This window comes from Amblyomma maculatum, chromosome 5, assembly GCF_055883805.1.
Source record: "Amblyomma maculatum isolate TAMU_Amacu chromosome 5, ASM5588380v1, whole genome shotgun sequence".
NCBI lineage: Eukaryota > Metazoa > Arthropoda > Arachnida > Ixodida > Ixodidae > Amblyomma > Amblyomma maculatum.
The window spans coordinates 1,999,155-2,247,410 of NC_139348.1; the positions used below are offsets into that span (position 1 = coordinate 1,999,155).

The 248,256-nt window shown below is 48.3% G+C and overlaps 1 protein-coding gene across 8 annotated transcripts; it reads right to left on the reverse strand.

Moving 5' to 3' along the window:
* Positions 1 to 6,612: 6,612 nt before the first annotated feature.
* Cip4 (formin-binding protein 1-like Cip4) lies at positions 6,613 to 219,795 on the reverse strand. Of its 8 annotated transcripts, none has more exons than XM_084603466.1 (15): positions 219,572 to 219,795; positions 67,935 to 68,050; positions 57,428 to 57,478; positions 52,363 to 52,510; positions 51,570 to 51,632; positions 49,230 to 49,334; positions 45,367 to 45,495; positions 42,040 to 42,186; positions 38,346 to 38,564; positions 33,634 to 33,752; positions 27,437 to 27,569; positions 23,369 to 23,538; positions 20,817 to 20,974; positions 19,865 to 20,070; positions 6,613 to 10,240 (listed from the first exon to the last, which is right to left on the reverse strand). In XM_084603466.1, the coding sequence occupies exons 1-14, from the start codon at positions 219,593 to 219,595 to the stop codon at positions 19,913 to 19,915; spliced, it is 1,740 nt and encodes a 579-aa protein (XP_084459592.1). In that variant the 5' UTR covers positions 219,596 to 219,795; the 3' UTR covers positions 6,613 to 10,240; positions 19,865 to 19,912. The 8 variants fall into 8 exon arrangements, with proteins under 8 accessions (XP_084459592.1, XP_084459591.1, XP_084459589.1 ...); XM_084603465.1 differs by lacking the exon at positions 219,572 to 219,795 and adding an exon at positions 170,880 to 171,032; XM_084603463.1 differs by lacking the exon at positions 219,572 to 219,795 and adding an exon at positions 118,585 to 119,286 and having other exon boundaries at positions 33,634 to 33,731.
* Positions 219,796 to 248,256: the final 28,461 nt, after the last annotated feature.

Sequence of the window (248,256 nt, forward strand, 5' to 3'; positions counted from 1 at the left end):
CGTGAGATGGCATTGTGGTACTAAGGGTACGACTGCATAGCTCCAGAAGCCATCCTCCACATCGTGGTCTGTGCCACTGAAAAGGGCAGGATCCCGTTGACAAAGTGCACCAGGGCAGGTTGCGGGTGGCGGTAAAGAAATGTTTTGTTGGATGGCGTCAGATGGCATCGTGGTACTAAGGGTACGACTGCACAGCTCCAGGAGCCATCCTCCGCATCGTGGTCGTCTGTGCCACTGAAAAGGGCAGGATCCCGTTGAGAAGTGCACCGGGGCAGGTTGCGGGTGGCGGTAAAGAAGTGGTTTGTTGGATGGCGTGAGATGGCATTGTGGTACTTAAGGGTACGACTGCATAGCTCCAGGAGCCATCCTCCACATCGTGGTCTGTGCCACTGAAAAGGGCAGAATCCCATTGACGAAGTGCACCGGGGCAGGTTGCGGGTGGCGGTAAAGAAATGTTTTGTTGGATGGCGTGAGATGGCATCGTGGTACTAAGGGTACGACTGCATAGCTCCAGGAGCCATCCTCTACATTGTGGCCGTCTGTGCCACTGAAATTGGCAGGATCCCGTTAACGAAGTGCACCGGGGCAGGTTGCGGGTGGTGGTAAAGAAATGTTTTGTTGGATGGTGTCAGATGGCATCGTGGTACTAAGGGTACGACTGCATATTTCCAGGAGCCATCCTCCGCATCGTGGTCGTCTGTGCCACTGAAAAGGGCAGGTTGCGGGTGACTGTAAAGAAATGTTTTGTTGGATGGCGTCGAATGGCATCGTGTTACTAAGGGTACGACTGCATAGCTCCAGGAGCCATCCTCCACATCGTGGTAGTCTGTGTCACTGAAAAGGGCAGGATCCCGTTGACGAAGTGCACCGGGGCAGGTTGCGGGTGGTGGTAAAGAAATGTTTTGTTGGATGGCATGAGATGGCATCGTGGTACTGAGGGTACGACTGCATAGCTCCAGGAGCCATCCTCCACATCGTGGTCGTCTGTACCACTGAAAAGAGCAGGATCCCGTTGACGAAGTGCACCGGGGCAGGTTGCAGGTGGTGGTAAAGAAATGTTTTGTTGGATGGCATCAGATGGCATCGTGGTCCTAAGGGTACGACTGCATAGTTCCAGGAGCCATCCTCCGCATCGTGGTCGTCTGTGCCATTGAAAAGGGCAGGATCCCGTTGACGAAGCGCACCGGGGCAGGTTGCGGGTGACGGTAAAGAAATGTTTTGTTGGATGGCGTGATATGGCATCGTGGTACTAAGGGTACGACTGCATAGCTCCAGGAGCCATCCTCCACATCGTGGTCGTCTGTGTCACTGAAAAGGGCAGGATCCCATTGACGAAGTGCACCTGGGCAGGTTGCGGGTGGCGGTAAAGAAGTGGTTTGTTGGATGGCGTCAGATGGCATCGTAGTACTAAGGGTATGAATGCGCAGCTCCAGGATCAGTCCTCGCACACTCCATCAAGTGTTAAGTGGGGGTTCAAGCACTGGAAGCGGGCAGGACCGGAGCAGTGGTGCTTAGCTTGTAGACGCTAGTACGCCCAAAAGCACTTCGTTTTCTCCCTCAGCCATCTGTTCGCATAATCATAACTTCTTTACGGAGCTTTTTATTCTTTGCATAGATTCAGCTGGTCACATCAAGTACTGTGCTCAGCATCCAATTGACACAAGCAGGAAACTTTTTTTTTTTTTTCACTTTCCTCATTTGATAAAAAATGTGCAGAATACATTTGTTTCGAAAGGGTACCTCACACCATTTGGCCTTGTGTGCAGTGGAATAATTCAGGCTTGTTTAAATGTGAACCGTGGTAATGTGACTCGAGGCAATGCCAAAAATAACAGATGCACATGTAAACCCAACCAATTGAAATGATGAAGGTTGAACTGGCTTTCCATTTGTTTGGTGATGAAGTCATAAAGAGTCTTCTTTTTTTTTTATATCGACATGTGGAGACAACAATATTACTGTGCTTTTGTTTGTGTGGCACTCCCACATAATACTTTATTTTTTTTTAAATGAGTATTGGTGTACCATATACCATATGCTTACCATATACCACTGTTAGCCACAATGCTAAGCATGTTCTTGTTTTATACAGTTTTACACTTGTCCATTTCCCATGTTGGAAAGACCTGTCTGCTAAGGTTTAGCTCTCTGTTCAACATTCTCATCTGAGCCATGCTTTTACAAAATCTGGAAGTGTCGGATGCAACGTGTTCTGTATTTAAATAGGCTTCATGTGTCAAAGTCGGCAAAATGCTGAAGATATCCATGTTTCAGTTTTATAAGGGCAGTTGTTTTAAAGTTGATCACCTTCGAAGCTGTAGGAGTCTCTTTTAGCTACAAAATGGTTGGTTCTTTAAATTATTTAGAGTTTTCTCGCAAGCTACGTTCTTATTTGTGGACCAGTGTAAGGTGCTCTGGACTTTGTATTTAAATTGAATTTTTCATGTACAGCTGTTAGCAACGGTGCTCAAAATGTTCTTGTGTTTTGTTTTGGAAAAGCTTTTAAATAAAATTGCATGAACCTATTGTTTGGTTGTACAAACATGAATGACAGATTGTTTCTGCTTAGATAACTGTAATGGCACCATTCTCTTTCAACAGCAAGCACAAGGTTGAGAAAACTTGCAATGAACCATTTGTTACTTTTATGCAGCAGCCCTACATTATATATACCACATTTGTGTTATTGTAAGTCTACCTGTTTTCTGAATTTGGGGTGGAGGTTGACTTATATAGTCAAAGACAAGATGAGATATTGGTGATGCTGCTACATGGCTGCAGTTTTGTTTACTCTCTCTGGCTCTTCTCATACCATGCAGCCATAGACTCTGTGTAAACACAGCACAATGTGAGGAACTGTGGCAGTTTTAAACTGAAGTGAATGTCTTTCTTTTTTTATTGGTGCAGCAGTTGCTGGAATATGTCAGCCATTTTAATAGTGTTTTAGGGAAGCCAGTCACTAATATTAAAACCAGTCTTCGAACTATTCTTTTTTTGCCGCTTTTCGATGGAGGCGAAAAGGAAGGCAGCCATGTGCCATGCTATGTCAGTGGTCGAAATTTCCGGAGCCCTCCACTAGAGTCTTTCGTAGCATAAATCTGGTACTTTAAACCCCATAAACGAAACGAAACATATACTTTTTTAAGTTTCAATACGTCTTCTGTAGCGCCATGATAGCAGTGTTGGCAGATGTCAGAAAACCATTAGTGATGTTGAATAGTAAGTTGGCTAACTTAAATCAGGTAGTCACCTCATAACTATTACAGTTAGGTGCCTGGTTGCTGTTAAGACTTGTAGCCTGCTGTTAAGAATAAGAATAATCATATCAGTTTTTATAATTGCTTAGGGCACAGGCTTTTCAAAATGTGTGTCTTTTCATGCAAGATAGCCAAAATTTGTTGGGCCACAGCATTGACATGTTGTCAAAATTCGGAAAACATTTACGACGATTGCTAACAGCGGATAAAAGTCTTCAGTTGCTACCAGGCACCTAACTTTAGAAACAAAAAGGTTACATATCCTAATTTTGTTAACCAGCCTACTAATAACATTACCTACCTTTTTTTTCAGACTTCTGCCAGCACTGATATATAATGGTGCTGCAGAAGGTGCCTTCATACCCGAAAAAGACCATCTTTAAAAAACTTAGTGGCCAGTTTCCCTGAAACACCTGGTATACTTGTATACTGTGTTCACAAAATCTGTAGTACAATTTTTCTCGCTAAAATTGAGCATGTGAAATATGAAAGTATGCTATCTCTGTCGAAATATGTTCCACGAAAACAGTAGTATATCCTTCCAGAAGATTATATATCTGAAAATAGAGGTTATATTGAGCTACAGAAACAGCTTATGTTATGCCAATTGAAGATACCATTTCTATAGGTTTTTCCTTTCTTCCAGTCTCTTACTGTATCCTATGGCAGCTGCTATTCGAGTTTTCCGATTTTTGCTTCCAACCCCTTTCGGACTGCTTCGAAGGTGCCCAGCAGTATAGTCGTAGGTCTCTCTCACCCCTCTCCTTCTGCAGCTAGCCTAGCTGATGCTTACACCACAAGCCATCTTTGTGCCACGAGAATGCGACCTCGGAATTTTTTGGCTCCACCCACATCAACATATGCGCGAGGCAGCGCGCGGTGCACAAATCTGGGGTCAGACCACCAGCGCAGGTGTGATGGTGGTGCAGGTACCTATGTACAGTCCTCATTCGATGCTACAGATAAGTTGCTTTTCAGTTTACTTCAAATTGACTGCGCTAGGTAGATCTCAACCGCCTGAACGCTCTGCAGCATAAACCGTTATCATTAAAACAATCAATTGGCTGTAAACCGAGATATGCGGGCCATATTGGAAAAATGTCCGTCACAGATCAAAATTGCCCCCAAAAAATGGAAACGAGAACAAATTTTTAATAAAATATCCAAATACAGTCCAAAATGTCTCGTTGCCAGATTACACCCTCCCATTCTTCATGTTAAAGAAAAGTGCTGCGTATTAACGCCAGACGGGCGCCACTTCAGTATGGCTGAGAGGGGGCTACTGAAAAGGTAAAACTAGTCACTTATCCTCGAAATAAAATTGGCTGTGGTTTAGCTCTGGTTAAACTGGGTTGAATTGCGTTACCAATACCTTCATAGTTGCACTTATCGTTCAGCATGTAGTGTACCTCATGGTGTAGCTTGAGATGTTAAAGTGGGACTTTATAGTGGGCTGGCAGGAGCTGCCAACTTGGGCATTTCACATGGGACAGTTATGTCAGAATCGGCCTGCCAGAACCCTGGCATTCACGTTACCCCTATAGGCCACTAAGGCACGTTCATACGGCTTGGTTAGTCGTATTCGGCTCGGCTGCGGCTCAAGGTCAAACGTGGCCCTTCCCGCGACTATGTGATGGGCCGAAACCTGGGGGTTTAAGCATGGCTTGAAACTAGTGATGCAAGCGAAAGAATTAAGCGTGGTTATGCATGGTTTTATGGTCAAGCCTCACCTTGAGAGCAAGCAGCCGTGATAACACCTAGCTGTAACACCGCCTTTTCAATCTAAGATTTCTTTTCATACTTTTTCTTTGTTAGATTTTGGGGATAGTAAGACGCAGTATACTTTTGGGTGGATACCTACACTTAATCAGGTCAAGGTCACACCACCTTTTTGAAGGTCAAGAAGCCGGACAAGTTAAGTTGACCTTGGGTGATACATGGCATAGTGAAGCTTTCGCTTGAAGAATAGAGACTTGGAGGTACGGGTGGCAGATCATCTGGCGTTCTGCTATTGAAGGCAGCTGAAGCTCGCGCAGATCGAGGGGCCAAACGCTTGCTTTCATTTCCACAAGGAGAGTCTATGGTCTAGACAGTCTTAGTTGACTCTAGTTGGAAATCTTGTCTGGCGTTAGAAGCTGAGTGGAAAAGCTGGCACGTGCTTTCTAAAGTAGGCCAGAAATTTTGAGCCTGCGTGCCAAGTGTTTGAGAAAGCAATGGCCGAGCTCCTGCCTTAGATTTCAGTCATGGTTGGCCTAAGGATCTAGACAAAAAAAAAAGCCAGTAAAACCAGTTCGCACCTACCTTACATCCAGTTGAGTACAGTGTTCTAAAATTCTAGTTGAGCATCAAGTGAGACGACCTCACAGCAATCAGCATTTCCAGCCAAGAAACCAGACAGATGTTACCAACGTTTCAGTTGCAGTGTATTGTGGCATTCGACCAAACTGTAGAATGGCTGCCTTCACGTCCAGCTTGCAGCACTGCGTCGTTCGTGTCACAAGCTGTCCATGAGGCTGTTACTGCGACGGCGAGCACTTTTTTTTAATAAGGCTTCACCAGTGTCAATGAACAACACATAGCAGATAATATGGTACACATGGTACAGTCATTGTCAAAAACACAGTTGCCAGTTTCCAAGCTTGGGCTTGTTGCATATCTTCAGCTTTCGCAATCGCGCATGTACTAGACTAATCTTGTGCTCGCCCTTTTCGAGCTTAGGCGCTCCAAGAGTGCTTCCAGGTATGAGTTGCAGGGCTGCACCTATGTTTGCCCACCCGCATGCAGCAGCATCATTTGCACGTACGTTTGTTCATTCCTGTAAATACAGCTGGCCAGTTTCAACAAATTGCACCTTTCAACTTTTTATTTACTGAAGTACTATTCTGTGGTGCATACGCTCAATGTTGCAACACTGCCGAGCTGCAGTGTAAACAAACTTGAAACAGTGACCCTGATATAGGTCACGAAATCTCTCCTCCAAGTGCTCCGTTGCACTGCGGTTTGGCAGTCTTCTCAGGCGTCAGGGTGCAATATTTTTTTAAGTGATGCAATGTCAAGAAAAATTTGCAAGTGTAGTCAGTAAGTTAATGCCATGCAGGAGTTATATCTACCTTTAAATATTTACAATCAAAGGTGTTGACAGTGTAATGAATCGATGGTTACAACAAAATTTAAATGTGCTTCCAGATTTTTATTAATAACTTGCAGTAGTATGATTGTACTTGTCATATCTAGTTTAAATTACATACTTGCATAAATCAGCTTGGCATGCCTCAGCAGCAATAGAGAAGGAGCATCATTCTCTGTTTCTGCCTGCAGCATGTCAGATATCACATATTCACAACTAAAGGACACGTACGTCAACAATTTTTATTGTCATTCATAAATGTAGTCAAGACAACAGATAAGAGGCAGGAAGGGAACATACATGAAAAAAAAAAAAAAAAAAAAAAAAAGGTGGCAGGAAAATCACAGTAGCAAGGCAATTAACTCACTCTCATCAGCACATTCACTACAATTTGTAAGCACATCCTCTGCATTACACAAAAACCATTCACTTAGTCATGCAAACTCTCAAAGGCTGCATTTAAGCCCTGCGGACTTGTCACAAAACATTAATACTTGAAGATGTTTGGACAATCCTTGCAGCCATACACTTGCTATCACCCACTAACAACAACAAAAAGACAAATATCTTACCATGAACTAAAAAAAAAATGCAGCTACAAGGACAGAACAGGCACCCACTTTCTGAAGAGACTACATTTGTGAGGCTTAGCAATAGTCACTCAGCCATTACGGATGCACCTCTGTATTTACATAAATGTTACACAATATGCTGTTTGTTCAGGACACTGCACTGCTCATGACAGCCAGTCATTGGACATCATAAAAATAGCTCAAGAAAAAAAACAACAGCCACACTGTGTTCACACATGATCTCTCTCTCTTTCATGCTAATTAAAAATAGGAAGCCACAATACTAAAATAAAAACAGCACACAATATAATGAACCTCTACAGTTTCTCAGAAGCTCACAAACAGTCATTCTAGGTATCAGAAACAGTCGCATCGTCTAGCATGCAACACAAGTAACATGAATGCAGAACGAGAAAAGTGAAGCTTAAAGCAGAGTTAACAGAGCACATTTGCCGAGTTTCTACATGAGTGAATGAGTTTAGCCTGCACAACATTATGCCTGCTCTGTGCTTGCTGATGATTTCAAGCAAGTCAAGAGGCAGCAAAAGAGTAGAAAGCTGATGAATACAAAGCTGTAGTGAGAATGAGAGGACTGAACTTCATTACAAGGAGAAGGGTGTAAATATTTTTTTTAGAGTGGCCTTCTGACAAAAGAAGAAAAAAATTGAAACAGTTACCATTACAAACTAAGATAGCAGGCATCTTGGGTAAATTTTCCACAACAGAAACAAATACCAGCGCTGTTGGGACCATTTGCAAAGAGCGATATAGGCTAACTGTTACAAGCTCCTTTGAAGCTAGTCATGCTATTTTGGCAAAACAAAAAAGTAGAATACATAAAAACAAGAACAACAGATTACGGTATAATGATACTCCAGCACGCAAGAACAATTTCAATATACATGTTGACAGTATGCCAAAGCGTAAAAATAAACAAGGATGTTTGCGGTATTCATTCCCCCATTTGATGAGGCCATTAGGACACTTGAGGGCAGCGCATTATTTACACATACATGGTGCACAAAAATGTCACCCCAATATGCTGAACTAAACCACTTCCTGTTTGCCCACAAAACACAAGCTGCAAATCTGCCTTAAATGCGGAGACTGCTTGCCACTGTGTGCACGTGTGGCTATTGTCAATAGACGATTATTAGGCCACATTTTTTTTTTTTTATGCCCTCCAGCCTTCATATAGAACAAGTGCTTTGAGGACCACAACAAAAAAAAGCATAATGTTGAAGAAATAAAAAGCATCACCACATCAGCATGCACAACAGACTGCTCAGAAGGCAGAGGTTACAACACAGTGCCAAATGAGCCAAGAGAGTTACACTGACATAGTTCAACCTAAACAAAAGTCAAATTCATCAACACAAATAACAGAATACCATGTGAGTAAAGGCAAAGTGCACCACAGGCCCATGGCATCAACCCTGCTCACAATAACTTAACGCTTATTGCATGGCAGAATGATCAATTCAGTTAGACGCAGTTTGTTGCCAACAAATTCCATTTGGCGAGAGTGGGATTTCCATCAACACAACAGGCCACCGAGACCATCATGTTTATGACAATCATGCACAATTACATCGCATTTCCTGTGAACTGTATTACCACAATCTTTGTATGTGTATGGCACGCACATATTTCAGCACAGGGAGAGAAGAATACTCTCTGGCACAACTCATGCACATACAAAACAAGCACACTAATTGTGGATGGACTGCTAACCTTGCATGCAGTTGGGCACTGTTAAAGAAGTTTATGCTTCAAGAACATATGTGAAAAAAAGCCTCAACTGGCATGCATAAACTTGCTTCCAAGATTGCCAAGAAAAAAAAAAGAGTGCCACAAAATGATGCATCTTTCCAGCATATTCAGCACTTCAGTAGAGCTTTGAGTAACAAGTGGTAATCAAAAGCCTATTCCGAACGAAGCAACACACAATTGCTTATAAGCTTGATGTGGACCTTGTGCACAAAGCGAAGTTAATGCTGCTCCCAGCACAGCTTGCTTTGCGCTGCAATTACAGTTATCGAGCTTACTCCCAGTGCTCCAACTTTTCCGCCTTACAGCAGAGCAGTAGTAAAATATGCATAGCACGGCACAACCAATAGTTGAAAATGCTGCAACTGTGTCAATGACAGTCAAATTGAAACTCCAGAGGTGCATTTCACCATTACTGGTCACCACTGCAGGTCACAGACACACATCCAAATTTGATCTGGCCGAGTTTCAGCGCTGAAGGTGAAAAGTCGGGAGCACAGAAAATCGTCGCTGACCCATCACGACAGTTCGTGATAAGCACCTAAACAAAGCTGTCACTTCTACCTAGACACAAACAAAAAGTGCAGCCAAATTAAAACCGGCACGACTTTCTCAATATCATCATCTGTGTCAAACAAAATTGTCAAGCAGCACGCAGCATAAAGTACACCGCTAGGCTGCATGTTCCAAAGCAGTCACTGCCAGAAAGGATGTACTACATGCTAAAGTTCTGCCAACGCTGTTTTGATGACCTATGCCATCAGTTGTCTCACTAAAACATGTTGACTACTTAGGACACTAGCTGTGTCAACAAAAGAGAACCTCAAACAATATCCTCTGAAGTATAATAAATAAAATTAACGTAACCAAGATAGAAAAACCACTTTTGAGGCCACAATTTCCAAAGAGAATTTTTCCACAACTGTTTCTTTCACTATTGCTAGCAGCAGGGATTGGAAAGCACCATCACTACCTCGACATCCAAAAACAAGCAAATCACTGCCATAAACGTGCAGAAGGGGGGGGGGGGGGGGGGGTGTTCAAAAGAACATGCTCACGCAATAAAAACGAAACTTTTTTTTTTTTTCGATGTCTTCAACAGCCCGTACAATTCTTCGCACCTCTCCATTTATATTTGTCCATAGTCATGCATACATGTACACACACACGCACGCACAGGCACAAACTAGTAGATATACAAACTCTCAATACAATTCAGCACGACTGCCCTTCTCTCTACATGAGCATGTGACTAAAGAGAAGGATCAGCTAAAAGTGCATTTCAGCCATCACCACCTTCTCTCTCTGCCTGTGTAGTGGCGGAGGATAAATTAACTGCAGGCATCCCTACATGGCCACTTGGGTCAATACCAAAGGGAATACTGAGAGTGATGAAGCTGTGGCTTCCATCTTTTCATTCCACAGTTGCTGCGGTGCAGAGCAACTCTTCCTTGTCCCATCCATCTTGGGCGAAGAGGAATGCACAAAATAACTAAGGAGAAAAAAAAAAAGTCCTGAAAGAGAAGAAAAATATGCAACTTCAGTCAGCAGGAAAATAGACACGCTGCACCGCAGCAGAAACAGTTCAAAAGCGCACACGCAAATAAAACCCTAAAGCCTCTCAAAGGCATCACTTTTTAAGGATCTAAAAACCTGCACGCAAGAGAGAAGCAGCAGAGTCAACTGACTGCAGTTAGTTTTGTTAAGGAGAATCGGCTGTCACTGGACAGCTCAACAGAAGCATCTCGCTGCACAAAGTTTTTACAAACTTCCAATAGTAGAGATTAGTGAATGTCAACAGTGGGACCCATGTGGTACTACGAAAGAAGAGACCACATGCTGAACATTGCCAGAAGCAGAACTAGCTTTTTTTCCAGGTGCCAGCACCCCCTTTGCCAGCACCCCCTTTTCAAAATGCTTTACATTTAGTGAGCCATCACGTGTGAACTGTGAATGTACATCATATATGTGTGGCTTGTGCATACACTGGGCAATTCTTTCTTAATCATTACAGCTTTATTAGAAAGCACAGTGCTGATGGTCATGTGGATGCAGCATGCACAACCCATGGCAAACAAAGGCATATGGTGTGCCAGCTCGGGGGAGTTGGTAGTAGCTAGGCTGCAGGAGCGAGCTAAAATGCACAGCTACCTTGCTGGGCACCTCTTTGAAGTTGAAAAAAAGGCATAGTGTGAGAAAAAAAAAAAGGGATGAGAGAAAGACACAGGATGACGGCTCCTTTTTAAAATCATGAGCTACACAAACACACACAAACAGCAGCCACTGTGGGATACAGTAAGCTAGGGTGTGTGCAAACTATGTGTGGAGGCAACATCCCAAATTAATATTCATTTTTGCTTTCCAACATGGAACGAAAGGCGAGATTTCATCTTTACACCAAGCTTTTAATTAAAGGGACACTAAAGACATCCAAAGATGCTATGAAAATCTAATAAACTACATTTGGTGACACTGTCGCCGCATATCCGGCAGCAAAAAATCGAATAATTGCTGAGATATTGCGATAAGAAGTTGAGGTTGTTTTCTTGTTCCTGCCGGTCGAATTCAAACTGTGCCCTCCGACTACGTAGTCGGAGTTGAGTGACACACACTATGACGTAAGCGAAGACTCCGTGATAGCTAGCGAGCCGGCGCGGCCCGCGGCGTCGCATCCCTCAAGGGCCAACATGGCAACAGCGTACTCGCAATGACGGCCACAGCCGAAATAAATAAAACAATGATAGTAATTTACCGAACGACGGGCCCATAAAGGAAAAAAAAAAAACAGAGCGCTTGTAATGCACAATACTTTACATGTTTCTCAAGCTTTTGCGCTCCTTCTTACACTGTGTATAAACAAACCGAGCCCTCGGTCATCGCAATGCTTCCCGACGTTTACATAAAAATAAGATTTACAGTCGAACCCGGTTATATCGAACCCGGATATATCGAATTTTGGTTATATCGAACTCACGGAATATCCCCTTGAAAATCCCATGTAAAAGTATAGGAAAGCCGCGTCATATATCGAACTTAATTTCACCGGTCGTTCGATATATCAAACTCCGCACCACGCACTGGAAAGTGTGCTTTCCCCAAAGACGATCACATCACCCTTGGCCGTTTGCCGCGTGCCGTTTTCAAGCCACGTGCCGAAGGAATGAGAAGGGACAGTTCAGCGACGGCTGGTCTGGGCAGCGCCGCGCCCATTCCCCAAAGGCGCGCATCTGCAGTTATCGTTTTCCGCGCGCCAACACATGACGTTTGCCCATCCTTTTGCCAAGCTATCTCTCTCCTTCAGCACGCGCTACGCATACGCCAAGCCAGCTCAGCCCGTTTTCAGACAGGCGTCAACGCTTTCTCCAGCGTGTGTTGCGAACCCTCTGCACACTGCGCGGCGGCTGAGGTGGCTATGGTGCCTGCGGACGTTAAAAAGCAGCAGCTCTCTCACTTTTTTTTTTTTTTGCGAGTCATCCTTTCTTATCGTTGTGCTGTTCGGACGTTAAAAAGCGGCAGTTCTTTTTTTTTTTTCTTTTTGCGGGAGTCGTTGTTTATCCTTGCATGTATGAATCAACGAAAGCACGCGGTCAGCTGCTGCGATCATGACGCCCACCCCAAGCGCGGCGTAATAAATCGAACCAGGCTTCTGCAATCAAGCAATCACAGGCACTCTGCCAAGTTCGCTCCCCGCCACCACAGGAGCTATCAAAAGATAAACGCGCCCAGACGTTATCGCTACGCAGCATCTTGGCACGCTGCCAAGAAATGAGCTGTGGATGAGACGACCCAAACAGAGTGACGCACGCCATCGACATACAAGTGAAAACGCTTGCGATTTCTGGCGGCGACACAGAAACCTTGTTTTGAGCTGCCGCGGTGGCTCCAGCAGCGAGAGGGACACAGTTCCAACAAGTTTGAAAATTTTCGCTCTGTCGCTGCCGCTCGTCCCTGAGATACTCAATCGCTTGCAAGTGAGCGAGCTGGCCTTAACGCTTTTTTTTTTTTTTAAATTCTCCGTGCAAAAGTGCAGGGTGGGTTCATTGTGTGAGTGGGTTGCTGACGCGACATATACGGTATCGTTTTTTGGCATCGTAAGTGCCGTCACAAGCCGATTCTTGTATATCGAATTATCGATATATCGAACTATTTCGCGATCCCCTTTGAGTTCGATATATCCGGGTTCGACTGTAGTTACCAGCAAAATAGTGTCCTCGCTGCTGCGCTTGTCAGTTTTGAAGCTTAGTCGCACTTTTTTCCTTCAAGGTCTGTGCTACAGCTCCGTGTTCAGCAAAAATTACGTCCACGGTAGCAGAGCATGACCGAAGTGCCGGCGCCACTAAATTTGCCAGTGCTGTGAAATTCCACATGTTAAAATGGATCCAGTGCACAATATAGTGCGCATAGGCATCCAGAACATTAGTTGCAAGTCGTGAGACCAAACAGCATGCGCCGATGGTCAAGAAGTTGTAATTTTTACACCGGCAGCAGAAACATTTTATTGTAAATGGGGCCGTGACGTAAAGACCAAAAATATTTCTAAGGTTCCTGTAACGCAGCGTAGCCGAGCGGTTAGCGCCCAACTTAACGGAACAAGCAGTGGCGAGTTCGAATCTTACCGCTACTGGCAGTTTTTTTTTCTACAGATCAATTTTTTTTTACCTTTTGTAATGTATTTTTGGTGCTTCGTTATTTTTAGTTTTTACTTTTTACCCGAGGCCCTTTTTTTCGCTGGGTGACGAGCGCAATATATCGACGCTCTCCTTGGTATGAGCGGCAAGTATGCCCCTTTTGTTTACGACGCCTGCAAATAGCACGTTGAAGGTCTTGTTGACGCAGTATGTTGGTCAGATGTGCCATGATTTAGTGAACAATTGAATGATAATGCGTTTTTCCTTCGGTACTTAGCATATGTATGCTTTTCGTGGCGTACGTAGCTGCAGTCGAGCGGTCAGGTTGCAGTCGAAGCGGCGACGGCGGCGATATGTTGGCGCAGAAGTGTGAACGAAGGAGCGTGTCGGTGGCAGCGGATTTCGCTCGCTCGCGCCTCCGAATGCTCAAATGGGAACCAGCAAGGCGCATCTGCTGCTCCAAGCTTGTAATTCAGGCGCTGCAGGTCCAAACAAACTATCCGAGTGCGCACGAAATGCCTGAGCCGAAACATAACCAAAACTGAAGTGGGCGCCTGTGGCACCTCCAAGTATATTTTTGCATTTGCCTTGCAACGTTTACGTTGTCTTTTCGCCGTTGTTTACGTACGATAAAAGCGTGTTATTACATTCGAGAGAAAACCTACGACCGCATTCAAACGGGCAACGTAATTCGCATTTGTCAGCCTCCGTGATCCCTAGCGCGTCACGTGATTTGTAGTTGCGCGTTTCGGCTGTGGCGGCGATACCTGTATTTCTGTTCTTCCTCTTTACTACCTTATAACAGTAAGAGTGGATTTTTTGTAATCAGGAATTGGCATTCTATCGATGCAAGCCCACTTCAGTTTTCTCTTTAGTGTCCCTTTAAAATATTGTGCATTTTTGCACCTTCGTGTTGTTCATATTAGTGCACATTTTGTTTTGTTTTATTAGCAAACTTATTTACAGAAATTTGGGCACATACTTTTATAACGAATATCGAATATAACGGACAAATTTTCGCACCACGTACTACTTCGTTACAACGAGGTTCAACTGTATTGTACATTACAAAAGGCTGAAAAACATCCATCACTTCTCTCACTAATGACCCCTATGTGGCTATGTAACCAGCAGAAATTAGGTTTTGTTTAGTTTATGGAGTTTAACGTCCCAAAGTAACTCTGGCTATGAGGGACGCCGTAGAGGAGGGCTCCAGAAATTTCAACCATCTGGTGTTCTTTAAATTGCACTGCAAGTTGATATTTATTTCGAAAAACCACCTTCCAATGCCTGGGGCTTGACTTATAATCAGTGTCGACCTATGCGTGTAGTCAAAACTAGATTGTGTAGAAGTGAAGGTAATATTACGTACGATCACGCATAATTCAATGATAGTTGTTAGACATGGTATGAAAGCAAGCTGCTTAAGAAACTTCTTTATAAAGGTACGTCTTAAATTTTTGTTTTCATATATGACAAATTGCTTTGCAGGCGAAATGTGGGCATTCCACGTAATAACTAGCAATGCAGTGCCTCAGATCCAATCCAATCACAAACCACGTGCCCAGTCACATGCACCCAGGATTCGCATCTTCGCACATATTTTTCATGCCTCATTACCGTTCCTACATCTTGCTTCGTTCATGATATATCGTTGACCGTCAGTGGTGTGTGTGCAAGACAGACACCAACATGCTGCCGCAACCACGGCTTAGCTTTCAGGCGGCAAGTGATCACCTAGGCTGAATTGGAAAACAACGTCGCAGCAGGGCAGAAGTTTAACGTGCTGGAAAAGTGTGCGAGGGATTGGAGAAAGTAAAGAGCAAGATCTTTGCACATGCTGCTGCAGGCCGTTCCTTTCGTAGCCTGAAGACCAGATGATGTCCTTCCATTGAAGATGCGGTTCGAAACTGGTTTCACGACCACAGGAGCAAAGAGCCCAAGTGTTTGCTATAGTGACATTGAAGCGAAGGCATGTGTTTCAAAGATACTTAGTATGAAGTGCCAACTGACATGGTCTCTGGGGCGTTCACTCCGTACGACATCTCATCACTACTTCAGACAGTCAGCAGCAGCAGTGGGTCAGATGACTGCGGCTGCGTCCTCCTCATGAGCGATGAAAAATCGTAAGAGGCATTTCATGAACGAAAAAACATCTCTGAATGACTCGGTCTTCTGGAAAACTTACTGGCGAGCTATGGCAGCAGAGCAATTTAATGTCTACCTATAATTTAGGTCAACCTATAACTGGCAATGTATGCTACGTCTTTGTTTTTTGCCTGCGATTAATTTATGTATTATCTCCAACTAAGAGCTCTGCTGCCTTTCTGAAGTGTAGTGCTGTGATTATTCTGAGGTACAGTCGAACCCGGTTATATCGGACCCGAATATATCGAATTTTGGTTATATCGAACTCACGGAATATCCCCTTAAAAATCCCATGTAAAAGTATAGAAAAGCCGCGTCATATATCAAACTCAATTTCACCGGTCGTTCGATATATCGAACTCCGCACCACGCACTGGAAAGTGTGACTTCCCCAAAGACGATTGCATCACCCTTGGCCGTTTGCCGCGTGACGTTTTTAAGCCACGCGCGGAAGGAATGAGAGGGGACAGTTCGGCGACGGCTGGTCTGGGCAGCGCCGCGCCCATTCCCCAAAGGCGCGCGCGCATCTGCAGTTATCCTTTCTCACGCACCAGTACATGACCACCAGTACATGACGATTGCAAGACATGTGCGTGGGTGTGCCCGTTGTTTTGCCGAGCTATCTCTTTCCTTCAGCGCGCGCTTACCCATGCGTCAAGCCAGCTCAGCCCGTGTTCAGACAGACGTCGGACGCTTTCTCCAGCGTGTGTTGCGAACACTCTGTGTACGCGGCGGCGGCTGACGTGGCTATGGCGCCTGCGGACGTGGACGTTAAGAAGCGGCAGATCTTTCCCTCTCTCTGTGGTTTTCTTTTTTTTTTTTTTTTTCTTATCGCTGTGCTGTACGCGGGGCGTAGCTTAAGCTATGGCTGGCTGCGGACGTTAAAAGTGGCAGGTTTTTTTTTTTTTTTTTTTTTTTTTGGGGGGGGGGGGGGGGGGGGAGGGGGGGAGTCGTTTATCCTTGCACGTATGAATCAACGAAAGCACGCGGTCAGCTGCGATCATGACGCCCGCCCCAAGCGCAGCGTGATAAATGGAACCAGGCTAGTGCAATCAAGCCATAACGGGCACTCTGCCAAGTTCGCTCCCTGCCACCACAGGAGCTATCACAGGGCGCACAGGGCGCCGTGATGTTATCGCTGCACAGCATCTTGGCACGCTGACAAGAAATGAGTTGTAGATGAGACGACCAAAACGGAGTGGCGCGCGCCATCCACATGCAGTGAAAACGCTCGCGATTTCTGCCGCAGTGACATAGAAACCTTGTTCTGAGCTGCCGCGGTGGCTGGAGCGGAGCAGCGAGAGGGACATGGTTCTAACAAGTTGGAAATTTTTCGCTCTGTCGCTGCCGCTCGTGGCTGAGATCGCCCAATTGCTTGCATGTGAGCGAGCTAGCCTTAACGCATTTTTTTTTTCTTCAAAATTCTCGGGTGCGAAAGTGGAGGGTGGGTTCATTATGCAAGTGAGTCAGTTACACGACAAATACGGTATCGTTTTTTTGCATCGTAAGTGCCATCACAAGCTGATTTCTGTATATCGAATTATCGATATATCGAACTATTTTGCGATCCCCTTGAGTTCGATATATCTGGGTTCGACTGTAATCAGTGTAGACTGTACTTCAATGAGAGAATTTCTCAGAAGAAAAAGAAAAGCCAAGGTCACTCTAGGCTCTTCTTTCTCTTCAGAGAACTTTTCTTTGGCTTGAGACACTCTTTCGCTCAGTTACACCAGCAGCGGCATCAATGGTGACGTGGATCAACCGCCAAACAGGATTCATAAGACAACAGGGTGCTCTAAGACTAGATTAATGCTATTTCCAAAGAGGATTCACGCCCTCAGTTTTCAGCTTACTTCATGCATAGTTCAATAAATGCCCCATCTGCAATTATACCCCCTTTCTGAAAGGCGACTGTATTAACGATTTCATGTAACATACATTTGGACACACCCAGCAAGCTTGCGTCTCTTTTTATTAGAGGAACTTCTGTTAACCTGTAATAAGTCATAAGCTGCAGGTACGTCTCACGCACATACAAATTATAAAGTTGAACACGTAACAGCTTTAGAAGAGGAATGGCATCAATTTCAAGCTGTTCTGACCACTGGTTTTATAGCAAAAAGCATGCAACATTAGTACCAATAGCATCTTGAAAAGATGTTCAAGGCACTTTCCTTAGAAGTGAAATTTGCTTTAAGAAATATCATGAGGCAGCTGACTGATGGAAGAAGATAAAAGGTGGTTTGGTTCATGGTGTTTAATGTCCCAAAGCGATTCAGGCTATGAGAGACGCCGTGGGTGAGGACTCCGGAAATTTCGACCACCTGGGGTTCTTTGAAATGTACCGTATTTACTCGCATAATGATCGCACTCGCGTAATGATCGCACCCCTGAATTTTGAGGTCAAAATTCCATTTTTAAATTCCCCGCGTAATGATCGCACCCCGAACATGGAGCTGCCTGGTGGTTGATCTGCAGTCATCCCGCAGCGAATGCATTCCGACGAGTTCCCAACCTAGTCTAGTAACGTTGGAGTTCCCATGATTCCATGCTTTGCGGCGTTCGCCATTTTGCAATTCGGCAGCGTCGTAGCGTGCTTTGTGTTTTTGTGCGAGTTTACGCCATTTCACCATGGGGCGGTATGCCAGTTACACCGCCGCGTTCAAGCTCAAGGCTGTCGACTATGCACTGGAGCATGGCAACCGCGCTGCTGGTAGGCATTTCGGCGTGGACGAAATGAGGATACGCTATTGGAAGAAGCAGCGCGAGAAGCTGATGGCTACGAACAAGACACAGCGGGCTCTCCGTGGACCCAAAACGGGCAAGTTCCCTCGTGTTGAGGAGGCGGTCCTAGAATACGTGAGGGACCTGCGCAAGGATGGTTGTGCAGTTCCCTCGCTTCTAGTTTTGGACAGTTTTAGGGGTCACCTTGTGGACAGCGTGCGTGCCAAGCTGAAAGAGCTGCGCACGGACATTGCAGTCATTCCTGGCGGCCTGACTTCGCTGCTGCAGCCTCTCGACGTGTCTTTGAACAAACCGTTCAAGGACAACGTTCGACGACTTTATGCAGAGTGGATGGCGATGGGCCAGCATGATTTGACGCCGAGCGGAAAGATTAGAAGGCCATCCGTGGAGATGCTGTGCTCGTGGATCAGAGAAGCGTGGAGCAGTATCCCCGACGAGGTAGTGGCTAAGAGTTTTAAGAAGACAGGCATATCTAACGCTTTGGATGGAACGGAAGATGACTTCCTGAGGGTAGTGAAGATGCTCCCAGCGACGACACTGCCATTTCCGATGAGTCGTGCAGCAGTGAAAGCGAGGATGGCGAGGATTCAGACTTTGATTAGAGTACTGACGAAAAAAAAATAAATGGGCATTGTGCACTCCATGCGATGCTTAATGTGCGTGTTTATTGCGAAGGTAAGCCTTACTCAGCTTTTATTTTTGGTTGTAATCGAGATATATGTTCTAAGACGTCTGACCTGCAACTTGTTTGCGTTTTCGGTGCTCAAAAATTTTTTGTAGAAAATTTACCCCGCGTAATGATCGCACCCCGAAATTTGCGTCAGTATTTAAAAAAAAAAGTGCGATCATTATGCGAGTAAATACGGTACACAGGTGCTTTGCTTTTTGTCTCCATCGAAAAGTGGTCGCCACAGCTGGCATTCGATCTGAACAATTTTTCAAATTTCTTTTTTCCCCAAAATGATACCTACGGAACCCTATGCACGCACATGTAAAAATACATAAAACATCAAACGGCATTTAACAAAAGGTAAAAACATTCAGAATGGTTTGCTTGACAGCCGCGTAGTATGAACGATGCAAAAATATGCTACAGAGGTCCAACTTCCCACACTTGAAGCTAGACAGACAAATATATCCTGCCGTAGTATAAATGATTAAGATGAGCTTCTGAAAATCTGGTTCCTTCAAGTTTGTCATGAAGGGAGTCATCTGTCCTGGAATTCAGTTGCCTTTTGCAGCATTCTCATAATGCAGATTAGATGTGCCTGTCCATACCATTTTGTTGCAAGTAGTGCCATTAAAAGGCTCACCTAGTTCTCTCTAAAACAGCACTGAGCACAGAAAAATTTAGAGAAAGTGGCCATGAGTGATCCCCACATACCCTCTACCAATTGAGAAATTTTCTATAGAAAAACCATGCCGGGCCCCAACTTCTTGGATGATAAAAGTTGAGAAAGTACATAGCTCAAACAGCACTGCTTCCCCAGCGGAACTAAAAACCTATAAAAAAATCTTCCCCCAAGCAAGCTATAAGTATGTCCTTGCACATTGTGAAATCGTGGAGTGCATGCAGCGTAAGTCTTCGCAAAGGCTTATGAAAGTGAAGACACTCACCACACCAACATTAAGACAGCACTCGCTGAACAGTGGGAAGAGAGTGGGCTAGCAGTTGTTGAACATAGTGCATTCAAGGTATGAGGTGGGCACAAAGCCCTCCTCAAGGTTCTCTCGTCGCACTCGTGTCCACCCATCTCCTTGGTCCACCTCCACTACCAAGAACTCTTCCCCTTCCTCCATTGGGATTGAGCCCTCGCTTTGGGCTGCAAAGCAAGGCAGAATAATGGTAAGAGACCCGCCTTTCTAGTTATCACACAGTTTAGTATGCGGGCCCCTTTCTAGTAGATGTCTCACGCCTCTTCAAAAAAAAAATCTCACGACAGCAGCAAAATTCCATCTAGCTTAAAGTAAAAGCTCTGGCTTTCTTCTGCAGTAAAACGTTACTATGAAAGCTACAGTGATACAATGACCATTAACTAATTTCCTTGTGTACTGATCCAGTCCGCCTAGAAATAATGGGTCACCTATTCAGGGTACACCCCCTCAATTCTAAACTGCATAAATAAATACTACTGACGTTAAGCTATACTTGAGGGAAATTAAGCATGACTAATTAACAGAGCTGTGCAAACAGAAAAATGTCAGGCAAAGTGAATTCAAATATCAAAAACTGGGTGCAAGTCGACACAAATATTTTTCAAACACTGCCAAGTTACGTGCGAAGTTTGTTGCAAACCACGGCTAGAGAAAATCAAATTTAGTAGAGGTATGCCAATAGATTTTTGGACGCAAAGCAAATAACTGTGGATAATAAAAAATTGGTTGCAATCATGATATTTTCGAACAATTTTGAAAATTACCACAGATAAATAGAGAAAACAGATGGGAGAGACAAATTTCTTCTCTATTGCAAGCATAATCTGTTATAAGGCCTACCGCGCATTAAATATGAAAGCAAGGATCGTGCAGGATAACTTATTTACAATTATCTGGTAATGAATGCACTCACCATCAAATGCGTAGATGGCCACAGCCCTGCCTAGGGCTGGCAAAAGCTCAGCCTCAAACGAGTCCACTTCGTAGCCATTCTCTTCAAAATCCCCATCGTCATCGGGGATGCTTGTGTGACTTGTTCCAAGACCGCTCTCAGGCCGACAAGCTGCGCTGCTGTTTGCAACAGAAAAAACAACATAAGGATCCTAACAACTGCATCCAAAACTTCAATTCATGCCTCTGGAGGAAGCTGAGGAACACTTTCTAAACTAACAACAAGACATTAAAACACTCCGACTGCCCCAGATTACTAATACCATTCACAGCACGCACAGCTTCTAGCCATGGCTGCACAACAGCGTGGTAGTTAAAACACGCAAGCCTCAAACTGCAATGCATAATGAGTTGCCCAGGGTAATTAGATTCGGAGGCCCAGTGATGAGCAGCTCATCAGATGGTTTCAGGAAGTGAAACACCAGCTCCAGCGTCAACGTTTGTTAGGGGAAAATGCTGAAGCTGGAGCAGGTGTGAGCTATTAGTTGGGGCCCTCTTAACAATATAGTGTCTTAAAAGCGGCTTGACTTCCATTTTTACACAGTCATATCATACACCGAGTGTGCAGTTGCAAATGAACCATAACTCAAGTAACAACCCAACAACATCTCTCAGTGGTCACCACACAATAATTCACAGAAAACAATGTGGGACAGCCCCGCTAGTAGGATTCCTAAACAATATGAACAAAACATATGAACTACTTGGCCAGTGTTTGTAAAACACAGCAAGAGTAATTAGCGACAATGCCTGAAAGGCATTGCCAAGGCCCACAGTCACCAACACTAAACACCAGTGAATTGCGAGGGGCCAAGCCAGACAGACATGAAATGCACGAGTATCCTCCTTTGTGGCACCAACTGTCAACATATTCACTTATTGTGCGTGCTTCTCGAGAAATATTTTTCGTTTTTTTACTTTCACTGCGCACTCCGTGCCTAAAGGAGTGTCGATAGTTGATGGAATGGCCACTATTCCGATTCCGGAGACACGCTTTTATCACATCGGGCGCCTCCGGGCAGAGTCGATGGTTGATAAAAGAGCCGACATCGATCATTCATTCTTAAGTTTCATTCTTCAGTGCTGCCAGCCTGGAGTTCGAGCGTTTTATTTGATGGCCGGCCATAATGATTCATCACAAGCTCACTCATTCACTGCAGCATTCAAGAGGGTGGCCATCATTTATGCTGAAGAAAAACAAATATGCAGTGGGCTGCAAGTTTGAAGCTTCTGAACGGGTTATGCATGAGTGCTAGCGGCAGCAAGGCGAAATATTTTACTGTGATGCCAAGCGAAGAGGCTTCCGCTGACCACAGTTGGGATGCTTTCTAGAGCTGGAGGCCAATGCTTGCTGCGTATATCACCAAAATATGACTAGAAGTGGGCGAGCTGTCCTGCCAGGCAATAAATTTTCATTGTGGAAAGCGTCTACTGGTATGTTTTTTTTTTTTTTTTTCTGGACATACGATTTGAAGCACCAATGTCTGTATGCTTCCTACTTTCATTCACTTCTTTAAAAGGCTGCCAATCCCTCGATACTAGGCTAAAAAAAAGCAGTATGATATTCACAATCAAGTAGGTTCTGCTCTACATACGGTTCTTGTCGGATGAATATTTATGTACAGCTCAAGGTTTCCTTATCCATTTGGACACCAGTACATGCATCATTGTCAACAGCTTGCGCACCATGAAGTAGAGAGAGAGAATGTGTGAGTGTGTGTGTGGTGGGTGAAAGGGACCCAGGTTTGAGGGACATTGTAATGGAAGACTCGTGCAAATTTCGGCCACCCGTGGTTCTTTAACATGCATCAACATTGCCCAGTTCATGGGTGCCTTGCTTTTCCCTACTACTGAAAAGCAACCACAAGCAGTTTCGGAAACAAACTCTAATTAGCATTTCAAACATGTAACTGTAACTCACATTTGCGCATCACGGTACTTGTACTTGTGAGAATGGGCTGTGGCAGCGACATCAGTATTTCTGTTTTATTCGCTACCTTATAAGCGCCGAGATTTCAGTAAGAATGGTATTTTCATGACTAGCAGCTGGTGTTCTATTTATGCAAGCCAACTTCGTCTTCTCTTTAGTGTCCCTTTAACATGGTGTGAACCGGCGAAATTGGTGAGAGTTTGCACATGGGCAGAATACATCAGTTCCACCCTTTGTGCAGTGCGGCTGATTTTTTTTTTTCTCCACCTAGAGTTTCAGAAAACATGTTCTGACCCCCACAGACAAGAAGTCCCCACATTCGAATGTGGGGGGTCTCAGACCTCCTCCTCCTCCTCCTCCTCCCCCTCCTCCTCATCTTCCTCCTCCCTTTCTAGCTGCATTTCCCTGTGCCTACCTTGTCATTCCCTTTTATGTCAGTTTCTGCATGTGGCTTTCAAAGAAGCATACAACTTTCTTGCCAAGCAGAACGTCACACCAACTCACAGCCACATTATACCATTTTTTTTTCCCCCATCCAAGGTAATCACTGAAAAATTATCTAAATAGAGTTAGATAGTGCTCACTTGTTGTGCGCCGTGATAGGTGTCGAAGGGCCCTTGTTGTTGTTCTGATGGTTGTTGGAGACACTCGACTCGGAGGCACTGCGTGAAAGTGAACCTTCCGAAAAGCTGTTCCGGTAGCGCTTCTGCGTGTCCGGAGTCGCCATCTGGCTATCCACCTCCGTCAGGTAGTTCTGCACAGAGTAAACAATTTGCTTCAGCATAAGCGAAGTGACAACAACTCCTAGCAGTGGATATAAGCAATGGTACCTTAGCATGGTGCAACAACTAGGTGTTGAAACTCCACCCGACACTGCGACTAGACCTTGATCGCCACAACAGCCTGCTGCTCGCAGCGCCATCTGTTGGCGTTTAAAAGCAGTATGACAAGAGGGCAAGAACATTTTATTGGCTCCGAAGAGGAGTGGCGGTCAGTTCTGCAGCTCATCAAGTCATACAGCTGCAATGGCCCACTGGATTGTTTGGTGCCGCGACATACACTACCCGTTTCATTAAGTGCAGCAGTGCTACTGCACGATACTCCGTAATTAGCCCAGTTAAACCAGCTGTATTCCTTTTTATTATTATTATTATTATTATTATTATTACTATTATTATTATTATTATTATTATTATTATTATTATTATTATTATTATTATTATTATTATTATTATTATTATTAAGGAGGGGTAATGCTCATGTGAGGAAGCCATCTGTTGGCCTCACTGAGCTAATTAGAAAGTCATACACCTTCAAAAAAGGCTGAACACTGGTCATCTTTGGCATCCTGTTATCACTTTTGCATCTGGTTGTAAATTTGTTTTATAAGGTGTGGCTTTGGGTATACTAATATGCCCTTGCTGAAAAAAAAACCCAAGTGAATGTGCAGCATAGTCAGCTCCATGTAATAATGCTGCAGTTGTAAGAAAGTTGTAATATATGAAACTTTTTTTTTTTTAAATGAGCCAAATCCAGAAAACGAAACTAAGTCAATTTTTCTTTTAATGGACAGATCATCAATAGATCTTACTTTTGCAAAAAGTTTTATAGCAAAATGCGGCCAATAAAGACCGGAAATTGCGTGCAAATCCTGTGTCAAACCAAAAATGAGCCAGATCTCCGCTCATGCAGGGATCAAAATTAGCTAAATTTACCGCCTTCTCTCTCAGCTTCAGCATCAAAGGTCAGGCTGTTCCCAGAGTTATTTTAATTATTCCTTCCCCAGTGCTACTTTACCATTAACTTCCAAACACATGAAGAGATCAGTGGAAAATCTGAATCTGAACCCTGAAGGCAAAAGGATGGGATCATAAGCCAAGCCGCGGACGAAGCAATGTTGTGTCTCCTCTGCTACAGAAAATCAGGCAAGAAACGACAACACTAGCTGCTGCCTTGTTTTGGGCCCTGCGTCAGCGGCATCTAGAATTTTCAAGGCCTGTGCGCTTTTCTTCTCTGCTGTGACGTCAGCCTACTTTGACCCTCGACCCCTCCGCATTCCACCGGCACTGAACGACATTAGTACGTGGCGCTGCGTTTTACTGCTCTTGCATTTGTGAGTTACAATTGGAAAATGTCTTCTGATCTCAGAATCTGGAATTGTGCACGGCGTGCACTTGGTGTGAAAGAGACGTGTCGTTGCTGCGTTCCGAACTGCAAAAGGCAGCTGTGACAATGGACCAAAAGGTGCACGAGTTTTCCTTCCTGAATGATGCTCATAGGATAGTGGGAGCTAGCTATTCGCAGCAACAATGTTTTCACCCGCACTCTGCGAGATACCAAGGTATGTTGCTGCTGCACATCAAAGCAATCATCATCATCATCATCATCAGCCTGATTATACCCACTGCAGGGCGAAGGCCTCTCCCATATTTCTCCACTTAACCCGGTTCTGTGCTAGCTGCATCCACTTGACCCCTGCGAACTTCTTAATCTCATCCGCCCACCTAACTTTCTGCCGCCCCCTGCTACGCTTTCCTTCCCTTGGAATCCAGTTTGTTACCCTCAGCGACCATCGGTTATCCTCTCTTCGCACTACATGTCCTGCCCATGTCCATTTCTTCTTCTTAATTTCTACTAGAATGTCGGTAACTTGAGTTATTTCTCTGACCCACTCTGCACGCTTTCTATCTCTTAATGTTACCCCTACCATTTTTCGTTCCATAGCCCTCTGGGTTGTCCTCAACTTAAGTAGAACTCTCTTGGTTAGCCTCCACGTTTCAGCCCCATAGGTGAGTACAGGCAAGATGCAACTGTTGTATACTTTCCTCTTGAGCGATACCGGTAAGCTGCCAGCCATAATCTGCGAGTGCTTGCCAAATGCGCTCCATCCCAATCGTATTCTTCTTGTTATTTCCTTTTCGTGGTCCGGGTCTGCGGTTACTACCTGTCCTAAGTAGACATATTCGCCTACTACTTCCAGTATTTCGCTACCTAATGTAAACTGCTGTTCCTTCCCGAGGCTGTTGAACATTACCTTAGTCTTCTGCATATTGATAGCAAAGCAATCATTGAGTTATAATTTGTAACCATGTAGGGCAGATATTTAGACCAAGAACAGCATTAAAATTCATGGCGCTGCAGAATTGCCACTAACTTACAGCTATCAGCAATTTAGATTTTTTCTGCTATGTACAAAGCATTGTTTCTGAGAGATAGGATACATTCCATTTCTTGCAACTACTTCAGTGTTGTCATCTATGCCATGTGTATTCAAAAATGCCAATACCTACTATCGAACTCCGTATGACCCCGGATTTAAGGATTAATTTCCTTTCATCTTGATCCAACTTTTTGGCTAAATTCAGTAAGCTTAGTGTTTGGCGAATGAGCGCTTAGTATATTAGGCTGCTGAATTTATTGTATTACGCGTAAAGACTAAAATGTCAATGACATGGGTGCATATGCTACAATACAACTTTCCAAACTCCAAAAAATTTCAGGCCGACAGCTTAGAGGCCAGGTTTGGCCAGTTCCGCCAGTTCTCTGGATCAAATCATTTGCCCATACAACAATATTAACATTAGAGTCCGAAACAAAGATTAGACTTCAAAACTCCTTGATCCAGAGATGCAAGAACTCTGCCAGCCATCTGTGACAGCAGAAAGACTTGGGGAAGAATTTAATAAATAACGACTTCAAAAGTTGATTTTGAGCTCGCCCAGCTCGCACGAAAGGGTCGGGGCAGGGGATGGCGGCTGGGTCAAGATGGATGACATCACGGAGCATTCAAGTTTCTAGGTAGCTTTGCCTGTACACATCTACCATTTCATGACCACCCGTGAATATACCAGGGTACAGTGAAATAAAATAAACCTTGATTCAATACATTGTAACTGTAGTTTATTTTTCGATGGCAAAATGTGGACAATGGGAAAGAAGATTCTCACATTAGTGCTTGAAGCACAAGCCTGCTATTAGGGTTTAAGTGCTCGATTTAATAAAGCGTATCAGTGCTCCCGATTGCACACAACAAATATTCTAATTGTTCTCCTGTTTTATTTACAGTATGATCATTTTTAGCTATTATTTGCATAAAGAGAGCCTAAAAACGACTAAGCATTTTCTTTTTTTTTTTTCAATCAAATTGAAAAAGAGTCAAATCCAAAATTTATTTGCAGCTATTGTCAAAATTATTGCATAAAATTTCATTAAATTCTGCTGTCGAGTTTCTCTAACTACGTATGAAGCATATCAGTTTGGATGTCTCTACAGCATGTGCCGATAACAATTTTTCCCATTTAAGTCAGTTTCTGTTATCGTAGACTTGGCTCATTCCAAAACAAACAAACAAAAAACGCATATGGCCATCCACTTGCTTTCAAAGCACTTCACGCTGCTTTTTGCTGCCAGTACACTACTCTCATAGCGCGAAGAGACAGCTTTATTATTAGGCAGCAGAAGCTAAATAAATCTACACCAAGAATGGCTGATGAGTACTTGTGACCGTTGCTCATAATATGTGCTGCTGCACACATGTGCAGCTTCTTTTTATGTCGTCAAACAGTCCTCGCCATGAGAGATCCCAAACTTCCTCAAATGAAAGCAAGACATGCAAGAGTTTAGAAAGGTGTCATGCACCATGCACCACGCACCTGGTACTTCTCCAAATCTGTCTGGAACTTTTCAAGCTTGGCACCTATGTCGTTTATTTCTCCCTGAACAGTCTGGGGGTCACCAAGAGCTGCGTTCTCCTCATACGAGCCCTTCAACTTGTAAAGGCCCTCCCTGTGGCACGAAAAAGAACAGGATCAGGCACAACGTCATGGCACAAAGGGGAATAAGGAAGTATGCTCGAACAACACTTGACAGCAAATTAAAGAACATTGGATCACACATTACTGCATTTACACAATTCTAAGTTGACTGAAATGCGAGTATACCCTACCCCTCCCACTACATAGCAGGAAAAGGGACAAAGGTTGGTTGGTTGGTTTACGTTTAAAGTCCCAAACCGACTAGGGCAAATGAAAGATGCCGCAGTGGAGGGCTCCGGAAAATTTCGACCACCTGGGGTTCCTTATCGTGCACTGACATCGCACAGCATTAGGGCACCTTGCTTTTCGCCTTCATTGAAAAGCGGCCACCGCGGCTGGGATTCGATCCCACATCCTTGGACAGAGTAGTCGAGCGCCCTAACCACTGCACCACCCCGGCGGGGAGAAAAAAGTAGCAAAGGGGCATACCCAGAGGCACATTCTAAAATAAAAACTTATCAGCCGCTGAAGTCACACTTGTGCCATCGTCCTCACTACTTCTGTTGTCACCGCCACTGCGGCTCCACAGCTCGTTGTCACTCTTGAGAGAAATCCTACACTTCCCAAATGACCACACCCCAACGTTGCATGGAACAGCCACTCATGCCAAAAGTGCTCAAATGCACAGAGTTGCAAAGCTTGAGAAGGTCCTTATGGAAGGCGAGGCTTTTCTCCTTGTATGCGACAGGCAGTTTCTGGCACATACTGGTATGCCGATGCAGAGAGAAATCGGCCCTTACCGTAACCTTGGACGCCCAAGCGGCACTACTGGCTTGAAACCTGTCAAGGGTACCCCAATTTCTGGAGCAAGGGCTCAGGCTCGTTGCGTGATCACGGCGCACGTCACTGGTAGGAACCAATCGTGTATTTCAGTGACGTACACCACAAGCTTGGTTTCCAGCTCCGAAAAGTACCCCGATTTCAGCCCCATAGAAACCTATTCACTTAATGTCACAGCTGAAAATTCTGCGTGGTTACAGATGCCACTCCTGCACTATCTATTCTGAAACTTCAAACTTGTGCCCTGCTGCACAGTTGTTTCTTTGGCTCAAAAAATGGCCGCCTTCTTGAATGCTGCAGAGAATAAGCGCCAAATGCTTATCGAACCTGACGCACTCATGAATGGCAGCAGCAAGTCAAACTGCTGATCAAATGCGTCAAAGCGCTGGTCATGCTGATCGCTGGTAAAACAAAGATAAACGTGTAAGTGGTGTCTGCTGTTCCATCAACTTCTGAACAAATGTGAGGAATAGCGAAATGCTACAGGGAGTTTCATGTGATGAATCGCAGCACAGTGCCCTTGACATCTCATTCGTATCGCCTTTATTGGTGGTGCCATGCTTTGGTTCTGATCGTACACACGAGTCGGCCCCCCAACTTCGGATTTTTAAGATACAAAAAAGCAGGTCAATTTACAGTCGTATAAATATGGTACTGACTAGCCTATGTTGGATTGAGTTACATAAAAGATTCTTCATACGAGAAAATATTAAGAACTAACAGTCACAACTAACAGTGATTGGTACAATCACCAGAAGGGTGGATCAAAGGCAATTCGGAAAAAATGCAACCTAGAACACCTACATGTTTTACAGCATGTGCTTAGCACTCAGAAACCAGATTAAAAACTTCTATTCATGGTCTTCAACGAATTCAGTCTTCAATGAGAGCATGCTTTTTGACTGCCAGAAGTGCATGCAAGGAGGTGATGTGCATACCACCATCAAGAAGAAGGCCACTTCGACGAAGAGGCCGACACGGAACTGCACACGGATGCCAGTAACGTTGGCCTCGGTGCGGTCCTTGTTCAGTGGCAGGACGGTGCAGAACGTGTCATTGCTTACGCCAGTTGCACTTTGTCCCGTTCCGAAGTTAATTATTCAACTACCGAAAAGGAGTGCCTCGCTGTTGTGTGGGCAGTCATGAAATTTCGTCCGTATTTGTACGGTCGTCCGTTTCGTGTCGTGAGCGACCATCACTCTCTGTGTTGGCTGGCAAACCTGAAAGATCCATCGGGTCGGCTTGCTCGATGGAGCCTTCGGTTGCAGACGTTACAATCGTGCACAAGTCCGGCAAGAAACACAGTGATGCTGACTGTCTGTCCCGCGCCCCTACTTCCTGCCACGCGGACGGCTCCGACGACGATTCCGTTTTCCTCGGTGTTATCGCGACGTCCACCTTATCCCGAAAGCAGCGGGCTGACTCTGAACTTTTGCCCCTCATTGAATAACTCGAAGGAACCGTGTCATCTCCTCCTCAGCTCTTCAGGCGTGGACTGTCGTCATTTTGCCTGCGCGATGGTGTGCTCTACAAGAAGAACTACGGTCCAACAGAAACTGCTTATCTGCTTGTAGTACCCACAACGCTACATGACGAAGTTCTTCGTGCGTGCCACGATGACCTTTCTTCTGGCCATCTCGGGTTTTCTCGCACATTGGCACGGATACGTCAAAAGTACTACTGGCCCAGGCTAGCTGCCATTGTGCACCGCTACGTCCGTACCTGCCGTGAGTGCCAGCGGCGGAAAACACCACCCATTAAACCAGCTGGGCTCTTACAGCCTATCGATCCCCCGAAATTCCCATTTCAACAGGTCGGCATGGACTTACTGGGCCCATTTCCGAAGTCCTCCATGGGTAACAGGTATATAGCGGTTGCCACTGACTACCTTAGCCACTACTGTGAGACCAAGGCCATTCCCCGTGGTACCGCAGATGAAGTTGCGCATTTCTTCATTCACAACATTGCACTCCGTCATGGTGCGCCAACAGTCGTCTTAACTGACAGAGGAACCTCGTTTACGTCGGCACTCACGAGCGAGGTACTTCGACTCAGTGACACCACCCACCGCAAGACAACAGCCTATCATCCTCAAACTAATGGACTGACTGAGCGGCTTAACAAGACAATTGCCGATATGATTTCTATGTATGTAGACGACGATCATGGGAACTGGGACCGAATTCTGCCGTACATCACGTTCGCATACAACACTGCACTCCAAGAAACAACACGCTTCACTCCATTTCATTTGGTTCATGGACGCGAACCCTTGACTATGCTGGATGCCATGCTTCTTCCAGATTCTGCTCCCTCCACTGTCGTGGGGGCTGACGAATTTATTCGTGACGCAGAAGCTGCACGCCAGCTTGCCCGACAGCGAATTCGGCACCAACAAGTACACGGCGCCCAGCGCTACAACCTGCGACACCGAGAGGTGACTTACACGCCCGGCGACCAAGTCTGGGTATGGAGCCCAATACGGTTGCGAGGGCGCTCTGAAAAGCTTCTGCGGCGATACTTTGGACCTTACGAGGTGCTCCGCCGCCTCAGCGCGGTGAACTACGAGGTGCTACCACAAGGCACTGTACGCTCCTCTCGGCAGCCGAAATCTGAAATAGTTCACGTTGCCAGAATGAAGCCATATTACAATCGTTAAACCATTTCAGGGTCCAAACCAGAGCCAGAGACTTTCCCGTAAAACTTGCCCCGCTTTTCGACCATTCCCCTACGCTCGCGGCATCGGGTCGATGCCCCTTGGAAGGGGGGCAATGCCACACGCTGACCAACTTCTGGCGCCACCAAGTGGTCGAATGTCTTGGCACGTGGTTAAGCATCATCCTCGTCTCTCTCGAGTTTTCGCTTGATTAAAAAGGGCCAGCTCGGTTGTAGTGCTGCTTGCTACGTGTGTTGGTGACAATATTATCAAAATACTACTACTACTGTTGCACAAATAGAAGCTATGTGCACTTTGAAAAATACTACAACTATTACTAAAGAAAAGAGAAACGGGGAGAGAGCTCATCCCTTCAGCACCTGCCAGCTCCCTGTGATGTCACGGTGCCCTATACAAACAAGGGGGTTAACCATTTCATGAGCACCGGTTGAAGCCATTTACTGGAGGGCCTTCTCTGAGGGGCCTACGCCACTTCATTCTTGAGCTGCACGCGACACAGTGTTGTGCAAATAAGAGGGAGTCACCACAACAATAGTGGCGATAACCATGTGCATGCAACACTTACCATTACTGCTCCAGTTTCTAGCAAGGGGTAGCATAAGGACCATCCCAAACCGTCTTTTTATTCTTATCCCTTCATTCACTAGACATCTTAGCTTTCTTGAAATACAGCTGTACGAAAAAAAAGCTATGCTCTTGCTCAAGGTTTAACTTGGCTTCAAACAAAAGCCGTTCAAGGCCCACACTGCAGTGGGGATTGCAGCTTGAGTTCTCAGTATAGTATATTAGACAACTGCCATGACTAGCAACATTCTATCCTTCTTTTGATTGACTTTTTGTTTTTAATGAACCACTACCATCCCCATGCACGAAAAGGTCACAAACACATATGGTGACCATCATCTCTTAACCCTTTCACTGTCGGCTGTTTCTGACCGGGACACACACCCAGTGTCGGCTTGGTTTCAGAGAACGAGCATATCAGGGAATGAGCATAAAGATTTATTTTGCATTATGATGGGCATTCAAATAAATTAGTCAATGCAATTTGCACATTTCAGTGTTCTGCAGGTGTTTAAATAAACATCATCATCATCAGTCTGACTATAAATTATATATGATAAAATAAAAAAAACACGCTCAATACTTCTTCAGAGTGTGGTAGATCCTGAGTCCGAATCCGAGCTTGGCTGGTAATCAGAACCCGAAGAGCCATCGCTTCAGTCAGCTGTCGAAGGTCCCGCGCGGTCCGCCATCCGAAAGTAAGCGGGCGCGGAGGGCGCACATTCAGTGGCCAGCACAAGGGGGAGAAACGGCACGTAGTGAAGTCGAAAGAGAAAAAGATGGAAAGAGGCTAAAACACTCATGTGCTGCTGCTGCTGCTAACGGCAAGCTGTCCTCAAGCGAGGGCGCGTGGAGAGAGCGAATGCAGCAATCGAGTCATATGTCAGTCGGAGAGAGGCAATCGCGTGCGGCCCTGAACTTGCCACGCCGTAGCGGAAGCGCGACAAAGAATAAAAATAAAAACCTCCAAACCTGCCGCAGATGGCAGAACAAACTTTGAACCCATAACCGCACGCGCGCGCCGAAGGTATGCACGCTCGAGAGAGTAGTGTCAAGGAGCGACCACGCCCCCTCCCACGAGCAAAGAACGGGCGGGCGCGGTCGCACCATACTCTTCCATATGTGTCATATCGGCGTGGAGCGAGTCAACGTTGAGCGAGTATATCAGCTTGTAGAAAGATTCAACAGATGGCGGAGCAAGTCCAAGCGCGGTAGCTTTACGGTGAGGCGCGAAGATTTGAACGCAAGATAGAATACGTACGGGTACGTTATTGACACTGCGGGGAGGAAACGCGAATATGTACTGGTACGTTCGCGACAGTGAAAGGGTTAAATATTGAGGTTATTAATAAAGGAAAGAAAGCTACAGAGAACACTACAAAGGGTGACATAACCCCATAATTAAGCACTGCACAGGGCAGACAAGTGGCACAATCAGATGCGACCTGATGGTTACTGCTCCCTCTTTGTAATATTTCCAGTATCTAGAATTCAGGCTTTTTCTTTAAATTCTAGTTACTGCCCAATGGAGGATACTTAACAGATGATAATCACAAAAATTAGGAGGACACTTCAGCTTCGTCCTAAGAGTAGATGTGATAATGCCTTTAAAAGTGTCTTTCCATTCTTCAGCTTTAAAGATTTCCTTGCATTATTTTAATTTTTGAAAGCAATACAGTAGCATGTTAGTAACTCATACGCACAACAAAGCGTTCACTATGTGCTCCTTTGACATGCTAGGTATTAATGACACTTCATGGCCAATGCGTTACGGGCCCATCCGTCATGCAGAGGGTTCAAACCTAGGCCCAGCACCAATTACAACAAGTTTATTGAACCGAGACATTCCTCTGACATGTTTCTTAGTTAAAGTTCTTTATTCCGGTGTGCGGTAATGGATTTTCAGGTGAACCAGCCCTATACACTATTGCACAATAATCCACGATGAACCAATAAACCACCTTGGATACAACAAACTGACTGCCCAGACCGTGGTAAACAAAAGCAGCCTCACCTTGCTTGCGTCAGTGTGTTGATCTGTGCTTTTGTCTTCTCCAGCTCTTGTAGCAGTTTTTTTCTCCGCTGATTCGGAGGTAGATTGCTGTAGTCATCCTTGAATTCGTCAATGTTGTTCTGGTTTTATTCAAGCGAGGAAGAAGGTGAGAGAAAAAAAAAACATCTGTTCACTAAACTGCGCAATGTCAAGCATATTTTTCTATGTGCACATTCGAACGTGCAAATTGCATGCTCCAAATGTCTTAGTTACTAAAAAATGAAATAAGGAAAAAGAAAGATCACGTACAATGAGAAACATAATGAACACAAGGTGACCATTATTTAAAAATACACGCTCCCTCAAAGAAAGAAAACATGAGCGATTGGCTTTCAGACTTTTTTTTTTTCTTTAAGATGCTGCAACCTACATTCCCTGCCAACTCAAACACAAACTAAAGAAATGACTAAAAATTAATATATTCCTAAAATACCAGTACATATCGCATACAAATACAAAGTGCATCAAGGGAAAAGCTAGCAAAATACTGCACACCAAAAAGATGACAAAACAAGCACAAAAATAGTATGCCACTATAACAACAAATGCAGGCATACAGCATAACATTGGCCTGAAGCCATTCCCCTCAGCATGGAGTAAGCAGTTCTTTAAGACGTCTCAGCCAGTTTCAGCCATTTATCCAGGCACAGCATGCAGATGATTTGTACACCAAATTTTATAGAAATGGAACAGTGTGTGCAATAAAAAAAAGTTAAGGCATGCCTTATAGGGCACAGCTTAGCTAATAAAATTCTAAAAGAAAATATTCATGCTACAACATACAAGTAAAAAAGGGATGCGAGAACACACAAAAAGTCAGAATGGTTAAATTCAGGCTGCTTTTGCCACACCAGGAGTAAGTCTAAACTAATACAATAAACATTATATATATACATATCATTATATTGGCAATATTTTTCTCTTAAATATATGTGTAATATGAAAAATATCACCAGGATACACCATGACAGCTAGCCTGATAGTATTTGAACAAGACTGCAATGGAGCAAGCTAGCAAGCACAAACCAGCTAGGAGTAGTTTCCATATCACTCAGTTCACTGGCAATGTTTTCATTACGGACACACTTTTAAATTAATGTTCTTGCTGAATGTCTGCACGTTCCATGAAACCCATAACGAAATGGTCACCACAGTCAGCGGCTAACATGGCTCGCATTAAGTGCTACACTGCCAATGCTAAGGCCAGAATGGAATACAGGAACCGAGCAGACTGAATGAAGTATGCAAGAGAGAAATGGAACTATAAGCTGAGCTTAAAACATCAATAAAATAAAGCTCACCAATATATACATCTTTTTATACTACAAAAAGATGCTTTATACTGCACTCATAGTTTGAAAACAAAGGTAAATGTACAGTGCAAAAACTGTTTTTCATTGAGGATAGCCCCAGATGAAGACAAGCTTAACTTAATAAATTGTGCCTGGATCAGAACGACACATGAAAGAAAAGATATGACCATACGGCACCACATTTCAGCTTTATGCCTTTTACCCCATGCTGCTCGTACTAATTCATTCACTCCCAAAAGGCCAAGCTTGAGAACAGCTCTCGGGTATGTGCTCCTAATCCATATTGCTACACAGCTTCTGAGATGCTCGTAACAACAGTGCTCATTTCCTAAGACCCATGCAACTTTGTTGAGGTTAGTTTTGCAACACACTTTGCACATTAAGAAGCAGCCAAAGTAAAATTTCATTACCAATTTCATTTTTAACGGCATCAGAGTCAACTGAGCTCCAAACTGCACCATTACAATCACGTGTCTGCCTTAAAATTCGGGGTACCCTAACAGGCATGATGACTGCCAGTACAGTACTGTGCTAGCCAGAAGGTTCCCTCCAGTCATCGTGAAAAATAGAAGCGAGTGTATTCTTGAATCAAACAACCCAGTCTTTTATGCCTCCCCTCAACGGTCATCACCTGAAGAAAAGATGCATAATCGGGGTACTGCTGTGCTATTCGTTGAAGATATCTATCTTCAGTACGATGTGGATATTACTGTATGCATACAACCACAACACTGCCATTGACGTAGAGTATCTTGCAAGTCACACACTTGCCCTGTGATCTAAGCTATGGCTCTTGAAATAAAAAACGGTGATCCACACCAGATAAATAAAAAAGCTTTAAATCGGGGTTCTTTAACGGCTGCTTGCAGAGCGACTGTCAGATAAGAAAAGTGCTAGTTTCAGACCTTCTTCTTCATTGCGAAATCCCACGCAAGCATACAAAAAAGAAAAAGAAAAGTGTGAGAAACACAGTTAAAAGTGAGGTGCCATGCCTAATTTGAAAACTGCAGTGCACATACTAGCATATCCGAGTAAGAGGAAAGTGTAAGTAAAGAAGAGGGCAAGGCAAGTGGGCGTGGCAAGGTGCATGTGTTAGCCAGAAGCGGTACTTGCCAGGCAGTGACTGGTCCCCAGTTTGTTGAGATACTTACGTGATGGAAGCAGAAGAGAAAGGAGGAGGGAGAAGAACCACCACCAACCAGCATTTTTTTGCATTTTGTTTTTGTGTGTGTATACACATAAAGGTTCCGCAGAAGCAAAACAGGGGAGGGGTAGAAGGGTGGGAGTTGTTGGCAAGAGAGAAATTCCACCCAGAGAAGAGAAAGAACAGGGGTTGGGCGAGGGGAGGGACAAAATACGACATGTAAGCCTTCAATCACTGCAGCCAAACACAGTCTTCTTGTATTAGCACTGGCCTCTCCAACCAAATATTTACAATATGAAAAGCTGCAGAACAGAGGCCTGATGATAAATCTATTCAGTGTACAACTCCCCATCCTTCCATACCCTCCCCAATATAAAGCAACAATGAAAGAAGAAAAACTCTGAGAGGTACTTTTGCTCTTTTTTTTTTTTTCCAAGCACAGCATTAGACAGACTGAGAACAAACCATTTGTTACAAGTTCAAGTCTGTTTTAGATGCATCAAAAAATGGATTGCATCCCAAAGCACAAAAGCTACATCACTGCAAACAACAAATACTTTAAAAGACTATAGACACTAAATTTTGGTGGCATTTTTCTTGTTAATGAAGCGCAAGTCATTCCTGCATATCGATCCGCACACAGTTCTCGCTTACAAACACAAAATAATATACAACTGAATTTTCTTTTCTCTCCAGTTTCGGTTTCATTATCCGAGAGATGGCTGTGACGTCACAATCATGTCTTGACGCACGGCATGAAAAAACAGCACTATAATCACTCGCTCTTCACTTGTAGTGATTTCTGTTCTTGAGGTAGGCTGGCTTTATCATTGTAGTGAATTCAAATGACACAGCAAAGATTTAATTGCTGTATTTTCATCCCTCACGTGACCTAGACGACTGTGACGTCGCAGCCATCGCTCGGCTGCTGAAACCGAAACCGAAACAGGTGAGAAACGAAAATCAATTATAAATTATTCAACAGTCGTAGGCAAATGTGATGTGGTGATCCATGTACAGTAATGTCTTTGGCAATATTACAGATGATAACACACGAACCGAAAAATTAGGTGTCTATAGTCTTAATAATATTTACGTCGAAGAAGAAAAAAAAAAAGGATAACCACAGTGAGGAGCTTTCCTATGTTGAAGTAAGAGCTGCTCCAAAGCAAAGTTTGAAATGACTTGCCTCAAAAAAAAAAAAAAAAAAAAAAAAAAAAAAAAAAGAAAAAGAAAAGAAAAGAAAAAAAAAACAAGAAAACCTTGAATTTTTTACCTAACCTTCTATAGTCAACCTAATTTGCAGGTCAGGCCAATTACTGCAACCTCACATAAAAACTGAATCAAAACATGGTCACAAAGTAGCAATTTTGCAGCTGATAAGCCATTCGCAGACTGAAAAATGAAAATCGAGAGACATTTCTACTCATTAAAAACGAGAAGCAACACAGCTAGCTGTATATACTCCTCCGAACCTGTTCCTGCGTGAAACAACCCATGCTGGAGTTTTCAGTTATGACATACCAGACTGAAACCATTTTGTTCAAAGAAGCTTTCACATGGAAGACAAGTGCGTGCCTTTAAAAGAAGCGAAAAAAAAAAAGCCCATTGCTTTCTTTGTAACACACTTCACTGCACTATTTAAAGGGGAGCTGAAGTGGTTTTTGAACATTTGGATGAGATACAATGATTCGAATTTACCAAGTTTTGTAGGTAAAGCATGTGAACGATCTTTGTGCTAGCATTAAAAAAAATGAGTAATAACAGTGTAAAAGTTGCGTCTTCTCCTAACTGTGCCAGCGCAGTGCAGAAAAACTCGATATGCCACTGCTGCTCAAAGAGACAAATAAAATCAACAAAATACAGCAGATAGCTTCAGATACTTAACGGTGAGGGACCTCACATAGGCTGCATTACCAGGCATCATCCTTTTCACAGAGGTCAGAAGGAAAAGCTTTATCAGGTTCCGCGATTCTTATGGGTGTTGGTCACCATCTCTCACAACCACTAGGTGCAGTAACTGATCAGAAGGTTTAAGTTTGTTTTGGAAGGCAGGAAACAAAGAATGAAGCTAAAGGTGACCAAAACTTTGCTGCAGAAACCAGCCTTGGGGTGCAGAAGTATGCTGTTCTGCTTGATGAAAACATATAGTTCAAAGAAAGAAAGAAAAGGGGTATGACAACTGGGCCTACAGTTGGTGCAGCCACTCTGTTCACCTTGTTTGAGCTGAAGATGCCAAACAGGCCCGACCGCTTCTTCTTGCCAGTGGAGATGGTGCCTCGAACCGTGTCTCCCGCACCTCGGAACGATGAGTTCACTGTGCTGCCGGTCGTGCTGCTCGAGTCACAGTTGCGCGTCACACTCAGGTCTTCAAAAGGAAAGTCATCGGCTGGCACAAATCCAGACTTGTACCTCTCCACCACCGTTTCAGCATCCTGCACACAACAACATGGCGACCAGTGCATAAGGTTTTGTCTGCTGCCATTCACAGACAGGCATGCAATGCAACACAAACTCAAATCAAATCACAACCAGGGGAGGATTTAAAAGGGTGACGGATGGAGTAGTAATATGTGCGCAGAGAGAGAGAGAGAGAGAGAGAGTGTGTGTGTGTGTGTGTGTGTGTGTGTGTGTGTGTGTGTGTGTGTGTGTGTGTGTGTGTGTGTGTGTGTGTGTGTGTGTGTGTGTGTGTGTGTGAGAGAGAGAGAGAGAGAGAGAGAGACACTGACGATACAGGAGAGCGGACCTTTGCTCAGCTGCCACCACAGTCACACTAGTGTAGTGACGTAAGAAAGAAATGGAATGAGCAGAGCTTTGTGCACCCGCATTGTATGCTCAGCAAACAGTTTCAAAACTTCCCAGAAATAGGGAGTTTAAAGTAGAAAATAAATATTTCAGGACCAAACTCTCAGTCATGACAGACAATTTACGGCAAAGATGTACCTTATTATGCATCTAATTAACTAAGACTCATTAACCCTTTCACCGTCACGAACGTACTGGTACATTTTCGTGCTTCACCCCCACAGTGTCACTGACGTACCGGTACATTCTCTATGATGCATTCAAAACTCTGCGCCTGAGCACGAAGGTGGCACACTTGGACAGGCTGCGCCATCTGTCAAATCTTTTGACAAGTTTATATTTTTGCCCCGCATTGTGTTGGTACGTATATACTGAAGAGTATGGAGCGACCGCGCCCACCCCTGCCACCTTCTTTGCTGGGGGGCGCGGTCACTCCGCGTGCACTACTATCGTGCTAAGCGATCATGGTTATGGGTTCAAGGGTTGTTCTGCGATCTGCCGCAGGCCTCTCCAATAGGTCGACACATGACTCGATCGCTGCTTTGGCTCTCTCTTGCCGCGCCCTTGCTTGCAACTAACAGCAGCAAAGGAGGTTGTTTTAGCCTCTTTCCATCTCCCTATGTTATCTTGATTTCACAACATGCCATTTATCTCCGTTGTGCGGGCCACCGAAAGTGCGCCCTCCGTGCGTGCGGTTACTTTCAGATGGCTGACCGCACGGGACCTTCAACTGCGGACTGGAGCGATGGCTCTTTTAACTATAAATACGAGTCGAGCTTGGATTCGATCTCTCAAGAAGTATCGAGCAGTTCTTTTTTTTATATTATCCTCATTTATCCAATTTATAATCAGGTTGATAATGATGATGATGTTAATTACACACCTGCAGAACACTGAAAAGTGCATATTCCGTTGACTATGTTATTTGTATAGCAATCAATCAAAAATAAATCGCTATGCTCGTTCCCTGTTATGCTCGCCAGAAATGCCCGACAGCGAAAGGGTTAATTAGCCTTTTAATTTTTGCAGTTGGATGGCTAGTAATGCCCATGGCGAGTTCAAAGCCATGGACAAGGCTATGCAATATCAGTTCCTGAAATGATGAAACGATCATATTCTGAAGCCCTGCAAGCCCGAGGAAATCCAACGCTTTTTGCTGCACAAAAGCAAATTTGAGCACATTATACAATCGAAAAGCTCAGTGGACATCCACTGACGACGTGTGGCAATAAGTATGGCCCCCGATCTGACCAGTATGCCCTACTGCACTAGATTATATGCATCACTTTGCTTCACCAATCACTGCAAGGAAAAGAACAGTCGTTATCAAATATGCAGTCATTTTTTGGAGCAGCCGAGGAAAAGAAAATGCGTGACACGGCACAGAACAGCGAGCAGTTTCAATCAGGTGGCATAGTCGTTGCAACAATTCACCAGTGGACGTGCAGTTTCCAACACCGCATCGTGGGTGCCGGATACACTCTCTCGGTTTTGTGAGAAAAAAAAGGCACTGGATTTCGATGTACTGCAGGGCTTGCAAATATACAAGTTTTTCTTTTCAAAAGATAATATGGCATTTGTCTTATCTCCGGCTTCTAAGCCCCCCCCCCCCCTAGTGACATTAACCATCGTATTGGTGTTAATAAAGAAGTTAAATAGTACCTTTGAGTGAATTCGCTATTAATTGAGGATTTTACAGTAAATTTTGTCCACTGAGTTCGAATATATTTTTTACTTCCCATTTTAACCCACTATAGCATACTTGAACAAGCCAGGCTTGACACAAGCCGGCTGCTATTTCTGGCTAATGATGAGCCCAGTTCTATTTTGTGGCCCACTGTATGATTTGAAACGATGGGGGCCTTCCAATACAAACTTTAGCTGAGCTGAGAGATGCTGACATGGGCACTAAAAGACTGTTTTGGTTAAAATTTCATGAACAAAAGTGTTCGTTAAGAGGTTACAGTATTCTTGAAAAAGCTGGAACACCCAGTATGGAGTGGATAAAGTAAGACTATCCTCATGCTACTATTCAGCAAGGAAGGACAGAACACTGCAGCTGTTTGTAATGCTCACGCATGAGAAATGAAACAGATATCATGCATAAATCCTGAACAGTATGCTGCAGGGTGCATGTGAAAACAGCAAGTATAACCAACAAACTGACAACCGTTTATGACGAGCCATTGCAATTGCTGGATTTTGCAAGTTATAGAACAATCATGGATATCAACTTTTGTCCGCTACTGTTTGTTATATATAATTTAGAGTAACTGTTTTTTACAGAATTACGTAGCCCAGCAGGATTTCCAAACTACTGTCTCACAGTCAAAGAGAGGAAAAAACGATTTCATATTCTTGTCGTCTACAACAAACTTACACTCCCGAGGTTAAAGTGAAACCCCAAACATGTGCTCCTTTTCCGAACAGCCTTAGAATTTGCAATCACAAAGTCAACACTAAGTTTCTTCACACATTAAGTTTAATCAGCTGTCAGGGCAAGCTTGACACCACAAGATGTTGGGCTCAGAACTGTCCACATTATGTGCACGTGTGGGCCCAACAAGCCTCCACACTTTGAGCGGCAGAATGTAAGGCAAAGAATTTGCAAAAAGGACTCCACACTGCATGCAGTATACACACCTCAGCCAAGGTGGCTTCAACATTAAGAGACCATAGCGTGTGCCACACAAGGAAGGCAGTGGATGCAATAAAAAGGCAAAGAGACAACAACACTTCCCAAGCTATTTCGGGTAAATTTTCACTGGACGGTTGCTCTATGTACCGGAGGTTCCCCATTCACCTTGCAGCATACTTTTTTTTAGCATAGCATTCACCCTTCTCTTTTTAGCCCGGATCATTTTACCTCTCAACAGAAAATGTCTTATTTCCCCAATTTAACTGCAACAAATTCTAGCACAAGGCGACAGCCAACCACCAAACAATTAATTCCGAGCACATAAATGTGGACACTGAATTCACTCAAGCACATTCGACGAAATAAATGCAGACGTTGCTCACACGTGCCAATACCGATCAAACACTTTGTTTTGTCATCAGCAAGGTGCTAAGGCGTAAAACAAGGAATTACAAAATGGCCCTCACCTTCTTTGGATCTATGGAGTCTGCAGCTGCTACAATGCCATCAAGGCACTTGAGAATGATGGGGATGACTTCTCGATGAATCTCCGCCGCTTTCTTTATGTAGCCTTGTAGTGATGCCGTTCGGCGCTCGTCTAAGCTCTGCAGTTGCTGTAATGCGCAAACAGAAACAAGTCAGTAGGACCCAGCAGACAATGCAGGAATTTTTTTCTCTTCTGAAATACAGGGGATTCCATGAAGGAGTTTGCTCAGCCTGCCCTCCCAAGCTTTTCTGCTGCAAGCTCGCCACTTTCCACGAAAGCCAGTCAAAGCTCAGCAGCACTTGGTCCCCTTCTGGTCACAAACCAAGAAGGCTCCTCAATACAGAGCTAAAGCCACCACTAGAGACTAACTTTCTAAGGTGGCTCTGCAGCATAGTTAAAGAGACCTTTGCCACCAGGCTGAAAAGCCACTGAGAGAAGCCAGCATTTCAATTAACCTGTGGCAAAGCATGTGGCATGCAACGGTAAAGAAGGCAGCTACAGACAAACAAATAAAGGCTGCACAGGTTGCTGAGAAAGAGAGGGCACTGACAGAAGTAAGGAAAGCAAAGAACAGCAAACAGGTATAGGATTGTATAGCTGGAAACACTGTACTGTTGGCACAGTAGTGATGGCAGCTGTTGCTGCATAGGAGATTGTGCGACTTAAGAGTACCGTATTTACTCGAACATAACGCCAGGGGTGACTTTGCATATTGCCCAATGGGAAAAAATAAAACCACGAATGTAACGCAAGATAAGCATGTGAAAAAGTATCTTTAATAGAGATTGTGTGTGGCCCTTGCGGTCTCATCAAAAACACTCATTCATCGCCATCGTCGGAAGCCTGTTCGGTCAGGCTAACATTTAAAAATCGCCTCCCGCTGCATACGCCACCCATGTATGGTAGATTAGTTAACGTCTAGCAGTCGAGCTGTCGCAGAATTTCCAATTTCTTCCACTATCAGAATAGCTTTTTTGATCCTAGCGTCATACTGTGCAACGCGCATTGCCTCGTGCGAAATGCAATAACGATAGAACTGCGCTAATCCACTGCGAAAGAGGCGACCAGTGTGCGATAAAGGTGACAACGTGATTCTGAGCCTATGAGCAACGTTTTGATGTTGGATGGATTGGAATTTACCCTGCTACCCGCGTTGCCAACATAACATCGTAAAACTGCAGAAACCGAAACCAAGTGGTGGCGGATTCAATACGGCTGCACCCTGGCGCTGCTTTAGGCTGATGAATCAACGTATTCAACTATAACACGAAGGCTGATTTAGAGCCAAAAATCATACAAAAAAACTGTCGTTGCATTCAAGTAAATACTGTATTCCTTCCATATGTTAACATGCCATTTGCACTTTCTTGGTGAAGATTCTACCCAGGTTGGCCTGAACAGTTTAGATTTATTTATTTTATTTATTTGATCATACTGCAGACCCAGTGAAGGGTCCTGGCAGGAGAGGCAACAATTCCAAAAGAAAACAGAAAAGCATACAGTGCAAAATGGCACTGGCAGATGGCAGATGGCATAATAATCGTAATAATAGCTATTTGAAGTTCACCCAAGTCCGCAAGCTTCCTCTACGTGTTGTATTAGCGAAATTAAGTTTTCATCACATTGCAGTTCTTGTTGATGCTCAAAAATAATATCATCAGAAAAGAGAATGCAGCTTCTAACAAGGAATTTCATGAAAAATGCCCAGAATCTGCAGTGCTTTGTGCAATCACAGGAAACCAGCGGCCTTAGCCATCTTAATCAATGTACTTCATCACACTTCCCTCGTTCTATTCCATTTCTGAAGTTTTTCTCTCTTCCACCTCGTCGACTACCATCCGCAAAAAAAACTTGCCAGCCTCATCCCGATTTTAGTACTCGGTGTGCAGTCAGATGAAGTATATCAAGCGTTTACTTGTTTCCAGAACATATGAGGGGCTTTCAGCCGTGTTTCGGTGTTTCCTCCCTTTTTTTTTTTTACTGTCCGCTGTCCCCGAATGCTGCACAACTTGATAATCCCATGATACAACTGCCCCTATGTGTTAGCAAGCAACCACTCGCCATATCTGTCCAATTCCATTAGTGGTATTGCTTGTCAGAGAGCGTCCCACGCCTACATGTTTGTTTCTGTCAAGCCTTCCTCCACTTTACAACTGCAGTGGTGGGCGCCCCAGATGTCAGAAGAGCAGCTCTTGGCAGCATGCTTATTCGGCCCCTCAACATGGTACATAGAGCTCAACAGATTGCTGAAGTGCAGACCAGTGAGCTCTCCGGCACTTCTTAGAAAACCAGCCTGCGCACTTGTGGTTTGTGTTGTTGGTGGGGTTTAACGTCCCAAAGCGACTCAGGCTATGAGAGACGCCATAGCGGAGGGCTTTAGAAATTTCGACCACCTGGGATTCTTTAACGTGCATTGACATCGCACAACACACGGGCACCTTGCTTTTCGCCTCCATTGAGAAGCGGCCGCCTTGGCCGGAATTTGCCGTAGTCAAGCGCCCTAACCATTGCGCCACCCCAGCAGAGCTTTTTTGTGTATTTGAGTCTGGTCTGCATTTCTAGGTGAATGGTTGTACAAACTGCAGCACAGAACACAGAATATGCTGAATCCAGTATACATGGACTGGGACAAGAAATTAAACATCACTTGTTTTTGTTCACATATATCTGCGTGCAAAAATCAAAGAATAAAAAAATACATCTGCAACGAGCAGACGACAATGCATTGCCTACGCTCACCCTTTGCCTGTCAGTCAGAACGACAGACCAACGAAAAGCCTTTTAACAATATGAAGTACCGCACAAGGCTTGGGCAATGGCTCAGATACCAGCATACTGGATGAGGAGGCTGGCAAATGAGAGAGCATACGGGCTTTAATTTGAACATTTACTGCTTTTCAAGGCACACAGGACTCCAGTATACTTTAGAGACTATTTTCGATGCCTGATCTAAGCACTGGGCTTCTTTGTTCAAAATGAATGGACTTTAGCCAGTGGCCTTTTATTATACATATGGCTTTAGTATAGCCAAGAGCTTAAAGTTTTACTGCTAATAGCTTAACTGAATGTGCGCACAAAATCAGGCTAAAATAACCGAGAATCAACGCTGTCCGAATGACGTCCTCAGTTCGTCAATTTGTCATATTTGACAAATTACATGAACATGCTTTTATTTTTCATTTGTTCGCGATGAAGGTGAGCTATATTTCACCCGGTACAACTGAATCATGCACCAACATATGCAGCTTTTCATGGCCACAGTATCACAGGACACCCTGGAAAGAAAAAAAAAAAAAAAAAAACTTGCCTCAAACACTTTTGGCATAAGTTCAGTGTAGTGCTTTCGCTGAAGTAGGTTGGTTTTCTGCAGTTGATTTGCATAATCTGTCTTTGAGTCTTCACATGCTTTGTTTTTAGCCAGTGAATTCTGTTTCGCCTGCAAGTGAAAAAAATAGTTAATAAGTGCACATAATAAAAAAAAAAAAGAAAGGCTACATGAACGAAGTTTGTTCTTTTCCAAATGTGAGGAACACATCTCCAACTTGATCGACATCGTGCACGAAAGGTGAAGTTGTGGACAGAATGATAACAGACTCCACCCTGGCATTCCAAATCTTCCCTCACCTAGTGCAACTGAAACAGAAGTGTGCAATCGTACAAAAGAAATTTATATGAATATGTATCAAACACTTGTTATTTATTGCCTGGCACTACACCTAAAGAAAGTGACTGCCAAAAAGTGGTCCATATTATTCTGTCCAAAACAGTACATTCAATGGTCCAACTGATTCCAAATGCCTTGACTACCAATACTGCAAACTGTAACAACATGCAAAAGTAAGTAATGTGAAATGGCAACATCAGCAATAAAGGCTGCCCACAGACTGATAGATCGAATTCTGACTTTTGCACAAGTTGTTTCAAGTACTAAGTTGTTTCAGAAGTACAGCCTTCTGAATGTTGCCCGTTGTGCAAGAAAAAAATATACGCTAATGGTGTCAATGAAAACAACTACTTCAAGCCAAGAATTACCTCAAACAAAACCTGCACAAAACAATTAAACAGCACTGCCGAATCTACATTGGAGTAATGCGAAAGCATGGATGCTGCTGTTGGTTGCTTCTGGTTGCTTCTAGTAGCTTAATTCACTTCTTGTTTGCCCATTTTAGTCTTTGGTACTTTCAAATTGTGCGCCAATCCTTTCTATGCCCTTTTTGGGCTCTTCTTCCGGTTGCGTGACGTCACATCCTTGACGTCATATCCACTACGGCACCCGTTTCTCTCTTTCCGCGTTCCCTCCCACCTTCCTCCCTTCCCTTATGGCGCGGTTCAGGTTTCCACAGAACAAGTGTGGCAGATGCTGCACCTTTCCTTTCCTGTGAACCAATTATTCTAATTAATTACCTAATTAACTGATTGGCCTAATTATTTTTTTCTGCAGCAACATTACGTCAGCCTCTTTCGATTGGCACCACTCATCAATCTCTACCACTTCTCAATTACCTGCAACTGCTGCGGACACGATTTTGTGGACGCGGTTTGCAGACAGAAATCTGTGAACATACCGAAGTAATGGTTTCGCGTTAATAAGCATGTAGAAAGTACACTTTGCTGAAAAATATTTAAGGCTTAATAAATTCTTTCAACCAAGAGCAGCATTGATGCATGCTGAAGTGAACGGAAACAGATTAATTTTGGCCATTTGGTGTACTTTAATGTGCACCAAACTCTACACAGAGGCATCCCTTCATTTTGCTCCATTCAAATATACAGCAGCCGTGGCAGGGGTGGCCATCACTGAATACCATGGGTCCTGTATCACTGATGAAGGTTTGGTTTGGTTTATGGGGTTTAACGTCCCAAAGCAACTCGGGCTATGAGAGAGGCCGTAGTGGAGGGCTCCGGAAATTTCAACCACCTGGGTTTTTTTAACGTAATAAATGTAACCATTATTGGAAGTGCAGAAGTAGTACAGGACCTCATAACTGAAGAAGACATTAGCTGAAAACACCTACTTTAGATGAAAAACAGCAGTGCAAAAGGTGATCCTTTTCAGAGGATTGGCTTCTTTCCTAATAGTACTAAGCTGTACTAGTAAATGCAACTGTCAGCACAGTTAAGCATGTTACATGCACCAACAAGACGTGGCTCACTCCAAATAGTTGAAATACTATTTTCAAGTACAAACTTGAATAAAATTTATAAACATCATTTTAATAAAACATTAATGCTGTCAATAAGACTATCAATGCTAACTGTGGAGACAGGCAAACAGAACTGAAAAAGCTTCCAAAAATATGAACACAGGATGTTTTTTTCTAAGCTGTGCTCCACTGACTGGTGCTCACATCAGTATTAACGTTACATTTTTTCTCCAAATACAAAAATCAAACCCATTGCAATGACACTAATCAAGCTGTTCAGAGTCGCGCGTTCTTTCCAGCCTTCTACCTCAAAGGCGGCCTTTAGCTGGCCAAATGCAACCAAAGATCAAAGCCCAACCAAAACAAACTGAATTAGAGTATGTTAAAAAGTAGTAGTGGGTAGCTCAATATGCACGCAAGATTAGCACGCAAAACAGCTGTGCTTCGCTAATATGGACACCTTGGTTCCTGAGTAAAGCTGTCCGTAAAGTGAGTCACCTGTAGTAACACTTAACAAAATAACAAAAATTGTGAAAAAAGGAAAACTTTTTATGATTAAACCTTTACAGCATGAAGTCTACAATTGCGCAAATGACTCCGAAATTTCTCTTATGTGCCTAGAGCCGTTTACGCTGAAGTCAGTAATGCCAGCTATATTAGAGATCCCTGCAAAACAGAATGGCAGATATGTCTCACACTTCAGAAAAAAGGATTACTACTATTAAAAAACAAAAAATAAAAACGGATGTCACAAAGTTCTACACTGTACCTAAGAAGTGCTGCTTCGTGCTCCAATTTTTTTCTACCCTCACGTAGTGCAGCGACTTACTAAGGACACTTTAGCTGAGCTCTTGTTGCAGGAACAGCTTTGGATGATAAGGAGAATAAGAAAAGGAATACAGCTGCAATTCCCTGAGCATAGTAGGGTATGGCACGCATGAATTCTTAAAGGTTCCCCAGCAATTCATATCACTTTTGCAAAATGATGCCTTCCAAATACTATGGGCCCCAATTGTCATCTTTTTCTCTACAGTAAACACAATGCAGGCCTGAAAGGGTTGAGGTAGGTATGCTCCTATGCTTAAAAGGCAGCAGTGAAGTAGAAATTAGGCAGTCTCTCGGGAGCTCCAAGTGTGTTTCCGCATTATCTATTATCTTTAAAATATTGGGATGCAGTCTTAGGCACCTAGTGAGAAGTTATGGCATCTCATGGCATGATGACTTATCTCCCACTGTGATTTCCCATATCTCACACTGCTAGTATGCTGATGTATTCTGTCGACTATACATGACAGCAGGCACCTTAATACTTTTTTGTGACCGGGCCCTAGACTATTGTACTAGAAAGACGTGGGGGCATGGGCTTGGGCCCTTTCTGGCCTCTCCTCAAATACATGCAGAAGCTGCAGAGAGTTTCCTTCACAACTGTTGTTCATGCAACGTGACAAATTGTGATGCATGTTAACTAGTCACCTTGGTAGTGTAAAGTATTAAGCCACATACAAAAAGAGGAAACGGCCTATCATTCAGGAATTTATGCTTTCACAGTGCCTTTTCTAAATGTCCAGCACTCACAACACAAATAAAACACGTGGCTGTTGAGATAATTTTCTCTCATCCCTTCGATATAAATGCAACATAAAATACATGGGCTCTGTGCATTTTCATTTGTACACTGCCCAGACAGAGGTTTTCCATACAATCATTGAGACATAAATACACTGAAAAAGTTTCGTCCTCTCAAAAACAGCCCATTACCTAAGTTGCCCATGCTATTAACAAGGGTCGTATCAAAGAGGCATGACTGTACACTGGAACATTTAAAATGCAGGCTTCCATTTAAGCTACTGAACAAAGTGAAACCATCTATTTACGGTTAGTGAATACATCTCCGACACAAAGGCGTACCACTAATCTAAGAGCCACGAAAACACAGATGCGAAGCACTCTACGAAGATTCCAAACTATTACAGAAAACATTGTTTATCCAACATAACTAATGCTGCTTCTCATTAAGTAAGCCTACCTTCTCCAAGTCTGCTCTGGAGAGTTGAAGGTCAGCATCGGCCTTGGTGAATGCCTCTTGGGCCTTCTCAGCTTCCCTGAACATCTTCTCATAGTACTTTTTACTCTATACAAAAAGGGGAGAAAACAACATAAACATGCGAGAGCACAGCCCTGATCATGCAGAAATTCTATCTACACGTTTCTTTTGTGGACAGGTGCAATTTTCGCAACCAGGCAAAAATCTGGTGCAAAATGTTATTTGTGCGGCGATGACACCAATGGAAAGAAAGTTGCAGAAATCGGCTTAGACGAACAAAAGTTACACTTGCAATGTTCAATATACAAAAAGACGAAAACATCCCACTTCAGAGGCACTCCACTGCCCATTTCACTAACTCAATGATAACAGTAAGATAGAGCCTAAAAAGATAGCAGCAAAGCAATCATTACACCACCTCCTATGTAGCAGACGCCCATACGTCATCAAGAGCTTTATAAGGCATCCTGCAGCCACATGTCTTTTTTTAACACCACTAAGACAGTTACACCAGTGCCTCGTGCAGATCAGGTGTAAACAGAGTGGGTCCTTGAAAGCCTGCTCACAATCCTTGGTAAGGCTGGAAAATATACAGTCTCCTCATCCCTTCTTTTGTTTTGGATTTAATATAATCTTTCAACCTGTTTTCTCCACCGAGTGTGCACTAACAATCTCACTACAGTGCTTACGGAAATAGCAGGCAGCGTGATGACAGTAGGCAGAAAACACCTCACGAGGCAAAGACCAAAAAAAAAGCAGTGCTGCTCAGTTATGACAAAGATGTCAGATGTTTACAGGCTACCATATTTGCCACTGGGCTATATAGCAAAGGCCCGCAGCCATACTGAGCCATCCAGTGCCTAATACAGCAGCACTCTTAGTCCTTTATGGAAAGGTCTACAGCAGTAGTCATGCAGCTCTAGAGCTCTCAAGGACTAGCACCCTTTTGATGTTTTGAAGCCCTGAGGGTAGTGCCGTGACCCACACTGCAGATCCTAGGAGCAAAATCTGTGGTGCCAGAAATTTTGGGATAATTTTGTTTGCAGCCCTACATTTCTGTGCTAGCTTTGTGGTCAGGTGAACTGATAGGCACCTCGTTTCTTACTTCTTTCCAGGGTGTCAGAATAAATAATTTATCACGCTAAACACAGGTGTGAAGAAATTTTACACTCAACCATCGCTGGACAGGACCCTCCAACATTTGTCGCCTGATATCTATAGCTGTAAAATGGTTGCTGTGCATGGATAAAAACAATCACCACTTTTGAAGCAGATACAAGTACACGATTTAGGCACTCTCACGGGGACCGAGACATCAGGGCCCATATTCAGAGTTTGTGTCATTATCGCGACGGTAGCTATCTCCCCGACCTCGAAACGCTGGAAAATGATGTTGGCCCCTCTTCCGGTTCCACAGCGGCAACAACCGGTTCTGGCATTTCGACCAATCAGATGACTCGAGGTCACGCGAGATAGCAACACTTACGACACAAACTCTGAATACAGGACCAGGTCTCACAGTACGGACGTAATGAACAAAAGTGGTGCATTCGATTGGCTTCATTTACATGCATAACAGACTGATTGGGTGTGTATCCTGAAAACATTCTGGCTTTCTGGTTTTATCTTCCTGCAGGACTTCTTTCTGTGGCAGGTAAAGTCTGCACTCCACAAAGACTGGCTACAGAAAAAAAGTGAAGTGCTTCCTACAACAGCACTTCAGATCATGTGCGTCAAACATTTTTGTTTGCTTACCCATTACAAGAAACGTAAACAGGAATAATACTAGGGTCACTGCAATACTGCTCTTATATCAAATTCTTGTACTGTGCAGGTAGCTGAGTGCTTGAAATTTTAGCACTAAACCAAATGCAGCATAAACTGAAAGCATACTTGAGCAACAGCTACAGAACAACTGCACCCACTACACAAGGTGGTGAGATAGATACATAGAACAAGCATGCATGAAGTACAACCAGCTGAATAAAGTGTTCTTCAGAAACACACTCAGCCTGCAACACAAGGACTGTGCCTGCTTTGAAGACAAAGCCTAAATACTTTCTTAATCTCTATATTGGCATGTAGCACCAATCTTATAGCCACCAAATGCTACCTGTTATGCGCATGCTCTAGAATAGTTTACAAGCATCCAAAAACATCATTACGGGTTCCACCCTGTTTATGTTGATTTTTCTTTTTTAACTACAAAAGCTAACATCACACATAATAAAATATACTATCAAAACAAGTCGGCAGCAAATATTTAAAAGTTTCGCAAAGCAAGGAAGCCACCTCATAAAGAATGGTCTGTCAATGCTTTACCTTGTCCAGAGACGTGACGGAATTCTGCAGAGCTGTTTGCAGTTTCGAGCCTTCAGACAAAAGCTTCAAAAGAAGAGAGCATAAACATTAGTAACAATGCACAAATGCAAACTACATGTAAGAGTAACCCAAATTTTTTTTATGAGCTCCAATGCTGGAAATTAAAGGTTCTTTGACAGAAAGCAAAAACATAGGCTAGCATCATTTCTGCATTAAAAATACTCTCTTTATTGTCTATGTGATCCAACAAATGCATAAATGCACACAATAAGCTACCATACCCAATTCTAGTTGTACGCTCTCTCTTTGGAAGCATACACAGCACATTAAAAATATGGACAGCAACTAGGGTCACACCAATAGGCAGCACATACTTTATTTCTTTATTATTTACTTATTATTTCTCTCGCATCGTATGTTTCGGTTTCAACAGCTAAGTAACGGGTGTGATGTAAACAACAGGATGAGATCAGGTGAGGCACGCAAAAGCTGCAATGTGGTTAATTCACCAAAACTGCTAAGCATGTCCAAAAGCAATTATATTACAGTTTTTGCATCACATAGCCTCAACTTATCTACACCTAGGACTGGCTAGCCGTGTTTACATCACAGCCACTATTTGGTTGTTGAAAATGAGATGACATAAGGAAAAAAAAAAAAACTCAAATATAAAAATAGCCAAACTGTCCATTGTGATTATGTGTACTGTGTCCTGTGCGCCATTCCAAAAAAATATATATGCAATATTTCGAATATCAAACGACCAATTCATGCAAGTCAGCAGCCTTCCTACCCTTTTGCGTTCTTCTTTGAGCTCCTTGATAAGAGTGGCGACTTCCCTGTTTATATGCGTGGAGAGGTTCTCTGCTATTAGTTCGTGCTGACCAGCAATGTCATTGACTTCATTCAAGACCAAACAGAATGCCTTTGATGAGGTATAGCTGAAAGAAAAAGACACAAACAAAGCATTACCATCTGCACAACCCATGAATTATTAATAATAATAATAATAATAATAATAATAATAATAATAATAATAATAATAATAATAATAATAATAATAATAATAAAAGAACTTTGCACAAGAGCACGATGCCCGCCTGAGACTGTCTTAGCACTGCACAGCTTGTCACTACAGGCAAGCGTCTACTTTTTGCATAACGACTCCTAGAGCAGATTTTCAGTTTTGATGCAAACTGGATTGCACTCCGCCACTCTCTGCACAATGTGCTGCAAAACGTGCCAGCCATAAACATACAAAAATTGAAAATGGAAAGACTAAGCTGTGCTATAAGCAGAAGAAGCCAGAGCTGATTGTTTTTAGCAATTCAGCAGTGTTGTTATGAGAATGACATGCTTTCATAATGGAGTTTAGCACATATATATCAGTTCCTAGATAATTTGGATTCACCGTGCTGTTTAGTCTGGTAGGGAAAATGGGTCAGAGTTGCTATAACTACCAGGAAGTGAATGGCGACTGCTGCTTCCGAACAGCATAAAAAAAAAAAAACCTGCAGGTAGGCACACCATATAGACAATACAGCATATCTTTTTTTATATATTTCGAGCTATTCTGAATTATTTTCAATGTTGTTTATTTTGATATTCATGCTTTTCTTTTTTTCACTTTCTGGCTTTTTTCAGCAAGTTTGCAGAGATTTTATCTCTGCCATGTATAAAATTAAAAACCCGTGTGTATTTGAAAGAACATCTGAATTGCTGCCATTTAGTACATGGCATAGCGAGATTCTGCAAGTACTTTACTAAATAAAATGTTTTCCAAGACTCTTCAGAGCCACCTGCTTTATTCTATGATTCTTAAAGAGTTAAAAAAAAAAACACACACATACACAAGTGATATTTTCGAAAGTAAGAAAAAAGACATTGTACCACATTCTGTATATTCTGAAGCTTTTATCACAATTTCTTGTTTTTATATAGATGCTTTTTGAATATTTTATACACTTTCTTCCCCAGAAGTGAATCTTGTTTTTTATGTTATGTACAGTGTTTAAATATTATTCATATGTACCAAAGAGAATTAAAAAAACAGCTATATTTTGGTATACTGCACAATACATTTCAGAAACATTGGTATATGCATTCAATTGCATTTTTATATGTGCAGTATACTGCATAGTGCGTTTATAAGGAAAGCTTTTTCAGAATCCCTTAGGCTCGCCTGCTTTTTTATGGTTCCAAAAGAAACCAATGTGAACACTATAAGCTAATGTATAAGCACATATTTAGAAAACACGGAGAATCGTGGAACTAGCTAACCCTGCCACTTCATCACCACAGCCCCTTCCACAACATTAGTGCAATTACAAAGGTCCTTCTGCAGTGGTCGCACTGTTACACACCAACCACAGCCGACGTAAAAATTAAGAGACAACAAAAACAGTCTACAACAAACAATTGAAAAGTTGGCCTTCTGGGGCAGTTCATGTGTGTTTCATGACCATGAAAGGCAAAAATCTCCACACAGGGACCACATCAATCCACACTGTGTGGTGGTAGCTAGTACCAAAAAAAGAAAACTGAGAATGAAAAAACCTGCAATGCTCAAAGTCTCGTTTCCCTGTTTAGCCATTTCAGCATAAACAACTGTTTTAACTACGACCAGTGCGTGAATGAAATTATGATTCTACAACATACAGTTCCTTGAGGCTTCCTGTAAGAAAGAAAACCAGAGAAATGAACAAATCATATATATATATATATATTTTGCGAGATATCTACGATTCAAACTAAATATTGTAAATAGAAGTAATCACACATTTTAAGTGATAGAAGATTAAGGAGAAAATGAAAAATTTCATGTACAATGAATGTGAAGCAAGCTTTTTGTGCACAATTGACAAATTAAAAATTTCATCGTCAGCCGGAATCGACGAAATTAACACAAAGTTTCTCAAAAACACTAAAGACATTTCTTCCAAATTTTTATGCTTGTTGTTTTCTCAGTCACTCGCCACAGGTATCATCCCAGAAGACTGGAAGATGGGGAAGGTCATTCCTGCTTTCAAATCAGGTAACAGACTCTCCACTCAACTATCGCCCCATTTCCCTTACTTGCATCCCTTGTAAACTCATGGAGCACGTCATCTACTCTCAGATAATGCAGCATTTAGATTCTATAAATTTTTTCACTCCATCCCAACATGGATTTAGAAAAGGCCTATAATGCGACACGCAGCTTGCCATATTTCTTCACGATCTTCATTCCAACCTTGATGCTAACTTACAAACTGAAGCCATCTTTTTAGACTTTGCCAAAGCATTCGATAAGGTACCTCATCAACGACTACTCTTAAAACTTTCCACATTAAACTTAGATCGAGAAATTATTGTATGGATAAAAGAACTCCTTACAAATTGTTCACAGTCCGTTACTATTAACAACTACTCCTCTAAAAGTCTACCGGTAACATCGGGCGTCCCTCAGGGAACTGTCCTTGGCCCCCTCCTATTCCTAATTTATATTAATGATCTGCCACAAAAAATTTGTCATGTCATGTTCGTCTATTCGCCGACGATTGCGTTATTTATGTCCCAGTTTCTAATACCGCTGATCAAGAATCCCTCCAGGACAATCTTAACCACATTCAATCATGGTGCAATCACTGGTTGATGACACTTAATCCCAATAAGTGCAAGCTCATGTCTTTTCATCGTCGTCGCAACCCGCGTTTCTTTCCTTATAAGATTTCTGGCTCTCCTATTGAACTTGTCCCGTCCTATACTTACCTCGGCATTACTATCAGCAATGATTTATCATGGCGTGAGCACGTGTCAAAGCTAATATCATCTGCAAATAAAAAACTAGGCTTTCTTAAACGTCATCTTCACGACGCCCCTCAAAATGTAAAGCTACTTGCTTATAAAGCATTGATCAGACCAAAACTTGAGCATGCATCCGCAATTTGGAATCCACAGCAAGCATACCTCATTGATTCATTAGAAGCCGTGCAAAACAGAGCCGCCCGTTTCATTCATCGTTCATACTCATCCTATGTTAGTGTTTCATCTCTAAAGCTACAGTCTCAATTACGCAGTCTTTCCCTCCGTCGCCGCATTTCTAGCCTGTGCCTATTTCACAAATTTTATTACTCCCAGCTCAAACAGCAGCCATACATCTGCGCACCACCACCACGCACTTCTCAACGCATTGGTCATCCGCTGAAAGTTTCCCGCCAGCGTGCCCGTAAGACTACATTTTCCAAGTCATTTTTCCCCCAAACAGCTCGCGACTGGAACGACCTTCCCCATGAAATTGCAGCCATAACCTGCCCAACAACCTTCCCAGATAAAGTTACATCCCACCTGTCATCATGAAATAAATGTTTTGCTTTCTCATGTTAACCCCACCCCTTATGTGGGGTGGGGTTAACTTTAAGGAAAATAAAATGAAATGAACAATACAGGGCTAAGTAAGCAAAGACAGGAACTTGCCATACATATTGATTCCATGTCGCTTCCGAAAAGTCGCAACCTAAATCAAAGCTCAAGTTAGGTTTTAAATAAGCAATTTAAATGGATGACTCCAAAATCTGTTAGGCTAGATGTTAGATACAGTACTACCCTTTCACCAAGGCAGCCTTAAGCCTCATGCACTAAACTGAATATAACACTGCAATAAGTATTATTAGAACACAAAGTTTCATGATGGGTACATATGGTGCGCGAGGTTTTTTGGGCCCATGGCATCACAAAAAATTCCAAACATCTGCTTTAACAGATGTCCCCAGGTGGGGGATCTGAAAGTGTACCACGGCACGGCAAATGAGAAGTAAAAAGAACCACGCTTAAACACAAGCTTGTGTAAGCTCAACTTAGGACTCCAGATGCCTCACAGCAGTGGTAGTGAGGGTCAGACACAGCTGGAGTTGTAAACCAAGCCTCAACAAGCCTAACTCTCTGGAAACTTCTATCAGCACAATTTTGAAGCACATTGCAGATACCAGTGACTGCATTTCTCCTTAAATCATCAATTATAACTCGCCAGTAGCCTATGCCATGTTTGAACAAAAACCGAGCCCCAAGGAACATTTCTCACAGAACTCATGCACTATCCACATATGGGGAGTGACAAGCACCACCAATGAATGTGCAACACACGTACCTGCTTATGCCATAACTAATGATGGCAACATAAAACAGCTTAGCACAGGGTGACCATGATAACTGCACACCAATTTTGATCAATATTTGATTTTCTTTTGCCCTTTGCAAGTGCACAATCCTACTCAGGTGTATCCAAGTGATCAACAGTGAGTTACCGCAAATATGCCTAACAGTAAAGAGTGCATGCATTTTCGGCACAGCCTAGCAAGCAGAAACTGAGTACGCCACACAGTAAAGTTTCAAACAAGTTCAGTGAAAGGTAAAAAAGTATGAGTAAAGCCATTTCCAAATTGCACGTTGAAAGCACAATTACAGGAAACAGCGCAGAAGGAGACTGAGCATAAGAACAAGGTTGACAGGACAAAGCACTCCATCCTGTTGTTCTTGTCCTTGTGCTCTACCTCTGTTGTGTGCAGTTTCTCGCAAGTAAGAAAATTAGCCAGTTTAACTAGTCCAACAGCAAGTGTTACTGAAAGCATACCGTCACTACATGCTAGGTGCAGTTATTTTGCACAGAACTAAAACATAACAGAACATAATGCAAAAAAAAAAAATTAACTGATTACTGTTGAGTTCAGCAAAACAGGAAGCAAAATACTTGCCTTGACAGAACTGAAACACAACACACATCTAAATTTTAGGCTTGAACTAGTCTATGTAAAACCACACAAACTATTCATAGCAGGTATTCATGTAAGGCAGAACTGTGTAGAATAAAATACAAGGCTTACCCATTGTCTTCATCATCCTTTTTCTTGGGTTGGTAGCTCTTAGCAAGCTTCCTAAAAACACAAAAGAGAGGGCGCAGCTCTCAGTCACAGTTCCAACAGCAAACCTTCGAGCAGTAAATCATGAGGTAAAGCATTTTATTGTCGATAGGTAATAACCCCCTGGGAGCAACAAAAAGATGGCAGATTTGGCAGGCTGTGCCACTAGGGAAGCTTTGAGGCAATCAATGTCTCGGCTCAGGGTGGGGATGGGAAGGACCTTACCTGGACTGCCCATCACAGCCCCCGCATGGCGAGCCTTCGCGCCCGCTACGCCTCAGCCCACCACGTACAGACATACAAATAAAAACTAGATGGCCTCCAGTACCAAAGCCAAGTGGCAGCCTCAACCTCCCTCTATCCACCCACTTCCCCTTTAGAACTCAGGCCACCCTCTATAGAGTGCTCTGCAACCTCACAGCAATTTTTAAGAATTCTTCGCCTCGACCAGAGGCTCAATTGTGGCGAAACTGTACGCAAAGCTTGCATACTGATGTCGTCTCGCACCAATTTTGACAATGATACTAGTGTCCATTTAAAGAATCTGCCCTGAAGTTCGAGGAGAATTCTAGAACGATCAAGGAGAGAAAGAATTTCCACCTGGCATGGCATTCTAATTCATGCCCAAAAACACAAAGGCGTTACAAAGCGTCGCTCAATGACTTGAGGGACAGCATCGATTGTTCAAAATAGGAAAGCATCCCTGAAAGGGAACAGTGGAAGATAGAGAGGAATGAAAAAACCAAGCTTTCCAAAATTTTCTCGAGGAAATGATGGGCTCTCACTCAAGAGGTCCGTCCTCCAACCTCCTTTTCTATCTCCATAGATTCATGAATCTGCGAACTACTTCTTCCTTTCTTTACACCTCTACCGCTTCCATGGCATCTCGCATCGTTTCAAAAACCTCTTCACTCCACCTCAAAACGTCAGTGATCGGTCCCGCATTGTTACAAATGGCCCTAAAAAGAGTCCCAATTAACAGCTTCCACTCTCTCTGCAGGGTGTTTATGGTCCCCCTTCTACTTCCTCGACGATTCTAGCTCTGTATACATGGACTCGACAGTCGGGTTGAGTAAGCCTGTCGAGTAAAAAATCCAGTTGTCGTTTCATGTATATTCAGTCGGGCCGAGTAAAATAGGCGTGGAGCGGGTCTGTCGAGACAGGGAGTCGAGTTACGGAGAACTCGGGGATCAAAAAGCCTTCGTAGTGGCAAGGAGCATTAGCGAAGTTGAATGCTTTTTAGCTCTCAACAACGATAAAAATTGAAGCTCTCGATAGTAAAAGGCAACGGAATCAAATACGAGCAAGAAACTTGCACAATAACTTCGAATCTCGACGCTACACGCCACTGTGATACTTACTCGCTAGAAAGCAAGTTCACGTAGACACCAACCGGGTCAAGTAATGGTGACCTCGCTTACTCGACGCTGACTAGACCCGGTGCTGTCAAATCCATGTATACAGGGCTTCTGTGGTCGCTGCCTAGATCTTTTAATGTGTTACGTCATGTGGCTGGGGTCCCCCCCTTTTGACAAGGGTGAGGACGGGAGGTGTCTATGGCGATGCTGTTTCCCCTTGCCATGGGCTGCAAGGTCTGTTAGCAAGACTAGCCCTTGCATTTTTACAGTATCCCACAGAACTTTGATAGAATTCTCCTAGTGCCCTCATGTCGCATGTTGGGCATTAACAATGGGCAAAGGATTCTTCCCACAAATTTGTTTCGTCTTGACACAAAGTTCACCAAAGTCACATTTATGTTGCTTCGGTGAAGTGCATATGCTTAAGACATAAAGGCTACTGTCCCCTTTCTTCTTTGGAAACAATTTTCACTAGGACATGATCTATTTGCTCATTGTTAGTGTCATGCTGTATTGCTGTAACATTCCAGTGAGTCAAGGTGGCCACTTGCGTGTTAAATTCTCCATTTCCGTAAAATTTGTACCCAAATAATTTTGCGTTACATTCTTCGAGCACAATTAACTCCCATCGGCTCCAGTAAGTATTCCTCATGAGTCTATGGGGGACGAAAAGAAGGAATGTCTCAAACAGCGCAAATGAGACTGAAATTTAAGAATGCAGTTAGCGCAGATCAACAGAGACAGATAAATGCAAAATTGTGACAATGTATGCGACCAGATAGATAAGAACATGGCACCTACTCGCTGTTGCATTAGTTTGATGGAACTAAGGAAGAACTACTTGTATAAATAAAGGACAGGTACTGTCAGGAACAAATGTCTCTGGACCACACGTCTGGTGATTTCGGGCTACAAGCATGGTATAAACGAATTATCTTATTTCTCTAGCACACATGAAAGAACTAAAGTCCAACTTTCACACTGAAAAATATAATCGGAGACTACTGACTGCATGGTCCACAGACTTTTATCCCCGATAGTACACCAATTCAGCTGGTCCTGAATCGGCCTGCCATATGCTGGAGCAGAGAACCCAGAAATGGATGCCCTGTTGTCTACATCGGAGATTAGGGCGCGACTTAGGCTCGAAACTCGATAGAGCCAGATAGGATTACCAACAAAGTGTTATGAAACCTAGGCAGGTTGATAGGATACCTTGTATATTACATGCAAGGCTGTTGGGACTTAAAGCCCACATTGACTTTACTGCCCCGCTTAACACATTTAGACACGAATTAACAAATTTTATGATGAGGCAATGAATAAATACTGCGATGTTCATATTTATTTCTGATATCTGATGTGTGTATAATTCTTTTGATTTTGACCTCATGTACATATCCATTTTTTGACTGTGTTGTGAAATCCTCTGCGAGATGCTGCCTGTAGGCCCCCAGGGCCCAGTCAAGCTGTCTGTGACAGCTTTTTTCCTGGGGGCCCCCAACTTGTAGGTTGGAAATAAAGTGGATTTGGATTTGGGTACCATTCCGCTGGATTAGAAAATTTCAAACCTTCTCATAACTAAACTGGGCAAAAAAACTAGGTGTTAAGATCCTCACGTCAATCTTGCTCACCTCCTGGGTGGCCAAACTCATGAAACACATAGTTTAAACTCGACTCAATCAGTACTTTGAGCATAAAGTCCTCTACCCAGATACCATGTTCGGCCTTAGGTCAAGACTGTCGGCGTGTGAAATAGTGCTACAGTTCAAGAAGCAATTTTTGGACAAAAGACCAGAGACACGAGAGTGATCCTTGGGTTGGACGTGGGCAAGGCTTCTAACAATGTCAGGACATATGTTGAAAAATTTGAGTACTCCCAACGTAGGCAGGAAAGGATACGAATGCATTAAGAACTTCCTCATGAATAGGAGACGCACCCTAAGAATGGGTGACCCATATACACTGACAACTAATACTGTGGGCATGTTGACGCAGCGACAGTCTCATAGATGGATCTATGCAGAAAACTATAGGGATCATAGAGAAGTAGCTACAACCCAAGGGGCTAAAGTGGCCTGTAGAAAAAGTCGGATGTTCTCTTTTTTCGACCACATGAAAGCTATCAATAGGCAGTAAAGATATGTCAACAGGAAAGAGGTTTCTCTGGGTAGACAGCAATAGAATACTGAGGCTTTGGATACAAGCACAAAGCAGAAACGAAGACACCGTGGCAGGTCCGGAAGCGAGTGCAAACCAGACGTGCAGACTCATTTGCAGGATAACGAACAAAAAATCAGGAATGAAGAAAGTGAACTTTCCAAGGCTAGCCTAAGCTTTCACAGTAAGCACAGATGTGTATATCACCCCATGCCTGAGACTCGGATATGCGGAGCAGAAAAAGGTAGATCAGGAAAGATTAAAGCACCACTCTCACTACGCAGGCCTCACCACAACAGCCCTAATAACAAAGTGCAAAGCCAAATCATTGGTGAAGTTCTGTCCGCTGCTGCGACCTTTCAGATTTAAACAGCATCCAATCAGCTAGGTGGAGCCGTCAACAACATGGTTTGCTAGAGGTGGCTGATGGAAAAGACAAAAGGCTGATAATGACAAGCAGGTGAGCACTTTCTCATAACTGGTCCAAAACATTCCATTTAACTTTGGCAAAAATGTATTCGCACAATCCTGCTATGACATATGCTAAAATGTAGCTATTTAGATGGTCTCTCAAGCATGTACAAAATGTGTTGTTTAACCCTTGTACACAAAATACAGAAATATCGTTCCGCCAACATGCTGAAAAACACAAAGATAGAAAGGCATAAATATCAGTACTATTAAAAAAAAAACATTAAAACTAATTCAGGATACAAAATGTGCCACACTGCCCCTTTCCTTAGTTGTTAAAATTTTGGCGCAAGTAAATGTTTCTTTTTTTTTTTTTTTACGTTGCTCCACACCAGTGGGCACCACCCAGTTCCCATGGCAGTTGTTGCTGTTCTGACATTCCCATTAACCTAACTACACCAAAAAATGGAGCAAAGACAAAGTACCAAGGACCTAATAGTTCTTTCAAATCTGCCGATTTCCACATAATGCACTTGTAGCATGCCATTGTTGTCCGGCCGCAGAAGAAGACAGCCTAAGTACGCCTGCCAAGTGCTGAATAATGCTGAATGCACAAAATAAAGCTGCTAGGGCTCTCTCTAATTATTATTTTCTTGCACTGGCTTGCTGGTGACCTTAGCATTTCAGCAACAAAAAACTATCTTCAGCAACGTGGTATCTAGCCTTTCAGGCTTTCATAAAGTTTGATTCAGGATAGTTACCCATTTTATTTATGTAACGAATAGGGGTGTGCGAATAGTACTTTTTCCAAACCGAATCGAATACGAATAGTGCACTCTTGCTATCGAATCGAATACGAATAATGTAGCTAAAAAGCGAATCGAATACGAATAGTGCACTCTTGCTATCGAATCGAATACGAATAATGTAGCTAAAAAGCGAATCGAATACGAATCGAATAGTAGAGCGCTATAGAGCGCTCTACTATTCGTTATAGCGCTGTTATAGCGCTGCGGTAGAGCGCTATAACTCGTGGAGTAATAGATCTGACGGGAAAACGCTGATCTCCTCTAGGGGGCGCAACTATTAATCTCTACGCACATTGTCAGTTGCTGGTTGTTTTTATCTACAACAATTACGTTTGAACGAGTTTATTTAGTGAACTAGATTGCATGATACAATACATCAGAGATTACGAATGGCTGAGCGACGCTTTCGTCCGACTTGCGTCCGAGTAACCCGAGGCCATAGAGTTGCGCTTCCCCTGCTGTTGGCTCTTCGAACTAGTTATCGCTGAGCGCGTGATCTCCTCATCTTCCTCTTCTTTTCAGTGACTTTCGTTGCTTTCGTTCTTTCTCAATTAGCTCGCGTGCTCCCCTCTAGCTGGCGCTAGGCGATTACAACTGGCGCTAGGCGACCTGAGATATATAGTGGAGAGTTGTATGAGCATGAGCTGACAACATTCATGCAATTCTCATGTCATGCGCCACTCGCATAATAAACTTAACCTCAACTATTGATGATGAAAGTGAATGAAATTTTTAGGGAATAAACATGTAGCGTTACTTCCCGGCAGATTAGAGACGTGTGAATCATAACACGACTATGAGAAGTTGCCTCCGCGATTCGTGATATGTCCAATCTTTAAGAATGTTTCCATGCGAATGGACCGTGTTGCGGCCACGCTGAAGCATGTAGGCTCCCTAAACGGTGATCTCTGCTTCTCGCGTAGGTTTATTGCGGCAGCAAGCTGTGCCTGCTCGGAGCTGACGCTGCCTTCGCGAGAATGGTCGGAGGTAACCGAGACGTTAATTCGTGCCAGTTATTCGAAAACTATTCGAAAATTATTCAAAAATTTGCGAAGATATTCGAACAGTTTCGAATAATTCTCAATTTCCACTATTTGATTCGTTTAACGAATCGAATATTATGATATTCGATTCGATATTCGAAAATTTCGAATATTCGCACACCCCTAGTAACGAATACATTTCACGAACACATAGTTTTTTGTTGTAGTTTGCAGCTGCTTTTACACTTCAATTGCACATACAAACGCCTTCCATGCATACGGAAGGGCTGGCTGTATCTTCTCTTTACTACAGAAACAATGCAACGCACTCCACGAAGACTATCCCCATTTTCATTTTACACTGCTATATATGATGCTCCCAGTTGCATACTCGGCTCAAGAAACATTTTCACATTCCGGCAGTATGTCTCCATAACATTCAAACATTGTGCAATCATACACACCCATCAAGGATGCATTCAAATTTTGTGCATTCATCTGCTACCCGCATCCATCTCTTTTTCCTTAGGGTACAACAGTCGAAGTGTCCACCAAAAAGTGAGACTGTTACTGCGCCTTTCATTTCTTCAAAACAGTTTTTTTTTTTTTTTTTTCACCTGCTACATGCGTCCTGCCCTGAATTCTTTGTTCTTAGAAACCAGAAAGAAACTCTTCCTTCCCTCCTACCTTCCTCCCATCCTTCATGCAATGGCTCAGGTGTCCATGGTGAGGCAACGCATACTGCATATTTCTTTTCCTCAAAACCAGACCCAATTTACATTTTTATCCTCCATTAGGCCTTGAAATCATATCTCAATGCATCCGGTACTCGTGCTCTCCATTTCTCGGGTGCTGGTGCCCTCGACTCATGTACCAGCGTCCTCCTTTCGCATGCTGGAGTGGCTTCTTTGCCTCATGCCTCATGGTTGTACCAGGAAGCCACCCTAAACCTCTAGAGATGCAGCTGAAGCGGTAAAAATAAACTAGATGGCCAGGTAGCTATGGTTTCAGTTTTCAATAAAGTGCAAAATCCTACAGCGCTAAGGTTTAACACTGTAGGATTTACACTGTTGCGTAGTGCAGAGATACTTGAGGAAAGAGAAACAGGGCTGTGGTACTAAAACTAGCACTTTACTGGGCTGAATTGGGCCTGCTTGAACATGCCGAGATATGGTTTGGTGTATAGGGTTCAGCGTACCAAAGCAACTCAGGCCGATATATTTATTTACTACAGTTCCTACATATCATGATGGGCACTATAGTTATAGGGTGAGGGGGGCTTGGCAAAGTGAGGAAATGCTTCATTTCTCCAGGCTAGCAAGTGAAATAAACATCGGTATGAAACCTAGCACTATGAAGGGGCTTAAGAAAAACACCCAAGCAACAAGAAAGGCCAATGCAAGCAAAGTAAAAGACTAAGTTATACATGTTGATTACATCCTGCAGCTTCACCGACTGCAGGACAGAGCCAATTCCCCTGGTTAATAGTACGCTGCTTATACAGAGATGTGTGGGAAAATTTCTTTTACCTTCAGGTTGTGGTCATGGTATTCAGACATGTAACTTGGCGACTGTAAATATGTCTTTATCTAAGCATGTTTGCTAATAGAGTACATTGTGCACGAATGGAAAGTAAAATATTTCAAGCCGCGGAAGCAGATTGACCCAGTTAATCAGACGTTTAATATGTGTAATGCTGCTTGGAAACTATAACGGCTTACAAAGTGGGCAGCACGATTCTGAATAGTTGCAGAGATATTTACAAGAAACTGTACTTGGGGGTCCCACACAATGCCCACATATCCGAAAATAAGCTGAGCGCTGCTTTATATAGTATCTTCTTAAAATTTTAAATCTGGAGAAAAAAAAAAAAATTGGGACCCTTTGGCTCTGCGAATGTAGTATCGTGGGAAAGCACATTCAGGGTCCATGTTAAAGCTGGGGTACATCAAGCGTTTTAACGATGTCAGGCTTGCATCTTAGAAGGCAATGTGATAGCGGTATGTTCAGTATCCATCTTGAATGAATCGACATTGATGAAGACAATGACGTGCAGTACACAGCTCGCTCATGCAGTGACACGAGATTCAAAAATGCCCACTATGCTTGGTCAAGTGGCACAGTGAAGCGATTAGGGCTGACACAATGGGCACATTTGATTATCAGACCCGGGTAGTCCCGGACTACTTGCAGACAAGAGTCCAGCATTCCGATTTTTCAATGGCAGCCCAGAAGCTCCACACACCAGTAGAGCTGCTGGAAAAGTAGCACTGTGTCAGCAGCCATATTGAGTTAGACTCTAGGTGCATTTTGAGAACTTTTCGTGTTCCTGCAGACGATATGATGTGTTAAACCACCACGACATGAGCTCCATAGTTGGTCTCTACACAGCTGTAAGACATCTGAATCTTGCATCTTCGCTTTCTTGTTTTGAATTTCTATACACACAGAAGCGTTCAAAGCCGCGAGCATGGACTGTTTGTTCATGCTGCCCAGAAGTTCACCTGTTTTGCGATATTTTCAGCGCGCCAGTCTGAAAGTGTCGAAAGCGAACCACTTTGTGCTGGAGCAGCTAACGCTTGTTGTAAATGCTTTTGCAAATGCTTTCGTCTGCTTTCCAGTGCAGTGAGCTGGGCCATTGGAAGAACTTCGTGAGCAGCAACAGTAAGCAAACCCTGCCAAACTGAGTTGTGTCAAATGCTTCACATTCAGGCATGCCGTGCTCCATTAGCAAAAAGCGCCGGTTGATTTGCACCTGCTATCTTTAGTATTACATGCTTGCCAGGAGATAAACATGCATGTGCAGTCACTGCGAGAACTTCATTGTGGTAACTGATGGTTGGCACCATCTGCTAAGAGCAGGCAATGGTGGGAGCTTGCAAGGTCACGTAACCATAATGCTGGTTCCTGCCAGAGCGGAAGCCAAACCTGTCAGCAAGTAGTCTGGGACGCGAAAATTGCACGTGCCCATTGAGTGCATGCGGTGTTTGTGCAAAATACCAAGCATCCATCCAGCTCGAATAAGCGCCCACCCTTTTTCTTCAAGATTTTTAACTTTGTAAAACTAAGCAAGTGCCCATGCAGTTATAACCAGATAACATCCTGTGATGCTCTACATAAAAACTAAATTGGTTTAAAGGAATGGAAAGGCACAATATCTGTCACACCTCTCGGTGGACACCTAAACCGCATCACAGGAAAAGGGAGGAAGATGGCATTGAAAGAAGAGAGAAAGAGGAGCCGTAATTGATGGTAACAGAATAATTTTGACCACCTGGGAATCTTTAATGTGCACTGATATCGCATAGCACACAAATGCTATTGCATTTTACCTACATCGAAACCCAGCCACTGTGGTCAGGTTCGAAACCGGTAAACCGCTTCAGTAACCGAGCATTTTAACCCCTGAGCCAAGGTGGCGGATACGAGGCTCTACGACGATTTTTCTCTCTTGTAGCAGTGCTTTTACTGTCCTCAAGGGAAACACCCGACTTCTGCTCGCCTGCCTCCCTTCACCCGAACCATTATACTTCTGTTGAGTCTTCCCACATTGGAATCACCAGTGACAAGACTAGGATACCTCGATAGCCAACGGAGGCACGGAGGCAGCGAGGCATCCTAGCTCAGCAGCTGAAGCAGTGCCACGCTGCAGCACAGGTGCGAGAGTCCAAATAATGCTTACCACTAAACCTAGTAGCTGCGGGAAAGGCCAACACATAATTCTCGCCTTCTAGTTGTACAGAAGGTTAGAGACCTATATTCGTATTAAAAGTAGCACGTGGTAAATGAAACTAGACATGAAAAGAACAGACCGTTATCAGTTAAAGCAACAGTAACAGGCAAGCTTTTCTAGCTTCATTGCTCTGCAAACAGCACGGCCATTGCTGGGTTTCGTTTACTTACAGTGTTAACTGCTGTTGTACAAAGACTGTTCGCCGTTGATGTCACTAGGATATTACATTTTCTCTGAAGTTCGTATCGTCACCCTGCACTTCCATTTCACACCTGCCGTTACCAACACCAGAGAGCAATCTCTTCCATGTCCCTCGTTTATTCATTTACCCAAATCTTCCAATGTATAAGACGCACCTCACACGGGCGTCTTGCGTTGGCTTTGGTAGGCTTGTTATGTGGATTCTGGATTGCATTGTTGTCTATGACTAGGATTAGGGCTATGACTAAACCGCATCATAATGCATTGCCAGTAAGGCGTTATAAGCCAATTCATCATGACTGGATTACCCCGCCGGGGTGGTGCAGTGGTAAGACGCCCGACTACTGTGCCGGAGTACCCGGGTTCGAACCCGACTTCGGCGGCTGCGTTTCGATGGAGGCGAAACGGAGTGGCGTCCGTGTGCTGTGCGATGTCAGTGCACGTTAAAGAACCCCAGGTGGTCGAAATTTCCGGAGTCCTCCACTACGGCGTCTCTCATAGCCTTAGTCGCTTTGGGACGTTAAACCCCACAAACCAACCAACCAACCATCATGATTGGATTTTGTATTTTGTCTTTTTTGGCTTGTTTTGTAGATTGCGTTGAATTGGCTTTGGATCTGTCTTTAGGTCACTCGTTCCGCGGACAGTCACTTTCTGCACATGCCACTGATGAGACAAGAAAGGCTTGCACCTTAAAAAGGAAATGTGGCGCACTGCCGAGCTCAAACGACGTTGAGTTCGGCAGAGCGCACACAGAAAAACCCCCGGGAGGGGAAAAAAAAAAAAAAAAGGGGGGGGGGGGGTATAGTCACCCACCTGAGTCGCGTGGCGTAGTCTGTCTCGATCGTTGAGCGGTCCTTGATGAATTGACTAAAGTTCTCTAGAAACTGCAGGCCTTGATGGGTGTGCTGGGATATCTTGTCATATTGATCCTGCGACAGAAAAAAAAAAAACGTAAAACGGCACGTTAGTCAGTGAAAACATTACTACACGCTCGTTGTGCACCGCGCGCCCAACTGCAGCAGCAGCGTAGCCAAGTTAGCAGAAAGCCAGCAAGCGCCACCATCGATCACAAGCGGTTGTCCCAAACTCTTATAACAAGTATGTACAGTGGTGAGCAAAAGTGGTACACAACACTTAGCCAGTGACAGAGCTCGGGAAAACTGTAGCATATACAGTAACTCTAAGGAAAACAGCAATGCAATGCCATCTAGCAACCACTATCGGGGATAGAGACAATACTGGCTGTGCCCCATTTTATTGACATGCATGTGTCTCTATGCCCCTTTATCTGTCCCTGTCGCTTGATAGCGTTTCGATGAAGTTTTGCTGAGCTCCGACACCGGCTACGTGTTGTATGCCACTTTTGCTCACGACTGTGCATTTAAAATTGCAAAGCATCGCATCTGCAAGCAAGCGGCTGTTCTCTCAATTATAATGCCCACAAGAAAAGAAGGCAAAACGCTGCGTTTCCGCACGCGCCGAGAAAAAAAATATGGCTTCAGGGACTAAAGCTCATTGGGTTTCGTTTATCCGAACTCACTCAAATCAAAATGCTGGTCATTCAAATAGTCCTCTTAGTCCAGTCAACACCACGGAAACCAACGGAGCCCGAGTTCACTCGAATCCAACAAAACTGGGACAGACTAGATACCTTTTTCGGCATCTGGATCCGACTAAACAGCTCTTCAAAAGAATACCTGAATTGCAGCAGTAGCTACGCAGGGCTACTATGCCGCAAGTGACGGGCAAAGGTTATGTCTACTTCGAAATGGGATAACTTGGAATAACGACGGCGTGGGCAGTGCATTCGAGAAAAGCCGAACGGAGACGAAAAATAAAATAAAAATGCTCCAGTGCACCACTGTGTTCCGGCGTAGTCCAATGGTGAAAAAGACAAAGGGAGAGGGGGCGGTAGTTCTCTTGCACAGGCCGTCGGAGAAACGAGCGCTTGAGCTCAACGAACTCCTGACCAGCGCAGCCTACAGCTAAAATTTTCCCTGTTCGATTGAACAAAGGAGAGAGTACGTGGCACAGTGAGACTACACCCGCAATAAAATTCGCACGCATTAAATGAAAAGCACGACGACTGGAGAACGTTTCCCGCTGTCTATACCCACCAAGAGAAACTGAAAGAGCAGCTCCGCTGAGAACACGCTGTTTGTTTATTTATTTTGCAGCCGGATTCTACATAGCGCTGGTGAAAGCGAGAGAATGCTAATGCCGGGGCGTTGGCCCGAACCACACAGAAAAACGCGCGAACATAGCTGGCCGACTCCCGGAAAGCCACGCGAAAGCAACCGTCCGCCGAGAGCCCATTTAACAAGTTCGGCTAGACGCGAATTTGAACAGCAAGTCGCGCGTGTACATACAAAGCGGCGCAGGCAGTGAATGCGCTCGATCGTTCAAGAAGTATAACAAAACCCATGTGCACGCCATGCATACCAAACTAGCCCCTTTTAAGACTTCCCTGTTAAATATGCGCATCGACAGCGATCGGGAAATTAAACCCGCGCTGCGAAGCAGCGAGCTGCTAAATCGCACTCGCAACGGTCGGCCTACGCAGGATAATTTGCCGCTCGCGAAGCGTGGTTCGCAACTTCGCAGCTTCAGCTGGGAGTTTAGTGCCAGATGAAAGCGTGCGCGCCAGAAGAAATGTGGGAGGAAAACGGAGAGAGAGAAAAAAAAAGTAAAACGAAACTGCATGACGAGAGATCAGTCGCAGGGCAAGAGCTACACAAAACGTTGCACTTGTGGCGCGCGTGGTGGCAGAAAGAACCGCGGCCCAAAAATGGCGTTGGCCAACGTCAGTCTTCTCCGTCCGGTCCGCGCACTTCCGCCCGGCAAATAAAAGGAGAGTTTTCTCCCTACCCCACCGGCAACTGCATGTCCGGGTTTTATTGGTCGAATGTGGCGCCATTGTGACTGATTTCACCCGTTGCAGCCATTTTTCAAGCTATGAGAATGGGCTCGGAACTTAGCGCAAAACAGAGAGACAAAAAAAAAAATACACGGGGACAACCATCTCCGCGAGCCCACGACGAGCCGCGGCGGAGAAATTCCTTTCTCCCTGTCCAGACCCTATCTGGATCAGCGCGTGGGTGACGCGCGGACCAAGGCGAGGGAGAGACACCTCCGATCGCGAGGTTTGGCATGCCGTGTTCCAGGCGGAACACCCACGGGCCCGAGAGAGCGGGGACCACGCCCTGGTCGACGAGTCACGCGAAAACGAGCGCCAGAGCTGCCACAGCAAACGACAGCTACGGTAGGGCGCGCCATTTCTCGCCCAAAGTTTTAAGAAATCTGCAAAGCTCGCAGTGAATGCAGACCATGCGCGCAGTTCACCCGTGGACACCTGTTCATCCACACCTGCAGAATATGTATATGGGAAAGTATAAATGGATCACTTGTGTCCCAAGCGCCGCTCAAACTCTCTCCCTCCCCCACACCCCCGTGTATGCAAGACGCGGCGAGTGTTCAAAGGAGCGCGGTCCCAACACTGCCGAAACCTACGACGGTAGGTAAGCACCTGAAGGACGCCGAAAAAGATGAGCAACGGCGCAACCAGGTTGGCGAGAGTTGGGGCCGGTGAGGTAGCAACAGCCTTTTCTCCTGCGACACTGACTTGCAGCAGACCTCGCAGCCCGCAGCTGCAGAGTGGAACTCTTCAGAATACGTCAAGGGTTCGTATACTCCCCCGTAAAGAAAAAGAAACGAGGCCCCTCCTACGCCCCCGAAGCAGAGGAGATAAAAACGCCGAGGCCATTTTTGCTCGCTTGGTATGATGACAGATCCACTAGACAAGATTTCGCATTTGCCATACAGTTCCGTCCCCAGACTATTCACGATGCATCCACTGCTAGCGTCCTAAGCGAGGGGAAAGTGCTCCGTGCGCCGTTTTATCAACGTTACGCCGAACAGAGGCGACTGTGTCGCACGAGATTAGAAATATCCGAACACAATGAAACACTCCCACGTACAGCTGTCATCCGACGCAAAAATTATCGCAGGAGCGAGATAACCTCTTTGGAGGCAGAGGTCTCCTGACGGCACATTTTCGAGCACATATGAGCTATCAGTGCAGAAACTATCACATCCCTCCTCACACCAATCTGTCGCCAGCAAGTATACAGGTCACTCCTTGCACTCCGCGAGCTGCTGACACCCGAAAATCGCCCATCGTGTCTACTTCTCGCACCGTATCAAACCTCTCGTCTTCAATATTTCGAAGCCCAGTACATTCAGGGGCGCCGAGAGATGTTCACAGAACACGGCTTAGTCGGACTGCCTACTTCTGTAAAGGGCGGTGCATGAACAGCGAAACAGGCACAACTTCACAAGGCGTGTCCGTCGCGTGCCTTAACAATCGACCTGTAGCCAACTTGTGGAAACTCTCAAGCATTTTCGCACAGTCTAGAGTCTCGTAGCTCCGGCTGAGAAATACCAGCGCAGATAACGGGGCGTACAGAAAGCTTGCCCTGAATACGGGAGCCACTACATGCTATAACGTGCCGCACACGCAAGCGCAGGGTTACGGCGGATGACGAGTAGCGCACATACTGACCCGACAACGCAGTCACTCAGCCGACAGGACAGAAGAGGAAGGCTCGTTACGCACACGTTTAGCTGGCCTCTGCCAGAGGACGACCCCGCAATTTTCTTTCTTTTTTTTTTTTCTTAGGCACCGCAAACAATGAGCCAGCGACGTAGGCCTAACCCGAATGGCCCAGTGAAGCCTTTGGCGCCTGCATCACCGGGCAATCTCAAGAACACAGATCCTCAGCCCCTATTATATGCGAAGGACAGCCCTCGCTGCACAATGGACGCAATGCACGCTCTGAATTTTCCGCAATAGCAGAAGCAAAAATGTAAACGCGACCAGATGAGGAGGAAAAACGTCCGCAGCTGGTAGGCACGAACAATGGAGGGCGACGGTCAACGCCGACAAAGGAGGCAACAGCGGCGGCGTTTTGGCGAGCTTTGTTGTCTGCAGCAATCCAGAGAACCAGCTCGCCCTTATCCGGGCACCAATCTCTCCTTCCGGAAGGCAGGCTCCGCGCGAAGGTGTCAACGTCCGTTCCTGGGCCGCTACACGGCGCGCCACTTGCTCACGAATTCTCGAGGCCTAACATCCGCGGAAGACAACAGTTCCCGGGAACAGCGCCGCTTTTACCGCCCACCAGCGTTCGGCCGGGGACGACGGGCAGCACCGCTGAACTTGCGCCGTGCGAATGGAAATATGCGTCCTCCACATCTGTACTATACAGGAAATGCAAAACAAGAAACAAAAATGGGCGATGCCTGAAGGAGAGAAGCGGGAGGAGGAAAGTTCCACCGAAGCCCATTGTCCCCCTTTTAAGGCGCTAGCGCCAATTCATTTCATTACGGTCGGAGGACAGCTTATTGAAGAGTTGTAAAAAAAAAACTTCGTCTTCGACCTAGATTCGAACCACCATCGGCGAAAAGACAACAAAGACAAAGGCTGTTTAGACAACTCGGCCACCACCGCATCTTATCGCGCCGCATGCGTGAACAGGGAGTCATTCCTTGATAAACATCAGTTTCCTTCAGTCGCCAGGAGCGCCGAAGTGCTTGAAACTGAAACTGGCCAGAGTTTCCTACCCCTGGAGAAGCCACACTGCAAACACTTTGCGGTGTCGCGCAAACTTCCAGTCTGTTCGCCGTCCATTTTAACGCTGTTGCAGCCATCAAAAGACGCCGCAATACTGCAAGCGACTCATCTTCGCAAAGATCTCATGTTTGCGAATCACACAGGCGTCGCGAAATAGTGGTCCCGCTGCGATGAGCTCCCGCAAAGCCTCAGCTTCGCGAAATTTCATCCTCATTTTGCGACAGTGCCCGAATATACTGGGCTCACGAACAAGTCGTCTGCAGCATACACAGGTCATTTGACGCGCTTTAAGAAACATTATCAGACTCGTGTTTACTGCGACAAGTGTTGACCAAACAGCAGTTCACCGACGCTAGTCTCAACACCGTAATATTTGTGGTATGCCGTTGACGTGGGTACTCCGAAGCTTGTGATAATAAATGAAGGCACGCGCTCGTCTCATCGTGCATACGCGAGCCATAGAAGAGTGGTTACCGCCACAATTCAGTGTTATCGGTGCCGCTCCACGGGCCCGCTGCTCGCAGGTCAATCGGGCCCATATCTTATCAGCGGGACATATGCAAGCACTACAAAACGAACCCATAATCGCGGGGGCCCGGGCCACAGCAGGGTTATGTTCTCCAATGGAGTAGCAGTCACCCTCAGCTGAAGAAGCTGAGGAGCTGGCGCTGAAGAGTGCAGGCCAGATAACTCGCCTTCAGGGCCAGCAGCAACTGATAAAGCTAGAATAGGCCGGGAGGAGATATAGTGAGTGTTAAAGAGTGTCATGGTCCCTTATCAAAGTCCGCTCTAAACGTTTTTGGCTAGTCGCTAAAAAAAAAAAAAAAAAAGGTGCGCTAACGTACCATTAAAGCATCAAGACTATCCGACTTGCCAATAAATAGCGACAGGCCAGAACAAAACATGCCACTGAACCTGTGTTCGGTGAAACTAACTTGTTTAATCGGCTCATGTCTTATTTTGGAGAGGTAAACTCTCACTGAGCGACTAAGAAAGCTCATAAAACGTGCCTACGAGGAAGCCCGTCGAGCAGTTCTCAAATAATCGAGAATCACTGAAGTACGGATGTTTTCTACTCTCAAACCTTGCCATAAGCCGCGCAATGCTAAGTGCCAAGAACCTTCAGGACACTGCAGGCTTATACCTTTGAGCCGTACAGTATTTGAGCACTTGCGGAATCCATGGAGTAGACAAACTCGGGAGGTGTGAGAACAAGATTTCTCTTCCGCTTCACGTCTTTCTGGAACGTGCCATCAATGCCAAACTGCATGCCTTAAAAGCAAACTCTGCGTCCCAAGACTTTTGGTCAAAACTGTGCATCCACGAAGAGTAATAAAAAGTGCATATAATACCTTTGTTCTCGCATTAATGTGCTTTCCGCGACTGTATAAACAATGGGTTCCAAACATGCAGCCCCCAAAAATGTTCGTCAAACGACACCGCCCCCCCCCCCCCCCCCCCCCCCGTTATAAGCTTAAAGTTGCTGTTACGAAGGTCAACGCAGCAGGAATGTCAAAATGGTTATCGGTGGCATAAGAGCTACCCTGCCCTCTCCCTTTGCAGATAACTGGCCAGTGCGGCCAGTATCGTAAGCGAGACCTCTGGTATAGATGAGTATAATATCGCGCTAGTCATCACATCGTCGACAGCCTACGTCACCGCTAGCCCGCTGCCCACGTACAAGGTGCCAAAACATTTTTGGCATAGAATTCAGTAATTCGCGCAGCAACGCAGATGGAAAATAACAAAATGTCTTGCCAACTGCGTTTACCATCTCCCAGACAGCACAAACTGCACACTGGAATAACTCCCCGCTAAACCGGTATAAGCGCGCCTAATGCCAGTAAGATGGACGACGCGAAGCTGCGGCTTTCTTTAATGATCGACCCGACTCGTCCTGAAATGTCGTTTTAAGACGACACATCAGCACAACGCTTCACACTTTGCACAGCGGAGCAACCAAGTGCAGCAAGCATACGGAAACAACGACCCGACTTGAGAAGCAGAGCGCCTCGCATTCCAATCGTTCCGTGCTCCGGATGGTAAAGCAAAACTCTGCATGATCGGCCACCTTCCTTCCTCCTCGCAGCAGGGTAACACGCACACCGAATTACCGCCGGCAAAGGAATGCGGACGAACCTGCCATCGGCAATGGAGCTGCTACCAAGCGGCCTCAAAGCCGGGGGCGCTTTGCAGCAGCTCGAGCACACACGTCGGCATCATAGCAGGCGCCTAGCGCTGCAGATTACAGCCACGGACGCGTAGTGCAGCCGCGTTGCAGGGCCGCGTTCAGGCAACAACCTACGTTTCTCCAAAGCTCGACGAGATAGTGGACTCCCGTGCCCCCGCCGCCCATGAGCGCGGCGGCGCCGGCCGACGAGACGGTGCGGAACAGGTCGGCACGGGATGCGGACAAGCCGGTCGAGGTAGAAGTCTTCGCCAAGCCCACCATGGCGGAGAGGACGCCAGTAACACCGGCTGACGACCCACGCACGTCAGCCACGGGTCTTGACGACGGCAGCGTCCACAGGAAGCAGGGGAAGGTTCACACACGCGGCGCAGCACACAGGCGAAAGGGCAGCCACGCCCAGGCCGTGGAGCGGTCAGCTTCGGTGGCAGGGTCACAAAATAGCCACGGCTCTATCCATTTCGCGAATGAGGCCACACAGACTAGCAGCGCACGATCCTCCCGTGAGTCAGCCGACAATACAGCGAGAGCCTCTGTCCAGCGCGAGAGACTACGTTTTCTCAGAGGCTGTATCAGATGGGGAACGACGTGATGTGGTTCCGGCAATACTCGTCGCCGGCGAAGAATACAGCCGTCCGCGGGCAAGCCGAAAGAAGGACGATAAGAGTGACAACAGGGCTCTCCCAAGCGTCACGCTGGCAGAGGGACGTCCAGCTTATCGAGTGCGCACCTCCTCGGCAGCCGCGTCAATCGAGCAGCCCAAGAAGGCTCGTGGCAGGAGGCAGTACTGCATCGGGGCCGCGTTGCATCACGCGGTCAGAGTTCCGCGAGTCACTGAGGCCGGCGGGAGGTATCCACAGGGGGGTGCCGAGCGATAGACCCGCTGCTGAGGACGAAGGCCGGTCCGGCTCGACGGGACGCTGTGACGAGGCTGCGCTTGTGGCGAGGCTGTACGGCGAAAGAAGCGGCGGTCTCCTTGGCTCGCGGCCGGCCGGCCAGGCGGCGGCAGTGCGCCCACTTTCCCCGCCCTTGCCCAGGCGGCGGCGCGGATGAAAAGCCCGGCTGCTGCAGAGACGACTCCCCCTCCGTCGTCCCGGCGGGAATGCAAGCCATCACAAGAAAGAAGGCCGCTGGGCAACCCTCCCCGCAGCAAAGCACCGAGCCTCTCCACCGGACGGCGAGAGAAGTCCCCTCGCCCGGCTTCCCCGACAGAGAATTCACATTATAGTGAGATGCACCGATGCACGACTTACTGTCAACAAAGTTGGTGCTGTTTGGTAGACGCGTCGAACGCGTCTTACAGAATGGGTTACTTCATGTTCAAAGCGCGCCTTGTAAAGCAGCCTCTCCCGTCAAAGCGAAACTCGGGTGTCTTGCGCGCATTAACTGAACAGAGGCGCGAGTCACTGGCCCACCCCGCACTACGACCTTCTAGATTCGCACGACATGCGCGCAGAATTGCACAAGGGATGTTATAAATGCCTACCCTTCGGCAAGCAACATCTTCACATGTGCCCCTGGGAAACAGACGTGGGTGCCGTCGCAAAGCCAGACACCAGCGCAACTGCTTTGATTGAATTCTACAGCATGCATAAGTAGACTGCGCTCTCGCAGTCACGCAGCTACAGCACGCTGCCGGTGTGTCCGTGAACAGTCACGCTTTAGGCAACATCCTCGCTCGGGGCGTCTCGTTCGACCAGCCCCATCTCCGGGGCGTGTCCCGGCTTGCTTCCGCAAAACAAGCGACACCTGTCATGTTGAATTTGAACGCCTAGTGTTTGTGCTTGCAGATTATCGGCTGTCCGCGCTTGCTGCACGACCTGGACATCGGAGCGGTCACACAACACGACGAACCATGAGATGTCAACTCGCAAGGAGTTAACTGCGACCAATAGCTATGAAAGTTGTCCCTTCCGCTCGTCGTTATAGTCGGCAACAACATGTTCGAGCGAACAACGCCTGAGTGGTACGAATGAGCTAAGCGCACAAGGAGGCCCGCCGAGAGAATAAGGACGTCCTTACGTTCCCTACTCCGTGAGGAGCGATCACTCTCAAACCATGCCGTCGGACCATCGGCGATCAAAAGCAGCAGGCATAAAAGTGTGGAAGGGGACACGGCATCAGCCGCTTCAGCACCTCGGGACCATCGCGGCAGGCTTCCGGCTGTCCTCCGGCCTGCCCTAATAGCAGCGGCGCAGCGTGACCTCCTCCGGCCCATCAACAGCGGCCGGCCAGCGTTCGGCCCCCGTTGATTGCAGGGGGGCCGGAGTGCACCTCGAGCACTCGTCGTTCGGCCACGCGCGCTTCTCGTCCTCATTAATTCGGTCCCGGCTATGACTCGTTCCTCTTGCTTCTCGTTCCGGCGTCCGAGCGGCCGCTCACGCAACGTAGTAGCCGTCCCTTCCCCTCCGAGAGGTCGGTACCGGCCATTGATCGTTGGCACGGCCCGCAGTGGCCGGTCGCGCAGGCAAAGAGATGCCGCTTGCCCAAGGCCACATTGCAGAAGGCCTGCATCGACAGCAGCAATTTCGTGCAGCAAGACCGAAGCGACGGGGTGCGGGTAAATGGAACCAGGTTCGCCGGTGGCGCTCGAACCCCGACTCGATCGCTGTCGCAAAGACCCAAAAGTGTGCTGCGTGAAGGTCACCCCTACGCGATGAAGAATACTCGCACATTCCACTGAAACGCGGAACTCGGAAGTTGACGGCGATTTCGTCCCGCCGATCGGCCGCGCGCTGCACGCAGCCGCCTACAGTCGCGAAACTCAGCGGCCGCCCTGGGGAGGCCCACTGCGGCCGTCGGGGTAAGCGTGCCCGTCTACGAGCAGCTATACGCTATGCTGCTGGAGCAGCGAACGCAGCGCTGTCTTCTCCACGATGTGAACGCAGGCTGGAAGGAGAGCATGCAGTAACAGGTGCGCACAGGCACGCGAGGCACTGCTGAACAACGGACAGTGACCACATGGCACGGGAGTAACGATCACGCGGCCAAGTTAAATCTTAAGATTGCTCCGGATAAATTATGGACGCTTGGGGATGAGCGAACCAAAATGATTCCGGCATGAAATTTTGGTGGATTTCATGCGCGAATCGCGTAAGGTGCCCAATGCACGAGCTCAGCGTGACTACCACCCTTACCCAAGCCGAAAAGAAAGCAGTTCCAAAGCTTCTGCAATCAATGGGTAGGTGGTGAAACACACAACCGCGCTGGCTCCATCCTTGTTTTCCTACGGTCGCCGTTTGCGCCGGAAAAGCGTGCACCACCGCGACCTCGCATTCGCGCGGGCCCGCAATGTCCACGGCCCACGCCGTTTGTCGAGGGCGCGGCCGGCCACTGGCGTCCTTGAGAGAACCCCTGGATCAAGAGCCCCGCGACTGCTCCTTCTTCCCCGACAAGGCGACGGCCGAGAGCAGCCGCGCGCTCAGAGCGTGTCTCCGCTTTTCGATCGGCTCTTTCCAGGCCGCGTGGCTGCTGCATGCCACGGGGAAGATTCGGCGAACCGGTTCCTCAGCCGCCTCCTAATCGCTTCCAAGAGATGATGCTCGGAAGCGAGCACGACGCTACGGCACTCGGTCGCCACCGATATGCCCCTGCTGCACCGGCTGGGCATTAGGCCACCACTGGTCCCAAATGAAAAAAGCAGAGTGACGCCTTCTTTCGTTCCACGCTTTCGAAAGCGTTTTGAGCCGCAGAGTACAGGCCACCCACGCACAGAAAGTGCACATCTCAATAACGACTGGAAAAGCCCGCCCACTAGAGGCAATGCCGATGATAAACTGTCGTCGTTTAAATACACTAATTCCCAGCCGATGTATGCTTTCATCAGTCTTAAAAAAAGCGCCAACGAAAACGTCAGTCAACAAAAACAACAAAAAAAAAAGCAAACACTGGAGCACCCCCCCCCCCTCTCTTTCTCTCTCTCTCTTTTTTAAGAAAAAATATGCTTATGAAGTTTCGAAGCCAAGCCGGCAACCAAGGTTTCCCTAATGACGAACGGCTTACAAGACCCCAGAAACATGCCATCCAAGGCGCTGCACGCCAATGTTACCAGAACTAGCTAATTCTACCAACGTTGCCATCGAGTCTGCCACATTTGAAGAGCAAAGAAAGCGGACTTTCCAGCGAGTGGGTGAATATTGGCAATGAATAGCCGATTGGCTGCATTTCGCTCGAGGTGCACTCGGTATGCATGCGGCAACCTTCAATCTCGGAACTAACTTGTATCCGTGCCACGGCACCGCGATTGCGCTTCGGTAACGAGCAATGCTGCAGCGAATTGTCTCAATGTCTACGGCATTCCGCTGCTGGCCACGAGATAGCGAAATCGGGAAATCCGTGTTGTTTTAATTGAAGCTCTGCACTATGGGGACTCCCTCCTTCATCGCTTCTCTAACGGCGTTGTCCAGAACGCCTGCTTTCACATAACAGCCCCTCAGTCCCATACCCCGAGGCAGGGAAAGTGCCGAGCCGCGCACATCTACCTCAGTCACTGCCCGCCGGTCCCACAATAGTGCGGCAGGAAAAAGAGTGCCGCAACGGCTGCAGTAACGTTGGCAGCAGTGGCGCCACCGAAACGAAGCACCGCACGGTAGACGCAGTTCCGGACCGCTAGCCACCGTTTGTATGATGCCGACCCGACCAGTGACCCGGAGCAGGCAGGTGGAAAGGTTATATGTACACACAGGCGCAATGCCATACAGGGATCGAACCCCTGCTCCACACCTCCTCTCACTTTGCAGCTCCTCTCCTTTCTTTTTTTGTTATATGTCCGCCAGACCATCGATGCGTGAACGTGTTACCGCAACAGCCACCTCTTGCGCTGGCAACGCGCTTCGAGAACGCGGAAATGTAATGGCAAAGATACTAATAGAACAACACCATCAGCCCACGTGCAACGAAGGTCACGCTGAAAACTTTCAGTCTCTGGTGCAGCCACGAATTGCAGAAATTACAGGGACAGAAGGTCACGGCGCACAAAAGATGCAGTTCGGAATGACCTCCACGCTCACGTAAGCAAAAGTTGAAGGCGCCTTCGACTATGGGCATTATAATGAACGCTCCCTTGACGGTATAGGGCAATATCGCGACGGCAAAACGAATGGCCCGGCAACGAGCTAATATTGATTAGCTCTGATGGCCAAGGTTTTCTGTTGGCTAAACCGAGCAGGTTAACACGCACCATTCGCGCAGTCCAACATCCCGCAAACACGCAGGCCATCGGATGTCAAGAGAAAGCTCGTGAAGTCCACTTGACTTAACTATCCTGTTGCCGTTTACTTCGAGACCCTTGGTCACACAAACAGGAGCCGTGAAAAAAAAAATGAAGAAAAAAAAAAAAGAACGGTCCAAGGAAACTCAGGTGACCAAGAGCGGACGTACCACGTCGATGCCGGCGGCCAGCTCGTCGACGGCGCGAGCGAGGGCCCACCAGAGCCTGCGGCGTAAGGAGAGCCGGAACGACGAGGGCCCCTCTGCGGTGGACCGCCAGCCGCGGAAGCAGAGGGCCACAGTACCGCGCGGCTGCTTCCTCCTGGCCGTCAGCAAGACGTCGGCACGCCGATGGAGACCCATCTCGTCGTCCAGCCGGAGAAGGCTAAGTTGCACGGACGCGCCCGCACTTGGGGAGAACGCGGCGAGAGTCCACAGACGCACACGTGGGGGCACGCTCGTCACGTACGCTTTTCCTTTATGCAGAGAAGTCCCGATTGCGAGCGGAAACGCCTCGTCTACAGGCAGGCTAAGAGAAGCGTGCGAATTGAAGATGCGGCAGAGGATGTCATGCGCAGCTGAGTCTCGCGCCGGCACGCAGTACAGGCTAGTAAGAATCTCGACAGTTCGCACACGTCGGGACACTCGGCCTTGAACACCTCCCAGCTCAGCGGGCTGCCTACGAGTAACTCGGCGACAACGCACAGAAGCGCACTTCCGCGAGCAGTAGACAACGAGCTTCCCCCAATGCCTCGGGCACCGATGTGTGTCAGCGCTGCACCAGAATGGCCAAGTCCGAGGCCGTCGATGGGCGCGTCAAGATTGCCGTAGCGTGCTCGCCACTCGAATCGAAACGAACGAGCTGCGCGATTGTACGCTATGAAAGGTGCCTTTCGCAGTTCGTTCGCACGAGCAGCAGCTGCGAGCAACGACCCGTGTCTCGAGGAAAGGGCGCTTGTGCAGTTCACTGAGCAGGGCACCACCACGCACGCCCGCGGTCGGAAGCTGGTAAGCTGTCCGCTAAACCCAGAGCGGCTAAACGAAGGCAGTGTTGCAGAAGCAAACCGCTCAGTTCATGCGGCCCCCAGACTAGTGCGCGATGAACGAAGCGGCATGGTGCTCGAAATTTCCTCTTACGACACTGGATGAGTCAGAAGAACGCTTCAGGCGGAAGGCGTACAGCCCCAGAGTGCCGTTTCCGCATTTGCAGACGGTAAGCTCCTCGTAAGTGTCCACGCACGAAAGTAGCCGACGGCCACACCGACTTCCGGCGTCTTGCGGGCGGGCTGGTGGCGCCCAAACAGTTCACCCCACTCGACTAGCGAGCGGTGATGCTCGTACAGACATCGATAAATGTTCGTAAATCGCACCTGCAGGTGACGCCTGACCACAGTCACAAACCCACACACACACACGGCCACGAATAAATAGCGAGCTCGCTACCGCGCACAGATAACGAAGGCCACGTGCGCGGGCTTCCCAGATTAAGAATAGCTCAAGAGTCCCCCGCAAGAAGTTGATGACCTTTCACAAGTTACGAGTGCAAGACACTCCGCGGCGCACGGGGAAAAAGAAACTAAGCAGGTTGACGTCTCGTCGAGTGTATCGTCCGAAGAGGCGAAACCAAGAAACGGCGACACACAAGCCCACCACCACGCGGTGAAACCATCAGCCACGGCACAGAGGGAGGTAGATGGCCACAGTCGGCGGATAGAGCGACGCACCTATCGTGATCACGGCGACACTGCGGATGGAGATGCAGCACTCACGCCGCACACGAGCGAAATTTTCGGGCCCGCCAAATGACAGCCGCGCCGAGCCATAGCGCGCACGCGGCGCAACCACACAGCGGTCACCGCCCACGGAACCATCCCGTCGACGCTTTCCGCGATGGGATACGAGCATCTCGCGAGCTGCCCACCTGGATGCCTTATTTCTTTTCTTCCTCTTCCCCAAAAGAGCGCTGGCCCGGAGAAAGAAACCAAGACGGGGCACCTCGTTAAGCTCGGGCGCCTGCATCGGGAGCGCGCAACCCGATAGCTCGCTCAAGCGCAGCGCGACGCCAAATTCTGCGCGTCAACGCCCCCGCGCCGCAGAAATGGGAGAGTCACGTCGCCGGCACTGTTTGAACGGTCTCTTCGAGAGTGCGCGCAGACCACCCCCACGAAAGCATGCTGCCCTCGCCAGAGGAGAAAGAGATGGAGAGAGTCGCTCGGTAGCAATGAGTTCATTTAAATGCGGGTGCTGCTCCTACAATGCCGACCAAGCGCCCAAAGAAACAATCGTTCTCATTACTACGCGGAGGCCACTGAAAATTGCTCGGTATACCATTCGACAAGACTGCTATGTTTGTTGACGCTGTCGACATGGGATAGAAAGGCAGGATTAACTGACGCCCCAACACTCGCATTAGAAGCGCAAAAAACGTAACGGACACGCGCGGAATGAAAAAGACGCGTTTCAACGACACGCGAACGTTGTCTCTTTTTTTTTTTTTTCTTCCCGCATGAGCGACGGCCTCATCGCTCTCGTCGCAGTCGTCCAGCCGCTGAAGCCGCGGTAAATATAAATCTGTCCCAGTAACGCGAACTGGCGCGCCATACCTGGGCTCAAGGCTGCAGATCGGACAAAAATATAGCGCCCAATCAGAGACACGCGGTACACGGGCGTTGACGCGCACCGCGCATTTACGCAAGCAAAAATGCGGCCGGTGCAAGATTTTTTTTTTTTTTTTTTTTTTGCTAAGGCTAGGTTTTGACGCCACCAGACATGGCGAAACGGTTTTCCTTCGAGCAGTGCATGCCGACGTATTCATGCATGCATGCATGCATGAAGGGCGTGAGTGCATTTCATTACGCCACCGAAGTCATTCGCGCCGCCACACCGACGCGCACTCCAAGCAGCTGGCACTCGAGGATGAGGAGTGGAGGCAAAGAAAAATAACACCGAAGACGGCCAGTGCCAACGGCTCCGTGAAAGCGCGCGCAAGGCCTTACGGCATCGCGTCGTATAGACCCAACTCCGCAATACAGCGGCGCAAGCGGGACAAGACCTGTTGGCCTTTTATTGTGTACACTCTTTGTCTAGCCGTTACATCTATGACGTAAAACGAAGCGTCAGCGTCTTGCACACTGAAGGGTTTCGACGAACCAATGCAACCAGATAACGAAGATAAGGGGCTGCGGAATACCGACAGACCAATAGGGCGCTCTGTCGCAGCAACGCCATCGAGAGAAGGTTGTTGCGCTTCTTTGAATATTGAACCGCCTGTACTCGGAGGAGGAGGCGGCGAAGAGAATCCCGGACACTGATCGCCCCAGAAGGCTCCGGCGACAGTTGATTCCAAGTCACGAAGGCTGCTCACAGGGCACGCTGGTGCGGCTTGGTTAAAACGGGGATTCAAACCTATGCCTATAGTGGCCTCATATAATGTGGTCGCTTAGGGTTGTGTGCTAATGAGCATGCATGCCCACTATAATAGAGAGACAAATTAAGCGATTCGTGATCAGGCTAATGAGAGAAATGGGAGTTGGAAAACGTTCATGCTGTCGCGTCGTAACCCCCAAAGGCGGAGTTGAAGTGTCCGGCGACACATTTGGCGTGGACGGCGCGGCTACGGTTCCGTCGCTTCCTATCTAGATTCCTCTTAGCACGCGAGCCAAACGACGGAAGTATGGTATGGGATTCCTCTAAGCACACATACGACATGCACAAAGCACCACATACACCAAGTTAGTGGCTGAGTACGGTGGTATCGGTAATGGGCAAAGGCATTTCAAAGAGAATCGAGTAACAAGAACCAATGAAGAAAGCCAAAGATCGTCTTGTACGCCAGTGAAAACTATAGAGCGAATTTTACAGGTTTTGAAACGGCAGACACATGCACGGTAGGAAAAATTGCACATCGTTTGGACGAATGGTGATAGCTGAATCTGGGACCAGCCCATTGGTGCGTTGAATACATAGCAAACACACCAGGGACTTCCGGCGACCTTATACGGCAACTGCTATGGCATAGATGTCTCCGTGGCGGCATGTTTCTACACTTCTGTCTGGCAATTTTAGCAAGTCGTGTGGTTTCTCAACTGCAATGGCTGCAGATGAAACTGCTGCAACTAGCTGAAGTAACTGAAGTACAATCGGCTTTAGTTACGAGTTGCATATGAATAAATGCGGCACATCAAGCGTCGAAGTAAGAAAGTCGGGAATCCGAAACCAGGACTTGCCAGACACCCCGTGGAGTGCTTGACCTTCTACAGAAACAGATGAACAAGCATGCACATGCGGTAACGGCAGCCCAACTAAACCGGGCTTGTCGCCGCGAGCGTACAGAGACCAGAAAACTTGGGATAGAAAGCAGACTCAAAAGCAACACAAAACAGAAAAAGGTTCAGTAGGCGGCCCACTTGGCGACGCGGACGCCCTTGGCCCTGGTAGCCTCGATATCATCGGCGAGGGAAAGGGACCAGAGCACTGCGCGGCGAGTCAGCCTTCTCCGCGCCCCCGCGCTCCCGAAACTCGCCGCCGACGAAAGACACGACGACGCCAGGCGACGAAAAGGAGAGAGGACAAGTGCGCCCCACATGCGACGCGTGAAGGGCAACAACGACACGCAGCTGCGACTTCCAAGCGATTCAGCACACCGGTTCGTGGCATGCTTGTAACCTCTGCGATGAGTAATTAAACACTCCCTTGGACAAGAGGCCTTCGCGTCGTTTAATCTTCGCGGAGCACTGGGATGTGCATTCTGCTCAAGTGCTTGCACCAGTCGCAGACTGCGCGTTAAAACATCAAACCCAAAACTGTCGAAGGTCAGCTACTCTATCTCATAACATACACTTACATACCCTGGCGAGTGGCGACATCGCATCTCGTACAGAAACAATTTGAAAGGAAAAGGGGGGAGGGAGGGAAGGAGGCGCTTTCACGACAACGAAGAATGCGCATTCACGAGGGGCCAGCAACTCTCATTCTATGACTTAGCAGGATTCAGCAGTCATCCGCGGAAATCAAGCTCTAGGTCACCTGATAGTTAAACAACGCCATCGTTCTAATGATAAATAAAATTAAACAAGGGGGCAAGGGAGGGGAACGCCTTCCAACAAAGCGTGGCCCTATCATGAAAGCAAGCTACTGCTAATGGATCAAAAACCCTCTTGACGTTATGAGGGCTTCAGCCCCATATTCTAATTCCGACAACCAGAGGTTTCTTCGACGTGCGCTGACACCGTAGAGTAATTCGGCCCCTTAGAAATGAAACAGCCGGGGCTGCGCGGAATTAAAGCGTGCTGTCTCGGTTTAAGCTGCCATATTGCCACAGCAGCGGCATATATCATTCACGGATGGAATAGGCTTATGATGGGATATGCCTGTCAAAATTGAGAAAAAGGGCATGACAATTGAATGGTGATTGCAAAACAGCATTTGGAATGTTGGTGAAGAAAAAAAAAAAGTAAAGCAGGGGCCCTGCGTGTTTAGGCATGCTTCAAGAATACCAGTGCACTGCTGAGTTTTTTTTTTTCTTGCTTTCTTTTGGTTTCCCCTGCTTAAGACAGCAGGCTATGAGTATAATTCTTCCAAGTCGGTTGTCAGTTGGCAGTTTCCGAGAGCACAGGCACAACGAGGCACAGAGGAGGTCATCTTCCGCGGTGCCACTGAGGCTGGTACGTGCTGTGGCGCCCAGCGCCCATCTCGACCTGCTGCATTCCCGCAGGGACTTCATACGCAAAGGGAGTCCGCGGCAGCAGACTTCCGCGACCATTTCTTCCTGCCCGTACTTATCTCTCCACAGCTTGAAAACGGCCGCAGTGCGCTCGTAGCGCGCGCAAGAAAGGAAGAAGTGCAGAGGAGCCCAGTCCTCAACACCCGACGCGTGAACGAGAAAGCGAAACGTTGTTCACGAAGACGGAAACCAAGGACGCGGCTGATGACTGCAACCAGCAGGAAGTGCGAAACCCGCCGCCGATACACACAACGGTCGACGGACTCGCCGAGAGGTAAGCGTGCCGGGCGCAGATTAAATCACGTTTCGCGCCAGCCTGAGTGGGGGAGAAAACTATCAACAATAAACTCCTGCGCCGCTGCCCATTCACAAGCGCGGCCCATTCATCGTCCCAATGCCCGCGTCGACAATGAGCGAGCAGCCACGCACGCGGCGCGACTGCTATTTCCCAAGCCGCCGCTGCTTCTCAGCGCACGATGGGGGCGCGTTACGTCAGTCGGCACAGAGCCGATCCTCCTGCTCAACGGTGAGCCGCGAAACTAACGCTGACGGTTTACCTTTTTTATTATTATTATCAAAGCAACTCGACGCTCAACGACATTCAACCTTCACGACTCACTGACCACATAATTTACCGATTGACCATGAACAAATTCTAAATACCCCGATCGTCGAACGGGAGAAACTGTTGGCTAATATTGACCAGAAACCTTTTCGCAATCTTCGAACGCAAAGCGGGTTCTGAAAACGCTATCTTCGCTTTAAAAAAAGAAAGAAAGAAGAAAAAAAAAAAAAGAAAACAAAAATTAGGGTTTTGCTAAGATCCGCCCAGAAACGTAGCCATGGCTCGCAACCGCGGTCCCTTGCCTTCGCTGCAATTTACGGCCGGCAGGCAGCACCCGTCTGGTGCGAGGACTTGGAGCGGCAACCAAAATACCATGCAGACATCGACACTTTCTGCTGTTCCACCAGTGAAATCTGCAGCCATTGGGCTTTCGGTGAAGCATAATTGCACATCAACGTGATGCTGAAGTTGCTGAAGACGTTTAGAAATGTGTTCCTGCGCTTCGTGCAGTTGTGACAGTATTAGGGAAGGTGACAGCAAGCCTACAAAATAAAAGTTTTCTTTTTTCTTCAAAAGTTATTTCAAACATTCCGCCTTTCCCGGCGACCCAGATTTTTTGGTTGACAAAGTTGTTAAGGATTAGCGCACACCTGCTGGTTTGTAGTAGCTAGCCAAATCCGCGCTTATAGACCAACATCCATAGCTCTTTGATCATATCAGTTGGATGATAATGAAAACGTTTACTTAGAGCAAAAAACTATTAATACTAGGCGAAAGCTGATCGTGTTCGTCTGGGACGCCGTTGGTAAAAGCCACTGCCCGTGCTCTTTCGACGAGGGCTCGTTGTTCCTCGAAGTCCGAGCTAGGCAGGACCTCCACATTGGCTGATTTATGTGAATATTTATCTAGGTTTGTCAGCACAATCATACCAGTTGGGAAATTCCACTTCAAAAAATGACCGGTTTTAGTATGAACTTTACGGGTGCTTATGAATTCTAGCTTTATGGAACTAATTATGAGAGGTAGTAGTAATCATGAGAGACATGTAGTGCGAAGAGAGGATAACCGATGGTCGCTTAGGGTAACAAACTGGATTCCAAGGGGGCGGCAGAAATTTAGGTGGGCGGATGAGGTTAAGAAGTTCGCAGGGGTCAAGTGGATGTAGCTAGCACAGAACCGGGTTAAGTGGAGAAATATGGGAGAGGCCTTCGCCATGCAGTGGGTATAGTCGGGCTGATGATGATGATGATGAATGCTAGCGTCATGTAAGGGCGGCCAATGAAATCTATCGACCATTATAGTCCTGTTCTGAAAAGCGGTTCTGTCTTGTTCTGCCTCTTCATTACACCTAGTGGTATTACGCCTAAAAATTTTCGCTACTGAATTTTTTCAGATGATTTTGTTGCCACGTGGATGAGCCTTCGTCAACAATCTGAAAAGTTGCAACTTGGACACAGTTCCCTTTATGATCGAGAACGCCCATTATCCGTAAACACCCGAATTTGGACAGCCGTTTTTTTTTTATACACGGAGAATATGGGAAGTTTCCAAATTGGAAGCATTAAAGAGCTCCGACAAACAAGCAAGATGCAGTGGCGCTATTGTCACTCAGCCGTGTCTGGGGTTGAAAAGGCTTAGCGCTCATAGGAAAGGACACATGGAGAGGAAATATTTCAAGGCAGGTTTCTTATTTCATACTGAACTTGTCCTTTGGTGAGCAGCAACCATGAACATCATAGAAAAGACTCTGAAAGTATGAAACGTCATTTCCAGGGCAGAGTATCCTTAAACGCCACGAAAAGCATCGGGTTGGAGTAAGAAGCGCGACCATACAATTACGCACACGTAAGCAAAGCTAAGATATATTACGTAAGCAGAGCTTAGAGAAACATTTTTTCTCGTTTCGCACAATACCGACCAATGCGGCCGGTCGCCAAAAGTTGCCGAGTGCTTTGAAGGAGTACAAGACAAAGTATACCACACCACTTCGAAGCCAGTCCATTTTATTACGTGGGTTGAGGAGCCGTCCGGGGCCAACTGTCCGGGGCATATGCCCAAAAGGCGCTCTATACGATATAGGTCTTTCTCCAAGTCGCGCAAGCTTCTCGTGCAGTCGGATATGCTGTAGCGCACGTGCATTCCCCTCAAAATACTGCCTTTCAAACTATACGAAGCAGTTTGACGGCAGTCTTCAGGTAGCACGATAAACGAGCAGTCTGCAGCGGCAAAGGCGAGCGCCCCCTTTGTTTGTAAACACGGTGCTGGCCTACAGCATAGGAAAGGAATTCTAAAGTGAAAACTAATAACTGCGGCAGCGGGGAAAAGGCGCACCTTACATCGTTCATGGGGGCGGGGCAGCGGAGGCTACTCCATATCGGGAACCTCTAAAGAGCGGCGGGAGATCGTCCTCGTGAGCCACATCTGCAACGGGCCATTAGTCGCCGGCGTACATCGGGAGCCGTAAAGCCAGGCCAGCGCAACGAACGTGTCGGCAATCAATAATATGCGCCGAAGCACGACTGGCAATAAAAATCGGCGCAGCCGTGATGGCGGCCGCGTTGAGAGCCGCGCGGATAAAGCGGCTGGACAAGCCCGAGCGAAGACCCACCGCCGACGATTGCTTCCCTCCTCTGACCTCGCTGCGCGCTATTACGCGCTCGGCGCACGAGGCAATGGAGAGCCTCAAACTCCATAAATAACACGCGAGGCGGCAGCGAACAGCAAGCCACCGTCAACGTGCGCAGTTGTAGGATCTATATATACAATACGGCGCAGCAATTTTCAATATGTGGGCACCGATCGGGTCGTCGTCAGGTGCGTTGAACAGGTGCAGTAGCTTGCTCAAGCCGAAACAAAGCGCGTTGGACATACGTATAGTAGCGCAACACGAACGCCTCAAAAGCCGAGGGCGACGACTCCGCTACCGTGTATGCCTTCCTGAACACTAGGCTAAAGAGAAAACAGAGAGAGGGGGGAGGAAGGGAGGGGGGACAACGCTGCAACATATTTATAACGTCAAACGAGAAGCAGATTCTTGTGGCGCATAAATACGAACGCTTGGAAGTGAACCAGCAACCGAAACCTAATTCCTTTTTTACGCCGCCTCCTCCACTGTATCTCCCAATAGTGCGGCTATCGGTAAATATCCAGTTGCCTTTTCTTTTTTTCATTCATTAATTTCCCTTCCTGGAATAAACAAAACGAGTGCGAGGAGCCCTTAAGGAACAAAGCTCGCGCGAAGGAAACAAAAAGAAGATGCAACGGGCAGAGGAGCCGCGAAGACCAGGAAGCATGCGCGCACAGCTAGCACATGTCGAGAACGCAAAGAGAGAGACTTGGAATACTGCGAAAGAGAACAGTATATTTATAAGAGCGTGTTCCAACCAGGCCCTTCCCTTCCTCTGTTCTTGCCAGAGCAGTGAAGCGTAGCCCCGAAATAGAGCACAGAGCGGCGCGGGCAGCGGCGAATGAACGAGGGAGGGGGGGGAATCGCCACTCCACCCACGCGAGCCCCCTTGAGTCAGACACCGGCGCACGCGCGGGGGCGGAACAGCACTCTTCTTTGGAAGCAGCCGCGCGCCTTTCGAGACAGAGAAGCACGGGCCTGCCTGCCACATGCTGACCGGGCACAGCAGCGCGGCGCGGTTTCACCGTTTACGTACTCCTGAACTCGACAGCTGTGCGCGGCCAGATTACAAGGGAGTACAAAAGGGCGCGAGCGCCGCAATTCGCTGTTGCCAGTGTCACTATAACGAGTCACGTCCATGCATACAAAGCAGGCCCCGCCGCTGTCAAACGAAAACGGAACTGGGCTCCCCCCTCTCCATTATCACAACGTTGTTATGTTCCAGTGCGCTGCGCGTCTTGAATCAGTGCCCGGAACGAGAGCTTCATTGTTTGCCGCCGTAGCAAGCACCAAAATCGCCCAATACTGCCGGCGTGGTTAATGTGCTCATTATGGTTCATGCTTTAAAAGGCGCCCCAGTAAGTTAGAAAAGATCAACATGCAACAAAGCTGGCTTCACTTGGGGCACTCTTTCAAATTATATATATATATATATATATATATATATATATATTAGGCACACCATCTGGTGACGGCTACAAGCAGTTTTATTTTTTATTAGGTCATGCCACACCTGCTGTTCTAATCACACGAGGAAAAATTACTTCCTCCAATCACGACAAAGCTGCATGTGCAGCTTTGAAATAAAGTTTAATACCATCGCGTGCTAAAAGCGGTATAAAACTGCTCCTGTGGCGCCCTTGGCGTTATCGCCATGGACGCCCAGCATCGAAAACGACATGCATCTGGAAGGAAACAGACCCTCCCCCTTTGCATGCGATGCCGGAAAGTGGTAAGGCAGCCAAATATAACTGAAGTGCTAGTGACATATACCACGTTTTTCCCAAGACAGCACAATGCGACCGCTCGCCGTGTCACTTCCCACAGTAGAGGCCGACAGACTCGGTGCCACACTCGACTTTGCACGGCACTGAGGAACCGCCTTCCCTATGAACGATTACGTGATAATTTTACTTTTAAAAAACAGCGCTATGGACTGAAGTTATCACTGAAGCGTTTTTAATTTTGCCGAAACTTAAACAACGGTTAACAGCGCAGTGCGTTAACAATGGCCGGCTACTGTGCCGGAGTACTCGGGTTCGATCCCGACCGCCGGCGGCAGCGTTTCGATGGAGACCAAAGGGAATGGCGTCCGTGTGCTGTGCGATGTCGGCGGTCGAAATTACTCCGGAGCCCTTCACTACGGTGCCTCTCATAGCATCAGTCGCTTTGTGACATTATACCCAAGAAACGAAACCAAACAGCATCTACACTCCGTTCCACAAGCTTCTTGCAGCACTGGTAAAGGTAAGGGTGAAGCGGGTCACTCAGGATAGCGCGGAAAACTTCCTACGCGCCTGTCGACCCCTGTGTAGGGACTCATGTGCGCATCATCCTGGATGAACCATAAACCATCCTGAATAGCTCAGGTCGCCCTTACCTTTCGTAATGCTGCAAAGAGCTTGTGGAACGCAGTGTAGTCAGCGGATCGCACTGAAAACAGCCCACCGCATTTTCATCGACCGCCAACTCGAAAAAAAAAAAGTCCAAAGGTAGCAAAGGTGAAAGCAGCATAAACGGAAAGGAAAAAATACAAGTGTGAATAGAAAATCGCAATTTCTAAATGTAACTGTCCTGCGGCTGACAGCAATAACTACAACCGAGTCGCCCCTGAAAGAAGCCTTCTAATGATCGTTTACACGTAACACAAAGAAGACATGATTTGAAGGTTCGAAACACCGATGGGCTTCCGGAGCGCCGAATTGTAAAATGCGGAAACGCTAGCCCGAAAAAGCTGTTTTTTCTTTGCCTGTGAGACAAACCTCCGCCGAAACAAAAAGGCTTCAAAGAGGCTCAGAAAGCGGCACGGATGAAATGTTTACACGGCCGAAAGAACACGCCGCAGTTCACTCGAATGTTCAGCGAGACAAACAAAACTTTGCTGCTGTTTAAACGCAGCCGTCTTTCTGGCAACAGAGTTGTAGTCAAACTGCTTCAGACGCCCCAATTAGTACGAGGAACGCGGAAGAACAGATGGCACTATGCGCGAAAGCGGTTCAGCGCAGGTCCGGTATTTTGCGAGGCACGTCTAATACGCGTCCTGCGCTGTGTCCAGCGTACTTGTGCAGGTCGCCCCGAAGGTGTGTTTTCATCAGAATCGGAAGGCGGTACACGAGCGAGAAGGAATCTATGTGGCAGCTGGGGCAGAGGGCTTTTACTAAGGACCAAAGTTCTTTCAATGTGCTGTTTAGCGGAGATCGACCTGTTATGGAGGAAATGTGAAAGCCCGCGTCTTTTCGACTCCGCTTAAATAGTGACGAGGAGTACGTTAAATACACTTTTGGCAACTTTACACGACTGTCCGCAGCTGTTACCTGCATCATCGCGTACGTGACGGGCGCCATGATACAGGCGGTACTTTCAATTAATGCGCAAGCCATTCTTAGTAACATTTAGTTCTGCTGAGTCATGCCTTAGGTAAACGTCATTACATCCGAGCCCTTCTCCTTATTGGGCGCTTTCGTTATATCCGAGTACTTCGTTGTATACACACTCTGCCGTGGTGGTGCAGAGGTTAGAACGCTCGACTACAGTGCCTAAGAACGCGGAATCGAATCCCGGCTGCGGCGCCGCTTTTCGATGGAGGCGAAAAGCAAGGCTCCTGTGTGTTAACTTGTGCGATGTCAGTGCACGTTAAAGAACCCTAGGTGGCCGATATTTCCGGAGCCTTCCACTACGGCGTCTCTCATAGCCTTGAGTCGCTTTGGGACGTTAAACCCCATAAATCAGCCAGCACAAGCACAAGCATCACCTTGTCTCCCTAAAGGAGGAGAAGGCGGTTGTTTTATATCCATTTTGCCATCCGTCAGCTGGCTACGAGCACATGGTAGACAGTTTTCGCCTTCATGGCACCAATGCCTAAAGCATTCGCATCAAAACGGCAATATTTTTTATTTCTTTTTACTGATTCAAGAGGCTCCTTCAGACACGACGGCACATGCAGGCAGGACGGCGGACAGCTGTGGCGTCGAAAAATGGCTTGGGAGGGTAAATGCCATCGATCCCACATATAAGCTCAATGATGTTATAGCCCCTCGTGATGCCGTCACTCTCGGCCCGCAACAATGCGAAGATGGCTCAGCTATCGCTGTCACCCCTTTTGCGTGCACGTCACAGAAATCCTTGCATCTCATTCGGCCTGACCCACCACGCAACTGTCCCCGAGAGGATGCCCGGTGATAGCGACCGGACGCAGCAAAGGCAGCGAACGCCCACTGGGACGCGATAGCACCAGCCCCAGCCGTACCGGCTAAGTCCGGTTGCTCCCTCCGATGGCGACCGATGCAGTACGGCAACGTCAGCCGCATCCTCCAGCGCGGCGTCCCTTGTAAGGGCACGCACCATGCGGCGCCAGTATTCCTCGCGTCTGCGCCACGTGCTGCAGGGGCAATCGCGAAGCGTGCAACATAAGCCCTAAAGCATAGGATGCACGGAGTTTCTCGAGGGAAAAATCACATTCGAGAGCAACTCGATGCATCGTCCGCCACCGACGGCTGGATAAGGACAGGAAGCCACTAGGCAGCAAGCCCAAGTGAGAAGCCGCCCGCCGACACCTTGCTTTAAAGTTTTTTTTTCTTTCTTTTTTTTTGCATTCCAAGAAGCAAAACATAACAAAAATAATAAGAATGGTTATTCCCGTTTAGTGCCTCGCCAGTCACTGGGACTGCATTTTTCAGCCCCTCGGTAAAGACCGTTTGTTGTTAGACAATGCAGTTGGCATCTATTTGTAGTAACATGCATGAGCGTCACGCGGAAATAATAAAAAAGAATTTTGCGCTAGCTGGTGACAGATGCAACAGCAAGCGGACTGTTCCGCCGATAAATCCTGAATATTACGTTACGAACAAGTTTCGATTCCATCCCAAAGTTCAGCACATACCTGGCCTACAAAAAAGGGGGCCTGCAACGAGAGCGCCCTGCACATTTAAGAAAGGAGGACGCTCAAGGTGGTGGTTCACAGCGCGCTGCCGGGAGGAAAGTTGCGCTAGCGACTATGGACGCGCACAAAACACACCCAATTCGTACCGTACCATGTGCATGGCCAGGTCACCAGCGCCGGGTGGTATGCTCCGTCACGCAGAACGGGACCAGTGCAGAATGAGTGCACACCAATCCGGGTTGCGGGCCACCCTGCTACTACGGTGTTCACACGCGCCCCCTCCGCGGTACGCAGCCAATTTCCTAGCGATGACACCGACGAAAAGGCCCGGAGAGTCGTCGGGGCAGGGCACACTCCGCGCCGCCCAGGTATACGCAGTCGACGCAGAGAAAGACAACAACCAGGGTTACCGCGCTCGAAGAGTTCCGCGGTGAGCTATCGACACGGGGCGTGTTGCCGCTATTATCTAACGCCTCCATGCTACCCGCGACTCCCCCGCCGACACAGCATCATTAACGACCCTCCCTCGCTGTCTCCCCCCGTCAGCGACAAGCGGTTTTAATGCGGTCATAAAGAGCACGGCGGCTGATAAGGGCCAATAAAGGGCGATCCGGGATCCGAACCGCGCCAGGCGCGCGGGGCATCGAGAAGGAGAGGCTCAAGCGTCGGGGCTGGCGCGTTCGCGGGAAGTGCACCATACCCTCTCAACGCGCGGGACGAAGGCCGACAGGGTCTCTTTTCCGTGGCCGCCGCTCATTTCCGTTTTCCGCGGTCGGGTTTCCTTTCGCAGTTGTCAAGAGGAGGGGGGATATGGGGTCCCTCTCGTTTACGGCAACCCTTGCTAACTCGCCGAAGGACCGAGGACAGCAGGCGACGGCACAAAAGGCAGTGGCCGGAAAAGAAAGCGGGTGAAAGGCAGGTACCGACGACAACATGCCACTGTAACCTGCGCCTATGAGAAAAGCACAACCGTCCAAACGTCAACGCGTTTAAAAAAAGAAGAGCAAGTTATCTTTTAATAACAACGAAAAACCTGCAGTAACTAAAAAAAAAAAAAAAGGTAACAGTTATATTTTATTTTGCATTTACTTAAAGTTTTTATTCTTTAAGCAAAACCGAAAGCAACGATAGTGGAGCCACGAAAGTTTGGCGCCAAACAATTTCAACAGCCTTCGAGTTTTGCCGTGTAGCAGCGGCACAACTCCTTCGAATTCAATCGCAAGAAATTGAAAATCTCGAAAGCCATCGACTCAATCGCCTTTGAAAACAACCGTGTCACGCATGTCTTTCGACGCTACACAACATATTAAATAGTTTCAATATAGGGCGACCCTATCGTACGTTAGGGGGATAGAGTAATTGCGGAGCGACAGTGCGCACGCGCGGAGTGTTGGGATGAATAGGCGAGGGGTGCGGTCGCATGCGCACTCTCGTCCCGCTATTACCCTATTCCCCTAACCGATAGAGTCTCCCTATTCTAAAGCTCCCTATTAAGTCATTCGCAAATACTGCCAGTGACGACCAGTCAAAAAAAAGACATCGCCACAGTTAGGGTCATTAGAGCGCATAAAAGGTATCTGAATTTACTGCACGACATTTTAAAGCGTATGAGAATTTTTCTGTGTGATATTAAAAGCATCAAATATTTCCGGTCATGATGCAGTAGGTTAGCCACCACACGTCGAAGCAACTATAAAGCCACCCACTCATCCGATGTATGTAAACAAGCAATATGGCTGACACCGGAGCTGATAAACAGCGCGGAGGGCGGAAGTGACGTTCAAAAGATGAAGTGCTCTAGCACAGCTTTAAATACTTCTTAGATAAACGCACATAGAAAACCAAGATCGCAAAATGAACGACAGTAGCGGGCAAGGCAAGGCTGGGCCGCTGCTGAGACCTTCAGTAATGTTTTTCCACTGTGCACGCAGACAAGATTATTCGTGCAGCTTGCCGCAAACAAAAATCTAGCCAGTGTTTCTAAATACAATGCCACCTCTCGAAATTGTGCTATCTTACTCACTGAGCACCAAAGACTTCGAGCTACATTTACCAAGCACACACTCCAAAAGGGCACGAGGCCCGCGTTAGCAGTTCCTGCGCACACAGGCAAGCACCTTTCGCTTATCTCCAAAACAAACACGATAAAAAGCTCATTTAGCGCGTGTGGGAACCTCGTGAGACTCTCGCTGCTCCAAAGCTTATTTCACCAGGTCCTGGTCGGCGACGAAAAAAGAAAAAACGAAGATGAAGCGCGACGAAGAGTGGGGGACCGGTGCGCGCGAACAGGCGGATGATTTCGAACAAGCCGCCACCGCAGCAGCTTCCGGGGCATCACAGCCGGCGGCGCCACCCGGCTACGGGAGACTACAGCCATAACGACGCCGGTTGCGTCACCCGAGAGAAGCACAGAGACAGCTAGGCGGCAACAAACGAGCGAGCCGCGCGCGACGTCATCGGCCGGGCCACGGACGGGTGCGCGGCCAAGGTGGGCGTGTTCGTGTGCCGCCGACGGCCGACCATGCGTGGCTGGCCCCACGAAACACTTCATTAGAACAGGGGAGGGATCACACACCGAGCCAGAGTTAGTGTGGAAACGCACGAGCGAGGAGGCACCGCAATGGGGGACAGACGGCGGTCGACGCACGGGCCATCAAGCGCGAACTGCGCGCAGCAACGCGAAACCGCCACTGCTAATGACCAGCGGGACGACGACCACAGCGTTAGGTTCGATTCGACCCCTGTCGTCAAGCCGTCCCGCGACGAAGGACCCGACGGCGGCGCCAAAAGCGGTTTCCACTGCAGGGTGACGATTGCAAGCGGAGCGGCGGCCACATGTCAAGAGACGAGCAATGCGACGGCTAATGCCGGCCGCCCTAAGTTCCCTCGGTCCAACGTCCTTGGCGGGAATGCGATGAGCAAGCTCCACGACGGGCTTTCCTTTTGCTGCTCCGATAAAGACACCAAACACGAGCCGCCAGTTTTGATCAATCAAACATGTCATATAGATGCGACAGGTTTTCGATCAGGAGCCTCCGTACGATTAAAGGAGAGAAAAAAAAGTTGGGAGCACGCGGGGGGGCGATGGTGGCGACACGATCGTTTCTTTCTTCGTCAACCGCTGTCACAAAACCGTGGCCCTTCTGCTCCTACCGAGCGGTGTCATTGGCAGCGCTGGGGGCTCGTGTTTACAAAGGGCAAAGCGAGGCAGCGTGGCGAGAAGAAAGAAAACTGCTCCGTGGGAACGGAACGCGGTCGTCGGGACGCGCACTGGCCCGGTTCCACCTGTCAGGCGAAAAAAGAGTGAGCGAACCACCACCACCAACCTGTACACGCACACACACGAAACGAGTCCAGCGAGCAGAACGTAATTGCCCGCCGGCACCGCGCGGCACGTGTAATGGCGATGCAATCACGACACGATCGCCCGCCCGTGGTGCGAGCGGTCATACGCATGGACTGCTCCGGCGTTCCGCGATCATTCATACATATACAAAATGCCGCCGGAGATGCTAAGTGCCGCGCTAAATTATGGAATAAAAAGTACACCAAATAAAAGCAGCTGAGATCGAACTCTTGTCGCAATGTGAACGCCAATTTCAAACGCTTCCACGCAGTTTACGAACAGGCTCGTTTTAGGCCCTGAAGTAAGAAAATGCCAGTTTAATTTTCTGCTCAGTGTGCAGTTTTTTTGTTTTTTTTCTCGAAGAGATTTCTGAACCGCTTTCGGAAACAGAGAATCGTAGAGATTTAGATCGTTCAGATGAAGACCCCCGAAGAAGCAGCACAGAGCGTCAGTGCCAGCGCCTCAATTAGTTCCTTATTTGGGCCCATTTTGCTCAACTCATGGAGCAGTTTTGACAACGTTACAGCTGAGGGCCGATTTTGGGGCACTCTTCGAAGGAGGGAGGGGAGGGGGGTGGGGTACATACAGTCTTGGCCAAAAGTCCTAAAGCCAAGGGATTTTCTCTTCAGCCGTAAAATGGAGCCGTGCCTTTAGAGAGAGAGAGACAAAACTTTATTGTCGGGAGTAGTCTTAGTGAAGAGCCAAGTGGCCGTTGGCTGGTGGCTTGCGGCGACTTCTTCAGCGCGGTTTACGGCGCCCAATTGTATATCGGGGCTCGCGTTACGCAGCACTTCCTCCCAGGATTCTTATACCATTTCACGGGCATTTAGTCTAACGCTGACATGACGGCTTCTTAGGGATGAGACGAAAATCTTTTGGCTTTAGGACTTTTCACCAAGACTGTACATTTGAACCACGTGGTCTCGCTGCCACATCTCGCGGACAAATCTCGCCGATGCGAGATTTGTCACCACGAGCCTAGAAAAGCTTTCGCCTTAATTGGCTCACAGGACGGGAAAGACGCAGTATCTGTCACTTGTTTCTGTGGACACCTGAAGTCGTTTTGGGGTACCATCAAGTCAACATGCCGGTGACCGGATTTTCGCGTAATTGGGCTAGTAAAGCTGTCACTTTATTATAGGCGTTACAGCCCCTATTTCCGAGTAGGTTAACCGATCACCATCCAATCGCATCAGAGTTCCACATGTATCGTTGTTACTCGGGAGTGGAAGTAAGTGATTTTACCTCTCCAAATACGGTTCGAGCTAGGTACTGCTTTTTTCTTTTTTTTTCAGATCTGTTAATTGGTATTCACTAATATTATTACTATTACTTCACTTTTCTCTGTTCAGCTCATTTTCGACAAATCTTTTTTTTTTTCTAATGTATACATATATCCGCATTTTACCTTTTCATGCTACCGTAGTTCTTCTCCGTTGGCCGCTATATTATATTTCTGCATTTCAAGCATTTTCTTTTTCGGTATACTTAATGTACAGCTTTCTCCCACCAGATTCAGACGTAATTTTGTTCTCTGAATTCACAGTAATGGACGCCTTCCCAAATTGTCAAGGATTTCATGTGCGATGTTTTGTGTGTCTTTCTGCCTCCATTTTATTTTGTACACACGACATTATTTAGTACTTTTTTTTTTCCCCCATATAACTGCCGACTTTAGTAACCGCTTTTTGGACCTTTTCTTCTAGTGCTGTAGTGTGGTTAGCATGCTCGATTTGAAGTCATATTTTATTTGTGTTGGCTAATTCTTAATGCACAAGAACATATTTCCGTTTACCACCAATTCATTCTTTATATCATTTTTTTTTTATTGGGAGTTGTCGGGAGCTGTCGGGAGTTATTGGGAGTTTTTTATTGGGAGTATTAAATTGTCGTAAATTTTTGGCCTTTCCCGACTTTACTGGGATTGCATACATATATACACATTTTCTTCCTTTTCTCTCACATCAATGATACTCGCTGTATCTGCTCTTGTTCATACGGCCACTATATACATTTTGGGGTTTTTTTTTTTCCTTTGCTTTTTTTTTTTCTTTCCTCCTTTAATTCAGTTTCGTTTTCTTACTTTCCTTCTTTTTCTGGTTTTTTGTTGCATTGTTTTTCGTTGTTTATTGCTTCATGTGATTTAGTGATTTTGTTCTATCTTCTCTTGCAGTTTCTGGCTGCACAGGGAAGTTTTTCTCCGTGCCCCCTTCTCTCGTGGAGCTCTTCATCTTTTTGTGCCTTCTCTCCTTTTCTGTTTCTCTTTTCTCCACATTTATCTTAAATTGACTTAAGGCCAGCAAAGCTTTGCTGGTCTGGGCTCCCCCTCTCGTTCTTTTACATTTTTTTTTTTTTCTGTGAGAGGATCAATAAAAGGGGAAAGAGGGAGCTTCCATCCATTACGGTTTTCATATCTGGCGCGCATTCACCTTCGGCGGCGGCGGCTATGCAACACGTTACGCCACCTGCTGTTGTGACCACCAAACCAATCCGCGGCGCGTGGATAGGAATCATTGCACAATTTTTCAAGTTATAAGAGAGAGAGAAAAAAAAAAAAAAAGACGCACGCAACGCGCTGCGATTGTTTAATTTGGGTGGTTGGGCTCGTTTTGACAACTGCAGTACGTGAGAAATCCCACTTGCGGGATTTTGCACAACGCCAAATCCGCGTCTGTTCAGATCCGTTCCCGAAAACCGTGCGACAAACTTCCGAGCACATTCAGCTCACAGAGCCAGGAATACCCAACAGCAGCCACACAGAACGGCTCCCCACTATTGTCCTGAAACCGAGAGGCCCGGGAACCTTAAAGGGCAACTCCTGTGGTTTTTTTCATCATTTTGAGTTTTTGGTTGAATTACATTCCTCGGTACGTCCTGACTCGAACACAAAAAAACTGTTTTTCGAAATTCCAATTACAAGTATTTTTAAAAAGGAAAAACAGCAAATCGAAACCGTAACTATCTTCACAGCCAGAAATGAAGTCCCAGTTGACGAATTGGTGACGTCACACTCAGTATTAGAAAACCACTCGCACGTGCGTTGGATGGTGAAAATAAAGTATGGAAATCATGACACACTGCATAAAATGTCTGAGGTAGTTCAATATAAGCCTCACAATTTCATAATTACGCGGGAAGTGGACAGTAACGCCGGTATACTGTTTGTGACGTCAGAAACTCAGTGTTGTCTGCAGAACTATAGTCTCAACTTAGGTCATTAAAACGGCATATTTTAAAGTCGTGTTGCGCGTGAACAGATTATCGTACGGCGCCCAAATTTTGTAGAATGCGTCAGGACGAAAAGGAGAACCTACAGTAAAATTTTTAGTAGAATATTCGAATGTCAAAAAACCTCGGGAGTTGCCCTTCAAAGAAGTTCTTCGCCTATACTCTGCCGCCAAAAGGGGAAAAGATATCTGCGAGACGTTTAATGTGTTGATGTGGAGCGGTCACCACGCTAGAGCGGTGACGCTGCCTCGCGGACGCAGCTTCTCTATACGAGCCGGCCCTCTCAACTCAGGTGGCCGGTGTCAGTATTCAAAGATGTGCACGATTCCGGCGTGCACGAACTGCCAAAGCGATCGAGTGAATAGCATGCATGTCACTCTCGCTCTGGCGATTCTCACCTGCCACTGATGGTTCCAAGCCGCTACTTTGCACTGAATTTGTACCAACTCGCGTTTCTGGTAAAATGAAACTACAAAAGCACGCAACTCAAGAACGAAGCGACGAACGCTGTCCATTTAAGCTGTGGTAATTAATCCCTTCGCATTTGAAAGCGTGCACGGGGAAGCACGCAGTCGTGACAGTCAGCCTACGCCACTGGCATTGGCACCCCTCTTAAGAGACGAATTCTCTATTTGGATCCGACCACATCTCCATTTGGATGAACAAATGGACAATGCGCTGACACTCGGACAGCCCCTGGGACGGACTGTAGGCGGTTTATCGGAAGGAGCAATGATGAAAGGGCCACACACGCGAAGCACGCATTGGGCTGAGAAAAATGAAGAGCGCTGCGGGTTTCCAATTGATAAAAATTTATTTCTCAGAGAGAAAGGGTGGCAAAGTGCTCGTGCGGAGGATTCGGAGGAGCGCCCCCGTCACCGTGAAACCAAACCAGAGTGCCTCCTTCCAGAAAACGGCACCACCGGCACACCGGTCGTCCCAACTATACCACATCATGTGCGCCGTGCGTGAAACTCAGGGAGCCGTGTGTCACGTCGAACGCTCAGAGTGCCCCTCACGCGCGCCGAAAGAACGCGCACACCCATGAAGGAAAAGCGAGACAGAAACCTGGAAGCTTCCTTGACCGCAGCCGCGTTCATTGAACGCATAGCTGATGCGAATCAAACGGTAGGCACCATTACGCGGTCCGCATATACGCACGTGGGAACTCCTTGGAGGAGCGTCTCCAAGAACTTTTTTTGCTCTCACCTCGGGGGCCAGAATCGTAACCGACCGGTTTCGTAGCGGCGTTATCGCATGCAAGGCGGCTCAAGAGACCGTGCGGCACAAGAATGAGAACGCGACGCAAACGGACTACGCTACATGGCCCGCGGGACGAAAGCAGCGCGAAAGGGGGGAGCTGGCGTTCCGTCCAGACAGAGATACGCTGTAAGAGCATTTGATTTCTACAACGGGCACGCTCGCTAGCTAGACACTGAAAGGTCCATCATGCCTCACGGTGATAGGAGCTGCAGCGAAGTGAAAGTTCTGGGCGGAGTTCCTCCTCCGCACCGAAAAAAGGAATCACCAGATGTAGTTCAGCACCATGAGTTAATTTTGTTTACCAATGCCGTAAGGCGACAAGAAATATTAACACTGAGAAAAACAAGCTGTCATACTGAGGGGCATAGATCTCCCTCGCAGAGGCCCCGGCTGCGAAAGGACAAGTTGCCGACCCTCTACTCCTCGAAAACGTCAGGGCGAAGCAGCATTTTGACACAGAAGCCGTGCTGACTAAGCACGCGTCTTCACGAGGTGAATCGCGTATCGTTTGAACTGGACGGGCAAAAAAAAAAAAAAAAAAAAAAAAATTGTCCGCCACTTCCGACCCGTGAGGCAACCGCTTCCACAGGCTTACAAGGTACTTCGCTGTAGAGAAGCCATGCATGGTTTAACAAATGCATTGCTGTTTTGCTGAGATGCATTGATAATGTTCCTTACTGTTTCCCTACGAGTGACCTCTTTTTAAAATACGAAATCTTGCCAGTCTTCGCTTTACACGATTACAGACTTTTAATGAGCGTCAAAAGTGCTTCGCAGAGCAATGAAAATTACGTTGGCAATTTGGCAGACCTTGCAAAAAACACCGATATTCCACAAACCAGAAATAAAGAAATGTGGTTAGTTCCTAGAGCATATTACTCAGAACAATCTATCTCTTACACGCTGCCAGTGCTATTAAATAAAATAAAAAGAAGAAATGTTTGACTCTTTCCAGCTTTCAAATACTGTTAAGAATTTTTTTTCTGAACAAGTTTGTGTGATGACGCTGCATGTACTTTTGTGTTGGTACTTATGCTTCTTTCTTCAAGGTGTGTTATCTTCTTTTGTGCTTATAGCGCAGAATTTATTGCCGCCTGTCTGATGCAATGCCAATGTGAAAAAAGGGAGCAGGACGTCTGTCAAGCTTGCGAGCTTTTAGTCCTGTCTCCTTCTCTAATATAGTGAAAATAAAAGGCTGATTGATTGATTGATTGATTGATTGATTGATTGATTGATTGATTGATTGATTGATTGATTGATTGGAATGTATTGGAATCACCCCAAGACTCCAGTGGTGTGTCCGCAAAAGCTTTGCGAGCGCATCGGGCACACATTGGTGTCTTTTGCTGCGTGGGAAACTTGCGTGTAAGCGAGACAGCGGTTTCGATGTCACTCAGCGGCTTCGCAAACACTCATGTAGCCTGCTCTCTTTGAGAAGTTTTGCGAGTCTGCCTGTTAGCCAGTGCAAAGGAGTATTTTCCCTATGACAGCACTCCAACTACAGCGGTCTATAAGGGATAAAGCTATTCAACTCAATACAGCTGCAACAGCCAACCCGGCACACTTGCGGAGGCGAAGGCAGATCACGGATTCACAGGGGAGGTGTATTTCCGTGCTGCGCCACGCAGGACCAGTAAACACCCTCTTAAACTATTTATTCCTTGATCTTGTAGCAAACTATGCATATGCAGCACTATGTCGCGAGTTATGTCGCGCCTGCAGCTGGAGCGCAACGACGCTGGGATTCTATCGCATATCGTCGTGGTGTTTTCGCTCGTAGCCCGATTAATTTTCGCCTACATGGAGCTTAGCCTTTAGTTGGGTGTCGCATGTGCAGCGCCCTATAGCACACCGTGGCGGCGTATGTGGATCTTAAAGCTCCTCAACTGCCGAAAAAATGACAATTTCAGAAACCTCGCACTTTGCTCACTTCGCAAAAGATATAGGAAACGAACATTGAAGCGACGTCAAGGGTGGCATTTTGCGTTGGAGAACACAGCTTTAGCAGTGCAAGTGGCTATAAGCCGATTAGATATGCCCGCAGCCTTTCGCCACGCTACGTGCACCTTAAAATGGCCGCCACTATGACGAGGGTGCATACTTCTTATAGAATGGCAGCGAGTTTATACACTAATACCGACTGCACACAATCGCTGGAGTAACACATACACACGTATCGCGCCCACTCAGTCTTCGTATAGTTCGTTCAGCGCCAGAACTCGCCAGCGAGCCAAAGGCAACTCGGGTGAAATACCTAGCTTAGAAGAAACCACCAATGTTGTATTATACTCCTTTACCTTTTAACCTAAGCTGCCCTTTCTCCCTGTCGCTCAGCTCTGATTTCTCCTACCTGTCTACTTGATGTCCCTTTATTTCTTCCGCCCAGTTCAGGTGCTCATTTAGATAGCAGATACCAGGGCAGGCAAAAAAATATTTTCCTTCCTTTATTATTTTATTCTATAATAATAATAAAACCACTTACTACTCGACTCTGCACGACGTTAGGACGGAAGTTTATTTGCGGCAACCTCTCCAACTACAACACACCTGACGAGAACCATAGCACAAAATGGAAACTGCTTTTAAGACGCTTCTCCCTCCGCCTGTTCCTCGCTTTCCACTGGGTCACGAAGGAGATCGCGAACGTAAGCGTCCACCGCCAAGCAAGCGGATTCCTGAGATGCCACGCACCCAAGATAGCGCGCTCGTGCTCGGTGCAAGACTGGTCGTAATACAAATATCTCGTCCCTGCAAGCACCGTTATTGGCGGCAACTGTTGCGCAACAGCTGGAGAGGATAAGAACCGGCAGAAGCGCCTCGGGCGGAAAGAAGAAGAAGAAAAAAAAAGAGGCCCGGAAGCCGTAGTACGTGATAAACGCTGTCTGTGCACAGCGCACGCGACCTCATCGCGGGAGGAGTCGCGTAACCTAGCCATGCGCGTGACAGCCTTACCAAGGAGTTTAAATTTACGCGACAAGTATTCGTGCGGTTCTTTTCTCCCGCCCTCCATTCCAAAGAGGACGCGATGGCTGATCGCGTGTATAAAAAAAGACTATTTGAGAAAACTACCAATGCATAAATAGGCGAACGTCCAGCTACGGCCACTACAGTGTACAGCAGAGGATAGACCATGGTAACGAGACAAACGGCCACAGACTGGTTTCGTGGTACAACAATACTGTACGAAACCTGGTGGTTCCATGGAGGGAGTAGCGGTGAAACCGATCTTTAATTCGCTGCGCACACCCACGAGTTCTCTTCACGGAATCACGCACCATATAGACACCTCAGTAAAACACTTTGCGGGGTACGTTTGGGCATTGTTTCTAACAATTTAAGCACAACAACGACGGCACAGAGATACAGAGACGACAGGACATGCGCATGTTCTGTCGTCTCTGTATCTCTGTGCCGTCGTAGTTGAGACTGAATTATTAGAACCATATAGTATATGGCTTACGACCCTACCTTTAGCAACGTTTACTTGTTACCCGCGCTCTTTGCACGCTCCACATACTCGGCGCTGAAAGAGCTCACGAGGACACTTTGCACGCATCATGGCTGCGCAGTCCAGGTGGATGAGATCAACAGAAGCGTCGCCCAGCACGAGGTGACAGTGCTCGCATTACGCGTCTGATGCTAATAGAGCGAAATGTTGCTGCCGACTGCCCGTTAAGCAGCCCGGGCCGAGGAAGGGCAGCGAAGCGGCAATAATTCCGACTCCCAAGTCGTCTATAAGAAGCGTCTCCGTCAACAGGTCGAATACTTCCTAGCTCCTCGTGCAGTCTGGATGCTGTAGATGGTCACGTAATTATCAGTTTAGTTTAGGCAAGCAGAAGAGGGACGCAAACAAACAAAAAAAAAAAAACGCTGAAGGAGAACGAGGAACTAGTTGCGCGGCGAAGAAATAACTCAGCCACGAAACAAGAATCCCCACCCGGTTACCAGAGCAACGTTTTCTAGGCCGGTGGTCGCGCGGCGCGAATAGAGACATAGCTCTTCGCCAAGTGCTCCCGTTCCGCCAACCACGCACACATCCTTGCACTGCAAAGCTAGGCGTCGGCACCGGCGACCACAGAGAAAGACTAATGACAGCGCGAGAGAGGGGCATACGTAGTACGATCAGATAGCGCGGCTAACGGCTCTCGGTCACGGTCGAACGCTCTTCCCGCCAGGCCGCGAACGCTTAGCGCACCGGTCACGGGACGCCTCTCCCCGCCGGCGGCGACCCACCCCGCAGAAGAGACGCCCGGGCTCGCTTTTTTGTCTCGACGGGGAATTGCCCGAACCAACTATCTCCGCGAACACAATGACAGCTAGCTACCTGAACCGACTCTCGGGCCCTGTTCTAAGGCGGCCGCCGGCACAGGCGGAAGACACGGGTTCCTCGCTACGATTGTTGTCTGCCGACTGCGAAAATCGTCCCATTGTTGCTGCTGCCTCCGTCGCTGCTTGGCGCGCGAAACCCAACGCGCAGATCGCCACGCTCAAAACGGCCGGCAAGCTCCAAGAACAGCGTACACACTTAGCACACCCGAGTCCTCAAGTAACGAGGCTAGTTTATAACATATGGGCGCACTCGGAGACGTCGGCGAATAAGCGGATCGAAGCAGCAAAGAACGGCGGCGGTACGCATCTGTTACATTTACAACAGATCGTGTCACTGCAGCGTTAAAAGCTCGCACAACGGCATGATTACCGTGAATTTTGGACTGAACAGTGAAAAAGACGCTGAGAGAGAACGACAGAGAATAGCTGCTTCTGGAAAAACACATGCGGCGGTGTCAATAAAGAACCGCCATAAAGAAAAAGAAAAAGCTGTGCAGTGAACATCCTTCCACGCTTAAGCTCTTTTCGACTCCTCTCACGCTTGCAAGTTACGCTAGAAGGGCGAAAGAGATGATATCTTCGACCAGAATCCGCAATCCTGGTGGCACGGAAATGCACCAGCGGTGGAGCGCCGCCCTCGAAAGGAAGCGGACTAATAATAAACGTGTTTGTTAGAGAACAGCGTACGCACGAAGCCTCCAAGCCGATGACGTGTACGAGCGCGTCGAGGTATGTGCAGTGAGTAAGCTTCCGCCCCTGTTCTCTGTTCTCGGCAAGAACTAGCGGTCCTAATTCGAGTTACTTCTTTAACTCGTACGAAGTCTGACCTCGTAAACTTTCGTACCAGCAATCGAAACGTCGTGGGCAGAAAGAAGGTTTGGGAGCGGTTTATAGGCCACCCACAGCTCCATTTGCATCCAATCATCTCCGAAGACAAGCATGCTTTGCGTTTTTTCATCAAAATGGAGGCATCGAAGGTAGAAAATCAAATCAACCGAACTGAAGCTACCAGAACTAGGCACTAGAAAACGTTACTGTTCATATCGCTGCCATATATACGCCCTCGCCAGTCTTCGCGCAGTTTCAAGCTGACGTCACTGGACACTTCGGTTGAACAGAGCACGATAGGCGAGCGCGTGCATGACGGGACCGGAAGATTGCCGAAGGCACGCTTACCAATCAAGAGCTCACATTAACGACATCGCAGAAATCAGCTGCGGGTTGGAGCATACACCTCGACACCATCGTGGACTAGACTAAGCAACACTGCGAGTGCCATGATAACCGATAAAATGCAGGAAAACACTCAATCCGCGGTCAATTAAATTCCATTTTATTTCACGTGTCCATATTAAAACAGCGCGAAAAAGACGAAGACTGAACAAGCACAACAACACTAGCGCCGACTTTCAACTGACGATTTATTACGCACACACAAATTTATATTTTCCCTCGAAATGAAAGGCACATAAAAAACCATGCATAGCAACGCTGTGTCAGTTTAAATCTTTCAGTTCCGAAAACATTCTATCAAGAAAGGCAAATTCACACCTAACCAATGACAGTGATGGTTTGCTAACGCACGCAGAATCCCCCTTATCAATGTGATACGCTTCATTCAACTCTTACTGTCGTATCTTTGTTTGAAAATAACATGTTTGACGGAGCAAAGGGTTGCACGTGTGTTCTCGTTGTCTACAGTGCACAACTAAGTTCGAGCCAACTTGCTTTGTCCAGAGAATTAAAGTAAAAGAAATCAAGTGTCCAGAGAATTAAAGTAAAAGAAATCAAGTGTCCAGGGAATTAAAGTGTTCGAGCGGCGCGAATAGAGGATATGGCGACGCCATGCATCTTTTACCAACCTAGATGTCCTGACTGGAAGCTCAGTAGCGGCTTAAGGGAGCGTGGCGAATACAACCAGCAAACATGGCCCGGTTCAAGCCTCAGTCCTACATCCAGGAACTGTATCTTCCCCTGGTCCACGAACCAGGGGAAGATACAATTAGGCAATACCTGCTCATCTGTACAACAAAGGCGCGAGCCCCAATACGGAAGGAAGGCTGGGGTTCGGTGTTCCATTAACTACGCTGAAATGAGGCTGGACTGCGTCAAAAGAATCGTATATCGAATTCCCTTGTCTTGCGGTGCGTGGTATGTTGGTCAGACAGGGCTTTGCTCAAACGACCACCTGAGGGAACACTAATTCCCTGGACAAAGCAAGTGGCTCGAGCCTAGCTGTGCACTGCAGACAACGAGAGCCCACGCGTGACCCTTTGCTCCGTCAAACTTGTGCTATTTTCAAACAAAGATACGACAGTAAGAGAAGACGCGTACCACGATGGTAAGGGAGATTCTGCGTGTGTTAGGAAACCATCGTTGTCACTGGTTAATCTTCTTGATAGCGTGTTTCCTTAACTGCAAGACAAACTGAAGACACAGCGTTGTTGTTTTTCTGAGCCTTTCATTTCAAGGGAAAATGTATAAATTCAATCGCGCGTAATAAATTCTCAGGGCTCGTGTTGTGTTTGTTCAGTCTTTCTCACGCTTTTTAATATGGGCAACGAAAACCAACTTGCCCAGCTTTCTGTTCTTTTAATTTCACGTGTCTCTGGCCGGCTACTTGACCCTAAGCAAACCACGCAGGGAGATGAGTTAAGCATGCCCCCACTTACACACAAAATTCCTCAGTACCATTGAGAAAAGGCAGAGATACTTCCGAACACTGCGACCAGAAGGGGTATGTCTGTCTTGAGCCTGTCCTGGCGTTTTTCGTTTGCTCCCACGCAGTGTTCACGCCATTCCTTCCGCTTGGCCCATCTTCGCTTTCCCACCGGCGAAACGGCAAAGACAAAGGCCGGAAGGAGGCCGGCGGCGACAAAAGACGCGCCCCTCCGGGAAAGGGGGAGTCGGACACTCACGCGGACAATAACGCCTCAAGGGAAACAGAGACATAAGCCGCTCCATTATCGCGCCCATTCGTCGTCCGACGCGCATACAGCGCGGCGGCTCCGGGCCAGTGTATGCACAGAACGAATCGGCAAACGTCGCGAGCCCCGAAGCGACCGCGTACACGGCCAAGCGCAGCTCTTCCCGTCGAAACGACTGCAGGCTGCGGCGACGCGAAGACTTCGCGAAGCATGGCCAACGCATTCGGCGCGCTCTGAGAGAGCGGCGGCCTGTACACTCGAAGGGGGCGAAAGGCGCGCACAGAGGGACGAAAATGGTCCCGCCGCAGTCGGCACGGAGCCCAAGGATGGCGACAAGCTCAGTAACGGCGCGCAAGCTGGGTGCTCGTAGGAAACCGGATGTGCGTGCAAAGACGCCGACCACACTGCGCGTACCAAATACTCGGAACCAATTATGCATCACCCCGTTCCTCGCTAACCCACACTTGACGCTCGCGTTACTGGTATGCACTACAACGCGACGACACGACACTGCCTCTTTAGCCAGCAATTCAACTAATTTTAGAGCGCAGATCTTTGTCGCCCGTTCCTGCGTTTCGCGGTGTCGTCGCCGTCGGCATTGTCCCTCGTAGCCAGCTCCTCAGCAGAGGCAGCGCGCTCCTGCCGCCACCGTATGCCGCTGCGATCTCTTCGCCGCGGAACGTTCCTATGAACCCACGCTTACCCACGCGCTGCCTCCCGCGACCTCCCGATCCACGAAGCTTCATAACAGTCAAGAACTGTTAGTGGAGTGTTTCTTGAAGGAGTATGTGTGAAAAATAAAAACAGTTGTCTGTAATGACTTGCTCGAAATCTTTGCCTCATTCGAAAGCTGAAACAGCTGATGAGCTGCGCTCGAATTTCGCATTAGGAAGTAATGTAATTGTCTGCTTTTTTATATTTTATTTTGTTAAGTAGGGAGGAGGCAGTCACGCAAGGTATTCTTTGGCCGTATAACTAGCTTATCAGTAAATACGCGGACGCTGCAAGTGAAACAGTGGGGAGCAAGATGGAAGGAAGTAACCAGAAAGTCGTTTTTATTCACGTACATCGCCTAAAAGAATAAATTCACCTCGCACAGCTCCACATCAAGCAATAGCCTCTATAATATGGCCACCGACTCTGCGCCGGTCATGCGCTGCTACACTCGAGTCTATACCGAAAAGGCAGCAAACCCCGTGTGCTATGCCACAGAGGGGCAGAAAGCGATGATGCACACTCGAGACACGGCCTGTTCAGGTCAACTTTCAGACTGCTGTGTCACGACGGGGCCATCATTCGCACGCAGGTGACATTGCTCGTTGAGAACGCGGGAGCTGGAAGCGCACGCGACAAGCGCTAATATTGGCCACATAGGGAACGAAAAAGTAATAGTTACGTCAGGAAATGAGGTCAAAACAAGACTGACAACTTGGTACAGGACCCAGGTGAGTGGGCTCAAGCCAACGACGTCATACAACCAAGTTTCCTCGCAAACCACAAGGTTCGCTGGCGTATCAGCCAAGTTACAAATTCATCATGGAAAGACGTCATCTGTTTTGGAGCATAACCCCGAGCGAACGTCTACGTAAGAGCGCCTTTTAGGTTGGTTGGCCTGCAGTAGCGCTAATGTGGACACAGACCCCAAAACAAATGCGTTAGCACAGCGCAGGCTCGCCCTCCCACAGCTCGAAGAGTTGACAACACTGCAGCCAAGCAAAGGCCCTCGCCGATCCCTCGCGTGAGGACTTTTCCCGCTCGGAACGAAGCGACGGCGACCATTGTGCGACCTCTGAGAGGCATGCTCATCGAGAAAAAAGTGGCACACACTCGGCGGAGCGACGCGCGTGCGCACCGTGCCCCTTTTTAGCGCGCCCAAAGGGCGACCGAGACTGGTGTTGTACCGGCGGGACAGCCAGACAGACGGTGAAGGAAGCCGAGGAACCAAACACTTGCGCGGCGGCACGCACGCATATGGGCCGCACGCAATCGGAATGCCAGACGCGACCGGCAGACTTCCTCGACAAGCAGCCTCCGAGCAGTATGCTGACCGGCCGCCAATCCCATTTTTCTCGCCGTTGTACTCTGTCTTTGGCGTCTTCGTTGCGCCCGCCTCTCGATGCCTAACTTCGCCCCCTCTTGATTGTGCACGCGCTGGGGGCTGCCTGGTGGATACGAGCTCCTTGTCGTGCAGGCCACTTATTCGCGGCACCAAAATCGAAACGAGAACGCAATATAGCGCTCCAGCGAGATGCGACAGCAAGCAGGCGCACGCTAGAGTCAATAACCAGTTTTAGACACAATGGAAAGAAAAGAACACAGAACTCTGCCAGATGATGAACTCAACCTTCAACATAATACAAATAAGCCTACAGACTTCAAGCCTTCCCTCCGCGATAGTCGCAGGTGAACGACGTCAAGCACGGAGACTAAACGACGAGCGGCAGTGCTGAGACAGCAAAATCTGCCATGCAAATGGCCAAGGCAACCTGCTTAACACGCGGTCCCGTTTCAATTAATGCGCATCTTTAAGCGCTATGCTCGGACTGGCCGTGGTGGTCAGCTTGCGTGGCTTCGGTCAGGAGGCGAGCACAGCAGCGTCTTCGCATTCCGCCTCCGTCCAAAGGAAGCAGTCCTCCAACCTGCGATCTCGCGCTCATTCGAAGACAAATGCCAGCTTCCGAGGTGCGAAACCCCCTTTTCCCAAAGAATTTTCTCGGGAGCCTGGGCAGAAAAGGCGAGGCACGTTCCGACACCGAATTTACACTGAAATATTTCAGCCCGTAAGATTATCTCGCCCGGTCAACCCTCCACCGGCTACGACACTAGACAAAGGGGAGGAGGTAGACCTCCTCAAGAACAGACCAACACTTAACAAACCCACGAAGAGTACACGCAATAGATTCAGAGTCATTTCACTCACAATGAAAATTCTGCGGGGAGAAGGCGGACCTGTACCATATGGTGTGGGCCTGCCAATGAAATCAAACTATCACTACTTTTAACCAGCCAACACAGGACGGGTGGGAGGCAGCTCTGACCAGCTCGGACGCAAAGAGTCAAAAAGAACTTGACGAAAGAGCGCGGGCAGCAGCCTACGCCAACGGGGTTCCAGACAGAGGACTCCAGCTGCCGCTACAACCTCCTAAACATTTTCACCACCACCGACACCGAGTTAATATATTCTCGCGATAAAACGCTCAAATATACATTTGTAATGGATACTAGCAGGCGACTGCGGTTGAAAATGATGCTATAACGCGAGTTTCCATGCCAAATGCGTTAAAGCCGAACGAATATGTGAAACGGCATGACGAAGCCTATACAGGCAATATTATATACCTATATACACATTAGCCGGACTAGCCTGCGAGACCGATGTCAGTCACGGTAAGTCACAGTAATCATGCTGAGTCATAAGTCATAGCGAGGCATAGTCATACTGTTTGGGCTTACACAACAGAGCAGATCAATTAGCTCAGCAGAGGCTTCACGCAGACAGTGGCAAAATCCGAGGTAGTGGGCTGCGAGTCCACCCGCAATAAAATGAGGTCAGCGTACAGACTAGCGTCGTCCAAGCCACACAAGAAAGGAAGCCGCAATTGCAACTTTGTCACCTTAAAATTCTTCCCTTCCCAGTGGCCGCTCTCATTTAACTTTTTTTTTTCTTTTCGTTTTCTGCGCGTATTTTCTTTCGGAGCAAGTTGTTCGGTGCATGAACGCCGGAGAAGTCGGACGAAGTCAGTGCAAAACGTCAGAAAAATACAACCATCACCCGACATTGCGCTACATGTCCAACACCGTTTACACGGCAAGAGAAATAAAAGCTCGTGTTATAATTAAGAGCTAGCTATAGACTGCACATATATTGTTGAGGCCACATACACGCGCCAAAGATACCGTCGTAGAGTAAGTGCATTAGGGCCCCGCACCTTGCCTTATATCGCACGCAGTACGAGACGCGCGTTGGAGTAGAAATACGCCCCGGCAGTTAACGCAGACGATGACAGGAAAGTTGCCGCCCTCTGCGAAGCGACTGACAAGCGTTGATGTTACTGTCCGTAGAAGTGACACCTACCGAAGCCTGGGAAGTGCAAAGCTACAAGATGCACAAGAGAACAGCGCTGTGAGCCGCATGGCGTCACCAGCATACGCGCAGTAATACAGACGCGGCAACACTGGTCACAAACTACTCGAGCACATCTGGCCACGAGCGCTCACGTGTCCTAGAACTATATAGCGACTACCTGACCGACTACACAATGCTAAGTGAGCATAAAGGTCAAAGGTGCACCAAAGGAAGCTACGAACGCAGTTGCATTGCTTTCAACAAAGAATACAGACAATGAGCTTCCAGACGGCATTCGCAATGTGCTTCATGCTCACACCTCACGAAGTACGTACCGCGGTGGCGTCATCCGCGGCGTCTGCCAGAAGAGTTTGAAAAGCGCATTTTACGTGAAATTTCCATCAGCAAAACCCTGAACTGTGGGGGTTAACGTCCTGAAGCCACACATGATCTGTGAGGTACGTCGTAGTGGAATTAGGGCTCCGGATTAATACGCACCGCCTATAGTGTTATTCAACGTGCGCCGACGTCGCACAACGAGCGGGCGCTTTTGTATTTCGCGAACACCGTCCAATAAATGCTTCTCGTTTTCGCTCGATCTTGTAATGCGTAACGCTGGTTGTCAACGTGCTCTGCACGGTCTAAATCCCTCGCCACGCGAGTGTTTCCTACAATAGCGATTTAACGCAGCAAGATTGTTTTCTCTACGCGCTGTCGCGTCATACGGACAAATTGAGCAGTGAAAGAGCGTCGAAAGGCCTTTTAAAAGTGCCCGAATATAACCGACATTCTGTACAGCGTTCTCTCAACGCGTGTTCCAGCACGCGACCGCGCAAAAAGATCTGCCTCAAGCTGCGGCTGGCGAGAATCGGGTCATCGCGCGTGAAAACAAAAACCCGGTCTACGCGGTTACGGGATTAAACGCACCCAACAGACGGCCGCTCTCCCCAACGCAGTATAGTATAACCAAGCCCACGCGAAAACAGAGAATCGATTACCACTCGCACGAGCGATGCTGGCAACTGGGCGTCGACGCGCAGACTCTGAGGGAAAGCCATTGTGTCCGATACGCATCGCCAGAGGAGCGAATCATTACGAGGCCGGTGCGCATCCCTAGGCGCACGAAGCGGCATTGTGTCGAGAGAAAAAAAAAAAAAAAGCGCCGCGAGAACGTCCATGATAAAGCCGAAACCTTTTCTTTCTCTCTTCCTCGTCGATGGCGGCCTTGAGCTTAAAGCGTGATCTCCGTGCACAAGTCCGCGTTGGCTGGACACGACGAGGCTCCCGCACCACAACATCCCGCACCACACAGTGCTCAGGCTCGAAGCGTGTTCGGATGCCCAGTACTCGCGTCCGTCGAATGGATCGACTGGTTTCCTCAAGCTGCATTCGTAAGAGGACTTACGGACACCTTTTTACAGGGGTAGTATCGTATGCAAAAGTGCGCTTTCTGAACACGCCTAGCAAAAGAAAAACAGGGGGAGAGGGAGTATACCTAGCGGTGCCTCGATTGTTAGCGACGCCTGACAAAAGGAAAAAAAAAAAAAAAAGGGGGGGGGGGGGGGTCTATGATTAGCGAGGGCGAGAACGCCGAGGTACCCTAAGTCGACCAATTGCCCCAATTATACGAGACGCTTCTAATAAAAACAAATTACAAGCGATTAGCAAGCAAGTTAGCAAGGCTGCGGTGGACAGTGCGGCTATAAGAAGTAAGCCCCTTGGGTATGGAGCAAGAAAACCCCGGATTTGCAGAGTGCTTATCGCGAAGTCGTACCTCGCAGCAGCTCAGGAATTGGGGCCCGGGCCACTATTTGTTAGTGCCGTGAAAACATGTCCCTCCCTGCTATCAAGGCCCCCATCGAAAGCGGCTTCTATTTCTCTTTCTCACCACATTGGTACGTGCGACCTTGCGCCTCGCGATACGGCACGCACTGGCCGCACGGCATCGCGCTCACGCCCACAAAAGGATGCAGAAAAAGAAGCGCCGCTTCAGCCTTGAAATTAATAAGAAAATACCCGGGTTTCAGTCATGAGGTTCCAGGATTTCACTCTTAGTGGTAAATATAGCGAAGACAAATTATAATGCTCGATTCAAACAACAAAATTAGGCTAATTTACACCTAAAAACCGATTAAACTGACACCATTATCGAGTAGCAAATTCAAAACCGTTCCAACTGACGTAGCAATAAACCCGTTGAAAGTTCAGGTAATTATACCACGTCGATATAATTTGCAGCGAGCAGAAACGCACTTCTGGCCCCTCGATTTTGCTTTGAGAAATATCTCGGGCAATGAACTTACCCCGGCAAGCTGAAGAGCGCGTTGCGAGTTTCGCTGCACGACCCGCGTATACCTAAAGCTAGCTCACCGTGTGGCTTTATACCCCTGTCACACGAGCCGAATGACATTAGCATCTAATGTCATTATTCCCCTGCTACACGAGAAAATTTAATGTCATTAGGTTCGAATGACATCCTTCATCGAATGAGTTTGGGGAACTCATTCGCATTCGATCGTGAACCGAATGTGCACTCTTGACGCCAGATGCACAGCAGAAAGATGGCAACAACATATTCTGCACACAGTGAAATTTTTAAATAATGTTTCTAGAGTTTTGTTTTAAAACCTGTTAATTTAGGTGTAAAATTATTGACACTGCAGGCTCTCGCGGAACGGCATTACTCTCGGTCACAGCAGCTGTCCAGTCATGGCTGCGACTCACGATCGTTTTGTGCTCTGTGTTCCTTGGTGGCCGCATCTCCCCGTATGTTTATCTCGGAACTATTTAAAGTTGTGAGCGCCTCACAGTTTGGACGTCAATTATATGCTCTACGTATTTCCATGCGTCTTAGCTGTGTTCAGCCATATTGTTTGTTTATATTTATCAAATTTGGGACTGACTCGATACTTGGCTTGGATTTTGGACGGCTAAAGTGCTACAGCGCAGCCAAAAGTAATGTTTTGCGCTTGAATTATCGTACAGAAATGTTTTGATCAGCTTCAAAATGTTACACAATGATTTCAAACGCCTTTTATGCGCACTGATGTTCCTTGAGTGCAATATGTTTTTATACCTGATCGTAATTGCCACCATTTGCGAATGACATATTTTACCGTGTAGCACCGAAAGAAAGAGAATGACATTCGATTCGAATGACGTTAAATCTACTCGTGTGGCAGAGGTATTTAGGCATCGATAATTACTTTGTTTTCTATCGTAGCTTACGCACACGAACAGAACTTCAGTAAGCACCTGCACCTTTTACACGTCCGTAATAATTACAGGTTAAAAAGCGAGGGGATAATGCTAACAATTATCGGCGATAAATAATGTCAGTGCAACCGCGTTCAATGAGAATCCTAAGTGCCCCAGTTTAGCGACGAAGGGAGCGGTGAGAGACCTGCCTATCACCGCTATCTGATGGCAGTTGCCTGCTGTCGGGATGTACAGTCGCAATCAATATGAAGGTGATCGCGGGAGCTTCGGCCGATGGGCCTTTCAAGCTGCATAGCGGCCGATTTTTGAACTGCGAAGATAATGATCGCACGCTTTGTTGCCCTCCCACGCTCTTCCGGGCTACAAGCATCACCCCCCTGACTAACTCGCCGGCTTTTTCTTTTCTGTGTTTTCGTCCCTATCATAATCTTATTTGTCGTTGCCTCATATATTGGCTAACAATGACGTCTCTATGCGCAAGCTGATAAGGTGAACAGAACGCATTTCAACGTTCTTAAAATAAAAGAAAAACATCACCGAGAAGCGCTAGGGTGGAGCTTTCGGCAAACATATTCCAGATTTATCAGAGCCTGTCACCGCACCCTGCTTGATGACGCGTGGAAAAAAAAAAAAGAGAAAGAAAGAAAGAAAGAAAGAAAGAAAGAAAGAAAGAAAGAAAGAAAGAAAGAAAGAAAGAAAGAAAGAAAGAAAGAAAGAAAGAAAGAAAGAGAAAAAAAAAACTTGCTACTAGCTAGCGGGGAGTGTCAGCTGTCACAGGAACAGCGAAAAGAGAGAGAGGCTATCAAGATGTTCCCCTCGCCACAGAAGGTGATGACGTAACGTGGGCTGCTCCTTGTCTCGGTTGCGGCTCGAGCGATCACCTTCATATTGATTGCGACTGTACGAAGTGCGCCCTCCCTAATGTCTCTCGCACGCGCGACTGTTTTGATAGAAGGACCACAAAGGATCGACCGATCTTGGCTTCCATGGTGACAGTACAACTTAGCATCCACTCGACGGTGATTACTCCCCCGTGACCATGAATCAGAGTGTGCGCTTGTCCTGTGTAGGTGGTTCCTGCTTTCTTGTGTATCTGTGTGTATCGTAGCGCGAAAATTCTTGAAATGGTAAACCAACTAGCCCCCATTGCTGCTTTGCAGTGTGAAAGGTATAATGGCCAGTGTCGCGCGTCGACCTGTGCCGCCAGCTGAATTCCCCGCCTGTTTACGAAAGACAATGGATCGTTGAGCTCAGCTTGCGAACGCGAAATTTAACGCCACACTGCAGCAATAGTGACTGACAACGGCTCTCTCGCCAGCCTGCCACAACGGAGGTCGAAAATGCGTGACGAACGTGTCATCGTAATAGATAGGGCGCACATACGGGCCGAAGTTTATTGGCGGACCTTTCGTCTCGTAAGACAGCCCTACGATACGGTAGTACTGCCGCACACACATTTAGCAACTCGTCGCAGCCATAAGGTCACGATACTCGGTCATTCACTGGAAGTAATAATTCCTGTCATCCTCACAGTTCAAATATGTCGACACCATACTGAGTAATACGTTGGAGTCACTCTGATGAGCTCACTGCATTGCAATAATACGTCTTCAAAGTGCACAGAAAATGCATGCACGTGTTCTCGATGGGGGCCGAGGTACTACCTACGGAAAAAAAAAAAAAAAACGCATCCTTGGTAAACGCTAGCATGCGCCTTGGACAACCACCCCCGCTGCTCAGCCTTCCTGCCGGCGTCAGTAGCGCTACGCCGCGAGCGGGAAGCCAGGCAGACGCAACAAGGAAAACGCGGTCAGACGTAACGTAAGCAGAGCGGCGCCTTCCCTGCCGAAACGGGTGCAGCGAAGAGGGGCGTGGCACGGAGGCCGTGACGCTTTCAGTCAAGAAGTAGCAATGTTGCGAGCGGCCATCGCCCCGACCCTGGTGGATGCGCGCTCTTTGCGCGCGCATGAACCGGGCGGGCGAAGGCGCTGCGAAACGCGATGGCCAAACTCGGAACGTCCCTTAACGCACAGAGGCTCCTAAAAGGAGTCGGCCAAAAACAGAAGCACGAACTAATACGAAAAAGAAAAAAAAAAAAAAAACAGTCCACAGATCGCAGCTTGCGCGAGAAACGCTGGTGCTCAACTCAGCGGTCAGAAATAAACAAGCTGGGGGTCTCGAACCGGCGACAATTTCAGCGTCCGTTCACGACCCCTTCCGAAAGCCACATCTAAGCGCGCCAACGGGAGGAGGAAAAAGAGGGCATACTCGGCAGTGTAGGTGATGGTGACCGCTGGCCCATGGGCGCCGATAGATGCGGACGTCCTCATCGTGCTGCTGCTCGGCCCAGTAGCGAGGCGACGCCGACGGGACGCGCGGTCGCCGCCTCAACGTACCCACGTAGCTGAGTACGAGGCGGCACTTTGCCCGGGCGGGTTCGGCGGCGCCAGCGCTCCACGAAGAACACATGGGGCAGCGCTCACGGCACAGTCCACGCAGGGGACCCCGACGAGACCGGAGCGTGTAGAAGGACGCCGCCGGGCCGGCCGAAGGAGCCACTATGGAGCGGAGACGAGGCGCGCTGGGAAGAGAAGAGCGATCAGTTCACGCTGCCACTACGGGCAATCCGAAGCTGCACACTTCGGGAGACGCTTCTTTCACGGTGTCGGGCTTTCGTTCGCTCTCGTCACGTGCGCATTCCACATCCGAAGCAGTGCAGAGGAGCCGGCTGTCGCGCTCTCAGGTGACTACGCGGCGAAAGACGATGCTTCACCGGCGCCACGCCCGAAAGGCAGTGTCACGTACACACACTGCGCAAATGCAGGCTACAGGCACTGCTCCCGCACGCGTATAGCTGCGCTAGGCCTTTCAACGGGCTGCGGCCGCCGATTGACACGACCGTTGGCGGGAAGCAGGCACTGTGCTGTCTCAAGAGGCACGACACGCGCCCAGAGACAGCTCGGCTGGCGATGGGCGCCCAGGCAGCGGGGGGGCGGGGTCACGAGAGCAGCGCATGTGGCGCCGGGTGGGTCGAGGGTCCACGGCGCGTGAGGCCTGCCAGACGCTCCGGAATCACGCGCCACTCGAGATGTGGCAGGCCACGGACGGGCTCCAGGGGAGAGGGGCGCCGAGATTATAGACAGCAGCGATCCACACAAGTCCCCTCCGGCTGAAGTCCTGGAAGACAGCGAGCACACGGAGGGTCCGTGGGCTCGGGTGGACGCGCTTCAGGGAGACGACTTTGCCCAGGACGCACAACTCGAAGGGAAGTACACCGCAGCCGGGATCCTAAGAGCAGCGCACCGGGAGTCACGATGGCTGCACTCCTCCTCTCGAGCAACGCAGCGGGAGGAAAATGCAAAGGGCCGGCTCGCCCAAATATAGCACCGCTGCGCGCGCAGAAAGTAAAGCAGCCAGCTGCTACAGGCACAAGTCGTCGCTTATCCTCCTGGCCGGACTCGGCAGTACGTAGCCGAAGCGCGGGAAGACACCTGGCACGTCGTGCTCGACGCAGACTGGGCTTTCAAATCCGCTGAGTGGTGGGCACCAGTCGATGACGTTTCGCCGGCAGCCGCGAAACCACACGCGGTGCCCACTCGACCGCGCACAAACTGAACTGGCGAAGATGTTTCCTTTCGCGCTGAGTTCGTTTCCTGTTTCTACTAGCAGCGAAGAGTCTTTCACTCTGATCTGCTTCTCATCTCTGAGGGTCCGAAAGACGACAAAGGCTTCGTCCAACGCACTCGCGGGTCACAGATGAAATCTGCAGCGCCGATCGTCGAGGACACGGGAGAAGTGAAGACAAAGAAAGGACACTGCGCACCACCACACCAACGCTGCGCGGCGTCTACGCGATGCTCTGAGATGGTCGCGCGCTGGCAGCAAGCAGGCCACGCTCGCGTACGCTAAGGACGCTGTTGTTGTCGGGGTCGGGACGAGGAGGGAGAAGGCGGTGAGGAGGAAGCCACCGGAGAGAGGGCAAAGAAGAGAGAAAACCAGGAGAGAAGGAACGCCTCAGGGAGGGATGCTCGGGAGGAGACCGGCCGGACAACTCCGACCGTTCACGGATGGGCAGCCCGCGTGCGTGCGGGCCGCGGATGCTTCTCTTCCTCCGCGTGAAAAAACGCACGTGATGTTCGCGGGATGGGTTTTGGGAAGACGCGCGGACGGTGCGTCGAACGGGTCGCACGGTGCGGGGGAGAAGGTACGTCTCTCCGGGCGGCGCCTCTACAGAGGACGAGCGACCACCGGCCTCTGGATGGGCGACGCGTTCGCCAGCGCGAGTGATGGGTCTGCAACAGACATCCTGCGAGACCTAATTGGCGGCCGGTCGTCACGATGAAGACTTTCGGGTCGCCGCCTCGCTCACTGCTTCCAGGAGCATGGTTAGCAGCCACTATGTACGCAACCGAGCCGCCGTCCGTGTCGTCTCCCTCTTTCCTCCAGTGCGCCTTGGCGATCGCAAGATCGGCCACGGTGCTCGGAGCACGCTCCGCAGCTGCCGTGGTGCTCCCCCACCTCTACACGTCCCGGTGCAGCAAAAGCGGGTCGTGAGACGCCACGCTCCGTGCGTCTAAACTGCTTAGTCAGGGGGCGCAGGTCGCCTAACCCCGCAAAGGGGCGGAGGCCCCGCCAAACGCCGCGCGGTACGCGCCTCGTACAACGCCCATCATGCCTCGCGCAACCAGCCATAGGACGACGAGGGGGTCAGTGCTGCGAGTGTTCTCTTTCGACCCCACAAGGGAAGCTCGAGTGGGCGCGAGAAATGAACGGAGTGAAACTCTATAAACGCTAAGCGGCGTTATCGGACTTGGCCTACATTGAGGCCTCCCATGGCGCGTTTCATTTGCATGGGCGCTTGCGTCCGCGTTAGAAGCGGCGGGATGGTGGTTCGAACTAGAAAGCGAATCCCTCTAATGGGCGCTGATTGATGATGCAAAGTGGTCTGTAAAATGCAGCGACCGTTCATCTCCAGTCGAGCGCTAAGACCGAATGGGGACGGCGCACATACACTGTTGCGTGCACGCCAAACTTAACGCCTTCGGCCCAACGCGGCTCCCATTCAAGCGAATAGCCGCCGGATGGCACCTTGTTTCTGTCGAGGCCAACGAGAGACAGACGTACACTGTGCACCAACGACAGAATCAGATTTCGTTCCCAGGTTTCATAGCAAACCGCCGGACACGGGTGTAGCACAGGAACTGCAACGTGGAATTTCGATCACAGTTCACATAATGTCGCTGGCGCATACAAAATGTGGAGCCGCAGGACATGCGGTAGGTATTTGAAGTTACAAACTGCAGATAAGCGGCATTCAGTTGGGACGGTGCAGCTATTTCCAGTACTAACAAAAATAGCGCAGTTTGTAAGGGGGGAACAAAAAAAGCTCTCACCAGTACTGAATACACCCGACCAGGGAAAAGCTGGTCATCGTAAAAATAAATAAATAAATAAATAAATAAAAGACCCATAATATTATATTTACATACACCCAGCTAAATGTCACCAACATTTTTAAAAATACGGTGAGGCATAGCGCAGTCAAATCAATCAAGAGCAGTTCAGAATCGCCTACGCTAATCTGCAGTATTTATTTTTTCGTTCAGAAAGTTAATTTGTAAAATCTAATTAGTTGTTTTTAATTATTGGCTTGAGAGAAAGTGTCAGTGCAAAAGCTGCAGAACTCGAAAAACGGCTAGCCACGTTGTTTCCATCAAATTAGCGTTTGCGTAGGTTTTTTTTTTCTTTTTTTTTTTACCAGCCGGAAACGACGCCTGGCGCAATAAAAAAAATTAAAAAAAAAAACTTCCTCGTGACTGCGGCGTCACTAACCTCGAGATAACAAAATCCGCTTTTCTGGGTCGTGCTCTCTGCGAAAAAGCTGGTTGTACGCACTTGGCGAATGACAGTAACAGCTGGTCACGTGACAGCATGTTTTTTTTTTTTCTTTTTTTTTTTAAGGCCTATAAATAGGGCGGTGTAGGTAAGTCGTAGCCTGACAGAAACAAAGTAGCTAGTCTTTTTCGAGGAGCTCGACAACTTTTGTATTGGCTCCTTTTTTCTCGTGGCAAAAAAAAAAATAGCTATTAGTCTTTACTAACTAATTAACTTTGGTGAATGAAAATAATACTGCAGACCAGCATAGGTGGCTCTGTGAACACCTCTGAACTCTCTGAACTGGTTTCACTGGGCTGGGGCCCACCGCATTTTTTAAAACCTTGGTAAGATTTAGCTGGAACGCCATGCATGCATGCATGCATGCATGTATATATATATTATAACGAGCTTTATTGTAAGGCGAGCTCGTTTGCTAAGGCTAGGCCCAGGCTTGCAGGTAGGCGCTGGTTCGAACAGCTGGTGCTCGCCTCTCGTGCTGGCGCCAGGTCATCTTCTTTACAATCTCCCCCCAGGAAAAGAGGGAGCCATTCTGGCGACATAAGGGGACAACAATACGTCTGGGTCGCAGTAGGGTTTCAGCCGAGAAACATGGACTGTCTCACGCCCACGTCATCGAAGGTCTGGCGAAGCTCAACAATGTAATTGACGGGTGAAGTACGCTCAAGGACGCGGTAGGGTCCTTGGTATCTCGGCAGTAGCTTGGAGGAGAGGCCAGGTGATGTACTACATGGCACACGTAGCCAAACACGGGCTTGCGGAAGAAAGCTATCGGCGGCGTGAGCTGAGTCAAAACGATTGTTCTGTCGGCCCTGGTCGGAAGACGTGAGTGAACGGGCGAGCTTCCTGCCCTCCTCAGCGTATCTCGAGACTTCGGACACGATGGTGGCTTCAGAAGAATTGCGCCGGTAAGGAAGTATGGTGTCGAATGGTGAAGATGGCTCACGTCCATATAATAGGAAAAATGGCGAGAATCCCGTAGTGATCTGCGTAGCGGTGTTGTGTGCATACGTGACGAAGGGCAGCAATGTGTCGCAGTTGGAATGGTCGGCAGCTACGTGCATCGACATGTCGCCTAGTCTTTCAGTCAGGCGGGGCCTTAGTAGTGCGATGGGTGATGTTACATTGCTGCAGGAGGCATGAAACCACTTCAGATAAGAATACAAGGTCGCTCAGCAGTTCTTGTGGCGCTCCGTGACGAAGGATGAAGTGGTGAACAGCTGGTGCTCGCATGTCGCGCCAGGTCATCTTCTTTACAATATGTATATGTATATAGTATATACTATATACATATACATATTGTAAAGAAGAAGATTACCTGGCGCCTGTTCTTACAGTGTAAGAACAGGTGCGGACATAAGTAAACGGAGCACGCTTTTCTGTTCAAATTAAAATAACGCCTTCTACACTGGGGATAAGAAAACAATATTTGTCCTAGTGAAGAGGCACTGGCGCCAAGTAGCGCATCGCATATACCACGACTGCCAATTTCGATTCTGAAACGCGTGAAAAACAATAGAAGGAAAAAGCGTGCTCTAGTTACTTTTGTCCGCAGGGGTACGTGCGTATATGTATGTATGTGCGTATATGTATGTGTGTGTGTGTGTGTGTGTGTGTGTATGTATGTATGTATGTATGTATGTATGTATGTATGTATGTATGTATGTGTGTGTGTATGTGTGTGTGTGTGTGTGTATATGTATGTATGTATGTATGTATGTATGTATGTATGTATGTATGTATGTATGTATGTATGTATGTATGTATGTATGTATGTATGTATGTATGTATGTATGTATGTATGTATGTATGTATGTATGTATGTATGTATAAGGCGATCCTGGGATAGCCGGTGCGGCATAACGAATGAACATCATGGCCCCCACAGGCCAAAATCTAACGCGCAAACCAAGCATTTGGTCCGTTTCCATTCTTCCTCCGAATGCTCCTCCGTGTCGCCGCACTGCGCGGCATCACCAGCCTAGATGCTGGGCCGGCAGAAGGACCAGGAATGACACTGGCCGCCTACACGCACAGAGGCGCGCACACACGATGGTTACACGCCCCAAGACGCTTCTGGCCTCAAAAAGACACGGTTCGGCACCTGGGCGAACTGACACGGCACGTGGGGCAAGACGCGTGCGGAGCACCCTTGCACGCAAAGGACTACTTTTGAACACTGGGATTTGGGGTTCCGAAAGTCGTCCGCAGAGCAACCCGTTCTTTCCTCAGGGCCAACCGTGCAGTCTTCACAATCACGATAATTTCGAGAAGTGCGGGCGCCCGCGCGGCAAGTAGGCCGTGATATCCGCAACCTTGAATGGCACACACACCAAGGGATAGCCGGTTGCGCGCATGGGAAACTGAGGGTATGTGGATCGGCCCTAATTAAACATTAGCCACCAGAGGAGGGACAGCGCGAGGAAAACCGCGGCTCCCAAACTTTTAAGAGGCAGCGAGCAATCATTTATTCACGCAATACGCGCCGCGCTCGAATGTCCGTTTACGCGAGGGGAGAATAAATAGATAAGCGAGCACTTCGGGGACTGCAGCCGCTGCTATTATATAATAAGCGACGGCGATTCTGGGCCAACCCCCGAGATGGCCAGGTCGATAGTGGCGAGAGGAAGCACAGAGGCACGAAAGAAACGAAAGGACATTCCCCCCCTCGTAACATTTCGAAGCCGATAAGCGCACTCGCCGTAGCCACGCAGAGCCGAGGTGGAGCCCCTCGGCAAGTAGTTTTTAAAGGACAGCAGGTTTGGTGGCGGGGAATGCGAAGTCTCCTTGTGCTAGCATTTGAATTGCCTATGTAATCGCCAAATAAAGTGACGTAGGCATGCAGACTTCTCCGCACCGGGCTGAGGCCGCAACAATGACGTCATGAATAGCGGCTGTGTGTTTCAAAATAAAAAACGGTTGCTTGGAGAAAACCAACGCCACCGAGAGTATACATCATGAGAAGTTGTTTGGCAGCATCGGACAACGCGCGACAGCACCTGGGAGAAGCGAGAAGAAATCTATAAGGTCGGCAACAATGACGTCATTACGAGTTTGTCTGCACTACGCCGGCGAATTGAGAAGACAACATTTAATCTGTGATTACGTCGTCATTTTAAAAGCTAGCGCAAAACCAGCTCGCATGCTTTATCTACAAATTTCGTACATTACAGCTTCCCTTTAAACACCTTTGACGTTGGCCGCACCGCACAATTTCTGAGGGTGCTGGACCCCGCTACAGGCACGGTTATTCTTGCTGGCGCCAATCGAGTCCACGAGGCCTCCGTTGGCTCGCTTCCACGATGCGTCGGTCGAGTCGATGAGCAGTGCGCTCCTTGTACTGTTTCATTTCTTGTCCGTGCGGTAAGCCCATGTAATGTCCGACTGGGCCTGCAAACCCATCTCTGCATGGCTGCTTTAGGCACGATTTATCAAGCAGGTGCCACGATGATCCCGAAAAGTATTAAGGCCCAGTATTAAAGCCTTTATTGCCTCATCATTGTCTTCAGCAAAAGTGTCACGCTTTTGCGGCGGCTCTGATTGGTCTAGACGGAATGACGTCATGGAGGTCTCGACCAATCACAGAGCACCACCACAGTATGCGCGAATGCGTCCCTTATATGGTCGTATACCAATCAATGATCAAGTACTAATCAAGGACTAATCAATCAATTGATTACTGATTAATGGCTAATTAATCAATATTTTCTAATTATTGATAGTTGCGTTATTAATTAATTACTAATTATTGCCGCGCACCCGGTAAAATCAGCCACACAACAGTAAACGTAGAACAACTGCGAACATACAAGGAGCGTGATCTCATCGCTGCCAAGCAGAATTCACTGAATAAATGCGCTCGCAGAGTGTGAAAGAGTAGTCGCTCGCTTTACTCTTAGCAGCATTCATCGCTACATGCGCAACAGTCGCGTAGCAGAATGCAACACTCAGGCTTTCGCCCTTCATCACTTTAGTCGCCAAAGTGTCCTCGAATTTTTTTGAAAGTCTGCGCCAATGCGAAGAAACTTCGGTGGCAGAAAGTGTCAAAATAGTTCAAAGTTTATATTACAGTCGCGTACCACGACGCTGTTTAACTCTGCTTGATCAACCCAACAGTTAGTCATGAGTCCAACATCCATCGCACTAAGCATAGCTTTCATGCGACGTCATATTCGACCTGCTGCAGAGTAGACTGTTACCTGACCGGATGTCGAAATACGAGATTAGTAAATACATACGGTGCAGTATAAAACCAAAGGCGTCGCGATAAAGCATTTCATCCGCCAAGTGAACTATGATGAACTCATTTGACGCAAACGATGTTATATTATTATTGTGAGGCTTATCTTGAGGCAGGGATATCAGAGCTGGTGCACAACCGAATGCTCCGTGGCATGAAAACATACACAAATTACTGCGCGATTACCGAAGTTGCCTTGTATGGCTTATGGGGTTTAAAGGAGTTAGGTTAGTAGCCCACGGCTCCAACGGCCTGCCGGCAGCTCATGGCGATTTCCACTGGTCGCTCCGGAGCACGTTTTCTTGCTCCAGAATGACGATTTAGAATTCCACTGGTCGACCAAGATATAGGTTGCGCGTATTCCGCTGGTCGTCTGGAGCAACTCGGGGCGCTCTAGCTCGATCCGCCGACCGGAGTCGGATCTCGTCGGAAGTTCTAGTCGCTGATGTGGTCACTTCCGGAAACTGAGGGATTTTTGGCTGTTTTTGGCCGTTTCAGCGATATCGGCAGAGGAAACTGGGCATCACCGTTTTTTTTTTTTGTTTTTTTTCGCGAATATGTCGAACTGCGTCTATCGAAAATCTGAAACGAAAATATCGCGTTAAAATCATGCGAAAGGAAACTGCAGAGGGCCGCACTCCTGCCTATTTATCAAATGCAATAATTCTGGCGCTGGGATGCGACGTCAATTTCCGGAACCGACTCAGCATTACTTCCGCCGCGCGCTCCATACATTCCGCTGGTCTACCAAGGGTGATTCGCTTCTGTAGGTCGGTTCGGGCGCCCAGCTCCAATCGACCAGTGGAAATCGCCATCAGTCTCTCCCCCCACACCGTTCCGTGGTGCGGGTCCTGCGGGACACCCCGCGGTGACCGAATGACCATCCTATGAGCACTGTTTGCGTTGGTGTACATGTCCAGCGGCGCGCGCCACCTTCGGGTCTTCGAGGGTTGTGGTTGAGGGCCGCTCGAGGGCTCGTCGCGCGAGGAAGAACAGATGCCCCAGAAAGAGACAGGGAACGGGGCTGTTACTGCACGTGTGGCCCCAGTTGCGCGCTCGTATTCGGGGAAGTGATCTTCCCCATGTCGGTCCAAGGGGCTGTAGCCATGCGCAGGAACGCTTAGCAGCTTTGGGAAATGCGCGCGATGCTTGCAAGTAAAAACAACCTTATTAGCACCGGCGCGCCATTCGACCGTTCAATTTAAATTCTCTGACTCCGCAAAGCTGACTTCTAAATGGTTTGCCAAATGGGCCTGAGAAACCCCGGTAAACGAATTTAAAGGGATATTTTGGCGCGAAAATGGGGGGAAGAGCGCCGATCCGCGGCCGCGTCTGGTCGGCCTTCTTTTAAACTGTACTGTACCTGATCCTCTCGTCAATAAACCGCCTTGTTGAAGGAAAGAAGCCTGTTGTCCAAACGGCAACGTGTCGCTGGGCGAGCGGGTGAAGAAGCCGAGCGCTCTTGAACCGACGCCGATATTATCCCCACATCCTATGACAGACAGATATATCCTCTTAACTAAAATGCCCGGCGATGTTAATCCAGCATGCAGTTTTCATTCTTTGTACGCATAGTATGGGGCAACGTGATGCCTGAACGCCAAGGGAGACTGAATATTTAATATTAGGCGCTAGCTTATACAGCTCGTTCGGACGAAAAACCGTCAGCGTCGTATAGCAGTAGTCGGCACCGCGTGTCGGAAATAATCGGGGGCTGCGTAAAAATCAACTAATGGTAATTTGTGGTTCTAGTGATTGATTTGTGTGTGATAGGCGACGACGAGTTAATGAAATCATTGTGATTAATTTATGAATTAAAGAAATAAAAAATGAAACAAATAGAAAAAGTGGGTTCGAACGTGTGTAAATGAAAGAATGAAAAGCCAATTAAGCTCATTAAGAAAATTTAAAGTGTGTAATTGACCAATTCAAATCAATGAAAAAAATATAAATTGAAGAAAAGGGATTCAAATGTATCAAAATAGTGAGAATGAAAACAAAGCTTGATGACGCCAATTAAGAAAGTTAAGTGTGCAATGGAACGATTAATTGAAATAACTACACAAATTAAATCGAAAAGCGGGTTCAAAAGTGTGAATATGCTCAGAATGAAAAGCCAATTCTTGATGATGTTACTACGAAATTTTAGTGTAATTTATCAAATTAAATAATTGAACAAAAAATAGAAAAAAAAAACAGTTCAGAGGTGTCAAAATTCCCATAATGAAAACCCAATGCTTGATCATGCTAATGAAGAAAATTTAGAGAGTGTAGTTAATTCAAGTAATTGAAAAAAGCGCTGCTCAGAATGGAAAGCCAATGTTTGTTGATACTAAGTATTGGCGTATATCGTCAAAAAATGTGCTCGCTCATTGCTACGTCACCCTTTGTGCTAAGACCCGAAATTTATACATCGTCGTAAGATAACCGGCGTTTAGATGGAGCCGACAGGAGCGGGTTGAGTTGAGTTATCGGGTCGAAAACCGATTACCGAGTTCATGTAAACCCCGTCGAATCGGGTCGAGAAGACGACGGTCGAGTCCAGGTAACTCCAGTGCAGGGGGTGGGTTGACTGGACTCTACCCCACTGCAGGAAGCATGTAAACGCTGTCGGGTTGAGTCGGGGCACAGTGGGAGAGGAGAGCAGTACGGAAAACGCTAGAGATGCGCGGGGGAAAAAACGGAATCGGGCCTGTCTGCTAGTTCTTCGCCTCGACGCGAGGTGCCGCCGTAATTACCGCTCGTCCAGAGCCGGTTCTACTCTCGTCGGGTCGGGTTCATGTAAACCCGGTAGGGTCGAGTCTACTCAACTCCCAACTCGACCCTCCCCTGTCGGGTCCATGTAAACAGGGCCATATTTCGATGTAATTGGGATGCGGCGTCACATAGACGCCGCCAAACACTTCGAAACGCTTTGAGCGCGGTCCGGCGTTCCGAGAAAACGCCAAATAAAAAGGCGCAGCACGGACGCCGACACCGGACGACCGGTGAGGTCAGCTGCGCATATGCGTGAACGCCAAGATGGGAATCCGGAGATGCGAGCCCGCGCTGCTGAGCACATGCGCGAACGCCGAGAGCAGGAACTCGAGTTGCGGGCCCACGAAACTGCATGCGAATGTGCGTGCACGCCGAGAGTAGGATCGAAAGTTCGGAACCCGCGAAGATGTTTCCTACCACGTTCCGAAAAGCCATCGCCGTACCCCAGCTTTCGGAAACGTTCTGAACGTAGTAGAAAAAATGGAGACGCGGTTCAGATGTCCATCGGGAACTGTAAGATAGAGCGTCTTTCATCCCCCCCCCCCCAAAAAAAAAAAAAAAAAAAAAAACAATTTGCAAATCAAGTGCAATGTCCACCGAACAGTGAGACAGATAGCACGCTTTCCTTAAACGAATAAAAACAGAACAAAAATATAAAAATCAAATTAGCGGAATGAAAATGCCGTGTTAAAGGCGATATCGCGTCTACTCTCTGCGTGCTGTAAGCTTTTCATCGCGCGGGGCAAAAACTGAACACCCGCGCTGCACTGTCGGCAGCCAGAAGGCATTCAGAAACTCAATGAAAAGCAAGCCACAGCATGGTCCTGCTGACGCGTCTGTCGTCCGTCGCGGCTCAAGCATGTTCATCGGAAGACAGTCGACCGCCGCCGAGGAAATTAAGTCGGCGTGAGGGGTGTGTGCTCGAGTATCCACGCGAAGCTGCGTGGGATGAATGACCAGGTGACAAAATTAACTGCACACCGCCAATTTCAGTCAGTCGTTTTCCCTGGCTTAATTCGCCAGATTTTTTTTTTATGTTGTCCCCGATAATCCTCTGAATCATAATCCTCTGAATCTTCCAGGTGCACGAAATTTCCCCAACAGTCTCAGATTTTCCAGGGACATGGACACGCTTACAGCACTTTTCGTTTTTATGGTTAGGGTTAATCATGATGTATGGCGATTACATTGTGATCAGACATTGTTTGCCCTCGTCTGTAGTTCATGCGCGTAAGTTTCAAGCATGACGAACCAACCACTGCTAAAATTCGCATGCAATTCCTCATCTAAATATTCTAATGAGTATGATTGATTCAGATTTTTTTTTTTTTTAATATGTAAAGGAGAGCGAAAACAAAAACGTCCGGGCTCGCAGATGCGCCAATAAATGATCACGTGAAGGCGCTGACACTGTTCGTACGACACAACTGGAAAATTCCCGCGTGACACGTGCTCGAATTACATCCGAACATGTGCGATTCAATTTGAAAGGCCCAAGCTTAATTTTCAAGTCTCGAACGAGACCATGTGGGTGTTCTGGCACGCCACTTCCGGCCATGCAGTTTTCATTTGCGGAAGGTGTCAAGCAAGAGCACGGGTTAGCCTAACAGGCGGAAGAGGCGGTTAAGTTGCCAGATGAGTCGACTTTGCCAGCTGGAGACCAGACCCGTCTCTTTCCTCGGAGAGCCATGTTCGGCAGAACATCTGGGACACGCGGCTTTGTGGAGAAATAAAGAAGCATTTAACGGAAGCTACGCTATATACCGAACGTGCCCAGCCCCCACTGCATCCCAGCGCTCTGGCATGCCCAGAGAAGTATGTCAGGGCCTCGGATCCAAGCAGGCGAAAGCAGTGCTGCCCCAGAGAGCAATGCATGTCGTACTGAAGAAAACGAGCGCGTTCTTATACTCCTCACAGCCAGCTGGCCGACCAGACAAACACGTCCACTGAGTTGAAACGCAAGTCGCAGCGGCGGAGCCAGGCGGCCGCGAGGAGCGCGTGCCTCCAATTAGGAGGCCCGTAACGAATCTCGGAAGGAGCGCCAGAGGTGGCTGACCGCGCACAGAGGGGGGCCGAACGAGGGCAGCCACCGGAGGAGGAGGCGCTCGGAAACGATCCGAAGGGGGAAGAGGCCAAAGCAGAAACACGCGTCGGGAAGAACTCGCACGGTTTGTGTACATCCGCCGGCAGCCACCGCGGCGCCGAAGGCAAAGCCCCCCCTCTAACCAAGCGGGCACTGCAGGGCTGGCCGGCCTCTCGCAAAGAGCAGATGCGCAACAGAGGAACCGGCCGGAGGTTGTGTACAAACGGTCGATCACGCCTGTCTACGCAGCGAACGCGCGGCATCCGCTTCGAACTATTATTCGGCGAAACCGAAACACGCTACGGCTGAAAGAGCACATCCAGAGAGCGCCAACGCTATTCCGCGCAGCACAACGAGAGGGTCCCGTTATTGGTCCAACTGTTCAAAACTCGCAGCTCTCCCTCCATCTCGCGCAATTTGGGATGAGACTACCACACTCTCGAGTCTTTCCAAAAAAATCATCCACCGACTAAAATGTCGCTAGTCGAGTATGTGCGCCGTAACCGCAGCACTGCGGCCGCAACAAGGGTGACATACGACACCGAGCACACGCGACGAGCCAGAGATCCGGCGCGCGAAAGGCGATGCCCGAGAAGGCGCCGAGAATTCGAGTCGGGCGGCAGCGACAGGACACGGACGCCGCTCCACTGATCCATCCTTCCTCCGGACGTGTCTTTTTACCCAATATAGGATTGCAGCAGCATTGTCTCCGGGCGGCTGTCACCAGCCGGCCATGCCGAGAAAAGGAGCGCGGGGACAGAGCGGCCTTGAGCGGGCGACCACGGGACAGGAATGCACAGGGTCTTCGATCAGAGCCGCGACCAACAGCGGGAGCAGGCAGAAGCGTGAGGTCATCGATTTCTCTGGCGATAAGTCAACACTAGAGGCAAAAAGCTAATCACATAAACGGGGAACCACTTTTATATGAGGGTGATGTGGCCCTAAACAATTAGTTTAAAACATTAATTTCCACACTGTCGTCGTTCAAGTTATCCTCGCGAGGTCCATTCCCACTGCTCCTTCATAAAATTGTACCTTTTGTGTAATCTATGTGAGAAAAAGTACTGTGCACAGCAAGAAATAAATATGATCGGATCCTTCAACAAAATACTAGGCTCGAATCGGCCCATGTCTCGCATGCAAATGCGAAAGCCTGAGATGGATTAAGAAGTGGATTGAGACGAATTAAGAGATCGATTAGTCGTAGTCACATGTACATACTGCTCCTACTTCATAGGACCGCTGAGACCACACGACAGTCTCGATAACATCACGCCGATTTTCGCAACTACTTCTTTCGAGACCAGCCTTCCGCCTTAAAAATATAAAAATAATAAAAAAATGCCACAGCGGTTTAACGTGTTTGCTCTGGTAACTCATGCGAAAGCATGCTCCTCTCTGCGCATTTATATTGGCCATTTTCTCGATGCCCCGGGCCAAATTTTGAGGGGCGGCACGGCCCGAATTTCGGTGTAGCCAATTGAATGGCTGTGCACCATTACACACTGGTAAATCAATTCAGGCCCAATTTGGCCTAGGTCAATTTTGGGAGTGTCCCGGGCGAACTTTGGCAGTGACTGTCGAACTGAGCACGGTCCAACGTTGTCCACCTTTGTATTCGCGCCGGTTGTTGACCGGTCTCTAGGTGATGACGTCACAGTCCTGTTTGACCAATCTGAAGACTGACAAGATTCTTTCCCGGGTAGGTACAGCTAGGACGAAGTACTATCGCACCAATAATTGTACTCATCTCGGAACTACGCCAATGCTCTGTGCAGCGTGCGTCACGAGCTCGGCGCGCAGGTTCGCGGACACAACGTACAGCTACCGATTCGCAGCACAGACAACGCTGTTGTGAATGGGGCTCCTGCCGAGGTTCGCGCAGATTATCCAGCAGCTCAGGACACAAACGGGTCTAGCGGACGCCGGCGAGCGACCGCTGCCAAAAGCTTCGAAGCGACGGCGCCGGCGCAGGAGGAACCCTTTGTCTACTGCTGCGGCGGCCAACCCTCCCCGCCTCCCCTCCTTCCAGACGGATACGGGCTGCCTTTTGGGCCTTAATCCGCCCGAGTGAGCGGCTTATACTCAGTCTTTATACCAACACTCTGCTGTGCCCGGCAGCACTAAAACATTTTAATCCTTCCTTCACGGACAGTTGTCCGCACTGTGCGGAGAAGCCTTCGGACATCTACCATATGGTGTGGGCTTGCCCATCCAACCAAACTATTCCTCCTCACCCCAACCCCACTCTGCTGCTATGACTTGCAGGCCCAAAAGGCCTTGGTCGAGCACGCCCGGGCAGCGGCCGACGCCACTGGGGTCCCGTATTAGGGACCCCACCTAGTATCTGTAAGGGCTGGATCTTCAAAGATCCGGTTCATGCATACCTCCGCCCCTTTTAAATCATTAAAAGTTTGTCATCACCACCCTTGGCGTCCACGGCGGCGACAGCAGGGAACGTGTCCTTGTGCTGAACGGACCAGAGGCGCGTCACCGAGCAGCCTTGACCCCGCTCGCAGAATTCTTGAAGAAGGTGGGTGACCTTCTTGAAGTTACGCGGGGGAAATGACCGCCGCCCGCGGGCGACTTCGCGGGAAGTTTCGCCTTGGTGCAGGATCTCCCCCACCAGCACAAGATCGTCATCGACATCGGAAAAGTTTGCCCTCGCCACTGAAAGATGTGAGAGGAGGTTCGAGCACCACCCTCGGCAGTGGGCGACTCCTCCAGTGACCTCTTGTGCCAGAGTGATTGGACAGCGCCGACTGAACTTTTTTTCCCCAGCTAGGGAAGTGGGGATAAACGGCCTTATTTAAGCGGTGGAAATTGTCTCCACTTAGAGCTCTGTTTTCTTCATCCTACTTGTAAATATCCCATAATTAAAAAGCTGTATAAAACGCTCTTCTTTGCCTCTCCTCCCTGGCTGCTTCTGCTCCGTCGTCTCGACTCCTGATGGTTCCACTGCGATGAAGCCTATGCTTCCGAACCCCAATCACATCAACGCCCAAAGGAAGGGTGCACACGCTCTACGAGCTCGCACTTCCGTCCGTCGCTGCCTGTACTGTGAAGTTAGTTCCAAGTTCCAATACTAGCTAATTCCAAAACTCACACCGCTGTCGGGGATGACATTCTCCCGATGACGCCTATTGCGACGTGTCCACTTCGGTTGCGTTGATGATGTCCAGGTCAGCAATATGGCTAAGCTGGTGTAGGCTCGAGCCTTTAGCCACGGGAACCCGATTACATTGAGCCTGCAAAAAGTTGGGGGCTCATGCCAAACTAGGTATCCTCAACACGGACTAAGTGGGCATGTCGCAAAAGGTGACATGGGGGAGTACCGCAACCCCAGGAGCTGCAAGTGGTTTGAGGTTCGCAACTTCGGGTGTCTGATCTAACCAAATATTTTGAGGCATGACGCGACAGGGTTAATGACTTCCGTCTGACGTCTCCCCTTGCGGATACACTCACTTAATCCCCAGTCTTGCATTTGTGCCTCTATCATCTCGCATACATTCATTAGCATACATTGATTAGATACCACATTATGAGAAAGATCACCCGACATAGCAAAAAAATAAAATAAAAAAACGGGGAGTGGTTACACAAGTCACTGCTTCCACAACACTTCACACCACGGTGCTTCAGACTGCCAGCAGCAGTAGCGCGAAGGTCAAGTAGAAATTAAAATCCAGCGAGCGCACTCGGAAGGCAATGCTCGTCCTCCCACTACAACTACAGCGCATTCTACCGTGCACCCAGCCCTGCCGACGGCGCTTCAGCACAGTGCGACTGCCAACGAGGTCGCCAGATGGCGACTCATGACGGCGCGCCGCTCGCCAAGGGCCTTCACCGCGTGCGCTGCCGCCGTCAACAGCAGGTACACACAAGCCTCTGGCGCCCAACGTTGTTGGCGCCGTTATCAAGTCTGACGGTGGCAACAATAGACTGCGCGGCGTATGATGGTAGCGATGGAGACAAAGCATTATACGGTGGAACTAAGAGGGAAAATATGGGGAATTAACCTATGGCGGTAACACACTACAAGATGCTCCGCGCAACTTGTGTCGAGGGTTTGTACGACCACGAAAGGCTTATTCACTCGCACAATCTTGGGTGTACCGCAACGAACATACAGCTATAATGAAGCAGTGTTCTTAACGGTCGCGTGCAGCACATTGGAAATTTTACTTCATGTCTGAATGGTTGTGGTACCTGGTGGCCGGAAAAACAACCATCGCTGTACGCTTTTCGCATCTTTCGCGGTGCTTTTTTTTTTTTTCCTACCACGGGTTATTTTACTGACTATTTCAGACCCGTGTAGACTAGTATGCGCACCCAGTGGTCCATTCAGTCAAAGCACAGCAAGCAAAGGAAACGACGGGAAGCACGCACTACCGGCGAAATGCGCCGCTGCTGCGCGCGCCTGTTTGTCGATGCGATACGTTCGTCCCACCCCCGGTTTCAAAGGAGAATTCCTAGCATCCATTCATCCACAGGCATTCCTTTCGCTTATCTGATTTTTTTTTTCACGCACTCGCGTTCACTCGTTGCTTATTCACGGAAAAATGCTCAAGTGATAGTGTAGGCTCTGCCGTGGTGGTGCACTGGTTCGGGCGCTCGACTACTGTGCCCAAGGGTGCGGGATTGAATGCCGGCCTCGGCGGCCGCTTTTCGATGGGAGGCGAAAAGCTAGGCGCCCGTGTGCTGTGCGATGTCAGTGCACGTTAAAGAACCCCAGGTGGTCGAAGTTTCCGCCTTCAACTACGGCGTCTCTCATAGCCTGAGTCGATTTTGGACGTTACACTGCACGAAACAAAGAAACAATAGGAAAGTGTAAAACTCAAACTTTGCGCAAGTGACTTCGTTTCCTGAAATTAGTCAACATAAAATGCGATAGCGCTGGATATGACATAGAATCCCATCTCGCATGGCAGCACTGTGTTCTCGCTCCTGAAGCAGCAGCCCCGCGGTGCGCTCACGTGATCGCGGGGCTGGCATCGAGGTTGAGAACTACGACGAATGACGAGATTGCGGTGATAGTGCAGACTGTCTGCACAGTCGCGCAAACGGGGCGGACACAGGTACAGCATACGCGATCAGAGTCGGCTAAGCAGACGTAAGGTCGACATTTGGGTGTCGAGCTTTCGAAGTGGAGCACGGGGTCGCCTTTGCGCGACTCAGAAGCGGCGCGTTTGGCCGCCACCACCGCTGGCACTGTGCCTTTAGCTGGGGGCGTGGACGGTAGCTTCGAGCTGAGCGAAAGGACAGAAGAGCAAGAAGAAAAAAAGCGTAGAAACAGGGGAACGGGTTTATTGTGGGAACCGCAGGTGCCACGGACGCTAGTGTCACTGGAACAGGGGGAAGGAACGGCGCGGGGTTAAGGCCGCTGTCGTGACGCTGGGGCTATGGCGACCCGGCCTTCACTTGGTAGCGTGCAGAGACTCCGGGTTGAAGAAGGACTGAATCTTCGAAGTTGGTAAAATATGTACAAGCAGGTTTAATGGCACTTTGAGAAACTTATTTACAAGATTATTTACACGAAAAAGAAGGGTACATCAGCAAAATGGCAAGCGTTAAGAGTTCATAGCGAGAAGCGACTGGATGAGCCGTTTACCCAGGGCCCAGAGCGACATTTCGTGCTCTGCAGCGTCCTTAAAAACCCCCTATGTCCAGCCCCTCTCTGAAGATGCTGACCAACCAAATCCAGGGCACGCCCCTCAGGTATCGGCATCCAATCGAACACATCACTGCACTGATGGTCTGAAGCACTGACTGGTCCGGCATTCATTCGTTGGGCGTGATCACTTGTTGGCGGGAAAAGCTTGGGAACGGCGAGGAGAGGAGGTACATTTCTATTCTTCAGCAAAGAAACCACAGGCTGGTTCTGGGGGTTTTACTTCTCAGAAACCCGAGTGCACGTGGCGCCGCATAGGGCTCCCAACATGGTCCCTTTTCGACAATTGCAAATCTTTCCTGCATTCCCGGGAAATCACTTAATGGCCGTATGAGTCATGCTCTTCTCTTGTCCTGCACGTCAGCGGACATGTCACTCTGTCGTCTCCTTTGGATAGGAGGCATTCATCACTGGAGGATAGCACTTCTCGACTGGAAGGGTGAACAAAAGAAAGCACTTCCTGCTATTTCCCGCAGGGGGACGTTTCTTTGTGTTTTTCCAGACGTTCTCTTGACAGGGCCAATTTGGCATTTGCAGGTTGTCCACAAAGCAAAACATGCTTACAAAACAGGATTCCTGGAAACAGGCTCACTTAGAGCCAATGGACCATCACCACATATTCACAAAACTTTTCCATGCCCACAGGCGAACAATAGAGCGCGCAAATGCGGATGCTTGGTCGTAACAGCCTCCTCCCCCGCCAGAAGAGACTCGGAGGGCAGCAGTCCCAGCTGCTGCATGAAGAGACGACTTAATGGCCTGCACGTGAACGCTTGAAGCTCGCTGTTGCTTGTCGCGTTGTCTTGATTGTTGTAGGCCAAATTGCTCGAGCTGTCTGAAACTCAACCACATGTCGAAGCAAGCACTCGGCTCCCGTCTGAAGAGACCAGGTCAAAAGAAAACTGCCATTGTTGTTCGAGAAAAGCCCACTCTCAAGACGTTCAGGACCCACGTATGCCTCGAAAACCAAACGTGCTGCTTTACATAGTCATCTATATTCAAGCGCACGAAAAAAAAAAAAAACCTGATTATCAATTTGGATACATGGTGAGGAACATCTCGGACCGCTTAGAAAGAGCGGCTAAGCGCGTCCGCATTCCCATTTAACTTCCCCTTTTTGTATCTTATTTCAAAATTGTACTGCTGTAAAATCAAGCTCCACCTAAGAAGGCGACTGTTCTTCGATGTCGCAGTTTGCAGCCAAGCCAGGGGACAATGGTCCGTCTCTACGGTGAATTTGGCCCCTCCAAGATAGCACTGCAATTTTTGAATGGCCCATACAATGCAAGCGCATTCCTTCTCTGACGCGCAATAAGCCCTCTCTCTAGAACTCAGTTTTCTGCTCAAGTAGAGCACGGGGTGCTCATTACCGTCGTCATCTCTCTGGCAGAGAACAGCACCTAACCCTCGATCACTGGCATCACACTGGACCGTGAATTCTCGGCCATAGTCTGGAGCTCGCAATACCGGACGGCTAATCAGCACAGCCTTCAGGTTTACGAAGGAGGCTTCCTTTTGTTCGTCCCAGACTACATTTGTCGGTTCTGTCTTGCGGAGAGCGTCGGTCAGAGGGCTAGCCAAAGCTGAATAGTTAGGGATGTAGTGATTGTAGTACCCAGTCAGACCCAGGAATGCTCGAATTTCCGTCTTCGTGCTCGGCCGCGGGTAGTCTGCTACCGCAGAAATCTTAATCTCGCTGGGTTTCCTGAAACCTTGACCTACATTGTGACCCAAGTAGTCCACGGTCGCCCTTGCCAGGCAACATTTCTCGGCCTTTACGGTTAGTCCAGCTTGACGCAAAAGGCTCAGTACAGCTCTTAGATGTACCATATGGTCCGCCCATGAGTCGGAAAAAACCGCAATGTCGTCTAAATAAGGCACCGCGAATGTTTCACACCCCTTTAAAACCCTATCCATGAGTCGGGAAAAACAAAATGGAGCATTTTTGAGCCCGAAACTCATCATTGTTGGCTGGTAGCTGCCCGTCGGAGTGACGAAAGCCGCGTATCTGCTGGCGCGTTCAGTGAGCGGTACTTGCCAGTATCCTCGAGTAAGGTCCAGCGTAGTCACATATGCCGCTCTACTGACCTGTTCTACTCTCTCCTCAATATTCGGAATAGGATACACTTGATCCCTGGTGAGAGAATTTAGCTTTCGGTAGTCTACCACAGGCCTAGGGTCTTTACCTGGAGCTTCTACTAAGATCATAGGCGAAGCATAATCGCTTTCCGAGGGTTTTATTACTCCCAATTCCAGCATGCGAGTTACTTCCCTATCCAGAATTTCTCTTTGCCTTGGAGAAAATCGGTAGCACCTTGATCGCACTGGCACGTCTGAAGTCAGCTCAATATCGTGCTCAGTCAAATCAGTTCTGCCTGGCCTGTCCACGAAGCAGGCCTCAAACTCTGTTATTATCTCGCCCAGATCGGACAGCTGGGATTTCTTTAGTTCTCCTCTCTGCTCCGTCTTTTTGAGAAGCTCCTGAGCGTTGCTTCCTTTTCCGCTGAGGCAAATCAAGTTGTCCCCCATCTCCTCGGGAAGGTTTAACGTTAGATTTACCACGGCTTCCCTCTGCACATAAGGCTTCATAAGATTGCAATGATAAATGCGCACTTCTTTACGCCTACCGGGAATTTTCACTGCGTAGTTAGTGTTAGAAAGCTTTGCAACGACTTCAGCCGGTCCTTCCCACTGTACTTCGAGCTTATTCTGCCTTGAACTTCTCAGCAACATCACCTGGTCCCCGATACAAAACGTCCTTTGACGGGCTGACTTATCATAGTACACCTTGGAACGAGCCTGGGCTGACTTCATGCTGGCCTCAACGAGTTCCTTAGTGTTATGTAAGCGATTCAAGAGGTTCAGAATGAATTCTACTACTGTTGGGTCTTCTCCGCGCCCCTCCCAGGCTTCGCGCACCATTCGCAAAGGTGAGCGCAGTGACCTTCCGTACACCAACTCGGCTGGGCTAAATCCAGTGGATTCGTGCGGCACTGACCGCAAAGCGAAAAGCGCTGCAGGCAGGCAGGTATCCCATTCGCGCTTGTTTTCATAGCACAGTCCCCTCAGGACTCGTTTGAGAACAGAGTGCCATCTTTCTACGCTGTTGCTCTGCGGATGATGGATCGAGCTATGCACTACCTTAATGCCGCATCGCTCGAGAAATGAGGTGGTGAGGACACTCGTGAAAACGCTACCCTGATCACTTTGTACCTCGGAAGGGAATCCAACTCGTGCAAACACTGACAGCAGCGAATCCACTACACTCTCGGACGTCACCTCGCGCAGCGGAACAGCCTCTGGAAACTTTGTGGCTGGGCATAACATAGTGAGGATATAACGGTACCCTGACTCGGTCACAGGAAGTGGCCCAACTATATCTATTACTAACCGGTGAAACGGCTCGGTAATGATTGGTACTAACACCATCGGAGCTTTCCACTTATCTTGCGCCTTTCCAACCCGCTGGCACGTGTCGCATGACCGTACAAAATTTTCCGTGTCCTTAAAACATCCAGGCCAATAGTATTCTTGCAACAGCCTCTGCTTTGTTTTCTTTATTCCAAGGTGACATGACCACGAGCTGCCATGGGAAAGTCGCAGTAAGTCTCCGCGGTACTTTTGGGGAACGACTAATTGGTCCCGCTCTACTCCGCGCTTATCCTTGAATAAGCGATACAGCACTCCCTTTCTCATCTCGAAAGAAATATTGTTTGCTGTCTTAGTGGCGCGGTGGCGCTCCCTTATCTCCTGTATATTGGGATCATTGGCTTGCTCTATAGCTAAGTCCTCTCGGGTTCCACTTAAAAGTCTCGTGAGATTACTAGACACTGGCGGCAAGAGGTTACTCTCAAGAACGTCCTCATTCCGCGTCTCATCAAGCTCACTTTCAAGTTGACTTATCTGAGATGCCTCGCTCTCAAAGTTTTCTGACCTGCTATCTTCCGCATTTACCATTGTTTTAACTGCCGTTTCCTCCGCTGTGGATTTTTCTGGAATGAGCAGTGTAGCTAGTTCTCGCGCCTTTGAACGTGTTAAGGCTTGCACAACTCTGTCTCCGAAAAGGATGCCCCTCTTTCGCAGCAGCATGTCCGATTTGTTGGAGAACAAATACGGATAGCACTTAGGAAGCTTTCCTGAAACGGCAGCCTCGGTTGTTAATTCGCCGAAAGGGCCCTCGATGACCACGTTCGCGATCGGCAAGCACACACTCTGTTCCTCAACTACCTGTCGGATCCATGCACACTGTCCTGTATAGTCGGAAGGCGATACATACGCCGGATGGACAACATCCATCGTTGCGGCCGAATCGCGCAGTACCTTGCAAGGCTTCCCGTTGACTACTAGGTCATGCAGGTAGGGTTCTAAAAGCTGCATATTTTCATCGCAGTCCCTGACATACGAGAAAGCAATCTTTTCTTTCCGGCAGTTGACGGCAATGTGACCCTGCTCATTACACCTAAAGCATGTGAGCGGCTTCCTAGCCTCAAGCTTATTCTTTGTGTTCTGCACGTTGGTCACTTCCCCACTTTTCTCACTGCCGTCCTTTCTAGGGAATTTGCCTGAAGAAACCTTCATTTCTTCGTTTCCAACTCTAGCAAAGTGCCTTTCCTGACGGTTTTTCATACTGAACTTGGGATTGCGGGGCCTATCCACTGCTGGGTTGCTGAATTGTCGGCGCGAAGCATACTCCTCAATAAGTTCGGCAGCTTCAGTTGCCGACTTAATTTCGCCTCGGTCCTGTAACCAATTTCTTTCTTTTTCTGGGAGGCAGTTATAAAACTGCTCCAAAAGAATTTGCTCGACTACAGCGTCCCTATCACTGTAGGAATCTGTGCTCTTTAGCCACTCGCCCAAATTAACTCTTAAATTGTACAGGAATTCAGGGTAACTCTCGTCCCTGGACTTAGTAGCTTTCCGAAAACGTTGTCTGAACGCCTCGGCGCTAAGCCTATACTTTCTCAGAAGGCAAGCTTTGACCTTCTCGTAGTTGTCCGCGTCCTCCTTGCTTAGCCGCGCGACAACCTCCGCTGCCTCGCAGGGCAGAACCGTCAATAATCTCTGAGACCAAGTGTCTCGCTGGAAGGACAGTTTTTCGCAGGTTCGCTCAAAGTTAGCCAGATACAGACCGATATCCCCTGATATCACATATGGCTGCATGTACTTTGACATCTTGAAATCTGCCTCCTTGTTGAGAAGAGGTACCGCTAGCTGGGGACAATTGCCCGACCTCTTGCTCAACTCTAGTTCTAATTTCCGGAGCTCAATTTCTTGGTCCAGCTTTTTTGCTTCTCTTTCACGCTTCTTTTCCTCTTTTTCCCACTCACGTTCGCGCTCCCTTTCCTCTTTTTCCCTCTCAAGTTCACGCTCACGCCTCTTTTCCTCTTTTTCCCGCTCTTTCTGCTCTTTTTCCCGCTCCTTCTGCTGTCTGAGCTGTTCCTTTTTTTGACCGATGAGGTTCCATGCTTCACTGAGCTCCTCATCATCGGCTCCCAAATCTGTGATTGCCTTTATAATCAAAGGTTTTCGTGCCAAACCACTTGTATCAATTCCCAATTCCTCACACAATTGCAACAGTTCCGGTTTCTGCAGCTTTTGTAGGTCCATGATCGCTCCGAGTGTCGGCTACTTCCAAAACAACAGTGCAAACTACCAAACCTAAAGGCGTTTCCACACTCTCTTTACCAGTTCTAAAATCTAACCCTGTTCTAGAACCTGGTCCACATCAGAAGAAAAGCCAAGCACTCACCCACACATGCGATCGATGTTCCGAGCTGCCCTCTTGTTGGCCGATTGTTGCTCCTGCTTGTTGCTTGAGATGCCACCTCCGATCACAAGGTGTTGTGGCTTGTAGCTTCAGATCCACCTCCAATCACCAGATGTTGTGGCTTGTAGATTCAGATCCCAACGCTGGGCACCAGTTGTCGTGACGCTGGGGCTATGGCGACCCGGCCTTCACTTGGTAGCGTGCAGAGACTCCGGGTTGAAGAAGGACTGAATCTTCGAAGTTGGTAAAATATGTACAAGCAGGTTTAATGGCACTTTGAGAAACTTATTTACAAGATTATTTACACGAAAAAGAAGGGTACATCAGCAAAATGGCAAGCGTTAAGAGTTCATAGCGAGAAGCGACTGGATGAGCCGTTTACCCAGGGCCCAGAGCGACATTTCGTGCTCTGCAGCGTCCTTAAAAACCCCCTATGTCCAGCCCCTCTCTGAAGATGCTGACCAACCAAATCCAGGGCACGCCCCTCAGGTATCGGCATCCAATCGAACACATCACTGCACTGATGGTCTGAAGCACTGACTGGTCCGGCATTCATTCGTTGGGCGTGATCACTTGTTGGCGGGAAAAGCTTGGGAACGGCGAGGAGAGGAGGTACATTTCTATTCTTCAGCAAAGAAACCACAGGCTGGTTCTGGGGGTTTTACTTCTCAGAAACCCGAGTGCACGTGGCGCCGCATAGGGCTCCCAACATGGTCCCTTTTCGACAATTGCAAATCTTTCCTGCATTCCCGGGAAATCACTTAATGGCCGTATGAGTCATGCTCTTCTCTTGTCCTGCACGTCAGCGGACATGTCACTCTGTCGTCTCCTTTGGATAGGAGGCATTCATCACTGGAGGATAGCACTTCTCGACTGGAAGGGTGAACAAAAGAAAGCACTTCCTGCTATTTCCCGCAGGGGGACGTTTCTTTGTGTTTTTCCAGACGTTCTCTTGACAGGGCCAATTTGGCATTTGCAGGTTGTCCACAAAGCAAAACATGCTTACAAAACAGGATTCCTGGAAACAGGCTCACTTAGAGCCAATGGACCATCACCACATATTCACAAAACTTTTCCATGCCCACAGGCGAACAATAGAGCGCGCAAATGCGGATGCTTGGTCGTAACACCGCGCGCGCCACGAAAACACCGGCGCGCGCACTCTTTCAGTCAACGCAGTTGCCGCGCGACATTTATACACACGATGGCCCCATCTCCCTTATGCCAGGGCTATCCGTCACACTGTGACCAGTCGCATGAGGTCTATGCGGGCCACCGAGAGTCTTACCGTTATTTAAACGGCTCTTCCAGGGAAAAAAGAAAAAAAAAATTGTGCGGGCCTCAAGTCGAACACACGCTGTTTTAAACGCACGTTTGGAAAGACGAGCAAGACGTTTTCAAGGTGGCCGTTGTACAGAATGAGCAGGATTGCATACTCACGGTCAAAGTAGCCTGCAATAAACACTGGCAAGCGACAAAAGCTGGCATTTGCCGCACTGGGAACCAACTAGCTACGGCCCTTTTCACAAATGCGATCTGCGGTGACTGCGACGAGAAAGCTGGAGCCGTGGACAACAGAATGAAAACTAACGAACGGGAACAAGACAGCGCCACAGCTGCGTGTATGCGGCAGGGGGGGGTGATGTGCTGGCACTGCGTTTAGCAGTTGCGTCCAGCGCCTAATTAATGCGGTAATGAGCAACAATCAAGCAATATTCATGCAAATCCGGATCGGCGTTATGCCCTAGCAAATCGGAACGTTTGGTGCAGGCAAGATTTTGATTAAATCGCTTGTTTGACTACGCTTAACATAAACTGAACAGTGCAACGACGCAAATGACCTCGCAGCGCTTAAAAACCTGGGAAAAAAAAAAAAAAAAGAACGCGGGGGGCGAAACGTAGCGCCTGATTGACAACAACCCTGCCGGTGACCCCGCAGAGCCATATCGCAAGCGCCTACATCAGACAGTGCAATTTGTCAGTGGAGAGCAGCAGCGAAAAAATAAAACGCCTGCCGGTCTTAATTGGAGAACCGTCATCGGCGGCACCACATGACGCAGTCATCTGCTGCGCCGCTACACGACGTGCAGAGAAGACGGCGCGTGTGCATTGAAGATCGCATTTCGTGGCCCCGACTGGAGTACGCGTGCGGTGGAAAACATCCGTATCCGGTTGCGCGCGTGCGCGCTGCTGTGAGGGAAGGGTCTTTGCGCGCCGGCTCGAACTGCCCAGGCTCCCTCCACATTGCACTGTGGTATGGAGAACACGCGAGCCCCCACTGAACCAATAATAACAACAAAATACTTATTTTTCCCTCTTCACGAGCCGCCTCATACGCGCCTCTGTGAGATGCCAGCATTCAGCCAGCCTCATGTCTAAAGGCACCGTCAGCGTGTATACCGAGTCTCGTACCAGGTACGTACAACAAAGAGGGTGCAAACAATGACTCCTGGCACGAACAGTGAGAAACACACACACACGGCGCTTCAAAAAAGCAATCGTCGGCCACGCCCGATAAACGAAGCAAGTCCGAAACATCATTCCGCACCGGGGCACTGCAAGAGAAGCTCTTCGTCAGTGAGCTGCAGCGTAGCTCTTTCGCTCCGTCCTTCCACGCGCGCACAGCAAGATTGATGGTTGCGATCTCTGCTCCCTTGGATCAACGTTTATACACCCGCGTGGCAGGGTGCAGAGGCAAGCTCGAAACGGGGGGCGGGGTGGTTGGCGAACTCTGTGCCCGACTGCCACTCCGGCGACGCAGCACCAGGCGGCGTAGCGTGCTCGCACCCAGCGAATCGCCGCGAGAAAAGGACCTGTCAAAGACAAGGCTCCCGCGGCGAAAGGATGCCTTCCGCGACGCACGCCGCCGCGCCAATCGCTCACCACAACGCGGGACGCGCGCACTCAGCCATCTAGCCGCAAGGGTGTCGAAAAAAAAAAAAAATCATCCTGCTCCAAGGGGGTGACAACCATTTTAGGCCCACCCTCACCCAGCCAAGACGTAGGATCGGGTCCTAGCGCTTCCATTCAAGTGATGTTTACAGCCGCCAACAACACACGTAACGGCCGTTACCGTGAATTGAAGGGCAACAGGTGGCACCTGGTTTCTGTTGAGGCAGCGATTCACACTCCCGCGTTTCTGCTGCTCAATTAGTCGATTCTCATCGACACAGGAACTCGGGTTCAGCGGCGCGTCGCGGTCGCTGCGACGGTGTGCAGGTCACTATAAGCGTGCCATTATTAGCTCCGCGCGCACGCCACCACATCCCACCAAGTTTACTGAAACAGTGATTCATACTATTCCTTGCTGCGCGATAACTCCGGACCAGCAGTTGCACGACGCGCAACAAAGTCGGCTTAGAACGCGCGAGCTCAAGCGAACGGAAAAAAGACCGGGGAAAAACGCACATCTCGGCCACGCCCTCAGGGATACAACAGGAGAGCGAAAGGGTGGCGCGTGAATGGCTATATTTTGAGCCCGTCGGTCCCTGGTGCGTACGCCAGTTCCGAGAAGAGGAGACCAAGTTGCCGGAGACTTTCGATGTGCAGTTGCCGTAAATCTGGCGCGGCGGGTGCTGTTTGTTTTGAGATCGGCGTGTGCCGCCGACCCCAACGCCGGCGAGGGAGCGCGCATCCTGCGGTCGTGCACCCCGGCCAACCGCTGCCGCCTCGCGACGGCTCCCCGATCGCTCGCCATCCACCGCGGCTGCGCACAACGGCCACGTCACTCCGAGGAACAGCGGCGGGGGCATGCAAAGCAATGCACCCGCACAGCGAGCCGGAATTCCTTTTCGTACATGGACTCATCCAGTCTAACACTTTCAGACGCACCAGTGTAGAAACGCGCGTCATTGAAATGACGACAGACCGACAAGCCAACTCCATAACACCACTTTTCGTGAGCAAATAAGCTCTCTCACAGTGACCATTACATAGTTTCGGATAGCACACACATAACGCCGCAGAAATTACGCAGGGGCCGAAGACACCGGAGCAGATGCAAGTGGTAGACGTTCCTAACAACACGGCGTGCCACAGACGTATGTACAGGGATAGTCAAAAGTTCCCAGGCCACAGGTTCTGCTTCTGATCGGCCTTTTCGGGCACTTGAGATCTCATTAAAGCTATCAATTATCTCAGAGGTTAGAGTAATCCCTCTCCTACCCTACTGAGATATTTCGAAATTTGGGGTCGTCAGCTGGCTCACGATATTGCTCAGAAGCAGACCCTGTGGTCTGGGAACTTTTGACTACCCCTGTACGTTCGAACGGCATCCGTACGAGATGGACTCCCGCGGTGCTACACGGCAATTCCGAAGAGCATTCGGGAGATAATAGTGCTGTTTCCACTGAGCTTCGCCTTTTTCCATTCGGTTGTTTTCAATTTACACGACGAACCGATAACGGCGGTCACACTAGGCCGAAAATAACACCAACACGACCAATAGCCGCATATGATTAGCATGACACATTTTCCAGGTCCCAACGACCTTTCATACCTTTCATGTATATTCCGCAGATCGGCGGTTGAGTGAAAACTGCATGCTGATAGGCCGAGGCGTGAAGATATCCCTACTTCAACACTGGTCAGCGATAAACGCTTGTAGAATTAAAACTTTAATTGGTGAAAACATGCTTGCGACGAGTAGGGCTACGAGTCCGTGTATACGACTGCGACTATTGTGGAGAGCGGATTCAATCCCAAGCTTAATTGAATGCAAATGACCGTAGAGTGTAGGTTCGACCACAAACGACATCGGCGGCTACGCATACAATCAACTGGGAGCGCCAATGTGACCCAGCTAGACTGCTGAGCAATTTGCATTAGGTAGCAACAGTCGGTTGGCTGGTTCATAGCGTTTAACGTCCCAAAGCGACTCTGGCTATGAGAGACGCCGTAGTGGAGGGCTCCGGAAATTTCGACCACCTGGGGTTCTTTAACGTGCATTGACATCACACAGCACACGGGCGCCTTGCTTTTCGCTTCCGTCGAAAAGCGGCCACCGCGGCCGGGATTCGATCCCGCGTCCTTGGGCGCAGTAGCTGAGCGCCTTAACCACTGCACCCCCAAGGCGGGGCGCAAGCAAGCAACAGTCGTTACCTGTGTATAACAAATCAGGCCGTTTCAGTGGAGGCGACCTATCACCGATAACAGTTCTGGGGTCAGACTATGTACCGCTCTCATGCAGAACAAAGCCAATCGTCGCTCCTATTAATCGACACTGACCGGCGGGCAAGGTGACCAGTAGAAACGGGACACTGTGTTTCGAGACTGGTTTTGGATTGAGAGCAGCAAGTAATGTGGACCTTGGATTAAGTCACTTAATATCCGTTATTGGCCCCATCGGAGAAAACAGGGACAATCAGCGAGATGTGTCGGTCCTGCGCGATGTCAGCAAACCAGCGTCTCCCAGGTTGACGATCGCATCGGTTATTCCTACAGAATTGTCAAACTGTGTAAACAAGATAGGGCACTACTGGTACAACAAGAGAGATTATTAATTATGAGTAAAGCGCAGCTTCCGTTTCATGCCATATGCAAACCATAGTGCTCGAGCGCCAGCTGTTTGTACACAGCGATGTCAACAAGGGTACTGGAGCAGTCATCAGACCGTTTTTGGACAACTTTCGCACTCACACGGTACATCCAGGAAAAAGCGGAGCAGTAGATATCGAAACTAACAGTCACAGCGGCGGAGGGTATTTCGAAGGCGCTCGAAAATCTCGAATGGCTCCGCGATGCTCTGCCGAGACGTGTCATACCTGAACTGAATGCCGTCAGTGTAGCAACGCAAGTTCGACAGTCGAGTCGAATGCCAATCGGTTCGCAGGCAATCGAAACGCCCTTTGCTAACAGGGGTATAAGTATGTGCCATGCGTGCATCAACGGCGGCAGCCTATACAACGTGCGTAGCGTGCAACATGCTAAAACAGTTAAGGAAATATGCACTTAGGACCACCTAGGTTTACGACTTTTATTTGCAAAGCAGATGAGTTTGAGGCACGCAAGCCCCTGCGTCCCCGCGACGCCCAAGTCTCTCCTAGCACGGCGGCGGAGGTGAGCGCGCGCAATGTTTCTCCCTGTGGCGCGCGCCTCCAGGATTCTCTGACAGCGCTCTCTCTACTCCCTCTCCACTGATAACGCCATATGTGCTATGCCACGTGGTGTAGTGAGATGATTAAGGCGTACATACGTCATCGGTTGGAACCCCTGTCTAGACGCATTAGGAAGCGAAACTGTATACTACCCGGTACGCTGCACAAGGACCGGTTGCGTCACAATTTTGATAGGAAAAGGGAAATGCGGTGCCACATGGAGGTCCGTTAGAGACTCCGTACGAGCAAATGGCCAAGAAGAATCGTTGTGCATGCCGTTGTCCCACTCACCGCCTCGGTATTACGAGTTTTCTGTGTAAGGTGAGGTCAAAGGTCACGCGAGTTTTGTGTCGCTTGCTGTGGACACTTCCTGTTCACGTTACTCGTGAGCCAAATGAGGCTTCTGCTAAATGCCCGCCTTTTGCCACCGCAGCTCTATTTCTAAAATATTCGCTTATCGCGCCATTTTATCGCGCTCATCGCGCTATTCGCTTATCGTGCACATTTTATGCTATTTGTCGGGTCGTTCGCCTGTCAATACTACCTGCATTTTCAAAGAATGCCATAGCAACGGCGACGCCCACCAAGCACCCAGTTAGAACTGTTTTCGTAGAAGCTCCACCGTGGCGACGCCGCGAGCCAGGTCTCGTCTGCTGCCCACGGGGAAGCCCCGTTTGGCGCGGTCCCAGAGCTCACCACCGGTGGGGAGGCCCGAGTGACGTCATGCCCCACCTCTGGCCACCGGGATTAGGCGGGAGAGGAAGCCGCGGTGACGCTGACCAGCTGCCAACGGAGGATCCGCAAAGCTCAGTCAGCGGCCACGTGAGGGCGGAATCGATGATTCTCGCTGGAGAGGGGGCAGAGGCCGATCGAACGCATCACGCGCCTGTCCGTCTCGCATTCGGATTCCGAAGGCGGGAGCGAAGGAGAAGGGAGAACAGTGCGACCGCTGACTCATACCACTGACGCGAGTGTGACTAAACGACGGCGAAGGAGAAGAAAGGAGGCGTTTAAACCGCAGGCCAGTGCAAAGAACAGGCTGGAAGGCCGAAACTACCGAACGGGCACGTACAGGTGTAAACGCAGCACGACTTTCTGTTCAAACTACAGTCGCACCTTCTGTATTGTAGATAAGGAAACATTATTTACTCTAGTAAAAGCGCACTGGCGTCTACTAGACTAGCGGTTTGCATATACCACGCTGCTAGTTTCAAACATGCAACGCGTGAAAAATTTTAGACGCAAATAGCATGCTCCGTTTACATTTGTCCGCACCGGTACGCAAAAAAGAAAACCCCGTGGCGGCATCTCAGCGCAGTGTTCCAATGGGACTCTCTCTCTCTTCCTCATAGCACGAATAGCGACCACAACGCGTTTCGGGTGTTAGTCAACGGTAACACCACAAGCAATAGACTAACGTTCTAAAGGCAACCTGATTAGCTTCAAATGTATTTATTTTTTTTTAGTTTCCGAATGTTCAAGCTCAGTAAATCTCGGCTGACTGAGAATATGCATAGTAAGGCGCCATTTCCCGCAATACCGGCCCTCTAGTTATCTGGTCTCGTCGTATAATAAACGAGCACGACCGGCACGTTAACGCACCCCCAGTTATCGTCGGCTCGTGAGCGAACAATGGACGGCCGGACGTCACAAGCACGCCGCAAACTTGATCTTGGACTTTACGGCCGACCGGATGCAGCGCGGGAGTCGGCGGAGTGTCGTGTGCCCGGATGCGGCGGCGCGGGAGACGGCGGAGTGTCGTGTGCCCGGATGCGGCGAACACTTCCTCGGCACTTTCCACGCGCAGACGAACAGAGGGCGATCCACACAGCGCGCCCTTGCCGAAGTGTTCGCGCAAATCGGACATTCTCGAAAAACGACGGTTTTTCTTTTTCTTTTCTTTTTTTCGTGGCACTGCACTCTATGGGAACGGACACCCGTGTATCTCCGACCGTTACTCGAAAGAACCGAACATATGGTGCAAACAAGCTGCATTCTGTCCGAGAGATAACATTTGCTTCGGCTATATGCAGCGCTTACGACATGACCGAGAAATTTAAGCTCTTGGTAGCCAAAGTGACAATATTATTGAGATCGTGTATCCCGCTGTTTGTCGGAGAAGTCCCACCTAGTAACCCAGGCGTGCCCAGCAAGCTGTGCCGTCGATGCCGCCGCAGCGAGGCGACGTGGTGGCGCCGGCGGCCAGCACCTGTGGCCGCGGCAGCTACACCATTCGTCGGGGTTGCGTTCTCCGTCAACACAACCACAACGCCATCCGAGACGGATGTCCAAGGTCGGGCAATGCGTGCCGCCGCGGTGGCAGCGGTAGACCACATCCCCCCCCCCCCCCCCCTTTTTTTTTTATTCGTCTGGGGCCGGCGCCGTCACCTGACTCACCTGACCGACCGGACAGGCAGTCCTGGAGAGCTGAAGACTGCGGCGCACTCCGATCTGTGTTCGTGTGTGAAAGATAGACACAAAAGACCCCCCCCCCCTAGCCCCTCTGCAGACCCGAGCCACAGCTACCGAACCCTCGACACGAAACAATATAGGAAACTGCATCAAGCCACATTCGCAGTACGTTTAAACACGTGCACATCACATGCTTGCTCGTTTCTAAGACTAACTCGAATCGGCCTAACGATAGGAAATGACAGTGTTATCAAGCAAACGAGATGCCTCGAACCGAGCATCACAGGACTGGAGAGATTGACGTGTCGCATGAGACAGAAGGACACTGTAAAAGGCGCGGCAGTCGCATGCATCCTCGCAAGTTTTACAGATGTGCCAGCGATCTGATGGCTATAGCCTACCACGGCTAAGCTGACACTGGAGGTACAGCTAGAAGCTAAATGAAAGGGAACACGGAAGCGCGTGACCTCCGCGCTTTGCAAAGCGCTGCCACCAACACAAGACGAGAATGGGTGGCACCAAGGGCATGCTCGGAAAGAGCAGCCCACCAAGCTTACTTCGGATGCGTCTTTACCAGTGATTCTTATCACCTGTCGGTGACAGCGCATTTGAAAGCGTGGAGGATACGCGTTCCCGTGTTCCCTTTCATTCTGATTCTAGCTGTACGAGCACGCTGTTAACTGATGGCCATTTATAACCCGTTTCCCGAAACATCAGTTAATTGACCAGCATACTGGTTCGGGTGGTAAAACGTATATCAGCTAATTATTACGGGGCGTTAATACCGCTTGTTCGTTACAAAACGGGCAACGCCGGATACAGGTCAGGCTATAGTCGGATACAGGTCAAGAAAAAAGCGGCATCCAGTTAAGGACCCCCCCTAACCAAAAGGTGCCAAGCTATACCATGACGTCACGGCCGACCGCCTTGCACCTACAAGTAGCGCGTGGAACGTGGTTTCTTAGAGTGAGTCCGTGCTGGCAAATGGTTCCTAAATACTTCGCGAGTTCCAGCAAAAATACATACCTCTTCACTCAATTCGATCGATAGTCGTAACGACAAATTCTGATGGTGAATTTCAGCACTGTCGAGTTTTCACGACCCCGGTTCGTTGTTCTGCGCTTCACTGCATCAGCGGTGTCACCTCGTAGGCGGATCCTACAAGGTGACACCGCTGGCGACACCGAAGGTAGGGTGGCTACCGAAGGACGGACGCGACAACCGGAGGCGGCCGTAAGTCCGCGAGACTATAGGAACAATTCTAGCCACCCTAGCGAGACTGTGAGCGCGGAAGAACACTTTTTTTTTTATTTTCTTTTCCTGTGTGCCGCGACGTCACAGATTTGGAGCGATGCCACTGGCTGGAAGGGGGTTGAGGGCTGTTTGCCGCTTTTTTTCTAGACCTGTATCCGCCTATAGTCGACTGCTTGAAACAGAAAAACTGCTTGAAACAGAAAAACGGCGCGAATGGAACAAGGACAAGAACATAAACGAACAGGACTCTCCTTGTCTTTGTTTCATTGGCGCCGTTTTTCTGCTTCAAACATGTCGAACCAACCAGCCCCTATCAAAGTACTCCTAGTCGACTGCAACATATCCACGGGGATTCACACATCTCTAGATTATTATAGAGGACGGTTTGCACCACACTCCGATGCTTCGGAACGCCGTAATGATGTGAGGCCAATAGCATCAGTACGGCGGCAGCATCGGACACGTGCGCGTTCAGTTCTTGCGAGAAACGCGTCACTGTTCGCGCATGGCTCTGAGGACAACGAAAAAAGGCCGACGACCGATCACTAGATGCCCGTATACAGATGACGGGAGAGAAGCCTCTCGGGGGTCGCGAGACGTCAACGTGAAGCGCATGACGGAGCTTCTCGCAATATTCGGCATACAAAGCACCCCCCCCCCCCCCCCCCCCTTCCTTCCCCGCCCCAGACAACCCTGCATTCGTTGCACGGGAGGCTACGTCACCGACAGCATCAGTGCCAAACTGATCTTCCATTCTGCTTCCCCTTGCTCAAATAAATCTCAGATGGAGACTCCGCACAGTGTACAGGGCGTTCAGCCTTGGCGCTGGGTTCATGCAACGCAATTATGTAGCCGCAAGGTGCGCATCACTGCGTGCCAGTGCATGCAGTATCAATGACGGTGGGTGCTCAATCTTCCACCCGATATCGAGTCTTTCTGAATCGATATGTACAGTCGTGAGCAAAAGTGGTATACACCACTCAGCCGGAGGCGGAGCTAGAGAAAACTGCATCCCAACTTTGTCTAGTAACAGCTATCTAAGGTCGAGACAATAATGGCAGTGCCCCATTTTATCCACATGCATGTGTAGGTGTCGCTGTCCCTTACGCTGTCGCTAGATGGCATTTCGATGCAGTTTTCCCGAGCCCTGTCACTGCCTGAGTGTTGTATACCACTTTTGCTCACGAGTGTACACAGGGCCGCGGCAGCGCTACCTGCGTGGCGAAAAAAAAAAAGAAGAATAAACTCGAGAATTCGCGTGTCGCGCCGCCGCCTAGCGCTATACGTCGAATGTGAAGGGCACCCCACCCTTCGGGACAACGGGAGCAGCGGCCGGTCGTCCGACCACGCACGCCAGCGGCCTAGTCTGGCAGCTGTCAACGGCGACAGCGGTGGAAAAAGGGCCAGCCAGCTGCAGCTGCTGGCCACAAACCTCCCGCTCACGAACACACATACAGCCGACAAGCAGCCGGGCACCTGCCTCGGCTTTCAGGTCGATCGTCCAGTCACGCCGGCGGCAGATGCTCGGCTCTGCCAGGTCGAACTCGCACTGGAGGGAGCAGCACGCGTCTTCCACCTGCCGCCGGCAAGGGCGCAGCTTCCCCGTGGTCGTGATCGCGAGTACGCTCGCCGGGGGCACGCAAATCGGCCGCCCGCGTTACGGTCCCGGTGGCCGCACGACTTAACAACGGTGGCCTGACCAAGAAGTACGACTGCTATCGTCTCTTCGCTCCTCAGTCATAGCATATATGCTTCAAGGGGAAGAGGGCGAACGCGCCGCAACCGCTGTCCAAATTTCTCAAGGACCAAAGCCACCAAACGAAGGGCCGTGACCATGCCGGAAGTAGAAAAATAACAGTAAACCACGCCTGTGGTGCGAGGAAAGCGTTGGGTTAGCGTGCAGCGCAAGTGTCTGAAAGGCCCCGTCGCGGTGGTGCAGTGGTTAGGGCGCTCGACTTCTGCGCCCAAGGAAGCGGCACAGAATACTGGCCGCGGTAGCTGTTTTTCGATGCAGCCGAAAAGAAAGGCGCCCGTGTGCTGAGAGACGTCAGTGCACGCTAGAGAACACCAGGTGGCCAAATTTTCCAGAGCCCTCCACTACGGCCTCTCCCATAACCTGGATTAATGATTCGGGGTGTTAAACCCCATAAACCTAAAAACCAAGTGTCCGAAAGCCTGCACATCAATAGAGACATACATCTATTACCGCCAGCAGTGCCTGTACACATGGCGTCAATCTAGCGATCCCACTCTTTAATTAACCAAAGAGCTCGGCATGAGGCTTCACAAGCAGTCCGAGCCATACGGTGCTAATCTACCACGGAGCGCTTCCGAGTGGCGGGAACTGTGCAGCGGGCACGCACGGCCAGATAGGTACTTCGTAAAGCAACCAGGCACACGTGACATTGGTGGCGCCGACTCGAGACAACATTGGATCCACCCAAGGAAGACCTTGATCCTTACGCGCCATAAGGCGGTCTGGATTCTCGCCACGCACCTCTGAAAGTGACGCTTCAAAAACCGGCCGATCCAACAAACAGACGCGCCCGTGCACGGCCAATGAGTTATAACGCGCATAGGCTGAAAACTCGCTGCGCAGCTTACGCGGCCTAAAGGGGGACCTCTCTCCGGGACGCATGCAAATAAAATGCGCACGCGCATCATCGCTGTGGCGAAAATGCACGCGCTCCGAAACGCATCAAGGACACGCAGGGCGGCGGCGGAGGCAAAAGGAAAGTGCCGCTGTCTCTGTCGCACAGCGGTGCTCGATAAAGAAGTTCCTTGCATCCACCGCTCCGCCTATCGATCAAGCCAAGGTCATCCCACTTGTTCGACAAACTTCGCGTTATGCTGCGGAAGACTAAATGATTGGGCAAACTCGCGCTGTTAGACTGCGAAATAACTGCGCTTTCTGCGTGCGCGAGCGCGTGAAGAGAAGGGGGACCGACTGCGGCTCGGCCAAACAGATGGCAGCAAGCCGTGAGAAAAGCGAGCCGTCTAATCCACTTTCGTCCCATCCACACGCGAACACCTCAAGTCAAAGCATCGCCCTTTGCACCAGACGGCTCGTATTAAACTGCTGCGGTGTTAACGTCGAAGAAGCGAACCAGAAATAGGCTGAAGAAATTTACTAAGGAGGAATCCGATTTTCGAGCCACGACCTGTGCAGCTGCCGCTTTACGACACTGCTCCTGTTTCGTTCGGGGTGAGTACAGCACCACATATGATGCAACAGCTCCGAAAAGAAGCCGTCGAGGGGACAGGTAAAACGCCCGCAAAAAAAAAAAAAAAAGAAAAAAAAAAAAACCAGCTTAGTGCCTTCGAAAACCAAAATACACGGAGGGGGGGGGGGGGGGGGGGGGGCACCAAATAGGGCGGGCGCCCAGAGGAGGGAACGCCGAAAGGGGAGCAGAAGCCACGCGACAGCGCGGTCGCTCCCCAGCAGTCGCGTGAACAGAAGGGCCGGAAGAAGGCGCAGCGGGTCAATGCGGGCGCACACTGCGAAGGCGCACCGGCGGATAGAGTAGCCGCAGCACGTGCGAGCCATATCGAGGCCAACGCCGCCGATGCGGATCGCCGCATTACGCAACGGCCCCCGCAAGGGACAGGGACAAAGATAGCCTGCTTCAGGGGCGAAAAAAAAAAAAAAAAAAAAAAGCTTCCACACAACAAGAAGACATCGTTCCCTGTACACGTCTCGTACGCGTAAAATGTGCAATAAAGTACATTTCGAATATGGCACATTGCACTACCCATCCCCGGGTGGTTTTATACGAAACCAATACAAATACAAATAATTTTATTTAGCATCAACGCTGATTACACAGTACTCGTGATGCTGCAGGGTGCTAGCAAAAAGCCTGCGATGGCTTGACAAAGGCTAGCACCCCGCTTACAGTGCAATACAGCAGTGGACAAAACGCAACAAAACAAGAAAAAGCCATAAACATAACGACGGCTTTATATATTACAGAGTACATTTAGATGATAAGACTAATCGCACTAATCGATAGGACTAAGGACTCGGGGGGTACAGAACTGCATGCGTTAACAATATTTTGATTTGAGGACAGTTAAATATCAGGTTCTTTTCTTCCTCTTCTTTTCTTCAAATTTTCATTCCTCTCCCGATTAACCTGAACCGGAATTCACTATAATTTCAGAATACATAATTTATTTACACTATATACACCATTGCAGCATAACTTCACTTCAGTCAGGGTGCGGCCTCTCGTCACGGCACCCGAAACGAGTCTCCCTTGCCGCGTCGATCGGACCCTCGGAGCTTCTCCCCCTCTCCGGGTTCTCCTCTTCCCCCTCGTCCGGCGTCAGCGTAGCAGCAGTTTCAAGCTCTCCTTCGAATTCCTGGAAAACCAACTCGCTGGCACGGCTGGGGGTGGTTGAGGGAGGATCGGGTGTCCTCCCGGGAGCGGCGCTTTTCTTCGGCCGACATCGCCGGCCGGCCGTGCGGCGCCAGCCCGCAGACTTCCTCCCAAGTTCGGGTCTTTCACAGGGAGGCGTCATCCACAGCTGCTTCGCTTGCACACACGCAGGCACATACACACAAACGCCAACACACATACGTCGCAGTCATTGCATTCATTCGTTCTTTCTGCCCAAGATCAGGGCGCGCGCACTTGACAAGGACATATACTGTTGTATAGATTAGCTGGACTTGTTAACAGAGGAATTAAGAGCTTGTGGTAGCATGTACATCAACATTTGGCGGCCATAGTTGGTACGGGTACGGGCCATGCTGCACTGTTTTATATAATATATTTAACGAAGGTACGTGCAGAGAAAAAGAACTCCCCGTGACATCATCGACATCTGCACAGACTATTACCGACGTAATAACAGACTGCGCGTCATTTCCGTCGCCTTATGATCAAGCCTGGCCTAACAGTTTTTTGTCGCAACAGCCAACAGTCAAAACTCGTCCATAACGGCATCAATGACGGTGGTATAATATTGAGAAAAAGAAAAGGCGTTGGGAAGCGCATAAAACGAAACGCGCGAAACTAGTCAAATGACCCTGAATCCAATTTTTTTTCGTCAGGCACTAAAATTCCGAAGCACACATGGCGGCGCAGACATGAATGCCACCAATTTACTGAAAAGACGCCACGCTAACAGCAGAAACGAAATCTCTCTCCATAAACGACGAAATGAGCGCTACCCAGAGCAGAACATCGATTCCTTAATTTGAACACGGGTTCGATCCCGACCGCACAGGCCACATTTCGATGGAGTAGAAACGTTAAAAAACTTTAGGTTGTCAAAATCACCGGAGCCCTCCACTACAGCGTCCCTCATGGCTGATGTCGTTTCGGGAAGTTAAACAACACACATACTATCTATTCGTTATTTCGTCAAGCTTAGTCAAGTGAAAAAATGACGAATAGACCACTATCGGCGTGACAGCATTGATGATAGCATTAAATTAATGCAGACAATCCGAAATAAAAAAAAAATGAGCCAGAGTTGTAACGCTCTTAACTCTAACATGCAGCGCTATATCAATTCAGAGCCACAGCGAAGGAGGGAAATGGGTAACACGAATATACGAACACCAATGAGAAACAAAGAAATAAACGAAAAAAAAAAAAGGGGGGGGGGGGACGTTTCAGCCCATTTTACTGTGTTTACAGAGGCAAAGGCCTGTCAACTTAATGAATCTGTGCACATACCAGGTCGAGCTTGTCTCCAATAAGGACTGAATTCGCGTGCAGGTTATTTGAATTCCTCAATGAGAACTAAATCAATCACTCGAAAAAAAAAAAAAAACGCGTAGGATGCAAGCGCCCGAGTGCCACCGAAGAATTCTGAGGTAATTACACTCCCCAGATGCTACGTTCAGATAAAGGACTCGAAGACAAACGAGTCAATTACGAGGTCGCTTGAGCGCCTCGACAGTTCCCATCAACACTAGCACGTCTGCCGGCTCTCACCACACGGAAGAAGAAAAAGAAAGGTGACAAACTATGCAAAAAAAGGAGCAAACAAGGCGATGGATCCAAAGCGCAGCTTTAAATAGAACTGATGTCCAGGCAGTCACGGCCGCTGATCGTATCAGTGCGACTAGGGCGTATAATGAACTACGTATACACGTACTTGCGAAGAAGGCGCTCTAAATGCGCGCCTCTATTGGGCTAAGGAGACGCGCAGCCGAAATAAACCTTCATCTCGTCCTTGCGCTACGCCAACTGAGCAACCGATGCAGTTAGATGCGACCACAGTGTGCTTTCGTTCTCCGCTCCCCATTAGACATGTATGGATGTCTCGCCTCTGTTCGCACGTCCTAAAAAAAAAAAAAAAGAAGCGCGTCAAATACTATCATTAACAGCTCAGGGGCCGCTATTCTCACACGCGCATTTAATTTAATGTTCACGCACAGCGCAGAAGGCAAAAACTCAAATAATGGAAGCCGCAGAGAGAGAGAGAGAGAGAGAGAAAGATAGGCCGAATACAAGCTGCAGCACAGAGGCAGGCACCGTAGCGTCGCAACAGTTGGCCGGGCCGTCGTCGCCTCTGGGGCCCTTGAGGCATTAAAACACCATTCGCATCTTTGGACGCAAAAATAGGTTGCACATTACGTCGCGGAAGGCGGTGTGGTGGCGCACCATCTCACCCTTAGGTGGTTCACGATGCCGAGACTGATAGGCGCGCAGCCTGTCGGCGGAAAGCGCCCGTGTTTACGGCGCGAGAATGTAGACGTGCCAGCGAGACCGCACCTGCGGCCCTGGGCATATGCAGCGCCATCCGTCTCAATCCGAAGATCGGTATTTTCGCATCGCCTCCGAGTTCGGTGGCCCACGCGTCGGCATGCCCGACTTCAAAAAAATAAATAAATAAATAAATAAATAAATAAATAAATAAATAAATAAATAAATAAAAAAAATAAAAAAAGTGAAAACGAGGCGGCAGAAGGAGAGGAACAGCGCGGCTCGTCCGCGCCCACGAGGGTCGTTGCGCGCCCGAAAGAACATGCAGCGCCTCCGAGCAAGACGCGCTCAAGTGCAGTGCGAGGAGGACACGACGCTGCTTAAACAATACTCTCCTCGCCTCCGGTGGGCACTCGTCTCATTTAAGAATGGCGGTTCGATATTTGGCCTCCTTGGCGCCGATGACGTGTGCAACCTAGCCGCGAAACCCGAGGCCAAGCCAAGGGTTCGATTAGCAACAGCGGCACGGCCTTTGATACCTCGCTGCCAAAACACGAAAATTCCTGCGCAGTACAGATAATTTGATCACGTTAATGGACTCCAGGTGATGGAAATCGGTAGCCTTCCACTTCGGCGACTCATTGGAATGACGGAGCTAAAGTGAACTCCCCCCCCCCCTTTTTTTTTTTTTTTTTTTTTTTTTTCAGAGCTACAATCGAATGCAATCTGCGAACGAAGAAGCGCCGGGTGCTCTTCAAGGAGGCCTTCCAGCCAATGGCGTCAACCCAATCTCATGGCGTGGTGGTCAATCCGTTGGACCTTGCTAGAGTAACATTGCAGTAACATCGCATCACGGGTTAACCGCAGCGTTACGAAAATCGGTCGGCACCATTTGCTGAAAGATCTTAGAATGACGTCTGCCGCTTCGTTCTTGAGTTATTTTCACCGCAAAATTATGCGCTCGGGATGCGCATGAGCAGAAAGCCAGGGGCGGCGCCCTGCCATCTTCCTGGCGGCCGGCTGTAAACTGTGCATGGGTCCTTACCCAAAACGCTGGATTGTCAGCATTCTGAAGTTAATGGCGCTGCATCGTAGCCTCCGCGACCAAAAATCTGTATCGACGCACGGGTACTTTTCTTTGCGAAATCCGCCGGCAATGACGCCACCTTAATTTGTTCTTTTTTTTTTTTTTTTCGTATCTTTCAAAAACTACGTTTTCATTGAGGGTGGTCTCTTCCGTAAATCAGAACGCGGTGCTCCATCGATGGTGGCCAACCTGTATTCCGCCCCGCCGTCCCTTTAATAGCCTCACAGGACAAACGCGCTGTTCGGCGTATGTTACCAGCGCAAAATCAGAATGTCGAGCAAGCTGCTCTTTACGAATTCCCGCACTTTTCCTCGTGAAGCCTGACTATTTCAGCCCAAACCTGCCTTGCCATTTTGAAGAGGCGGGAAAACACAGTGGCCGATGATAATGCAGAGTACAAAAGGCCTATTCAAATCCCCTCTTCTTCCCTTCCCCCTCGTCACCTCGAAAAAAGGAAATTACTGAGAATGCAAACTCTGCAATACAAAAGAGACCGATGCGGCCCGAGCGAAATCCGATACCGGATCAGTTTCGGGCGGCGGATTGCCTTGCATGAAACACCGAAAGAGTGCACAAATTCCGCACATTACTAGTTACGGCTTATTCCCCCCCCCCCCCCTCCAGAAAACAAAAACAAAAAGGCTTTTTGCGTTTATTTAATTTGCATCATTCCAAACTTTCTAAGGAGTGTGGCAACTAGTACGGAACCAACCAGTGTGTATACAGTGCGCACCTCTTGGACGACGAAAAAAAGACAGCTAAAACTGACAGGCTTCTACCCATGTCAGAAGCCAAACGATGCCATGCCAGTGTGAACAGACCATTCATGGAAGACCACTGTGTTAATTTCAGTCCGTCCCTTTTGCCAACATGCCACATTTCTGAATGTATCCTTGACATTTCCCCGGTTGCTAGACACCCGGAAAACACAACGCTCGCACTCCGACGATAAGGTTCGAAAAGAAAATGCATTGTATGACTGCGCACCGATGAAAAATGTAACGGGATTGATTGATTGATTGATTGATTGATTGATTGATTGATTGATTGATTGAAATTCTATATTTTGCAGCGAAGGCACAAGACCACTGAGAACATCAGTATCTCGAATCTCGAGGTCGGAGCCTTTATATCTTTGTTCCGTTCATTTTTCTACGGCTGGACCCGATCAGAAGGGCCCTAGCTGGCGGCCATACATCGATCGCCCTGATCAGGCCGCTTTGGCTCACACATGCAGAGAATAGGAGCGGTGCGTCGGGCTGGAGGAACTGTATGGCCATTCTTCTGGTTTCAAATGCTGCTGAGCACATGGCCAGCTTAAGTGGGTGAGGTCCGCACGCTACAGCGGCGATATCTGGCCGTCGCCATTTCGCCAGAGAATACGAGTTTTATGCCAAGTAAGCATAAACCTTATTTATAAATACCTCTGAGGACCGTACAAGGCGGGTACTGCACGAAAAGAGGACCGGCGTAATACGTTGTTTGATGTGGGAACGACTTTACGGAAAGACGCAGGGGCGAAGTGGACGGTAGCTACTGAGGAGACTGCGTTACTTATGAGCTCATACGGGTTTGCCATGAGGGGCGGGTGTAATGAAAAACTGATTGTCCCACCAGCGGTAGCAGCAGCGGCATGTGCCGCCAAATTGCCCCACACACATCCGTATGCCTCGTGCCCAAATGATTTCGATCTGACTGCCTGCCTGTGTATACCTACACGATGCGTTGGACAGCCGTGGTCGCGGCATCCAAGTAAACTGCGTGTGAATCAATGAAGATTCTGACCGGTTTAATACCAGCGTGCGGGAGGGCGGAACTGGTTCCCCAGATTGTGAGCAGCTCATCGCTGTACGAAATTGCTACGTGAGAAACGTCACACTTTCCCATCTTCCCACCTGGCATTTCTTCTATACGCAACGCACTGCGGGTCGTCCACAATGCGACCCCCCCCGATACGTACAAGGAATATCTGATCACACACTTTTAACTCAAAGCACTCCATCCTCGCATTGTGTAAAAGTCGTAGTGCGGACCACAACTTAAGCCGCTCGTCATGAGCAAGAACTGCATTGCAAGACGAGGCTGGAGAAACGTAAAGAGGGGAGATAGAATAAGGAAACGCGCGGGTCGTCGCACACGCAGCCGCCGCACGCGAGTGAGGACAGAAGGCTTCCGACGGGGCGGGTGCGCGCCAGAGGCCACATAATCGCTGCCTGTAATGGGCCACGGCCTTGACGCCGGGACCCAGCCCAAAGGCCGCCGAGAGGGAAAACAATGGGAACTGTTCAGACAGGCAGCTATAGATGCACCATCACCGGCGCAGCCCCAAGGGAACGTTTTTGTTCGAGAAGCACGAACCTTTACGCACACGGTCGAAAGCGACTGATGTGGTAGGAGTTTACAAGGGAAGTCTACGCTAGGGGTCTCCTTGTCGACAGAAAGCTATTCTTCAGCGGCATTGGGTTAGTTACAACGACGGATTGGCAGTCTATTGCGCTATATCGAACGAAAGGAACAGGAAATCGTAGATTTGCCGTACTACGCTTGTCAACTCCAAAAAGCGGGCAATAAATCAGTTTCGTTTCAAAGCTGCCCAACCCATGGTATACGGCGCCAATGGGCCCGACTGGATGCAACAGAGTCGTACTGGTTGCCAGCGTGGCCGACAATCTGCCAACGTTACTGGACGCATAGCTGATAAACCACAGCCACTAGTAACTAACCTGCCAACGCACCTGTTGCGGAAGTTCATAACACTCTGACTACGCCTGATCCCTGCAGTTCCCTTATTCGTGCACGAGTCTCACTGCTCAAGGTGCTTGCGTGCAGTCGCGAGACAAACGCCAGCATCGCGCAAGTTGGAGGCGGCGGCTTATTTCCTCCACAAATACCGACTGACCAGAGGAGGCTAGCAGGCATCAGACGGAGCGCATACTGCCACACGGATAAAGAATTCCACCGAACACATGCTGCAGATGACGACTGCTCGGGCGAAGATATAAGAACAAAACCAGCATTCCTTTTTTTTCTGTCTCTCTCTTTTTTTTTTTTTTTTAGGACTCCGTGCTCGCGGTCCACGGTGCGTGCGCATTCCTTGACCGATGCGCAACCGCCCTCCGGACACCCAATACCTGAATCTACGAAGTCCGTATTGATTTCACACATTCCTCTCACGCCATTTCGTTTTCTGACAGCAAGCGAGCGCCTGCTGCATGCTTTCGCCCCCCCTAAATATGTAGTACGTGACGCCGGACGGGCGGATGCGCCTGATCACGTCACGGGACTGCAGCTCGTCAGCTCGTTCGAGCGAACAAACATCCTCTCAAAACATCAGCCTCGCTGACCTTGCGCACGGAGGACTGCACAGCGTCGATGAGAAAATGGCAGCGAATGGAAGCTCGAGCGGCACGTGACCTGATCCGGCCTCATCTCAAGGAACGGCGATTTTTTGGGGTTTAACATGCCCATTTTGTCTGACAAACAGAAGAACCGTCGCAGTAGATGGGGGTTTTGGTTAATTTCTACCCACTCCATATAACAAATCCCACCGTAAAATATGGTGCAAAACTTGTGCGACAGAGGCGGAAAAGACGGTGGCGACAGTGAAAACGCCATGGTTATTCGTGGTCAAAGTAGAAAACGTGTTAAACAAGTCAAGATGGAAGACCCAGTGGCTAAGGTGAAAAACGCTGCAACCACAATGCTGCTCAAGGTCTCAAACCCAGAGCAGACGACTATCAACCAGACAGGGGTCTGAAACTCGTATTGCTATATGAGGGCCGCATTGAGAAGATTTTTCATCTATCGCGGGCCGCGAGAACAAAAGAAAAAATAACGATAATAATAACAAAATCAAGAAAAAGTAAAACGCAATACATGACAATCAAATCGAAAAATCAACCAACACGCCTCGCTCCCAGACCACACCATCCCATGTTAAAGAAATGCGGCGGGTACTCGATTCTGCCTAAACGCCGGACGGGAGCCACGTCAGGATGGCTGAGATGAGAACTACTTAAAGGTTGGGTTTTGGTTTTCTGGTGTTTAACGTGCCAAATCGATTCAGGCTACGAGAGCCGCCGTAGTAGAGGGCTCTGGAAATTTCTACCACCTAGGGTCCTTTTAACGTGCACTGACACCGCACAGCACACGGGTGCCCTTTATTTTTTTTTCGCCTCCATCGAAAAGCGGCCGCCGTGGCCGGGATTCGATCCCGCATCCTTGGGCGCCGCAGTCGAGCGCCGTAACCACTGCACCACCGCGGCGGGGTGGAACTACTGAAAGGGTACGAGTAAACCGCCACAAATCCACAAAAGAAAGCTTGTGGCCTCGGAGGTAAAAGAGAGGGCGGGTTTATTCGGCGCGTTGCTCATCAAGGCAGCTATCGTCCGTTCGAAATTTACGCATATTAAGAGGCCAATGCCTATTTTCATCTTCAAAAAGAATAACCGCCGTCTGGGGGGAGAGATATTTTATAGAAAAAGATCTTAGTTGGAAAACGAGCCTGTCTGTAGAGCCGACTCATGAAGCTGGCACGAACTTTCGGACAAAGGCTAAAATATTTGAAGCCGGCGGGCCGAATCACAACTCTGCGGGCAGCCTGTTTGAGACCTCTGGTGTGTTGGTGTAAATACTGGATAGGTAGATACGTGGCAGTGCTCCTGGGTGCACCGTGGTAGTTTGGTAAGAGCACTTGGCGATTCGGCTATCATAACAGCGATGTAATTCCCCTCTAATTATATAATTCGAGATTTTCTACAGCGGAGCCAGAGGTATTCGCGATTATGCGAAGACTTTAACGGCGCATACTGATGGCGCCAGCGAGACGCACTATTTTTTACAGGGATGCTGTACTGTTATTGGACTCCAAAACCAGCCTTCACACGATTAGCCAGGTTCCGGCCCGTTCGTGGTATCGATACAAGGCAGTGCCGCGACGAGAAGAACGAAGATATCGTGAGAATGTGAATCCCAAAAGCCTAACTCGGAAATTTTTAGCCACCTTTATAAAACTTCTGCGCGCTTTAATATATGATTAGACGTTTGAGTGCGAATCGCCAAAGGAACCTAATTTACTATAGTAAACAGTAAATATTACGCAGTAAATAGTAAATATTACGCAGAGGTGCACAGGCGAAGTGGACGGTAGCTACAGAGGAGGTTGTGCTGCTTAGGAGCTCCTACGGGTTTGCCATGATGGGTGGCCCAGGGTAGGCGTAATTAAAAATTCATCGTCCTACCTGCGACAGCAACAGTGGCATGGACCGCCATATTGCCCCAGGCACACCCGCATGCCGTGGTGTCCAAATGATTTCGATCTGATAGCCTGTCTGTGTATACCATACAGAGGATGCGTTGGATAGCCGCGGTCGTGGCATCCTCACAGGCAGGGCGAAGAATCTCTGCTGCGTGTGAATAAGTGAAGGCTCAGGGTCACTGTGGTCTTAATGAAACCAAATTTTGCAACACTAGCAAACCATCATCATAGAACGGTGTTGAGTCACCAGATTTTTCTTTTTTTCGTATCGTGACTTCTAGCAACGTTTTATGCATGCATAAGACCTAATGATTAGGTGGCAAAGCCTTTGAGAAAGTGTTGTTCCTCCACTCGATGCGCTCGACCGACCAAACTGCTGGGAGTCGCATTTCACGAAGATACGACGCTCTGGTCCCTCCTTCCCTTTCTCACATTACCTGGTAACGGTAATTCGGTTATTTAAGATGGGTGTAACACGTGGGCTTTGATTGTACTATCACAGGCTTCTGAACGAGAGCGTGCGCGCTTGTCCCCTGGGCCTTCCGAGGCAATACATGTGCTAGGCTAGGTGGTGGTGACAACGTTATTAATGCCAAAGCATTACTTCGCTATGTTCACGGGTTTCTGTCCGCACACCGCGTTCGCAGGCCGCGTTCGCAAAATCGTGTCCGCAGCAGTTGTGAGTAATTAAGAAGTGGTAGAGATTAATGAGTGGTGTCAATCGTTAGAGGGTGATGTAAAGTTGAGTCCGAAAAATAATTAGGCGAATAAATTAATTAGGTAATTAATTAGAGGCAGAAAATGTAAAAGTTGTCCGCAGCAGTTGTGAATAATTGAGAAGTGGTAGAGATTAATGAGTGGTGTCAATCAATAGAGGGTGACGTAATGTGTCCGGAAAGACAATTAGGGCAATAAGTTAATTAATTAGAGGCAAAATGTAAAAGTTGTCCGCAGCAGTTGTGAATAATTGAGAAGTGGTAGAGATTAATGAGTGGTGTCAATCGATAGAGGGTGACGTAATTTGTCCGAACAGATAATTAAGGCAATAAGTTAATTAGGTAATTAATTAGAGGCAAAATGTAAAAGTAAAGGCGCAAATGGTCGCATTAGTCAATGGCTTGGCGCCACATTTGAATGTATCAAATACTAAAATAGGTCATTAAATCAGACAATTAAGGTGACGTCACACAACCTGTAATAGAGCCGAAAAAGAGCATAGGAAGGGTTTGGCGCACAATTTTAAAATACCGAAGACTAAAATGGGTAAACAAGAAGTGAATTAATATGACGTCAAGGATATGACGTCACGCAACCGGAAGTAGAGCCGAAAAAGGGCATAGGGACTACCGCGTAATTTGAAAGAACCAAAGACTAAAATCGGTAAACAAGAAGTGAATTAATGTGACGTAGAGGATGTGACGTAACGCAACCGGAAGTAGAGCCGAAAAAGGGCATAGGAAGGGACTGGCACGCAATTTGAAAGTACCAAAGACTAAAATGGGTAAGCAAGAAGTGAATTAAGCAACTAGAAGCAACCAACAGCAGCATCCGTGCTTTCGTATTACTCCAAAGCAAATTAGACAGCGCTCTTTGAATTTTTTGAAAGCTTAGGATCTCCTACAACAGATGGTGGTGGTAGCAAAAACATTTATCAGCAGCAAATCACGCAGCGCATACAACCGCGCTCTATACCAACAAGAACGAGGTCCAGGAGAGAATACGCGCGCACTGCGTCGGTGGCGCCACCAGCCGTGCAGATGGAGAATCGCGAAGACGCTCCGATGCTCTCGGCAAGGAAGACGGCGTAGCGGTTCCTTATTCCGCGTGCTTCGGCAAACAACCTTGACCGGCCGGCAGCAAGCCGCCAGTACCGTCAGGCAGCGCGAGCACCCGGGAGTGTAACAACCGGTAAGAGGAGGGAGCACCGTCTTGCACAACGTGAACATTCCCGGGCCGCCGCCGTTGCCCGTAAACCTGCCGAGGCCGACCCTCGGGCGAAGGGACACATTCCTGGGTGAAAAAGCACTCGGGCACGAGTGGCTCATGTTTTGGAGCACCGCTTTCTTCGGGAAAAAGATTAGGTGAGCGCCCGAAACAGTTTGAGGTCAGGAGACGATGGCCTTGCAACCTCACGCACTTGACTGCGACGCTGGGACGTAAAGCAATGCGTCAGCACGTGTATTCTGTGTCGTAAAGACATGTTTAGCGATTAGAGCGGTGACAGCTTCTCCTCCCCCCCCCCCTCCCTCTTTATTTCGCAATTACATCCCCAGCAGACTTCAAGAACGTAAATGAGGTCTTATCGAAGTGACAGCGCAGCTCCAAGAGCTTAGGTTGGTAACGAGTCTGTGCACACGGTATAAAAATCAAACACCTCGTATGTTCAAGCTTACTGTCAAAGCTGCGGCAGATGATGCCTTGAGCAACTCGCGCAATAAAGCCTCACCGAGTGCATGCATCACTCAAGACAGCACGTCCTACTACACAGATGGTAACGGTGGAAGACATGGGCCATCCAGTAAAAAAGTAACAGTCTCTTCCCATAACAGATTGTCTCGTCTGCAGGGGTATATAGAGGTCTGACACTGAAAACAAGCTCAGAATGATTTAATTGCGAAAAAAGCCACGCCTGTCCTGACCTAGACTCGCGAGAACTGGGCAGAATTTTGAAAAGTGAGAAATACAGGCCTCGAAAAGGTGAACGACAAATTGAATGGCGTAAAGTGGACAGGACGCCGCGAATCCTCCATAGCTCGGAGCTTCACTCTGGTAAGTACTCAACTTCCACTCCACCTCAACCCCGCCATGGTGACGCAGTGGTTAGGGGGCTCGACTGCTGTACCCAAGGTTGCAGACGAAAAGCAAGAGACATCCGTGTGCTGTGCGATGTCAGGTGGTCGAAATTGCCGGAGCCCTCCACTACGGCGTCTCGTAGCCTGAGTCGCTTTGGGAACCCCATAAACCAAACCTAAGCCAACCACGCAACCGCCCGTGCACCGAGTTTGCGCATGCATCGAAACAGCACGGGAAATCTTTTGGACGTGCAACATTTCGAGCGACGTGAAGGGCTAGACGAGGAAACCTCGAGGAGGAGGAGACCCGTCGCTTTCACTGGGGCCTTTTGTGCGTGGAGGACTATCATATCATCGCATGGCTGCCGCATGGGCTGGCGGCGCGAGACGACCCGACGTCTATTATCAAAATGCGGCCGCCAGAATACCCCTTTCCACCGCTGCAGTATGCATGCGGGAAAGCGGCGGATGTGTCCGGCTCCTGATCCGGCGGCGGTTACACAGCGAGGCGGCAGATGAGCGCTGCTCATTCCGAATGAATGACGCCTCGCCGGCCGCGTTGCCCAACGGCCCTTTATCGACGCCGACCCGCACGTGGCCCAGTGAGCGAAGGCGCGGCGGCCCCTTTTCCACGCGGCCAGAATTCAATGAAGCCCCGTCGCCACTGGCGCTGCGCGCGTGCCGTCACTGCCGTGGCGCAACGAGCGCTACGCACCAGGGGCATGCGCGCTGCTCCATCGTAGGTCGACTTCCGCAAGCATCGCAGGTTGGCGAACTATACACCGGTCCATGACCGCGCATTCGTCTAAAAGTACGGGGCAACTGCCGCGCAATCAACGCCACTGCCCAGACTTTACGCGCACGCCGGCGCTGCGGAACGCGGGCGACGCAGAACACAAGTTGCGTGGTTCTATCGGTGTTAGCCAACCGGCAGAGAACCCAGCAACAAAAAATTGAGACCTGCGGAATCTAAAATTTGCGGCTAGAAACAACGCCGCCACAGAAACAAAAGTAGACACACTGAAGCTTGTCAGAGCAGTTTAGTCAGGAGCCGGCTGCATAGCAGCGACTCACGCAAGCTCCTGTCAGGGCAAAAGCGGTTCCGTCCTTTCTCCGCCAACGGCGTTTTAAAAGAATAATTGTTCACCCTCGAGCATCCATCAACGCTCAGGCGTCGATGCACGCAGACAGGCGACAGAACGAGGCATCCGAGCAAGACAACGCACCGCGCACAAGACCGCTAATCCGCAAATTGCAGCCCTTACAGGGGAACACTTGGGAGGCAAGCCAGCGGGACTGCCGAGACCTTGGAGGACACGCCCATGCAAGCCTTTCGGGAAGACAGTCATTTTCGCAAAGGCTGCTTTCAGCCAGAAGAAGACAGCCGAAGACAGACAGCTCGCGTCGTGGCCTTAATTGCGTAAGAAAGACACGACCATAAACTAAGCGGGCCGACACTCGTTACAGCCAACAGGTACACTTCCGCCGCCACCGTGGGGCGCCCCTAATGTTTCTGCACTTTCTTGGCAGGAGAGCGCGTGCTGGGGTTTTAGCGAGTATGTTCGACCCCACGTCTCTGGGCTGCTATTGCCGCAGCATCAAATTTTCGGGTTGTCTGCGCGATAAATGTAGAATCGCAAACTTCAAATATCCGATTTCTCGCTGACATACACGGGAGCGAAGATTTTCTCCCGCTTTCCGCTATCGTGAGGAGTGCAAAATTAGAGGGGGGCTTACGCTCAATGGGTGGCTGTTGCCGATCGGCAGTTTCGGATAAGGCGGGACGGAGAGAACTTCGACACAACCTTCAAAAATAGGAAAACGAAATGGATCAGCGCCCTGCCAAAGTTTAAAAAGGCGCAACGTACGCACGCGCACGCTCACCGGGTGCAGCGACACTGGCACACTACACGCGCGCCACTGCTGCACAGAGGACACTGCTGTAGCACCATCGAAGTCAGCCTCGCGCTGAGATCTTAGCGCCTGCACAAAACCGAGCCGGAGCCAATCTCAAACGACTTCACCGAGTCAGCAAAGTGTCGCATTCCTTCAGCCCCAACGTCGCCGCGCCAACTATTAAAAAAAAGAAGAAAAAGGCTAGCACATACGCAAGGCGTTGAAGGCTAAAAAACGTAAGAAGAGTTCATCGGAACAAGAAAGAGCAGCGCATCAACTACAGAAGCACACGTTTAGAAGTGCCCTGCTTAAGAAATCGGTGGGTACCGACTAGATGCTAGCTTCACGTTTTTTGAGAGCGCGAGCTGCAAATTACTCTTGTCATGCATAGCTGACAGTAATGCTTCTGACCAGTTTCATGCATTGAAAACAACCTGTACGTACTTCTAAGCAGCAAACAGCAGGGGCCGTTAAAAAAGCCGGCGAATGATCGCGACAACTAATGTTACGCCCCGCTGCAAGCAAAACAGACCCGCAGAAAATCCCCAGATGAAAGATACCAACAGCGTGAAACGGGAAGGCGTTGACTACCGGTAGCAAGGGCGCCTCGCAAGCCAACGTAACAGGTCGTGTTTGAATACAGCATGCGAACAAGAGAAGCAAAGAGAAAAGGCAATCAAAAGCTACTTCACCGTTCTAAACTGGGGCTCATTCCGCCTCTTGAAAGCAGTACTCAAGGCGGCCACTTCGTCATGATACGTCATAACAAGAACAGAAGAAAATTCAATGGCAGCGTGCTGCATTTCAGGAGCAGTGACAGCGTCTAAGCCACGTAAACTACAACGCCGCGCGCGAAGCTAAGACGGAACAGAGAACAAAAGCAGAACTCCCGTCGCAAGTTGCACCACCGGAAAGAAACGCAACGGTACAAAAAAAAAAAAAAAAATGTTCGAAGAGCGGTGAAGGGTGCGGTCCGGCTGCCAGCGAATAATACTGAAATACGGAGGGCGCCATCGTAGAGGTACAAGCACATATGGTAAGGAAAATCCGAATTTTGCACGCCGGAAATAATTCTGGAGTTATTTCTGCTCCGAAATTGAAACTTTCCCACGGATATAGTTCGTCCAGAAAGGAACGACTTCCGCTAGTGCAGTAATAATGAATACCTGGATGTTCGCAATGCGTCCCCGTTTTCTAGCGCTACTACCTGCTCAGTGCGTAAAAACACTGTTCCGGTTATTGTTTATTTTTTCTTTTTCAAGGCGACTCAGCACATGACTACACGAGTGCATATCGAACGTCACATTTAGGCATGTTTTGATGCGAAAGCATTTCTTGTGTCCTGAGTGGCATCACCAGTGTGTCGGCAGAGCCTTCATCGGAGTTTGTCTACACGAATTGACACTGCCGAAAAAAAAAAAAAAAGTACCAGAAATCTAACGATATGAACCTTTAGTGCTGGAGCCGAGCGCGGTAACTACTGCTCTACGTTGAGTTCCTGTGAACGTGTCCATAATTGTTCTCGCCCAGCGTAAGTACGCTAGAGAGCATTGATGGAACTAGACACTACGTTGATGGTAGACGTTGATGAAATTTAACACTAAAGAAAAATAAGCAAGAACAAAAAATGACGTGTAACCATCACTGCACCAAAACGGACTTCAGTGCATCCCTATAATTTTTCTTCCTTGAAATGATGCATAACACACTATACACGAATCGCCACTTATAATTGGCCTGACATCCACAAATAATTCATTACCGAACTCCTTTTTACGTGCTGTATCGGTTGCAGTAGCCGAACGATGGCTGTCAGGCTGTACTAACCGGTAGTACAGGACACCTGAAGCATAACATAACCTGCGATATAACCTCTCATCTGCCATTTTAATTCACAACAATCCCTAAGCCAGCCTGCATCAGGACCTGAAATGTGTAACGAGGGAAGAAGGCAGAATACTTTTTTCCGGAGTGAAGAACTGCAGTCGGACCAAAGGCGGCAGCCCCCTTCATCACCAATGCCCGGCTCACGCAGCTAGCTAGCTATTTTTCTTTCCCGGGCAAATAAACACGTTTCATAACAACGACACTGATTTTTTTTCTTTTTGTGCTTCAAGCGACCTACACTCAAAGTGGATGTCACAGCCTTCGTTCTGCTACTGAAACCGGGACAGCGTCAGAGGGGACAATCAACCGCAGACTAATGTCCAACCTCGTTCTGCGCTAACGTGGCGAATATCGGGGCAAACTTGTATTCCTCGCTGCAAAATCAGACTTCCGAAATGCTTTCTGCGCGCACGTCGGCTATACCTTGCGGCGAGAGGAAAATCAGTGAGATACATGCACCGAGAGTCGGATATTCCCGCGGTAACTTTGAGTGCCTGCAGAAGCGGTGGTCGCCGTACAAACCAGATTTCCTGGTCTTGCGTGCATGCCAATGCACTGCCCATAGTAACAAAAGAAAACGGAAGACCAAAGATTTGGCATCATACGGGCAAAGAGCAACACCTTTGCGTGCGCCGCCGTCAGTGGGAAGTCTCTTCCTGCGCGCATACGGTGCCTCGATGCATAGCACGCACGCCACGTCCCCTCGACCTGGGTGCACTGCCTGGACACAAGTTCACCAGTGCTGGTGCCAACCCACGCAGAAGAGGTTGCCATCGCCCTCGCAGCCTCTCACTCCTCCAAATACATAATAGCCGACTCGCGAGGGGCTTGTCGGAACGTCCAGCAAGGGTGGACTGCTCCCCTAGCTTACCGCATCTACCAAAATTGTAGTCGAGATTCGGATCCCGCATGCCGATCTCTCGTTTGGGCTCCAGGTCACCAAGGGAATGAGGCAGCCGACGCCGACGCCCGCGCACTCTCTCTCCGGGCATTTCCCACGGGACCCGACGAGGACCAGGATTGTGATTTCAGCCCAGCTTACAAATTTAAAGAAATATGTGAATATTACAGATCCACGCAGCAAACTCTTCCCAGCCCGTGCAAACGGCTGGGGAAGGCTAACCAGCGGGTGCTCCTGCGCCTGCTCACTAATACAATGTTGTGCCCGGCTACTCTGAAACATTTTGATCCACAATTCGACGGGCTGTGCTCGCACTGTGGAGAGGTGTCTGACACCCACCACATGGTGTGGGCCTGCCAGAAAAACTGATCTTTGCCCCCTATCCCCAACCCCACCCGAGAGAACTGGGAGGCGATCCTGTCCGGCTGCTGCACCCTAGAGGCCCAAAAGGTCTTAACGCAGCGCGCCCGGACTGCGGCAAACGCCAATGAAGTGCCTGTCTAGGCATCCCACCTAGTGTCTATACCTCTCTGTACATATACCAATAAATGTTTTCACCACCACCGGGCCAGTTCTTGAGATGCGAATGCAGCGCTCTTCGTGCAGCGGCCAGATCGAGTGTGGAAGTGCAGAAACGTTGGTCTGCAGAGGGCGTTTGTCGACTGACTGTGCTAGTTCTATCGAATATTGTGCATCTGTTCAAAATGACGCATCTAAAATGGCAGCGGCCAAAAGAAAGTTGCCGATTCCAAAAGAGCGGAATTAAGAATCTGACTCCGCTTTTTCTATTGCGTTGTGCAGTGGCGCAGGCCGACCGTCACCGAGCCTTCGCCATAAAATTCAAGGTTATCAAGAGTGTCGCGCGGAACCTTACGTTTGCGCGATCACGCTGTCGCAGTTCCACCTCAAATGCGTCGGCGCATGTCCGCCAGTTGCAGCAGAAAAGGGTTGTCCTAGCGTTTGATTTGGACTTTATTCAGCTCCACCACTCGTGCTGTCTGTTGACGAACGTTGGGGTGATTGCGACAGGCCGATGCATGGGCAGGCTAACAGGCGAAGGCGCAGGCTGACTGGCGACTTCAAAACCAGCCGTTGCTGTCAGCATAGGCGCCGCTCATGCTGCCACATGCTGTATGCCGATGCAGAGGCCAGCTAAGAAAAAAGACGTATCGCAGCGAGTCATCGCAAACGTCACGGCCATCCATAATTAGAAAAAACAACAGCAATCACCTTTTGCCTATTAGACAATTACGCCCCGCCGTGCTTCGTGTGACCACCGTGGTCGCCTAATACGCGGGAAGTGCGGCAAACACGGGAAACAGCATGGATGGCAGCGCAGTCGCCTACTGCGGAGAGGGCCAAGCAGCGCGAACTGCTTTCGCGAGAAAAATCGCGGAGAGGCTCGTGCAGCACGGCGTCAAACAGAGTGCCGAAATGCAGGCTGCACTCACAAATGAAGTGCGTAAGCGTCTGCAGCGCCACAATGGTGCATCGAGGAGACCTGGCGACAACCGGAGCCTTCCCCCACTTTCTTCTCTTTCCACATAAATGTGGTCACATGGCGAAGAGAACGACGCACGTCCCTCGCACTGAGAGGAAGTGCTGCCGGCGACATCCGAAAGGGAGGCGCGGAAGGCCCGGTGCGACTTAGGAGACGACACCGAGGCACGGGAAGTGTGCATAAGCCCAGAGAGCGCGCACTGGATCTGACACCCGGAAGGAGAGAGAGAGAGTAAACGAGCAAGCACCTGAAGTAAACGAGAACGGCCGCAGCGCGCACCGCAATGTGTGACGTCATTACCGCGGTCGATACATATGTACTGCGAAGGAAACACATAGTTTAAGAACAACGCACGCCGCGCAGCTAAGGCGATGAAGCGCAAAAGTTGAGGTAAAACAAAAAATATACATAAAGGCACCAGGGAACCGAGGTCGAAGTATCGGTTGCGATTGGGTCTACGGAGAGGGTGAAGCCAACAACGGGAAGCGGCGACCTTCAAAGCTCATGTCCGGTGACTGAAAGCACTCGTGGAAGCGTGCCGGCGGCAACGCTGCGAACCATCCTGCGAACAGCACCTGCAGTGGAGCCGGGCGCCCACCATGCAGCGCGTGCCGAAAATCCAGCCGGAATCTTTATCTCTCTCTCTCTCTCCCTTTTTTTTTTTTTTTTTTTGCGGCGATTGACCCTTGCCGACCACCGCTCCATCAAAGTCAGCTCGGTGTTCCGTGGTTCAGGAAATCCTTGCCACGGCGCTGGGCGTACGTTGTTCACGCGTCGCTTGATCTGGAGAGGGCATATCTGGCATCGCTCAAGAATACTGAAGGCATTCCCGCACGTGCGCAGTGCCCACTGCAGCTCAGCCAACTTTTTTTTTCTCTTTAGGCTTTTGAAGCTACAGTGGTGGCTTCTGCCACAGTAGGATTAGTGGCGGCAGACATCAGAAAGTGGACTAGTTAACTGGTAAACAAATTTCTAACAGTGAACTTTTGAACTATGACAGTTTGGCGCTTCATTGCAATTGGTAACTTGTAGCCCGTAGCTGGCAATAGTTATAACACATTTTACAATTCCAAAAACGCGATCACGTTCCGCGCTGTGGTTCAAGAAATTTGACCACAGCGCACCTTTTCCCGAAATAAAGCAGAGTTCCTAGGTGCGCGCGCGAGACAACACACACCACAACGCGTTGCTCCAGGACACATCACATGCTTCACGGAGCGCCGCGTAGCGATGAACGTCGTTTTCAGCGCATTTTCGAAAAGGGCTAGCGGCGGCGAAAATGCCTTGTTCCAAAGCGCCGCGGGTAATCGGGTTTTCAAATTTTGAAAAAAAAAAAAAATAATAATAATAATGAATTGAAAATTATCATCGCAGGTTGCAGTGATGTGTGACTCCCTTTTTGAGCCAAACAAAAAGCCCCCCCTCCCTCCCCCCTTTCTTACCACACACACACTCCAACGCTTTTTATAGACACCCTCCGGCAAATAAAGGAAGCCGGTACCAGCCGATCCGCTTTTCTACAACCCCAAGAAAAGGATGCGAGAATGTGGGGAGATGAAAACACTGTCCGAACCGCCACACAGAATGACTAAAGGGAAGGCTATTTCATCCGGAAATTCGCACGTGCAGCAGTGGTCTCAGCCGTCGGCGGAAACCGCCCAGCGCGCCATGGCTTCAAGGCGCTGGCTGTGGTCCGCGGATCGACATTTTGGAAGAGGACTTACTCCTACAAGCCGGCAAGCAAACGTGCGAAGCTCCATTTTCCACTGTCGAGGCTGCTCAAACAAACCGAATGATATGCTGGGCGGAAAAGAAAGCGCGGGCGGCACCGGAACAAAATGGATGAAACCAGCAGAAGCGATATTATTCCATGCCCATCAAGAGAGCAGCAGAACATTTCGTTCACCGCCTTGACGTAGACATTACGGCCGCAGCGAATAAAATACAGCCCGCACAAAGCAGTGGTCTCCGGCTGAAACGCCAAACAGCGACAGCAAAGAAGAGCGAGCGAAAGGAAAAGGGGCCTCACAAAGGAGACAGGGGAGGGCGAACAAAAAACAAAGCCCAACAAGGCTCGGCCGCATATCCGCCCTTCCAAGCGCGCGCAACAATGGGCCGACCACGACCGGCATGATGCGAGAGCGGCGAATACGGGGGAAAGCCGGAAAGCTCATCTCGCGGGAACGTTCTCCACTCGGCGGCGAAGAACGGCCGGCGCCAACAAACAGCCAGCTTCCGCCTGTCGCCCTCACGGGGTCGGGGGATGAGTTCCGCGCACGCTGTTAGGAAGAAGAAACAAAAAAACCGCAAAACTCTCATGCATGGAACCCATAACGGGCTGGTGGACTCGCGGTTCGTCGGCTCTCCATTTCCGTCAGCTAGGTATAAGCTTTCCGAAAAGGAACTCGTGCGCGCGCGATCAATATCACCGACCGACTGAGCAGACTTGTTCCACGACACAGTGCCCAGCATGGCGCCAATGCACACAGAGCGGAAGACAGGCCAGACCAAGGCAGAAAGCTGGGCTAGCTCACGTAACGAAAACACGGACATAGAAAATGCACGATGAGCGCTAACGGGCCAGACGATGGTCGCAGCGTGTCGCGCACCGAGGAGAGGGAAAAGTGAAAGTACACACAGCTTCCACAAAATTCAGACGAATCAGCATTTTTCTCAACCGAATCAAGAGTGCGGCGTATAGCCAGAAGTATGTTTTGCAGGCAGGGGGGCAAAAAAAAAAAAAAACGGAAGAATCGAGGAGCTGACAGAACTTTGCCCCAACATACACGTGTGCCGGCTGCCGCCGCTGCAGTGTTGCCTCACATTCGCGTCCCACAACAGCTCGCCATGTGGGGAGTGCCAAGGTCGAATGTTTGCCATCCCAACCACGCAGCCCCCCGCTCAGTGCCGGAGGCCGTTCTCCCTCGCCGAGCACAATGGAACTGCGGTGAGGAGCGTCGAACAATCACAACCAACGAGGTTAGTGGCCCCGCGACGAGACTGGGCGCTCCGCGAGGCGCACAATGGCGGTGGCACTCGAAAGAGGGGGGCACCTGTGCATGCACGTACAACACGTCGTTTAGGCAGAAACGCGCGCAGCGCACGTACCCCGGACATTTTACTCCAAAGAAGCTCGCACGAGGCAGTACAGCTGCGGAAATGCGAGACGCACAAGGCGTCTCGAGCTCAGCAGCGAGTCGGTGTGTTGCGCATACCGAGCCTGTTTTCCCGCAGCTCAATTCCTTTTATTCACGCCTTCGAGACGATGCCGCTCGCGGTGGGCACGTGACGCGCCACGCAACATCAGTCCTCGCTACGTGAAAGGATGCCGAACACATATTCCAAGCTTTGGTTTTTCGCCAAAGGTCAGCGAAGTCTCTTCCCTCCCTCCCGCGATGCCTGCAAAAATCCCTATGAGCGCCGACCAGCGGCTCCTATCTGGAGCGATACAACGCCGCTAGGCATTCGTGCTGCACCTGCGCTCGTCTCCGGGCGCCGCCTCCGGCGGTATGACACGCCGCAGTCACAAGTTGCTCCTTGTTCTCGGCGGCGCCCTTTGGGTTCACGCGGGCCACAACGATGCGTGTCAGGAAGGAATGTTCGACGTCAGCGCAGAGCGGACGCCGCGCATTCCTACGGCGGAGCGTTTGCTCGCCCGACGCCGACGATCGCGGCGCAGAGGCCGCCCGCGTCGAAAGGATCAGGGTCTTAAAAAGCAAGGCCATGAAATACCCAAAGTGGCAGAATATAAATATCTCGGGGTATGGGTAAACGAAGGAATGGCATACATTGAAAAAAATCAGCAATCATTTAGGGCAAAAGGGCCAAGAAATGCCGGGATAATGAACCATAGGGCACTATGGGGTACAACAGGTATCAAGTGTTGAGGGGTATTTGGAAAGGAATTATGATGTCCGGGCTTACTTTAGGAAATGCGGTTTTGTGCCTAAAATCAGAGGTACAGTCGATATTAGAAATAAATCAAGAGAGCCATCGGACGATTGGCACTGGGTACCCACGGCAAAACCTCAATTGAGGCAGTACAGGGAGATATGGGCTGGGCATCTTTCGAAGTACGGGAAGCTCAGAGTAAAATATTAGGAACGCCTGAGAAAACTGTACAGTAACAGGTTGACAGGTAAAGTATTTGAATACCTATACCTAAAAAGCATTGACTCACAATACCGCGTCGAGCGAGGCCGCCGTCCGCGCCCTCCGGGCATCGCCAGGCACCCTTGCCCCAGTTAAAGCAGCCGGCATCGATGGCACAGGGCAACGTTTCGAGAACGACGCGGCGAAGTCTGTTAGCTTAGTAACTAAGGAAAGCCTCCACCACCTTGGCCCCGTACTACGCCGCTTCCACAACGCGGCGGACAAGGAAAGGAGGAGAATCGCGAGAAGCCAAACGGAAAATTAGACGCAGGATATACACGGACAAAGCAATAAATTTCAAAGAATAACCACGTCGTGCTCTGTCTCGTAAGCAGGTTCGCACTAACCTACAAGGGCAGATCGAGGTAATGACAATTGGAAATGTGTACAGCGAGCAACGCAGCACATTTGAGAGACTTTTTTTTTTTCGTAGCCGCCGTCAGCTAAGTACGCACCAGGCCTGCTGTTTGTTCAAACCTGCACGTGCAGCGCAACGCTTTCCAACACCCCACGACACATAATTCCGTCTCCTTAACGGTAGGGCCCCACAACTTCTTTCTCCTCACTGGTTGCCTCTCAGCGGGTTAAACGGCGATTGTTACCAAGAGGCGTCTCTGAACGCAACCTAAAGGCAACATACACTCACTAAAGGCAGGAGAGAGAGAGAGAGAGAGAGAGAGAGAGAGAGAGAGAGAGAGAGAGAGAGAGAGAGAGAGAGAAAACGTTATTGTCGGGAGTAGTCTTACTGGGCAGGGAATGATTACGGTGAAAAAAATTAGTGTTACCGTTGTCATGCTGTTACCTCGTGGCTCTGTTCACGGCTGATTTCGTGGCTGATAAGAATTAAAACCACCAGATGATGCAACCTAAAGGGGCACACCTCCCCCCAGGAAAGATATTGGTAGCTTATTTTAATGTTGCAATTAAAACAAAAATTCAGAAAAAAGTTTCACATACAGGATTCGAACATATGTTTTATTACTTCTGTGCTGAGGTAAGTAATGCTAATCCAACGAGCCACTGAAGCAACGAGTACGGGAGACTTTAAAAGCGCTCTTATTCATTTTCACAATATTTTCCGCTATATGTCGCCAGGTGACGCTGCTCAGAGGACCCTGCCATTGAGAGAACGGAATCACGCCCCCACGATAAAGGCGATGGAGCGCTCGCGGTAGCCCAGCCAAAGCAAGTAGCAAAATCAAAATTCCACCACGATGAGAGCTACCGACTGGACATGGACTTAGCAGACACAAAGGTCGCTTTCAGGGAGTGGGCGCAGCTAGATATCTGGAGGCACTTCCGCAAAAGAATTCCCTGTCGGTATTGGGATTTTCGTCAGCGTAAAGCAGGGGACCTCAACGTATCAAGCTCAGTTTCAGCCGAATACATAATGCAATCGAACAAATAAACATCTGCCTCAAACATAACGCCAAACCATGACACGCTGACGGCGACGCGTGCCCTGTACTAAAAGGCTACATCAGCCTTGGCTGCCTGCCGTGTCAAACGAACGCCTGAAAGCCAGTTAATATGTACTGTACGGAGTTCAGTAAAGTCACTAGTTAACGTATTCAAGGTAAGCACATGTTTAGGGACCTCGATAGAAGAGCGGTACCTGACGACCCATTAGACAATTTCAGAATGGCGCGACCCCTGACTCGCTACCGCTATCTGCAGATGACCCACGAGGACCAAGCAGGGGTGGGAGCACACCTACCAATGCGCAGGTGCGGCGGTGTAAGCGGACCACGATAGCGGGACACGAATCGCAACACGCTAAGCCTCTCAGAGTGGTTTAGCATATCACTATCTGCTACATTGACCCAATTCCGCCGGGACCCCAGTGCGCCTGCGCACTGTCAAGAGTGCACACCCCGAGGTCCATCGAGAAACCGGTTCGCGGATCACGCTATGGAAAAGAACGTTTCCGATCTCGGGAATAGCCGAGTTGCCAGTCTTAATTTTTAAATTGCTGCTAGATATGGTGTCTGTGAGAGCCTATAGTCCATAGGGGAAATCCTTGGGCAGAGCTCTATGCATCCCTCGTCTTTCGTATTTAGCGATAAAGGCCCGAGGCGTCCGCATTAAATGGCGCGTCGATAGGTAGCATCCTGAACTTTGGAGTAGGTCCTTCTTTTGCGAAGTCAGTATCAGCCGTGAAAGGCCAACAGCAGTGCACAGCGGTAATGGGCAGTACCGCTGCGACCTGAGCAAGGAGAAGCTTCAGGTTCACGTTCCAGTGGTATTTCCCGGCACGGGTGACAACACACCCCGGAGGCTGAACGGTGTTTCCCTAACGAGAAGCAGCCGCCGCCGATCGGCAGTTGAGACGCCACACAGTGGAAGGCACCACGCGTGAGCGACGCCCGGGAGGCGGCCAATGAAGGGCCAGTGATTTGAGGCCCCGGGGGCCAAGAGTGCACCGTATCCTGTGCGCAAGAAAGACGCATCTTACTACAAACACGCCGGCGAGCAGCTCGCGGCTCTTTTGGCAATGCAGTTGGCGCAGCGGCAAGGCTTCGTAAGAAAGAAAGAAACTGAGTCCATTTCTCCTCAATGAGGTAGAATGAGGCACTACGACGGGCCTGACACCGCGCACGCTGCCACGCGCCGTGACCTCTCGTGCCAGGAAATGACGCCGGAGAAGGTGGGAGCAGAAAAAGAGGCGAATCAGCCTCTCTTCTCATCCTGCCTCTCTTCCTTTCATTGTGGCAACGGCCACAAGGTGGAAGGCATACGGCAAGAGGTACGAGGAAATACGCACAACTACAGCGAACGGACGGCTCTTCGAAACTATTTAGCAAAAACTAACCGAATGGGCTCGAGATGCTGCCCCGATCGTTCGAAGCTTACCAGAGCAGGGAGCAGACATCCTCCCGAGGACAAGCAGACTGACGACGGCGTTCGTCGAAGTACGCGTTCATAATAGCTCAGGATCTACGACAATTAGTGGGAAGAGGCAGTGTCTCATTCGCAGGCATGTTGCAAAAAAAGCACTGCGAGCATATGACCCAATAATAAAAATGATTCCGCACATATACCACGCATACGCCGATGGTGCTGCGAAACAGTGCGATTCGAAAACGCTTTTTGTTTGTTTCAATTTCACGTTCAGTGGCGCAGTTGGCAGGAGCCCGGCAGTGCGCAGACTTCCTGATGAGGTAGAGCGCGGCGGCTCTGCTGCGGTAGTCAACAGCTGGGCTCACATGTTCGGTCGGGCGTACACTATCGAGGACGAAAATTCTGAGAGCACTGCAGAATCTTCAGTTGAGAAATGCGAAAGTCTGAGCATTGCTGCTGCGCACACGGTACATGGCTCGCCCCTTGTCGAACACAACCAGCGTTCCGTTGAACGCAGTTCACCGGTGCTCTATATTTGGTTTACTGAAAAAGAAAAGCGCAGTATCTGCCACTCGCGGAATCTCGCTACTGTCATGCTCACAGTATACAAGGATAGTTATGATGTGCGTTTCACGATCCGGGGCGTGGCGCAGTTGGTTAAAGCGCTCGGCTGGGAAATGCCCGGTGGAGACAAGATTTGTTTTCCTGATGAAGTCATCAGGATGACTGACAAGCGGAATACCTGCGGTATCCCGCGGAATCTCGCGAAGAAGTGGGACACTTCTCGCGGACGCACGGACGGACACGCTGGTGAGTCATGAGCCATAAAAGGCTTTCGGCTTAAAAGTCTTAGGAGCGTGCGTGTGACGATTTTGGACAACGCTTTTCTACGCTATCGCATCGTCGCACGTAATGAAGTGTCCTCTAAAATGTGCATGCGCGCGTAATTTTTCAAACATTGCGGTTGTTCACCCGTTGCCCACAAACTCATCTGTATCCACCGGATCGCGGGGCCACGCTTATCGCCCGAACCGGGCTTAAGGCGGGGGTCCCACGGTGGCCATCTTGGAATTAGTTCAAATTCTGCCACCAGGCTACGCCACTGATTCAGGACTGAGAAAGTGCCTATCGGCCTTGCCCCCAGTTGGCCGAGGGGCCCAACCATTGCTTTGTAGAGAAGCTTTCTTTTGTTGGAGGGTGGGTTTTCAAAGCCCCATTCTTCTCCCAGCCGTGCGCAGGGGGAAGCGTTCACCTGTTCTTAGCTTGACTACTGCGGATAGCAGGACTGCGGGGTGCTAGCTTGCCTTACCACGGCTGAACTTGAGCGGCGACGCGGACCGCCGCCGCTCGATTCGGCCATGACCGAATGTGCGTAACGTAAATGAAAAGTACCACCTCGTTTTGTTGTTCACTGTTCTGGACAGAGTGGAAGCTTGAGCGAGTTGATGATACATAGTCGATATATGTTCAGGATAGCTCAAGTGTATACCAAAAATGGAAAGGTGCGATATGATGGAAGATATTTATGTGGCCTTTGTATACTATACTTTGACTCATAAAAGATTTGCACCACTGCTAAAGGCAGGGGCTCCCTGGCCCATTCAAATGCGCACTGTAATAGGTAATTGTGCTCCGACGCACCCCTCGAATCGGCAAGGGCGACAGTGGGAGCACAATTGCCTATTATAGGTGGTGTGGATAGTGGTTATTCAAACAAAAGGAAGGAAAAGAGTGCTGCCGGCCCCTTCAACTGCTATCTAAAATCTGAAGCGCCCAAGCTGCAGCCGGCGGGAAAGCAAAATGATGGGGAGAGGAAAGCGAGGGGAAGTGCAGAGGGGAGCTATAACAAGAAATTACAGGGGGAGCTTTGTACATTAGTTACAAAGTACAAAAACAAAAAGGGAAACGCGTTTGCCTCGCTCGCGCGCAAGTGTCCAAGTGCTCTTGGTCCATGGCGCCCAGGCCTTTCACAGTACTAAAAACATTTTGTGAGACGAAGTATACATCTTTGGTGGTTTCGTCATGAACTCTGGCTGAAATCGACACCTGTATTGTCTTTCCTTTGATACCCATCTTTTGAGCTGTTATCGCTTTTGAAGTTATGGCATTTATAGTAGGATATTCTTGCGAGCTCTCTGGTGCAGAGCTACTTTTATCAAACGTTATTGCACATAATAAAATTGCAATAAAGTCGGTTTCAATCAACAGTAATCATTTTCTTTTTTCTTTTTTTTTTAGTTCGGGCTTTTCTAACCATAGAAACTGACGTTGGTAACCTAATGAGCTGAGAAAAGGGCGATGGCCAATTTCATTTTACCTTAGAGAGGACAGTCGGCATTGCGAAATAGGTGTGAAATACCTACCAAAAGGGTGAGCACCACGCAGCTGCCGCAATGCATTCAGGCTAAATTTTGGGGGAAATGAATTGGAGAGGGGAGGGTAGCAGACAGTTTTGAGGCAACGTCGCCAGTAGAAGCGGGTTAGTTTCGCAAGCGCGTTAGACCGCTCCTTCTCGACCCTTCCCCTTTGAATCTCCTCTGTACTCTTCATTGGTTAGATGTACGTCTTTGCTGCATTGCGAATCCAGTGTACCTTCTATATATTTATTTACTTATTTATTTATTCACTACCAGCATCACCTGCTTTCATAACACGAATAGAACGGCAATCACTCGTGCTAACCACGGTAAAATGCATAACTGGCTGCCACTGAGGCATTCTTTGGAGTGAAAGAATTCGTTTCTGTGGTCTTATGTGCAACAAAAGAATAATGCAAGACGCCCTTCGGTTACTTACTGCCCCTAGAATTTGTCCGGACATGTACTTCCTCGCGCTGCCCTGATGTGGCCATTTGGCGTGCTGAACAGCTTTCTTTTTTTTTTTTTTTTGGAGCCCAGCTCTTTGGCGCCCGTTCCTGCGTTTCGCGTCGCCGTCTGCGTTGTCCCTCGTAACCAGCTCCGCAGCCAGGGCAGCGCACGCTCCTGCCACCATTCGCCGCTGCGTGTCCCCCCCCCCCCCCCCCTACCTTTTTCCTTTGTGGCGGCGACGGTGTTTTCCGGTGTAAGTGGATCGCGGTGCATACATCCTAAACCGAAACGCAGAGCCACGTTGACTTGACTCGCTAGCGGCGTCAGCGGCATCAGTCAGTCGCTGCTATCTCTTCGCTGCGCAACGCTCCTACAGGTCCATACGCTGCATTACGCGAACTCCTGATCCACAAAGCTTCCTTCATGACAGTCAAGAACTGTTAGTGGAGTGTTTCTTGAAGAAATACGTGTGAAAAATAAAATAAAAAAGTTGTCTTTGCCTCAATCTATCGAAAAGCTGGAACAGCCAATGAGATATGCTCAAATTTCGCATTAGGAAGTAACGTAATCGTCGGTAATTTTTCTGTTGTAATAAAAGTAGAAAAAAAAAAACGCGCGCGCTGATATATGTGGGTGTGCGTACTTTCCATTTCATAACGCGCTGACCGCTTTCTTTTTTCCCTGGTGGGGGTGGGGGGGGGGGGGGGGTGGAGGCATTTCCATTGAAACACACGAGGCTATATAGTGTTGACGGTAAGCTAACCGCCCCTCCCCCTCCTCCATTTTTTGTTTTTATTTAGAATAGCAGCTTGGGCGTGTTGCTTATGCATCTTGAGGTGACATCGCGGAACGTGGACGGGAGCACAAGGTCAGAAGACGACACAACGAATAGATTGATGTTTTAGATTGAGCTCCTTGTGCTATATACAGCAACATGAGCAGGTGGGCTGAAGGCGAATGCACCAGCGCTGGTAGTAAGCGTACATTGGTAATGGTACTCCAGCTACAATAACTGCCGCGAGCTCTAGTTTCAAGTCAGTCTGCGCTCTTGTTGCGACATTTTTAGCTATAAGGTGCGTTGAGAAAGCGGACTGCCATACTAGCAGCACTCGAGAGCGTGAGTGCAACATATTTCTGAAATATATTCAAAATATATGTAATGCCTCCCTGAGGGGTAATGTAAATAAAATAAATAAATAAACATATTCTGAGCAATAAGACGACCAGAAAAGAGCGACATCACGAGCAGTTATCTAAATATGCGCCGCTTTGCAACTAGCACATGTGTTTCTTGACAATGATTTCATAATTTGAAATTTGCCAGCCCCGGAATTCTTTTGACATGTCTGGGGATCGTACAATAAGATGCCCTTTTTGGTTCGTCTGCGGTTCCAATGAAGAAGGGGGGGGGGGGGGGGGGGGGGGGGGGATCGCCCCATTTAGACAAGTACTGGCGAACCTACACCGTTTGCAAACATTGTCCCCACGAATGTGTGAAGGGTTTGTTTCATCATTGATGGAAAAAAGAAAAACAGCCCGAGGAAACAGTACGGAAAATCGAAGAACTGACAAACATGGCTGTCAATCCTCACATTCCTTCTGTAGGTAAACCCTCGTAACTGCCATAAATAAAGCGGGTACTCCAAAGCACTTTCCATGCGCCGCGACGTCAACGCCGCCGTCACGGCAGGCGTCGCAAAAGGGGAATGCACCTGCATGTTCGTGGTGCTGGCTCGCTCACCCTCTCGCGCGGACTGAGAAAATTTGAAAACCGTGAAGAAAACTATTCTGTGAAGAAAAGAAGCAGGGGGAGCTAAGTGGACTTCAGGACGAGAAGAACGGAGTAGGGGACAGCCGCGCGGTCCCAACCCCTCGCTAGTTTTTGACGCGTGTAGCACGCGCCAGATATCTGGCAGGGACAGATCACAGCATCAGAGCTCGCGATGCACGCATGCGCAGACCGGCTTTGGCTGACGCGTGCGACGACGTTAGCGCGGCAGTGCATGACGCATGTGTGTTTGGAGTCGGGGCTTATGTATTCCAGTAGTTCCCTTCACCCCACGCCACTTCTACCCCCAACATGACGCAATTTTGGATGTACCTTGGGGAAGTGGTATGCCTTTATACTTTCTTCAATAGCCACACTGAGAGAAAAAACTTGACGAATGCTAAGCAGCACAGGCATCGGAATGTATTCATTTTCATGTTATACAAAACATTTTCCCAGTGCATGCCCAGATTATTTTGGTCAATTTTGGTCAATCTAGTCTGAATTTACTAGCTTTTGTAGGCTTACAAAAAGCGGCTATGAGCTTTAGGCACACTGTCTCTCTGCAATGCTGTTTCTTGGGCTAGTTGGTGGAGTTTGCTCATTTTGACAAAGCGCAAAAAAGAGGCAGGGATGGTCGAGAGACATGGGACAAAGCGCTTTGCCTGTCCCTCGTGCCTGTATATTTTTAGCCCTTGCCCAAAATGACCAGTCCCTGTCCTTCTCTCTTCCTCTGTCATGAGATAAATCATGGTGGCAATTCGTTGACCTCACCCCAATGTTTTGTTGTTTCACTATGCCATGCAGCGTTTCAGCAGGATTAGAGTTGAACAATGGCAGAGCTGGTTCAGGGCCCCTTGTTGCACCTAACCCTTATCCTCCTTTTTTTGTCCACACAAGAACTCCTTAGAATGACTTTCCAATCAGTCGGCTGAAGTATGCTCGCGAATGCTCAAGATGCAAGTTGATAGACCCTTGAAGCAATTTCTCTAAACCAAGAAAATGGCAGATGCTGCGAATATTTATGCAGTTTCTTCTGCGGCGATGCTGTTTCAAGTCATTTTGTTTTTTGGACATTATGTTTCCATTCCCTCCCATTTATTTCCGATTTTATCATTGCAAAGGAGTGGAAATTTGTTTTCCTATCACTAAAAAAAAAAAAAAGTTGTCTGCAAGGCGTGGTCGCCATTTGTTATCTGTGCACAGCAAAAATGGGTGATGTTCGCTACACGTGGGAACGAAGCTATAGCGATAACTCGGCGCGGTCAACTGTGGGTTTCACCGCAAGGTCTCGACATACAGCTGTCTACATCGAATTGACTTGGTATTGTTATCAAAAATCATTTCGAAACGGATTGAACAGGTTCAGCCCAGTTCGTGAATGCACCTTCGTGCAAGACTCAGGCTCCTATCTCCTGAGGGAAGCAACAACTGCTGCCTTGGTAGATATTGCCGCGTGTCTTCTGCGTGTTTGCTTGGAATTGCTTTCGCACTGCTAGCTGTGCTACTATGCTTATATTTCTGAATCTTTTTGAGTAAGACCACGTGGCTCCTTGATGCTAAGCAGTAAGGATTACAACTAGCGTTAGTCTTTCGTTTTATTTTCTTTTACTGCTTTGCATGTTTGTTATCGGAAATGCTTTCAGTAAAAAAAGAAAAATGCCGCTGGTGACCTCGACGTCAAAACTGCGCGCCAAATCAAACTGTCATGTGATTTCCGCTCCACACATCATCGCATATTTCATTTCGGTGGTGTCAATCGATATTCAGCCATTCGGAGGCAAAAATTCTGAGCCTCCTCTACTTACTTTACTAAAACTAACTGACGTGTTCGAAGGTGTGAAGAAAACGATGTCCTATGTCAAAACTAAACGCGACGTTTATTTACTTTTTTTTTCCGGTACAAAACCGGAATGAGGTGCAAGAAACACCCAAAAAGCTTGGAATTTCACTGCGATGACTAATCGGGGATGACCATGTGCGCTTGTAAAGGGAGGCTGTCATTGTGCTAATAAATACGTTCGATTTTTTTCATTGCGGCAGTCTAAAAACAGTGGCGATGTGCGTGTGCCGCGATGGATATCAGTACTCTGTTCTGCACCACCGCCCGATACAGACACGCGCTTCATTCCGTCAACCCACCACATGCACTAAATGTCCGCGAAAGCGTTTACGGTGCATTGCATAATAATAATAATAATAATAATAATAATAATAATAATAATAATAATAATAATAATAATAATAATAATAATAATAATAATAACAATAATAATAATAATAATAAAACAGACCCCTGGCCTTGAAACATGAATCCACGGCTTCGAGGCTTACTATTTTGAGCATAGCGTAGACGCACAGAGAAGTAGAGAGTGCCGGCTGTGCACGCGCATTAGCCCTACTTGGCCCCACTAATGCCACTGCGTGTGCGCCGAAGGAATCCGGTAATTCGGTTTACATGTAGGCAAGCACTTTTCTCTTGTCACAGTGAAATGCGCCCAGCTGCCCTCTCGCTGTCACTTTGTTTATGTTACGCTGTCTGCAGTCGAAACTTCTCTCTTTCCACGCAGCGTAGTGTGGTGAACTGTCCCACCTTTGCGAAGATGTCCATACACGCTTCGTAAGTGACCAAATACAATTAGACAGACGTACAACGGCTGTTACGTTTCATTACGGTGATTATCGGTGATGACGTCTGGTTTTTGATTATCTATGAGCACATATTTGTAATGTTTATAAGCATGAAAAGCACTGAACCAAAACAGTGTACATTCTCATTTCAGCTAACGCTCGACATTCGGTTCAGCAGCGTCGAATTCCTTCGTTTCTTTTTTTTTTTTCATCTGTACTCCGTATGCAACGTCGTCCTTTTGCAGTTGTATTTCTTGTAGCGGCTGCGAAGCTACATTCAAAACGGTGCTTTCCGAGAGGACAGCTGCACCTAAGCACACGTGTGCCACTGAAAGCTCTAGGGAACAGAGCACGCACCAACGGAGATGTGAAGGAGACAACCAGTCGATACCGCCGGCCGAAACTATTTATTTTGGTCTACTGTCCTATTCCTTTTTCGACCAATATTTGAGAGTCGCATGACGCACATAGCATCTAAACGGTGGATCATACGCGTGGTATGCCAGCTGGCGTATCGTGATGTCATGTGCGAGCATTTTGCCAGCACACCATGCAGCATAACGTGGCGATATCCGTATCACTCGCTGTCAAACACATAATGTCTACATTTTGCGAGAAATACCACTGGACCAGCTGCGCGCACGGATGAAGAACCTCGTCCAAGCAACCTGCAATCTGTCAAGGCATGTCTTAATTTTGATAAATTTGCACTTTTGTCGCCAGCCGAAAAGCAAGCCCGATACATGTAAATTTACCGGAAGATTCTGCGCATTCTGTTTGGATTTTGCTAGCCGTGTCACTTGCTATCCGAGCCTGAAGCGCCTGGCGAAATACGAATGCGTGAGGGAAAAGTACAGGGCCAGAAGCATATTCAGAAAAGCACAAAATAGCGCAAAGCCCCTCAGCGATTGGGCGTGAAGGTTAGCGGCTTAGCACTGCAGGCGAGCGTCCACTGTTCGCACACAATGCAGGGGTGCAAAGGGTGATGCGGTGACCATGTGCAGGCTTTATTGCGAGCGAATAGCCCCCGCATAAACCACAGTGTATGCGCGCAAAACATGTGCACGCACGTAGTGTGCGTGTCATGTCTTGTCACCTAAAAAAAGCTTTCACTCTGTGGTCCTTCCCTAATGAACTGTTTGTGTTTCCACTTTGAGTAGATGCGTCTCCTTGTGCTAGGAACCAGCGGTGTCTCGCACCACGTTCTCAATCGAGTGGTGCCTCCAGGTATCCATTCATTCCTTTCACTCCACTGACACTCCCTGCTTTCCTCTATATCATGAATAGTAGCCTCTGCATCAGGTGAGAGAGTTGTCGAAATTCTTCCTCTATGGGATGTTTGAAACCGGATCTGCTGCAGAAAGAAGTTGTTTCGACAGGCAATGAATTTTTGAAAAGTGTGACACTCGCCTCACAAACAGCAATGCGAATAGCAACAAGCAAGACACTTCACAGCACAAAAGTAGTATAGGTGGGTTCCTGAAACCTAGAAGTCAGCAGAGCAAAACCCCTTCACCATGGCAGCCAAACCTGTTTTGAGGGCAGAAGTTGGGTGCAGCGCAGAATACTTCTATGTCCAGCCTGATGTCATGCGCGAACGTGTTGAGCAGAATTCCTTCACTATTGAGAGCCTGGAGGAGGTAGGGGCAGGGGAGGTGTTATGAATGGCACTCACAAACGGAGGGGTTCTTAATCCCATAATTGCGACAGGAAGAAGAGGGGTGCAGGAAATGTACGTGGCCATTATTACCACAATAGACGTCTCCTGCACTGCACCTGTTTTGTGCCCCCAAAACAGGTTTGGCGGCCATGGTGAAGGGGTTTTTGCACTGCAGAGAAGCTGACTTCTAGGTTTCTTGACTAGCTTCAGTACTTTGAAGGAGTATAGTCACGCGCGCCTCTCCTGGCAATTGAATGAACTCACACTTTTGCTGCTTTTACCTAGATGGCGCTAGCAGTGAAAAACCTTTAATGACCGAATACAGGTGCAAATACTAATTATCACCATGGTTTGTGCTTCTTATTTTAACTTTATTTTACAGTAATACAATATTAAAAAAAGCCAACTCAAACAAGGCTCACGTTGTTGAGTATGACGGCCTTCTCCATTGAATGTCGTGTACGAAAAATTGATTATATTTGAAGGCTCAGTGTAATCGTGCTAATTGTATAAAGCGCAATTTGCGATCAGGGTTCACAAATAACGACTATTCTAGTTTCGCCATGCATGATTCCTAGGCTGTAGAATGAGCGGTTTTTCTGGTCAAGCTATGCGATGTGAGGCAGTATTACGGAAATCTTCAAATTGGAAAGGTAATTAAAAACGAACTAGCAAATAAATTTCGATGAAACTTCGTACACTCAACTATTATAATGTGCGCCCGAAGTGGTAAAAATTTTACTGCTGTGCACGTTGATAAAGCGCAGATATTCGTGCCCAAAATAGCCAAACTTTACCATGTTTAAAAGGCTGCCGATCAAAGACTGATTAAATTAAAACTAATTACGCTTCAGGTTTCATAATATAAGTACCCATTCTATGTGTAGGCCAAAGGAAACTGTTCTAAGTGCAGCAGTTTCTTCAGCGAACTAATCCGAAGTAGGGTATATCAACGACGCTAGCGAATTTGTCATCTGCAAAACCACCTCTCATGCAGTTGATAACGTTGACACACTAAAGCAGCGCACATCATTTGACAGAGAGTATATTAAGCTTTCGAATGATGCCTACATTGTGATGTTCGAAAAAGAACAACGCGCAGAATGCTCACGCAAACATTGCCTAAAATGGCCCATTCGCGCTGCCGGAGTGGGACCCCCGCCTTAAGTTAACCTGCCCATCGAGCACCCCGATATATATACGAGAAGCCCGACGGAGGCGGTGGTTTCATTAAGCGTAATATAACCGGAAGTGACAGCGGATACTTCACACCGAAAAAAAAAAAAAATGCAGACAGAGCTTGCTCAGCGAATACATTACTCGCACTCCAGCCGCTACCATATGCCTTTCTCGCATTCTTTCCTGCCTCCCCCCCCCCCCCTTTTTTTTTTTTCTTTTCACTACGCATAAAAGCTGCGGGTACAGCTGCAGACAATGCAGCAGCACCTTTCCTCTTACCTCGTGTTACGCGACGAAAAACACAGCAGCGGAAAGGAAGAATAATGGGCGCCACGCAAGGGGCAAACGCCAATCGCGAGGTCGTTGAACAACACCAGTAAAAGAGCAGCCCGCAGCTCCAGTCCCTTCGACAGCTGCTCTCGCCGCTAATGCACACATGTTTTATAGTAAGATGCGACTCAAACAGGTGCATAATAATAACATAAAATTGGTAGTTTGTGACAACGGGTCATGGTTCGCGGCGTCCTGTATTACTGCCCTGGCCAACCACAACAGTAAACTTAATCAGTATTTCGCTTAACTCTGTAACTCTTTGTTTGGGTAACAAAAGATTTAACGGCGGAATACGTTTTATCACGAAATAATCCTGCAAGGGAGAAGGGAAGTAGACGGGCCTTTGGTCCCCGGCACCAGCCATATCACTGCGCCAAGTAGATATAGACATTAGAGTCACTAGAAGCGTATACTACCGGTATACGAAGAGCGAAGCTATTCGGTCGACACAAGCCTTGCCCACAGCCTTCTGCCCTGCAGTCTAATCCTACAGAGATCCACATATATCCAGGCGAACGACCAACACTGGTTCCGAATACGCAATTAACAGCGAACCGTAAACGAACTTACAGTCGTGATCAATATGACAAGGAACAAAATTTTTGCACAAAATTGACAATACTTTCAGTATTTTTCTATTAAATATGAAAGTGATCTTTGGATATTATGCACCCTGAGGAAAACCCGTCAGAAAACTGAAAAAAAAAAAAAGCAAACCTGCGCTTGTCAGAAATAATTATGTAGTAATCAATAATCAATTCTGAAACCTTTTTTTTTTCCCCTCTCATACTGCTCATGAAGGTACGCAATAATGGAGACATCGAATTAGCAGGCCGCCTAGGCCCATCTACCGGGAGCGCTTGCTTAGACGTTGTATATTGCCGCAATCGTGTCTCAAACGATGCCTTGCAGACTAAAGGCAACTAAGAAAAGGTTTATCCCACGGTCTCTATGCAAAGCAGATGACGCGTGTCATCTAAACGCCCAAACATCCGGCAAGACATATAATCTTCAAAAGCGGCTAAGGGCACCACCAACGCGAAGGCGACGGACACACTTGCGGGCACATTGGCCGACGGCGTGATATTCGGGGAACAAACCAACACTCTGAGCAACCAAAAACGCTGCACCGGGGTGATTGGGATTAATTCCCACACTCATTCCCGCCGCACATTGGAAAGAGGACACGCGCACTCCAATGCGGCGAGCACAGATCTGAGCGGCATGCGCGACGACACCGAAGTGGCGCCGTGGAGCGTGCACGTCCCACACCGTCCAGAACCGGTCACAGAGAGCGGACACACCGTGCGCCAACCGTATTACAAATGCGTCGTCGCGCACGTCGCTCTTGACCCAGCGGCTGCGTGCGAGCACCGAAGCAGCAGCAGAGGAACCTTTTTGTACACACATATCCACCTGGTAAAAGTAGCACGCACAAGTATACGCGTAAAGCCTAGCCTGCGCTATAAATATATATTTTTTCCCTTGCATGTACTCGAGATAAATTAGGAACGGCAGCACATGCACGACGCCGCAATGCACAAAACATACACGCCGTGCCGGCCAAGGGTGCACGTACGCGGCGTTATTTCATCCCCGTAGCGTTTCGCCCTTTCCTGACCGCAGGAATGCCGACCTCAGTCCTATCGCAGACCCACATCGGGACCACGCGGAGGAAGGATACACCGAAACCTTCCGTGCCGTGCAGGGAGACGTGTAATCCGCCGACGTGCACCTCGCACCAATGCGTGTACCGCGAACATAAAGATGAGAAGAGTCCCGCCCCGGCCAAGTTCGACACATGCGGCTCCCGCGCAGTAAAGCAATGCGCCCCTTCCTTTCCGCGCTCCTTTATGGCCGGGTGGGCTCTGCCTGGAGACCGACGCCTACGGCGCACGTGTGAGACGGAAAATAAACCAAAATAGCGCGCAGACCAAGCATACAGAGAATGGACGTCGGGAGAGCTTCCCCACTGCCAGCTTGATCTAGAACGCTAGGCCGACAGGAGTAGACTTTCAAAAGGAGCCACGAGCGAAGACTATCCGCGCGTTCGTCGCCACAGGTATTGGGCTCGTTCCTGCCCCGTCACGAATGGGCGCGGATAAGTAACCATCCCGGCAAGGTACAGAAGTAAGAACATTGATATAAAGCGAAAGTCGCGGCGCTTTTGTAATGCTATGCTTCCAGAAGGGAGCCTCTCAAGCAATATCGTCTTTCGAACTAAGGATCGTATTAAAATCAAATAGGACCCCGACGTCAGCGAAGGTAATCAAGGCTCGTGTCGATAGACGAAAAAGTTGATTAGGTCGGTCTATGGGGTTTAACGCCCTTAGCGACTCAAGCTATGACTCACACGTTGCCTGCCGACACTGTCATTAGGCGCCCTTTCCGAGGCCAGAAGCGCCAAAACCTACGCTGGAACGGCTTGTGAAGCAGGGGAGTGAATGCGCTCACCGGAGACTTTAATTCGAGCGTTATAGACACCAAATTTTGGCCGCAGGTTCTTTTTTTATATTATTCGCGATAGTAAGATATAACTGTACATGGATAAACTTATAATATTCGCCTACGAGAGCTAAATAATATCGAATTTATTCTACCTCCTGTTTTCTCTATTTTGCATTTATTTGTGCCTTCTTGAGCAAAGAGGAAAATATTTTCATGTTTCAACTGTATGCCACTGTATCCCCAGAGCACAGATCGTGTGGGATCCTGGACTTCGTCACGTGCAAGAAAGCCCCTTTTGTTCACCATCCGACACTTTCTTCTATGGGGACACTGTAAAATAAATTTCAACTTGAAACCTGCTTCGGTTTCAACCGCGGAAATATGTCGTCCAAGCTACTAATAGGTCAAGTGAGGAATGAAAAAACTACGAAAGCATCGCTGCTTCTTCAGTAATTATCATTCCAGCTATCGAGATAGGCTGGCTTTAGCGTTAAAGTGAATCGAAACGATGAAGCAGCGATTGTATCGCAGTTTTTCATCCCTGACGTCACTATAAGGAGCTTCGAAGTCATCGCTCGGCTCTTGAAACCGAAGCAGGTGAAGAAATTCGATTACAAATTATGTGGCGAAATATAAATGTCTCTGCTGTCAGAAAGCGAACATATGCAAAAAAGAAAGCGACGTACCTCTGGGCAAAACATTTTAGGGTCATAGACGACCGGTAACAAACCATAACAAGAAAGTTTGGCTTGTTTGTGTACTTTAACGTCCCAAAGCGACTCAGGCTATGAGAGACGCCGTAGTGGAGGGCTCCGAAAATTTCGACCACCTGGGGTTCTTTAACGCGCACTGACATCGCACAGCACACGGGTGCCTTGCTTTACGCCTCCATAGAAAAGCGGCCGCCGAGGCCGGGATAACATCCCGCAGCCTTGGGAACAGTAGTCAAGCGCCGTAACCACTGCGCCAACCCGGCGGGGCTAACAAGAAAATTTATGTATGTATGTATGTATGTATGTGTGTGTGTGTGTGTGTGTGTGTGTGTGTGTGTGTGTGTGTGTGTGTGTGTGTGTGTGTGTGTGTGTGTGTGCGCGTGTATGAACGTATGTCATGCACGCACGTATGTATGTACGCGCGCACATACATACATGCGTGCATACATACATATATATATATATATATATATATATATTAAAGGAGCTGACACGGAGCCCCAACATCGGCGCGTTGCTTTTTCCTTCCCCTTTGCATTTAATATTCTTTTTTTCTTTAACCATATCCTTGTCCGCTTTGCATTTAATATTCTTCATCCTTCTTTATCTTTATCCTTTTATATCATTCATCCTTTATTCACTTATATACAGCGCTCGCAATGGTGACATTGTCATTACTGCGCTTCCGTCATCTTCCCAGAGTTAACACTAATTATGGCAAACAAACCCTTTTGTTTTCAGCTATAACTCTATGGAATTCACTACCCTCATATGTTAAAACGGTTCGGTCGTATAGGCTCTTCACTAATAATATCAAAACATTTTTATTAACCAAGTAATTGTAACCACACAGTTATGTTTTTCTTTTTTTTTTTATGTATTGTTCTTGTTCATGGATTTTAACATATTTTAATGTTCAATTTCTGCCATATTTGTGAATTTGTTTTAAGCATTTTGTTATAGAAGGTGGAGGTCCCCCTGACAGCTTCGCTTTGGGACCCCCTTCTGTACCAAATAAATCATACTAATTTGTGTAATACATTTTTGAAAATAAAAAGCCTGAAACCTGAAATCAGCTAAGACTAATTCTTGTCAAATACCAACAACAAAACATGAAAAAAAAAAAAAATCCCCAACGTTTGCTTTGGACTCGTTGACTGTCAGCTCCTTTAATTTCTATAATAACGAGCCCCTCATTTCCATTTAAATTGTCTATATATATATATATATATATATATATATATATATATATATATATATATATATATATATATATATATATATATATTCTTTTTTGTGTTCATCCTCATTTATAAATCTGGCGTTTCAGCTGCACTCCCCGAGTTGCTGTTGCTAGAACTCGGTTCTAGACCGCCTAGAACTAGGAGAACGTAGAAGGGATGCTTGTGTTTTTTGCTAATTCTAGGTGGACTGCCTACACGTTTCCATGGCCGGACTAAAGATACAAAACAAAGTGACTGGGTGCAAAACAATGAGCATTATTTTCTTTTTTCCTAACTGCGCATTAACACGAGTAGGTAACCGCCGCGACGCCCAAGCGGGGCTGTTACACGACGCGTGTCGTTACTAATACAATGCATTAGTCACGCAGGAATGCCTGAATGCCGAGGGGGTCAGGCAAAGATGACGCATTCCCAGCGTGCTACGTCGTCCGCTACAACAGGAGATAACACGCTTCCCGGAGGAGGCGTATCGCACGCAATAACGCTCGCTTCCGCCTAATAAAGCGGACAACATCGAAGCACGCCTACGTAAGTTACGAGAGACGTGCGGCGATAACCTTGCCTCTCGATAAACGGAAACCAATTAAGCGGCTTCGCAGTCGATCAATCAAAACATGCAGCGCAGGAGAACCGCTGGCGACTAATTAGGCCGCGTGAATGGCGCTTACAACAAATGAAAGCCTCATGGCCACCGCCCAGACATAATAAGCGATAAAAGCGAAATGGCGCACCAATGTATAGCAGTTGTTCCGCTGTGAACGTGCAAAGTTGTAGCGTCCTTTTTTAACAGTGCTTACCACGCATGTGCAGCATTAAAAAAAAAAAAAGAGAAAAAAAAAAAGCCGTTGCAGAGTTTACCTTTTCTTTAAAATAGGTCGCCAACATGCTGCGATAAATGGCACCGATGAGAAAGGTCCCGTAACGCCCACTATCGTTTAATCTGGCACCCCGCACAGCGCGAGGTGAGTGGCCGATGGCTGACAAGGCGCGATTATCGTCCGCGCGTGTATGGGATGCATGTGGCACGGCGAGTGCGCCAGGACTCGCGACGTGTGTGTTGTGGTGCTGCAGAAACACTGCATCACCTCTCCTCCATTGTTCCGTGCTAGCCGAGCAAGGCCGTGAGATGACGGCGGTTTACAGAGCGCAGAATGTATTCCCGAACAGCACCACAACGCTCCTGTGGACGCAACGCGATTGCAATGCACAAAAAAAAAAAAAAAAAAAAAAAAAAAAAGAAAAAAAAAAAAAAAAAAAAAAAAGAACAGCGAAAATCAATTGACGTAAGCTCGTGAGACAAGACAAGCTTCGCGGTAGCACTCACGCAGTCTCCCTTTTATGGATGGTCAGAGCTGCGACAGTTCTTACAATGGTGCTATTTCCGCTCCTGACAACGACGATATTTAGTTTGCCCAAACAGAATCGAATAAAGTGAGTCGAAACACATTTCTTTAAACAAGCTTGCCAGCTATTCGAGGGGTCCACCGAGGCGCGGTCGGTTCCTTCTATCCCCTCCACCAAACCATCTCAGTTTTTTCTTTATTCTTTTCTCTAGCCATTCTCAGAGTTTCAGCAGAATTGATCCTCCACATTTGCGACAATAAGTCACAATTTTCAGTCCTTTAATTCTCTCTAGTGAAAAAAAAAATGAAGCTTGATCGTTCTTTTTTTGTTTTTGTTTTTTTTTTCTATTTATAACTGATCCAAATACACTAAGCGGGAAAATGCCAGTAAATCTGCTTGGTGTGCATTTCAAAATTTATCACAAGAAACAAGCAAATTTTAGGCACACTTGGCAGAACACTTGCTATTTAAAAGCTGTTTACCGCACGTAATATCGCCGCGAGATCGACCTAGGGGGCGCCACCATCGCAGCGATAGTGGGGATCGTCAGCCGGTGGCGCTCGCAGAAAAGCACGCGGCGTATGTCTGCTTCCGACTTTACGGCGGGTTTGTTGGCGATGGAAACGTGCCTTATGCAATGAATTAGCGATTTACAGTTGAGTGTGTTTCAATATCGCAGAAAAAAATCCGTGGATATCGGCAATCAGCAAAAAAAAAAAAAAAAAAAGCGCGGATTTTAGGAAAACAAGGCACGCAACCACCGTCTTTTAAATTTACTGGCATCGCTTTGCACGCTTTTTGCGTACGCGTGCTGTGCGATGTCAGCGCACGTTAAAGATCCCCAGATCCCCACTTTCACTCCCACCTTCCTCCCTTCCCTCACGGCACGGTTGAGGTGTCCACAGAAAACAAGTGAGACAGTTACCGCGCCTTTCCCTTCCTATAAATCAGTTTGCGTTGTACGGTGCTCACAGGCCTGGTACTTGGGCCTGAAAATGACATATCGCCTTTTCAACAGCGTGCGCGTACCTTATACAAGTGAGAAAGGCAAATTTAGTGTCAAGCCCACGCAGATACAAGGTTCGTGCTCTGACCTGCAGTACTTTAGATTGAATCGATGCAGCCTGGTTCATTATATCGTACTTCCCTCGAGGATTAAGCAGGTTAAATGTTGCACTGACAGCGTACTGCATGGCGAGTTGCCGTAGACTGAGTGGACATCAGCCCTGGCTAGACAATCAGGCACCAGTATTCCCCAAAATTGAGATTACGCCGATACTGCACAGGAAACCTCGCCGCACAGGAAAGCTAACTGCTCACGTGTAGAGCGCTGAGTGGATTGAGTTTGCCGGGCTCACAACAAGGCGGATGCTTCTTGCGGCAGATAATTTGGTGTTGTACTGTGAAATGACTAAATCATTTCCTGAAACCTAGGGAAGTATGAGGAATTTCTGATGTGTGCGATATAAATGGTAAATTAGTAGTGCAATTATTATTTTTTTTTTCAATAACAATGAATTCCACCAATGGGCAGCTTCTGTAGCCTTCACAGCGCCTATTCGCACACAAGTGGTCGCCGCTGGCCGACGGTGGTGCGTGGCCGCGGGCAGCAATGTAATCAGGTCCGCTCACGAAGCGCCCAGTGCGGCAAGCGGCGTAATGGGCGCATGCGGCGCAATCCGCACGCGCCATTGTTCCGCTGCCCCGCGCCGCCGCTCGAGTATGCGCACACTCGGTCAGCTCCGCTCGGAGATAACGGCCGCCGGAAAAGTACCACTTTCTCACGTCCTCGCGTCATACGCGCCGCCGCCGCAGACGAGCCACGAAGTCAGCTATCCACACAGCCCATCTTCACGGGGAGGAAGGAGGACCACGCGATTTTTAACGCACAATGAAACCGCAGTACAGGGGCGCCTTTTACACACCGCCTCTCCACTGAAGTGCGCGGTTGGTACTGAACGGGGCAAGTGGTATATTCAGCAGCTGGACGCCGTCACTGAGCGATGTGGGTCACTGGCGGCGTGTGTCACTGGCGAAGTCTTAAGTGCACCGATAAGCTCGGCAGGAAAAAAAAAAAAAAAAAAAAAAAAAACGGCGAGATACAGTAAAATGAGCAGACAGCATGCTAGTCGAACCGATCGCCTTCGTTAATCCTGGAACGCGGGCGAGTACGCATGTTCACGCACGAGTCAAGCGCGAAGATAGAAAGACGTCAAAGAACCGCCCCCCCCCCCCTCCCCCCCTTTTCCTTTAACAGCGTGTGCCAGCCGGCTACGGTGATCGAACCGAGAGAATCGCGGGCGAGCAGCCAGTGGGGGGTGCTGGCTGCACTGAGCCATTTGCGAAGCCTCCCTCTCCTTCTTAGCGCAGAGAGAGAGAGAGACAGTCGAGCAACGGAACTAGCGCACGTTTTATAATTGCTTGCGACCCGCATTCCAAGCAAAAATTGCGCGCCAGAGGAAACAAAATTTATAGACCAGCTAATTACTCGCAGATGAGACAACAGAGACCAGGAGAGTAGAAGAGCCTTGGATCAATTAACGAAGTGGTTTGGAAAGCTGTACACGCGGCAGTATCACTCCTCCTCTGATCTGAACAAGTCGCCCTCTGCAAGAACGCGCGAGGCAAAAAAAAAAAAAAAAAAATAAAATAAATAATAATAATAATAATAATAATAATAATAATAATAATAATAATAATAATAATAATAATAATAATAATAATAAATAAATAAAATAAAATAAAAAATAAATCCAAGATAAAAAGGAAAGCTTCAGTTACCCGTAGGGGACTCGGTATATGCCAAGACTGCGGCAGACAATGTGCGCGACTGAAACCCACATCATTCTGCATGTGCACGAGGCGAAATGGAAGGCGAAAACGAGCGGGAAAGAAGGAAGAAGGAAGGAAAAACTATTTCGCCCTATATTATTTTGGCGGTTTTTGGGGCGTCTTCTGAGGTGTCTCTTTGTTGCCCACAGGAGTCTTCTCCGTCGACCTCGTCCACTTCTACAAAATGGTCGGTTGCCCTCAGTCCAGGGCTCCGCTGGCCACCGCCGCCCGTTGAGCTCGCTGTACCAGACGACCTTGCTGGTCTTCGCAGCGGTCGCTGGACAGCAGAGTCTCCCATTGCTCCGCACTCGGGTTTCGAATTTCGGGGACCACGTCTATGACTTGACAGGCGCATGTGATGTGATATAGTGTGTGTTTTTCGTCGCACCACGGACATCTGTCCGAGTAATATATGGCAGGGTGCATTTTGTTCAGTATGTGCAGGTTTGGGTATGAACCTATCTGTAATTGTCTCCAAATGTCCTCTCTGGTGAGAGAACTGTGCGGTGGGGGATATCTTCTGCCTTTCTAATGGCCGAGTATACCTTGGGTGCTGGCAAACGTTCCGTGGACGGGAAAAAACTCCGGAAGAATGGAACGCTATAGCGCCTTTCATCCTTATCATAGTGACTGACGCAGACAACGACATGCTTTAGTCTGTACAATTTTTTTTTTCTTCTTTTTTTCTTTTTTAGCGAAAGCTTCACTGCGGTACGTTTTCAAGACCTCGGGTGGCCGCAGCTACGTCGTGAAGAGGCGTAGCTATGAGGAGGGGGAGGAGAAGCAGAAGAAGAACAACAACGCTCGGTCACCCGCAGCTAATGCTTTCACGCTCCACATTCGGTTCAGCGGCGTTGAACCCTTCTCTTTTCTTTTTTTTTTTAAAGTCGAGAATTGCATTTTCTTTCGATGGCAACGCAGCTTCTGTACGTATTTACTAACTTCAAATTAGCGTACTCTTAATTACAGCAAGCATCAGTATATGCCTTCAAGACGTTCCAATACGTTAAAGACCGCAGCGCGTTCACTAGGCCCTCCTCTAGCAGGCCTTGATCAACAAGCATTATTATTGGCATATGTGTACCATGTTCAATCTCGCAATTAAAGTGTCGAGTTTTGACCCTCAAATACCCGCCCTAAGCAACCGCGATTTATTTGCCAATATTCTTGCTTACGTTACATGAACCTTACAGGACCGAGTTTGGCTGAGTTGTTCTCATTTTTGAAAGGAGCACATACACCGAATTTCTGCTGCATTTTTGTTCTTGTTGATCATGCACGAGTCAATACTGTACATGAAGCACCACGTGATTTTCGCCAACAGCCGATAATTATTGTTTTCCCTGTTTCGGTTCCAACAGCCGATCAATGGTCACGGCGTCGAAATTGAGCCTTGGTCACGTGAGGGATGGAGAAAACTGCCATTAATCGGAGTTTTTCTACTTGTTGCGACTGCTCTTGAGAAAGGCTGGCTTTAGCGCTGAACTGAATTAAAAAGACAAATTAGGAATCATGTTAATTTTCTCATCCCTCAAATGACCTACGGCCATAACTTTTACGCAACAGCCACCGCTCGGTTTTTGAAACCGAAACAAGTGAGGCAACAAATATGATCATATTTTACTAGCGGTCGCAGGCAACTAGCACATGGTGATCCCCGTATATTAAGTCTGACGCATCATTACAACGAACAATATACGCAACGAAAAATTAGGCGTCTATACGTATACATTGGCGACAACGACGGCGGATTTCCTGCGACAAAGGGCCCTTGCGCTAACGTGTAAAATTCAGAGCGTGCTTTGACGTTTCGTGCAGGCGAACGTGCGCCTCGATACACTGCGCGTCCTATCTACCAACTCGAGAGCTCAGTGAAAGGCGAGGTATACCGCTTGAAAGAGTGATCTTCATTTCCACAAACTAGTCGGGTGTCGTCCTGGGAGGAGATGCGTATACTATCCGTTACTTTGGAGCGTAGGTATGATCCACATAACTCGCTAAGAACGTACCGTTTAACCTTTAAACACTGGGGAAAAGAAATTAGCAAAGACTCGTATGAATTTCCAGCACGTACCTGAGAATCGGCCCACAGAGGTGCGTTCTTCAATCTGACCTTCAAGACCGCAGCCTTCAAAGTGCGCGAGAGCAGCCACAAACGTACTACACAACGCTGGCTGCACAGCGGTCCGCCGCCGCAGAGTATGTAAACCAAAATAGCCGGTGTTCGCCCTCCTGCGGCGTGTAACGGGCGAACCGCGCGCTATTCACGCACGACCTCAGAGCCAGTAACCGCACACTGATTATCCGATTTCCGTGTCCCTGTTCAAATGACACTCGGCCGACGAATACGCGGTCTTGTCGCGCCAATAGACTATTCATACAACAGGCACACTATCTCCATCGCGACTAATATAGCGCGACCTCACCCTCGTATCGTAGAGTGGATTCTTCCGTTCCATAAAAGAAAATCGCTTCTTGTCACTGTGGCTCCGCTCTGTCCGACGTCCGCAAGAATAGAGGGCTGACCATAGCGTCCAGTAAGCTGTAGCACGCATAACAGAAGCAAGGAGCTCTACACCTCTACACTCACACCTTCCAAACTTCGCCGCGAGCCGTGGGCATTCCCCGGGGCAATTTATTTCAGAGACTGCGCTGAAGCATCACAGGCCTTCGCGAATGCCTCGGTGCGGCGGGCCAGAGCGCGCACGGGAGGCACACGCGGTCGGCTCAGATCAGCACTCCCCATCGGCCTGCAAAAACCGGCGCGCCGCCAGGGATGTGCAGTGGTAACATGACTTGGGCGCAAGCTACACGTAAACAATAACGGTGCCGTTATGGGGAAGAGGCCTCCAGCAGCCTGGAAGCCCCCGTAACCACGGATTTGGTCCAGCAAAATCTCACTCAGGCAAGGAAATAAGAGCTAGCATGACACCGCATCGTAACTGGGGGACGGCTTAAACCTACACATTTTTACAGTCTCAACTTGAGCCTTTCTTCAAAGGCCACAGCACGGCGCACCGTGTTCCAAGTATTCGACGGTGGCATCCACCCTTTTATCTCACTGTCAAGAGCTGCGAGTCACAACATTCCAAGGGACTGAATTACACCGTCGTCTTAACAAGCGAACATTCGTTATACTCGACCGCTAAGATGAAGAAATCGAAAAAAAAAAAAAAGGCGACATTCTCCCGCCAATTGCACAGCAGGCTTGCCTTCAACGGAAGACGTAAGACGCGCCCTCTTCAGTCATTACTCAGTTCTCCACCTTTGTTTACCATCAACGAAACATCCTCCGGGGCGATCATTCGTGGTGTGTCTGCACCCAGAGGATTCGCTCCGAGATCAGCCGCTGTGACGACCCGTTCGCGTGGATTGACGCGGCACTTTTTCACCGCAGCTATTGTTGCGACCTCCATCGCTGCTTACATGACGATGAGGATGGTTCCCTCAGAGCGCGGCCTCAACCGCAACTAGCACCAGCTGTCGACAACGCGGGCAACGAAGCTCGGGGGCAATAAGCGAACCCAGACAGCCCGCACCCGAGAAAAACGCTTTCCACTTAACAACGCACTCGAACGGTTTACCCCATAGTCGCTGTGCTCGACTTATCGAGTAGCAGTTCCGTTATTCGATATAATAGATAGCTCATAGTCCCCAGCGCAGGAAATGGCAGCGGTGGAAGAAACAACATCGACCAAAAGCATCCTCCACAAAACACCCCGCTCGCGACAACGTCCAATGGCGCGCCCAGCCTAGATAAGGGACCATGGGAAGGGCTCCAACACGGAGGAAAGAGTCCGGCCTTGCCGCGAGAGTGCACAGCGACTTAACGATGAGGGTGCGCGCTCTGACTGATGCTACTTGGACGGCGCATGACATCAAATACATAGACAACAAGATCCGAAACTTCCAGAGTGTAAACATTTCGCCCACGCGAAATGAAGCTCGCGCCTATGCATGTAAGATACGTACCGTACAAGTATGGAAATAATGCGTAGCGCTGTCGGCATAGAAAGATGTCGCACGCCCGCTAGCCGAGCGACTAACGGCAGTGGCTCAATACAAGCCTCCCCAAAGCGCGTGGAAGAACAGAACATACGACATACGACAAGGACGAAACATCGTCGACCAAGCTAACAGTGAGGGCCCCTATGCCCCCGCTGCCATCGCCGACTCGGAAGTTGCCGATCCCTCGAGGAAGTTTATCACACCGAGCGGTGCGCCGACTTCCTCCTCCTGCTTGCCGGCACGCTCTTACCCCTCACCACGAGACGCCCTTATCTCGCACACCACAGACAGTGCGGAGGAGCTCGCTCAGCTACATGTCATGCCGCCAATCGCAAACCCCCTCGCAAAGCGGATCGTGCGCATCGCTACAAGTGCAGTCGGTGGTGGTGGTGAAAACATTTATTGGTATATGTACAGAGAGGTAAAGACACTAGGTGGGATGCCTAGACAGGCACTTCATTGGCGTTTGCCGCAGCCCGGGCGCGCTGCTGCGTTAAGGCCTTTTGGGCCTCTAGGGTGCAACAGCCGGACAGGGTCGCCTCACAGTTCTCTCTGGTGGGGTTGGGGATAGGGGGCAAAGATGGGTTTTTCTGGCAGGCCCACATGATGTGGTAGGTGTCAGACACCTCCCCACAGTGCGAGCACAACCCGTAAAATTGTAGATCAAAATGTTTCGGAGTAGCTGGGCACAACATTGCATTGGTGAGCAGGCGCAGGAGCACCCGCTCGTTAGCCTTCCCCAGCCGTTTGCACGGGGTGGGAAGAGTTTGGTGCGTGGATCTGTAATATTCACATATTTCTTTAAATTTGTAAGCTGGGCTCGCAGCGCGCGACTACACGACAGCCTATGCTCAGAAATGCCCCATTTATACGGTCCCCGTCAGCACCGACGAGTCGAACGACTTCTCCAGGGACGAAACCTTTTAATGTAATTACGCTTCGTCAATATGAAAACTCGCTGTCCGGGGAAATGGAAATGTACGAAGCTCGTTATTTCTCACGCATTCCTGCCGCGTAAATAAGGCGGTTGGAAAAAAAGTCCTTGATTGGTCGGCAGGGCCATGACGTCACACCAATACTGCTTCGTGTGGATATCAAGCGCCCCGTATTCAAATAAAGGTAACGAATTGAGGGAGGGTCCAAATGAGCTCAAAATTGGGGCGCAGGTTCACTGAAATAAACCTGTTGTCATGGAGTTCGAAACCAAGCCCTCTGCGCCAGGCAGGCAAGCTACGGATAGGCCACAAAGGTCGTTGGTTACTTAATTCTCCGAGGGGCACCTAATGACCGCGTTCTGTGCGCATGAACTTACGCATGTTCCGGCTGTGTACTATAATAATATTTTTTTTAATATGATTAATTAGCCCCCCCCCCCCCCCCTGAACTACACACACACAGGGGAAGCTTTAAGTGTCCTTCTAGTCTTTTTTCTTTTTTTTTTTTTCGGGCGTTCCCAGCTTAGCGCGACAAACGACTAAGAACAGCGAAAGTGGGGCGCATATGTGCTCGGTTTTCGAAAGCGGGAGGGGGAGGTAAAACAAGTGCTTTCTGCATCCGCATTTAACACGCCTTTGAAAAGAGGCTCGCTCGATTGTCATCCGCATCAAACAACGCGTTGTCATGGGACCCATTGCCTATATGGTGGGCTGGATGTCACTGCGCTTCCACACAATTTATGCCATCTCTAGCCTCGTTTCTGTGTGTTGTAGGGTTTAACGTCCCAAAGCGACCCAAGCTATGAGAGACGCCGTAGTGGAGGACTCTGGAAATTTCGACCACCTGGGGTTCTTTAACGTGCACTGACATTGCACACCACACGGGCGCCTTGCTTTTCGCCTCCATCGAAAAGCGGCCGCCGAGGCCGGGATTTGATCGCGCGCCCTTGGGCACAGCAATAGAGAGCGCACTAACCACTGAGCCACCGCGGCCGGGGACATAGGAAAAAATTGATAGAGACAGACGCGAGCGTGCGTGTGAAAGGAGCGCCGCTGGTACCGTGGTTTCGCTAGCCCGCGCATCGCTCGTAAGAGAGAACTTGAGCCGGACTGGTATGCAAAGGAAGCAGGGCCGCTGGAACACCCGTGCGTCGACTAGCATACGCAACATAATGGAACGCGCCCAGTTCGATGGTCGCACCCAAATTTGGCCCGGGCGGTCACCCCACAAGCGGGCCGCGCTTTCGCACTCGTTACCGGTGTGATTTTTAAACGGTCGAGTAGTTGCGAAGGGCCACGGCCCCGGAGTGCGCGCGTCGCCAACTGGCACAACCATCAAGCCGCTCCGATAGCAACCGCCAAGCCGCTCGAGCTTATCTCGGGGTCACCAGCTGGAAATAGATACCGAGCCCCGGGCGATAAGCGGGTATACGAGCGCACCTTGCGACGACGCAGCAGGCACCTCGCGATCGATTGGCGCTTTCACCGTTCCAACGGCAAAGCAACTATTTATGCTGTTACTGAGTGACACCGGACAGTGCCGGACAAACGAATCAAACTCGCTTCAATAGAAAAGGCAACCAATAAGAGCGTTCTCTGGCAGCGACGGGCCCGAGTTATAACTCTTGAAATATGTACAGGACTGAACCAAAGCGAAGTTTACGGCAGTCGACATGTGTCGGTATAATACGCCAGTACAAAAAAAAAAAAAAAGAAAAACAATACGTCCTTTAGACATACACAGAAAATGTGCGATAAGGGTTCCCGTATCAATGAATTAGCCTCCTGTAAATATACTTGTAGCTGGGGCGTGTTGGTCCGCATACCTTTTCTGAACTCCTGTGACATATAATAGTCCCCGGCATTGATTTGATTGAAAACATCTTTATTTATTCAGTATTCTCAGAACATGTGGGTGGGCCGCCTAGTCCGGTAGTCCATTGGCTGCTGCTGCTGCGCTGGCCCTCCCCACCAGCCAGTGCTGAAGGCCAGGATCATCGCTGAGCAGAATAGCCTCCCACTGCTCCTCCGAGGGGTTGGGAATGGGGTCAACTAAGGGATTAAATTGGCATGCCCACACCATATGGTAGAGGTTAGCTACCTCTCCACAGTGTGGGCACTGCGGAGAGTATAGTGTAGGGTACCACAGGTGTAATTTAGCTGGTGTTGGGTATGTGTTGGTTTGTAGTCTCCTAAGGATGTTCTCTAGCACACCACGGAGCACATATATATGAGACATATAAAGCGCACAATGCGGCCTGTTCGCACCGAATGCATGCACATATCACTCTGATTAAATATGCAGCCCAGACTGCTTATTCCATGTTAGGCACAACCGACCTCATGTTTAGCCAGTATTACTGTACGTATCCACGAGCTCGAAAACTCGCTCGAAATGGGGATAAAAACTGGCACTCTGTTCTTGATTACCAGAAAGGAGGCTCCAACGCCGTACTTTGTCGACCTCGCCTCAAGTAGGCGGGATTTCGCTTCTGCGCAGACATACATTCCGCCACGTAAATTTGCGCATTCCATAAGCGCTACCGTTAGGAACGACACGACCGCATTATTAGCTCCCACCTGCGGCTTCCCTGTCTTGCATGCGTTCGTGTTCATTCACTTCGCTACTCGATCGATCACTATACGCCCTTAACGCCACACACGTCATCTTAAGCATGCGTTGCGCAGACGGGCGTGTTCAGACATGCCGGTGCATACAGTGGCCCCATCTACATTGGTACCTTATGACCTCAGTAACAGTCGCAAGCTACACTACACTGTGTGAAGGAACACCCGCTGAATTTCCCCGAAGGCGATGTGAGTAAATGCCATGACGGAGTCCGGGATGTTTCGGTGGTTAACTCGTATGTTCACATTGCTCGAAGGCTAACTTATTTATTAACGACACAAGTTTTGCAAGGCAAGAGAAAATACATAAAACATGACCAAGCCGTTCATCAGACGAATTCATGCCCTGGTTCAACCCTGAGCGCCTGCTTTTAAACCATCTGTCTGCGCGCTCTCAGCGTGGAATAGCAACCAATAGCATAATTGGCGATACTCCTCATCGACCAATGGATAGATAAAGTAAAAAATAAAAAAAAAATGAAGGTTTCCGCCAACTAATCAAACACTGGGAAACAATACCAACTAATCAATGGCCGGGTAAATGGTAACCAATTCAGCTACGAGTACCTAGACCTATAAAATATTTGGTAAAGAGAGATCGAATCTTCCAACCAAACAAGGCTCACGTACGGCCACTATATTCCTAACATCTGCCTTTTATACCGAACCTGTCATAACATGAGTTTTCTCTTCCGTACACGTGCGTAGGAGACAAATGTCTCTAGTGGGAACAAACTCTTCAAATTGTTCCGTTCACCGATAGTTTAATAAGAAGAGACAGTACTTTAATGAGAAGAAAGGTGGAGAAGTCGGCTGGCGGTAGAGGCCTCGATGCGCGCCCGCTCTCCCCGGAGAGCGGGCGCGCATCGAGGCACCCTAGGTTGGTTGGTTTGTGGGGTTTAACGTCCCAAAGCGACTCAGGCTATGAGAGACGCCGTAATGGAGGACTCCGGAAATTTCGACCACCTGGGGTTCTTTAACGTGCACTCACATAGCACAGCACAAGGGCGCCTTGCTTTTCGCCTCCATCGAAAAGCGGCCGCCGAGGCCGGGATTCGATCCCGCGTCCCTGGGAACAGTAGTCGAGCGCCGTAGCCACTGCGCCACCCCGGCGGGGTATCGAGGCACCCTACCCTGGCCTGCTATACTGTACACTGGGGAAGGGGGGAAGATGAAGTAAAAGAGAGGTAGGGTGTGAAAAAAAGAACTGCCGTTACAGAAAGGAAGCGCCTAATGGCAACGCGAGCCTGCCCAGACGCCTCTTCCACTGCCTGAAGTCTGGACTACTCTGGCGCCGCACACACGTCGCCCACCGCATACCTGCTTCTTCAAACGCATGCGCCTTTGAACAATACGGTCACTACAGAGAGCTGCGCGCCGAGAGGACATCGGCGGCAGGAAAGGGAAAAAGGGACGGAAACGGGTCCTTTGGCGGCGGCACCGCCGACGACAATACAACCGCCGACCTCCTGTCGGGCAACCTTTTGCCAAGCGACCAGGGCCCACAGGTGCACAAAAAAACCTCAAAACATATCTAGTGCCATGCATGGTTTAGAGGGCCAAATGCCCCCTCTCCACCGAAATGCATAATGCACAGCGAACTTGACACCACCCGACTTTTACAGCCTGTACTGCTTTAAAACAAAGCAGTCCGACCGTCCATGTGTGGCCTAGGGGTTGCATGCTGAACTCGGAATCGGAGGGTACCGGGTTCGATTCCCAGCACGAACTTCCGTTCGGCAGCGCCAGCTGCAAACTCCGGTAACGAACTATACTACCTCCATGCCTGCCGTGCCTATACCCCATTCCGGTTGCTGTTACGACCAAGCATCCGCATTTGCGCGCTCTATTGTTCGCCTGTGGGCATGGAAAAGTTTTGTGAATATGTGGTGATGGTCCATTGGCTCTAAGTGAGCCGGTTTCCAGGAATCCTGTTTTGTAAGCATGTTTTGCTTTGTGGACAACCTGCAAATGCCAAATTGGCCCTGTCAAGAGAACGTCTGGAAAAACACAAAGAAACGTCCCCCTGCGGGAAATAGCAGGAAGTGCTTTCTTTTGTTCACCCTTCCAGTCGAGAAGTGCTATCCTCCAGTGATGAATGCCTCCTATCCAAAGGAGACGACAGAGTGACATGTCCGCTGACGTGCAGGACAAGAGAAGAGCATGACTCATACGGCCATTAAGTGATTTCCCGGGAATGCAGGAAAGATTTGCAATTGTCGAAAAGGGACCATGTTGGGAGCCCTATGCGGCGCCACGTGCACTCGGGTTTCTGAGAAGTAAAACCCCCAGAACCAGCCTGTGGTTTCTTTGCTGAAGAATAGAAATGTACCTCCTCTCCTCGCCGTTCCCAAGCTTTCCCGCCAACAAGTGATCACGCCCAACGAATGAATGCCGGACCAGTCAGTGCTTCAGACCATCAGTGCAGTGATGTGTTCGATTGGATGCCGATACCTGAGGGGCGTGCCCTGGATTTGGTTGGTCAGCATCTTCAGAGAGGGGCTGGACATAGGGGGTTTTTAAGGACGCTGCAGAGCACGAAATGTCGCTCTGGGCCCTGGGTAAACGGCTCATCCAGTCGCTTCTCGCTATGAACTCTTAACGCTTGTCATTTTGCTGATGTACCCTTCTTCTTCATGTAAATATTCTTGTAAATACGTTTTCTCAAAGTGCCAGTAAACCTGCTTGTACATATTTTACCAACTTCGAAGATTCAGTCCTTCTTCAACCCGGAGTCTCTGCACGCTACCAAGTGAAGGCCGGGTCGCCATAGCCCCAGCGTCACGACATTGCGGGTACCGTTGTTCTCGCCCGCAACGCCACCTGATTCCGACAGCCTTCATATCCGTAAATGCGAGAACTTCTATCTCAGCCACCTGCTGCAGGATTCAACGTTTGTAGGAGTGGAAGGTGGTGCCTCGCTCTGCTGCTACCTGTCATGGCTAGCACGCTTACTGTGCGCATGAACGGACGACTCAGAGCTGCGCTCAAAAACGCAGGCTTGCAAGTGTGTTACAATTTTGGGATTATATTTTCTTTTCGGGCTACTACTGACAAAGTGCTCGTCGCGTGATGTGACAGGTTCAAACCGCACACCTGCGAAGAAAAAAAAGCCGGTCGAATGTCGGCCGATACAAAATTATAAAACGTATTGGCGTTCATTACATCCATGCCCTGTCTGCACGATCGTTCCAGTTATGCCCGTGAACCCCGCGTAAGACAATGCCACATAAAAAAAAAAAAAAAAAAAAAAAAAAACGGTCACGGAACAAGCGGGCCTCCGTTTAATCAGCGCAGGACGGTGCCACCGAGTTTCAGGCATTCTTCCCATATTTTCTTCGGCGAAGACGGTGCGGCAATGAAGCTGCAAGACACGACACTACTGTAGAAATGCGGAGGCAAACGCAGGATTTCCTGGCCGCCCGCAGAGGCATGGCAGGACGCCAGACGAGTCCCGCGCTGCGAACCCAGAGCGCAAAGGAACATGCAGTCACAGCACTGTGACAACCGCCGAGCGGAACCAAATGGAAACAAACGACAGAAAGAACTGCACAGGAGAGACAAAATACCACTGGAAGAAGCGGACGGGGGCATATAGAGATGCATGTTTTATTTTTTATTTTTTTTAACTCGCAACCAATGCGAAAAAGCATCCGCACAACCGGTGAACGAGAAACTCGGGCCGTATTCGTCAACGCATGCGCGAAGTTCTCAGGCCCTTCCCTTCCAATCGCGCGTCGCTCATGGATGGATAAACTATTGACCTGTAAAACACTATTTTAGAGCCATGCTCACGTGCGTACGCTCAAAGCAGGGTGTTTTTAAAATCGCTGGGTTTTGCGAGACGTTAGCGCTGTAGCTTTTTGCGCACATTTTGCACGTGACAACACAGTGACCATAATCCAGTCGCAGCGAAAGTGCTCCTCGCCAGCAACACGAGGTAAAGGAACCCTCCGGAATCCACTTTCCAGCAAGTAGCCCACCCCCACAGGTGTATTCTTGGGCCGAAACGACATTTAGGTTTTCTTGTTCTTGACAGTGCGGTGAGCCGGTTAACATTCCTACGGAACTATATCGTACGTAAAACGATTATGCAGTTAATTTCACCTTTTAAAAGCTATCATATATATATATATATATATACGCAGAGGGCTATTAAACAAAAAAAATGGCAGGTATAACGTTAAGGGATAGGAAACGTGAGAGTGGCTACGAGAAATAACTCAAGTTACTGACATTCTAGCGGAAATCAAAAAGACGAAATAGGCATGGGCAGGACATGTTGCGCGAAGAGAGGATAACCGATTATCTCTAAGAGTAATCAATTACTCTTAGAGATAATCGGTTATCCTCTCTTCGCGCAACATGTCCTGCCCATGCCTATTTCGTCTTTTTGATTTCCGCTAGAATGTCAGTAACTTGAGTTATTTCTCGTAGCCACTCTCACGTTTCCTATCCCTTAACGTTATACCTGCCATTTTTTTGTTTAATAGCCCTCTGCGTTGTCCTCCCATGTTTCAGCCCCATAGGCGCGAGTACCGGTAGCATGCAATTGTTACATACTTTCCTCTTGAGTGATACGTACCGGAGTACCTTCCAAATGCGCTCCATCCCAGTGTTATTCTCCTAGTTATTTCGCTTTCGTGGTCCGGATCTGCGGTCACTACCTGTCCTATATGTAGACATATTCGCCTACCACTTCCAGCGCTCTGCTACCTATTTTAAACTGCTGGGCTTTTTTGCCAGGCAGTTCAACATTACCGTATTCTCTGTATATTAATTTTTAGGCCAATTTTTTTGTTTCTCCTGTCTATAATCAATGATTAGTTGCAATTGGTCCCTATATATATATATATATATATATATATATATATATATATATATATATATATATATATATATATATATATAGCCGAGGAGTATTTTGATTTTCATGCTGCCAATGACAGTGTCAGCAAAGCAGAGACGTATGGCCCATTTCACGCCAGTCTTCACGCGGCCTTGAGCTCTCCCAGCGGCACGCAGCGTCCCTGAAAGGGGAGCAGCCTGCGAATGCACCTGTCTGCAGCATGCTCGTCGCGCCTAGGACGGCCGTTCCCATAGGGGCATGAAGGGGGGAGAGAACGGCAGCTCGTATTCTTCACACGACTACAGTCATTCCGCGCGGACTAACGTTACTCGGTGCGCGCCACGGTGTCTGCGGCCACAGCGAAAGCTTTTTGCTTACCTCTGCGATTGATGCGAACATAGCCTTTACATCACCAATCGCGTGGCCATGGTAATCGGGCTCCCTTCTTGGCTACGTAAAAAGGGATGACACAGATCGCCGACGCCACAGTGCGATGTTCCGTACTCGGTCCGAGCCAAGCGCCCGTTCAAATAACAACAGCCACATTAACCGGCCACCGCGACATACGAGGGCGTCCTTCGCCGCGCAAGAAGTATGCGCGCAGCCTCGGCACTGAGAGGTCCCGCTGCAGCAGCGATCGATCGGAAGAGGAACGCCCTTCATGCACCGCCCGAGATAAACGAGCCAAGAAGTTCAGGCCCTTCCGTGTGCACGCGGATGTTCATTCGCTTTTGCCCACAGTCTGACGCGCTTATTAATAAGAAAAGCAGTGGTGTCGCCGCGCAAGCTTTACGTGCAGTATAGCTAGAGGTGCTTTCGCAATCAATACGCTTATTAGGCCAGTTAGGCTCCGAAAGGTGCAGCCACTGTCTTCAGCCAGCAACAAGCTATGGTAACTGCCCTTGCAGGTTTAGCTAGGTCTATTAGGCGGAACAAAGCCTAACATGCTCAATTGGGCTTATGAAGGCGCAAATTGCGTCGCTGCGTGTCCACACAAGTTCAGACTTCATTTCCTAACCTTCGCCCAACGTAGGTTTAATTGGCATTAATTAGCCCTAATTAGCTTTGACCTTTGTCATGATCAATCTTAGCAAGTCACAGTAGAAGCATGTGTGGAAAACATGGGTTTCACTATTGCCATAGCTACGTTCGGTTCGGAGGACGGAAACTGGAATGTGGAAATCGGCGAAATCGATGGAAGTATTTTCGCACTACCAATTCATAGGGACACTATAATTACTCTGTATTGTAAATATATATTGACAGGCTCAGAAGCTAACGACGTCTTTACATCGGATTGTGTGTCATTCTGTCATGGTTGTGCCGCAGACCCCTCCTTGCACGTCAATCTGCACGCAACAAGACAGCTCTTCGGGTCATCTAGCCGAAGGTTACATATTTAGACAGAGGCGACGGCACGGACGCAACTATGGCACATCGAAAAGTATGGTCACTTCCAGTCTTAAGCAATCACCTGATGACGCCGCATTCCCCCCCCCCCCCCCCCCCCCCCAATGAGGCTTCTCATAATAATAAATAAAAAAAACCCTTAGTTTTGGCAACTGACCTTCTTCAGGTGCGCAATGGCATCGAACAGTATGCCGGCGTGAACACACGACTCGCGCCGTACGAAACCGCCGGATGAAAGCCGTGAGTATTCTGCACGTTTGGGTTGGTCCCTGACCAAAGGCAAAATAAAAATGATTAAACTGGATATCGAGTCATAGTCACTGCTTAATTAAGGGCCACAAAATCAAGTTCTCAAAGTTTTAGAGCAACTGAGTCCACACACACAGGCACATGTAGAAGAGTATTTTCCGAGTTAAAGAATCGTTCCGTATATCCAGTACATTTCAAGTTCTTTCGCCACGGAGGTTGGTTTGGTTTTGACGCAATTCATCCGCAGCACACCTTTGTACTGCGTTTGCAAGTACAATTAGCATAGTATACTGTGAGGAAATTAAAGGCTCCGTTATCCAGAAAACCAGGCGTCAGCGTTGTGAGCGAAAAATCACGGGCAAGGTTAGTAGTGATATACGGGCAAGCAAAATATGTGCCGCTCCGCGGACGAGGGAGGCCGCAAGGGGAGCCGTTGTCGCGCCACGCCCTTAAAGGCGGAGCTTAAGTATACCCAATTGTTGCGATACGGAGAGAAAAGTACTATCAACACTGTCTGGCGTCGCGCACCCCCACAAAGAGCACAATCGAATTAAACTCCTCCTCCCCCCCCATCGGAGAATAGTTCGTTCAGGAGCCGAGTTATCGCTGCACCCGGTTCCGGCCAGCCTACCGATTAGCTCGGTTATCAAAAGCCCTGGACAGAAGCCCTTATTGGCACGTTGCGACAACGTTAATGACTCCTGTATGAGGCTACCCTCACAGATCGTCGTTCGCGCACATGCTCTCATCAGTAATCCCTTAGTGTTTATGTAACCTCACCCATATTAAGTGGTTGGTTGGTTTTTGTTTGTGGGGTTTAACGTCCCAAAGCGACTCAGGCTATGAGAGACGCCGTAGTGGAGGACTCCGGAAATTTCGACCACCTGGAGTTCTTTGACGTGCACTGACATCGTACAGCACACGGGCGCCTAGCTTTTCTACGCCATCGAAAAGCGGCCGCTGAGGCCGGGATTCGATCCCGCGTCCTTGGCACAGTAGTCGAGCGCCCTATCCACTGCGCCACCCCGGAGGGGTTCACCCATATCATGTGGCACAAAGTCTCATAAGCTGCCGCTTCATTGAAAGGCCACCTCATGTAGATATCTTAACCGAGCTGTACGAACGCGCGGCCTAGTAGTAGAGTCTGGTCTGACTTGAGATCGCAGTCAGCCCCGGAGATTCCCATCTCATCACCTCAGAGGAGCTGCCCGAGTCACCAGACTCTGTCATGCCATGCGGCATCGTGACGTCACACAATCCACCGAACAATGAGTGCCTAAGCAGGCCAATGGTTTTTCGCTCAACGCAGAATTTTGTACATAACGGCGCTCTCAACGCTATTGCGTTCAAACGCATGACAAGGAGACGTGCAGCGTGAGTGCTCTCTGTGAGAAATTCTTCATATGGTAGAGTAGGCTCCTTTCTCAACGCTGATTGCTGTCACTAAAGCGGGTCACACTTGAAATGATGAAACTAGGAGCCAGCGTCGAAGTCGTGCTCAGCAGCGCAAGATGGCCGCAAAGCACTCAGCACTGGACCAAAGTCTTCACGCCTCCACCACGGGATAACAATAGGCAATGCTCCAAATACAAGCCCAACACTGAGGAGGAGAGTTCTGTCCCCCCCCCCGCACAAGAACCTGTCGCCAATTTTAACCCCATACTACTACACCATTTCTACCGTACATACCACCGGGACTCAAATTGAGACTTCTTGGAGTTCCCACCTCATACCATGTAAGCGTGGGCCAGCCAACGCCAACCGAACCGTTCCACCCATTTCCTCACTGGAGACCTGGGAAGCTGCGCTGCTGAACTCGCAAGGCAGCGCCACTCAGAACAGGAGCAATAATTAGACTAGGAAACTTTTCTGAGTGCATTTATAAACACATTTTTCACCACTGCCCTTGACCATGGAGAAACAAAATCGATGGCACAAAGGCAGGCTCAGCATTGTAAATTGAAAAAAAAAAAAAGAAAAGAAAAGATTAATCTTGAAAAAATTTCGACATATAGCCTAAGCAACGTGATGGGTGTCGCGCGGTAGTTTTTTAGGAATGACAAAACAAAATATTCACCGATGCTTCGCGCAAGCACGAAACTGTCAAGTCGTTGCCCCCCTTCCCCCCCCTCCCCCTTCCCTCTTGTTTTCACGTAGAGGAATACAAGAATTCCTGATGGCTACAAATACGCCCAAGAGAAGACATCGAAAGGTAAAAGTCCACTCGGTTATTACGTGCATCAGCAGTGCGGCTATAGTAAAGATACGCATGGCGCAGTTTTCAGAGTAGGGTACTGCCAAGTCTCACGCTTGCACAAACAGGCGGCGAGGCCCAGCACCCACTTATGAGAGTAGGCAAGATTTCGAAGGTCGAAACACACAGTGACAGTCAGAGCTAACAAGATAGATAACAGATGATACTACACGTCGCACACACAATTTACCGAGGTTAAACGACGTATGCGCACAAGCAAGCGACTAAATAAGCCGAGGTCCTGCACACACAAAGCCAATAACGTATAAATGCTTCCCAGATGAAACTCGCCTCTCGGAAATGCGGAAAGTAGAAGAAATTTCTCCACAAAATTTGGTCACACAAGAGAACTGACTGAATTAGAAAAAATGAAAGGATGAGAAGATAATTTGGGTTAACGGGCTCCCGAAGTTTTATTTGGTTTGTGGGGTTTAACGTCCCAAAGCGACTCGGGCTATGAGAGACGCCGTAGTGGATGTCTCCGGAAATTTCGACCCCCTGGGGGAGGTGTATCAATGTCCGGTTACGAGAGCACGAGAGATCATTAGAGATTGGTAGAGGATCTAATCTGGTTGTACACTGTAAGGGATGTGACGGCTGCCATCCTTCCCTAACACAGACAGTTATTTTGGATTCCCATCCGGCACAGATTAACCGTGAAATCATTGAGGCCAGGCATATCATTCGATTGGGTGCAAAATGCGTTAGTGAACCGTCAATCGCTTTAACAGATAATGAGGTTGAGTTTCTTGAACGTGGTGTGTGTGTGGGGTTATCATGATTTTCTTGTTTAATGTGCGGTTTGGTGCTGCTTGGCTGGGTTATATATCTGTGTTTTTTTCAATAAACTTCAGTTGTGAGTTCAGCGCCCGTCCTGTCTGTTCTTCACCTACGTCCACGTCTGTTGCGCTGTTTTTTTACCATGTCACCATACCAACTCGTCCAGATGTCTCTTCTATTATAGAGGAAAAAACATTGATTTAAACCCAATAACTAGGCACTGGTGTTTCTGCGCACTGACATCGCGCAGCACACGGGCGCCTTACTTTTCGCCTCCAGCGAAAAGCGGCCACCAAGGCCGGGATTCGATCCCGCACCTTTGGGAACAGTAGTCGAGCGCCGTAACCGTAGGGTGCCTTGATGCGCGCCCGCTCTCCGCTGCGCGCATCGAGGCACCCTACGTAACCGTAACCCCTGCGCCACACCGGTGGGGCAACTCCCGAAGTGACAAGCCGGCTGTAAGGATGACATAGTGAAGCGCTCCGGATTAATTAGAACCCCATGAGCCACAGGAATGACATGAGGCTGACAAGTGCGACGCTAGGCACGTGCTTACGCTTCCGTCACCACTACTTGTAACAACAACAACAAAACACTTAGGCAAACACCTGTGACTGAGTATTTTCAACAATACTGACACCAGAACGCTGACGATGAGGGTTTTTTTTTTTTTTTTTTCCTCTCTCTAAGGAGTCTGCTAGCAAGTGCCTTGAGATGGGAAGAGGAGGCATATAGCGAAACCTCGTCAAGTCGGAGAGGCTGCTAAAGCACAGACGACTAATGCAGTTCGACCGAACACGTGCATTCCCTAAGGTCGACACAACTATGGATTCCAGGGACAAGAGATGTATTATCCAACATGTATCCACTTAGGCGGATGCCATATTTTGCATTTTCGCTAGCAGCCGGGGCACTCCTTCGCAGCTTTAACCTGATTCCATTTCGATGACATGGAACTTGATACGCTGTCGAAAATACACATGAAACTAGCAAGGCGTGGCTGCTAAAGAACCGGCGGCAGTTGATCAGCGAGCGCTTTTGACACCCTTGCCCCTACAAATATTAATGACTCCGAACTGCGTTCTCTTTCCATTCAACTGTTACGACTAACCCAGGACCTTTTTAATTTGACATCATTTTGGCGCTTGCTTTTTTAGCACCTTTTCAGCAAATGACACACTCCTGAGCAAAAGTTGCGAAGGCATAAAATCAGGGAGAGGGGGAGGGGGCAATACTGCCGAGCAAAAATTAAAACAGCAGTAGCTTGGTAAGAACAAACGAAACAGTACACAGCGGCGAGAAACATGTGCGCACTAGAGCGGCCGACACTTAAACATGCACCCACAATTACTAGAAAGCTGGATCGCACAGTCTGTACTATTCGAGGATAACACATCTTACTCCTTTTGTTTGAAGGGGTGAGCTGCATTACCCTTCTTCCAGAGAAAAAAAAAATATATATAAATAAAGCATTTACACAACCGCGGAGTTAAACGTACAAGTTAGCAATCGATTCACACAACTTTAAAGAAGAAGCAAAGAGGGAAACTCACTAGTTTACCCGCGGATAAAGAAAAACAGTAGCTGTATGGACTGTGTGCTCAGTATGACTAACAACCGTTACGCTAAATTGGACATCCCCGTTCAGTCAGCACCGCATGACACTTCGCCCGGAGGCATAGAACTGCGTTGTACTATGAACAAGTGTTTTGGGGCACTTGGTTTTACGGCAGCGTATTTTTTCTCTACTAGTGCAGTTACTAACAGAAGAGAGATGAGGCTCTGCTTACAAATAGCGTGGGGCCTGGTTATGCGCCGAGAGAGACAGAATAAAGGACGAAGTGGTTGTCTGTCATAAAAGCTCATTCGGGCTTTCAAGGAACATTACGCCCGCTGTGATTGAAGAACAAGAATCTCAGTAGTAAGACAACGTGCAACACCGCTTCGAAGAGAATCACTACGCATCCACCGCAAATTGCAGCGCTGAGAGGCAACGCGTGCTTACATGAAGTTTGGGAACGGACACTCACCCAAAGTTCCAGACCCCAACTCATGTTTTCATCGATGAATATCCAGCGTGCACTTGCAAAACGGCGCTTTTGGCGGACAGAACGCTGAGCAGTATCACAGCAGTTTGAGCCACACCTCACGAATACGTTTCAGGGCTTCAGATGCATGTTGGTTCTTCCATTTCGACACAAACACCAGCCATCATTTTGTGACACACGCAGGAGCAGCTCTGAGCAAGATGGCTGCCAACTGCTGACTGACTGCGGCCTCTGACGGCCGTTTTAGATAACACTACCACAAGTTTGAAATTCAAACTTTTTCTCTAAAATAAATTGTGTTTTTCTTTATCTAATAAATATATTTCAGAACGTTTAAAGTAGTTTTTTTTATAAAGAAAGAGTTCAATCTGAAGGAGCCGCAAAGCACGCTGGGTATTCCGACTTTCGGGTCGATCGGCGAGAGCGCGGCGCGGGCGGCGCGGTTCTGCAGTGACGTTCTTGAAAGTCTGAGCTTGAATTCGACTCTTCTTCTGCCTTATAAGCGGGAATGAAGTCTTAAAAGAGGTCATAAGGACCTGCACTCATATTATGACCGTGTTTAACGTTTCGTATTTGAAGAAAAAGGTTGAAAGCGTGTTTCGTGTGTTCGCGCTGAAGTTCAGCATGCATCATTCATTCGCCCAGAGTTCGTTTTTCATTGCTGTTATCATGCAGTCGCTACATATATATGTAAAATATACTGATGTAAACATTTTCTAGAGGTACTATGCTAGCAGAAGCCGGATAATTACACTGCCAGCAGCCGCAGTTTAGCGTTACGTACGAGCGGACTGTTGCGCTATTTGTAGCTCGACGGCAAAGAACTGAAAGCATGCAAATCCCAAGAGGACTTTCTGCACCTTTTTTGCAGCCTTTACAAAGATTTCTAGTGTTATGCAGCACTGCCTCACAGAGTCGGAGCAGCTAGGGCTCCTTGCCTTGCAGTGTCTGGCGCTGCCTGCAAGCACGACCGGTACACCGCGTTTTAGTAGTTTTAGTTGTTCGGCTAATATTGGGACATGCGATTCTAACAGTGTATTGTGCTCCTCCTTCCGAAGATCTAGATTTACTTACCAGTGCTTCGAAACATTAGAAGGTTGCACAATCTTCACTATTTTGAGCTAGATGATCCTGACAGCTCAATTGATAATTTTCACATATGTGCTAGTTTTATTAAAAAATACTGTAGTAGGTAGAATGACTAAGAACTGTATCATGGTTAACATTATACTGTGAATCAAAGAAAACATTAGGAGGATCATGAAAGAAATAAAAACCTCACTCAAGCATTTGATTTTTACTTGAGGTGTTTTACAAAAATACAACTGCATGACCTATGGGTTGCATTTTTAGCACTGCTGTATTCAATTTGCATGCATGCACTATACCCAACATGTATGCAGCCAAGGCTACATGGCCAAAAACCTCAACTAATGCGTGTCAAGGGCCTGGATGGGCTAGTGACGTAGCTATTCCAGCAGTGAGAGAGGCACATCCACTTGTCGAGGCTGCAGTGCATGCAAGAAAACCCCTCATAGACAAAATTAACCAAGCATAGTGTGTGCGATATTTTACACCATTTACATATAACTTCGGAAGCTCTCCATGTTTGAAAGTCACATGCTTGAATTCCCAATACTGATTGCTGCATTATGTTGGTCAGAAAAGGGAAGTACTAAACAAAAGATTTGTTTTAATGGCATCTTTTGAAACCATTGTTGCTTCCAATCAAAGCTGGGAAGAGCCTGTTACTAGTTTGATGCTGTACTTTGTGCTTGGAGTCTGGTTGGACAGAAAAACTAGATTGTGTACATTCATATGTTCCCAGTAGGCACATGGGCTGTTAATGTATACATACTCAAATGTGTATATCTTCTGCACTATATGCAGCGTTTTCAAGGTAAATGAGTCGAGTGCGAAAAGCCAGGCACAAAGTGAGGTTATCTTGCGGTTCTTCAGAATGAAGACATCAAATGAAAGCAAGGTCTCAACGCTTGCAGCACAGCTTTGCTACGGGCACCAAGAGAAACAGGCACAGGGGCAGAAAATAGCCACAAGTAACTAGTCTTTATTTTACAACCATGAAAGAAGAAAGCTTTTTGGATATAAATGGGAAACCTTTCTTGTACTGTGAGCAATGACATCTGATATTACCTTTCTCTGGCAAAACTTTTGCAGCACATTTTTTTATACCATGTGATTAATCACCTGAAAACAGGACTGCGAGTGAGGAATAGTAAATTGTGACAAAGTACTGAGTACAGCCTACAGAAATGAGCTTCAGTAGTTTTATGGGTGAGTAATAGCAAACTGTAAGAAAGTGCATGGTACAGAGCATAGAAATATTGCTTAGGTTTTTTTCATCACACATGAAACTTGATGCAAGTTGGTTTCAAGGTTTAACTTCATACACGGACGACGTAAAAGCTGCCAAGCTAGGCTGGCCTCTCCTTACCTTGCAGAATTTTGCACTTCTTGAGATAGCCAATGGCCATCAGAGCCTTGTTTTCCTTCTGAAGGCCACACAGGAGATTTCCCGAATGAAAATGACACATAATTAAACTTCATGTAGGCAGCATCTTAAAAACATTCAGTGCACTATACCTATATGAAACCTTGCACTGCATCAGCACCTGGATCATTGTGAAACTGCTTTGCTGCACAGAAGAAATTGGTTTTATAACATTTACCTCTGCTGTCAGCTTTCCTATGTGCCGTACAATGAACGATGAAAAATAGCTGGACAATGTTAGTGTTGTCCCGAAGTTAGGATTTTCATATGACTGACTCGGAGTATAGAATAATGCTGTTAATTTTTACCTCTGTAACTGTTTGTAACTGTCTCTGTTTCTACACAGGACAAGAATTGCACCATGTAGTTGGTGCACATGCAGGAAACTTAATTTTAACATCTTGCTTGTATTTATCTGCAATTTCATGCTGATTGCTCTGCTGGTGAAAGCAAATTGTTTCGTTATTTGGGAGTTTATAGGCAAATAGTTTATTACACAACAATGCAATCTTACAACTGCTCACTTGACACGCTGGCCCAGTAAGGCAACGGGACCAACCATCGACAGCTGATCATGGTAACCATTGGCCTTGATTCTAGAAACTTGCATGTAGCGGAAATGCCTGACGAAACAAGTGTTCAGTACATATAACATCATATCGCGCTGACGGACGAAAAAAAAGCAACACAATTTGGAAACCTTCTGAAGACGCGGGTCGCGGCCACGCGTTACTACCGTCATCATGCGAAAATAGCTGTAGCACATAGCCGAAGTTGCCCGAGCGAGAGCTTGTACTCATGAAAGAAAGCAATCAACCTACTTTAACAACCTACTTTACAAAATTTTCTAGATTTCACAGCACTAACAAATACTTGACATCGACAAAATACTCAAAAAAAAAAAAAAATGAGGAGCGCCGGCTTCTCCGCTTTCGTCGACACACGGCCACGGCCGGCCCGTGGTCGACCCATCTGGATACAATTGGAATGCCCAAAACCTGGACAGAGACGCTCCGACGTCTCTGTGCCAACAACACGGTGGTAGCCACCCTCAATGGCATCTGGTCGAGCAAGATGGCAGTGGTTGGGCTAGTTGGTGATCAGTCTTAAAATTCATCTCTCCGACGTCTCTGTGCCAACAACACGGTGGTAGCCACCCTCAATGGCATCTGGTTGAGCAAGATGGTAGTGGTTGGGCTAGTTGGCGATCAGTCTTAAAATTCATCTTGTTTAGCGCAAAAGGACAGGATATACAGTAAGAAGGCGCGTACACCACAGGGGCTACTCACAACTGATTTATTGAAGCCTAAAATGCGCATATACCTATATACTCACAGGCCTGCACGCGTACAGCCTAGCAAGTAATCTGAGTACATCCATTACAGCACGCAGAAAGTCGTCACACGGCGCGAAAGAAATTCCACCTCTGCGTTGTACAGAGCAACTGAGGTGTCACATAACACAATCTTGACCCGCTTTTTTGATAAAGAACACCTCCAAAGTTTCAAGGGCGGTTTTTGTGAATACTTGTGCCTAGAATCTTAACTCTACGGAAACAATAGGTCTATACACGGCGAGTGTTGAGCGGCAGCTACTGGCATCGGGTGTTGGCTTCATAGTGGAGCGGACGAGCGAAGGTATCAGGGAACGGCGGGTGTTGCCAGCGTTGGTGTTCGCCGAGGACATTGTGCTGCTGGCAGGAGACACGGGCGGCCTGCAAGCCCTCATTACCGACTGTGTTGAAGCACCCAGCTTTTGGGTCCCATGACGGCCACTCACGTACGACGGAGTTCCGGCGTACGTACGAAAACGAATGATCGAATCAGTTCGCCCAGCGGACAGCCGCCGTACGTCCGCCACTGCATTCACTTCTACACTCAACTGTGTATAAATCAGTAATGCCGTCGAATCTGCATCATATAGCCCTGCATACATGGACTCGACAGCACCGACCCGGTCGGTGTCTCCGGCGGGAGAGAGCGCTTCGAGCGCGCGCTCTCCCCCGAGACCGGCCGTGCCTGAACCATATGCCTGAACTCGCTTTCTAGCGAAGTATCGCAGTGGCGCGTAGCGTCGAGATTCGAAGTTATTGTGGAAGTTTCTACTCGTATTTGATTGCGTTGCCTTTTACTATCTAGAGCTTCGATTATTATTATTATTTTTTTTTTATCGTTGATGAGGGCTAAAAAGCATTCAACTTCGCTGACGCTCCTCGCCGCTCCGGAGGCCTTTTAATCTCGGAGCTCCCCATAACTCGACTAGACTCGATAGCGATCTACATGCTCGATACCAGAGCGAATCGATGCGATCGAAAGCTTTCCATTAAACACTTTTTTTTTTTTAACGCGAAAGCGTTACTTCGCTATGTTCACAGATTTCTGTCCGCAGACCGTGTCCGCAGACTATGTCCACAGACCGCGTCCGCAAAATCGTGTCCGCAGCAGTTGCGGGCAATTGAGAAGGGTGTTACGTTTCTCCACCGAGAAGTGGGACAGCTGACGCGGCCACCGCATAGCAACAGCAGAACCGCGAGCGGATCGGCCATTTCGACGCCGTTCATCGGCCGCGCAACGCTTCCTCCCGCCGACAAGTCTCAACGCGTTCCTGCCACGCGCCAAATGTGTGTGCGTGCGTGTGTGTGCAAAAGCTGGCCAAGCCTGGAGCTCAAGGGAAAGTGCGTCGCCCTCTCCTGTGTCTGCAGGAGGTGGAGGAGATGAGGTCGGAACACCTGCGATTGAGTCATTCGTCGTGAACCAACATGTTTGGCTCTCCTTTTCCTGTGAGGGTTTACCCTTTCCCTGTGAACTGGAAAAACTATAAAAAGCAGCGGCCGACTTTGACGCGCCGTGGAGACGACGCTAGACACCAGCTGTGTGAGAGTGTCTGTATTCTCTCCGGGTCAGCTTCACTGCCCGTTTCTTCCTGATGTTACAGTAAAGGTTGTTTCGTTAAAAGACGCCTCGTCTTTGCTGGCACATTTGATGCCGTCCGCCGTCCACGGAGACGCCAGGCCAACGCTACCGTGGGGCCGCGCGCCGCAGCGGTACGCTACCCCGGCACTCGCGACCCAAACGTAACAAGGGGTAGAGGTTAATGAGTGGTGTCAATCGATAGAGGCTGATGTAATGTTGCTGCAGAAAAAATAATTAGGTCAAGGTAATTAATCAGAATAACTCGTTCAGGGGAAAGGAAAGGCGCAGTATCTGCCACACTTGTTCTGTGGACACCTGAACCGCGCCATAAGGGAAGGGAGGAAGGTGGGAGTCAAAGTAGAAAGAGAGAAACAGCTGCCGGTAGTGGATATGACGTCAAGGATGTGACGTCACACAACCGGAAGTAGAGCCAGAAAAGGGCATAGGAAAGGATTGGCGCGCAATTTGAAAGTACCAAAGACTAAAATGGGCAAACAAGAAGTGAATTAAACTACTAGAAGCAACCAGAAACAACTAACAGCAGCATCCGTGCTTTCGCATTACTCCAATGTATATTCTGCAGTGCTCTTTAATTTTAATTTTTTACTTTTCGCATGTTTCATCGTCAAAATTTTTCTTCAAAATATTTTCACGAAAACTTCAATGATCATAAAATATTTTTATAAATATGATGCTTCGGTGAAAAAAATAGGGGGGGAAGGGGGGGGGGGGGAGAGACAGGTTGTGCGCGAGCGGGGAAGAGCGCTTGGCGCTCACAGATCTGTTAGTTTTATTTTTCTTTTCAAATCGCAAAATGCCCACGTGACTTGTCCGCTTGTATTTGATGCCGCCCAAACTCTACTATACGACACGTTAGTAAAACCCTTTCGTAGCTCAAAATATATCTACTGAAAAGTTCGCATCAGCGTTTTTATTTTCCTTTTATGCTAACTACGTGGGAAAAAAAAAGAGAAAAAAAAAACGGATCCCGCCGCGCATACGCAGAACAGGGAGCAGGTGCATCAGTTTCACAACTCCACCCGGAGATGTGTCCTCTGTGGCGGTCGCGTGAACTAACGGCGCTGCAGTTGAATCTTGCTCCTTGCCGGGCGCGTCGTATGCTACACGTGACGCGGAAGCAGCATGGAGCGGCCGGCATACATTTAGCTGTTACGTGCTGCCGTTGCACTCTACACGGCTGTAGTGCAGTTATGACTACATTATGACAGTTCTGGCTTCGAAGGCATGCATTACCTCAGAGAACGCGTTTGTGTGATGCGAAATTTAACGCCGCGAAACAAGTTTGACAGCGTTGTCGACTACCTCGCCAGAACCAGCGTTCTAGTAACGGTGTCTGCTCTTCGGTTTCATTTCTTTTTATTACGCGATATCATGAAGTGCAAGTCATTTCGTTTTAAATTATGACGTAGACGTTCACTGCGCAGCATTCAGTGTTCTGTCATGTAATTTTTCGCTTCTTATTTAGCATCCATGGATGCTAAAGAAGGTGCACCTTCTTTTCCAGTTTCAGTCCAATTTGTGACAGGGATTCAAGCCGCCGACATGTGTGCCTTCAATTCTATGCCGTTCACTGTAAACGTAGGGTTTGCGCTGGGAAGATGCAGCGTCTTTAATAGTCTTTACCCTAAAATGAAAAACAAATAGACGTGCGCTTTACCAACTACGTGCCAGCCTCTAGATGCCTAAAATTGGCGGAATGAAGAGACGGCGCGTTAAAGGCGCTGTCGCGCCCTCTCTTAAGACGACGCTTTCTGCTATACATATTTTTTTACCACGAGGCCTCTTCATGCGTTCCTGCATGCTTTGCACCGGGAGCAACGAAGACTATTGAAACGATTACTTGGAAGTCCGTCATTTGTTCGTGTCACTGATAGACTTCCTCGAGATTAAAAGGTGGGCACAAGCTCTGCACATAAGAGATAACTTACTTCGAAGTGGACAATTTCTGATCTTCGTTTATAAAAGGAACTATATTTAAGTACTTTCGAGCTAGTTCACCTAGCAAGGCTCTCTATTTTCTTGCTGGCACATATTTCGAACGCAAAAGGCATTATATATACCGTAGAGAAAGCACGCTAATAATCGATCTGCCCCGTGTGTTTCGACAGCAATGCCAGTAGAGGACTTGCAAGATTCCAAGAGCCTATCAGTGTACATAGCGCTAATCGGGCATCTGAGCTGCACAAACGGATTTTGATTTGGATCATTTTGAGTTCCTCGCAGTACCAGCAATTCGAAGAAAATGTGAGCATTTTCGCGACGAGGAAATAGACGAGCCATGAGGGCGAGGAATTTTGCTTGTTGAGACGACTTTTGTCATTGAGCGGTTAATTGTCACAGCAATGATTTGTTGCGCATAAAGTTCTCATATCATGTGAATTGAGCGTTGATTACAGCTCTTCTGAAGCATGTCAACGAAGCGAAATTGTGCACGACGCTTCCAACTCAGAGCTAATGAAGTAGACATCATAAGAACTGCAGAGAAATTCGACAAGCAAAATGATTACAAAAATTAAAATATTGTGAAAGAAGGCCAGGTCCAGACGGCAAGGTCGTGAAGGCAAGGCAAGGTATGCCGTGTCAGCGTTTAATCTGACGGAGAAAACCCAAGCGCGCGCCGGAGCCAGCGCCGCAGGACGATGATGATGGTATGTACAAATGAAAGAAGATCTGTGGAGGGCTCACAATATCTTCAAAATAACTAAGCATGCGGCGCAGAAAACGCAGCGATCTGCGACAGCTGATCAGAAAAAGGAAAAAGATAATGAATGAATAAAGCCTTTATTTGATTGAAGGGATGACTCTCGGCCGCTGTTTGCTGTAATTAGGGAGTTAGGAGGGATGGGAGTGTAGCTTATCGCTTCTTCACGGTTCTTCAAGCTGTTTCTCGTTGTTAAAAGTTAAGCATCTAAAAAGCTCAGAAGAGGATCTAGATCTGCTTCTACAAGCTAGGCCTGCCATACTTGAAATGGCTGGTAGGTTAAGCTCTTGCCTGGACTGAGGCATGATATGTCGAACGGCTTCGTGACTGCATTTTTGTGAGGCGGGCAAGCACAAAAGCGTATAAGCTTCTGAATGAGCTCAAGATATGCTGCCAACCAAGCATATAAGCTCCTTAATGCATGCATTGAAGTGAATTCGCTGCAAATATTGTTTTTGCTATTGAAGAAATACAAAATCACGTGAAAGAAAAAAAAATAGTCAGGGGAAGTTAGGAACGCTAACGCTCATTTATAGACACAAAAAAAAAAAAAAAAGGATTATGCTATCCACTCAAATATTCCCCCAAAAATGTATAATGTTCTTCTCTTAATTACTTGTATAACCGTGCAATGTATTCTCTATGTTGATGAAGTCAAGTTCTGGTTGTTTGCTGCATTTCATTAGCATTCGACATTAGTGTTGTTGACAATGTTGCATTTTTGCTCATTTTTTCTTGTTGCGCTAATAAATGACAATTAGGTTCATGCAATTTACTTCTAATACGCTTTCCGGCGCTGCAGATACCTTGAATATCGCGTTTTAAAACTGCAGCCCAGTGCTAGATTGAAATTACATTAACTTCCCGTACAAGCAGTAAAATTACGTTTTTCTTTTCTGTGTGTGTGTGTGTGTGTGTGTGTGTGTGTGTGTGTGTGTGTGTGTGTGTGTGTGTGTGTGTGTGTGTGTGTGTGTGTGTGTGTGTGTGTGTGTGTGTGTGTGTGTGTGTGTGTGTGTGTGTGTGTGTGTGTGTGTGTGTGTGTGTGTGTGTGTGTGTGTGTGTGTGTGTGTGTGTGTGTGTGTGTGTGTGTGTGTGTGTGTGTGTGTGTGTGTGTGTGTGTGTGTGTGTGTGTGTGTGTGTGTGTGTGTGTGTGTGTGTGTGTGTGTGTGTGTGTGTGTGTGTGTGTGTGTGTGTGTGTGTGTGTCTAAAGGGGGAGGGGAATCTCTCAAGGGCGCGACATCTTATACTCGCAATATAATTTTTTTTAATAGACTCATGCGCTTGTTCTGTCGTTTCCTTTCGCAGTACACATGCCCATTCTCACTGATTCCTCTTTTAGTAAACTCATCAAATAACTCTTCACATCTGTCGTTGTTTTACACAAGAAGGATTTTTTTTTTTTTTTTTTTTTTTTACATTGCTATATACTAGAGTGCCGATCCGGAGCTATGTTCCACGCCATACCTCAAAAGTGAAACATTAAGAAAAGGGTATCTGATTAGGCGACGACGGAGGCCGTTTATTCGTAATCCGTGTTCACTATATCGTTTGACGTCAGTAGTCAGACTTCATGCACTGCATGAACAGGCTGCACAGGCTCGCAGGTTTCAATGTGTAATAGAGGCAATCTGCGAAGCGCAGTAGTAAACGCGACACCCACTGCGTTACGTTCTGAGTTTAGAGTGCTCCTATGCACTGAAAATTTGACTAATTTGTTTGCACGATAGGATCTGTGCCCTGAAAGAATATACTACAAAACACAGGCCAGGGAGTAAAGCAAGAAACAGTGCTTGTGAGCAAGTCGAGGGCGCTCACACTTGTTTCACAGCATTAACAAGTGAATTTCGCATAACACAAACGCGTTCTCCAAGGTAATGCGTCGCTTCGAAGCCAAAGCTGTTGTAATGTAGTTATAATTACACTGCCGCCATGTACAGTGCAACGGCAGCACGCAAAAGCTACGTGTGCTGACCGCTCCATGTTTTCGCGCCGCGTGTAGCAGACGACGCGCTGGGCCGCGGCTGGTCTCACTGGCCGTGGCTGGGCTAAAGTGCAGCTGGGCGGTATGGGCATCCGCCTTGGTATCCTTGGTATGGGGAGCTGTGAAACTGAGTTTGTTCTAATAACGTTGAACAGATAGATAATTAAACTATAGCGAAGAAGAAAAATGACAAAACTAATAGATTCTTTTTTATCAACAAGTTTACAGTAGCGCCAGGCTAACCGTAGTGTACTTTCCCTAGCGGCGAAGGCTATGGACTAGAAGGTGCGCGCTGGAGCAGTGCTATCTGTGCTGGTCTTTATTTCAGTCTGTCTTGGCCATCCTAGCCATGGTTGCGGTGCCATGGTTTTGGCATGGTTTGGTTTTGGTATAGTTTTGGTAGAGTCCCTAGAAGTATTTCTAGGGACCCTAGTTTTGGCGCTGACGGTCGAGCACCAGACCTTCTTTACTGGAATGCTCCGGAAAAAAACAAAAACAAAACATGTATGTTAAATCAATGGCCTTACTTACCGAATGTGACAAAAATTGTGGTGTATGTTTTTGTTCGTAAGCGTTGTGCGATTCTCTCGCTTACTTGTCACCGCTTGTAGCGATCGCCGCTCGCCATGTAGAGTCGTCGGTGGTTTTTCCAAGGTAGATATTTTTCGCCGGTTGGACTTTTTTTGTTGTGGCGATGGCATCGCCATGGCGTCGTTGCGTATGCGTGCAGAGTGCATTTCCATTCGCTAGTTTGCGAGTGTGCTCCGTGAACTTCGACCCTGCATACTGTAGATCGTCGACGGCATACTTGGGTGAGGCGGGCGTTTTTGGATGCCTGCCCTTGGCGACGATCGCTCGGTGTTTTGCGACGTGCCTCTGGTGTAATGAGCATTTCATATGCTTGCATCCCGAAGACTGGACAGCTCGTTGCATTCGATTAGTTTATCCGTGGAGACTCACCGGACTTAAATTCTCCGCGTACTCGCCTCCGATTGGTTTCGTAGCCATGTGGAGTACCTCGTCCCGTTTATCACAGCCCCTGCTTCTTCTGACGATGTTTAGCACCTGTAGCAAGCTTTGTTCTTAAAAAGGCATATTTGTGGGCATGCACTCTGGAACGTTAACATGGTGACCGTTGGGCTATTTGGTGCGAATCACATCGGGAAAAAGTTTGAGTACCGAGCCTGATCACGCCTGCGACTCACCCGCTCGTCTGTCGTCTCAACACGAGCCTTTAGCGGCTTGCAGCTCGTGTGTCGGTCTAGGGTCTCCTTTGAAATAGTCGACTGCTTCTACAACGCTTTTTCATTTTGTCCAAAGTAAATCTGCTTTTAGTTTAACTTCGAGAGTTGGAAGCTTTGTAATTCATACTGTTGCGTTGCACTCATCTGACAGCTTTTTTAGCAGTTTTAGCTTGAGGCTGATTGTGTTTATTTTTCATACCGTATCTTGGGGATGCCCCATGGCATCATGTTCAGGAACATGCGTACTCCACTGATTACCGTATCTGTGCCCAATAACTGCATTGCGATTGTTCGCAGTGTACTGAAAAGTTTTGAAAAGTAATTATTCCCGCGTGGGGAAAATGGGCTACCTTTAAAATGCAAAATTACAGAAATAGTAACTGAAATACCTTCAGAGGTTCACTGCACAATTCTAATATTTTATCGCTGTTTTGTTGGTTTTGAGGCGTAAATAGGAGAGAATGTATGAATATGCACTTGAAAATACTCCACATTTAAATGTAGTCCAAATATTGCGCCATCCTTCAGTACTCATGCTCAAGCGTGGCTCTACCTTTTAAATGAACTGTGTATGTGCTAGCAAGATTACACAGTGTGTGCCAGATAACAGGAGGTTCACCATGCCTTAATTGAATTAACCACGGTGTCATTAAGTATCAGTCAATGCCATTGGCTGAAGGGCCTTATTTGTTTTTCTTTTTCTTCAGTTGCATCTGACTAGTGTGGCTGGCAGTCCTTTCTACTCTTACTCTAGTGTCCATTGCCTACCCATGTCAAATAGTGCAATGCAGCCATGTAAGCAGTGTAAATGAAAGCACATATATGTGCAACATTGCCGGAGGGCATAGTGAAGTGCTGAGCACCAGCCTGGGTTGAAGATTTTATTGCCAGTTGTGCAGTTATGTCATGGCAAAACATGCACTAACAGTATTTGAACAAATTTGGGGGCTAACATAACCTGTAAAAGAATTGTGGTTTAAGCATGGCTTGAACTTAGTTGCACACGCAAAAGCTCCGTTAAGCATGGTTTAGCAGGGTTGTACACAGTTTGAATTAGAGGGATGCTAAAGCTTTACCGCAAGAGTAGACAGATAGTACTATTAAGCCGCCTTTTCATTCTGTGATCTTTTCAAATAGTTTTTTACTTTCCTTTTTGTGCAAGAGAAGGTGCAGTTTGTCTTGCATAATTGTAGGTGGACACCTACATTTAAATTGGTTAAGGTCATTCCACAATACTGAGGCGAAATCCAAAGCTGCACCCTGAGTAGTACAGCTTACACACCAGAAGCAATTGCACATCCATTAGGTTGTGCTCACTGCAATGAGAAAGTGGCAGCTTTTCCACAGGCAGGGTCAGCTAAGAACCCAGCAGATAAGCAGTGTATTGCCCTTCATAAACGTGTAGCCAAATGCAAATGCAATGTTCGATGAAATAATATTAACAACAAAGATAATTCACAAATAGCCAGGATTCGTTTGCTCTTTCAAATATTTATTCCATATATATACATGACCACCCCTTTGGGAAGTGCAGGTACCAGCAGAGACCAGATTAAAATGTGTGCAAGTTCCTCTCCTTGACGAGCAAGCCGATAGTTACTGTCCTGTAGTCAATCGACGTCGGACGCAGCCAAATGTGGAGGTCTTGTTGTTCGATGAGCCAAGAGTTACTTAAAAGGAGATCTCTGTGAGCCGTTGACCCCAGAGTGTGCAGAAAGGGTGGCCACGTGTAGCCAAGGCACAGACACCTGCAGGAGAAAGTTAAAAAAAATTACAAGTACCACTTTTACGAATGTTGTGGGCGCCACTGACGACAGCGCCCCAAGCAGCAAGCTAACCAGGTGGACCGCCGGGAGACCCCGGCATGGGGGACCGCGCGCCAAGCAGAGCGAAAACGGGCGCTATTACCTGATGTATAAATAAACAGTTTTGCTTGATATACCAGCTACGTCTACCACATGGCGGCAGCGGCGGGATAACCAACGCAGCGTGACACCCAGAAGGACAGCGAGCCCAACGTAAGCGGCCGCAGCGTCATGTCAGACACTCGCGGCTCGAACCAAGAGCGCGCGCAGCACTAATCAAAGTGGGGGTGAATACGCCGTGGAGGATTACTGCTACCGTGAACAACTTGCCTTTTACCTTCAAGGTCGACACCGGCGCGGATGTGACTGCAATCGCACACGACCAGTACGACAGAACCGTCATGGGACCCATCAAGTCAACGCAACAGCTGTTGATAGGCCCAGGCCAGACAGCGATAGCCACTGTTGGCTACATCGATGCAACAGTCACCTGGCGCAACACTGAAGTCCAAGAAGCACTCTTCATCATCAAAGGATTAAAAGAAACGCTGCTCAGTCGACCAGCTATAGAATCACTTGGGATTCTACAGCCCCCTCTTGAGCTAGACGAAACCCTTGCGCAATCAACTGATGTCCCCAACTTCTTGGCGTCATACCCAAAGCTAACGTCTGGGCTTAGAGTCATGAAGACTGAGTACCGCATCAAAGTCAAAAAGGATGCTGAGCCATACGCAGTCAGTTATCCTAGGCGCGTGCCTCTTCCACTGCTTCCACTTGTGAAGAAAGAACTAGAAAGGATGGAAGACTTGCGAGTCATCCAGAAGATCGAGCGAGCAACCGAGTGGTGTTTTCCAATGGTTGTCACACGAAAAAAGAACAATGAGCTGCGCATCTGCGTGGACTATGGTCAACTCAACCAACAAATAATACGAGAACGTGTGCTCATGCCTTCGGTGGATAAGTGTCTTGCAAAATTAGCAGGTGCAACAGTTTTAAGCCGCCTAAATGCACGAGCAGGGTACTGGCAGGTGCCACTGTCCAAGGACTCTCGCGAATACACAACCTTCATCACACCAGTTGGCAGGTTCCATTTCCTGAGGCTTCTCTTCGGAATCTCCACAGCGCCAGAGTTCTACCAATGAGAAATGCTCCGCGTGCCCGAAGGACTAGATGGTGTTGTCTACAAGATGACATCATTGTCTCAGGGAAGACAACTGAGGAACACGACACCAACCTACTGCTGGTGTTGAGGAAGCTGGAAGGTGCAGGTGTTACCCTCAACATCGACAAGTGCTCCTTTCGACAAACAGAAGTAACATTCTTAGGACACGTCGTAAACTCAGCAGGAGTCAGCGCCGACCCGGAAAAGGTCAGGGCCATAGTCCAGCTCGACCCCCCATGTGATGTGTCAGAAGTCAGGTCTTTGTTGGGCTCTGCAAACCACCTAGCGAAATTTCTTCCAGAGCTAGCAGACTTTACGAAGCCTCTCAGAGACTTGCTCCACCAAGACGCCGAATGACACTGGGGCCCAGCTCAGCAGCAGAGTTTTGACAAACTCAAGCAAGCTTTAAGCAGGACGCCGATTCTCACTCACTACGATGCTCAGTCGCCTCACACAGTGTCTGTGGATGCTTCCTCATATGGTCTTGGGGCTGTACTTCTACAGCAGTCGCACGAAAAGCTCCTACTTGTGGCATATGCATCATGCTCCCTTACGGATACAGAACAAAGATATGCCCAAATCGAAAAGGAGGCACTGGCAATCACATGGGCTTGCGAACATTTCTGCAAATACCTGCTGGGATCAACCTTTCACATGGAAACGGACCACAAGCCGTTAATACCGCTGCTGACGACTAAACGACTTGACGAGCTGAGTCCTCGCCTTCAACGTTTCAGGATGCGCCTTTTGGAGTACGACTACACCATGTCCCACACTCCCGGCGAAAAGCTGTACACAGCTGACCTTCTGTCCCAGAAGCCATCTGGGAAACCAGCAGACAAAGAAAGAACTCTCGAGAGTGCAGTGCGCGAGTTTGAAGAATTAGCACTTGAACAGCTCCCTGCTTCAAACCAAATGCTGGACAGAATCAGGGCAAGCATCCAATCAGACAAAACACTTTCCAGGGTGGCTACCTTCTGCACTACATTATGGCCAACTGTGCATGGGCTGTGTCGAGGTGGCTAGTGAGATTTCGCTCGTTGATGGTCTGCTATTCAAAGGCGACAGAATAATCATCCCGCCAGACATCAGAGTAGAGGTTCTGGAAAAACTCCATGCGGGCCACTTGGGCACAACGAGGTGCCGAGCGAGGGCAAGAGAATGCATATGGTGGCCAGGCATAGGCAAGCACATTGAAGACTACGTGGAAAAGTGTCCAACTTGCAGAGAGCACAGAAAGCCAGAAACAGAACCCCTGCTTCTAACCCCATTGCCAGCACACCCTTGGGACACAGTCGGCATGGATCTCTTCACGCTGGAGGGGAAAGAGTATGTTGTAGTAGTAGACTACTACTCCCGATTTTTTGAGCTAGAACAGCTGTCGAGGACAGCTACAAAAAACATAGCCCTAGTCTTGAAGCCAATGTTTGCACGGTACGGTGTTCCACGGACAAAACGCACAGACAACGGGCCGCAGTTCACTTCCACAGAGTTCAAAGAACTATAGTGCATCACTGGGGAGCCTCACACACAACCTCAAGCCGTCCAACATACACAAAGCGCTGCTTGCCTAAAGGGCCACACCCAGCGTGGAAGGATTTTCACCAGGAGAACTCTTAATGGGTCGTCGTCTGAACACCACATTACCAACCACTTCGAAGCTGCTAGCCCCGAAGTGGGAGCATGCGAATTCAGACAAAATAATGAAGCCTACAGAGCTCGTGCAAAACGATCATACGACAGCCGGCACAAGGTACGGAGCCGAGAGCGCTTACCACCAGGCACAGCGGTGCGCATCCTCGCTGGAGCTGCATCACACGGCGTGGTAACACAGCCAACATCAGAACCAAGGTCCTACGTTGTACAAACCGACAGAGGACAAGCAAGACGTACAGCAAGACACCTGCAACCGTTGCAGGACACGAGCACCACAAGAAGTGGACGTGTTTGTAAGCGACCAGAACGCCTGGACCTGTGAGATCAAACCTTTCAAGAAAGGGGGGGGTGTTGTGGGCGCCACTGACGACAGCGCCCCAAGCGGCAAGCTAACCAGGCGGACCGCCGGGAGACCCCGGCATGTGGGACCGCGCCTAGCAGAGCGAAAACGGGCGCCGTTACGTGATGTATAAATAAACAGTTTTGCTTGATATACCGGCTACGTCTACCACAAAGAATGAGATTAAACATGTGCCCAAGCCCAATTAGCCATTGAAGAAAGGCGTGTATTGTGCATGCATGTAATGGATCACTATATCTCCATGACTTAACAGTGCCGGCAGTTGATGTGCAGTAATTATAGTGAGAATGAGGCTTCTAGATTATTTCTGCAGGCTGTGGCCGTAATAGACTTGGTAAACGTGCCTTCCTACAGTCAGTATGTGTCTTTGTCTTTCTGTAGGATGCATCCTCCTGGCACTTCTGGCCTCAAACACATCGAAAGACACTGCCTTATAATGTGCAAGTACATTAGAATGCCTTTATAATGGAGCTCTCTCGACCCCCAGAATCTTTTGCTATACAGGTCTCTTCATTGCAAGGGTTGCACACCGTACTGGCTACTGTAGACCTTTGCAACGAGGGCCTCCTAGGCACCTTCATAATGCTTGCTGGGCTATTCTGTGCGCCTGATGTCAGTATGGTGGAAGCAGCAGCAGAACCGGTTTGCAACAGCCTAGAGAGGAGATGTTTTGACCTCCTCCTTGCCTGATGCAAAGATCTATAGATCAAGGTAAAGTACATTCAGCAATTCAAGACCTTTATGTAATATAATCTGAAAAGATAACTAATGAAAGGAGTCACTAATTTTCTTCCGAACAATTTTTTTTTTCAATAGTATGTGCGACTGCAGTAACATCAAGGTTCACGGTTTGCTTTGGAGCGACATGGTACAGCTGGAGATTGTTGAATGCCACTGCCTATGTTGCCAAAAATACTGCTTCTCAATATAGAGATAAGGGAACTGCCAGCTGTTCCAGCGTCCAACAACGAACAAGCAGCGTGGAAGCAAGAATAAGAAGAGCGTTTATTCTAGATTGCATGCTGGTATTTATAGCCTACAAGCGGCTGCATGATAACGGCCAGAGCGCATGCGCGACTGATACATTACATCTTCCTCGGTGTAATCTTTAAAAGTCTGAAAGCACAATACGCGACACTTGTTGGAAATTCTGGTCGTAGTGAAGACGATTGGGCTGTCTCTTTTGTCGGGTGGATCGCCTTGGCACAAATTGAGTGGGCTGTATTGTAGACTGCGACGCTTCCACGTTTTGCTGGGAAATGTCTTCGCTGCCAGAGTCATCTTCCGTTAAGTCGCTTCGGAATGGCTCACGTGTGGCTAGAAGATGTTGTCGGTTGCGTCGAAGCACTTTGTTGTCCTCTGTAAGGACGCGATAGGACCTCGGTGCTACCAGGCCCATGACTCGAGCCTTGCAGTCCCATGCATTCCCTTACAACTGCATCTTTTTTTAGTTCAGGCAGATTTTTCCCTTTTGAGGGCCTTTGCTGGCATGGTTGGCGCCGGGACTTCTGTTGACTGGAGCATGATACGAAGTCTGGTAGCCGAGTGCGTAACTTTCTGCCTTGAAGAAGCTCTCCAGGGGACCGGCCTTCGGCTAGTGGAGTCGAGCGATAACCGAGAAGGCCCAACCAGAAGTCCTCGTTGAGTTCGCCAGTCTATCTTCATTATAATTTTGACAATTTGGACTCCCTTCTCGGCGAGGCCATTGGACCGTGGGAATCGCGGACTGGACGTGACATGCTTGAAGTCGTATCTAGAGGCGAACAAAGCAAATTCATGCGATGAAAACTGAGGACCGTTGTCGGTGCAGACTTCCAACGGAATCCCATACCGTGCAAAAATTGAGCTAAGCCTAGCAATGACAGTGCATGTCGTTGTGTCAGTAAGCTTTTCGACTTCAGGGAAGTTTGAAAACGCATCGAACACGCACAGGTAGGAGTTTCCGCCGTACATAAAGGTGTCAACACCCACCCTGTACCAGGCATGGCCTGGGATCGGCCTAAGCAGCACTGGTTCGGTTTATTGTTTGTAAGCGTATTTTTGAGAAACAGAACAGGTCTTCACCATGGTTTCAATGTCCGTAGTCAGTCTCGGCCAGAATACCAAGCGACGGGCTCTGGCTTTGAACTTATTTATGCCTAAGTGACCTTCATGAATACGACTCAGTATTTCAGCTCTCATACTCTTCGGAATGACGACCTTTGTCCCCTTCATAATAATACCCTTAACTTCTGATAACTCAGGACCAAAAGGTTTCATCGAGCCTTCAATTTCTTCTCCATTCCTTAGTTGCCACAGCATTGTTTGCAAGTCTGGGTCAGAGGCTGTCTCTTCTGCCAGTCGATCAAACATTTTCTTGCTCACCAGCTCTAAAGTCACGCTCACTGCATGAACGTCGACGTCTTCAGTGAAGTCATCACGTTCGCTTGGAACGGCTGGCGACGATCTTGAAAGCATATCGGCCAGGAACAGCTGTTTGCCTGGAACAAAGTGAAGAACGTAATCGTATCTTAGCAAGCGCATGAAAAATCGTTGCAGTCTTGGTGGCATGTCACCAATGGCTTTCGAAGCAATTGCTATCAACGGTCTGTGGTCTGTTTCGATGGCGAACTTGCGGCCGTAAACGAAATGAAAAAAATTTTCACAGCCGAAAGTAATGGCCATTGCTTCTTTTTCGATTTGCGTATATCTTTGTTCTGCCTCCGTCATTGTGCGTGATGCATAGGCGACCGGCCGCCAACTACCACCGTAGTTCTGAAGAAGGGCAGCACCAATCCCATTTTTCGAAGCATCAGCAACGACTTTGGTCTCTTTAGCAGGATCGAAAATGGCTAGCAAAGGAGGACCACTCAGTGCGTCACAGACAGCTTGCCATTCCTTACAGTGGTTTGCAGACCATTAAAAAAGGGCGTCTTTTTTAATGAGGCTTCGTAGAAGCATCGTCCTTTCCGCTAGATGCGGTATATACTTTCCGAAGTTGTTCACTACCTCGAGCATTCTGTGAACGCCAGCTTTGTCCTTTGGCTGAGGCATTTCACTTAATGGTGCGATCAGTGCGGGGTTAGGTCTTATTCCGTCTTTGTTTATGATGTCACCCAAAAAGTCAATTTCCGTGACACCGAATTTGCATTTCGCCGCACTGAGCGTCAGGCCGGCCTTTTTGGCTAGTTACAAGGCTGTGCGGAGGCGAGTATCGTGCTCTTCTTTCCTTGTGCTCCCCAATATCAATATGTCATCGACATAGATTCGGACCCCTGGAGCCTGGTCGAATATTTCATTCATAGTTCTCTGGAAAACCTCAGGCGCCGAAGCAATGCCGAAAGGAAGTCGCAAGAAACGGTAGCGTCCGAAGGGTGTTCCGATTGTGCATACCTTTGATGTAGCTTCATCTAAGGGGATTTGGTGGAACCCCGAATGCGCGTCGATGCGAGAGAAAAAGAAGGGCCCGGCAAGCTCAGCCTCAATGTCATCTCGCTTAGGCATTTGCTAATGTTCTCGCTTTAGGCACTCGTTAATTCGTCTGGGGTCAATACATATGCGCAGTTTCCCATCCTTTTTTCTTGCTTCAACAAACGGGCTCACCCAATCAGTGGGTTCGGTGACTTTGGCCACGATGCCAGCCCGCTCCATCCGATCCAACTCTTCTCGCAGGGGCTCGAGCAACGCCAAGGGCACCCGTCGCACCGGCTGGACTACCGGTGTTGCATCCTTGCGCAGAACCATGTGGTAAGGGTGTACTAGGCAGCCGACCCTGAAACAACTCGGGAAATTCCTTAACCACTTGGTCAGTGCTGTTCATGTGCACAGTGTTCACAGAACGCGACAACAGACCTAACGCTTCACTTGCAGACAGTCCCAATATGGCCTGGTTGCCCTTTTTTACAATGAAGAAGTCGAAGTACCCACTTTGGTCGTTCACAACCACTTGGAGCGTAGCCACGCCGATGTGCTTTATAACGTCACCGGTGTATGAGCGGAGGACGGAGGGGCTTGCTCTTAAACCAGACTTCGCTTTGAGCCTTTGAAAAACGGAGTAAGGCAATAAATTCGCTTGCGAGCCTGTGTCTACTTTCAGAGACACTAATTGGGAAGCCACTCTCGCGTGAATGACCCAATCAGCTCTGTTACCTAAGCAGACGTCGAGGATTTCAAAACCTTCCTGCTCGCCGCGTACTTCGCTTACTTGAGACACGTTTTTGCAACAGGCCGAAAAATGGTTAGCGCCACGGCACCGGAAGCATGTTTTGCCGAATGCTGGGCATCTGCCGCGTTCGTGGACACGGTTGCACTTGGAGCATTTGAACTGCCGGCGTGTTTTTATACGAGCAACTTCCTGTTCTCGTTGAGCCTCGTCCTGCTCTGAACATTCTGCACACTGTTCACAGGCTGAAAAGTTGCCTTGCTGGCGCGTTTCAATTCGTGCTGCTTGCTTCTCCGCTTGAGCCCATGTATTATTTTGTTCGGCGTATACCTCTTCAGCCTTGCAAATTTCCTCCGCCCTCACTAAAGTAAGGTCCTTAACTTTCAGCATCTTTTCGCGCAATTTCGGATTATTTGTGCCAAAGACAACCTGGTCCCTGACCATGGAGTCACTCAAGGTTCCAAAATTGCAGCTTCGTGCCAGTCTCTTCAAGTCCCGTGAAAAGCGTTCGAAGGGCTCGCCCTCACTTGCGTTCTTGAACGAAAGACATAGCGTTCGTACACTTCGTTTTGCTGCTCTTTGCAGTATTCCTCGAACTTCTTTGTAACAGTTTGATAATCTTCCTTGCTTTCGTTCTCCGAAAACAAAAAGTTGTTGAATACCTCTAGGGCGTCTTCCCCGGCTACGGTGAGCAGCAGTGCGGTTTTGGCTCCTTCCGTCCGTGGTTCTTTCGTCGACTCAGTGGCCTGCAGGAACAGCTCGAACCGCTGCTTGAAGAGGCTCCAGTTCTTCGCGGTGCTACCGGACAGCACCAGCGGCTGCGGTGGCTTCACTAAATCCATCGTGCAGTGCACAGTGACACCACCGCTTCGATTAGCGCGTTACTGCATACGTGAACGCTATCCCACTTCTGACACCATGTTCCAGCGTCCAACAACGAACAAGCAGCGTGGAAGCAAGAAGAAGAAGAGCGTTTATTCGAGATTGCATGCTGGTATTTGTAGCCTACAAGCGGCTGCATGATAACGGCCAGAGCGCATGCGCGACTGATACATTACACCAGCAAGTGGTCGGTGAAGTTGACGTCATTTTGCCAGCTTGGAATGGATCAATGCAAAATGGCTCGCTGCGGCCACCACCTTCATTGTAATGTTTGCACTTGTTGGCCACAGAGTTTTCCAGCGTTGGTTTCCAGCTCAGTACAGTTTCCTAGAGCTCGCTACATAGTGCTGCTGGCAGAGATTGCAGTGCCTAGTTATGCTTTCTTGCTGGCCCAGCAACCATAGTGCCTTTTATCACAATATTCAGTCGTTTGACTTTATGGGCATTGTTCCTTCTTTACGTTGATGCAGTGGTTACCATACGTTTGGATTCTCCCATGCAGTCTCTGCTGTGGTGTCCACCAACTACGCTCACCAGAAATCAACAGTGGCTCTGCCATGAGTGTTCATCTAATGCAACAAACAAGCCCAGGATGCTTAAATTCTTTCTTTGCACAGGCTAATTTGTTGAGTGGTGTTTTTCAGGCGCTCACAATACATACGAAAGACAGGACTTTGGCAAGGCCATACAGGTTGTTTCATTGTGAGGCATTCATTACAAGGCATTGAACTGTACAGTTGAGGTCATCAAACCAGCCATAATTCCTAATGTGATGCCACCCCCCCTCCCCCACCCACACTTTTTCCTGAAACATACATGTGGCTGTACCAACAGATCACTGCATTCTAGAAAATGAGATGGTCTTTCTTCAAAACAGCTTTCATGCAGGCTAGAATTGGTCAAAGTACAGGTATGCCACCACCAGCTGCATATATACTCAAATTGTCGTGACAGAACAGGTAGTTTATTTAAGGCAAATTAATGAGACAAGGCAACAGAGCTACTCATTACAAAATGGTTGGTTGGTTGGTTGGTTCGGTTTAACGTCCCAAAGTGACTCGAGAGATGTTGTAGTAGAGGGCTCCGGACCATCCGGAGTTCTTCAATGTGCGCTAGCGTCACACAGGCGCCTAGCCATTCAGCTCCATTGAAAAGCGGCTGCCATGTTCGGGATTTGATCCCGCATCCTTGGGCACAGCAACCACTGCGGCGGGGCACTTGTTACAAAATGGTCATGACCACGTTCCTTCTAATTATCTGTGAATCAAGTGGAAAAAGAAAATAAATGGTACACCACATAGCTTTCTCGGCAGTAAATGCATCTTTTGCTTCACTGTTTTAGTTCATTGTTTTCCCTCTGGTTTCGTCTGAGTAACGGCTCTACAAAAACTCCGGCCTGAATTGGCTTTGGGGGCCTGCATGCCTATCGCAGATCATAGCGCGCGCTTGATATGATACGGACGAATTTGCTGGTTCACTTGTTAGAACTAAGCTGGAATAAGCTCACATTGCAGCGTCGGCTGCTCATTTCCGAGGCGCCTGGGCGCGCCCGCTTCGTTCGTTCAAAACATTTTGCAATGACGTTATTTGCGCGATGGTGTATGCAGCTCGCATAGAGGAAAGTCGCCGTAATTCAAAACTTGGCATTGTTTTAAAATGTCCGGGAAAAAACAAGCACGAGATACCATATCAAAACTGTGACGCAACATTTTTGTGTGTGTGTGCGTGCACCATTCACTGTGGTGTTTTTTGCTTCCCATTTAGCACCAGTTAAATATCAGGTTCTTTCTCCTTCTTTTCTTTAAATTTTCATTTCTCTCCCGATTAACCTGGACCGGAATTCACTCTAATTGCAGAATACATAATTTATTTACACTACATACACATTGCAGCACAACTTCAGTCAGGGTGTGGCCTCTCATCACTGCACCCGAAACGAGTCTCCCGTTTCGGTAAATATGTGAACATATGGTTACAAGACCACCAACAGTTTCTTGGATAAATATTTATCCGCTGTCTTATCACTGCACCATAATACATGAGCAGAAATATCTAGTCGTTCTTGGTACAAACATTAACATGATCTAGCCATGCAGGCACAAATTATAGGCCCAACATTTTGACATGTGGTGGAACGTTAATAGCGGTTTCTATTCGAATGTCAGCAAGCACATTCAAGTATTAATGTGCTGTTTATTCTCCAGCACATCAGTTGCCTATCACATATGGGACCAGATGGGAAGGCAAGCAGATGCAAGTCATCATGCAGTCTTCCTGACACTTCGATTTGGAGGTGTAAAGGTAGTGTGCAAAGTGATGACAAAGGATTATCTGTGATAATGGGTTTCTAGCAATTCACAACTTGTAAAGGTTATGGTAAATGAATTCAAAATCTGATGTGCCATCATGACCAAAATTTTATGCATGATAAGTTTACTAAAGTTGTCAGTGTTTCTTAAGCTTGTCTCCGTCTGTTTTCACGCTATTCATTTCGAATAATGCAATGTTCAGTGTTAATCGCCCAATACAATTCATATTTTTGTATGCCTACAACTGCCTCAATCAACACCCTTGAAGGCCTGTGAGGTACATATAAATAAAGAAATATTATTGTTATAATGTTATTGAAAATGGTATTGTGTTTTACTTTGTTATCACAGTCACAGCCTGGCAAGATTGCAGGGAGTGGCAGGTAAAGGAAAGAGGTGAATGTAGAAGGACATTACAATCTGTGACATAATAGTAGGCTTCAGAGTTGGAATTTTTGTGATGATGATCATAACTTAAGTGGAGCTGTTCCTAATGTTGCAATGCTGACAAAATGTGAGTGACTAGAAAAGCTTAAAAAACAGGCCATAGTCACCTGCTGGCTGAACATTAGCAGCTCTTTGCAGCTGCATAAACTGTTTCTTTCTTTCAAATATATTGATACCTTTGCCAAAATGTTATGCTGGCTACAAATTAAGATTATTACGATCCAATTAATCTAATCATGGCCACTTTTTCAAACAGTTACAAGATGCGCCTTAGTACAGAAGCAAGCCCTGACATTACCAGGAAAGCAGGGCACACAAGGCTGACATGGAGGACACACCATTTTGTATTCACAGAGATGTAAGCTTGAAGTGCACCTAGTTTTTCACTCAATGAAAGCTAGAGCTAGGTCATAACACTTGGTGGTGAGGGTGCCAATTATGCAAGGGAGAGGTTGGCCATCAGTGACTGCATTGCAGCTAAGGCAATAGTAGTGACAACAGTGCTGGTGACGGAGGTACCACTGGATCAAAATTACGGGCCAACTGAGTTGTGACCTGAATAGGTGCTGGTGACGGAGGTTGACGTGCATCACGACAGTGATTTACAAATTTGTCAAAAGCTGAGCTTCTACTAGTACTGTGTGAATGCGAGTCAAGCTATGAAGTCAGAACAGAGTACTCCTTGAAATGAAGCATTGAAATGCTTATCCAGCCACTTGCATGAAATGGAGATGATCATATACATATACACAACAGGCCATCAATATGCAAGGATGTTTATAAAGTTGGGGTAACAAGTGGTTCAATTGTACACCTAAGCTGAACGAATGCCACATTGCAGAGCAGCACATAAAATCGGAACTGGGTTTAAATCCAATGCGGCATAGGGAAACTGGACCATGGAACAGGGGTTGATGATCCCCTTCTGCTATAGTCTGGAACTTATTGGCCCCAAGAGAAATGCTGAGTCTACATTTTAGTCTGTCTTCGCTGGTTCCACCTTTGTAATCATAATAATGATTACAAAGGTGGAACCAGCAAAGACAGACTAAAATGTAGGCTCAGCATTTCTCTTGGGGCCAATAAGTTCCAGACTATAGCAGAAGGGGATGCTGGTTCCAGCTTTGTAATCATTATTATGAATAAATATTAATAAAATAATATATATGTACACAAAGAAAACATAAAAGAGAAAAGAATTGATAAATGAGTCATCACAAAAGGTCAGAGGGTTAAGCAAAAAGGGACATAGGGATGAGCCACTGAGCGCGCGCAGATCCGGCTTTTTTATTTTATACATTTTTCCCAGCGTGAGCGCGCTTTCGGCTGTGGTCATGTGCATAAGATTCCGAGAAAAAAAAAACGAGTTGGGGGGAGACAGCTTGTGCGCATGCGGGAAAGCGCGCTTGGCGCTCACGGATCTATTATCTTTTTCTTTTTTTTTAATTGCATAATGCCCACGTGACTTGTTCGGTTGTGATATTGATGCCGCCCAAACTCTACTATACGAAAAAGTGAGTAAAACCCTTTCGTAGCTAGCATATATGTACTGAAAAGTTCGCATCAGCGTTTTTATTTTCCTTTTTTGTCTATGTGACGTCAAGCTATGTGAAGCTCCGCCCATCGGCTAACTACGTGGAAATAACGGGTCCCCGTGCTGTGCTACGCAGCCCGCTGCCGTTCTCGGTTACGGCCGCCATTGTCCATAAAGTACAACCGAAGCGACGCGGTAATCTGCGGAACGAAGCAGCATTTACAACTATCTTATTTATAACTTAGTTTCCGGAGTGCCGTCCGATAAGGTATTGATAAAGACCGGAAGCTATAGGGACTTCACCGCAAGACGTTGAGGAAGGCAGAAGACGGCAGGAGTTGTTAGGAGAAGAGCAAACTGAAGATTCATTTTACATATTTACAAAACATAAACGTGCAAGCACGTGAAAGGAGCGAGGTGGCTCTTAATCAACTGAGAGCACAGGCGAGTCACACAGAAGCAGCCCTCGTAGCTGTTTAAATCACCTTTCAGTCCCACTGTGGAACCCGCAGCTGCGCAAACGTCCAATAGGCGCTGAGCCGCTTCTTTTGGCTCCACCCATGGCTTCTTTGGTTCCGCCCAATTGTTCCACTAGCACATCGCGCACAAACGCGCACGCATACACACACCTCCTCGCACTTGTGCAGGGCTGTCCCTGTTGTTCTCTGAAGCGGCGATGTCCCATCTGGTTTAAGCCATCTTCAATGGTGCCGGTCAGGCGATGGTGCACACGTCCTCAGCAGCACAATCCTGGTCGTAATGGCTATCGAGCGGCACGTGCAGCAGCATCTTCGAGTCACAGCAGCTGGGTCACAACACGACGGCGTGGCTCCTGGTTCGCCCGTGGTCCATTGTTCAGAGGAGGGGGGCCGAAGAGACGCCCGTTCCGGTTGCCGACAAAAGCGCTTGACTTCAATTAGCCTATCGGGAAGATAAGGATCCGTGCTCCTTTGTACTGACGTCCCCCGTCAGCATGCCTCGGCCCGCTGTCGCAAGGAAAAACCACATCCGGCCTTCCAGCGGCGCTCTCCATATGCGCGGACTCTCCGCGACGATTTAGGGCCCCGGGCATAACCATGGGCATAACAGTATGAACAGTGCGATTAAGCCCCACACGATGGCAGCACCTCATCGACCACCGAAAACACCGCCGCGTTGACTCTTCCTCCCGCAAACAGTATGAACGACACGGCAGCTCGCTAGAGCCGACGTCAGAAATAAAGCGTGCTAAATTTATCGGAATCTGGAATACTTAGCCGAATATCAGAATTGAATCACTCTTGAGGATCACTCATCAGCGGCAAATTGCTGGCAAGACCGATAACCGCGGTACTATCAAGTTTCTGCTCAAGCCAGCTGCCGCCGGTGCATTGCGGCTCATGGCTCTGCTTATACTAGCTCTGCGATTAATGCGTCGCCAAAGTTAACCGCAGCGTTATTTTATGGCGGCAGAATAGGATTCACAATAAGGAAGGTTTATGAGTACACCATTTCGACAGCTTTGATCAGTTCCAAAGCGCCGACCGCCGTGATTTCGAAGAGAAATAATTTAGGCCTATCGACGACTAGGGGGTTACGCACCCCGCCGTCGTTCGCCGCGCTCGCACGCTTCAACGCTGCGGTAAGTGTAACGTACCTCAGCCTGCTCGCAGCATCCCGCGCTTCAAGCGTTGCGAACTTGTGCACTTTCATGATAAAGCTAACACCGCGCATTTTATAACGTTCCGAGCTCAGCACCAAGCCGCGCAAACGACTGCAGACACAAGACGGGGCTCCAGTATGCAGACGCTTGGCAGTAGAGTGTAGGCCGTAACCGAAGACGCCGGGCGGCACAGATCAGAGAGATTTAGCTTACCGGAGACGTATTACGTCCAGGGTTGCCAGGTCCAAAAAACGAAAAGTCGCCACAAAAATGGGAAAAGTAGCCAGAAAGTAGCCAACCAGAGGAAGAGCAATAAAAAGTAGCCGAAAAGGAGCCATGAGGCCATGCATGGGGCAGTAAATAGAGCGCTCACTGCAAAAAGACAACCAAAAACATTCGTTTAATCGTCATTTTATTCCAACGCTCGTGAAGAAACAAATGCCACTTGCGTCTTATAGAAACTAAATCACGTAGAAAAGATTTCTGAAAAAAAAAAAAAAACTGGCTGCGTAAGACTGCGATATTATATAAACAGACATAAAACTAAACTGACCAGATAAACACACATGTTATCAGAAACTTGTCTGTGATGATTAGAAACAATATAAAATGCATAAAATTATGTCCACGAAAATGTAAGTATAAAATGTTAGTGGAGTTGGATGTCTCAAACAATGTCTACAAAAGGAGAACACGATGAAAGGAAACTGCAACCACTCAGGTGCGATGTTCAGGCCTGCCGTAAATAGTTGAGTTGACCTTCTCAATCATCGTTTGGGTTTATCAAGGATATGGCCAATGTGCAGGGGGTGTTCACATGATCACACACACTTCTTTTTGATCATGACTACTAGGCGTTGGACGGGAACCTTCGGTTTCTCAAGTATAATATTACATTATCGAGAGGCGTTTACCTTGCCTAGAGATATAGAAATCATTCTTTCATAGGTATACCGAGTATATTCGTAAGCTTCCTTGACACTAGTGCCTAATAATATTCGGCGAATTGCGGTCAATGAATGGTTGTCCGCGCTCCTTGATCGCATTGAAAGTGCGCAACTGTTTTATTTTGCGAACAAAGTATAAGTGCAAAAGCCACTTTCACACTGATGAGACAAACCTATGGACGGAAGATGCACTCATGACTAATTTATTGTCAGCGGGTGCACGCTAAATAAGACGTACTGCAAGCAAATATGCACGGGCAAAGAAAAACATTTCGAAGCAGTTCGTGGAAAGCCTAGTTAGTATGTTAGCTCTGTTGTGATTTTTATCTAAGTTTGGCTAGCTAGCATAAACCTTTTACATTTGCCCTTAGTTTGCCATCTATAATGCAAAGTTTGGCTTTAAGTGCAGT

Bases quoted from the DNA above. Each gene is read 5' to 3' on its own strand.
- Cip4 (XM_084603459.1), bottom strand. From the start codon at position 118,785: ATGTGTTCTTCGTGGAGCGCTGGCGCCGCCGAACCCGCCCGGGCAAAG. The intron at 45,496-49,229 runs GTAGGCTTACTT...TTTCACTTGCAG, and splicing joins CCAGAGCAGACTTGGAGAAG to GCGAAACAGAATTCACTGGC. The intron at 38,565-42,039 runs GTGAGGGCCATT...TGTTGTGTGCAG, and splicing joins ACTCCATAGATCCAAAGAAG to GATGCTGAAACGGTGGTGGA.